General features: G+C 42.0%; 1 protein-coding gene across 1 annotated transcript; it reads left to right on the top strand.

Moving 5' to 3' along the window:
* Positions 1-68,241: 68,241 nt before the first annotated feature.
* On the top strand, positions 68,242-273,804 carry TRPC4 (transient receptor potential cation channel subfamily C member 4). Its single transcript, XM_007070901.3, has 11 exons — positions 68,242-69,266; positions 138,996-139,400; positions 177,120-177,638; positions 217,709-218,045; positions 235,064-235,203; positions 247,948-248,261; positions 250,310-250,505; positions 252,702-252,896; positions 269,348-269,389; positions 269,672-269,761; positions 271,970-273,804. The coding sequence occupies exons 2-11, from the start codon at positions 139,023-139,025 to the stop codon at positions 272,687-272,689; spliced, it is 2,931 nt and encodes a 976-aa protein (XP_007070963.2). The 5' UTR covers positions 68,242-69,266; positions 138,996-139,022; the 3' UTR covers positions 272,690-273,804.
* Positions 273,805-288,358: the final 14,554 nt, after the last annotated feature.

Here is a 288,358-nt window from a genome sequence, read left to right as displayed (position 1 = left end):
TTTTCAAAGAGGATCCTGTCCAGTGCTTCTAAGAGGGCTAGATTGTTTCAGTGCTCACTCATTAGTGCTAGTCACGTATCTCTAATTTAAAAACAATTGTTTTGACTAAAAGAAAGGTTTTGCAAAATGTTTTTGGTTTTGACAATTGGAAAAAAAATGTTTTCAGCTGTCTTAACTGAAAATATATGTCCAGTTTTTCCCTACACACATTTGTGTGAAGAAATTCAAAACAAACCATTTTTTTTTGTCTTTGAAATTTTTCCTTGGAAAATAAACAAAAATTTTAAACAACTCTATTACTTATGTTGACAAGCCCTTACTCCTGCAAAAAGTCCCACTGAATAGAAATACTTGTGTGATAAAAGCTCACCAGTGTGAGTTTCACAAACTGGCATTCTGTGTAGAAAGAGGCAGGATGAAATAGATGTGAGTCGTGGCACTTCAAAGCTTGATCACTGTACTGAATGAGTAGCAATACTTTGACAAATGTGCAGCAAGGTTCCTTGTTCTGATGAATCTTAGAAACTCTGCAGTTAGGAAAGACACAAAGATGGAGATCCTCAAAGGTATTTAGGTGCCTAACTCATATGGAAGTCAATGGGAATTAAGGCCCTAAATACTGTTGAGGATTGGGGCCGAAGTGCCTTTCCCAGCTTCATAGTTACTATTGTCTGCAGGATTTTACCTTTCTGCAAACTCCTTAAGTAGCATGAGAAAGAATGTTTTGGTGGTATCTAGCCATAGAGATTATGACATTTTCATGAATAGTTGGAAAATTATTTAAAGACAGTAGAAGACCTTTAAAATCTTATGGTATGTCTACACTGCATCTAGGAGCGTGTCACATTTTGGGGTGAAATACAGACCAGTGAGGGGTTGTGTAACTGCCTGCCCTGCAAGCCTCACAATGCTTTGCTGTTATAGCTCCCAGCCCGGGCCACTCACAAACAGCCTAACAGCATGCAGGTCACACCCTGTGTGTGTGTGCGTGCTAGATAGCCCCAGCACCAGCGACACACCAGCTACACTCTGGCTTCCAGCAGCCTTGGTTACTATTTGCAGAGTGACCCCAACATACTCCCTGTTCTAAATTTTCCCCATAACTTGTGTTCTGCACTGTCCAGTCCTCTCCCAGGTAGTTGAGATATTAGAAGTCTATTGCTTTTGTAAAGGGTCAATATTCAACAGTCTGCTACGTTAAATGGAGTTCCATACCATTCAGTTTAAACACAGCACTAGATTAGTTCATATTAAAAAAACAAAACAAGTTAACTACTTGGAAATGGATTTTAAGTGAGTACAAGTATAAGGTATTAAAGTCAGAAATGGTTAAATGAGAAAGATAAAACACTTTCTAGTAGCTAAAACTTTACAAGCTAGACTTGGTTCAAGGTAAAATCCTTACCACAGGATCCCAGCAACATGGGTGATCAAATTCTCAGATCCTCCACAATGTCAAAGGGCTGGTTCCTTTGTCTTCTCAGGGCTGTGTGTGTATGTGTGTGTAAGAGAGAGATATTGATTATGCTTGTGGCATTTTTGCCCTTCACTTTTATAGTCCAGTCACCTTTTGAAATGCATTTTCCTGAGGATTACTTCTAGATAAAGTTCCTTCCTGCTGGAAGCATGGAGACAAGTGAAGCTCCTTTTAATGGCTGTTTTTTATGAAGAGACAGCTTATACAGCTATGCTGCTTTACGCCGTCTAGGAATCTAGCCTACAGTCTTAAATGACATGAACACATGCTATTTTGCAGATATACTATATGAGTTTTACTACAATATTGGATACTCGGGTATCTGCTCTGTGATTACCTAACCAAGAGTCCATGAAAGTGAGGTGTATGAAAAGCATGTAATAACATAGACACCACAATATCTTTCATAAGTATGTTACAGGTTCCTGATACATGGAGAATGCAAGACTGTTACAGCACCCAGCTATAACTTTAGCTTAAGCTGTCAAGGCTTGCTTAGCTCTGGAGGTTCTTGACCAAGATGGTGGCACTTACACAATATTAAATGCCTGATTCTATTTAGACTTATCCAGTATTTGACCTGTGTAACTCCATTGACTTTAGTGTACTCGTGATTTGCTCCACAGGAAAATCAGGAAAAGAGGGAGTTAAGTAAGGTGGTGCTTAATTACAAAACCTTTACAGTTATATTTATGGCATTTGACTCAGCTCTAGCTATAAAACATTCATCTAATGAAAGGAAAATACAAATTAATCCCGGTATAATCATGAATCTGTAACTGACAGTGTTTTTCAAGGCATTGTTTATAACAAGAAGACAACCTGCATATGCAAATCCCATTTCCAGATATAGCACAATCATAAATGCTGTCATCTTATTAAGACACTGTTCTTTTTATATTTCTTGATAGAAGTCACCTTATGAAAAACAGGAGATAAAGGCATTCTCAATATTCTTTAAGAAGAAAACGAAAAAGGAAAGAACTTTATTCTTATTTGATTTAACCTTGAAAATGTGAACGATTTAGTTGTCACATCAGTTGAAAATAATTAGCATTGGATATAAGCTAAATATCTACCAAACAAATGACAAGATTTTTATAGTTATATATTAATAATAGGCACTTTAATTGAATTCCTGAACTGTATTTTCTCAGTGCTAGCCTAATAGTATTCTATGAAGGACCATCTACAATACATAAAGGGTTGCTATCCATCATCCAGTCAATCTGTCTGTTTAAAACCATGCTGTAAATCAACCAATTTTTGATGAGGTGAAAAGGGAACTTCTGATATTTATGCTTATAGATAGTAATGAAGTGCAACAAAATATTTCATCAGCCAGTTTAGATGTCAATGAATTGTTAATTCCCCGTTCCTTAGTTTTTCATTGTATTAATCAAAGAGGACGTCAAAATCCAAAGTATTTTTAAAAATTGTTTCTCTGATTATGTAATACTCTTGCCATCCTTCCAGAGCTTAGATTTATAAGAACCACATCTTACCTACAGAATGTTTTTTCACCGTTGCTGAAATCTAACTGTTTTTCAAAGGCAGACTTGCTCTTTTAACTCAGTCAATGAAATTTCTTCCTTGTATTAGCAGTTTAGTGTCCATTACAGAAACGTCCATTAACCTTTCCAAAATATTGAGCTAAGTATTGGAATTTTTCCCTGCTTTAGTGAAAAATTTCCAGCAATCATATAAAACAGAAGGACTTTTACAGACTATGGGGTATACAGCCTCAATCCAAAGGTCTCTGGGAGACACTTGCAATAATTGGGGATGCTGGCTTTGTAAACTTCAAAAGGCTTGAGGACCAGCACCTCAGTTATCCAGTTAGCCAGCTAGTTTACTCATGGGTTTCTGTCTCAGCCATGGCAAGCTCTGAGAGGAAGAAAGTGTAAGAAGAAGAACCCTTGAGTCAAGGAATTTTAGGAATCCTAGTGTTCCCTTCTTCCAGTTCTTCCTTCTGAAGTCACCCAGCAGTCCTCATGCAATGAAGCCTGCACATTTTTGTATGAAGTCTTTCATGTACCTGCAAGGTGCTTAACATCCTGAGAAGTACCAAGTCCTCAGCTCCCACTCATGGGAATTTGATGCTCCACACTTCGTGGGATACACTAAGTGCCTCAGAGGACCAAACTCGATATTTGCTTTAGAGAAAACTGTAGGCACTGGTGACTTCAGCACAAAGACTGGTGGCCAACTTAAAAGTCTGCGTGAGCTGGAGAAGAGGACTGCTGAGATTTCTGAAGCTCCAGCAGACCTTCTATGATCTAAAGGGCTAGCTGCTGTAGATCTTCACTCCCGAGGTGTGCAGCAGCTTTACAGATCCTGGAGGCCCTCTCCTGTATCTCATTCTGCCTTCCTCTGCATCTCCTCTAGTTTTCCCCAGTACACGACATTTATTTTTCTTTCTGCTGTGAAGAAAAAGTATGTGCAAAACCTTACGATATAGGGAAGTGAGGAAGAATGTTCCACTCCCCACATTCTTCCTTGCTAAGGGAAACTGACTAGCAGCCTTTAATATTCACTCACTTTTCTGAAACACTCTTTGATCCAGATCAGCACCAGAAAACATAACTTTGTTCTGGATAGCAGAGTGTTTTAGAAAGATGAACTTTTGCTGTACTGGACCTTAAACAATTCATCACTTGCCACTGAATCAGACAATAGTATTGTTTGCTTTTGCTTTTTCCAACGCTCACCTTACTTTTTTTAAATTAAGAATGGCAGATTTCCTCTTTCTGTATAGCACCTCCAGTGACAAAGAACCTGAAATTTATCTTGGGGAGCCCTGATATCAAATAGTAACAACCCCTTAAATGACTGGCATTAAAAATGATGAAAATTAAAAGATGACTGACCTGAAGTAGAACATATTTTTTAAACATGCTTGCTTACTTGCTGTCCTGCATTGTGTGTAGGATCACTTCTAAGGGAGGATTTTAGACTGAGTAATTGTAGAGTTAGTCATAGGGCAAGATCATCAGTTGGTATAATTTAACATAGTTCCACTGAAGACAGCTGAAGATCTGACCCACTATGCTAATGACAAGACAAAAGACCATTTAAGCACAGGTGCTCCGTTGACTAGAAGAAAAGCTGTACAGCCCATGTGCTCAAAACAATGTGTTGTACCTTGTATCATTCCTTTTTTCCATGCAATTGACTTAAGCTGACTTGAAACCTTATACTTAAAGCTTTGATCTTTTACACACGGGATATCAATTTGTGCTATTGAGTTTCTGTAGTTCACTGAATGCATGTGGTTTAGAATAAAGATACTTTGAAATGAAGGAGATGGGGGAAAAAACAAGAAGAGGAGGAGAGGGTTTACCAAAGAGAGAGGGAAGCAGAGAATGTACCACACAAGGGAGACAAAAGAAAGGAGCAAAGGGGGAAGCAGAGCAAAATGAATGTGGGTAAAGGAGGACCGTCTTTACTTGCACACACAGTCTGGAAATTTTAGCTGAGTATATTTTAGTCACTTTTATTCAAGTGCTTCTTTGTTATTGTGGGGAGGGGTACGGTACCTCATACCACTAGATACTATTGTAGTAATTTTGATTGGCTATATGGGCCAAAGGTATTAAAATAACTCACTCACCGCCCAACATTAAATACTTGGAAACAAGGTTCGGGGTTTAATACATAGAGACCTCAGCCTGCTTAGCACCAAGGCAAACACACCATTAAAAATCCCTTAAAACCTTTTATTAAAGACACAGAAAAAGAAAACCAGTTAAAACATTTGAAATGTGAAGTATTAAGTAAGGCTTTCAGTTTAGAAACATTTTTGTATCCTTCAGCTGGAAAGAGTTTTAGACGGACACAAACCCCTTGATGATGGGAGGCACATGGGGGTATCTAGACAGACTGAACTAACCCAGAGGTTGTTTTCTCAAAGCAGGGTTGAGCCTATTTGCTGAACTATGTAGGAAACTGGCATTTTCATTGCTTGTATTGTACTTACTGCATTTTGGGGATGCATAAAGAGTTTAGTTTCCAAGGGTGTCAGTCTAGTGCTTTTTAATTCCCCACCTTCCCTCCTCCTCACCCTGCAAAAAAACACAACCTAATGCAAAAGGGCAAAGCAGTTCAATTTGCACACACTTTAGTTTTTCTGACTTGCTAACTTGAACTCTTTGACAGGCAATGATCTCTATGCTGGATTCTCAGTAGCTTATGACTCAGCTGCTCCACAGAGCTTTAATTCTTGCAGGATGTTTAAAAATACAGAATCTATATTCCCCAACCAACATATGCTCCCAATTCCCATCAATGTTAAGATGAACATCATGAGGATAATAGGTTCTGAAGTATTTGACTTCTCTTGGTATTCTTATCATCAAGTTTCAAAGCAGCATATAATCCCCATGAAACTAGAAGTAAAATTTCAGGAGATTGCTGGAATGATACATTATAATTACTAATTTGCCACCATAACATTGAACTCAAAGATCAGTTGCTGTGGTCTATATTTTGCAAATGACTTTTTTCCTATCAGAGAACAGATTGTACTGCAGTACACGGTACACTGAGTTGAATTGTTTTCAGCTCATATGTATTTACATTCCAGAGAAAAAACATAGTCTTTAAGTGACACTGGGGTGTAATAATTCTAGTACATGTGAAAACATATTGCACACATGAGGGTGAAAGCTCTTTTTGGTAAGTATTATAGGACTGGTTTTCATGAGATGTATTTTCAAGATCCCAGGTCAGACCCTCTGCTGGTGTGAATAAGTGTACCTCCCTTAATTTCAAATGGAGAAATACCAATTTACACCAACTGAATATTTGGCCTAATGGTCACAAGATTTAACTATTTTTCTTAACATTTAAAGGTACACAAAAAAAGTGAGTGGCAGTATCAGATCTTCTATATTGATATTACCATAAAGACCTTTAGGGCCTGCTTTTTAGTTATGGCTTTTGTTTTTGTGGACACAGTTTGGCTCCCACAAATAACCACACCCAAAATGAATTATGGGTACAAAATACAAGTTTGTCTAGCCACCTTTTTGCATCCACATCTCAAGCATTTGGATAATGTCCAATGTTTTCGCCCTCACTGAAAAGTGTGGATGCAGCTATTTTGGAATGCAAAATTGTGCCCACAAGAAGAGACTGGGATGAACCCCACCGAAAAATCAAGCCCTGAAAGTTTCAAACGTGTTTGTGGCATTTATTAAAATAAAAACTGCAAATAGTTGATAAAATAGCACAGGATATTTATTATAGAAAAAGTAGATAAATATAAAAAAAGGAGGACTTGTGGCACCTTAGAGACTAACAAATTTATTAGAGCATAAGCTTCCGTGAGCTACAAATTTGTTAGTCTCTAAGGTGCCACAAGTCCTCCTTTTCTTTTTGCAGATACAGACTAACACAGCTGCTACTCTAAAACCTAGATAAATATAGAAAATGGTAATAATACCCCTTTAAAATAGTGTCAGACTAGGCAATACAATCTTTACTGCTTAAAAAAAATTATGCAATAGGAGGTGTGTTCTAACTAGAGTAGTCCTTAAATGCTTTGGTTGTCTTATCCCTTTCCTGTGTCTGTATGTTGTCTCTTCAGGGTAGGAACTGGGTCTTCTTTTCTGTTTGTCATGCAGTTGGCACATTGTTGGCTGTATTACTAATTTGTCATTCATTCCCTGTTCATTATTACATTTCCTGTTCATTACTACAAGGTGTCCCTATATCCTAAATGCATAGTACTCACCAACTGAAATCAACTAGATTTGTGGGCTGTGTGGTGTTGATTCCCCAAGCCTTGTTGAATGAGTAAGCTACAGAGAAAGAACAGATTCCTTAAGTGAACATACCAAACTGAAGGATTTTTTTTTTTTTTGGTCAACTGCAATTACTGATAGAGAACTTGATTGCACTGATGAAGTAAAACAGCTGGGAACTGAAATGCCTCTCTCTATCTGGTGTCTAATAGAATAGATTCTATTATCATAAATCACTAGATTACACATGTCAATATTGTTGTGGTTTTGGTTCTGTCAGTACAGTGGTTTTCAACCTTTTTTCATTTGTGTACCCCTAAAAAAATTCAAATGGAGGTGCAGACCCCTTTGAAAACATTAGAAATAGTCTGTGGCCCCCGAGGGGTCTACAGCCCACAGGTTGATAACCACTGCTCCAGTGCAACAATAATAAAGAGTAATAACAAGTCACCAGGACCAGCGGGTATTCACCAAAGAGTTCTGAAGGAACTCAAATGTGAAATTGCAGGACTACTAACTGTAGTCTGTAACCTATCATTTAAATCAGCTTCTGTACCAGATGACTGGAGGATGGCTAATGTAACACCAATTTTTAAAAAGGGCTCCAGAAGTGATCACGGCAATTGCAGGCCAGTAAACCTGACTTCGGTACTGGGCAAACTGGTTGAAACTATAGTAAAGAACAAAATTGTCAGACACATAGGTGAACCTAATTTGTTGGGAAAGAGTCAACATGTTTTTTGCAAAGGGAAATCATGCCTCACCAATCTACTAGAATTCTTTGAGGGGGTCAACAAGCATGTGGACAAGGGGGATCCAGTGGATATAGTGCATATAGATTCTCAGAAAGCCTTTGACAAGGCTCTAAAGCAAAGTAAGCAGTCATGGGATAAGAGGGAAGGTTCTCTTATGGCTTGGTAACTGGTTAAAAGATAGGGAAAAAAGATAGGAATAAATGGTCAGTTTTCAGACTGGAGAGACGTAAATAGTGGTGCCCCCCAGGGGTCTGTAGTGGGCCCAGTCCTATTCAAGATATTCATAAATGATCTGGAAATAAGGGTAAACAGTTAGGTGGCAACATTTGCAGATGATACAAAATTGCTCAAGATAGTTAAGTCCCAGACAGACTGCAAAGAATACAAAAGGATCTCTCAAAACTGGGTGAGTGGGCAACAAAAGGGCAGATGAAATTCAATGTTGATAAATGCAAAGTAATGCACATTGGAAAACATAATCCCAACTATACATATAAAATGATGGGGTCTAAATTGGCTGTTACCACTCAAGAAAGAGATCTTGGAGTCATTGTGGATAGTTCTCTGAAATCATCCACTCAATGTGCAGCGGCAGTCAAAAAAGCTAACAGAATGTTAGGAATGATTAAGAAAGGGATAGATAATAAGACAGAAAATATCATATTGCCTATATATATATATCCATGTAACACCCATATCTTGAACACCGTGTGCAGATGTGGTCGCCTTATCTCAAAAAAGGTATATTGGAATTGGAAATGGTTCAGAAAAGGGCAACAAAAATGATTAGGGGTAGGGAACGGCTGCCATATGAAGAGAGATTAATAAGACTGAGACTCTTCAACTCAGAAAAGGGACGACTAAGAGGGGATATGACAGAGTTCTATAAAATCATGACTGGTTGTGGAGAAAGTAAATAAGGAAGTGTTATTTACTCCTTCTCATAACACAAAAACTAGGGGCCTCCAAATGAAATTAATAGGCAGCAGGTTTAAAACAAAAGGAAGTACTTCTTCACACAATGCACAGTCAACCTGTAGAACTCCTTGCCAGAGGATGTTGTGAAGGCCAAGACTATAACAGGGTTCAAAGAAGAACTAGAAAAATTCATGGGGGATAGGTCCAGATATCAGAGTTACACATACAGGCCCCTATCCTGCAACTTGTTTCACACAGGCAGATCCCCATGCTTGCGTGGGACTCCACTGAAGTGAATGGGCTTCTGTGCAGGGATCCACCCATGCAAAGTATGTTGTTGGACTGTCTGGCTCTACATAAGCGCACAAGGGAAGACAAATAATCCACTTTCCCACAAGACAGAGACAAATGCAAGCTTTTCACTCAAGGAACACCATGAATGCATGAAACTAGCACTCACCCTGGTACTACTCTCGTCAGAGAGGACAGGAATGGAATCATGGAAATACTTTGCACAGGCCGGCAGATCTGGCACTGTATGTGTGTGTATAGGGAGCTGGGTGGGGGTGTTCACTGCTCCTTTGAAAAGGTGGTGCATTGGCTGTACACTCCTTAAATAGGCAAAGAAACTGTGTTTAGTTGAGGCATTATACCACCAGGAACTCCTGATGGGTCAGTTCACATGGTACTCTGATATCATGGTGATGAGCATACTTTAAATTCAGAGATGGATTAAGGGAATAGCCTAGCCCTTAAAAATAGTCTCCATAATGACATGTAGCCACAACAGTCCCTTTGCCAGTAGGGGAAAAATTTTGAAGCAATGTCCATTTTTCAGGGTTTGAAATAAACCTGTATTCTGTGACTCATTACATTTGTAATTAAATCATTGTCTCATGTTCACCAACATCTTTCAGGTTTGGTTTTTTTTCTTTAAAAAATGCTGTTTTTAAGCAATGAGAAACTTTGTTTAAAAATGTAACTAAAATCTTCAGGGGGGGATGAAAATTTTCATTGTGTCAACTTTTTTTTTTTTTTGCAACGTTTTTTAGAGACCTTTATAATGAACTTTTCATACAAAAAATATTAACCAACTCTAGTTAGAAGGCATTAGAGGGCCTCTTACTGTCTTCAGTGGACTTTGGACGCAGTCCCAGAGGACCCAAAACTAAAATTTGAAACTGATCAAACACTGGCTTAAATGCAAAGCTGCACTTTAGGTTTATTGTTTTTAAATGTTTCCTCACAAAAAAACAACCCTTAGAGAAATCTTGTTTGTTTGTGTACAATTTTCCCGTAATTGGAATCAATCACTTCTAAATAAAATATGAATGCCCTCATAATTGTACGAATGTTTGATTGCATTTTTGGCATATTTTATTAAATATAAAGTAGAATTTGACTGATAATAAGTGATTTTATTAGGCACATAGTTTAATCTACAGCATCAAATTTCTCTACTAACTTCAATTTAGATCAAGCTCCAATTCCCTATGACCATTTTGAAAAGTGACATTTCGTGTGTGTAGCACTTTAAAATGTGCTTTCAACTAATGGTGTCAAATCGGAAACCCAGAGATATTACAGTGCAGTTGCAAACTACACTGGAAGAATGGTGATCTCTTATAGCAGCTCAGCCACATAAGACATCTGAGTCTGCTACAGCTATAGGACTGCTGAATGCAGAAGTTAGTTCTTTAGCTCAAGTTCAAAAGCCATCTGCTCTTGGTAAAAGAGGTCTTAGGTTCAATCCTGCATCAGCCCCAGGGGAATCAGATTACACAATAATTCCTTGGGGTACTATTATTTTGAGGCTGCACTTCTGAAAGCCATGACTGTTCATTGTCTAAGCATTTGTGGGTAATGGAAATGGTTGAAGTCCAGTATTTTGATTCTGGCCTAGTTTAAACTAAAATTTAACAGTGGCTTTGACACTTTATTATCTAAACTTTTCTCATTTAATTATACTGTACTGAAGAAAGAAATAACTTACTTGAGCATATCTTTATAAATGAAAGTCATTAAAGGCCTTGAATTGTCTCTGCTGCTTTTGTGTCTCAGTTCTCTTCTCTCATAATTACTCTAGATTAGCCTAAATTTCCCATATTCAATTATTAAAGTAGTGTGTATTCACTGGAGAACACTTGTTATTACATGCATTTCTGATCTGCTTGATGAGGTTAGCTTTGTTTTAAGCATGTGATGCTTTTGCTAATAGATGCAGTCTCCCTTTAACTTTGTCCTTTCAAATCAAACACCATTATTGTGTCAATAACAGCTGGATTGGCCCCTGGAATAAGTCATCCCTTATATTCCTGCTGCCCGTTTGTTCCATGGGGGAAATAATTGATGCCAGCTCTTTTCCTGATGCAGTTTGCTTACTTTCACTTCTATTTCCTTGGTGCCTCAGCTGTGTGGGCTGGTGCATTGAGAGGGCAGAGGAAGATTCCACCCACCCACAAGGGAAAGAAAGTGAAGTCATCGCTGAGCACGCTATAGTAATTGTGCAACCTTATTCTGGTGCACAGGCATCTCCTTGCCCCTTTCTCCCATGAGTAGGAGCATAGTCACAGTCCTCATGTGGTTCTGAAAGAGCAGCCAAGAGGATGAGTTTCTCATCTGCCCGGTCTTACCTGCTGACAGAACACTACTTTTCTTGCAACAAAACCATGGAGCCCTTAAACAACTCAATTTTATTAAACGAGGTAACAAGCTTTGCTGATATATTAGCAAATTGCTAACAGTATTTTAGCAAAAGGGTAGTAGCAATTTAAGACATAGTATACCAGAATGGAGGATGCTTAGCACTTCGTAGGAGACACTTGGTTCCCTGAAAGATCAAGCCATTTGAATTAGAGAACCATCCTCCCCCACTCCTATCCCCTTGACACCCAAAAATGGAGCACCTGGTGATTTTTTTTCACCCTTTTCAAAGTAACTCGTAATAAATTACTCTACACGTTTTTACAACTATCACAGATTGGCCAGGGAAAGAAGGGGGTTCCAATCAAGGTAGCTATAGAGATTTACTTTAGAGACTACCATGCCTGTCACAGTAACCTCTGGCAAAGAGGAAGTAGGTGGTATTGATGTGACAGCCTGTGCTTGGAAAAAGCATGGTGCTGGAGATTGCCAGTCACACTCAGCAGCTTGCAGGACATGGGGAAACTGGGTCTTTCTGTAAGTCATGAATGTACATGCCAAAGGAGTAAAATTCTGTACACATTATTAAAAAGGGAGATATTTCATAAGAACAGCCATACTGGGTCAGACCAAAGGTCCATTTAGCCCAGTATCCTGTCTTCCTACAGTGGCCAATGCCAGGTGCCCCAGAGGGAATTAAAAGAACAGGTAATCATCAAGTGATTCATCCCCTGTTGCTCATTCCTGCTTCTGGCAATCAGAGGCTAGGGACACCATCCCTGTCCATCTAATAGCCTTTCTACAGTAAAGTGTTAATTACATATGGATAAATGATGGTGCAGTTATTCCATATAATTAATTCAAATACGGTACCTTCTTTTTTTCCCCCTGGCAACACCAACTCACCAACTTAGTGAGGAGGGCTTTCAACTAGGTTCAAAAGGGGAAGATGACAAAAGACCACAGGTAGATATAAAGGAAAAAGTGACCTTTACAGAGGGCTGGAAGTTGTGTGGGGTTGAGAGGGCTGAAGAACGGAAAATGGGTCATAGAAGCAACAAGAGGGAATACAGGCGGGGAATCTGCTCAATATCTTAGCTGTCTATACACAAATGCAAGGAATAGAGGAAATAAACAGGAAGAACTGGAAGTCTTATCATACAAGCTAAATTACTACTTAATTGGCATCACTGAGACTTGGTGGGATAAAACTCATGACTGGAATATTGGTATAGAGGGGTATAGCTTGTTCAGGAAGGACAGGTGGGGGAAAGAGGAAGGAGGTGTCGCACTGTATATCAAGAATGTATACACTTGTTTGAGATCCAGCTGGAGGTAAGAGGCAGACCAGAAGAAAGTCTTTGGGTGAAGATAAAATAAAAAAACCCATGGGTGATATCTTGGTAAGAGATATCTTGGTAAGAGTCTACTGAGGCATTTCTGGAACAAAGAACAGAAATATCCCAATGCAAGACCTGGTAGTAAGGGAGGACTTGAACTACCCAGATATCTGTTGGAAAAATAATATCGCAAAATGGAAGATTTTCAGTATGTTCTTGGAATGTATTGGAGACAATTTTTTTTTTTAGAAAGTGGAGGAAGTAACGAGATCCATTTTAAACTAGAGTCTGATCAACAGGGAGGAACTGGTTGTGAACCTGAAAGTGGAAGGCAATTTGGGTAAAAGTGATCATGAAATGATCTATTTCATGATTTGAGGACTTTAGAGAAGCAGACTTTAACACACACTCAGAGAACTGGTACGTAAGGTCCCATGGGGAAAAAAATCTAAATGGAAAAGGAATTCAGGAGAGCAGGGAGTTTCTCACAGAGAAAATAAAGACACAACAGGAAACTATCCAACAAGTCTAAGATATGAAGATTACTAAGATGCCAATCAGGGGCGGCTCTACCAATTTTGCAGCCCCAAGCAGTCACCGCCGAATTGCCGCCGCCGCCGCAACAGCAGCAGAGCTGCTGCCCAAAAGCCGCCGCAGCGGGAAGAGCGGCGGAGCTGCCGCCAAATTGCCGCCGTGGAACACGGACTGCCGCCCCATTCTCAGTGCTGCCCCAAGCACCGGCTTGCCAATATGGCAATATGGCTGCACCAGGAGCTCTTTAATGATCTGAAAATCAAACAGGAATCCTATAAAAAGTAGAAACACGGACAAACTGCTAAGGATGAGTACAGAAGAATAGATCAAAGATATAGGGATGAAATCAGAAAGGTTATGCTACAAGGTGAGTTATACCTATTATGAGACAAAATAAGGCAAGAGAACAACAAGGAGTCCAGTGGCACCTTAAGGCAAGAGAAGGTCTTTAAGTGTATTAGGAGCAAAAGGAAGACAAAGGAAAGTGTAGATCCACTACTTAGTGGGGAAGGAGAGCTAATAATGGATAACATCAAGAAGGCTGAGATGTTTAATGCCTATTTTGCTTCAGTCTCCATTAAAAAAGTTAATTTTTTACCATATATTTAACACAATATTAACAGCAGCAAGGGAGAAGGAACACAGGCCTGGATAAGGAAGGAACAGTTTAAATAATATTTAGATAAAATTAGATTAGGCAGTGCCTAATGAAATCTGCCCTAGGGTACTTAAGGAAATACCTGAAGAAATCTCAGATAATCTTCAAGAACTCACGAAGGACAGGTGAGATCCCAGAAGACTGGAGAAGGGCAGACATAGTATCTATCTTTAAAAAGGGGAACAAAGACCACGTGGGGAATTATAGACCAGTCAGCCTAACATTGATATCTGGAAAGACAGTGGAACATACTATTAAACAATCAATTTGTAAGAACCTAGAGGATAATAGGGCAATAAGTAATAATTAACATGTATTTTTCAAGAACAAATCATGCCAGACCAATCTAATTTCCTTCTTTGACAGGGTTACTGGCCTAGTGGATTGGGGGGAAATCAGTAGACATATTTTTATTTTAGTAAGGTTTTTGCCACAAACCCCATGACATTCTCACACGCAAACTAGAAAAATGTGGTCTAAATTAAAGTAATACAATGTGGGTGTACAACTGGTTGAAAAACTGTACTCAGAGTAGTTACCAATAGTTCACTGTCAAACAGGACGTATGAAGTGGGGTGTGTCCTGGGTCCAGTACTATTCAAGTACCAAGATGATATGAAGATGGGAGGGGTTGCAAGCACTTTGAAGGACAGGATTATAATTCAAAATGCCAGTGGCAAATTGGAGAATTTGTCTGAAAAACAGCAGGATGAAATTCAATGAAGTCAAGTGCAGAGAATCACACTTAGGACAGAAAAATGCAAATACAAAATGGGGAATAACTGGCTAGGCAGTAGAACCACAGAAAAAGAACTGGGGATTTCAGCAGTTCACAAACTGAATATGAACCAACAATGTGATGCAGTCCTCAAAAAACTAACATCATTCTGGGATATATTAACAAGAGTGTCATGTGTAAGTCATGGTACATAATTATTATACTATACTTGGCATTGGTAAGACCTCAGCAGGAGTGCTGCATCCAATTTGGGTTGCCACACACATGAAAGAGGTGGACAAATGGGAGAAAATCCAGAAGTAAGCAACAAAAACGATACAAGATTAAGGAAACCTGATCTAGGGGGAAATGGTAAAAAAAAATGGGTATGTTTAGTCTTCAGAAAAGAGACCTGAGGGGGATCTGCTGTCAGTCTTCAAATATGTTAAAGGCTGTTATAAAGAGGACGGTGATCACTTGTTCTTGTCCTACCTTCAGGAGACATGGAAAAGTAGTGGGCTTGGTCTGCAGCAATGGAGATTAAGGTTACATATTAGGAAAAAAACTTTTCTAACTATAAAGGGATAGTTAAGTACTGGAGTAGATTTCCAAGGGAGGTTGTGGAATCTCTATCTATCACATTCCAGGTTGCATCTGACCAGTGAGTGGCTGTGTCACCACCTTTCCTGCAACCACAATGCTTTGCTGCTGTAGTTCCCAACCCAATTTGTGGGCTCCTCACAAATATCCAATCAGCATGCAGGTCACATCCTGAATATCTGTATAGCTGTAGCCTGCCAGTAAAGCTGACCCCAGCAGCCTTGGTCATAGCTGCAAGGGTGACCATAACACATGCCCAGTCTTGAATTTTTCCCCCAAACATGTGTTCTGCACTGTCCAGCCCTCTCCTGGACAATCCCGATATTGGAGCTCCATTGCCCTGTAAGAGGTCAATGAATAACAGTTTGCTTCCTCAAATGGAGTTACCATTTAAACAACACTGGATTAGTTTTGATTAAAGAATGAGACAAGGTCTATTTAACTACAAAGAGATAGATTTCAGGTGAGTATAATACAAGGAACTAAAGTCAGAAATGGTTACAAGAGAAATAAAGATAAGAACATAAAAATGGTCATACTGTGTCAGACCAAAGATACATCTATCCCAGTATCCTGTCTGCTGATAGTGGACAATGCCAGGTACCACACAGAAAATGAACAGAACAGGTAATCATCAAGTGAGCCATCCCCTGCCGCCCTTTCCCAGCTTCTGGCAAACAGAGGCTGGGGACACCATCCCTGCCCACCCTGGCTAATAACCATTAGAATCATAGAATATCAGGGTTGGAAGGTCATCTAGTCCAACCCCCTGCTCAAAGCAGGACCAATCCCCAATTAAATCATCCCAGCCAGGGCTTTGTCAAGCCTGACCTTAAAAACTTCTAAGGAAGGAGATTCTACCACCTCCCTAGGTAACGCATTCCAGTGTTTCACCACTCTCCTAGTGAAAAAGTTTTTCCTAATATCCAACCTAAACCTCCCCCACTACAACTTGAGACCATTACTCTTTGTCCTGTCATCTTCTACCACTGAGAATAGTCTAGAACCATCCTCTTTGGAACCACCTCTCAGGTAGCTGAAAGCAGCCATCAAATCCCCCCTCATTCTTCTCTTCTGCAGACTAAACAATCCCAGTTCCCTCAGCCTCTCCTCATAAGTCATGTGTTCCAGACCCCTAATCATTTTTGTTGCCCTTCGCTGGACTCTCTCCAATTTTTCCACATCCTTCTTGTAGTGTGGGGCCCAAAACTGGACACAGTACTCCAGATGAGGCCTCACCAATATCGAATAGAGGGGAACGATCACGTCCCTCAATCTGCTGGCTATGCCCCTACTTATACATCCCAAAATGCCATTAGCCTTCTTGGCAACAAGGGCAAACCGTTGACTCATATCCAGCTGCTCATCCACTGTAACCTCTAGGTCCTTTTCTGCAGAACTGCTGCCGAGCCATTCGGTCCCTAGTCTGTAGCGGTGCATGGGATTCTTCCATCCTAAGTGCAGGACTCTGCACTTGTCCTTGTTGAACCTCATCAGATTTCTTTTGGCACAATCCTCCAATTTGTCTAGGTCCCTCTGTATCCTATCCCTACCTTCCAGCATATCTACCACTCCTCCTAGTTTAGTGTCATCTGCAAACTTGCTGAGGGTGCAATCCACACCATCCTCCAGATCATTTATGAAGATATTGAACAAAACCGGCCCCAGGACCAACCCCTGGGGCACTCCACTTGATACCGGCTGCCAACTAGACATGGAGCCATTGATCACTACCCATTGAGCCCGACAATCTAGCCAACTTTCTACCCACCTTATAGTGCATCCATCCAGCCCATACTTCTTTAACTTGCTGACAAGAATACTGTGGTAGACCGTGTCAAAAGCTTTGCTAAAGTCAAGAAACCATACATCCACTGCTTTCTCTTCATCCACAGAACCAGTAATCTCATCATAGAAGGCGATTAGATAAGTCAGGCATGACCTACCCTTGGTGAATCCATGCTGACTGTTCCTGATCACTTTCCTCTCGTGTAAGAGCTTCAGGATTGATTCCTTGAGGACCTGCTCCATGATTTTTCCAGGGACTCAGGTGAGCCTGACTGGCCTGTAGTTCCCAGGATCCTCCTTCTTCCCTTTTTTAAAGATTGGCACTACATTAGCCTTTTTCCAGTCGTCCGGAACTTCCCCTGATCGCCATGAGTTTTCAAAGATAATGGCCAATGGCTCTTCAATCACAGCCGCCAACTCCTTTAGCACTCTCGGATGCAACGCATCCGGCCCCATGGACTTGTGCATGTCCAGCTTTTCTAAATAGTCCCTAACCACTTCTTTCTCCACAGAGGGCTGGCCACCTACTCCCCATGCTGTGTTGCCCAGCGCAGCAGTCTGGGAGCTGACCTTGTTCGTGAAGACAGAGGCAAAAAAAGCATTGAGTACATTAGCTTTTTCCACATCCTCTGTCACTAGGTTGCCTCCCTCATTCAGTAAGGGGCCCACACTTTCCTTGGCTTTCTTCTTGTTGCTAACATACCTGAAGAAACCCTTTTTGTTACTTTTAACATCTCTTGCTAGCTGCAGCTCCAGGTGCGATTTGGCCCTCCTGATTTCATTCCTATATGCCCGAGCAACATTTTTATACTCTTCCCTGGTCATTTGTCCAATCTTGCACTTCTTGTAAGCTTCTTTTTTATGTTTAAGATCCTCAAGGATTTCACTGTTAAGCCAAGCTGGTCGCCTGCCATATTTACTATTCTTTCAACACATCGGGATGGTTTGTCCCTGTAACCGCAATAGGGATTCTTTGAAATACAGCCAGCTCTCCTGGACTCCTTTCCCCCTCATGTTATTCCCCCAGGGGATCCTACCCATCAGTTCCCTGAGGGAGTCAAAATCTGCTTTCCTGAAGTCCAGGGTCCGTATTCTGCTGCTTACCTTTCTTCCCTGTGTCAGGATCCTGAACTCGACTGACTCATGGCCACTGCCTCCCAAATTCCCATCCACTTTTGCTTCCCCTACTAATTCTTCCCGGTTTGCGAGCAGCAGGTCAAGAAAAGCTCTCCCTCTAGTTTGCTCCTCCAGCACTTGCACCAGGAAATTGTCCTCTACAGTTTCCAAAAACTTCCTGGATTGTCTGTGCACCGCTGTAGTGCTCTCCCAGCAGATATCAGGATGATTTAAGTCGCCCATGAGAACCAGGGGGTGCGATCTAGTAGCTTCTGAGAGTTGCCGGAAGAAAGCCTCATCCACTTCATCCCCCTGGTCCGGTGGTCTATAGCAGACTCCCACCACTACATCACTCTTGTTGCTCACACTTCTAAACTTAATCCAGAGACACTCAGGTTTTTCTGCAGTTTCATACGGGAGCTCTGAGCAGTCATACTGCTCCCTTACATACAGTGCTACTTCCCCACCTTTTCTGCCCTGCCTGTCCTTCCTGAACAGTTTATAACCATCCATGACAGTACTCCAGTCATGTGAGTTATCCCACCAAGTCTCTGTTATTCCAATCACGTCATAATTCCTTGCCTTCACCAGGACCTCCAGTTCTCCCTGCTTGTTTCCAAGGCTTTGTGCATTTGTATATAGGCACTTGAGATAACCTGCTGATTGCCCCTCATTCTCAGTATGAGGTAGAAGCCCTCCCCTCACAGACGTTCCTGCCTGTGCTTCCTACTGGTATCCCACTTCCCCACTTACCTCAGGGCTTTGGTCTCCTTCCCCCGGTGAACCTAGTTTAAAGCCCTCCTCACTAGGTTAGCCAGCCTGCTCGCAAAGATGCTCTTCCCTCTTTTCGTAAGATGGAGCCCGTCTCTGCCCAGCACTCCTCCTTCATGGAACACCATCCCATGGTCAAAGAATCCAAAGCCTTCTCTCCGACACCACCTGTGTAGCCATTCGTTGACTTCCATGATTCGACGGTCCCTACCCCGGCCTTTTCCTTCCATGGGGAGGATGGACGAGAACACCACTTGCGCCTCAAACTCCTTTATCCTTCTTCCCAGAGCCACGTAGTCCGCAGTGATCCGCTCAAGGTCATTCTTGGCAGTATCATTGGTGCCCACGTGAAGAAGCAGGAAGGGATAGCGATCCGAGGGCTTGATAAGTCTCTGCAGTCTCTCCATCACATCGCGAATCTTAGCCCCTGGCAAGCAGCAGACTTCTCTGTTTTCCCGGTCAGGGTGGCAGATAGATGACTCAGTCCCCCTGAAGAGAGAGTCCCCGACCACCACCACCCGTTGATAGACCTAACTTCATGAATTTATCTAGTTCTTTTTTGAACCCTGTTAGAGTCTTGGCCTTCACAACATCTTCTGGCAAGGAGTTCCACAGGTTGACTCTGCGTTGTGTGAAAAAATACTTTTTTCTTTGTTTTAAACCTGCTGCCTATTCATTTCATTTGGAGGCCCCTAGTTCTTGTGTTATGAGAAGGAGTAAATAACACTTCCTTATTTACTTTCTCCACACCCATCATGATTTTATAGACCTCTATCATATCCCCCCTTAGTCATCTCTTTTCCAAGCTGAAAAGTCCCTGTCTTATTAATCTCTCCTCAGATGGCAGCTGTTCCATACCCCTAATCATTTTTAGATAAGCTATTACCAACAGGAGAGTGGGTTTGTTGGGAGGGGGGGGGAGAAAACCTGGATTTGTGCTGGAAATGGCCCACCTTGATTATCATACACATTGTAAGGAGAGTGATCACTTTAGATAAGCTATTACCAGCAGGAGAGTAGGGTGGGGGGAGAGAAAACCTTTTGTAGTGATAAACACCCATTTTTTCATGGTTTGTGTGTATAAAAACATCTTCTGTATTTTCCACAGTATGCATCCGATGAAGTGAGCTGTAGCTCACGAAAGCTTATGCTCAAATATATTTGTTAGTGTCTAAGGTGCCACAAGTATTCCTTTTCTTTTTGCAAATACAGAATAACATGGCTGTTACTCTGAAACTCTGAAACTAATCATTTTTGTTGCCCTTTTCTGAACCATTTCCAATTCCAATATATCTTTTTTGAGATGGGCGACCACATCTGCACGCAGTATTCAAGATGTGGGCATACCATGGATTTATATAGAAGCACAATGATATTTTCTGTCTTATTGTCTATCCCTTTCTTAATTATTCTCAACATTCAGTTTGCTTTTTTAACTGACGCAGCACATTGAGTGGATGTTTTCAGAGAACTATGCACAATGACTCCAAGATCTCTTTCCTGAATGGTCACAGCTAATTTAGACCCCATCATTTTATATGTATAGTTCGGATTATGTTTTCCAGTGTGCATTACTTTGCATTTATCAACATTACTTTGCATTTATTTCATCTGCCATTTTGTTGCCCACTCACCCAGTTTTGAGAGATCCTTTTGTAGCTCTTCGCAGTTTGTTTGGGACTTAACTATCATGAGTTGATTTGTATCATCTGCAAATTTTGCCACCTCACTGTTTACCCCTTTTTTTCCAGATCATTTATGAATATCTTGACTAGGACTGGCCCCTGGGGGCACCACTATTTACCTCTCTCCATTCTGAGAGCTGACCACTTATTCCTACCCTTTGTTTCCTATCTTCTAACCAGTTACTAATCCATGAAAGGACCTTCCCTCTTATCCCATGACAGCTTACTTTGCTTAAGAGCCTTTGGTGAGGGACCTTGTCAAAGGCTTTCTGAAAATCTAAATACACTATATTCACTGGATCCCCCTTGTCCACATGCTTGTTGACCCCCTCAAAGAATTCCAGTAGATTGGTGAGACATGATTTCCCTTTACAAAACCCATGTTTACTATTCCCCAACAAATTATGTTCATCTATGTGTCTGACAGTTTAGTTCTTTACTATAGTTTCAACCAGTTTTCCCGGTACTGAAGTCAGGCTTATCCACCTGTAATTGCCGGGGTCACCTCTGGACGCTTTTTAAAAATTGGCATCACATTAGCTATCCTCCAGTCATTTGGTACAGAAGTTGATTTAAATGATAGGTTACAGACTACAGTTAGTAGTTCTGCAATTTCACATTTGAGAATAAATACTTTCTGGTGCTAAAACTTAAACTAGACTTGGTCAAGATAAAATTCTTACTACATGCTCCCAGTAACAGGGCTCACCAAATTTCAGCTCAGATCTCTCTCAAAGTCAAACCACTGCTCCTTTTGTCTTCTTACGTGAAAGAGAAAAGGCTAGATAGGCTGAGATATCTTGGGGTATTTTTCCTCCTCACTTCTATACTCCAGTCTCCCTTTGAAATGCATTTACCCGAGATTTACCCTTAGATAAAGTTCATTCCCATTATGAGGTTGGAGTCTTGTGGTGAAAGAGACATGCTGCTGTTTGCTAAAATGTATATCAATCTGTTCTGCTCCCTTGTTTGATAAAGAATGGTCACTTGACAGATGATTGCACATCAACCTTGATGACACCTGGCTAGAGGCACCACGTTATCCTTCATCTTTGAGAGCAGGTTTATTTAGTCTCCAGACTTGTTTGGAAACCACATTTCCAGGATAATTTCATCTTATGTTCATACCTTTATATGTAAAATTCTACATACATTTCATCATGATATTGATTAGAGGCGTTAATTTTCAAATGATACCTCATAAGGCATATTTTGTAAAGAGATTATTACAATAGTGTGTATTGGGTGCATGCGGTCACACCATTATTGGAGGTTTTTAAAAACAGATTAGACAAACACTTGCCAGGGATAGTCTAGGTTTACATGGCCCTGCCTCAGAGAAGTGTGAAGGAGGGATGTTCTGGTACAGCCTCCCAATAGGAGTTTTTGTGGCAAATAACTTAATTTGAAGAGAGATGGACAACTTCATGAGTGCAATTGTATGAACGGCTTGCTTGTGATGGTAGGAGGCAGGGTTCAGCCGCCCTGTGGCTCACTTCCCATTTATGTCTTATGTTCCAAAAATACCATGTTTCAGGGCTTCAGCCGGCCATCTGCAGGGGTCAGGAAGGGATTGGGATGGGAGGGTTGGTCTCCTTCCTCTGAAGCATCAGAGATGGCTATGGCTGGAAATGGGACACTGTACAGCATGGGCCAGTGCTCCGAGGTGGCCCTGAGCATTCTCTCTGGTGATTGGTTGGCTAGTTCTTGTTTACGTGCTCAGGGTCTAACTAATCAGCATATGGGGTGGGAAGGAATTTTTCCCTAGATCAAATTGGCAGTGACCTTGAGGGTTTTTTTGCCTTCCTCCAGGATTATCTGGGTATATCCGTGTGATGCAGAGATCTCTTGGTGTCAAGTGGCAGAGGCACAGGGGGTGCATAGTGTTTTACAGGAATCTTGTGGGTTGGATGTATGCATAATAATTCTTTACCAAGAGCCAGTAGCACACTGGACATCATAATCATTGCAAAGTTTATGTGTGGATAATATTTAAGGAGTTAGGTGTCTAGACTGAAAATTATGTTCTTAAAGCCGGTTAGCAGGAGGTGACATGTTTCAGACAGGTTCCTTTCAGGCAGGGGGTAACAGACACTCATCTCCCTGCCTGATCATTGTATCCCCCACTGTATGCTTTTCGCAGACTGACCCTGATGCTGATTATGATCTTGCAAAATCTACAAAAAAAAGAGTGTGTGTGTGTGTGTGGTGTCCTACTTATGGATAAGGACAACCAGTGGGAGGGGAGAGGAGCGCGCCCTACTTATGACTAAGGACAATGAGTTTTGTTCTGATATGTATGGAGGTGACAGCAGGCCCCCGGCATCTTTTCACCATGGAGGCAAGCTGACAGTGAATTTTTTCATAAATGGAAGATCACAGACAAATCTGACTGTAAAACACTGGAAGGACTTCAGGTGAGTGTTGCTCTAAAAGACAGAAAAAAAATACTTAGTTAAATAAGCTAAAGCTCTAGAACAGAGGTTCTCAAACTGTGGTCCATGGACCACCAGGGGTCCGTGAGCTCCATTCAGGTGGTCCGTGGATAGTTCCCTCTAAGGTGCACCTGGGTGGCTGCATACGAGAGAATGAAGGGCCACCCACCTAATTAGTGGAGCCATACAGGCATGGCTCCACTAATTAGGTGCCTGGACCCTGGAGAAGACACACATGTAAGGTGAGATGGTGGCCTTGGGGGGAATAGAGAGTAAGTGGGAAGGGGCAGTGGGGTGAGAAGAGGGGGTGGGGGAAATTTGGGATGTGCAGGGCTGCGGTGGCCAGAGAAAGAGGTGACTTTCCCCAGCTCCAGGGCTGCGGCTGTTGAGGAGAGACAGCCTTCCTTCCCAGCCTCAGCTCTGTGGCTGCTGTAGCGGGGGAGAGACACCCCCCCCCCTCCTTCCCAGCTCCAGCTCACGGACTGCTGTGGCGGGGGAGAGACCCCCCTCCTTCCCAGCTCCAGCTCGGGGGCTGTGCCAGCAGGGGAGAGAGGGCACATCCATTGCATTAGAAAGGTAAGACTACTGATATTAAAATATGAGTTATGTGCTTTTATTTGTAGAACAAAAATATTAATTATTATTACCTTTTTTTAAAATACAGCACTTTTATCCAAAGTGCTTTACAATAGTTAGCTAACGGTACAAAGAACATTTGGAAAGATCATTAAGTGGTCCGCTCAGCATTTTTCAAGTGGTTCGCGCAAAAAAAAGTTTGAGAACCACTGCTCAAGAATATATCTTATGATTTTATGTTATATGTAACCATTTGTTTCCAATACTTCTACTTGCTACCACTTGAACCCCTGCGCTCCAATCCATGAGTCCTCCGAGAGTCCCCCTGCAGTATCCAGCCCCTCATCCACTGGATGTTTGCAGAATTACCAGATGCCCTGGTCCCAGAGGAACAGCACACCACAGCTCACTAGTTACTTAGAACACAATTCCGCTTAATACACGGCACTTAGATTTGTTTATAGAGAAAGCAAGTATATGTTTATTTAACAAAAGGTGGAGATTCAAGTGATAGCAAGTAGAAGTACTGGAAACAAATGGTTACATGTAACAAAATCATAACTTCAGAGCTGAAATTAATCATACAGGAGGACCCACCACACACTTTACAGATTTCAAACTGAGGCCTGGTGTAAGCTATGCCGTATTAGAGGGAACATAAGTCAATGGACTCCATGCAGAGCACCTGTAAGTGGGACTGCCAGCTGGTGATACATGAAACCGGGATAGTGCAATACACTAGTAAGATTGAATTTTGAAGCTTTTCTGTTTCTAAAAGTCCAGCCACATTTCAGATCTTGAACAAGCAAAAACCCTCAGACAGTTTAATTATAAATGTATATAGTTAGCAGCATGCATTACACAGTATTTTTCTAGCACACTGGTTTTAGCTCTTTAGTATCACAGTTATCTTGCTTAAATATAGAATTTCTGTGGGATGGTGTTATTTTCCCCTCATTTAAATGAACCCAAATATTAATGTTACAAAAATAACTTCAGTAACCTAGTGTGTTTAAGGTTTTTTAAAAAATACATATTAAAAAAATGTCCCTTGAGTAAGAGAAAAGTAGAACAGCAGCATAAATTACATGCACACTACTACAGCATGCTAAAACCGTGCCATTTCCATTGGTAATAATCCAGATGACCAAGAGTCTTTCTGAACTTAATGTCTGACACAGAAAGGGTCACTGACATTCTATCTTCATATGGCACCCAAGTAATTGAATCACAAAATTAAACATTGATTCACAACCAACATCTGCTAACATAACTGTGCCCCCCAAAAAGATGGACCAAAACCAGAACCATTTATCCACCTCCTCCCACACAAGAGTTGAGCCCAGATCTAAACCAGCATGGTTTTGCAATCCAAATCCAGTTGGTGAGGTTTTGTAATTTAGAACAGCCATGTCTGCTTTGTCAAATATTCAATATGTTGAGTATTTTTAATTTTGATCATATTTTTAATTTTATTACTGCCCCATTTTTATAGTTCAGGGTTCAGTATTTGATATATCAACTGACATATTTGATCTGGCAATAATTAATTCTTGCCTTTTTATTTTATTCTTCTCTTATTTTAGTCTATTGGCACTACTTTGCTAAAAAAATGGAAACCTACATTTTTAGAAGAAATAGGAGTGCCTTGAAACCCATCTGTTCATCTTTTACATGAACTCTTAATACTAGATTGTGAACTCTCTTGGACAAAGTTAAAGTCAACTAATAAATTGTTTGCTATGAATAATTTTCCTGCTCTAGTACTTAACCAGTCATGTTTGCAAATACCCCAGAAAATATTCAGTTCTACCACAGATGCACTAGGTACTGTATTGCATGACCAAAACCATTTCCTCTAACAGGCAGTTATTCTAGAATTGATGTCAATCACTCCCTCCTTGGGGTAGGGTCTTACATTCATATCCTAGAAAACACTGAGTCAAATGTCAAATAAGTAACAAAAATAATATCCACTCTGTGCTTTTTCAGAAACTATCATCCTAGAAAATACCACTTGATAAAGGGGTCCAAAAATGTCATCACAGAAGATGGCTAGATTCATCAGTTCAGAAGAAAATCAGATCATGAGAACTTCACAATATTTGTATTTAGAGTTTGCCTTCAGTCCTGACACTGAGCTTTAGTTACTAAAGGTTACTTGTGCCATGTCTTGTATCACATCAGCACGTAAGTAAGTTCATCAGCATGATGTAATCAACTAAAAGCATTGAGTTTTTTGTAATAAGTGTCTATCCATATGGATCGCAGGTATCTATTGTGAAAAGATGTAACATGAGGAGATTCTAGTAGCTAGTCCAATAATTTAGAAATAATAATGTACCTATCTGGACTTTTTTCCCATTAACTTTGCCAGCTCTGCTTGATTTCTCTTTATGAGTTAAGAACACAAGTATTTTTCTACTGTATCAGCAAATCCACTAACATGCAGCTAACAGCATTATTCTTAGTTCCAGCATGGTCATGTGGCAAAATGTCACCCAAACCAAAATATCCTGGAGCTCTATTTAAAAGAAAGGATAATTAATAAGAGAACAAAATTTAAACAGTGGTGTTTGATGTGAGAGATTTGTTACAAAAATAAACTTCAAAGCAGACTTAACCTCTATGAGCCAAACCTTTTAATGGATATTTTTTCATATGCATTGTGTATTGTATCTGATCCAAAATGTTGCACATATATTTAAGAGCTCAGAAAAGAAGACAGCCCTATAAAATATGCTGTCTATAGAAATAGCCATATTTTTTAAAAAAAAGATTGTCTGCTTGGCCCCTGATTCAGCAAGGTACATTAACTCACGCCTAACTCTGCAAGTGAGTGATTTCAATGAAGTCACTGCAGTGGGACTACTCATGCTTAAAATTAACCACATGCTTAAGCACCAATTTGAATCAGGGCCTTAAGCAATCAGCACTTTCCTCCACTCTAGCCATAAATCATTAGGGACCAGATTCCAATACCCTGGCTCATGCTGAGAAATACCATAGCCTGAAAGTTATCCCATAGATTTTACTGAGATTACTTATGGAGTGATGTACTAAAAAGTGTGAGTAGGAGATATCAGAATCTGACCCTAAAATTAATGTTTTTTTAAGAAATTAGGAATCAAGTTTATTCCTAATAAGAATACCTAATAACGTTGTGTTATAACCCCCATCCTTCCATATCCAAAGGACTACTCAGATCTCTTGCTGGGTTATGCTTTACTGAAATTGTACACTTCTCTGGGCAGAGATTTACCAATTATATTTATTGCTAAAACAGCAAGTACACTCAGGTTGCTGTACAAGTAATGAATAATAAAACTCAGTGATCAGCTTTATCCCTGATGCAACTCCATTAGCCACAGGAATGGATTTGGAGGAATTGGATTTTTGTAGTTTACATTGACTGAACTAGAGTTCTTAAATCCAGGTTAGAAAGCTGTGGTGTAGGCAAGAGTGATCAAGGTAGCTCTAATTGTGTCTTGAGCTACTTTACTGGTGAGAAAATAATCTGGTCCACTATAAGTACATTTTGTCCAGAGTTGTCTCAAGTACCAGATATGTTCTCTGAAGTGCCAGCATTCCGGTAGAACATTAGGACTCTAAAGAATGCTACCATTGTCCGTAAGCGGTCACACACAACACTTTTATTCATTCCACTGTCACAGTTTCACTTTCATTCTGCATACCCAATATTTAAATTGATTTGCATATGTGGGAGACTGGAAGAAGACTATAACAGAATATGAATTCCATGGCAATTTGTACTCCAGAAAGATTTTCTGAGCTGCTGGTCTGTCCAAAAGTAAAGTGATGATGCTGTGGAGGAGAGGGATATATTAGAAGGTTATGACGAGGTCAGAGTGACCTGGGGCTTGAAGATGTGCCATGAAAAGAAAAGGAGGAATACAGTCCTATTGAAGAGTCACTGAACTTTCAGAGAGGAAAGTTTTAAAAAAGTTTGTACAGCCTTTGGATAAACATCCTACTTTTGGTTGCTTAACTAAATTGATCAGACCAGTGCAATGAACCTGCTGGTTTGCCCATTAATAAGTATTAACCATCAGCCCTTGAACGCTCTACTTTCAATGGAATAATTTTGCACCATTCTTGTACTCTAGGGTGTAATTAGCTAAAGGGAAAGGGGTTTATTCTCCTTACCCTTCAGTTTCACTTATATTTTCAATGACAGAAGGCTAACGGGGTACTTGTTTTAATCAGATTTGTGCTATTACAGGTAGTAATTCCTATTTTCAGTATTATGTTGTTCTGGGAGATTTTTTTAATTGCAATATATTATTTAAGGATAATACATATAAATATGGATAGGAATAAATGGTCAGTTTTCACAGTGGAGAGAGGTAAATAGCTGGGTCCCCCAAGGATCTGTACTGGGACTATTCAACATAAATGATATGGGAAAAGCGGTAAACAGAGAGGTGACAAAATTTGCAGATTACAAAATTTGTCAAGATAGTTAAGTTCAAAGCTGACTGTGAAGAGTTACAAAGGGATCGAACAAAACTGGGTGACTGGGCAACAAAATGGCAGATGAAATTCAACGTTGATAAATGCAAAGTAATGTACTTTGGAAAACATAATCCCACCTATACGTACAATGTAATGGGGTCTAAATTAGCTGTTACCGTTCAAGAAAGATCTTGGAGTAAGATCTTGGAGTCCTTGTGAATAGTTCTCTGAAAACATCTGTTCAAGATGTATCAGCAGTCAAAAAAGTGAACAGTGTTAGGAACTATTAGGAAAGGGATTAATAATAAAACAGAAAATATCATATTGCCTCTATACAAATCCATGGTCTGAACACACTTTGAGTACTGCATGCAGTTCTGGTAACTCCATCTCAAAATAATATTAAAATTGGAAAAGGTGCAGAGAAGGGCAACAAAATGATGAGGGGTATGGAACATCTTCCGTCTGAGGGAAGAATAAAAAGCCTGGGATTGTTCAGCTTGAAAAGAGATGACTAAGGGGTCTGTGAGAGGGGGACACCCACCTCTTGTGAGTCCCTCCTCTTGGCTGGGTGTGATCCTGTAGTGCTCTTCTTCTCCACTCCCAGCACCCTATCGGCTGTCAGCCTTCCTAGGCAGGTCTTCAGCAGCTCAGCCCTTCAGCCAAGTCACACACAGTCAATATGCATGAAGCAACCCCTTCTGGGGTAACAAAGGTCCAATAGGAACTATTGCTGTGCCCTATATTAGTGTATTCAGCCCTATCTCTGGGCTCAGTTCTCATCCCCTTCTGGGCTAATTTTAAGTGCTTCACTGACTTTTTATAGAGCACTGCCCCAAGGGCTTTCTCCCTGGATATTTTGTCTTCACCAGCTCTCGCTGGCCCAACTCTCGAGCAAGGTCATCTCTCCAGTTCAGTTCCATACCTGGGGTAGTGATATGCGGGTAGGTAACCAAGAGTTCACCAGATAGTCTCCCTGCCCTTACCAAGGTCTTCATCCCCATCCCAGAGCCTTTTAAATTCCAGTCTTCTAAGAGAGCCTTATCCCTTTCTCAGGGCTTAGGCTGCTTCCTTGGTGACCTGTCGGTCCACCCGCTACTCTAGGTCCCAACCCAGGGACCCTATGAGCAGCAGTCACATACTGCTCCCTTTAACTCCTTCAATTAGCTGCTGCTGCTTTCCCTGGGCTTCTTCCCACTGGGTCTCTTTCCATTCATCCATTACCTTAGGGTTATAGTTCTTAGGTCCACTCTCTCCTGTAAAAATGTAGCCAGAAATCAACTTCTGGTTATCTCTCAGGTTTTGTCTTCACTACCAGGGAGATTGGCGCTGCTGCAATTGATGCAGTGGGTGTCAATTTAGGGCGTTTAGTGAAGACCCGCTAAATTGATGGCAGAGCGCTCTGCGGTAGACCCCGGTGCTCCAGATCTTCTAGAAGAGTAAGGTAAATAGACAGGAGAGCATCTCCCATTGACGCAGCACAGTGAAGACACTGGAGTAAGTCAACCTAACTCCATCGACTCCAGCTATGTTATTCACGTAGCTGGAGTAGCGTAACTTAGATCGACTTACCCCAGTAGTGAACACAAGCCCTCACACAGTTGTGGCCAGAGCAGAGCACCTTTCCTTGCCACTTAGGTTGCAGCCAGGAACTAACCTGCTAAGCCCCTGCAGCTCCTTTTAACTGAGCCTGCTGGGCTCTGATTGACTGCTTCTTATGAGGCCTCTCTAGGAAGGCCTGGAGGATCCACCTTTGCTGCTCCATGGGGCCTCCAGTAGGAGGCCTCGAAGAGCCAAGTACACCCCATCATAGGGGGATATGATGGAAGTCTATAAAATCATGAATGGTATGGAGAAAGTGAATAAAGATATGCTATTTATGCCTTTACATAACACAGGAACCAGGGGTTACACAATTAAATTAATAGGCAGCTGGTTTATAACAAACATAAGTACTTCTTCACAACACCCAGCCAACCTCTGGAACTTGTTGCCAGGGGATGTTGTGAAGGCCAACAGTAAAACTGTGTTCTAAAAAGAACTAGATAAGTTCATGGAGGATAGGTCCATCAATGGCTATTAGCCAAGCTGGTCAGAGATGCAACCCCAGGCTCTGGTTGTCCCTAAGCCTTGGACTGCCAGAAGCTGGGACTGAACAACAGGGGGCTGATCACTTGATAATTGTCCTGTTCTGTTCATTCCCTCTGAAGCATCTGGCACCAGCTACTAGCAGAAGACAGAATACTAGGCTAGATGGACCATTGGTCTGACCCCATCTGGCTATTCTTATGTTTTTATGGGTCATATTGTATGCTACAGTGTACTGTACAGCAGGAGGGGCATAATGGGGCTAGGAAACAAAGAGGATGACTGTCTGAAGGTCCCAGTGAGTTGTCGCCTCAGTTGGGAAAGGGTTTGAGGAACACAGAAGGAGCAGTGGTGCAGCCCCTCAAACCCAAAGATCCTGGGGCTCTGAAGAGCCTGAGGTGGGGGAGAGGATGGGATTACTCCCTCTGACCACAAAGGAATGAGTGAGAGAGGAAGTCAGAGAGGAGGCCTGGCAGTTTGTAATCACCGCAAGCAAGAGGTCATGGTGGCATTCTATACAGTTAGAGATAGGTGAGGTTAGGCAAGCTGTGGCCATCAGACAGAAGAGAAGCAGGAAGAATCTCACACAGCTAGAAGTTTCAAATTAGTACCAGGTCCTCAGCATGGAAACTATAGAAGATACCTCTCAAAATCCAGCAGGTCCAAGTGAACTGACAAATGTACAGGACACATGTGTGGATGGAAGCTCAGCCCAACCTGTAAGAAAAAATCAAGCATACCCACAAAGAGTTCTTCTGTAAGGCATTTGACTTGGTACAACACAACATTTTGATTAAAAAACTAGAATTATATGAAATTAACATGGCAAATATTAAATGGATTGAAATCAGGCTAATTGATAAGTCCCAAAATGTGATCATGAACAGGAAATCGTCAGAGAGCAGCTCTGTTTCCAGAGAATCCTGCAGTGATTGGTACTTGGCCCTAGGCTATTTATCATCTTTATCAATGATCTGGAAAAAAAAACGTTATCACTGATAAAATTTCCAGATGGCACAAAAACTGTAAGAATGGTAAATAAATAATGAAGACAGGTTACAGATTCAGAGCAATCTGGATCAATTGGCAAACTGGGTGTAAGCAAGCAATGTGGGTTTTAAAGTGGCTAAATGTGAACATTTTGATTAAAAAAACTAGAACAATATGAAATTAACATGGCAAATGTTAAATGTATTGAAAACAGGCATCTGGGAACAAAAAACGTAAGCCATACTTACAGGATGGGAGACTCTATGCTGGCAACTGGTGGTTCTGAAAAAGGCTTGGGGGTTGTGGTTGTGATAATCAGCTGAACAGGAGCTCCCAGTGTGACACTGTGGCCAAAAGAGCTAATGCAATCCTGGGATGCATATATGGGGGAATCTCGTGTAGGAGTAGAGAGGTTATTTTACTTCTATATTTGAACACTGGTGCTACTGCTGCTGGATTGCCATGTCCAGTTCCGATGCCCACAATTCAGTAAGGATGTTGATCAGTTGAAGAGGGTTCAGAGAAGAGCCACAAGAATGATTAAAGGATTAGAAAACATGCCTTATAGTAATAGGCTAAATAGATTAAGTCTAATAAAAAGCAGGATAAGGGGTGACTCAACTACAGTCTATAAGTACCAACATGGGTGTCAGTGACTGAGTCATGGGTAGACTGGCATAATGGTTGGAGCAACAATCCTGCCTACCAGTTAGAGCTGAATCCAGCCTGGTCAAGATCCTGGAGTGAAGCCAAAGATCAAAGCTGGGAGTCAGAAGGCATAGCCAAGAGCTGGCACCAGGAGTCAGAAGCCCTGGAATCATAGTCAGGAGACAAGGAACCATAGCTGAGGGTCAGAAGCCAGGATGGAGTAGGGGTGGGGCAAGAACAGGTACAGGCTAGGGCTAGAGCTGGGGTGGGGGTTGGGACAAAACCAAGTACAGCTGCAGATGAGGAGCACATTGAGCAGCCACTTTGCTGCTGCTACTGAGCTTCAGTATTCATCTATTGCTCCTGTAGCCAGTCAGGTGGCTCGTCGGTTGTACAACTTTGGTCAGGGCCAACTGCACGCATTAGGTTGCCAAGAGACTGGCTCTGCTGCTGGTGGCCCCTGACAGTGCCCTTTCAAAGGTGCCTCCTAGGGGCAACGGGACCTGATTTCAGGGGGTATTTCTGGTGGAAGGCACATACGAGTTCTGGAGTGTGGACATTTTCTAATTGTTCCCATGATCACTCTTCCAGTCCATAATCCTTCTAATCCACCAGATAAGAGCTGGATAATAACTCACTTGGAGTTTAGGATTCCCTAGACCTCATTTTCCTCTTGGCTCTACACATCTAGAGGAGAGGTGGTGAAGAGGAGCAGCCAGGAAAGGGATTTTCCACATGGGGTTTGGGAAGGGCCACATGGAAAACTGGGTGGACCTTCAAGGATTCTAGCAACTGCAGCCTAAATGTTACAGGGTTAGTTTGTGATCTTAAATGGGCCTAGGTACTGGTGATCTAATTTGGCTGAGGGAGGGTGGATTCGAGGTGTATGAAGGGCAGACAGATCTTATCTTCTAGAGACAGTGGGGCTTGGCATTTTTGGTAAGTGTGATGTTTGTGTCTCCTTGGCAACTTACAAGTGTTCGGTAAGTTCTTAATGCACCCAGTGAGGGTGGGCAACTAGATTTGCTTGCAGCAAGAACTGGGGAGTCTGTAGGTGCAGTCAAATGGAAGTGAGGGTGAAAACGTAATTTGCATAGACTGGACATGTTGGGTGGATGCATGGGTGGAGTTGTTGTACACAAACTCTGTGTATGGCTGGAGGGTGATCCATTCATCCTGAGGATAATTGAGAAAGCAACAGAGGTATTGTTTGCGGGCCTGGTTCACCATTTCTGTCTTCCCATTTATTTGTGGGTGATGGGAAGGGGGCTGCTTATCTCCTTGGCCTAAGAGTTTGCACCAAAACCAGGAAATGAACTGCAGACTGTTATCTGAGACCATTCTTGTTGGCAGCCCATGGAGCCGAAAAATATTATCTGGAAAGAGTCAGGCTGTTGCCTGGGCAGTTGGGAGGAATGAACAAAAATAAAGTGCACCATCTTAGTGAGGAGATCACCAGTGACAAGGATGACAGTGCAACCCTGGGAGCAAGGTAACTTGATGATGAAATCCAAGGATACCAAGTACCAGGGCTGACAGGGTGGGCAACCAGAAGGTCCATAACACTAGGTCTTGGAGCAGCCAAAGTGGCCAGCAACCAGGTTATCATGGCACATCTTTAATACCTTGAGTCAAGGTTGGCCCTCTGGGATGTAAAGGCACCATCCGTGATAAAGTAAACCCTCCTTCAAATGAAACCCCAGACTGGGCAGAACGCTAGGCGCATTTAGGATCTGACCAATATTAGTAGCCTGGAGGTCTTGGGAAAGAGGAACTACATGAGGGACATCAGGGTTCTTGTGTGTTGTCCCTCTAATAAAATGTGAGGGGCTTAAAAAGGTAACCAAGGGAGTCACATCTGACTTGGTGTCTTTGGCGTCTGCCTTCTCTTTCCATGATCCAAGGCGGTAGGTGATGACAAAGTTGAATCTGGCAAAGAAGTGTGACCAGAGGATCTGTCACTAGTTAAGGTTACGAGCAGTTTGGAGATATTCCAGATTCTTGTGGTCAGTAAGAACCTGGACTGGGCTCTTCAGGTATAACACGATCCAATGGCTGGAGGGTGAAACTAGACAAATTTAGACTGGAAATAAAGCATAAGTTTTCACTAGTGAGAGTGATTAACCTTTGGAACAATTCTCTATCATTTTAAAATCAAGATTGGATATTTTTCTACAATATACATTCTAGGAGTTATTTGGGGAAAAGCCATATGGCCTGTGTTATATAGAAGATCAGACTAGATGGTCAGAATGGTCCCATCTGTCCTTAGAATCTATGACCCTGGTCCTGTTGTCTGTCTTGCTCCTAGCAGCATGGCTCCTGCTGGAATCATAGTGACATAAGACCCACATCTTGTTCCCATACAAAAACCCTGCTCTGAGATGGTGCAGACATGAAGCCCCAGGTAGTCCTACTCAGACATTTAATTTAGTCACTGACGGACCTGATTCTCATTTACTCTAGTGCTATATAAGGGAGCCTGTCACAGTGCCAAGGCCCTTCAGGAGAATTCAGGCTTAATTGGCCATTACTACCAATGCCTGTGGGCTACACCTGGGAGCAATCAGCTGCTCCTGGTGGCAGCTTTTAGCTAATTAGTAATGGAACAGCTGAGCTAGAGAAAGAAGGATAGCAAGAAGGGAGGGAGAAAAGGAGCTCTAGAGATGCAGAGTGGGCCTCTGTGGGGGTTAAGTCCTGAATGAGGGCTTTGAGATGATAGTAAGAGCCCCAAGATAACTGTCAGTATCCATGGGGAAGGGGGACAGAGGAGAACTCCCGTCAATAAGCTCTGGAAAGAAATCTGCTGTCTACCTTTAGACCAGAGAGGCCTACAGTTTGAGCCTACCTCCTGGGCTGAGAGTAGGAAGCTTCTGCAGTATTTTAGGGGAAAACAAGTGTCTCTGGGTTGCACAATCCCTTCCCTCCCAGACCATAATTGGCTCACTCAGTGTCCCTGCCCCCTGAAATACTGCAGGAGACAATCAGGCCCTGTGTTATTTTAATGAGATTCTTTAGGGAGGGGGGTTCCTTCAATTTTCTCACGGACTAACACTGGAAGCCATGATTCTTTAATGCTAGCTTTTCTCAAGTTTGTAGGGAGTAAAATGAAATGACTGACTAAATCAAGAAAACTAGCTTTACAGGCTGTAATCCACTAGCTCTGTGTCAGCATCTATCACATCCAGAAGCAATTTATTAAAGTCAGAGAAAAAAAAACTGTCTTAGGTCCTGTTGAGAGAGATTCTCAGGAGCTTTAGTCAATGAATACTCTGACATGTTCCAGCTACTCAACAGAAAATTGTTAAATGAGAGATACTTTTGACAGAATAACCAACAAAGCTATCTTTCTTTTTTAATGAAGATCTAAGAGGAAAAAATGAAAGCATGTAAATATAGAAGACTTTGAGACATACAGCACATTCTTGAAAGTGAACTGTCTGATTAATGTATATAGTATACCTTACATTGCTCAAAATTTTGGAGCTACAAGTCACTGTCAATGAAGAACATCATTCAGGCCAATTATAAAGACAAACTGGGCCAAATTCTCTACTGTTGTAAATGGGCAACCTCAGTTGATCTCAATAGTGCCCATTTATGCCATCAGAGACTTGGACTGATTATCTACACTTTGAACATGATCCCCTCTCACTTACACTAGTTGTACTCCAATATAGCTCATATGACTTCAGTGGAGTTACTCTGGTTCTAAGGGGAGAAGCAGGCCTTTTACATGTGACACAAAGGAATAGAGCTGGCTGGGAATATAACAACAGTTTTTCATTGGGAAACGCTGATTTATTGACACTAACAGGAAAGGGTCAGAGTAGCAGCCATGTTAGTCTGTATTCGCAAAAAGAAAAGGAGGACTTGTGGCACCTTAGAGACTAACAAATTTATTTGAGCATAAGCTTTCGTGAGCTACAGCTCACTTAATCGGATGCATGCTTATGCTCAAATAAATTTGTTAGTCTCTAAGTTGCCACAAGTACTCCTTTTCTTTTTAGGGAAGGGTCAGTTTCATTAAAAGTTTCTCAGGTTCGAAATGGATTTTCTGGAGTGTGTGTGTTCTGTTTTTCCATGAACAAATTCAGATGGTCTCAATTTTGTCTTGATGAAGAATGGGAAAAATTTTGAAGTCTCAACATTTTCCTGGGCCAGACAAAAACAATTTCCCCGCTCGATCTACAAAAGAGGCTCAAATGGGTTTGATCAGAGAACTCCATTGCATCATTTGTTGAAGTTAGTTTCCTGACTTCCTTATACTTGAATACTTGAAATTATTTCAAAGTCTTTTTTGTTTGTTTGGTTGTTTTAGATGAAAGATGAGTGGTCATTCAAGTTTACTTACTAAATGGTTTTCCCGCCTCATCAAAGAGTTGAGATAATGATACTGATTTCCTTTGTGAAATGCTTTGAGATCTACCGATGAAAAGCGCTACATAAGGGCTTGGTATTCTTATTACTGTATTGATCAGCACAAGTTAGTGTCAGATCACAACAATTACAGAATCAATGTGTGATTAACTCTGTTCAATGTAGGTTTTCCCAACTGTCATTACATTTCTAAGGAGCTTGGCCATCTGGAAGGGCAGATACCATTTTGAGAGTCAGTTAATGAATCATGTTGCAGATGAGACTTGAACTGCTGTCCCTTATGCAGGTTATTTGATACGATTCGAGCTTTGTTTCCACCTAATCAGAAATAAGTCATTCAGACTTCAAGGATATGACAACTTTAGCATAAATAAGGGGTCAAGGGTTATGATTTTAACACTCGATCCCAGTAAGACTTATGGACTTGAGTACTCAACTCTAGTATTTTTGTAAAGGAAACTAGAAGCCATTGATTTTGAATGTAGCCCTCCCCATTGAAATAAACCAGGAGGGTGTTTGTGCACTTTGACAGCCTATTAGTTAGAGAACCACAGCAAATGATGTAAGGGATGTGCAAGTCTCCTATCACAAGGGGAAAGGACAAGTTTGCTCTACTGTATTTGTAACACTGTCTCAGGGCAGGACTCAGGTGCACTCTGAAAAAGATGAAAATAAATGGGCCACCTTGCTATTGGAAGCAAAGTGTGTTTCTTTTGGCAGTGAGATGCCCAGTACAGAGACTGAGTTTTGTTTTGACAGAGGTCAGATTTGATCCATATTTTGAGTTTCTTCAGGTGAAGGAAAAACGGTGGTAATTTACATTGCCATTCCTTTCTTCATTATGTGGCAGATTCTGCTCCCCCACTCACACTTCCATAGATGCTGAGGACTCTCATGACATTGTAATCTCTGAGTTTTAATTATTAGAAATAACTGGATTTATTAGAAGAAAAATCATTGGTGTCAAAGATTGTATTACATGTGATTCCTCCTTACAATGATTGAAGATCACTTCCATCACGCCTAAAGTATAGTTATTTGTCCTCATTTGTACACAATAATTTAGGAGTAAACTGTTTTGTTTTATTTTTAAAATTTTATCTTTCTAAATCAATCTATATGAAACATCGAACCACCTAATATCTTAGTTACTAATTTTATCTGATGTAATTAATCACTGTTCTACTTTGTTTCTTCTTTCAGGATGCAGAGTAGAATTTTTTTTTTTTCTTTTGAGATTAACACAATTTATCCGAATTACTTGTGTGTTTGAAAAGGCTACTACATTTGGAGAAACTGATTTATTTTCACAGTTACAAAGGAAACTGCATTTATGTCTCTTCAAGAAGTCTGGATTGCCAATAGCATTTTACACACATTATTGCTATAAAAAGCAGCTACATTTTCCTAGCAACAAGAAACATTTTGAGTAAGGTGGAGAGGAATTTTTCACTTAAATGATTTTTCCATTGGAAAATCCTGTTTTAGAATTCCTGGTCAAAAGTGGGAGACGAGAGTCCCCCTCATCCCACATGAATGCCCTAACTACCAAGTTATTGGCTATTCCAGAGTGAGTGCGTCTTTTGCTGAAATTTTTTTGAAAGGTCTCTGTTTTGTCCTGATGCAGAATGGGGACACTTTTTGAAATCTCAACAATTCAAATGTCAGGAAGACCATTTGCCACCCAGCTCTAATTCTGAGAGCAAAGACTATATCTAAAATTACTGTATCAGAAGCTGTAAAGTGGTAAATATTCAGAAAGGAAAGTCATCACATTTAAATTAGATTGCTGCAAATGTAACTATAGTATAAAAATATCTCGAGCTCTACAATGACATTGTATGAAGTTACAGATGCATAAAAATCAGTTTGAATCAGGATAGTGACATGTTATAATTATAGTATTAAAGTACCGGCTTCCATCAAGTGTTCATGAGCAAGGAGACGGCAGTTGTGTTCAAGAGGGTTTTCAAATGTAATTAAAAATCTATTGTATTCTTTATTCATCAGGGGCTTGATTCTGACTCCCTGACTTATGTGCTGGACTGTACTCCTCAAATAGTTCCATCTATTATAAGGGGATTATTCGATGAGTAAGGTCAGGCTTAACAGGTGTAAGGGCATCAGAATCAGCTCTTGTGTAGGGCGTAACCATATTTTATGTACATTCCTGCATCTACTGTTACTACAGAGTCATAGAGTTTAAGGCCAGAAGGGACCACAGTCTGACCTGTAGTTTACAGGTACACCCAGCACCCTCACACTGAACCCAACAACCAGAATTAGACTAAAGTATTACAGCCCACCTAAACGATTAGGTGTCACAGGCAGAGAATAGAAGTGGCTGAGGTGCACCAGTGACTGAGGCCCCCACAGTGGTGGAGGAATGATTAAATGAGATATACCCAGGAGTTAAAAGGAGGGGAGGGGTTTGTGTGTGTGTTTGTTTGTTTTTGCAGTGCCTTTAGGAGCCTAAGCAGTAATGGGCCCAATTTTCAAACTTAGTAGTCCCTCTACAGCATTTGGACACTTAAAATAGCACTTTGAGTAAGAATGTTTAGAGCCAATTTGAGCACAAAGTTAAGTACAATGATAAGTCCAGACAGTGTCAACGAGAAGCCAGATTTAGGCATCCTATTAGAGAGCCTACATGTGATGAAGTGAGCTGTAGCTCACGAAACCTTATGCTCAAATAAATTTGTTAGTCTCTAAGGTGCCACAAGTACTCCTTTTCTTTTCACAGAAATACTGGCAGTTATTTTACTTGGTCTTGGAAAATCGTGTAGTCAAATACACAGAAAGCCAATGTGTAAGAGATCACATCAGTTCACACTTAGAGAGTATGAAAAAAGCCTACAGACAAATGACCCAGTGAAATTTCAAAGCAGTTGCTGAACCTAGTTCTACAATGAACACTGTATTTCATACTGATGGAAATATGTTAAAACAGCATGAACTTGCCTTAAATAAGGATTCAAATTTGTGATTAGCAGATGCATTTTTTAAACAAAATCAGAGCTAGATGGTGCCATGTTATTGTCTGGAACTGATAGGAACCTGACTGAGGCTCAGCCTAAAAAAACTGGAGGTGATACAGTTGGGAGACACAAATTGAAGAATTTACAAGGTTTTTGACTCTGACATTTGCTGATGGAGCAGGTCCACCTTTTGTCAAAGAGACCTGCAATACTGACATTTGTTTTCTGTCACAGAGATTAAAAAACAACCTCCTGTTGAAGGAACATAACCAGTCTGGTGCCAGGCCCATCTACTGCCTCAGTATACAGTGGTATAATGCTTCAGCCCAACGGTTGGTAACTGTATCCTGGTTCCTGCCCTCTGGTTCTGTTGCCTGAACCTGATGTCCTGGTGTCCTGACTTGGGCTGATTCTTGATAACTGACTCTTGTTAGGGTTGCCAATTTTGGTTGGCCATATTCCTGGAGGTTTCATCACATGACAATCTTTAATTAAAGATTAATCTTTAATTCCTACAGACTCCAGGACAATCCTGGAGGGTTGGCAACCCTACTCTTGATCCCTGCCCTCCAGTTCGTATATTGAATCTGATCTCCTGGCATTCCAACCTGGCCTGATTCCTGGTAACTGGCTCCTGGCCCCTTGGCCTGTGTCTGACACTAACCTCTAGACCAGGCTGCCCAAACCCTGGTCCTGACAATGTGGTTGGTGGGTTCATCCCAGAAGAAGGCAGGTGGTTGTATCACTTCCTCCACCCCAGGAGTCCACCAAGGGCTTCTATATCAGCCCTGCCAGCAAATGGTGCTCAGGACATGCACTGAATCAGTATACACAGCACCTCCCATGTGCTTTGGCCCCACCCACTTTTTTGACTGTGCTCTCCAACTCCATTTTCCCTGGTGGCACAGAGGCTACAGGTGGCTTGCATTACTTTTCAATCTTCCCCTCATCCCATACTAAGCCATCTTTGTATAATGCTGTGCTAGAGTTTGTACTGATCCTTTTATTGTAAAGGGAAATCACTGCATTTTATCTGGGTTACATCTGCACAATTTTATCTATATGATACTAACAAATGTCAGCCTGATGCATAAGTTCTTTGTTTACAAGCAGTATGTGTGGAGAAGGTACAAACAGGTACTCTGGCAATCAACAATGCTAGGGAAGGAAAAAGTTGTTTGACTGGAACCAAATAAATACCAAATTTACCTCGAAATGTAGTACAAAAAAGTACACAAAAGCAGTAGCAGCACTGTGAGGAAGTCCATACTGCTTTGGCTGTACTTTGCCCATCACTGTGGTATCTAGGTACCATATGTCTATGGTCTCAGAAAATTGTCTTTCTGAAACTTTCCTGTAAAGCAGAGGTGGGCAAACTATGGCCCGCGGGTCACATCCGGCCCACGGGACCATCCTGCCCAGCCCCTGAGGTCCCGGCCAGGGAGGCTAACCACTGGCCCCTCCCCCGCAGCGCCGCTGCCACGCCACCAGCACTTCGGGTCCGCCGCTCCTGCCGGGCAGCGCAGGCCGTGTGGCTGGCTCTGGTAGGGCTGCGAGCTCCTGCTGCTCTGAGCAGCATGGTAAGGGGGCAGGGAGTAGGGGGTTAGATAAGGGGCAGGGGATCCCTGGGGCAGTCAGGGGATAGGGAGCATGGGGCGGTTGGATGGGGTGGAGGTTTGGGGGGTGGTCAGGGGTGGGGAAGTGGGGGTTGGATAGGGCATGGAAGTCCCGGGGGTGCTGTCAGGGGGCGGTTGGATTGGGCAGAGCTTCGGGGGGGGGGGGGTCAGGGGATGGGGAATGGGGGGGTTAGATAGGCATGGGAGTCCCGGGGGGGGGGCTGTCAGGGGGTGGGGGTGTGGAAAGGGGGTCAGGGCAGTCAGGCCACAGGGAGCAGGGGGAGGTTGGATAGGCGTGGGAGTCTTGGGGGGCCTGTCAGGGGGCTGGGGTGTGAATAGGGTTTGGGGCTGTCAGGGGACAGGGAGCAGGCGGGGTTGGATATGGGGTGGGGTCCCGGGGGGTGGGGGGGTTGGATAGGGGCGGCGGGTCCCGGGAGGGGGCGGTCAGGGGATAAGGAGTGGGGGTGGGAGTTGGATGGGTCAGGGGTTTTGAGGGGGGCAGTCATGGGGTGGGAAATGGGAAGGGGCAGATAGGGGGCAGGGGCCAGGCTGTTTGGGGAGGCACAGCCTTCCCTTCCCAGTCCTCCATACAGTTTCGCAACCCTGATGTGGCCCTCGGGCCAAAAAGTTTGCGCACCCCTGCTTTAAAGCCATAAAATGCCTCAGTCTCCCATATCAGCTTCAAATAGTTCTTTGTTATGAGAGGTTAGAGCCTTGCAGTTTAACGCACTTTGTTCTCAGGTGGGAGTGACTACATTTGAAAATGTTGCAAGCCAAATCCTGCTAGGAACAACAGCCCCTTCAACCCTTTCCTCCAAATGTATATTTCAACGCAGTTGGGGGGCTGAGCTAAAGCTACACTTCCTACATTCTACACTTTCTCAGTGAAAAAGAAGCTAAAGGAAAGTACCGACAATGTGAGCTGAATAATTTTGTCAATAGATTAAAGTTGAGGGGCGGTCTAAGTCCTTAAGCAATTTGAGGCAGAATCTCTTTACATCCAGGGTAGTTAAAATGTAGGACAGGATGCTAGGAGCCATGAGAGAAGCAAGCAGCATGAATCAGTTGAAGAGACTGAATACATTTGTGGAGAAGAAAAGAATCTGAGGCTGGAGCGGCATTTGAGTCTGATATGCAGTTTGATGAGAAAAGAATTGATTTGTATTTCCCAGAATTGATAAGGGCCAGTGGATCCTGATGTCTCTCTCATGACAATGAAATGTATGTTTATTTCTGTTGTATGCAGAGAATGGGACTTAAGTGAGCCCTAGGGCTTGAGCTGTTTCTCTGCAGAGGGGTGAATTTCAGTTGTCAAGAATATTCATTATTGCTCATTAAGAGAGCACACAGTGACCTCGTTTCAAATAGAAGTTGAAAACTCATTGTTTTGAATGTTGGGTTTGTCTGTGTTTACTGTTTGAAGGGGGTTTATTAGTCCTTGTATTTTATTACATTATTTGCAAAGGTCCCTAGCACACAGGGATGAGAGTGCAGAAAAGAATTAGTAATAACAAATAATAAAGTCAACTGCAGGCAGACAAGCTTCTATAAAACCAGCTCAGTGTCCTCCTTTAAATCCCTCCTTAAAACTCTTCCCTGCCATGGTGTCTACAAACTCGAGCTAGCTTTAATCAGGCTAGAGCTCAAGTCTGTAGACATGATGGAAGGGAAAAGAAGCTGGAGCTGTATGTGCTTCAGTGTGGGCTTCACAAGTCTACCTGGACACCTACTGTGCTAACCCAGGCTGAACCTTGTGCTGGCATGGCTTCACTGTTGCAGGGACAAGCTAGCAAGATTAAAGCTAGCTCAAGTATGACTACTTGAGCTGCAATCACACCCAGTGATTGAAGTATAGACGTTCCCTTGGATTTAGATTGTAAGCAGTTTAGGGCCGTCTCTCTGTAATAGGCTTGTACGGTGCACAATGGCATCTTGCCCTCTAGGTGCTGCTACCAATACAAAATAAGTTTCTAAGGCCAGCAACAGTCTAACAGGGAAACAGTAACAGAAATAGGTCAGATCAATTCAGTAAGCACAAACAACACTATCAGTCCAGACGGAAAACATCAGTGCAGCTGTTCATTTTCCTCGATGGGTAGTCGTCTCCTTGCTTTCAGAGATGCCCAAGGATCTCTCTGATGTGTATGCTGCTGGATGGCATCTGTCTAAGCAATGCTGGAAACGTGCTGTTTGTTTTAATTACGTTCTAGCTAATAAGCTTGATAACATGCAAATCAGATAGTATTCAGACTCATAAAAAGCCAAGAAAATCCAGGCATTTCTGGCTCTTTTTGCCTGCTTGTTAGTGAAACTGCATTCACAGAAGTACAGCTAATGGCTGTGTTGCATTGTTTTTAAATTAGGAAAAAAAAACCTTACATTTGCCAGCCCCAAAACTAGACCCATACCATCCTTGTTCCCTTCCTTGGGAGCCCAGCAGAGGTGAGAACTGACAAGCTCATAGTGCAAGCATTTAAGTGATATTAAAATTACTGGTTTCAGAGTAGCAGCCGTGTTAGTCTGTATCTGCAAAAAGAACTGGAATACTTGTGGTACCTTAGAGACTAACAAATTTATTTGAACATAAGCTTTCATGGGCTACAGCCCACTTCATCGGATGCATAGAATGGAACATATAGTAAGAAGATATTCATACATACAGACAACATGAAACAATGGGTGTTACCATACACACTATAATGAGAGGTTTCAGAGTAGTAGCCGTGTTAGTCTGTATCCGCAAAAAGAAAAGGAGGACTTGTGGCACCTTAGAGACTAACAAATTTATTTGAGCATAAGCTTTTGTGAGCTACAGCTCACTTCGTCAGATGCATTCAGTGGAAAATACAGTGGGGAGATTTATATACACAGAGAACATGAAACAATGGGTGTTACCATACACACTGTAATGAGAGTGATCAGGTAAGGTGAGCTATTACCAGCAGGATGGGGGGGAGAGGGGGGACCTTTTGTAGTGATAATCAAGGTGGGCCATTTCCAGCAGTTGACAAGAACATCAGCTTTCCTGATCACTCTGGCTCTGTCAATCTGTTTCTTCACTTCAGCAGGTGGGTATTGTAGTTGTACAAATGCTTGAGGTGTTTGTCTCTGTCCCAGGTGGAGGGTCCACCTCACCCACTGCACCCTCCTGGGCAGGGCCAAAAGCAGGGAGGGCTCTGGCACCCATGGCAGTGATGCAGGGCTGTGCCAAGCCCCTGACCCCCAACTGCCCCCCATTTCTTCCCAGAGACCTCCTGACCACCACCTGCTCTGCCCCCACTGTACCTCGTTCTCCGCTCCGGGTAGGAAGGCTACATTCCTGGGCCCTTGTGTGCAGTGCTGCACCGCCTCCCTGGGATGGGGGGACTCAGACACCTGTAGGCAGCTGCGGGGTCAGTAATGCATACAGACCCAGACCAGGCAGAGAGCGGCGAGAACTGCTCTCCCTCATAGCATGGGCCTTTGCCACCTGCTACTTTAAATTACACACCGCACCTCTTTTAAAATGGCGCTTGGCTCACTCCCTTCTGGAAGTTGCAGTTTACCTCCTCTGTCCAAGCAAGCTGGGGGCTACAACTCCTAGAATGCCCAGTGGACTACCCCTCTGCTGCGCAATTCAGAGAGCTGAGCTGTGACAGCTGCAGCCACTCCATTCTGGTGAGTGTGTTGTGGTCAGATCCCTGTGAGGATACAAAATGTGTATCCGCATCTGAGCTGCTATTCGCAAAAAATGATCCACTGATATAAAGCGGATACCTGTTACAAACCACAGTTAGTAGTTCTGCAATTTCACATTTGAGTTCCTTCAGAACTCTTGGGTGAATACCATCTGGTCCTGGTGACTTATTACTGTTTAATTTATTCATTTGTTCTCAAACCTCCTCTAATGACACTTCAATCTGTAATAGTTCTTCAGATCCACCTAAAAAGAATGACTCAGGTTTGCGAATTTCCCTCACATCCTCAGCTGTGAAGATCAATGCAAAGAATTCAATTAGTTTCTTCACAATGGCCTTATTGTCCTTGAGTGCTCCTTTAGCATCTCAATCGTCCAGTGACCCCACTGATTGTTTAGAAGGCTTCCTGCTTCTGATGTACTTAAAAACATTTTTGCTATTACTTTTTAAGTCTTTGGCTAACTGTTCTTCAGATTCTTTTTTGGCCTTCCTAATTCTATTTTTACACTTCATTTGCCATAGATTATGCTCCTTTCCATTTTCCTCACTAGGATTTAACTTCCACTTTTTAAAGGATGCCTTTTTTGTCTCTCACTCCTTTTTACTTTGTTGTTTAGCCACAGTGGCACTTATCTTGATCTAAATAACAAAACTCCACCAAAACAAATACACAATTGCTCAGGAAATTGCAAGGGAAGTGAATGCGTTTTGTTCAGCTTGTTTCAATCAGGCATAAAGGTGCAGGAGACCATAAATCATCCAGTGAACGTATGGGATATAAACATAAAAGAAGATAAAGGAAAAGATGTTTAATTTTCCTGCTCTCAAAGAAGAACCGAACCAGAAAGCAATTGCAGTAGAGATGTTATTTACTGTTTTTCATTGAACATAACTTGCCATTGGCAACAGCAGACAATACAGCCCTAGTATTTTGCAAAACATTTTGCAGTTCCAACATTCCTAAATGAAATGACTATGAATATCATTTAAATATGGCTTTTACTGTTAATATTTGGGGTTATGCTACTGCTTTTTTAATGGTGGGTTTAGAATTTAGAGATTTATAGAAAAATATCATGCATTATATTTCAGCAAATAATCCAGTGGAAAGAATAACATGTGGTGCTATTATCTCATTACTTGGTGTGGTAAATAAATGGGTATGCCTCCCATCCTGTTTCTCACAGGGCTTCACAATCAAAACTAGTGGATGCTCTACAAGCTATCATGGCAGAATGTCACAATGTCTGTGTGACATTCCCCTCTGGTGTTATCTAGGTGATGTGCTAGGTCACTCCAATCCTTGACTCTGGGAGCCAGCCTTACCCTGCTCTGCTGTGAGAACCCCCACTCCTGGGCTGTTCACGCACAGCCTCTGGCATGTAAGCTGCTCCCAGCTACTTGCAAGCGAATGACACGAGCCAATATATCCGGTCCCAGACACAGCCCTAGGAACCTCCATCTTGCAGTGTCCAGTTATGCCTGCTGGACACTGCAAGCTTACATAAGTTTGTCAATTTAACAAAGAAATTGATATGTACCAAGCTTGTTATCCCCAGGGGAGCCTCTGACACACTTCAAACCAAACGTACTGCTTCAGGTAAAATAAACAAATAGATTAGCTATGAAGATTTTAGATAGATAGATTTTAGATAGATTTTAAGTGATTATAAATCAAACCATAACAAGTCAGATTTGGTCAGATGAAATAAAAGCAAAATGTTCTTGGAATCAGTGTCATGTGATGACATAGCATGATGTTGCATTATATCTACAAACGGGCAAACCTCTAAATGGCCACAGTTTGAGTTCAGTTAATTATATTTCTTGTTACCTATGTAATCTAGAACTTGGTTTATGCTTATTTACAAAAGAAAAAAAGACAGAGAAAAGGTGTATTTCTTCAGTGTCTGTACTTTTTCCTGAAATGGGAATCCAAATAATCTGAATTCACTTTGTCACACTGCCTTTCAGAGATGTGTATTTCACCACTGCATTACATTACACACATCAGCCTATATCCTGAGAGCCTATATGTGGAGCATGCTTATAAGGATAGTGCCAGATGTTTCTTCACATCCGGGTCTAGAAGCCCATCCATAGATCACAAGGAAAATTTGGACAATACAGCCTTTTTAAAAAATGAACAACTCTTTTTTTATAAGAATGGTTAATTATTTTAAAGGAATAATATTTTCAACTAAAAAAAGGTTAATCGAATACTAGTTTGACTGTAATAGGACTATTCATGTGATTACAATTAAGCATGTGTTTAAGTGCTTTGATAGATTGGGTTCTTGCTGTAAACTTGAACTGGTGTAAACTGGATTCAATGGAGCTAAGCTGATTTATGCCAGTTGAGGATCCAGTGTGCTTCTAATGCATACAAGTTCCTGTTTTTATTATATTTTCTCTCCTATTAAAGAAAAACAAACAGGTTATAGCTTAAGTCTTTATTCATTTAGTGTGCTTAAATTATTCTGTTTACTGAAATAATCTACAAATAAATTCTAGATGAGATTACTAATTTGGTTGATAAAGATTATGATGTGATATACTACACAGCCCTCTGTGGAGAAAGAGGTGGTTAGGGACTATTTAGAAAAGCTGGACGTGCACAAGTCCAGGGGGCCGGACGCGTTGCATCCGAGAGTGCTAAAGGAATTGGCGGCTGTGATTGCAGAGTCATTGGCCATTATCTTTGAAAACTCGTGGCGAACGGGGGAAGTCCCGGATGACTGGAAAAAGGCTAATGTAGTGCCAATCTTTAAAAAAGGGAAGAAGGAGGATCCTGGGAGCTACAGGCTAGTCAGTCTCACCTCAGTCCCTGGAAAAATCATGGAGCAGGTCCTCAAGGAATCAATCAATTCTGAAGCACTTAGAGGAGAGGAAAGTGATCAGGAACTGTCAGCATGGATTCACCAAGGGAGGGTCATGCCTGACTAATCTAATCACCTTCTATGATGAGATTACTGATTCTGTGAATGAAGGGAAAGCAGTGGATGTATTGTTTCTTGACTTTAGCAAAGCTTTTGACACGGTCTACCACAGTATTCTTGTCAGCAAGTTAAAGAAGCATGAGCTGGATGAATGCACTATAAGGTGGGTAGAAAGTTGGCTAGATTGTCGGGCTCAACAGGTAGTGATCAATGGCTCCATGTCTAGTTGGCAGCCGGTATCAAGTGGAGTGCCCCAAGGGTCGGTCCTGGGTCCGGCTTTGTTCAATATCTTCATAAATGATCTGGAGGATGGTGTGGATTGCACTTTCAGCAAATTTGCAGATGATACTAAACTAGGAGGAGTGGTAGATACGCTGGAGGGCAGGGATAGGATACAGAGGGACCTAGACAAATTGGAGGATTGGACCAAAAGAAATCTGATGAGGTTCAACAAGGATAAGTGCAGGGTCCTGCACTTAGGACGGAAGAATCCCATGCACCGCTACAGACTAGGGACCGAATGTCTAGGCAGCAGTTCTGCAGAAAAGGACCTAGGGGTGATAGTGGATGAGAAGCTGGATATGAGTCAACAGTGTGCCCTTGTTGCCAAGAAGGCCAATGGCATTTTGGGATGTATAAGTAGGGGCATAGCCAGCAGATCGAGGGACGTGATTGTTCCCCTCTATTCGACATTGGTGAGGCCTCATCTGGAGTACTGTGTCCAGTTTTGGGCCCCGCACTACAAGAAGGATGTGGATAAATTGGAGAGAGTCCAGCGAAGGGCAACAAAAATGATTAGGGTTCTGGAACACATGACGTATGAGGAGAGGCTGAGGGAACTGGGATTGTTTAGTCTGCAGAAGAGAAGAATGAGGGGGGATTTGATAGCTGCTTTCAACTACCTGAGAGGTGGTTCCAAAGAGGATGGTTCTAGACTATTCTCAGTGGTAGAAGAGGACAGGACAAGGAGTAATGGTCTCAAGTTGCAGTGGGGGAGGTTTAGGTTGGATATGAGGAAAAACTTTTTCATTAGGAGGGTGGTGAAACGCTGGAATGCGTTACCTAGGGAGGTGGAGGAATCTCCTTCCTTAGAAGTTTTTAAGGTCAGGCTTGACAAAGCCCTGGCTGGGATGATTTAATTGGGGATTGATCCTGCTTTGATCAGGGGGTTGGACTAGATGACCTCCTGAGGTCCCTTCCAACCCTGATATTCTATGATTCTATGATACTTACACTTCTATAAGGTATTTGACTTGGTACTGAATGGCACTTTGATTAAAAAACTAGAGAGATATAACATTAACATGGTGCGCACACTAAATGGATTAAAAGATGGCTAACTGATAGGCCTCAAAATGTAATTGTTAACAGAGACAATGGAGGGACTGATTCTTGGCCCTATGCTATTTAACATGTTTGTTAATGACCTGGAAGGAAACAAAAACCACACTATCAGAGGCTCGTTCACCTGCACATCAACCAATGTGATATATGCCATCATGTGCCAGCAATGCCCCTCTATCATGTACATTGGTCAAACTGGACAGTCTCTACATAAAAGAATAAATAGACACAAATCAGACGTCAAGAATTATAACATTCAAAAACCAGTTGGAGAACACATAAATCTTTCTGGTTACTTGATTACAGACCTAAAAGTTGCAATTCTTCAATAAAAAAACTTCAGAAACAGACTCCAACGAGAGACTGCTGAATTGGAATTAATTTGCAAACTGGATACAATTAACTTAGGCTTGAATAGAGACTGGGAGTGGATGGGTCATTACACAATAGTAAAACTATTTCCCTATGTTTATTCCCCCACCCCGGCACTGTTCCTCAGACGTTCTTGTTAACTGCTGGAAATGGCCCACCTTGACTATCACTACAAAAGGTTCCCCCCCCCACCCCCACTCTCCTGATGGTAATAGCTCACCTTAAGTGATCATTCTCATTACAGTGTGTATGGTAACACCCATTGTTTCATGTTCTCTATGTATATAAATCTCCCCACTGTATTTTCCACTGAATGCATCCGATGAAGTGAGCTGTAGCTCACAAAAGCTTATACTCAAATAAATTTGTTAGACTCTAAGGCGCCACAAGTACTCCTTTTCTTTTTGAAAATCATCGCTGATATAGTTTGCAGAAGACACAAAAATTGGGGGAAATGGTAAATAATGAAGCGGACAAGTCATTGATTGAGGGTGATCTGGATCTCTAGGTAAAATGGGTGCAAAACAATATGCATTTTAATAAGGCTAAATGTAAATGCAAACATCTTGGAACAAAAAAATGTAGGGCATACTTGTGGAGGGGTGCAGGGGGACTCTCTCTTTTGAAGCCGAGACTCCAAAACAGATTTTGGGGTCATGGTGAATAATCAGCTGAACATGACCTCCCAGTGTGATGCTGTGGCCAAAAGGGCTTAATGCAGTCCTTGGATGCATAAACAGGGGAATCTCAAGTAGGAGCAGAGGTTATTTAACTTCTGTATTTGGCACTAGTGTGGCCACTGCTGGAATAGTATGTCAAGTTCTGGTGCCCAGAATTCAAGAAGGATGTTGAAAAGTGGGAGAGGGTTCAGAGGAGAGCCATGAGAATGAGGAAAGGATTAGATAACATGCCAAAGAGTGACAGACTCAAGGAGCTCAGTCAATTTAGCTTAAAAAGAAGGTTAAGGGGTGACTTGATCACAGTCTGCGAGTACTTAAATAGGGAACAAATGTTTAATAATAGCTTTGTAACGACATCAGTACCCACCTCTCGTGGGTGCCCCCTTTTCTCTGGCCAATAGTGCCTGCAATCACAGACTTTTCACAGGGTGACACCCGCCTCTTATGGGCAACCCCCTTTGGTTGGTTGGGTGTGAGCCCGCTTTCCTTTTTTTTGTTCTTTCGATGCCTCTCATGAGTGCCTCTCCTCCCCCCGGCTTGTGGTTCTCTCAGCTGGTATTCGGCAGCTCAGCCCTCCCGGCCAAGCCACACATGCTGTCCCCCCTTCTGGAGTGTACAGTCCAAGTTCTTTCTCGGCCCTGGTATGGGGTTGTAGGTCTGCGGCTTCTTCCCTGGGGCTCTGCCTTCCTCAACCACCCAGCCGGGGCCCATCTCGGTACCTTCAGCTGGTGTCCTTTTCAGCAGCCCTCCCTGGGCTCAGTCTGCAACAACCAGACCAGCAGGACCTCTCGCCTGGTCTGGCCACGTCCTGGGCTCAGTCCCCTGGGTTCAGACTGCCCACACTGACCTTTACATGGTCCTGCTCCTACTCTATCCAGCCAGCCAGGCAGCTGGTCTTGGGCAGCGTCCCATGGGCTCAGTTCTGCCTGGTGACCTCTCTGCTGTGATCTGCCCGTGCCCTTCTGCTTGTATAGCCATCCAGGCACCCAGTCCTCCCTCATCAAGCTCCACACAGCAACTGAACTTCTCTGCTCTGCTGCTTGTCTTATATAGGGCCCTTCTGACCCCAGATTGGCTGCTCCATCAGCCCCTCTGATTGGGCACTCCTCTGCAGCCACACTAGGCTGCCTGGAGGACTTCTTGCTGCTCTTTTCAAGGGCAGGGTGATGCAGGGCGACGAGGCCTCCAGCAGGGTGCCTCCAGACTCAGTCCACCCTGCCACATGCCTCCCCCTTCAGACAGGGTTGGGTTGGTGGTCCTTCCCCCCAGTCTTTTCTCATGCCCCCGTTAGGGTGTACTCTGCTTGCGCTACCTCTGGCTCTGCCCAATAAATAATTACAGCCTTGCCGTTTCCGTGGCTGCCTCTGGCTCTGGCCCTCCTTTGGCCTCTGCCTCTGGCTCTGTCTTCATTTGCTTTTGCCTCAGCCTCTGCCTCTGGCTCCCTTCAGCCTCTGCCTCTGGCTTCACTGTTTTGTTGCTGCCACTGGCTCTGGCCCTTCTTCGGCCTCTGGTCTCTCGCAATAAAACAGTTAAAAGCTTGCAGTAAAACAGTTAAAAACATGCCCTAGTAATACAGTTAATTCAGACCTGGCCTCCTTTAGACAGGGTCGGTCCGAAGATCCCACTTCTGGTACAGTAATGTAACGGCATCAGCACCCACCTCTTGTGGGTGCCCCCTTTTCTCTGGCTGACAGTGCCTGCAATCACAGTCTTTTCATGGGGCAGCCCCCTTTGGTTGGTTGGGTGTGAGCCTGCTTCTTTGTTTGTTTGTTTGTTCTTCCAATGGGGTGGCACCCGCCTCTTACCCCCCCGGACGGTGATTCTCTCGGCTGGTCTTCAGCAGCTGAGCCCTCTGGCCGAGCTGCACACGCCCTTCCCCCTTTCTGGGGTGTACACTCCAAGTACTTTCTTGGCCCTGGTATGGGGCCGTAGCTCTGTGGCTTCTTCCCCGAGGCACTGCCTTCTTCAACCACCCAGCTGGGGTCCATCTCGGTACCCTCGCCTGGTCTGGCCGGGTCCTCAGAGCTATTAAGGTGCCTAACTCCCAATGAATTCAATCTGAATCTGGGTCATGGTCCCTAACTCACAAACGTACTTTTTAGTGGTTCTGTGAAAATCAATTTTGATCTCACCGTGTTGACCAATATACTGGGCATATATATATAATATAAAATCACATCATCAATATGTATGCACCCCCAATATATGAATTTGGGTTAATCTCACAATATCAACATAACATTACATACACACATACATTCATATTTCTAGCTGTTACATTCCCTGAATTGGCCTATATCTTTCTATAACCCTGTTCACTTATGTTAAGTATCTCACTTTGGAAAGCTGAAGTTACCTTTAACATTAGAAAATAGAAAAATTGTCAAAGGCAAAATATGTTAATGTTCTGCCCCTGTACTAGTTGTGGAGTTACCTTCATGGACCACTACCTGGAATGCCAGTATCTAAAACAGTAATAAGGAAGGTAGAGAACAACAAGTTAAGGAACTGGTACAAACTGATGGGTTGGATTTTAATGATGCATAGAGTTTTGTAATTTATTAAATCACCCTATAAATATTCTTAGCTGAAATATGTAACTTTGGAAGGACACCTTCTGTGTAAGATAAATTTAATAATGCTGTATGAGTCGGCCTTCCAGAAACTGGTATCGTACTGAACCTTTTCCCCCTGTATTATTATTGACTTTTAGCAATAAACCTGAGTGATAGTGGTTATTTGGTCTCTTGAGCATATTTCATAGCAAACCAAAGTGTGATCAAGCAATTGACTAAACAATTCAACAACTGAGTTAAGAGTTTAAAAATATTTTTACATGCACAATTTTTTTAATGGTAGCAGGATTTTGAGTATCTGCCCAAGTGTCATTAACTATGTTCATGTGTTCATTCTTTAAGTTTTTTTGAACACTATTGCGGGATGTCTATAGGTTTTTTAATGCCAGAAGTATCCATTTTGATAATCTAATCTGACTCCTGCATATCACAGGCCAACGAACGTCATCCAATAATTTCTGCATCAAGCCTATAACTTCAGTTTGAGATATAACGTATCTATTTAAAGAGATCCTGTCTTGAGGGGCTATTGGAATTAGGTGCCCAACTCACTGAAAAATCAATGGGAGCTGAGTTCCTAATTCTTAGGCTATGGTTTTCAAAGGAGCCTATATATTTTTAATATCAAATGTATTACATATTAGCCATCAATATACTGCTATAACATTGCTTTTATGAAGCCAGGAGTTGCAATGTCTCTGGCTATGGTCTGCACTACGTGCTAGGACTGTGGCTCCTCCATATGTACACATAGTGGTGGTCGCTTGATGGGAGCTAGTATGTGTGTAAGTAGCAGTGTGCCCACAGAAGCGTGGGCAGCGGCAGCTCAGCAATGCAGAATACATACCCACCATTTTCAGGTGGGGGTGTACTTGGCATGGCTCAGCTGTGCCTTTGCTGCTGCTGCCCCCAGTACCATGGCTACACACGCATTCCCTCATGAAGGTACTGTGACCGTGTATGTGAACAGAGGGATCACATCCATTGCTCAATAGTGTACACAGAGCCTTTGAAAGGTTTTAAAAACTGGTATTTCGATCATCGCTTTCGCTTATACAGTGCCTTTTATATACCATTTTAAGACCTCAGTTCTTCTTGAAATGTATCATTTTCTTTCAAGAATGGCCAAACAATAATCCAGAATCTACAGTGTACCAAAAATACTGTAAGTAAAATAAGTGCAGTTAGAAAGGCAAAGGGTTAATAAAATTAATAGAAAAAATATCAGGCCATGGTGTAAGCTTTTATTTTTCAGTGACTTCAATATTTCAAGGAAGACAGGGACCATCTTTTTGTTCTGTTTGTACAGCTCCTACCACAGTGGGGTTCTGGTCCAGGGCTTGGGCCCCTAGGCATTACAGTAATACAGATAATGAATAAATTAAAGCTGATGCCTCCAATATGTCCATCTCCTTCACTGAACACTTGGAGTTAAATGTTAGAAAAAAAAGTTTTGGCTTTTTGGTCCAGGATCTTCCAGTTCTGAGGAGTTAAAGGGAAGTTCAAACATAACTTCATTTCTAATATTAGCAGGGTCAGCATGTCATTTTCTTTATACTTAATCCTGCTCATTGTTTTATTCATAGCTTGTTTACATGGTTTCTGAGCTAAAACAGGATCTGCTTTATTTCCAGAGGAAAATAAACCTTACTTTTGGGAAGCCTGATAAAACATTGATTTCTTTTTTTTTTTTAATGCAAACTCATTTAACTCATTGAATGTTACCATTACTAGGACTATTAAGGCTTTACACATTCTCATTTCTAGATGCTATTGCTGAAGTAATTTATTTTTTCCTTCTAAATCTGTTATTTGCTGGAGTGGGTCTCACTGCTTTGGACAGCTCTAGGGATTAATTTTCCCTGCCAGGTTGCCTATGTGTCATCCCAGAGGGTTTGCCCTGAGACATCCTCTGTATCACTGATTACTAGCTATTCCTTCCAGGTATTTGTTACAATGTTTTGTACACTGTAATGGTGGGACTAGAAAAATAACTAAGATTGTGGACTATATTCTCTATTTCTTTTGAATGTAAAAGCTTCCTTCACCTCCATATACATCAGAGTAAGTGTCTGAGGACAGCTCAGCATCCAACACTTTTTGGATTTGAAAACAGGAATTACAAAAAAATCTATGGGTTTCTGTAACGTGTCTGGCATGACAGCATGTGTACTCCTAATTACAGGTATCTTCTTCCATCAAGGGTGAAATCCTGCCCCCACTGAGGTCAATGGTAAAACTCCCATTGACTTAAAGAAGAGCTGGATTTCACCTCATATGTCTAGTAAAACAGTCATCCATGATCCTATACCTTGCTTTTATTTTAGCTGCTGTTTTTAATCTAGCATTACCCCTTGAAACTATCTGTTCAGCCTGAGGGAAAGGGTAGAGGGAGGAGGAATTATAATTGCTAGCACTGTAAGAAATTCTTAGATCTGACCCACAGAGATATCAAGCTCTCCCTGAGAAAAAAGGGGAGCTTCTCCACAGGCAATATTGATATTAGCAGCATTGATCTCTATAAGTGGCATTGATCTCTATAAGTGACAGATGGCACCTTGTCACCACTAATAATCATTGTTTGACTGGATTCTTCTTGATTTAAGCTCTTAGCCTGAGATAGGTGTCTAAATCCAGGCTGAAGGGAGGCACCTATTTCTGCTTGTGATCTACAGCTCTCAGGCAGCTTGGGCACCTTAGCACTTTCTCATGAGATAGTGTTCGGCAAAACAGCCCACGGTGGAGTGGGGGGTGCTAAGGCAAGGGGAGGCCTTATAACGTTCTCTCTTGTAACGTTTAGCCCAGTATTAAGCTACTCATGTGGGAGGCTCTTAGTCTGAGTCCCTTCATGTCAGGCAGAGGGGGAATTTGAGAAGGGATCTACTACATCTCAGGTAAGTGCCCTAGCCACTTGGCTATGGGATATTCTGATATGGGTTTCTCACCTATTATTAACCAATTGAATAATTTGTAACTGGGGCAGAGAGAATTATTCTATAGTCCAGTGGTTAAGGCACTCACCTGACAGGTGGGAGATCCCTGTTCATACCCCTTCTCTTCAACTGGCAGCAGGGGGGTTTCAACTGGGGGGTCTCTGGCATCCCAGCTGAGTATCCTAACCACTGGGCTAAAAGTTGCGTTCCTTCCCCTCCACCTCCCCAGCTGTTTTATGTGGAGTTAAGTGGTTTCTGAGCACACCTACCAGATCAGGTAGCTGGGTGAAACAGGCAGTCCTCTGCCTATCTTTCCCCACTAGTGGATACAGTGGGGCTTAGGTGAGAGAGAGGCACCAGTGCACATGCTCAGAAGCAGAAACATGGGCACCTAGGGAACTTTTACAGCAGAAATGTAGGTGCCTAATGAGTGTAGCACCCTTCAGGGTTAGGTAGCAGCCAAACCCAAATGGATATTTTGTGGTTCAGTGGCACCTAAAAATGGGACTCCGCTGCCTAAATACCTTTGTGAATCTGGACCTAAATGACTTGGGGAGCAATTTGTGGTGGAAAATGCATAGAAGCAGGATTCAGGTAAGCATGCCGACATGGTCTTAGCTGGCAGAATTCAGAGCTCTGGCAAATGGTTTACTACAGCTCTGAAGCCAAGATCTGTGGCATTATTGAAGGAGGAGTACTCTTAGATTTAAGGGTCTCAAGGCCTGGGACAGGACAGAACAGGGGAGTATCCATGGACCAACCACAATTGAATAAATATAGCACAGATCTGTATTAACTCTTTCTAGGTCCCCTCTGTCAATGCTACTTCACTGACTGTGTGTAGTACCTTTCATCCAATGCTCTGAAAACTCTGCAGTCACAATTAATAAGGCCTCAGAGCTAGAACTGGGCAATATTTTATGACAAATTTTATGACAACTGCATGCTTGCTTTTGTGAATTGTCTGCAAACAGACTGATATTTTCAAAATGTAGTCACCATTCCAAATGATTTGCTGAATGCTTTATCAAAATAACTCTAGGCTCCCAGCTCATTTCTGAGCAGTTCGTTTTGAATATTGTTTCATAAATATTCTGTAATCACAATTTCTGTGAAAATCCCTGCCTATCCATGTTTGCCAGAATATTCAAGGAACTCAGGCGCACACACTTAAATATGAGAATAAATAATCCTGGCTATGTATATGAAGCATTCATCCAGCTTCACTGACCACATGCCTTGAAGCAAATGAGTATTTCATAACCAGTTTTTCAGGTAAACCGAAGCAGAGGTTAAGGCCAAAATTTTCCAACGTTACACCTGTTGACTAGCATCCTATTCCATGAATAACCCCACAGAAATCAATAGGATGAGTCAAAGTAAGAACTACTCAGTGGGCTAGATCCGTACCCGGTGTAAGTTATAACAGCACCACTATGGATTTGCAACAGCTAGGGATCTATTCCAATCTGATTAATAGTGGCAGAATCAAAATTGTGCCCAGAGGGAGACTGCAGATCAGCGTGGGGGAAGGCTGAGGCCCAGACAGGTAAGCTGAACCAAGATTCCCTCTACTGCGAATTCATAGACCAGGGTCTCCTTGAAGCCTGGGGACAAGGCAAAAGAGGACAGAACTGGCCGAGAACATGAATGCCCCAAAACCATAGCAATGAATGCCCACTGGCATTCAATAGCATCTCTGCCTCAGATATAATGCCTCAGGAAGCTTCCCTTGGGGCAGCTCACTTCCCTACCACCACCCCAACACTGGGCTGTTCATTAAAGGCACAATGCATCCCTTAATGACTTACTGTAAGTTTTCCTCTCTGTACTTAGGGAGCGTTGTGGGTGGGGAAAATATTTCTTCTCTTGTGTAATTGCATCTGTGCAAATAACCCATAATTACTATGACTTTCAAGAATTTCAGGTTTTATTATTGGCATTAAGAATGATGAGTAGTTTGCCAAAACCCTCGAAATTGCTTTAGACATAGAAAAATCACTTATTCTAATTACTGAGCTCCCATGAGTCATACAGCATTTTCTCTCTTTGTAGATTAATTTTCTCTCTATAGAGACCTTTTCTATTTCTAAAATATTTGTATTTGTCATTCAGTCACTTTAAATTTACAGAAATATATTTGCTGTCAACCCAGAAGAAAACACGTATTCACCGACTGTCTTCATAGCTCACACAAGTAGAGAGCACATCTTTATGGTTTCCTGCTTATATCTCAGATGATTTCCAAAATTTAGCACCATTTGAAGAACAAATCAAACATCAGACAATAAGGGACAGATATTACCAAATGCTCAGCTCCCATCAGCTCTTATGGCTCTCTATGGGAGTTCCTAAGGGCTGAGCCCTTTGGAACATTTGGCCCTTTTGTTTAAGCTTCTGAATGGGAGCTGCATTCTTTTGGGGGGGGGGGGAAATCTGTGCCTAAATCATCAAGAAAATCAAGCACAGGGTTCATTTCACAGGGAGGAATGGGCAGTCACCAGGGAGAAAAGAAACACGAGATCGATAGACTCTTTACATTAAAGAAACAGGGAGGTGATAACATAAGAAGTGCCACATTCAGGATGAGATTGTTCTTAGCCATGCTGCAGTCACAGAGGAGTAGAATGAAGCAGGCATTTCCTCCCATCATCCTCCCCAGCTCCACCCCAAACACACAGATGCCTTACATTGCCTCATCATTGTTTTTGTGCTCCACCAAGAACAGGGCTGCACACAGGAAAACTGCATTGGGAGAGGCAGGGAGCGGGTAGAGCTGGCTGGCTGCACTGTGTTCTGCACTCAGTACAGGGTTTGTACAAAATACATCTCTCCTCTCCTATTCAGTGCTACCTGTGAGTTATCTGTATTCCTGAGGCACCGTGTTTCCCCTGGCTTCTCTGGAGTTGGTGCATCTCCATACAGCCCATCTGCCAGTCATCAGGGTGTGAGCAGTTGCACCCTATGCTTACAGGCAGAGGTCAGAGCCAACGTCAGAAATCAGAGCCAACAGTCAGGACTCGGTGACCTGGAGCAGGGCAAGGCAGGGGCTATCTCAGTCATGGAAAAGCCTTTGAGCAGCCACCCTGCTACTGCTGCTGGGCTTAAGAGCTGGTCTGTCGACTCTTCCAACCAATCAGGCTATGTAGCCAATCAGGCAGCCTACTACAGGCCAGCTGTACTTGTTAGGTTGCCCAAAGACCGGCTCCAGACTGGATCTGCTGCAGGCCCCACTTCCTCAGACTATTGCCTGCATACAAATGAGAAGATCTAGCCCTTGGTATTGACATAAGTTATTAAACAGAAAAACTGAAATAAAATTACAGTGAGAGAAAATCATTATTATCCAATATAAACACAAATGCGCCTCTCCCTGCCATTACTTGCTTCAGGTTTATCAGCAACACCCAGCGGCACCGAGTGCTGGAAGAAGAAGCAGAGCAGCAGTTATGACAGGAATGATAAGGCAGGAGGAATTGTGAGAGACATTGAATTCCACTTCTAGCTTTACCAAGCAGCATCTTTATGGCAGGAAATAGTTAAACGACAGCCTGGAGGACTGTATAAAGCACTTCTGGGGAAGTGTGGGACTGATGAAATGACAGGGAAGTATAAGCCCTGATTCTGCAAGGAGGACTATGCAATTAGACCCTTTATGCTTCACTTCAGTAGGGTTCTGCAGGAGAGCAGGGACCCACAAATGAATATCTGGTGGAATCAGACCCTCAGAGGACTGGTATTAGAAATAGAAGAGCTGTTTATGAGAAAATGCTACTAAACACTGATAGGATATTTGGGGTGACTGGTTAGATACTAGCAAGGGACAAACTTGGGGGCTTGATCCTGTTTCCATTGAAATTATTAGCAGAAGTGTCATTTACTTAAATGGGAAGAGAATTTAGCCCCTGGACAGATACTGGGGAAACTGATGGGAATTAGAGTAAGAATGAATTATTTGGAAATTGTATGGTCAGTATAATGAAAAACAGAATACTGTATAATGACAGAAGTATTTACAAGGCACCCTTGAGCAAGAAAACATATCTTGTGTTACATTAATGAATCTCTTTCTAAGAGTTGTGTGGGAGTTTTTGATAAATAGGGGTTAATGGTGTGTGTGTGTCTGAGAGTAGAAACAGTGAATTGTTCACAAGTCTCCTTCCTTTGTCATGTAGATGTGTAGTAACAGAACGATGCGGCTTGTTACACATATGTACAATGATTGCAAATTGTCTCCACAGCACCATCTATCGGTCTTTCATTGAGAATAATACCACGGAAAATGTGCTACGTATCTGACAATTGATAGAATATAACCCTCTTCGCTGCAGGCTTTCTCCCCCTCCTCTCTTTCCCTCTCCTCTCTATGCAATGTATACTAATATTACATAGGAGACATATTAGAATTCTAAATTCAGATAAGTGGAAATAACCTCTTTAAGATTACTCATTGTGCATTGGCCTGAAAATTTGGGGAACATGTTATTTTATTTTCCTGGTGTAGGAGATCTGACATGGTGTAGTAGAGCTCAGTATCTCTTCAGCATAAAATACAAAAAAAAGGTTAAATAATGTCTTAAACATATTAAAATCAAGGAGATTATTTGCTGTTGTACTGTGAAAATTTCACAAAGCTACCTGCGGTATTCTGAAATAATAACTATTATTAATAAAATGACTGGGTTCTGTTTGGTTCATTTCTATCCAATGACAAACAAATGAAAAAGAACAAGCAAAGGATATTACTCCACAATTGCTATTTGAAAGCAATTTTTGTCTTTTAAATCTCCATTAATATCTTCCTCACAGCCTCCTCATTTCCTACTGCTGTCAAAAGACTTGCTTTTAAAAAAGCTACCTATTAAACATGGCTCTTGGGGTATCACCATGTGCATCTCCACATGAATAACAGGATGGACTATCAGGGATCCCTTATAGCAATGTACAGCTGTTAACTCTTTATGTGTATGAAGAAATATATATATATATTGAGATTAAGTACTGTCCTCTGAAATGCAGTCATTACTGTGGTAATTGTCCATACTTACAGGCAAATCACACCAAATCTGAGTGAGAAAATTCCCTTTATGTGTAGGTATTGTTATGATACTTACCACCATAGTATCTGAGGGTCTCATAAACAGAGTGAATGTAGCCTCTCTCAGCACTCCTATGAGGCAGAGAAGTATTATCTCCATTTTCCTGATAAGGTACAGAGAAGTTGAGTGACTTGTCTGTGGTCACACAAGAAGTATATAGCAAGCTGGGAACAGAACCCAGATTTCAGGCCCTCATTTTTCATAGTCTAGTATCCCATCCACATGATCATCCTTCTTCTGAAAAGGCAGAACATTTTGCAAAATGTCTCAAAGTTAGTCAAGAGTGAAATATTATTATCTTGCCAGCTGCAGAAAATATTCTACTAACATACAGAAACATATCACGCATTTTCAAATTTATTAGCCCCAATCAAAAAACAAATCCCTATGTTGATTTTTCCCTCCTCTGAAAATTGCCTTTCACTTTCATTACAAATAGTACAAGATTTGAAGCCAAAACAGTTTCTAGCATTGCTTCAGATATAGGTGTGTAAAAATGCGCATGTTGTTTCAACAAATTAACTGCCAATTAAATATTAAGAATCAAATTGTCAAAAAGAACATTTAATGTCCTGATATTACAAGCTGATCCATGCAAGTGGATTTCTGTGCCCATGTCTACACTGCAATAAAAAAAAACCCGGCCCAGAGCCCCAGAGCCCGGGACAGCTGACTCGAGTTTGCAGGCCTAAAAATAGCAGTGTATAGACATTCCAGCTTGGACTCCCAGGCTTTGAGACCTACCCCCATTGTGGGGTCTCAGAGCCTGAGCTCCAGTCTGAGCCCAAACATCTACACTTTCTAGCCCTGCAGCCCAAGACCTGCCAACCTGAGTCCGCTGACCTGGGTCAGCCACAGCTGTGCTGTGGGTCTTTTATTGTAGTGTAGACATGCCTGAATCCCAGTGACATTGATACAACCTGGCACTTGTGAAAAGAGCCACCCTGGTCGGCCACAGTTTGCAGCATCAGAGTCTATATTTCTGTTCCCGAGTTGTATATACTGAAAATCCTCAAATCTCTTCATGCAAGCAATATTTGAGAGTGCAAGTTGGTTCATTCATAAATCTTGGTTGCACATATAAATCCCACTTTCTAGAAACACAAAAACTTGGTTATTCAAAACTGAACACATATAAAGACATGAAAAGGCAGGCATTCCATTTTGGGAATGAATTTAGGAGGCCACTCTGAAAATGTAGCCCAAAAATTAACTTAGATTAAAAGAGGGAAAAATGAGCTAACACAACCCTACTACTAATTGCCACCCCATACACATACACATTAAACCACGGGTCCCCAATGCACTGAGATGATATAGAGGGGCTTCCACATTAGAGGGAGGGGAGAATATTACTGCTTAGGGTCATGTCCCACTCTTCTCTGGGAAACTGGGCTCCTTTCTGTTCTTTTCGTGCCTTCTGTTTTGTGGCCTCAAGCACTGGGAGCTACGGGGAGAAGCAGGGACGCGGTGCGCTCAGGGGAGGAGGCGGAGGCAGAGAGGAGGTGAGTTGGGGTGGGGAGCTGCTGGTGGGTGCTCCAGTCCTGGAACACCCATGGAGTTGGCGCCTATGGGTACAATGAGTTTCTGTAAGGATCATTGCACTTTAACACACAAGTATCAATAGCTAACAGGAGAAAAATCAACCTCAATTCCTCCAAAAGCCAAGTAATTTGTAGCACAGCCAGAAGTTTAGCAGACCTGGACACCAGTGAATTGAGGGAGAGGAGGAGGAGGAAAAAGGAAGTGAGTTCTAAAGACAGTGATCCATTACACAGAACACCCTACCGGTAGCTCCTTCTCATTTGTATTAAGGAGCACTACAGCTGGGGAATCGTCGGGGATCTCAGCTACAGCAGCATGGCACAGGGAGAGAGGCAGCCAAGTCCTGAGCCATTAAGGGTATGTCTACATAGCAATAAAACACCAGACAGCTGAGTCAGCCTTGTGGGGCTCAGGTTGCAAGGCTATAAAACTGCAATGTAGATGTCCAATTTCGGGCTTGGGCTAGAGCCTGGGCTCTGGGACCCTGCAACAGGGGAAGATCTAAGAGCCCAGGTTCCAGAGTGAGTCCAAATGTCTACACTGCAATTTTATAGCCCCGCAGTCCAAGCCTTGTGAGCTCAAGTCAGCTGACATGGGCCAGCCTCAGGTGTTTTATTGCCATGTAGACATACACTTAGGGCTTTGTCATGGAGTGAGGATGGTTGCTCAATAATTTATGACTGCAGGTATGTTTAGATGCTAAGTGTCTGGACTCCACTATTCAGAACCACTTTGATGGCAACAGCCTTCCACCGAGGCTCACCATTTTGACCTAGTTTGGATTCAGTGAAAAACCAATGTCTTGATTCTCATTGGTTGCTGAATATTAATCTTATTATTTGGATTTCTACAGTTATAAAAAGGGCTTCTATCCTGAGCTAGGTGCCCTGTCAAGTTAAAAAAATAAAACTAAATAGCAGCTTAACCCCAGGTTCAGCCCACAGAACTAAATCCCCTGAGAACATAACACACAAAAGTCCTCTCCTTCGAAGAGTCTGACAATCCTGGGGCAACCACAGAGGGAGCCAAGCAGTAAGAGGATGTGAAATGTTTCCAAACCGTTTTCAAATAATGTTATTTAGAAAAGTCCTTCCATATGTATAATAAAAGCACTCCCCTAACACTGACAAATCCTGCTCCATGGTGTCTATTCATTCACTAAAAAGGACCTTTTCACAGGCATGCAATTTTAAAGGCTTTGGTTTTGAGCCCTAATCTGCATTTAAGCACAGAAATGGCAATACAGTACACTGCGTGGAGGAGAGAGCGTTAATAATATGGAAGGCCTGATGTGGGTTGGCTAGAGCAATTTACCCCACGCAAAAAGGGCTATGGTTGGTGGAAATGCCTGGCAGGTAACAATAGAACTAATGGAATTAACTTGTTATGAATTTCAGAAATTAGACTAATAAAGAGCAGAAATGCTAATCTCTATTCTGTTCAATCATTTAGCCTCCGAAATAAAGATAGAAAAGCTCTGCACTGCAATTAGAGATAAGTATTGTATTTCATAGTATTTTGCATTTTGTATTATTTTGCATAATAGTAATAGATCTATCTGTATGTTTTAAACACCTGAGGAAAACTTCCTCCTTTATGGCTTACCAATGAAAATGTAAAATGCATTTATACTGATGCATAATAATGCATTTTATTGTGTAATAAATCTCCATTTTAGGGAGAATTTCACATTATATCCCTTTTAAATTTCATCTCCCCTATAAGAAATGTCTTTATTAATACAAAGGGCTAGGATGATCCTGACATTAAAGCACAGGAATGGGAATTAGACCTGCATTCTATTCTTGGCTATGTGATGGACTTCCCACCTGAAATTAGGCAAGTCATGGGTTAACTTTTTCTATCCCTCAGTTTCCCTCATCTGTCATATAAAGATAATGGACCATCTCCTCAGTGAGTGTAAACTGATGCAGCTTCACTGATTCCCTTGGTAGAGCTCTGGTGCTTTACATCTGTAAAGATCTGCTCCATTAATTCTTACCTGCCTTCCAGTGCTGTTGGGAGGTGAATTAATTAATATTAAGTGCTTTGGTATTCTCAGATTCTACACAAATGCAAACTTTCATTGAACTCTGGTTTCTGCCTGTTTATGAGTCCAGGAAACAAAACCAGTGATACATCCGGTGTTAGTTACACATATTTCAGGCACCAGAAAAAATAAGCAGCTTGGATGGTATTTCAAATACATAAAATCCGATAAGACCAGGAGTATCAGAAGTGATCAGCAGCTAACATATTAATGTGTTTTGAGGAGATTTTATCCTGAGGAGTGGAACTTGAGAAGGAGGGTCAGGGTTCAAGAGGGACCTGATTTCTTGTAACATTGTGGGCTTAGGAATGCAGGCCCAGCTAGGCTGCTACCCCACAAACTGTATTGCCTCAGCATATACACTGGCCTCTCAGTGTCTTCCCTATAACTCTGCTTTGTGTGCCGTATTGATTACTACTAATGATAAAACTGGCACCTAGACATATGCTAGAAATAGCACAGCTTCATTTAGATGTGTAAAGACAAAAAGGGCCAAATCCTGCTGACCTTAATCAAAGGAGCAATTCCTTGAATTTCAGTGGAAATTCCCATAGGAATAAGACCAGCAGGATTTTATCCTGAAAATTAACTTCTTTGCAAATGGTAGTCACTGGCGAGATGCACAGGGGATTGATAAGAGGTAATGATATGGAAAATGCCAAAAATTGTTAAAGCACATCTGTACTGGCTTAAAAAACTCCCCACATGGTTCAGTTCATCCCTGGAAATAGGAAATCTCACTTTGATACACATGCAAAGACAAGGGAATACTGATCATTAAAGGTCTCTTTGAAAGTGATAAATTAAAGACCTTTCATATGTGCAAAATAGAATTCTCTCTCTTTTAAGATAAAATATGGGAACATGGATTTAAAAAAAGGTCCTATTCCCCTCCTGCAAGTAAAGAGTAACTACCTCTGAAGGCAATGGCCTTCTCTACACGAAGAATTTGAAGCCGTATTCCTACCTTTGGTCTAGTTCCAGTGCAGCACCCCCAGTGCTAGGAAAGACTGAAGCACAAATGTACAATGTGTGCAGGCATTTTTACCACTGTATCACCTGGACCTGCTCTGACATGGTGATGCCCTGATGTCCATTCTAAGTTAGCACTTCTACTCCAGTCCAGTGGCATGATTTTCCCTCCATGCTTCATCCCAGACTGTCTTTGCACTGATATCTTTCTCCCAAATGTAATTTATATAGTTAGGAAGTAATGTGTTGAATTCAGCCTGGACGTAAGCAGGCGCAACTTGATTGGCCTCAGAGGAATTAGACCTGCTTATTGGCATGGCTGAATTTGGACCAATATACCTTGACCTCATCAGTCCAGTTAGCATATTAGGTGAAGGATGAGGCAGAGGTCCACTGCTGTGTTTCTGCATTGCCTGCTGCTTCATACAACTTCCCAGGGGCCCTATTCTTTGCATGATAAGATCCCCACTGCCTACTTCTCCACTGAGAATGTTAGCAATTCCCTCACCAGTGGTCTAGCACCAATGCATGACGCTAGCCTGGTGGAAGCAGCAGAGTAGAGCTGCATAGGGATTTTTATCACTGTGTCAGCTAGATCTAGGTTTGGTCAACATTTGATGTTGCATGAAACCACCATCATTTCCCTTGTCTGTGCTGACATCCTAGGGGCTGGAGAGCGTGTGCAAACTGCAGCCCTTAATAACGCTGCTCATTGATGTTTGTTTTCAACAAAATCCCGCCCCCTTTAAAAAAAATGTTGCAATCCCCTCCTTTCTCTATTTTCAATGTGACAATCTGCAGTTGTGTAGCTCATTGCCAGAGGCTGGCCTCCCGCACTGGGAGTCCCCATAGGATTCGAGAGAGCCCTGAGATGCAAGCAGGATGAGTGGCTATCAGGGCACCACCTCTGCCAGCACCATACTGAACACTGGGCAGGAAGACAATGGAGGAAGTGAGACCCTGAGCATAGCCAGGCAGCCCTCTGTTTCTGTGGCACAGTGCCCGGCAGTGAGCATGCATCCCTACATTTGTTGGCTTAGCCTATTTGCCATCACCAGCTTGTGCACACCACTGGACTGGAGTGTGCCTGGGACTGTCACCTCCCCGCTGGTGGCGGCCATCAGGAGCTGTGTCTGCAGGGTTGAGTTAGGTTGGAGTCCTGACCAGACCAGCTCTTTACTCTCATGGTTCTGAATTGGGAGTAACAGGACCTGTCTTAACTCCACCCACATCTGTCTCTCCCTTTGCCTGGTCAGTCCAGAGAGCTGTCAGGTTATTGGAGATCAAGTGCCTGACGCATCCAAAAAGACGCAGAGGGGGTCCCAGGTCAGCGCTGAGCTATGCCCCTATTGCCATGACATTGGGTTTTAGTTTATTCTAGGCAATGCATTGCACCATCTGTAAAGTGCCCGCGTGCAACTCCCCCGTTAGCACTAGAAGGGACTTTCAGAAAGTTGTATCTCCAGGGATCTGCAGTCTGCAAAAAGAATGGGTCGAAGTGCATTTAAGTGTTTTCAGCTAGTTATTGGTGAAGCAAAACACAACTGATTTTTTTTATAAATACAGGTTGACCCCAGTCTTTGACATAACGCTCCTGATGAATAGCTTCTGCAGCATGGCTGTGCCCAGGCGCTGCTTTATGTCATCATGCTGTTTTAATACTTCCAAGAAGTGTTGGCTGGCTAGTTGGCCTTTCCCTTTAAGACTTTAGCAATGTTAGAACACGCATGGTTGTGAGCTTTGAAAAACAAACAAACTGTGTTTCTAAATGGATGAGCTAACGCAGAATGAAACACCAAGACTTCATGTAGGGTTTGTGGTGCGAATTCTAGGTCTGCTTAAAAAACAGAGAGGAAATATTGTATATATTTTATGCAAAGGCAGGCTTTTTTATTATTTGTTTACCATGGAAGTGTGGTGATTTCCTCACCTTAATCGCTGTACTGGCTACAGTAGAAGTTCTTTCTGCAAGTTGAGCAGGAGTTTAGAATCAGCTGGGATTTGATTTTAAGCAGGCAGGCTAGGATGATGGTTGAGTCTGAGGGCACAAGCTAAGTTAAGCAATGTAACTATGTACCTGACACTCGTCTGCCTGTGTTCCTTTCCGCCTGTAGAGTACAGAAGGGCACACTGTTCTCCTCAGGACCCAAACCCAGACTTAAGCACATGGACTCCTTCCTTCTGCACATTGTCTCATTCCTAACGGGTTTAACTTGGTGTTATAGGTATTGTCCTCATTTTGATTAAAGATGTAGGGAAATGGTGACTTATCCCGTTTCCCCTGGTCTAGGAGCTCTGATTAATTTGCAAACTGTATACAATTAATTTAGGCTTGAATAGAGACTGGGAGTGGATGGGTCATTACACAAAGTAAAACTATTTCCCCCTGTTTATTCTCCCCGCCTTGTTCTTGCCAACTGCTGGAAATGGCCCACCTTAATTATCACTACAAAAGGTTTTCTTCCACCCCCACCCCCTTTTGCTGGTAGTAGCTCATCTTAAGTGATCACTCTCCTTACAGGGTGTATGGTAACACCCATTGTTTCATGTTCTCTGTGTATATAAATCTCCTCACAGTATTTTCCACTGCATGCATCCGATGAAGGGAGCTGTAGCTCACGAAAGCTTATGCTCAAATAAATTTGTTAGTCTCTAAGGTGCCACAAGTCCTCCTTTTCTTTTTGCGATTTTCTCTGGTATCTGAGTTTCGCGGGAAAAGTGACAGTTCCTGCGTTAAAAGAGAACAGCCCCACTTTCAGCTGAAGTTTATCACACGCACTTCCATTGAAATGGTAACGGGTCAAGAAGGTCCGCAGCGGGGTAATTCTACACACACAGCAGGAAGGCAGCTAGCTAGCTACCGCTAAGAGAGAAACTATTCCAGAGGTTTATTGCTTCTCAAAAGAAAGCAGCAGTTGAAACAATCTTACACTTCTACAAGGTGCGATGTTACTGCAGCTGGGGATGGTTGGCTCACCTTTATACTGTATAGTATACGAATGCATAATACTGAGTGCAAATATTGTAGAGTTTGATACTACTGCACCGACCCTTGTTTTTCGGGGGGGCAGAGAACCAAACGATTGTTTGCTGTTGTGTTTTCGTTGTGCATCTCAGGGCTTTGTCCATTCAGCTGTCACAGAAGGGTTTCTTTTGAGTCGGTCGCTGTTTCTGTGCTTTATTTTTTTTAACCAGTCCTTTTCGCTCTTCTTGGCGCACAGCTGAAAGGTGTAAGGACATTGATTGTTGGTTGTTCACGCCTGACTTCACTCCTGGACGTTTTTATAGAAAAAAAAAATCAGCCTAAAACATTTTCAGAAGAAAGGAAAGGGTCACGCCAAAGTGGCGAGGAATGCCTCTAGGCGGAGGGTGGCTGAGAGGCTGCAAGAGGCCACCTGCACCCTGTGTTCCATTGGAACGGAGCCTGCAGAAAGCTGGTTTTGCTCCTCGGTGGGGATTTCAGTATGATCCCCTGATTATCCTGCAGGCGGCGCTTTTAGGTATTTACGGTGCTTCCCCACCAGACCAAAAGAAAAAAGTCCCTAGGAGAAGCAGCTCCGCCACACACCAAGGAGGGAAAGACAGAAAGAAGTGATCGTGCGGGAAAGCTGACAGAAGAAACCAGCGCGAAGACAGTCCAAGGGGTGATCTCCTGTGAGAGGTATCTCTCCTGTGGCAGAGGTGTCTTAATACCGAAGAGCGGATCTCCTGGGCAGGAAAGCATCAACTTCAGCTTATTTGTGTTCTTTTCCCTCTGATGTTCATGCCTCGCAGTTTCTCTTCCAACGGGAAACATTGCATGGGAAGGGACTGTTACTTTTTCCAGTCGGTATGGGATTCCCAGGAAGAGTAATGAGACACCACAATAAACAGCCCGGGAGGAATTTGCCACTCATCTGTTGCACTAAAGCGAAGCTACAGGCGCTGTCTCCTTGGGTGGAAGTGTTGAAGACCACCTGAATTGGGGGAGCGTGTCTGAAAGATGAAGAGAATAACATAGAAATGGGGAAAAGTGGATGAGGTGGGCGACTGCAAAAAACCAAAACCATCCTAAATGGATTTAATTTATAAATGGAATTGAAATGTGTCCTGATAACAGTTGAAGTAAAAACGCTGGATAGCAACGCAAGCATATAAACCAAGTAAGTTCTCACCCATTTTGGAATATTTTCTTCTTGACGCTTTGGTTTTATTGTTGTTCCTCTTAAGAGACGCCACCAATTACTGGAATTAACCAACTTTTGCCCAAATAAAAGCACGCGGTGACTACAGGGGTTTTGTACCCTCTTGGACCTAGCATTAAGCAACATTTAGGTCCCCGTCCCCCCCGCTTTACATAACAAACGTGGCTTTTTTTTTTTAATCGCAATCAGTTTAATTGTTGACATTGTAGAAAGTGCCATCGTTTGGATTATTGCAAGTGAAGTCTGACACCTGCAGGATAACTGAGTATAGGAAAAAAACGGAAGGGAAACAGTTTTGTGACGACGACTAGGTGGTTCAGAAGTCGCTGGTAGACAGAATCGGGGGGGTTGCGTTTGCGATGCTCATAATGTAAACCAAAGGATTTATGCAGAAGGCTAATTCTTTGAGACAGGGCTTTCCGGAAGGCGAGTGAAGCTGTTTAACTGGACAGAGACTGTTGTAGAGTTAGCGTGCATGTGCCTTTAAGGTATAGCGGAGAGCAGCTAAGGGACCGTGACCCACAGCCGTTCAGGTGAGGGCTCAGAGTGTATCAGAAATCACCTTTGTCTCATTTTAGACTTTGAATTTCGCTCACATATATTATTATTTGGCTACGGAGGTGCATCAGACAGCGCTTTCAGAAAAAAAAAACATTTGGTCCCACCCCACCCCACCCCAGGTACAGTGCTTGACTATGACAACTATCAGGCTATAGCAAAATATTTTTTCATGAGTTACCAACCTTGTAACTGCTAACACTCAACCTCTTGGAAGGCAGTTGTACGGCCATTGACAGGACATTTTTTTCTTTTTTTAGGCATGCTGAACTTTCTGAAACTATGATGTAATAAAACTGCAGCACTTCAGTAACAGCATATTTTCACGTAGGAAAGGATGAGTGATTAGTGTTCTAATAATAATTTATCAGCTAAAAGCATGGGGATATCACAATGGAGTTTTAGTAGGACGTAATTTCGAGACAAGTAGCAACTTTGCAGGCTATTTCTTTATCCTGCTATCAGCTTGCTATCAGGAAGAGTTACTTCTTTCCCCTGATCTGTCTTTGAAGCTTTGACACATCAGTTTTCCTATTTATCCTGACATTGTGAAGTTAAACATTGTTACAGTTCTGAAAATCAAAGTTGATGGGGAACAGCTACACACCAAGTGCAGCAAATTTCAGGTACATCTTGTATTTTTTCAACCTTAAAGTATTGTGGGTTTTTTTTAATTTAATTTTTTCCTACTAACCATTGCTACTATAAAATCCTGGAAAAAAAAAAACATAAAGAGAATCTGGTGTGAGGAGAGAGTGTGAGTTTGATGGCAAATGAACATGATGAAAATGAGCCTGATAATGACTTATATGGTAAACAAACTGACTGAAGGAATTCACCCGTGCATTGAATTTACATTTTCAAGCTCCTGAATATTTTGGCTATTTTACAGTAGTCATAATTCTGTTGAAAAGAAGCAGTTGATGTTCTGGAACCTTAAACAAACACTGACAGAAAATTTATACTAAGTAAGGGTTGAATTGTAAAATCCACTGTGATTGGCAAGACCTGCAGCTTTGTTGTTGTATTGTTATTATATTTTACAAGGCAGTGTCACTAATTTTTTTGTTTGTTTTACTGGAATCAAATGAGTGAGTCTGTGTTCGCATGGCAACTGAAATTTATATTTATCCAAAGGTGCCTGATAAAAGAAGTAGTGGCAGTTCTTCCTGAACTAAAATATCTTCTAGCTAGAAGTAAATAGAAATGCTACTCCAAAATGCTTTCTGGTTAGTAGGCACTTCTAAAAAAATTAAAATAAAAGAGACCACAAAATAGAGTTCAGACAATATATTCAGAGAAGGATGGTTTCGTTATGATAAATGCATCCACATAAACTCTATGTAATATAGCATGTACACAGTTAAACAGTAATAACACCAGGACCAGATAGTATTCACCCAAGAGTTCTGAAGGAACTCAAATGTGAAATTGCAGAAGTACTAACTGTGATATGTAACCTATCATTTAAATCAGCTTCTGTACCAGATGGCTGGAGGATAGCTAATGAGACGCCAATTTTTAAAAAAGGCTCCAGAGGAGATCATGGCAATTACAGGCCAGTAAGCCTTACTTCAGTACCAGGCAAATTGCTTGAAACTATCGTAAAGAACAGAGTTATCAGACACACAGATGAACACGATTTGTTGGGGAAGAGTCAACATGATTTTTATAAAGGGAAATCATACCTCACCAATCTACTAGAATTCTTTGAAGGGATCAATAAGCATGTGGACAAGGGTGATTCAGTGGATATAGTGTACTTAGATTTTCAGAAAGCCTGTGACAAGGTCCCTCACCAAAGGCTCTTAAGCAAAGTAAGGGAAGGTCCTCTCATGGATCAGTAACTGGTTAAAAGATAGGAAACAAAGGGTAGGAATAAATGGTCAGTTTTCAGAATGGAGAGAGGTAAATAGTAGTGACCCCCAGGGGTCGGTACTGGGACCAGTCCTATTCAACATAATCATAAATGATCTGTAAAAAGAGGTAAACAAAGTGAGGTGGCAAAATTTGCAGATCATAGAATATCAGGGTTGGAAGGGACCTCAGGAGGTCATCTAGTCCAACCCCCTGCTCAAAGCAGGACCAATCCCCAACTAAATCATCCCAGCCAGGGCTTTGTCAAGCCTGACCTTGAAAACCTCTAAGGAAGGAGATTCCACCACCTCCCTAGGTAACCCATTCCAGTGCTTCACCACCCTCCTAGTGAAAAAGTTTTTCCTAACATCCAGGGATGAAAGTAACTGAGGCCACTTACCGGTAGGGGTGGGACAGCTCCGGCCCCCAGAAGGGGCGGGGCCTCGGGTGGAAGGGGCGGGCCTGGGGGGGTCAGCGTCCCCCAGCCAGCCCTTCCAGTTCGGCTGGCCCGCGCTGCCCCGGGCTCCCGTGTTGATTTAAAGGGCCTAGGGCTCCGGACGCCACTGCTGCCGTAGCGGCAGTGATGTCTGGAGCCCCGGGCCCTTTTAAATCGCCGGCCCCAGGGCAGCTGCTCCCTTTGACGGCGGCTCCCTTTGTCAGCAGCCGGGGGGGCCAAAAGGGGCAGGAACGTTTAAGCGCTGCAGGGTCCTTTGCCGCGGCCCCGCCGACGGGAGTGCACAGCAACATTAAAGCGCGGCGGCGGCAAAGGACCATCCTTAAAGCGCTGCTGTGGCAGCGCTTTCATGTCCCTGCCCCTTTTGCCTCCCCTGTCGGTGGCCCTGCTGGGACGGACCCGACCTGCAGGGCTGCCAACAGGGGGAAGGGGCAGTGACATTAAAGCACTGCTGTGGCAGCGCTTTAAGGATGGTCCTTTGCCACGGCAGCGCTTTAACGTTGCTGCCCCTTCCCCCACTCTGTTGGTGGCCCGGCCAGTACGGACCCTACCGGCAGGGCACTGACAGGGGAGGCAAAAGGGGCAGGGACATTAAAGTGCTGCCGCGGCAATGCTTTAATGTGGGCTGGGTATGGGCCGGTGCAGTTCTTACCAGTACAAAGTACCGGCCCCTACCGGCTCACTTTCACCCCTGCAAACATCCAACCTAAACCTCCGCCGCTGCAACTTGAGACCATTACTCCTCGTTCTGTCATCTGCCACCACTGAGAACAGTCTAGATCTATCCTCTCAGGTAGCTGAAAGCAGCTATCAAATCCCACCTCATTCTTCTCTTCCGCAGACTAAACAATCCCAGTTCCCCCAGCCTCTCCTCATAAGTCATGTGCTCCAGCCCCTTAATTATTTTTGTTGCCCTCCGCTGGACTCTTTCCAATTTTTCCACATCCTTGTTGTAGTGTGGGGACCAAAACTGGACACAGTACTCCAGATGAAGCCTCACCAATGTCGAATAGAGGGGAATGATCACATCCCTCGATCTGCTGACAATGCTCTTACTTATACAGCCCAAAATGCTGTTAGCCTTCTTGGCAACAAGGGCACATTGTTGACTCATATCCAGCTTCTCGTCCACTGTAACCCCTAGGTCCTTTTCTGCAGAACTGCTGCCTAGCCACTTGGTCCCTAGTCTGGTGCATGGGATTCTTCCGTCCTAAGTGCAGGACTCTGCACTTGTCCTTGTTGAACCTCATCAGATTTCTTTTGGCCCAATCCTCTCATTTGTCTAGGTCCCTCTGTATCCTATCCCTACCCTCCAACATATCTACCACTCCCTGCCAGTTTTAGTGTCATCTGCAAACTTGCTGAGGGTGCAATCCACGCCATCCTCCAGATCATTAATGAAGATATTGAACAAAACCGGCCCCAGGACCGACCCATGGGGCAATCCGCTTGATACCGGCTGCCAACTAGACAAGGAGCCATTGATCACTACCTATTGAGCCCGATGATCTAGCCAGCTTTCTATCCACCCTATAGTCCATTCATCCAGCCCATACTTCGTCAACTTGCTGGCAAGAATACTGTGGGAGATCGTATCAAAAGCTTTGCTAAAGTCGAGGAATAACACATCCACTGCTTTCCCCTCCACAGAGCCAGTTATCTCATCATAGAAGGCAATTAGGTTAGTTAGGCATGACTTGCCCTTGGTGAATCCATGCTGACTGTGCTTGTTCACTTTCCTGTCCTCTAAGTGCTTCAGAATTGATTCCTTGAGGACCTGCTCCATGATTTTTCCAGGGACTGAGGTGAGGCTGACTGGCCTGTAGTTCCCTGGATTCTCCTTCTTCCCTTTTTTAAAGATGGGCACGACATTAGCCTTTTTCCAGTCTTCCGGGACCTCCTCCTATCGCCATGAGTTTTCAAAAACAATGGCCAATGATTCTGCAAACACATCTGCCAACCCCTTTTGCACCCTTGGATGCAGTGCATCCAGTCCACTGGACATGTGGTTGTCCAGCTTTTCTAAATAGTCCTGAACAACTTTTTTCTCCACAGAGGGCTGGTCACCTCCTCCCCATGCTGTGCTGCACAGTGCAGCAGTTTGGGAGCTGACCTTGTTCGTGAAGACAGAGGCAAAAAAAGCATTGAGTACATTAGCTTTTTCCACATCCTCTGTCACTAGGTTGCCTCCCTCATTCAGTAAGGGGCCAACACTTTCCTTGACTTTCTTCTGGTTGCTAACATACCTGAAGAAACCCTTCTTGTTACTCTTAACATCTCTTGCTAGCTGCAACCCCAAGTGTGATTTTGCCCTTCCTGATTTCACTTGTGCATGCCTGAGCAATATTTTTGTACTCCTCCCTGGTCATTTGTCCGATCTTCCATTTATTGTAAACTTTTTTGTGTGTAAGATCAGCAAGGATATCACTGTTAAGCCAAGCTGGTTGCCTGCCATATTTACTGTTCTTTCTACACATCGGGATGGTTTGTTTGTGCAACCTCAATAAGGATTCTTTAAAATACAGCCAACTCTCCTGGACTCCTTTCCCCCTCATGTCATTCTCCCAGGGGATCCTACCCATCAGTTCCCTGAGGGAGTCAAAGTCTGCTTTTCTGAAGTCCAGGGCCTGTATTCCGCTGCTCTCCTTTCTTCCTTGTGTCAGGATCCTGAACTCGACCATCTCATGGTCACTGCCTCCCAGGTTCCCATCCACTTTTGCTTCCCCTACTAATTCTTCTCAGTTTGTGAGAAGCAGGTCAAGAAGAGCTCTGCCCCTAGTTGGTTCCTCCAGCACTTGCACCAGGAAATTGTCCCCTACACTTTCCAAAAACTTCCTGGATTGTCTGTGCACTGCTGTATTGCTCTCCAAGCAGATATCAGGGTGATTGAAATCTCCCATGAGAACCAGGGCTTGTGATCTAGTAACTTCTGTTAATTGCCGGAAGAAAGCCTCGTCCACCTCATCCCCCTGGTCCAGTGGTCTATAGCAGACTCCCACCATGACATCACCCTTGTTACTCACACTTCTAAACTTAATCCAGAGACTCTCAGGTTTTTCTGCAGTTTCAAACCGGAGCTCTGAGCAGTCACACTGCTCTCGTTTATACAATGCAACTCCCTGGCCTTTTCTGCCCTGTCTGTCCTTCCTGAACAGTTTATATCCATCCATGACAGTACTCCAGTCATGTGAGTTATCCCACCAAGTCTCTGTTATTCCAATCAAATCATAATTCCTTGACTGTGCCAGGACTTCCAGTTCTCCCTGTTTGTTTCCCAGGCTTCTTGCATTTGTGTATAAGCACTTAAGATAACTCGCTGATTGTCCCACTTTCTCTGTATGAGGCAGGAGTCCTCCCCTTTTTCACTCTCCTGGTCGTGCTTCCTCCCGGTATCCCACTTACCTCAAGGCTTTGATGATACAACACTACTCAAGATGGTTAAGTCCAAAGCAGCCTGAAAAGAGTTACAAAGGGATCTCACAAAACTGGGTGACTTGGCAACAAAACGGCAGATGAAATTCAGTGTTGATAAATGCAAAGTAGAAAACATTAGAAAACATAATCCCAACTATGCATATAAAATGATGGGATCTAAATTAGCTGTTACCACTCAAGAAATAGATCTTGGAGTCATTGTGGATAGTTGTTTGAAAACATCCCTCCAATGTGCAGTGGCAGTCAAAAAAGCTAAGAGAATGTGGGGAATCATTAGGGAAGGGATAGATAATAAGAACGAAAATATCATATTGTGTCTATATAAATCCATGGTATGCCCACATCTTGAATACTGCATGCAGATGTGGTCACCCCATCTCAGAAAATATATTGGAATTGGAAAAGGTACAGAAAAAGGCAACAAAATTTAGTGGGGATATGGAACAGTTTCCATATGAGGAGAGATTAATAAGACTTGGACTATTTAGCTTGGAAAAAAGACGACTAAGGTGGGGTATAATAAAGGTCTATAAAATCATGACGGGTGTGGAGAAAGTAAATAAGGAAGTGTTATTTACTCCTTCTCATAACACAAGAAGTAGGGGTCATCAAATGAAATTCAGAGGCAGCAGGTTTAAAACAAACAAAAGGAAGTATTTCTTCACACAATGCACAGTTGATCTATGGAACTCTTTGCCAGAGGATTCTGTGAAGGCCAAGAGTATAACTTATTTCAAAAAAGAATTAGATAAGTTCATGGAGGATAGGTCCATCAATGGCTATTAGCCAAGATGGATGGGGTGATGTCCCTAGCCTCAGTTGCCAGAATCTAGGAATGAGCAACAGGGGATGGATAACTTGATGATTACCTGTTCTGTTCATTTCCTCTGAAGTATCTGGCATTGGCCACTGTCGGAAGACAGGATACTGGACTAAATGGACAATTGGTCTGACCCAGAATTGCTGTTCTTATTTAGTGTAGGTCCTACATCCCATTACAAAAAAAAAAAAATTATTAGAGCATGCTTCATCAGGCACTTAAATACTCTAGTGGTAAGGGACATTTCACTTCCTAGATTGATTCCTTTATGGAAAGAATGGACCTGAATAGTTTAAACAAACTTGCCTACACAGTATATCCAGATTTCGTATAACATAGCACTATCCACCACAGCAGCCAGTTTTCTGTGAAGAAAGAAGAAAGAAGAAAGAAAGAAGATGGATAACTCTTAGGATCTGATCCTGTAGACCTTATTGAGACAAAAGGAAGGATTGGACCCTAGGTTTCATCACCAAAATAATTTAAGGATTCTATTCCCCATCCATGGAAGATACTGGCAAAACTTCTTAGGGTGTAGGACGGGGCCCTAAGACAGAATTATTGCTGTATCTTTCCCCATATCTTTCCTTTCTGTTCAGATTGTCAAACAGAGAGATTACTTCAAAGACAATCAAAACATACAGATGGATGTCTCTTAAATTCAACGCTACTCTCCTTCTATTGATGCTGACACCATTTCTTCTAGTAGCTGGTCTCCCTTTTCAGAAGACAGTCCATGAAGAAAGCATTCAGTCCCTCAGTACCTTTTCCTACTTAAGGCCCAACACTGCCAGAGCCACGCTCCTCACCTGGTAGGATTGTGACCATCATTTTGAATATGCCAGGGCCAAAATATGTTGCCTGTTAACACACATGATAATGAGCAATAGCACTCCCTTTTTAATAAAGGTTAGTTTGCGTTAGACCACTAAGGCCAACCCATCAAGTACTTGTTCAAGATGACTTGTAGACGAAGCTATGTGGCCCAGAGAGCTAAAGTACTAGCCCCTCTCTTCCAGAGATATCTGTTTAAATCCTAATTTAGGTGGCAAGTAAAAGGTGAGTTTGTCTTGTCCAACACCTGTGGAGATTTGTCTCTATCCCCCAAACACTATGTTGTTTAGCAGCCTCTTCTCAGGAAGATATATGGGACTGGTGCAGCTGAAGTGCTGCAGGTCGGGATTGGAGTGTACTGGCAAAACAACAGGGAAAGTCCTGCGCATCACCAGTCTGTGCGACGCCTGACCAGATAGGCTGTGCTATTATCCCCTTACTTCCTCAGGGCTACGTTCCCTTTTCAAATGTTAATTCAAAAAAGAAACAGATTTGCACTGGATCTGAAAAGACAACATGGAAGCAGCTAGAAAAGGCTTAATTATAGCATATTTTGAGACAAAGTAAACAAGAATGGAGGGGGGAGGCATTCACAGCAGTTGTTCTACTCAGATGAGAGCACATAATGGCTTTATTTATTGTCAGACGTACTATTATCTCTGGTCTTCTATGTGATTTCAAATCCAAGCTATGTTGGTTTACAATATAGCTGTTTCATCAGCCATAAGTTTTAAAATTACTAAAAGCAAGACAATTTAGATTTAAGATGGAAATTTGCTTTTAGTTTACCGCTTTGTAGCCATATTTTGCATCAGTGTATGGTATTAAAAACCAGTCTTTTTTTTTTAAAAGCCCCAGACTGGTTGAGGCAGAGGAAAGACAGACTTCTGCCTTAGCTCTGATCTGAGTGATTTAACATAGACTTTGATTATATTCTGCTTATTGAGATATGATATTGCTGAACAGTTCCTTGTGGTTTAATACACTGTAAATAAAAAGGCTCTAAAAAGTGAACACACATAAAGGGCTAATAAATGAAAGCTACTTTTTTGTAACACAAAAGTAAGGGACATCCAGGCAGAAATCCTTTCTAGGTACGTTAAATGTTTGACTAATGCAACTTGAAACTGGCAAGGTAAGAAAGCACTGAAATAGGAGTTAAATACTTTGCACAGCAAGGTTTACAAGGTAATGAAAGATTATCAGGATGCTGCAGAGAAGAAAAGTAATTAATATACCTCCGTGTAGGTCATTCTCATCCCTGCAGCGCTGGGCCATTTCACAGCTTAAAATTCCAGAAGTGCTGCTTCTACTTTTAAAAAAATGTATTTCTTATTCAGATAGTGCAAGAGGTGTGCTAAAAATGTCACAGAATAAGTGGGTATAAAATAAGATTTGTCTTTCTTTCCAAATTATTTTGAAAGTGGATTTTAGGAAAAGAGCTTCTGAACATTTTCTGGGTTTAATTTTTCTCATATCAAATGGTCGAGAGCCTGAGCCGTCCAAAGCTAACTTCTGCATCTGTGAGCCAGAAGCTCTGGAAGCTTCCTGGGTTCATAGATTTATAGATTTCTAAGGCCAGAAGGGACCACTGTGATTATCTAGTCTGACCTCCTGTATAACACAGGACAGAGAACTTCCCCAAAATAATTCCTAGAGCCAGGCAGGCTACACTTGTCTGAACATATCTCCCTGTGTCTACGGTATACTGGATTAGGTGCTCAAATACTATGGTAATGAATGGGAAACTGATAAGTATGATTTTTTTTTAATTAGGCTTTTCTGCGGTAGAGTCTATGAGGCCCCAGCACTCCATTCTCCTGGACTGGCTCCACCCTTGTGGTGATCTCCCCTGTGATCTAACTGTTGTTTTAGTGTCTAGTGGTGACTTCTCCATCCCAAGATATCACCTCTATGAATTCCCAGAAGGTTCAATTTCTTTGGGCTCTCTTCTTTCATCTTCACCCTTTCTGGCATTTTCTCTCTATTTGTCTTTACATGAAAGATAGCTGGAGATATCCCTGGATATTTAAGTGATTCCTCCTTCTCAACCCTAACTTTGATCAAGTAAGCGTGTGGCTTTTATTTCAACAGTCAGCCAAATATCTCACATGCAAAAGTGGATCTGCTGAGTGAGCAGGAGGAGCACTGCCAAAAACAACCTTAACTCCAGATCTCCTGTTTACATCCACTAAGCGAAACTGTTTCCACTTGCATAAAACCAGAGCATCCAGGCTGTATGGGTCATGGGTCCAGAGCAGCTGGGGAGATGGAATCTACCACTACTGCAACCTAGAACCAGAGTTCAGACCTGTGGTTCATCCCTTCCCTTCCCAACCTTTGAGAGCTGCCAAAGGAAATTTTACCCATTGTTTATAACTGTGTGGTCACACTTAAAACTCACCTCTCACTTTTCTCCCCACATTCTCTAATGTCCAAATCTCATACAAAGTTATTCAGGGGGCACATTATGTACATCTCAAGAAGCAGACCATTGGCTCACCAAGTCTCGTGAACAAATGGTGCAAAGTCACAAGCATCTACTCTGCTTAAGTAGCCCTGACTGGCCAGCTTTTATGGTTATGCACCCTCTGCATGCTCTCAAACCTGCTGCAGGCCATATAGACCAAAAAGTGGGCATGGCTTTTGTTGGTTTTCAGTTTCTGAAAATTTGCCTGTGATGGGGTGTTCACCCCCATGCTAGCCTAGAAGGGGGTGATGAGGCTGAGAAGGGGCCAATTAACCAGATAAGCCATAGCTGAGGTGGCCTGTGTAACCCCTGAATGATGATGGAACCCAGCTGAGAAGAACTGAAGTGGCTAGTATAAAGCCAGGAAGCTGGCAGCAGAAGGAGGCCACAGTGAGGGCTCTGGAGGAAAGGAAGGAAATATAGGGGCAGAGCTCAGGGAAATGGCAGCAAGGTTTAGATGGTGCCGACATTGGCTGCTGATTAGAGGGACCCAGAGGTGGAACCTGGAGTAAAGAGTGGGCCCAGGTTCCCCTACCAGCCACTGGGGAAGTGGCACAGTCCTGGCAGTGTGGGGGAAGACCACCATTTTTGGATGGACAGACTTTTATAACCCCCAGAAGGGAATAACACACAGTGACCTGGCTGAGGGCCAATACAATGAAGAGAGAGGACCCTGAGTCACAGAGAGAGAGAGAGAGAGAGGCAGCAGGATGCATGAATGAGTGACAGAAGGGGGTGTTGGACCTGGAAGGAACTCCTTCCCAGAACAGCCAGAAGGAGGCACCCCAGGGTTGACCGTGCCCAATACCCATGTACAACATTTAAAAATCAGAATGCTCCAAGTATCAATTTTAAGAATCAACAAAAATAAAATCTCCACCCTTGAATCCAAATAAACATGATACTCATTTCATCTGCTCCCACTCCTAGTGAATGATTCAGGAAAACAGACGGCTGTGCTACTTAGTATGATGCCCAGCATACTTGGGTTCTGTCAGACCAAGGAATCGGTAGTGAATTCCACAATCAAAGGCCCTGCACTGAAACCCACCACAACCAGCTGCCAAATATTAAAATCTCGAGGCTGTGAACTCAAGCCATTGGACATCTCTATCTTCATGGCAGTGGATTTGGACGGGGAAGGGGAGGTCTTTTAGGTATGCTGGACCTTAGCCATATAGGGTTTTAAAGAATGAGGCCAACAATTTGAATTGAAACCAGAAGTGAAGAAGAAACCAATGTAGTGTCTGGAGAAGTGATATATTTTTCCTATATGGTCAATATGTTTAGGCAGATAAATTCCCACATTCTGCATCTGCTATAGATTCCAAATGATCTTCAACTCTACCTATGTGTAGAGCAGACTGTAGTTATCCAAAATGAAAATGAAAAAGGCATGGATGTCAATAGCAAGATCTACATTGAAGAGAAATAGTCACTATTATCTGACCAAATGCAGATTTAAAGATTTGCCTTATCTTCCTTGCACCCATTTCTCTAGGTCAGGACAAAAACTAGAATGTTAATTGGCCTTGTCTGGGGAGAAAAATGTAAAGGCATTCCTTACTCAGCATGTATTTTATCTTTAGTAGACTAGAAAACTGGTGTCATATCTAAGAAGTGTACTGGACCACACAGCACGAACTTAGTCCTAGGACAATTTCATTTTCTTCTATATTGCTATAGACTTCTGGCAACTCATTATGAAAACAGAAATGCTGTAAATACAGCTGCTTTTTGTTAGTAAATATTTTCTTATTAAAACATTTCCTTTTTAAAAAGTGGGAAAGTCCCACTTACATTTTCCATAGGGGAATTGAATTAACAGCAATGGTCGTGTGTGCATTTTGGGGGATATTGTGTCTGATTCAAAACTCACGTATAGTAAATATGTATACAGAGAATTTCAGCAAGAATGTTTGTGCTGACAAATCCACAAGCTGTGGAAAGGGATTTCCAGGCCAACTGTTTCCTAGGCAAACTAAATCAGTGACAGAGTCCTGTCCTCTTCTGCAGGATGCGCTTGATCCTCACCCACTAGTGTCAAAACTCCCATTGACTTCAGATGTACAGGGTCTGGCCTTTTAACCATAGCATTGTAAATACAGCATACCAAATGAGTGCAAGCACCCTGTCATCTGTTCTCAGAGTGAGTTAAAATTCATGTGAGGACAGGTTAGCTAGACTAAAATGTGATGTTCTGTGCGTATGTGGGAAATTCACCCCTCTGCAAAGTGCCAACACAAAGACTATGCACCATCTAAGAAAACTTCAGATTTTTTTCATCAAAAACCCCAACTGGAAAGTTTTCAGCTGCACTCAGACTCATTAAAAAGTCTAAATTTTCTATGGAACCACCCCCTCCACCATTATCCAGTCAGATCTAGCGTGGACCCTGCATTGGCTGCTCAAATCCCGCCTCTTGCAAAGAAGAGTTGCACTACCTACATTGCATTCAGTCTGCCTATGTGCAAAGGCGTCTAGCCTTTGCAGATGCTCTCAAGAGTGTGTTTCCCCCGCCCCCCTACAACCTACCTTAGGCCACTGAATACTTGGTTACAGCTAAAAATATTATCTTTGGGTTCTCAGGTGGTGATATCCTTGCTTTTATCTCTAGCTATGTGGAGTTGCTTGTTCATAATAGATCATTTCCAGGTAAGTCCTCTTGTTAAACTTGACTGCTGACTACTGTGGCATCCTCTGTTGGAGAGGAATTAAAATATCTCATTTGCATTTTGTTTAGATGCAATTTTATTTAAACTAGGAGAGAGAATGTTGGATTTCATTTTGGATAATAATCCTTTAAGACAAGCAGTGCTGCAGTCAGCCAACAATACCAGATTTTAAAAATGTTGTTTATACTGATATAATCAGCTTGTTTTTTACATTTAACTTATTTGTATAGAGTGGTTGAACCTGCAAAGTATTCACGTCTGTAAAATTTAGGCTAAAAAATTCTGCATGGAGCCTTCAAATACCAGCTAGTTACCATAGAGAGGGATAGTCTGATCTTGTGTAAAATCAGGGACTACCTATAGAAAAGAGCTGCTAACTTTCCCACCCTCCTAGAAAAAGAGATGCCCATCAAAAAGGCCAATCCAATGTCCAAACTTCTATACTTTTTAATTTTAAAGCAATTTTTTTAGTAAGTGGACCCTACAGTGTTATAAAATAATTAAGGTTTATGACACTGATGTAAAGCATATGTTATATCCATTTTTAACTGATGGGGGGTCTTGTCAAGTCTCAGTTTCCCTAAAATCTCCCAATGCAAATCAGTGGGAGAGGAAGGAATAGAATCCATATTCTAATTTCTGTGCTCGAACTGCTAGTCACATTTTCTTTTATGGGGAAATGAAGTCAAGCACAGCACAATTGTAATGCCATATTTTGGTCTCTCCACTTAAATAGAAATATTTTCATTCATGGTTGTTTAACTTAATGGTCTTAAATTGGAACATATTTGTTTATATATTGAGGCCAGATATACCAAATGCTTAGAGCTTGGAGATTATACAGTATGTTTATTGCTGCAATATCTTCATGTGTAACTAAACTTCTAATGTGTAACTCTTCTCTAAATTCTCCTGAAGGTCTATTTTTTCCACAGCGCTTATAACATGCTTACTAAGTAAGAACTCAGCTCTCTTCTGTATCTGAGTTCCATTCGGTACAGAAGACAGGTGGGGGAAGCTATCAGAAGCTGGTTGTGTCTCCTTGATTCTGTGCCCGTCAGACCCCAGTGTGAGTAAGAATAATCAAGGGATTGCTATAATTTAGGCTCCTGACAGATGGTCTGAAGGGCTAGCATAGGGAGTGGAGCACTACCACAGCCCTGACATGCCCCCTCTCTTCCCTGGACATAGCCGCTACAACAGGGTGGGGGGCTGTCTGGCTGATGCAGGAACTGGTTCTGCTGTCTTTATGCCAGTGAGGAGTTCTTTTCTACTAAGGAAATTCTCCATGAGCTAGTTACATATCCAGAATCCAGCCCCTTTACTGTTAGTGGTGGAAACAGGCCAGATCATAAGATAGAATCGGAACTGAAGTCTACCCAGTTACTCTGTCCATTTATCTAAAAAACCCAAGCCCAAACACATGATTTTATTATAAACAGACACTTCTTTCCCCCATCGTACTGTGCATTCACCACATTGAATAAACATGTATTCTTGTTGATATTATAGAATCATAGGACCGGCAGGGACCTCGAGAGGTCATCTAGTCCAGTCCCCTGCACTCATGGCAGGACTAAGAATTATCTAAACCATTCTTGATGGGTGTTTGTCTAACCTGCTCTTAAAAATCTCCAATGATGGAGTTTCCACCACCTCCCGAGGCAATTTATTCTGTTGCTTAACCACCCTGACAGTTAGGAAGTTTTTCCTAATGTCCAACCTAAACCTCCCTTGCTGCAATTTAAGCCCATTGCTTCTTGTCCTATCCTCAGAGGTTAAGAACAATTTTTCTCCCTCCTCCTTATAACAACTTTTTATGTCATTGAAAACTGTTATCATGTCCTCTGTCAGTCTTCTCTTCTCCAGACTAAACAAGTCCAAGGTTTTCAATCTTCCCTCACAGGTAATGTTTTCTAGACCTTTAATCATTTTTGTTGCCCTTGACCTTCCTCCCTTGCCCTTAATTAGTCTTGTCACCCGCCACCTCATCATTTGTCAACTCCAAAAATAGTTCATAAGCTCCTTGGAGCAGTGATGTTGTCATCTGTTTGTTTTGCAATGCGACAAAACTCAGAAAGGAACCAACCCACTTCACCTCCAAGCACATGGCTGGTCCAAGTTATCCTGTGTGGGGGTAATATGTCCTCCTTAATGCACAGGAAGATGTGTCCAAGGAACCCAATTAGATGGTGTAACTGCAAAGCAGCTGTCATACTCTGGAGTATTACCAAATGGATTATTAGTTTGTCACAGCTTTCGACTGAACCTATCAGAAAATCTTAATTATCCAGAAGCATTGCTGTGGAGCACTGCTTTCCCCTGGTGTTTATCACCCTGCTTCCATGCTATTCCTACTATCTAGGCACTACTGACTAAGGGCAAGGTGGATTGGGGTTGAATGAGAAATCAGGACTAAAAATCAAAATGCAATTTCCAACATGGCAAAAAATGGATGGTATTAAAAAAAAAAAAAAAAAAACCACCACCACCAACCCCAAACCAGTCAAAATAGCAGGCCCCTTCATTTCAAAACAGCCACATAAATGATTTGTGGAAAAAGCTTACGACAACTGTGAGTTATATCACCAAATTAGAATAGGGCTGCTTATGTATTTATCACAGAGAATTCTTACTGACAGCTCCAAAATAGACATACTTGTATGGCTTGTTTTGCTTTTGTTAACATAGCAGTTTGGTACACATTGTGCAAGGAGAACTAAACACGTTCAAGTCTCTAGTTATCTTATTTCATTAGTGTTCCCTTGTTCTGTTTCTTATTTACTCAGAGCAAATGCAATATATTTACCTTAAACAAACCCTTTGCACCTAAGGAAGGGGTATAATTAAAGGCTACATTAATCAATAAACACTTCATTGTAAGGAACCTTTATGAGCAACAAGGAATACACTACATTTTGCAGTATTTGGTAATAGAAGCCCTGATTTAGGAAAGTATTTGCAGTATATGCTTAACTGTAAGCATGTGTTGAAGCCAATGGGATTATTTCAGCACATGGTTAAAGTTAAGTACTTGCTTAAGTGCTTTCCTGAATAGGAATGCTTTTCTGAATCAGGGCCTAAGGATTGTAATTTGAAGTATGAGTGAAATATTACTTATGGTAACAGAGGAAAAACAACAGCATGGCACAACTTCATACATAGTGTTGATGAATCTCAGTTCATAGGTTTTATACATATACGATAATTTTAAAGAAGTCCATTAGTGCATGTTGCTTTTTTCAGTCTAAATCCTTTTTTTGCATTCTTCCCAGGTGGCTTTCTAGGCCATAAACTTTTTTGGCATTTTCTTCTTGGAGTTTTACTGTTCATTGGATTAATTATTTGAAAGATACAGAGTTAAGGATTCCCAGCTGTGGTATATACACACATGATAAACATTCTAATGGTTTTCTTAGACTCTGTTTTTGATCCCAGTTTGGCCCATTTTCACCACTCAAGCACACAAAAGGCCATAAAGTTATCTTTTATGGCTACCTGTCAGTATAGGGGAAATCCTAAGGGGAACAGAGACAGTTCTACTCCCCATTAAATCTTCAGTGATCTCCAGCTTGTGGAATTAACCTCTGGGGGTCAAAGACATCTTGAGATTCAGATTACAGCAGTCCTAAAGCTGCTGTAATTTACACCTGGTTGGACCCAAAATCTGAGATCCAAAAAAAGGTGGTATAAAACTACTTTTGTCCTCCCCCATCCCCAGATCCTGTGGCAAGTGCTGCTTGACCACACCCAAGAATTAAGTCAATATCTTTGATTCCATTCTTTATTATCGACAAAGTGCTCCCCAACCCAAGGTTTTATGTACAACAATTCTTCAATCAATTAATCATATTCATGTAAGCCTAACAACAGTATCTTACAGTGTTTGATCTTTAGATGAACTGCACATGGCCTCCATCATATAAAACTGCTGGAGGAAGCAGGGCACCATACTCTTATGGGGCTTGGGAGTCTTCATGAGAAATCTGCTTCTGGTTTTAATGTTTTTGATGTGCCTGATATCACATTCAGACTCAGCACCTTTTCTTTGTCTGAGGATGAAGAGGTGACCAGTAAGCTGTAAAGGTTTAACTTGGGATGCAGACTGAAAACAAGGATCATATACACAGAACATAGAATTGTTAGTTCAAGTAAAGCCAACTGCAGTTTTTTCCAATAACATAGAAACGTATTTTTTAACAAGGTCCCATAACAGTAAATTATTTTCTTCACTGATCATTCTCTGGATAGGGAGAATTCACAGACATTCACTCAGTATGTTGTCACCTTTATTGTTTGACAGCTAATCTTTTTATCATTTATAATCTTCTTATTTTTATTGCTTTTCATTATAATTATTTTTACTGATTTAAAAAAACGACATGATCCATGCTCCAAAGAGCTTGCAAACTGATTTTGACAGGCCGTAATGAGAAAATGTAACCAGACAAAAGGTTGGATCTGAAGAAAGAATGATAGGAGTAACTCCCATTTCTCCCATTAGTCTTCTTAGACTTTCTTAGTTTCAACTTTTGTCAGAAACAGCCTTTGATTCAAAGGCAAAAAGACCCTTCCTGTGGTAAATTAGCTTGCCCTAAACCCAGGGAGCAGGAGGAGCATATTTTGAGTTAACATATTAATATTTTACATTTTACCTTATGCACATCATTTCCCAAAACTTTTCATAAAATTAAAATACTTATTTTTTTAAAATAAACAAGTTAATAAGTTCATAAATCAAATTGCATTTGAGGTATAAAAGTTGATTAAGAGAAGAAAGCTAAAAGCAATAGTAATTAAGCATGATTTAAAAGGAGGATCAACAGCTGTAGAACTGAGAAAGATTAGGAAGGTCTTTAAATAAAACACATCACATAGAAGGAAGCACAACAGGGAATAGACCATGCCCATGAGATTTCAGAGAGGCATTGAGAATACAGGTAGCGTGCTGTTAAAGAGTGAAGAGCATGGTTTGAAGTATAGCGGATAAAAAGATGAACTAGTACAGTGTAGATAGATCATGGGGAGTTTAAATGTTAAGAGAACCTTGAACTCAATCTTGCATTTGGCTAGAAGGCAATGGAGTGAATAGCACATATGAGGAACATTTGGTTTTTAGGGTAGACAAGAACTTGAGCTGCTGAACTACCTTTCCAATGAAACTGATATTTTTAATTAATATAGATATTTTCATCGTGTTCAGCTCTATGCCAATCAAACGGCGATTCTAGATGCCGAACTAGTATATACCCTTTTGCAATCCAATGCTGCAAAGATTTATGCATGTACTTTATAACTTCATTCACTGTGTGTGATATCTTAGCCAATATCTTGCAGTCAATGGGAATTTTGCCATTTGGGGGATATCAGTATGTTAATGATACTTTGTATTGCACACAATATCCTCTGGAAGGAGAAGACAAAAGCAAAGCAGAATGATCTGCTGTGAGTCTTGGAAGTCAGGTAAGGACAACTAGGAACAAAGATAGAAAGGCTTCAAATAGGGATCACTGATGAGAAATATGCTAAGTTTCAACAAACTAATGCAGTCATGCAAAAGAGAACATTTCTTTTTCAAATAAAATTGAAAAAGATACTTCAGTTTCAGGCTAGGAGTAGTAATTCACAGAATCACAGGGTTGGAAGGGACCTCAGGAGGTCATCTAGTCCAACCCCCTGCTCAAAGCAGGACCAATCCCCAATTTTTGCCCCAGATCCCTAAATGGCTCCCTCAAGGATTGAGCTCACAACCTTGGGTTTAGCAGGCCAATGCTCAAACCACTGAGCTATCCCTCCCGCCAAATTCTCACTGCTATGTATTTTAAAGTGCTGCGTAATTGTTGTTGTTATTTACTCCATGAGGTAAGCATTGCTATCCCAATTTACAGTTTGGGAATTTGATAGCTTAAACAAATTGTTCCATGCAGGGTGTGTCTACACAACAGCAAAACCCTGTAGCAGCAAGTCTCAGAGCCTGGGTTAACTCACTGGAGCTGGCACTACGGAGTTAAAAATAGCGGCATAGACTTTCCTGCCTGGGCTGGAGGCCGGGCTGTGAGACCCTCCCTGCTTGCTGGGTCTCAGAGCCTGGGCTCCAGCCCAAGCGGGAACAGCTACATTGCTATTTTTAGCTCTGTAGCGCAAGCCCCAGTCACTTGACCTGGGCTCTGAGCCTCACTGCTGCAGGGTTTTCTTGCAGTGTAGACATACTCTTAGTGACCCAGTGGGAGAGCTGGGATTAGAATTTAGAAGATGACCGTTGGTATCAATAGGGTGAAATCCTCACCCCACTGAAGTCAATGGAATTTTTGCCATTGACTTTATGAGAGTCAAGATTTCAGCCCTAGAGTTCAGTCCTCGAGGCCACACTGCTTCTCAAGAAAGGCATGCTATTTTTGATCGGTCAGGGAAAGACATTACTCATTTGACTGCAGATGGATACATTCATTTTGAAAAAGTAAAAGTTTTTCTCCTGGAAATGTTGAATCAATTAATTGTCATGCTCTCTGTTTAATAACTCTGAGTTGGATTCCCTTTCTTCTTGAACCAACTTGGGAATTGTTCCCGAGAGAAAGTTAACACGAACGGGAATGTAACTGGTCATGCGTCATTCAATCTTAGACAAGAAAGAAAGATTTATCAGATCTCTGCTATTTTGTTTACGGGAGCCTATTTCAATGCTGGGAGCATAACTCTCATTCTTCCATTTCAAATGTACGTCAGACAGTTCTGTTCCTCAGCATGAAAATCTTTGAATCATTGAGTTCTGGAAATGCTTGCTAATACTAGTAATCAATTGTTAGATGGGGTGGGATCTGAGTTACTACAGAAAATTATTTCCTGGGTATCTGGCTGGTGAATCTTGCCCACATGCTCAGGGTTCAGCTGATTGCCATATTTGGGGTTGGGAAGGAATTTTCCTCCAGGGCAGATTGGAAGAGGCCTGGGGTTTTTTTGCCTTCCTCTGTAGCATGGGGCACGGGTCACCTGCTGGAGGATTCTCTGCACTTTGGAGTCTTTAAACCATGATTTGAGGACTTCAATAGCTCAGACATAGGTGAGAGGTTTATTGCAGGAGTGGGTGGGTGATATTCTGTGGCCTGCATTGTGCAGGAGGTCACACTAGATGATCATAATGGTCCCTTCTGACCTTAGTATCTGTGAATCTATAATTCCAAAAAATGTATTAAAGTTCTGCTTGCTACATTCCATGATAATCTGGTATTAGAACAACAGATCCAATGTGTTAATTTTAAAAAGGAGTTTTGCTATTTACTTGAGCCTTCAATGTTTCAGTATGTTGATGCCAACTCTCCATCCACCTGAGCTTGTCATGCTGAGATTGGTGAAGAGATGTCTCCGTTAGTCCTACAGTATGCTTTCAGTATGACAGTGTTACAGAATTCAGTATGACAGAATTTAATCGAGCAGGAATCCACTGAGCCATTTCGCCCATGTGAGAATGTGTAGAGTTAGACTAGACAGTGATCCATTCAGAAGGCAGGATTGTTTCCCATTCTTTACAGTGTGATTAAAGAAGTCACAATTTTAACATCTCTCTCCCCTTCCTTAAACCATTAGTTCAGTGTTTGTGCTTCACTTCAGGAAATCAAAGGAGAGTAAACCCAGACCCAGTCTCAGGATTTATGAGTAGGCCAGTAAGATGAGCCATTGCTTCATCTGTTTTCCCTTCCCATTTGTCAGTCTAGAAATGCATACTATTATTTGTACCGAGGTAGTGTCCAGGAGTCCCAGTCATGGACACACAACCTGCTATGCTAGGCGCTGTACAAACACAGAACATGAAGACAGTCCCTCCCATAAACAGCATGTGATCGCCTCCATCACTGTAGTATCTGAGCACTTGACAGTCATGAATGGATTTTATCAGTGCAATAACCTGGGTGGTTTTAGCCTCAGTATTACAGATGGGCAACTGAGGCAGACTGTAGATTAAGGCCCAGATTTTTAATGGTATTAAGGCATAGCTCTGCACAGCACTGGAATGCCTAACTGATTTAGGAGCCAAAGTCATTGAAACTCAATGGGACTTAAATTCCATAGTGCCTAAATCACTTTTGAAAATGGGACTTTGGCTCCTAAATCAGTTAGCTGTTTCAACTCCTAAATATCCTTCAAATATGGGCCTGTGACTTGGCCAAGGCTGTATAGAAAATCTTTGGCTGAGGTAGGAATTGAATTCAGGCCGCCTGAATCCCACTTCAGTGCCCTAGCCACCAAGTCATCCTCTTAGGTCCATCCTCTTCCTCTCCTTTCAACCATCGTGATCTCTCCCACCCATTGGTTGCTTTTTGTTGTCTTCCCCTTTCATTCTGGGTATGCTCCTCTTATTCCTCTCCTATCTCATAGGGAAACTGCCCTATTTCCTCTTCCTCCCCACCTCACCCAAAACGTTCCAGCAGCTAACAACAAAGCAAGCTCTTCCATTGCCCCTTCTTCCCCTCCCATATGGCCAAAGGTCTAACTGGCAATGAAATGAAGGAGCTAATTCAGTTGGAGGTAAATGGCTGATATCTGGGAGGGAGCTTGAAATATCCCTAGGAAAAGCAGGGAAAGCTTAGGCAGCATCCAAAGGCCACAAATTGTTCAGGGTGCCCCCAAAAGTTCAGAAAAGCTGTGATCACAGGCTTCAGGCTTAGGGTTGGCTGGAAAACAAGAATTCCACTCATGAAAAATGTTGACATTTATTTTCATTAACTAGACATTTTGAAAAAATGTTGTGGGGGAGGGGGGAAAAAAGAGAAAAAGTGAGACCCCCTCCCCTCCACACAACCAGCTTGAACCTGTATGTCCCAGATTCCTTGTGAGTGCTCTAAGCACTAGACTATTGATTATACTGATGGGGCTCTCTCTCACTGGTTTTCACAAGCAATTTCCTCTTGAATCTGAGAAAGTTTGATTTCATTTAATTGGAATTTTCCAGCAAAAAACTTGTCAGAAAATTCCCAGCCAGCTCCATTCAGTAGTTCCTAAGATCAACTTTGAGTGGGTACAAGGGAATAATCAGTGAATTTCAGGAAAAATAATTATGATGCTCTTTCCATCCTAACAATTACCTTCCATTCTGAAGGTTTATTTTTGTAATGAAAAGGGCTGGAGACTTACTTAAAAAAAAATTAGTCCATAGGCTAACTGGCTATCCAGAACTGTGAACCCACATCTGCAGGCTTTCATGGGCAGCTAAATCTCAAGTCAACCCACTCATTGTGTAAAGTATGCTATGTCCTAGTACTGTTGTGTGATTTGAAAGTAATATAGGTAATATGGGCATGAGACACTTGAATTGTCTCTGCATTTTACATTGTATGGAGTGCTGCAGTGTCCTTTTCTCCGATCCTTTAATGCAGCCATTCTCAAACTTCATTGCACCATGACCCCTTTCTGACAACAAAAATTACTACACGACCCCAGGAGGGGGGACCAAAGACCGAGCCCTGCTGCCCAAGCCCCACCACCCTGGGTGGGGGGAGGGGGCAAAGCTGAAGCCCAAGGGCTTCTGCCCTGGGCGGGGAGCATGTAACCTTAGTCCTGGTCATTGGGGCTTAGGCTTGAGCCCTGGGCGGTGGGGCTTAGGGTTCAGACTTGCTGGGGCCCAGGGCCAACACCAGCCTTGGCGACCCCATTAAAATGGGGATGCGACCCACTTTGGGGTCCCTACTCTCAGTTTGAGAACCCCTGCTGATGCAAAGCTTGTTCTCGTTGACGTGTGTTTTGAGCTGGGTGATCAAACATGCACCTGACTATATGAATGCCTGACGTATTGTTGTTACTGACATGTATCAGATTATTTGATAGCTCTACAACAGAGACCAGGGGAAATGACACATTTAGAAATCATGCATAACTCTTCCAGAAACAAATTCATGCATCTACACAGTAATCTTACTCTGTTGTGAATATTCTTTATAAATAGTTCTATTTATATAAAATGTTGCTGAAAGTAAAAGTGAAATGGCAAAACACACTAGCATATAGAACCTATGAGGTCCTTCATACCTCTTTCCTGGGTGATCAGTGGTGAATAGTCCTTATTGTCTTCATGGTCAATCAAATGGTTCAATTTGTAACCCACCATTACAAGCCAATATGGATGTATTTCCTCCTTTCTTTTAAGCCTTGAAGCATCACTCTCATTCATACAACACATGAAGGAAATGGATCCTATAGAACTGAACAGTGAGTCAGCAGCAGCAAGGGCACGAAAAGCGAGACACAGTGACCAGATTTCATTTGTTCTTTTGTTGTTCAGACTGATTGCACTGGACATCTAACTGCTTGCACTGCTTACACATGTAACAGCCATTTGCCCTCTGAGCTGTATCTCGAAATCAAAGTGCTGTGGAACATGCATTGCATTTTCTGTACCAAAACTGCTGTGAAAGGAGAGACTATTTTTATACTCTAATTTTAGGATCAATGCAGAAGGACCTTGCTGACATGGCTTTTCTTCATAATACATATTGTAGGAAGTCTGTCTGTGGAGAATGACACAACGGCCAAGATTTTCAAAAGTGATTTTGCATGCCTCTGTTTTTAGATGCTCATCTTGTGACACTTTTAAAGGTCCTGATCTTCATTAAGTGCTGGGCACTAGTCCTCTCCAAATCAGACCTCTTTAAGATGTCTCATTTTGGCCAACCAAAAACTGAGCTATCCAATATCACTAGTTGTTTTTAAAAATCTTGGCCTATCTGCCCACCATAGAACTCTTACTCTGTGATTTTATACTTTGAGGGTTTCCTCTTTGGGGAAATGAATTTGCTTGAAAAGAATTTCACTGCTCCACCATGTGAAATCGTTTCTATTGTGACAGTGGCCAAAGACTCCAGTGAGGGCTATATTGTATGAGGCACTGTACAAACAAAACAACCCCAGTATAGGCCCTGTCCCAATGGCTCACAATATAAGATCATAAATATTATCACTCCTTGAATTAGATATTAGTGGTTCCACAAGGTCTTTTACATATTCACCCCAGTGCAAGGGATCTCATTCCTGTTTAACTGATTGCCTTTTTTTTTTCCCTTTCTGATTTCATTATAAAAATATTTCGCTCACAAACCACACAAGAAGCATGTATCCTAATAATGACTATTAATAATAATTTCTAATATAGTAGTGCTTAGAGACCCAATCAAGGATTAGGGCCCCATAGTGAGAGGTGCTATACAGATAAGTAACAAGAAGATATCCAAGGTGTTGATTAGTCATTGAAGTTCAAGAAACAAATACATATTACCACTTTGAGTCAGACAATCATAAAAGGGACATACAGCTGAAAAGGCATTGTCACTGAAAAATTGTTGTCCAATATGTGAGAGTTAGCTTATGGGTCAGACAATTCCGTCTATGACCTGCATATTACCCTGAGAATCAGGAGTGAGTCAGAGGAAAGTAGCATTCAGAAGAAGAGAGAAACCCTATCATTCTGCACCCTAGATACAATTCTCTGCTCTGCCAGCGCAGCTAGAAGCATAGCTAACGAAGGAACAAACCTCAGAGATAGACACTGCTATTGGAAAATACATTCCATAGCTTGGCATCTGGGTCTTGCAGCTGCCAAGTGCAGTCTGTTTATAGTCATCATAAATGTTAACTCTATTGCTACGAGAGAGTAAAGAGGAAGACAGGAAGAAGCAGCAGGAGCCGTAGGAACAGTGAAGATGGTTCAAATTCAGAATTCTCGTAATGGAGTACTTACAGCAAGGCAGACAGGGTGGCACTTCGTTCTAATAGTCCTTTATGAGGTGTACCTGATAGCAGCTCTTTCAAAGACGTTTATAAAGGGACATACAGCATGAATTGCAATTGAGTGCAGTGGAGCTATACATTTCACTCACATGAATATAAAAAGAATGAATACTTAAAAGAATGATCATGATGTGCTTTTATCATGGTGTTCTGTACAAAAGAGATACTAGGTGACAGTATACATCAAAAGCGTTACTGAAGCTTGCTTCCAAATCAGAGTCTGTATCTAAACTCAGATCTGCAAACTATTCAATAAGCAACGTTGGCTGTGGATGTTACCATGTTCTATCCGTTCAGGTAGAATAAATAGTATTTCAACTTTGTTTAAATGTAAAGGAGTACCTGAAATGATAAAATAAATGTCACACCCCTACCTACCACTTTAGTTTTTAGAAATGGTATTGAACTGCATGTCATTTATTAAAGTTTCAGAGTAACAGCCGTGTTAGTCTGTATTCGCAAAAAGAAAAGGAGTACTTGTGGCACCTTAGAGACTAACCAATTTATTTGAGCATGAGCTTTCATGAGCTACAGCTCACTTCATCGGATTTAGCACCTCATTTATTAAAGTGCTAAAGGCTGTGTATGACTAATATTAAGGAGATGACCTTTTAAATAAAAATGGTCTAGGTTCCTCAGTCTAACACACATTGAAATACTTAGAAGAATAGAAAATAGTGTTGTTAATTGAAAACAAAAATACATAAACATTTATTTAAATGTAATCCCACCACAATGTGCTCATGCATTTTATTGTTAGCATAGTGAGTCTGCAGAATTGCTTGTTTGCTAGTGCAGGCTAAAACACTTAAAGAAAAATAATTCGTTAGAAAAAAAGTGATTGGCCCTGCATTTGAGAGCACTTGGTTAGTTGCAGGGAGTAGGGACATTTTGTGTAGAGCTGCCTTTTAAGAACAAGAGTTGTTATATAAAACACAGAGCATTCTTTCTTACATCAACAGGTACTGCAGCCTCCAACAACTCTGCAAAACATAATTCTCCTTGGACATTTTAATTTAACATAACCTTTAGAAGTTGCTACAAATGCTTTGTGCAGCTCTTTCACTTGGACTGTAATTATGAAAAGCTGTGGTCATGGGGCAGGGGAGGGGAAAGTCACCATATTAATCTTCAAAAACCTATTTTGTTTATTGATCTTGAAGTACTGCAGTATGTGCAAATACAATGAATTATGCATATGTCTACATTAGCTCGTGAATTTATTCACTCAGGAATGAAGTATTGTCTTGTAAAATGAGACACCCATCCTATTCTTCCTTAAGTACAGTGGGTAGGCTTCCCACGTGTGTTAGTATTCAAATAAAACTGTGAGTGAATGTTTTAAATCTTTAGCACTTTAATTAGCACTGGCCTTTGATGGGCAAGCAGTGGAAAATGTCAGATTCTGTGTACTCCCGCATTTAAAAATATATTGTCCCCAAACCCTTTCCAATTAAAGGTAAGGGGGGAAATCTGGTCTCCATTCTCATAAACAATGGGATATTTTTTATCATTAAATATATGCTGTGACAGAGTGCTGGGAACCAACACCTATTGAGTTCCGGGGGCCTGCAGGCACAAGCCCTCCCACATCTGAGTGTGAGGAGAGGAGCTACTGAACCCAGGGCCCAAGCAAATTTGAGGGACAACTGATGACAAATAGGATCAGGAGTGAGGGTCACAGAGTCATAAGCAGGTAACCTGAGGGGGACACTGAGCAGAGAACCCTGGACAGAACCCACTGCTCCTCAAAGGTGTCTGTAGAGCCAGCGGATGTGGCCCTGAGGAACTCTGCCTGGATGCATGAGAGAAGGGAAAAGTGGAAATAGGACCCAAAGTTGCAGAGCCCCTCCCTGACCAGCGTCCTCCTCTTGGTAGAATAGATAGCCACCTTGCCCAGCGCCAGGAGGAGGTTGACGAAGAAGTCTCATGACTTCGTGGAGCCACGGATGGGTTGGAAACCAACAGCTGAGCCGGCACTCTGGTCACTTAAACACCAATTAATTTCTGCTAGGGAAATTGGCCCTTAATTAATGGATTAGAATAGGCTGGAAGGGAGGACTAGTGAGCAACTTGGCCTATTAATACAGAAGATAAGAAGGCATGGGAAGAAAGTGTATGTGGGTGTGTTCTGAGGAGAGAGAGCTTCTCCTCTGGAGAGGATGAGGAGAAACTAGGTACTATGTTGTATGGCTCAGCAACGTGGTAGGAAGAGCAAATGTAAATAAACTGCACTGGGGTGTTTGTCAACTGAAGGTCTCTACATCTGTAGACAGAGTGGAAGACAAGACTAGCCTGTCACCTGTGGCTATATGGGCATCTTCCTATCTAGTTATATTTCAAGATCTGATTGTGGCATAGAAGCAAGAGCATGGTGAGTGGGTATTCTCCAGAAATTCTCCTCTGTGTGTAAGGACACTTTGCTGCTGATTTCCTCTCTCTGACAGGCCTCCAATATACCATCAATAGCAGTTTCTGCTTCAGATATAAGCTGCTTCCATTGTTCCTACTGTAATACTCAAGTGGAAAGATATGTATGTACTGTTAGCATCTAGTAGGTGGTCTATGATATGAGAGGGGGAAAGCTACATCATAAAATCAAATGCAAAAATTCCATAAGCAAAACATAGTTGAAATAGTACATTTTCTCTCCTTATTCAGTCTGGAACTGAACCTGTTCCTACTGAAGTCAGTAACAGAATAGGTGAAATTCTGGCTCTGCTGAAGTCAGCAGCAAACTCCCATTGACGGCAATATGGCCAGAATTTCAGCCAGTGACTTTGTGCAAAATCAAGTTCTTAGTTATAAAATAATCATAGAAGCTAAAGATGGAAAATATTTATTTTTATTAGATCATCACTCCATCCCCTGGCTGATGTGGGATTTTCCCTGCAGTATGCTTTGGCAAATGTTTTGGCCGGTCTAGTTTTAAAATATACTAACGTGATGGGGATTCCACCTCTTCCTTTTGGAAACTATTCCATGGTCAAATATATCTATTAGTTCCCCCCCCCCAAGCTAATAGTCAGATTAAAATTTCTTTTGTCCAGGTTCATCCATATTTTCATATTTATACCTACTGGGACCAGCATATTTTTTCCCCCATCCTTGATGTCTAAACTCTTCAGCTACATATAGGTAGTTCCTTCCCTAGCTGTCATGTAGCCAAGTGAGACATATTTAGGGCCCAATCTAACTCCCATGAAATCAATGGTGCTCTTTCTATTGCCTATAATAGGAATTAGCTATTTTAATCTGGCTTCAGAAGACCATTTCTATTTATGAGTAGAACTGGGTGAATAATACAAACATTTTCCCACTAACATTTGTTCAATTTTAGGTATGAATTAGCTTTTGGCACATGAGTGACCCATTGGAGCTTGCTTTCCATGCATATTTGTGGCTGAGTTTTACTAGCATGAATTCTCAGAGAGCAAATTTAAAACCAGCTTTCCATAGGCATTCCTTACACATTCACCCACAAGAATATAAGAATGGCCATACTGGGTCAGACCAAGGTCCATCTAGCCCAGTAGCCTGTCTTCTGACAGTGGCCAATGCCAGGTGCTGTAGAGGGAATGAACAGAACAGGTAATCGTCAAGTGATCCATCCCCTGTCGCCAATTCCCATCTTCTGTCAAATAGGCTAGGGCCACCACTGCCCATCCTGGCCAATGGCCATTGATAGACCTATCCTCCATGAACTTATCTAGTTCTTTTTTTTAATCCTGTTATAGTCTTGGCCTTCACCCAATCAGGGAATAGGAAGAATGCCATGCAACGAATCATAACTGAGCAGTATTACTTGAATTCAGCTATTGAGATTCAACTACCAACCCAATATGTAAATAAAATACATGAAAATGTTGTTAAATAACCAGTAAATTGGAACTAATCACAATCCTGCTCATGGACATTCTGCAAACTTTCATCAAGTAAACTGCTAATCTTTCTCTCAGCTCTAATGATGAGCTTGAGAGTATTGTAGCGGAGATATTATACATCTGATTGGCAACTGGGGCGTGGGGGAGTGTAAAAAAAAAATCTTAATTCTGAGTAGCGTTTATTTTTGGAGATCCTTAAAAAATGTGGGTTGAGTGTGGGGATAGTGTGCATGTGCACACAGAACCAAGAACTTGATCCAAAGGCCAGTTAACTCAGTCCCAGACACCCAACTTCTTTCAAAAGCCTGCCAGCTGCAGAGCACAAGCATAACTCTGCTGGTCTTTTGGTCCCCCTCCACAGGATTTTTTGGCTACCAGTTATACGTACTTGAGGGCATGCTAGCCATCTTCAATTAGCACAGCAACCTCATTCTTTCTACTCAGCCACATTTATGATGCAGATAGGACCAATGGCTTGATCCAAAGGCCACAACGAGTAAGAGAAAAATTGCTTGATATGTAATTGATGTGGTTATTGGGCAGATGAAATGATAGATTTACAATGCTATCTTGTTTGCATTTTAAACGGCACATGCCTTCATTTTATATTAAATTGCACTGTTACGCCTGCAACTCAGAGATGGAAGAAGCCTCAGACTATGCTATAGTCAATTCTCCTGTAAATACTTTAGATTTAAGGCATCTCACTAGGATTTAAGAGGTTGAAAAGACATGTGACCTTTTTTGACATCCATTACACAATTTTCTGGGTAAATTCTGGCATGCATTAGTCATTCTGACAAGAAAAGGTATGAATCTAAAAACAGAGATGCACAGGACTGTACACAGGAAATGACCTGAATTGACAGCTTCCTTAAAAATATTAGTTAGATCCTCAGCTGGTGTAAATGTGGTGTAGCTCTATTAAGCCAATGAGGCTCTAACAAGTCAAGGATGCATCCTTGCATCCATTCTTTTTATGAGTGCCTTTGGAACAGCCTGTCACAATGTCCTTCATAATGGCCCTGAAGGAGCAAAGCACTTAAGCATGGCAACCAATTCAATTCACATGCTTAAATACCATTTAAGTCACTGGGAATTAAGGACATGCTGAAGTGTGTTGCTGAATCATGGACAGCTTTTCCCAGCTCTCTCTGGTAGATTGTGATCTACCTCTGAATCAGTAGCTGCTACCATTTACATTTGTCATCCCTGTAAATACTGCCTCAAATACAGAGCTGCCAGGACATTTCCAAGAAATGGCCGTTAAACATCACTCTTTACTGTGAGATCGACCTTTGATATAACCTTGAATGAAACATGGCATCTCACCGTATCCAAGTGACTGACTGGTATTCTTAACTGGGAACTGAGTAGTCCCCTATGGAAAAGGGGCAGCTCAAATATTTCACTATAAACTCATCCCTATTGGTATTTTTAAACTGCCATTAAAAGAGGGTCCTGATTTTACACACAATGTGATTTTAACAATGAGAGGGTTTTTTCCAAGCAGAGACAATAATTATGCAGCTTCAGAATCTTCCTGTGAGCCTATTCAATTAGCATTCCATGCATGATCCTCTCTCCCACTTCTTTCTGAAGCTGTGCTAGCTTTATTTAGACTGAACTGCTTTCCCTTCGTGATAGCAATTGAGTTGTTAGCTTCTGTAGGATGACGTGGCCGGGAAATCTACAGCAAGTGTGGCAGGTTCAGTGTTGTGATAAGCTGTAAATTGTTGTCTCTACTAGTTTACAATAGCAGAAAGAGAAATAGGTTCAACAGGTAATTATTGTTTCCCTTCTGTTACTGCTACTAATTTGCTACTAATTTGTATTCTTCAGCACTGAGGTAAGTGGGGAAGTGGGATACCAGGAGGAAGCACGAGCAGGGGCACGCGAGAGGGCAGGGCTCCTGCCTCATATTGAGAAAGAGGGACGATCAGCGAGTTCTCAAGTGCCTATACACAAAAGCAAGAAGCCTGGCAAACAAACAGGGAGAACTGGAAGTCCTGGCACAGTCAAGGAATTATGATGTGATTGGAATAACAGAGACTTGGTGGGATAACTCACATGACTGGAGTACTGTCATGGATGGATATAAACTGTTCAGGAAGGACAGACAGGGCAGAAAAGGTGGGGGCGTTGCACTGTATGTAAGGGAGCAGTATGACTCTCAGGTTTTTCTGCAGTTTCATACTTGAGCTCTGAGCAGTCTCTGGATTAAGTTTAGAAGTGTGAGCAACAAGGGTGATGCCGTGCTGGGAATCTGCTATAGACCACCAGACCAGGGGGATGAGGTGGACGAGGCTTTCTTCCGGCAACTCACAGAAGTTACTAGATCGCAGGCCCTGGTTCTCATGGGAGACTTCAATCACCCTGATATCTGCTGGGAGAGCAATATAGCGGTGCACAGACAATCCAGGAAGTTTTTGAAAAGGGTAGGGGACAATTTCCTGGTGCAAGTGCTGGAGGAACCAACTAGGGGCAGAGCTCTTCTTGACCTGCTGCTCACAAACTGGGAAGAATTAGTAGGGGAAGCAAAAGTGGATGGGAACCTGGGAGGCAGTGACCATGAGATGGTAGAGTTCAGGATCCTGACACAGGGAAGAAAGGAAAGCAGCAGAATACGGACCCTGGACTTCAGAAAAGCAGACTTTGACTCCCTCCAGGAACTGATGGGCAGGATCCCCTGGGAGAATAATATGAGGGGGAATGGAGTCCAGGAGAGCTGGCTGTATTTTAAAGAATCCTTATTGAGGTTACAGGGACAAACCATCCCAATGTGTAGAAAGAATAGTAAATATGGCAGGCGACCAGCTTGGCTTAACAGTGATATCCTTGCTGATCTTGAACACAAAAAAGAAGCTTACAAGAAGTGGAAGATTGGACAAATGACCAAGGAAGAGTATAAAAATATTGCTCGGGGATGCAGGAGTGAAATCAGGAAGGCCAAATCACACCTGGAGTTGCAGCAAGAGATGTTAAAAGTAACAAAAAGGGTTTCTTCAGGTATGTTAGCAACAAGAAGAAAGTCAAGGAAAGTGTGGGCCCCTTACTGAATGAGGGAGGCAACCTTGTGACAGAGGATGTGGAAAAAGCTAATATACTAAATAGAGCTAAAATAGAGCTTTTTTTGCCTCTGTCTTCACGAACAAGGTCAGCTCCCAGACTACTGCACTGGGCAGCACAGCATGGGGAGGAGGTGACCAGACCTCTGTGGAGAAAGAAGTGGTTCGGGACTATTTAGAAAAGCTGGACGAGCACAAGTCCATGGGGCCGGATGCGCTGCCTCCGAGAGTACTAAAGGAGTTGGCGGATGTGATTGCAGAGCCATTGGCCATTATCTTTGAAAACGCATGGCGATCCGGGGAAGTCCCGGATGACTGGAAAAAGGCTAATGTAGTGCCCATCTTTAAAAAAGGGAAGGAGGAGGATCCTGGGAACTACAGGCCAGTCAGCCTCACCTCAGTCCCTGGAAAAATCATGGAGCAGGTCCTCAAGGAATCAATCAATTCTGAAGCACTTAGAGGAGAGGAAAGTGATCAGGAACAGTCAGCATGGATTCATCAAGGGCAAGTCATGCCTGATTAATCTAATTGCCTTCTGTGACGAGATAACTGGCTCTGTGGATGAAGGGAAAGCAGTGGACGTGTTGTTCCTTGACTTTAGCAAAGCTTTTGACATGGTTTCCCACAGTATTCTTGCCAGCAAGTTAAAGAAGTATGGGCTGGATGAATGGATTATAAGGTGGATAGAAAGTTGGCTAGATTGTCGGGCTCAATGGGTAGTGATCAATAGCTCCATGTCTGGTTGGCAGCCGGTATCGAGTGGAGTGCCCCAAGGGTCGGTCCTCGGACCAGTTTTGTTCAATATCTTCATAAATGATCTGGAGGATTGTGTGGATTGCACCCTCAGCAAGTTTGCAGATGACACTAAACTGGGAGGAGAGGTAGATACGGTGGCAGGTAGGGATAGGATACAGAGGGCCCTAGACAAATGAGAGGATTGGGCCAAAAGAAATCTGATGAGGTTCAACAAGGACAAGTGCAGAGTCCTGCACTTAGGACGGAAGAATCCCATGCACCGCTACAGACTAGGGACCGAATGGCTTGGCAGCAGTTCTGCAGAAAAGGACCTAGGGGTTATAGTGGACGAGAAGCTGGATATGAGTCAGTGTGCCCTTGTTGCCAAGAAGGCCAATGGCATTTTGGGATATATACGTAGGGGCATTGCCAGCAGATGGAGAGACGTGATCGTTCCCCTCTATTCAACACTGGTGAGGCCTCATCTGGAGTACTGTGTTGAGTTTTGGGCCCCACACTACAAGAAGGATGTGGAAAAATTGGAAAGAGTCCATCGGAGGGCAACAAAAATGATTAGGGGACTGAGGGAACTGGGATTGTTTAGTCTGCGGAAGAGAAGAATGAGGGGGATTTGATAGCTGCTTTCAACTACCTGAAAGGGGGTTCCAAAGAGGATGGATCAGATTGTTCTCAGTGGTAGCAGATGACAGAAGGAGTAATGGTCTCAAGTTGCAGTGGGGGAGGTTTAGGTTGGATATTAGGAAAAACTTTTTCATTAGGAGGGTGGTGAAACACTGGAATGCGTTACCTAGGGCCGTGGTGGAATCTCCTTCCTTAGATATTTTAAGGTCTGGCTTGACAAAGCCCTGGCTGGGATGATTTAGTTAGGGATTGGTCCTGCTTTGAGCAGGGGGTTGGAGTAGATGGCCTCCTGAGGTCCCTTCCAACCCTGATATTCTATGAATGCTCAGAAGTCCTTGTGCATCTTACCAAATTCAAGTCAATATAGCAACATGCCCTTATAAATATCTGATAACCCCTTGGGTGCAAGATGAGATGAAAAGAATACAACCCACCCGCATCTAAATAACAGTAAACACATGGATGGAAGGATGCTCTTCTGTTTTAAGGTATTGGACAAGAATTTAAGAGATCTGGCTTGAACTCTCAGTGCTGCTGTTGGATCATATTAAAGAAGTTCTGTATTAAAATCACAAATGAGTTTGATTCCCCATAGTTTAAATTCCAGGGTATTACTAATTAAGAGGTCTCTTGGTTTTTGGTAGTGTTTCTCTCCCTCTGTGTGTGAAACTTGCAAGCTGCTAATTGTGTTAGTACATTCTAAGACAGAGTCTGTTCTCAAAGCAATTCACAGAGAGAGAGAGAGACTCAAAGCAATACTCTAACAACAGAAACAGCACCCAGAGACTCCCCGCACTTTTGTTGTATTAACAATTGTGATTAAAATAGAGATAGAGGATGTATGTGGATGGATGCTTGGTGTGGATAATAACTGAATGATCAGGGAGGTGCCAGCCTAAGAATCCAATGTCCATCGGCTGAAGAAGGCGTCAAGTGGAAATAACCAGAGGACCCCCGGAGGGCAGACTGGAATCCACCCAACAGCCTCAAGAATGGGAGAACCAAAGAACAAGATAACATCTTGGAGCCGTCAGGAATGTGCTATCTGCTGATTGATTCAGCAACAGCATGATGAAGCAATTCCCATAGATTGGCATAGGAAGAAATTCCTATAAAAATAGACTCTAAAAAGTGAGAACTTTGGGGTCTGATTCTGCAAAGCAACTTCCAGGAGCATCAGATGAGCATCTGACAAGGCCCTGCTCCCTCCTCATGTCCAGGCCACCTGGCCAGTGGCTTGGCATGAGCAACTCTAAGGCTGGTAACTATGATAACAACCTTGCAGAACCTGTGTGTGTGTGTGTGTGAGAATAAAGATGAGATTGAATGGAATGTTATAGCTGTAACTAACTGCTTACTATGATTCTTTCTGTATTCACAATAAATGTGGTATTTTGCCTTTTCCCTTTAATAAGATCCTGCTGGTTTTTATTTTATTGGTATAACACTGCCACAGATTTCTTTAGTGACATTGTGCAAGGCAGCACAATCTCTCTGTGCCTCAGATCCCCATCTTTAAAACAACGGATAATATTTCCTTTCATCTAACTCGGTGTCTGTTTTGACTAAGGTTTTCAGGGCATGGATTATTTCTTATATGTACAGTGCCTAACGCAATGGGGCCTGGTCTCATGTGGGAGTTGTAGGCAGACTGTAATATAAACAAACTAATAACAATTATTTGAGGAATTCCAAAGTGCAATATAGCAGTGTGTCAAGATAATACTGCTGTGAGGGGATCTCTCTGTAGTTCAAGTTGTCAGCCAGCATCTTAAAGCTGGACCCAGAATTAGGCTATTTCTGACTACTCTTCAAGTAAAACTTCTGATAGGGACTGTGTGCAGCCCAGAGTCATGCTTCTGAGTTGGGCAAGAAAATAAATAAAAATTACCTGTTTACTTTTTAGTGACTAAAAAATAAGCATGGGAAAGGGAATCTCTCCCCAAGTGAGAGATGTCTTATGTTTATACAGACTTTATATTGTAGACTTTGCAGTGTGTTGCCTCCATAAGTTGTATGGGCAAATAAATGTTAGTTGAGCCCCCACTGATTTGAAAGGAAGTTAGTGTCCATAGAAAAAACATCAAAAGAATAAGGAAGAAATTAATGAAAGCTATCGTGCAAACCTCTCAAGCCTCTAAATAGTGCCTGGTGTGGAATTGTTAATTAGAACTGTGTTCCATTATCCTGTACTAAGATATTCAGAACAACATGAAGTGTTATATTGCCCCATGCTGGGATAAGTTAAGGAAACTGGCCGCATTTATTTAACATCTTTGTTTTTATTAGCACTCTCTCTCTAATTTAATGCAACTTTAAAGTAATGTTGTTGCGCTTTCGTAATTATTTTCCGGTTGTAAGTAAAGTGTTTTTAAAAGGTTTTTACTTACCATTTGCAATAATTTAGGGAGCAAGCTTCTACCCTTAGCAGACCCTTTCCCTCCCCCCCAAAAGATTTTTGACTCAACCAAGTATAGATCTTAGTTACTTATATTCAGTTTATTTACGATTCATATCTGCACACAGCTTTGTGTCCTTGAGGCAGTAGAAATTGATGCACAGAGGTAAATTTTAACCAAGCAGAACACACCTAACAAAACCCCCAACCAATGTACAGAAGTAATCTGTACAACAAGACTTGCATTTCACACAGCATGAAGGGTTAGACACTATCCTCAGCTCCAACTGTTTGGTGCTTTGTAAAAGGCAGAACTCATTTGTAAATTAATTTCCACTGTGCAACACCTGAGCATTCCTTAATATAACAAAGAAGCTCTCCTGCAGATCAGGGGAGCACCAATTACCTCAGTGAAGCCTGAGTTCTGTAAGGAGCAGGTTAGTGTGTATGGATACGTCTACACTGCCATTTGATATCCACAGCTGGCCCACGCCAGCTGGCTCAGGCTGCAGGGCTGTTTAATTGGGGTGTAGATATTCGCAGGGTCCTAGAGGCCAGGCTTCAACCTGAGCCCAAACATCTATACTGCAATTAAACCATATGCAATTAAACCCCCAAGCCATATGAGCCCAAGTCAGCTGGCACTGGGCAGCTGCACGTTTTTAATTGCAGTGTAGACATATCCTATGTGTACAACTGCCTTGTGTGATCTATAACTGGAATTGCTCAGCTGTGCTGAGAACGGATGAACGTTTTTCATAAGATCAAGCGTTAGAGATCTTTAATTGGAATCAGTAAGATCCGAGTTCTGTTTGGTTCTTCTAAGGTTCCTTTATGGTACCTGCCACTGGGATTCTGGAGCCCCTTACAAAGTTGAACAACGCAGTATGACTAGGTCAGTCTTGTGATTTTTGTCTCCGTTCCTCTCCCCATATGGGAGAACAGTGTGATTTAAAAAATATGTACTATGAGTTTCTATTACTTCAGCAGGGGTCTGAGCGTGGCTCAGTCACTGCAATGAACATGAAGAGTCTACGAACAGATTTGGTAAGAGCAAAGGGCCACAGCTTTTATTAATGATATAATACAGGAGAGGAAGAGCCAGATTTGATCCTGCTGGGCAGGATCAATCCTTGCAGTTCTCTAACCAAAAGTCCATAAAAGCTGTGCAATTCTTAATGGAAGGCTACCCCAGTGTTCAGGACAGCAAAGTCCTTAGGCCCCCGTCCCTTTCCATATACAAGGCATGAAGGCTTAGCCAAGGTGTGCATTGGATAGTGAAGCCCGTCCTTCAATGTGCAGTATGCAGTAAGGGTCCTGTCAGGTGCCACCCAGCCATTGGCTGGGACTGCAGCAACAATCCCTTGCTAATCATGTAACCTGTATTGTCAACTGGTTCCACAGTTATGACACCAACAGTACAAATCCCACCTCTAGCACTGCAGAATGTGAAAGACCCCCTACTCTTTGCTGTAGGTTTTACCATGTATTTGCAGGGGAATGGGGAAGGATATTGGGAAGGCACCCCCACGATACACAAGTGAGCAGTCAAGCTGGGAATAGGGACTGAAGACCCCCAAACTCTGCCACTGCACAAATCCCCAAGGAGAGGACTGGGGAGGAGTAGAGGGTCATCACTTCTTCCTAGAAGCCTAGGGTATCTTTCTCCCTACTCTGGTGAAGGAGGGCTTGCAATTAAAAACCCAGTGAATAACGAATGGGAATGTTTTGCTGCACACACCTGGCTCTATAGTTCCTGTGGGCCAAATCTTATGCTCCTTACAGTCACCTTACTTCAGCAAAACATCCATCAAAGAAGTGAATGAGCACAGCAAGATTTGGATCATTGTACATTTCATGCAGTTAAATTCAGACACTTGGATTTCTAATAAATTCTGATTCTCTGAAGGTGTAACAAGCATTTCCTAAGGGTGCTCACTGTTCTTTATGGGGAAAACCTGAATGCTTTGAAACTTTTAATCTGCATAGTTTGCATAATTAGCATGGAATCTCAGGATGGAGTTCAAATAGCTTTGTTGATTCAAGGAATAAGAAGAGAGTAGGAGAGAGAGATGTCAGTTTTCAAGACAAAAGGAAGAGGGTTTTTCTCATCTCTTATTAGAGTGTCATTTATAATAGGATGGATCCATAGTTAGATACTCAAGTTACAGTCATGTTAATTGGAATTCATAAAAAATGTTAAATACTACATCTTCAGGCTTACTTTTTGATCCAAAATCTTCCTTCACATCACAGGGAACTGGAGTTCTCATGATTTTATTAGTTTAATTACAATAGATACAGTCTGTTAAAGCCACAAGATAGAACAATGTAGTGCCCTTTGCTGAGGTATTTTTATCGTTTGGGAGTGGAGGAGTCTTGCCTCCCCCCCCCCCCCCCCCCCAAGTTCTGATATTGTCCATAGACTTTGGCAATATATACTTTTACAAACTGAAAATAAAGGAATACATATCACTGCATCTGGAGTGCATTGTGAGGCAACAGTTAATCAGTGTGATTCATCTCATTTACACTAGTCAGGAGTAACTTTATTCAGTATAATTCAGTCAGTGGAATTATACTAGTGTAAACCTGGGATCTGGTCTACATTCAAAAATTAGATTGACCTACCTTTGTCACCCAGTCATTAGGGAATTTTGTGTTTCAAGTGCAATCTGTGCTGGTGGAGAGAAGATAGCTTCAGTTTGCATTGGTTGTAATTGAACCTGTCTGCAGAGAACTTTAGAGATACAGAGCAGCTGCACAACACTGAGGAGAAGACAGGAGTGTCATGACTGAGCTTGAGCAGTCTGATCTAGTGCTCAGAGCAGGAGCTGAGAAGAAAGCCAGTCATATACCAGGACGTTAGAGTCTAAGACAAACTAGAGGATCAATGAGGAGTCAGGTAGGGTCAGGTTACCAGGAGAACAGAATTCAGAGTAGCAGCCATGTTAGCGTATCCGTAAAAAGAAAAGGAGTACTTGTGGCACCTTAGAGACTAACATGTATTAGAACATAAGCTTTTGTGAGCTACAGCTCACTTCATTGGATGCCATATGAAGTGAGCTGTAGTTCACGAAAGCTTATGCTCAAATAAATGTTAGTCTAAGGTGCCACAAGTACTCCTTTTCTTTAAGGAAAACAGAAGTAGGTATTGCAGGAGAAGCAGCCCAAAGCAGGGAGATCCCAATTATATATACACAACTTCTTGTACTTGGTTTACGTAGAAGCTTTGAACCAATCAGATTCTAGGACTGGAGTCCACTGTGAGGGTTCAGCTTCTATTCTGACAATTGCTAGCTGGTCATTTGGTGGCAGGTTGGAATTTACTATCTCCTAAGAGCCCAGAAGACCTGATCCAAGACCCATGGTCTCTGACAAGGGGAGTGTAGCAGGGTGGTCAACCCACTCCAGCCCTGAAGGGGTTAAAATTAGCCCTGGAGAGGGCTGCCACTGGGAACAGCTAGGCTGATTAGGGGAAGCAGCCACAGCTGGGGCCATGCCCCAATCAGGCCACAGTTGGCCCTTAAGTTGAAGGAGTCTCACTCTAGCCCTGGAGGGGGGGAAGGGCTAGGGCTAGCTACAGCTACCTGGGAGCAAGGTACCTGAGGTGGAGCAGTGCTGCGAAAGGACAAAAGGAGCTCCAGCCTGGTAAACCCCCAGGCTGAAGGCCTATGCAAAGGTACTGGGGCTGCAGAGGGGTAGCCTGGTGATGGGACCTGCTGCCTTTGCCTAACCCCTTGCTAGTGATGAGTGGTCATTACAGACTTTAGTCTGTTCCAGGGAAGTGGGGCTGGATGATAGCTGGCAGTAGCCACTTAGGCAAGGTGGGTTTAGAGGGTTGGGGTTCCCCTGGGAGGGGAGACCCAGAGTGGGGGTACTGCTGGGGCAGAACCCTGAGGGAAAGGGGTACTGGGGTCTGGGAGGGATACATGGCCAGCAGCAGGTGAGACCCCAGCCTGCAGAGGGTGCTCCTTAGGCTGGAGAGAGAGTTTGATCAAGCCCAAAAAATTAATTGGGTCCAGCACGTTAGGCTGCAATTCTGAGGTACTGATAATTTCCTAGTAGCAAAATTAAATTAGTTTTGCTAACTGCCTCAATCACATAATAAATAAATCAGACTCATTTATTTATTTGACATAATAAATAAATCAGAATGCTAACTTGAGCCTTTCCTAAGGGAGGACTGTAAAAGATGGTCTAATGGAGTTCAGATCTCTGATCAATCCCATTTTTAAAAACTAATGAACAGATTATTTTGCTTGTTCAGGTTCTGTTTAAGAGATTGCTTTATCATGATGATGAGTTCTCAATTCATGTAGGGTGAGGGGTACCACACCAAAAAATTACATTTCCAGTCTGAACACTTCCCCCTCAGATTGTTCCTGACTCAGGGCCACCTAAAACTCATTAAAAATGTATTCTCATTAAGACAGACCTATTGAGTCCCCAGATTCATTGATACATAATTTTATTCCTCAATTTGAGGTAAAAAGTTGTGTCATTTCACCTTGTAATACAGGAGAGTGAGCAACACCATGAGTCATCTTAAACTCATGGTAGTATTTTATTATATATAGTCTTACCTGTGTAATATATTCCACTCCTTCATTTGAGAAGGATGATACTTAGGTAGTTGTACTACAGCATCTTGTTCCCTATTCTATAAAGGAGGTGGTGTCAAAAGCTGTCAGCCAGCACTTCCATCACAAACCTGTTTTCAGTTTATATTAATTAACATTCATTTGTAGAGGAGACTTGCTTATTCCACCCATAGGACAAATTCTCATTGATCAGTTTAAAAAAAAAAAGAAAGACTATTGTATAATTACCTAACAGTTTTAAGATTATCACACAGATGATTAGTTGAATTTCCACTGTGTGCTCAAATAAGAAGAGGGGGAAGATTTAACCTAGGAGATCTGGGTTAAATTCTCATCTGCTCCAGACTTCCTGTCTGAGTTTGGGCAAGTTACTTAACTTCTCTATGCCTCAGTTCCCCATCTGTAAAATTTTCTGCCTGGAGAGTCTATTTAGGTTGGCTTAATTCCCAAGATGACCAGCAGGAGGCACTGCACCAGTGAGTCATTGCATCACTACAGGGAGTGATTAGGGCTATCTAAATTAGCCTGTGCACTACTGAGGCTTGTATGATTTTGAACAGAAGGGTTTCTTAAGTGAGAAAGAAGGAAAGGCAAGAACAAAGTGTGCCTGCTACATTTTCCTTAATATTTCCTTGTGTTATCACTATCACAGGGAAAACTAGTGCAGATTAACCACTGGCATTTTAACCATTATGTCCTTAATCAAGTATTTCCAAACTGACTGTCAGCATTTTTTTCCCCTTAACTGCTACAACCTTCTCATTCTTACTTTCAAATATTTGTGTTTAATTATTAGCATTCTAACTTTATTTTTAAATAGAGACTTGTCAACAATCTTAACTTTGTGAAAACAAAGTTTTCTTTTTTAACCTTATAATATATAGTACATGTTGAGATGCAGTATGTTAAATCCAAATATATGTAAGGCAGAGCATACTTCCTCATAACAAGTTGTTTCAAGTTAGCCAAGTTACCTGATTGAATATTTCTTGAAATCAGTAGAGTGTTTCAAGTGACTTCATGGCTCTTAAGATGTTTGTAAAGGACCTAGTAGAGTTCTTAGCCCTACTTAACCCAAAAACCTATCCTAAAGGAGGGAGAAAAGACTGCTCACCACTGAGTTGGAGGATGCAGGTAAGCAATGAGCAGCAGAAACAGATTAACTCTTCAGAGCAATGAGACTGTTCTCAAAGATATCTTCAATGCCTAAAAATGACAGTAAGTTCGGTTTGGGAGTTGGGTGTTATCTGTTCCAGAGTAAGTTTGTCATAGGACCATGATGGATATAGATCTGATCTATTAGAGATGCCATAGTTAAGCTGTACATTTACCATGGGATGCTTATACTTGTATACGTGACATGTAGGCAGAATGGTTTCTAAATAATTTGTCATAGTCTTCCATGTTTCCTTAGCTGCTCTTGTGTGTCCTGAAGGCTGTTGTGTGGGAATGGGAGTATTTGGTGCTGGAGGAGAATGTCCAGAAATAAAAATACTCCACATATAAGCATCCATCTGAAGGACAAAGCCCATGGGTGACTGTCTGTACTAGAAATAGCAAAATGTAGTAGAAATTTTACCAAAGCACTCATCACCCATGACATTCTATTATTTCATCTGTTTTAAGATATGGGGCCTGAAGAAACTCTACAAAAAGTGTGTAATTGAAGATATGAAATTAAGCTTTGTCTACTGGGTTACATTGTTATACAAACCAGGGCTCACTCCATTATAGCAGAAATTTGTCAGGGATTCTCTACCACAACTCATGTGAAGATACTGTCCTTAAAAAATAATCTGAGAAGACTGTAAATGCTGTCATCTCCTGAGGTTTATGCTTTCTAAACTTTATTTTAAAATAATTATGTTTCAGGCTGTAAGTCTTTTCTTCCATAGTCTTTGCTATATAGGGCACATGTTGATGTTTCAGTTTATAGGGTTATGGGTCAAGGAATGTTTTGATTCTTAATTTAGGCCCAAGAATGAACCGCGGAGTGACTTGGAAGGAATATTCTAAGTTGAAAACCAAAACATACCAGGAACCTTAAACTGAAACATCTGACTTTTGTACAGTGGTATGTCAAAGATTTAAAGTCCAGACCATCTTATATGTTTTAGAACGGTTTCCAAATGCATCCGGTTATCTTTGTGAGCATCATTAAGATTCTAAACTCTTCATGGCAGTGACTGTCATTTTGAGTCACAATACAGGTGCAAGACTATTGTCTGCTGCTAATAAATTAGAATAAAAATGTCATACTTTCAAAATTACTATTAAAATGCAATTAAACTGCTTTTTATTGTAAGCCTATCCTAAAGCCTAAACAAATGAAAAATGTTGACAGCAACTAGTTAGAAATGTACTTTTTTTACTTTCTAATTACTTGAAGGTTACCTCTTTTTGCAATTAAGAGAGGCTTTATGAGAAATTCAGATACAGGATCACAGGGCTGAAAATCAAAGCAGCAAATATCATTCATTTCAAAATGAGTGACTCTCAGAGGGATGTATAAATTATAGAGCAGGCCAAACCTGATATTGGTAGATAGCCTCTGTGGTGTTCAGTGATCGTGGTGCTTACAAGATCTTTGCTTTATTCTGTTTATGGTTCAAGGTGGCTGAGCATAACAGTTTTACTTAGCCCTGTCTAGATTCTGCCTTGGAAGCTCAATTCTTAGGAGGCAGAGTCCCTAATGCTAATTACCATCAGATCAGTAATTCAGATCCAGAGTAGGTCTGCAATGAATAAAAGTCATTTGCATTTTATATTAAGGTTTAAATGTGTAAATTACTTATATAATATAATTGTTGTGGGAATTTTACAGAAATAAGTAGATGGTTAAGTGTTATAGCCAATAGTTATTGGCTTTTGATGACTTTTCTATGGCCCATGTGGAATGAGATGGTGGGCTAAGTCAGTTGCCTTGTAGACAAGTGTTTGCATCACAACTGGGACTGACAGCTTCCAATGTGGAGGACAAGGACTGAATAGGCACAATGAACAAACTATTGTCTCTTGCAAAGAGGTGCTGCATTCAGCTTGGGGTTGAAGCACATTGAGCAACAAGTCCCTCTCCTTTCCTGCTATTCAATAGCTGTTCTGAGTGTTAACAGAGAGCTACAGTAGCCAGTCCATGGCATTTCTGAAGCAGTAATGTCACTCCAGAACTGGAAAGAAAATTATGGTTTTGGGACCCTAGAGGCTGCTGTGACTAAGGTGGATGTAGGTTGCTTGAGCTCTGAAATGGCCCACAGGCAACCCCCAAACATTGTGGCCTAAAACCTGCATCCAACCCCAAGAAATATTGCACCCAACTGCTGAGACCTCCAAGATGCCGTCTAGCTCTGCATCTTCCTTTCTGAATCTAAAAACACTGAAGAAAAGGAAGATCTACCACAAGCATGACCCCCTCCTCAAACAAAATGGTGCCTGAGAAGATGGAAAGCAGAGGATGGCTGAACCACAGCCGTTTGCTGCAGATACTGTTGAAATTAAATCTACAGTTTCCATCCTACAGAACACTGACAGATTCAGAGCACACTACAACTTCTATCCAGATGAATGGGTGGAGCAGAACACACTTTCTGAAGTGGAAGATTTCAAAGAGAACAGATTACAGGTTAAGAACTGTAATCATAAAGACAGAAGACCAAGCTAAATGATCTAGAAAGCCACTTAAGATGATGTAACCTCAGGATTGTGGGTGTCCGAGTGACTAGAGAGGTAAGCACCCTGAATTTGTCCCTAAATTGCTAAACTAAGGGCAGGTGTACACTACTGCTTAAGTCAATTTAACTTAGGCCACTCAGGTGTGAAGAAAACACCCTCCTGAGCAACACCAGTTACAGTGACCTAAGTGCAGTCCACACCAGTGCAATGTCGGTGGGAGATGCATAGCTTTTGCCTCTTGGCATAGTGCGTCTTCACTAGATGCGCTACAGCAGTGCGGTGGCATTGGTGAAGCTGCACAGATGTAGTGCTTCTAGTGTAGACCTGCCTGAAGTTGCTAGATCTTTTGGTAGATTTGTTTTTTTGAATGTATGATACTAATGTGAATGGGCACGCCAGACTCTTGCCCCAAGCCTGCTCCAGGAGGTGGGCTTAGAGCATTGTGAAATTCCTGAACTTTACCACTAAGGAGCTTATGCTACAGAAATCCAGAGGGGACAAAAGGCGCTGCTATGGGGAGAAAATTAAAATACTGCTCTTTCAAGATTATACCGGTGATATGGTTGCAGTGAATGCAGCTTTTAACCAAGCTAAAAAATTGGCCAGGAAGATGGACTTGAAATAGTTTAATACCGGAATGCTCCATATTAAGAATGGTGAGAAGACAGTATCATTCTGTTCCCCCCAGAAGGCAGAAAAAGGACTAAAAATGTGAAGCCTCCTGCCTCACTCTGAGTCCTCTATGGAATGATCTGACTGCACAGAATGTCTGCCTTGCTCCATGAGATCTGGTAGAGTTTCTTTAAGGAAGTCGATGGGGGCTAGTTGATCGTGATATCCTATTTACTTCGTATTGCCTTAACTCACAGAAAAAGAACACCTGAAAAAATAAACGTTTGATTAGTAATGGTGTATATTTAGCATTGTTTTGTTAGATGATGCTTCCTTATGGACTAAGGAATCAAGGTTCTAGGATTACTATAGCTGTGATGATTGGTTGGGGACCCACAGGCTGTGAGAATCTCTAAGTTTCACCTGCTCTGGCTGTCCCCCAGGCAAGGGTGGGTAGTTTGTTTTGGACTGTTTAAACATTTTTTTGAATGTATGATACTAATGTGAATTTCTTTCTCAACTACCTTTTCTGCTTTGTTCCCCCCCAACCCCCCTTATTTTATTCCTCTGTCTGCTCCTATTTCCTTCATGCTGCTCTGTCAAGGTTCCTTCCCCACTCTGAACGCTAGGGTACAGATGTGGGGACCTGCATGAAAAACCTCCTAAGCTTATCTTTACCAGCTTAGGTTAAAACTTCCCCAAGGTACAAAATATTCCACCCTTTGTCCTTGGATTGGCCGCTACCACCAAACAAATACTGGTTACTGGGGAAGAGCTGTTTGGAAACGTCTTTCCCTCCAAATACTTCCCAAAACCTTGCACCCCACTTCCTGGACAAGATTTGGTAAAAAGCCTCACCAATTTGTCTAGGTGACTACAGACCCAGACCCTTGGATCTGAGAACAATGAAAAAGCATTCAGTTTTCTTACAAGACGACTTTTAATAGAAATAGGAGTAAATAGAAGTAAAGAAATTCCCTCTGTAAAATCAGGATAGTAGATACCTTACAGGGTAATTAGATTCAAAACATAGAGAATCCCTCTAGGCAAAAACTTAAGTTACAAAAAAGGTACACAGACAGAAATAGTTATTCTATTCAGCACAATTCTTTTCTCAGCCATTTAAAGAAATCATAATCTAACATGTACCTAGCTAGATTACTAAAAGTTCTAAGACTCCATTCCTGGTCTATCCCCGGCAAAGCAGCATAAAGACAGACACACAGACCCTTTGTTTCTCTCCCTCCTCCCAGCTTTTGAAAGTATCTTGTCTCCTCATTGGTCATTTTGGTCAGGTGCCAGCGAGGTTACCTTTAGCTTCTTAACCCTTTACAGGTGAGAGGAGTTTTCCTCTGGCCAGGAGGAATTTTAAAGGGGTTTACCCTTCCCTTTATATTTATGACATGCTCTAGAATATGTACTTGGAAGTGACACCCTACCCTTGGATTGTACAGCTTTTGCTTAGATATGAAAAAACTGAATGCTGCTCAGGAAAAATTTGCAATTTCTCATTTATTCAGAGCGTGACTTTATATTATCTGGTATATTTTAACAAGGAAGACTCCAAAAATTAAATGCATCTCTTGGAATATAAAGGGTTTTAATAAGCCGATTAAAAGAAAATATACTTGTTGCTTAAAGAATGTTGACATTGCTGTGTCCCAGGAGACATCTGACAGAACGTGAAGCTTGTAAGCTGAAGAAATTGGATGGTCTCCCAGTTTCTAGATGCTTTAATTCTAAAGTTGCTTAATATTCTGAGAACAATGTCCGACACTGAAGGCAGTGTTACTGTCCTCAGGACTGAAATGGGCACTCTGGGCCGAATCAAGAGGATTCTAAAATTTTTCACAATGTTTTTATGTAAGTGACATGGACTGCCATCCAATTTATTACAGCTTCAAATGGGAAAGAAACTCTAGACCCAATCCTGGGCCTGGCCTGCACTGCTTCCCACAGCTCCCATTGGCTGGGAACAATGAACCGCAGCCACTGGGAGCTGCGAGCGGATGTACCTGCGGACGCTTTAGGTAAACAAAGCATCTCGCAGCCCGCCAGCAGCTTACCCTGAACAAGCTGCGAACTGAATTTGGGAATCCCTGATTTAGATAATGGCATACAGAGTACACTTATAAAGTTTGTGAACAATACCAAGCTGGGAGGGGTTGCAAGTGCCTTGAAGGATAGAATTAAAATTCAAAATGATCTGGACAAACTGGAGAAATGGTCTGAAGTAAATAGGATGAAATTCAGTAAGGACAAATGTAAAGTCCTCCACTTAGGAAGGAACAATCAATTGCACGCATACAAAATGGGAAATGACTGCCTAGGAAGGAGTATTGAGGAAAGGGATCTGGGGTCCCTTTGATCTGGGGGTCATTGTGGAGTCATGAGTCAGTGTAACACTGTTGCCAAAAAGACACCCCACAAAACAAAAAAAAACACCTCGAACATCATTCTGGGATGTATTAGTAGGAGTGTTGCAAGCAAGACACGAGAAGTAATTCCTCAGCTCTACTCTGCACTGATTAAGCCTCAACTGGAGTGTTCTGGCTACCACATTTCAGGAAAGATGGACAAATTGGAGAATGTCCAGAGAACCAAAAAAAAAATTAAAGGTCTAGAAAACATGACCTATGAGGTAAGATTGAAAAAAAAAAATGGGTTTGCTTAGTCTGGAAGAGAAGCCAGAGGGGAGGGGACATGAGACATTTTCAAGTACATAAAAGGTTGTTACACAGAGGGAGGAACATGGTGCTTCTTAAGAAGCAATGGGCTTAAATTTCATCCAGGGAAGTTTAGGTCAGACATTAGGAAAAACTTCCTAACTCTCAGGGTGGTTAAGCACTGGAACAAATTGCCTAGGGAGGTTGTGGAATCTCCCTCATTGGAAATTTAAGAGTAGGTTAGACAAACACCTGTCAGGGATAGTCTAAATACTTAGTCCTGCCATGAGTGCAGGGAACTGGACTAGATGACCTCAAGGTCCCTTTCAGTCCTATGATTCTATGCCTCTTTCAAAAAGGAATGGAGAGAACATAGAATTGATACCCTCATGGAGGTATTGATGCCCACTGCTTTTGTCCCCTCTCCAGTTATTTTAGATTGATGGGGGTTCTGAGGTTATGAAAACAAATTTCTGTCCTGAAAGACTGAGTTGGCTTTCCTCTGCTTGAAGCAAAAACCACTAGGAATCTGTCAAGAGATCTGGCAAGCTGTTGGCATATAAACTTAAGCAAAAGACTAACAGAAATAAGTTTGCTGATATTGCAAACAGCAGTAATAAATTATACACAATTTCAATTTTATTCAAAACTATATTTAGCTGAAGAGGGAACCAGTCCAAAGGCCCTAGATAAAGTATTTAGTGGATTCTCTGCCACAGATCTGACTCTCAGAAGGAACTTTTAGATGCCCCTCTACAAATCCCAGAACTGACTCAGGCTATAAAAGAAATGAAGGTTGAAAGACTCCTGGTGCAGACAGATTCCCAATTGAATTTTACAAAATGTTCTCTGAAATTTTAACACCTGGATGATTGAATATGTTCAATGAGGCCAAGAATGAGCAAACTCTCCCGCCTACTCTGGGAAGCTGTAACCTCAGTTATTCCTAAACCTGGAAAAGACCTTGGACTATGTAGTCATTACAGAACAATTTCTTGAATCAAAGGTGATAAGATTTTAGCAAAAGCTCCTGCTGTGTGATTGGACAAAGTTCTCACACATCAGACACAAGTCAGGTAGGCTTCCTTCATAATAGATGTAGCTCAGATATTTTGCATCAACTGATTGCTATTATTGCCTCTTTGAGAGTTTCTAAAGAGGCCTTAACTCATTTCTTTAGATGTCAAAAAGGCCTTTGAGGGCATAACATGGAACTATCTATATTTTGCTACCAATTTATTGCTTGGATTAAGCTTTTGTATGCTAACCTGACTTCCAGGATACAGAAGGTACCAATGGTATTAGTTCTTTCCCATTTTTACTGCAGAGAGGTATGAGGCAGGGGTGTCCTCTGATTTTAGCTGTGGAATCTTTAACCATTGCCACCCAAGCAGATCAACGTATTCATGGTATTAGGGTGGACCAAAAAACCCCACAATTATGCTCTGTGCAGATGATGCTCATTCATATCTAAGCCCCAGGTTACCATTCTTACCTTCTAACCCTTAATATATTTGGGCTCTTCAGGATATAAAATTAATGGGGGGGGGGTGGGGGAGGGTAAATCAAAAGCCTTGTGTTAAATATACCCACAAAGACCTTTTCTTAAATTGGTATCAATGGCAATCTTAAATATTTAGGAATACCAATTCCCAGAAATATTTAGGGCATCCCAAAGAAATCTAGAACCAATTATTGCCCATGTGGTTATTGATTTGGAGAGATGGAGTCTGTTAACCCTCAGTTTGTGGGGTAAATATACTGAAAATGAATGGCCTTCCCAGAATTTTGTGTGTCCCAAGGGGTCTCCCAATTTCTATTCCTCATACTAATTTTATGAAATTCAATATTATTTTCAGAATGTTCCTTTGGAGTAAGGCATAACTAGTAATTTCCCCTACTCCCCACAATCACAGTGGAGTAGTTAATTGTTAAAGACACTTCAACTATATAATGCTCAATCCATCTATCTTGCTAGACAATGTGGTCTGGGGGATAGGACATTGACCAGCCTCATTCCTACCTCTGCCACTGACTTTGTGTGATGTAGTTCAGTTCCCCTACCCAGTGAAATTAATAGTCAGCATAGTTAATAAAGGAAGTACTTCACCATGTACAGTTAACCTGTGGAACTCATTGCTATGGGAATGTTGTGAAACTGGATTTAAAAAAGAATTAGATAATTCATGGAGGATAGGTCCCTGAATGACTAGTAGCCAAGATGGTCAGGGATGCAACCCCATGATCTGGGTGTCCCCAAATCTTCAACTGCCAGAAGCTAGGACTGGATGACAGGGGATGGATCACTAAAAATTAACCTATTCTGTTCATTCCCTCTGAAGCATCTGGCCCTGGCAGAAGACAGCATACTGGCAAGATGGATCATCTGTCTAATCCAATATGGTTGTTCTTAAAGGTAAAGAATATATGAACCATCATTGTTAAGACTGAGTTTCATGGTAGCATCTAATTAATTTGTCACTGGATTTAAATAGCCAGATGAAATATAATTCTGCAGCATTTAGGGGATCTATAGGATGATGGTTGTCCTGATTTCTAAGTGACTACAGGATAAATAAAAGCCTGCTTTCAAAATGGAAAGATATTCACTGCCATTCTACAGAGGCTTCTCTGGACATATTTACAAATTTGAAGAGTTTGTTGTACTTTACTACTTTGAATAATATTTTGCTTCCCAGTTTGATTTGCATAATTCCTGAAGAGCAGTTACAAGGGCCTATTAAAACACAGCCTCAGAATTTGATTTTTTTTTATGTAGGGATGAAAATTTAGGGCTCGATGTAAAGAAATCTCACTGGTGGTCTGGTTCTGCAAGTTTGAGCCTGTCATCTTGCAATATAAAAACTGGGTAGAGTTTAAAAACCCTCCACCCCACTGTCCCCTATATTGCAATCCAAAAGAAAGTCACCATACCTGAATATGGTGTGCATGTATCTAGAGACACACACACCTGAAAATACTGTGAAAGCCTGTATTATAATGCATATATCACAGTACATGAATCTGGACTGTTTCACAATTTGTATTAAAAAATCAAGCATATAAAATATCAGTGGAAGACTTTGGGAGGCCTGGAAATAATCCAATAGTTCCTTTACACACTCATACAAACCTCAGGGAGGTAATAAGGAGTGGATGAAATACAGGTAATCAGACCGGTACAAATATGTTACATAAAGCAGAGGATTACAGAAGGAAAAACCTTCTGGGGAAGAAGGATAGGTGCCCTTTGCCTACCAAGGAGGGGACAAGAGACTTTTCCACATAGTCAGAAGGAGAAACCGTAAAACCACCTTCTCAGCAACCAAGAGGCAGGGTAGGGGAATCCCTTTCCAACAGCCAGGAGGAGATGGAGGGTAGAAACTCCCTTGCTGAGAAGGGGATTAGTTAGAGCTTTGAAGCTAAAAAGGAGGGAAAGCCTTTTGCAAGCCTGCTTTGTAAAGCATAAGGGAGAAAAATCAGTGCATACACAGGCTCATCCAGCCCTTTATGTTTGTTCCCAAAACTCAAATAGCAGCACTGCCATGAAATAATAATGAGCTAGGGGAAGCATTATAGCTAATTAATTCTTCTTCATACTAGTGGCGGTGTTTGAGCTCTGGAAGTGAACTGGTTGGTCATATTTAATCACTTAGTGTTCTCCTGTGCACCACATGGCCAGAAATATATCAGTAATAGAGGAGCACGGAGACTTACTTTATACCATACATGTTTATGTGCCATTGCAAACCTGTGTGCAGGTACCGCAAGGCGCCTCATGCAGGATGCATACAGTAGGTCTGGATAAACAAAATGGTAAACTACGTGTGCTTTATCTTCACTGGTGCTGCTATTGGTGGATCTGCACCGGTGAATGGTATCCTGAAAAATCCTAGTGTAGACAAGTCTTGTGTGATGAGACACCTAGGTACATCTGCTTCTACCTCCCCTTTAACAGCTGCTCTAAAGCAGGCCAGCTTTGCTTGTTTAAAATCAATGCTCAAGCATTTACTTATTTTGTGATTGCCAGCTGCTGTCATCAAATCAGAGTGGGGTTGTTCACTGAAATAGATCTGGCCACCAGCCGATTGGGTTCTTTACTTTCTCACCTGATACAAACTGAAGTTTTTCATTTTATTTCATTCCACTCTGACATGTTTATATTCTTTTCATTTTTGAAAGGGAGGTGTGGGGAGGATTAATAATTAAAGGCATTTGAAAGTCAAGATAGTAGTAAAGATTTCTGCCTACGGAGGACAGATTCCCAGAAATGTAAAATATGACTTTAGTTTTGGAACTTTATTATGTACATGTTGAAAAAAGTGAAAATTAACAAGCTTCTAAAGCACTGCAAAATAGTTGTCTGTATACCCACTGAAAGGTACAGATTTACTCAGTATAACCTGGATACTTTTGATGATTGTAGTAGTTGCTTGCAGACAACCATGCAGCCTAAAGATTTGCAAGGAGTGAGCAAGTTTGCTTAGGTAGTTCATTGTGGATATAGTGATAAATAATGGGATGAAACTGAGCTTAGGACAAATATCAGGAAGCATTCTGAAGTGAAGCTTAGTTCCATAATCCTATATCTCCCTAGATGAGTGGTGGAACATTTTCATTTTGAGTTACCAAAATCCTGGACTGGTAGGGGGAAATACAGGAGCTGAATATTCCTTCTCTAATTTCTGTGATAATCATTGGGAAATCCTTATTCCTGGTACTACTAGTACCACTGGGCATTATAGTGAATGACAAAGTGAATATAAGTCAGTGTGATGCTGCTGTGGAGAGCGTGACATTTGCCTTTTTCCTTTATCACATTCTGGGGTGTATTAACAGAAGCATCATAAGTAATGGGGGTCAGCACCTACCTCTCATGAGCACTCCCTTTGGCCATGTCTGTAATCTCATTTTGGAATGGGGCAGCACCCACCTCTCTCAAATACCCCCTTCTAGTCAGGTATGAGCCTGCTGTTTCTTAGTTAAAATGGGGTGGCATCCCCCTCTCACAAGTGCCTCCCCTGGCTAATGGTTTCTTCATCAGATCTTCAGTGACTCAGTCCTCTGGCTGAATTACACTGTCTGTAGGTGGAATAAACAACCCCCTTCCAGGGTATAAAGTCTTTACCTTCCCACCAAGGTTTTCTCCCTGGAGACACTGTCCTCCTATTATAGTCCAACAAGAGCCTATCACAGTACCCTCAGTTGGTGTGTCCTTTTCAGCAGCCCATCACAGTACCCTCACCTGGTCTGGCTAGCTTCTGGGCTCAGGCCTTGCTTGGTCCCTTCAGCTCCCTCTTCACTCCCATGGTCTTCAGTAGCCCTCCCTGGGCTGGGCTGGGCTGGGCTGGGCTGGGCTGGGCCTGGCCTTGCCTTGCCTCGCCTCGCCTCGCCTCGCCTCTTTCAGCTCCAAGAAGCAACTGACTGCTCTAGCTCTGCTGTTTGCTTTTATATGCCCTCCTGATCCCTGATGGGCTGCTCCGGCAGCCCCTCTGATTGGCTGCTTCCCCTGCAGCCACTCTAGGCTGCCTGGAGGACTTCTCCTCTGCTCTTTTCTGGGGCATGGTGAGGCAGTGCTGCAAGGCCTCCATCAGGGAGCCACTGGACATAGTCTACTCCATCACAGTAAATCATGGTTCTGCTTTACTTAGCATGTCTGTTGAGGCCTAATCTGGATATTGTATCCATTTTTAGGCACCACACTTCAGGAAAGATGGGAGCAAATTAAAGAGAGTCCAGAGGAGAGTGACAGCAATAAGTATTATTGACATATGAAATATGAGGAAAGGTTGAAAGAACTGGGCATATTTAGTTTAGAGAAGAGAAGACCGATGTGGGGACATAACAGTATTCAGATATACAAAACACTTGTTATAAAGAGGGTGATGATGAATTGCTCTCTGAAGCCACCAAGGGCAGGACAAGAAGTAAGTGGTTTAGTTTGCAGTAAGGGGCATTTAGGTTAAATTTGAGGAAAAACAGCTTGAAGTTATCAGTGCTTACGTTAACAACAGCAATGGGATCTAGCTGGTGACAAAGTCAGATGGTGTAACTCAGCTTGCTGGATATACATTTGTGTACCTTCTCTCTCATTTGACATTTGAACTCATCTTGCTGCTTTTGTTCCTGCCACTGCTCATGCTGGCTGTGGACAAATACTGCTGATCCATGTTCTGCCTGTTTGATATAAATTCCATGAATGCCAATTCAGGGTCCTCTTGTTTAATGTCAGGTGGATATGAAATGTTGGCACAATGTAGTGTGATTCTCATTAGCTATCTGAGAGAATGGCCTGCTAAACACAGGGTTGTGAGTTCAATCCTTGAGGGGGCCATTTAGGGATCTGGAGCAAAAATTGGGGATTGGTCCTGCTTTGAGCAGGGGGGTGGACTAGATGACCTCCTGAGGTCCTTTCCAACCGAGATATTCTATGAGAATGTGTGGGAAAGAATTTGCCTATTAGAAGATGTGTGAACAATTGACACTATAGTATCTAAGGTGTGTGAACATGAAGTGGATCAGCTTTGGGAGTGAAAACTAGGTCAGGGAGAAAGGGGGAGGGATTGGTGTTGTAGCAGCAGCTTGAGATTTTTTAACAGATTTTCCAAAAATCACATACTATTTGTTGCACACACTGAGAGGCAATAGATGTGTGGTGAAGCAGTCACTATGTGTGTGGCTTCATGCAATAGAGCCATAGGACAGATGTCCATTCGCTCTACTTTATTCACTCCATGGCCTCTGCCTCCTCCACTCACAGCTCCCAACCAGGTGGAAATGGTCTGTATCAACTACTGGTTAAAATTCTGACGGCACGACATTTCATTTTAAATTTTCTCATATAAAATAAATCTGACATTCCAAGGAGAGTGAAATTATAAGAGTATAAGATTGCTTGAGATGAAAGCTCTCATCCAAGCAGCTGGTTGATTTTCAGAAACAAACCTTAGAATACCGTGAGGTCCCCCAGTCACTGGGAGTGAACTCAGATGCTTCAGCATAAATAGTGTATTCAGATGGACACATTATGCTGCTTGACAGGTTGCCCAGAAATTTTGCTTGGCCAAAGTTTCATTTATGGCCCAATCCTGCCAATTGCTGAGCTCATTCTAAGTCATGCTGAGCACCCTCCGCTCCTGTTGATTTCCCTGGAATGCTCAGCACCTTGTGAGATCAAGTCTTAGATACTTAATGAAGTCAAGCAGAATGACTATTTCTAAAGATGGGGAGAGGACTTTACAAGAATTTCCCCCCTTCATCCATTGAGATTTGTCTTAAGTTTTCAGAAACTCTTAAATTCTGCTTGCCATGTCACTGTGTGATAGCCCATGTTACTCCCCTGACCCAAGAATGCTGTGTAAGTAGTCTGAAGAGGGGACTCAGTAAGCCTGACCCCACAATTCCTCTTCAGCATCTTCCTTGTTCCAGGAAGTGCATGTATAGATATGAGGGGAGTGTTCTTACATCCCTGTCTGGACATGTTGTCCACATCACAATCTAGCCCTAAGCTTCCAGCGTAGGCATAATGAGCTCAAAATCCATATTGTTCTTCAGATTTTTAACTACTTCTGAGTCTCAAAAGAAATTCTCCTTACATTCACAAGTCTAACTGCCAATGGGATGTTGGTGGTGTTTTTGTTGTTTTGTTTTGTCTTTGAAGGCTCATGTACGTTTTGATTCTTTTATTGATTTTCAACATATATACTCACCAAGACTGATAATACATCTGATACAGTACCTGTATCTTAATGGCAAAAAAGAGAAAGTGTTTTTAGGTGTTGTGAAACAAGAACAATTGCTAATGTTAAAGAGATCAGTGCATTACCCAGATTCAACTCCACTTGTAGCATTCGATTCAGTTGGCTGTAATGGCTATTTTGCATGTCAACTAGCAAGCATTCTTCACAAACAATAAATTGGTAGGTCACTAGGTTGTAGGGAAGCTCTGGTTAAGGTGAGCATTGCAGAGAAGACGTGCTAACTGTGTAGCTAGCTAGAAAGAGGTACTAATATCAATCCATTTCCATCTTTTCCTTATTAATCCATTCAGTTGGATACCAGAACTAGAAAGGACTCACAATCAGGTTTTGATTATTTTCCTTGTGCATTTCTTTCTGCTATTGCTGTTATTTTTGTATACATATGTGGCTTGGATACTTATTGCTGTCGGAGTCCAGTATCTCCACATTTCTCTGAATCCCTTGTGGGCTCATTTCTCCTTTTCCTTACCTCCGTCCTACACTCTGGCAAATTTTCCTGCCATCTCATATACATTTTGGATTGAGCCCTTACCTCTTATTTTGTACTAAGTAGGACTCTGATGCCAAGATTGTCTATGCCGGATCTCCAAAGTTAAGTTCCAAAATCCAAATGCAAACACTTAAATAAGTGTCCTACTTTCCAGAAATGCTGAGCACCAGCAGCTCTCATTGACTTTGATGGAAGCAGGAGGATGCTTGCTTTTGAAAATCAAGCCCTTTGCTTCATTGTCTAAGTATTTAAGAGCCTAACTTCAGGCAGTCTATTTAAAAAACCTTGGCGTGAAGGTATATTTACATAACTGCATTTATTATTTATACCATTTAGAAACATCTTGAGGATTATAAGTATAAATGGTGTAGATACTACATAGTATCGAAGGATAAGTTTCCTTCATAAAATCTTTGAAGGTTCTATAGACAAACCAAACTATTCCCTTTCAGAATACTGTAACAATTTTACTTAATTTACAGTACAAAGTAATAAGCTGGTTTCAAAAAGTGAGCATCCAAATAATATGATTTTCAATGTTCAGATGCCTGAAAATCATGGAGAAAATGAAATTCCTTCTCAAAGGGGAAAGCAACACTGCCAGCATATCTTTGTCTAGAGATAATTTGACATTTCTCTAGTCTTTTGTCCCCTGTGAATCACAGACTGCAGGAACTCAACCATTTCTGGGGTGACACACAGCAAAGGTTTATCAGCACTTTAACACACACACTATATAGCACTTTAAAACAGTAAATAAAGAATAATAACTAATTGAAATAAAGGGGAATTCAGGTAGGCAGAATATAATCAGGCACCATCAGTGTGCTCAAGACTGTATAAAATACAGGAGAAGACCTAGTCCTTCCCCCAATATGTGTCTATAATAATTAATAGTAACTTACATTTATATAGCGCCTTTAATTCAAAAGAACCCAAAATACTTTATGTACTATATGCCCTACAGATGCAACCTCACCTACCACAAGAATAATTCCCAGGGGAATCCAACTAGACAACATGTGTTAGGTACAGTGACTTTGTCCAGGATGCAAGGATGAATAGCTTCAGTCTTGCAAAATGTTTCATGTGATTTTTGAATAACCACCAGTTATTTCATTTTTGATTTAACATCTTGTCTGAAAGGTGACCTCTCCAGCAAAAGATTATGCAGATACCATCTACGTATCATGTTCATTTGTCTCATATATGTTGTACTGTAATGAAAACATGTTGGAATGATGCATGTTGAAAGAATTCAGACACTTCCTAACATGCAGATGTTCTTGAGTGCTTAATATTTATATACCACTTACTCCATTACAGTAGCATCACAGGGATTTTTTTAATTTAAATATATTTGCAATGTATAAACCATTGTAGACTTTCTCTTTGGAAACCACTCCCTGTATGATCTGTGACTTCACGCAACGTTGCTTCTCTCAATGGGAGACGTGCAGGAACACATCTGTGACCTTGATAGAAATAATTTTAGAACAAAATTAAACGACTCAACTCAAACATTCACACATAGAAAAGTATTTGCTACTGTTTAATATTATAATTAATAATAAAAGTGTTTGCCACAGGTTAATATTCCACCTGTCCCAGTTGGGGGACTCAATGGAGGTTACATTTAGAACAAACAGAAAAAAATGTTGTATTTTTCATTCAGTTTGCAAAGGCCAGGTGTGGCATTTACTGTTGTAAGAGGTCATGTAGTCAAAGATTGTAACTGGATTTTAAACTGAGCTGGAGAACTGCTGTTATTGCTGTGCTTTCTAAGATAAAGCTGATCAAAACTCAAGCTTCAAGGTGAAAGATGACTGCCATAAGGATCAAAGAAGGATTTTTTTCTCATACGTTCATCATTGTACAATTAGTTACATGCAGCATGAGATTGCTTTTGCCTTTCTTTGGATCATCAATTATTTGGCCTTGTAGGAGAGAAAGTACTGCACTTCTATCTAATCCATGTACTGAGGTTTTTGTACAATGACATAATTTTCTGAAAGTTATGCTCTTCTGCAACCACAAGTGGTTGGGGTAGGTACAGGAATCACTGGGTGAGATTATCTTGGCCTGTGTTACGTGGGAGCTTAGCTGAGTTGTTCAGAATAGTCCCTATCTCTATGATTTTAGCTTGGCTTCTGAGCTTTATAGATGAAATCCTGCTACATGGAATTCCTGGTACTTATGACCCCTTTTGTTGAGATTTTCTAAACCACTTTTTGATTTTGATTTCGTCAACTGTTACCAGATTCTCAAATCAAATGAGTATTCCCAATGTGTGAATACAGCTGTGGGTATGACTTCAATCCACACTAACCCCTGGATACACAAGGTGGTTAAAACTCCATGGCTTGACACTGGTTGAACCAGTACCTAGTCAGACCCCAGGTTTGGGGTACCACAATGGTGAATACTGCCTCTTGTGTGTGCCTACTTAGTTCCCTCTCAAAGAGGAAGTATCATACTCCATAAATCAAATTCTACTCAGTCACACCAGGGAAAACCAGAAGTAACTCCTTTGAAGCCTATGGAGTGTAAAAGTGTGAATCAAGCTTCTGACCACACCGAATTCATGATATCGTATATGGTCTAAATATTATAAATGTTCCTGTATTAGTTAATTCCTGTTTCTGTCCTGAGGCAAATGGATAGTTTTATATTTAAATAACATGAAACATATTGGAGCAGAATTATGTATCAGAGAGGAATAGCTTATATGGGAATACAGACCCTATTTAAAATTTAAAATGTCACGTTACAAGTAGGTTTCATCTCAGTGAGCTTTAAAATAACTTTCCATGACCGAGATGAAGAAGATAAGCTGTTTGATTTATAGCCCAGTTCCAAAATAGAAAATTGATTGTAAATGCCGTGTCACTAAGAAGGAGCTGGAGGTGATGAGACTGAAAATAAGTTTGAATTTATTTTTAATTTTACTAAAGGATGAATTTTGAGTGACCGGGTTTGGTTGCTAGTTTTGTCGTCGTCCCCCCATCCCTGCCCCATTAGCTATTTTACAAGATTTTTACATTGAACTTTCCATAAACTTGTGGTGGCATAATGTCTTTTTAAAGACCTTTTCATGTATCTGGATTTTTGATATTTTGGGTGTTGTCACAGACTTACTAGCTCTGGGGTATGTAAAACACCAAATATTTTTAAAATAGCTGATTTAAGTGAGACTTACTAAGGGTGACCGAATTCAAACCTGACTCGACCAGGTTGCATGGCTTCAAGATAGTGCTGCGCCTGATTTGCCCAAAGACCTTGGAGGGTGGTGGTGTAATGCAGATGGATTAAGCCAAGTTTGCAAACCATAAGAATCAAGGATAAGGTTCAGAAGCCTCACTTTCCAGGTCAACAAGCCACCTGAGGGAAGACTGACATTCCAGAACCCCCAGAACTGATCACCTCAGGAAGGGGAAGTCATGACACCAACAAACAGGCCACTCCACTTTCCCCATATCCACAGACCTGGTTATCTCATCATAGAAGGCAATCAGGAGGCCAATAGAAGGCCAGTCAAATATTGAGTCTAGTTTTTTTTACTTGATCTCAGTTTGATTTTGGTCTGATAGTTGTAATGCTTTGTTAGTTTAGTTTAATATTATTAATAGAACCTTTGCTTCAGTGATATATTGTCTTGATTTTATTTTTGTTTTAATAAAATGTAGAAGAGATTCTGAGTCACATTTCTTTCAATATTCAACCTGGGTCCAGTATCTCTGAGGACCTGGGAGAATATTAGCCAATCAACTTAAAAGCCTGCCCAGCTCCCCCTCATTAATCCTTGATTCTCAAATTTTACTCCATTTTGTTTTTCTTTAACAAAATCAGTCTCCTTTCGGGACCCCCTCAAAATCCACATAAGATTCCAAGTGCAGCAGACTGCATTAGGATGTTTATACTAGTGAGTATATTTATACACAGACATGTTCACTGCTGGCTCCGTATCAGCTCTACATCAGTAGAGGGTGCTTATGGACAGTTTAAGTTTATTCTTGGGGGGGGTCCTTAATTTATGTGTCTGACATGGGCCACATCTGAAAGTTTTTTTATTAGCCAGAAGAGCTTGTAATGGTTAGGCAGTATGCCAGCCACACCCCTTTTTTGACCAAATCACACCTTCCCTTAGAGCTTCACTATCTGAAGCACAGAAAACACGTGAATCTGCACATAAACATCCTAGAGTGTCGAAGAATCACTGCAGCACACCTCTCTCAGGTCTCTCTTCAGAGAGAAGCCTATATTGAATGAATACTTCAGGATTTCACCATTAGAGCACAATGTCTGTGCTATTGTTGGAACTGTTACATAAAGAAACTCTGCTTAGTGCAGTGAGCCTTGAAAGCTTTGCTTTGTAAAAGACGAAGTTGGAGAGAGCCCCTCTGATTTAATCTGGAGGATAACACTGGCCAAGGAGATAGTGAGTCAACTAAATTGGATGGAGTATTCTCTCCTTTAAAGTATTCTCTGGGTAATCTCCTGCTCTCTCTTTCCTCCCCTCCCCCCCCAACTGACTGCCTCCAATCAATGGTAGGTGCCAGGCTGACAGCCTTGCAGACTGGAGTCGTCTGTGAATTCACAGAAAAAGTCCAGTTCAGACAGCGGCAAGGACGTTTCTCTTATGTTGCTCCGCCAATATGCCTTAACCCTGATCCAGAAAGATCCACCAGTAAGGATGAGCAAGTGGTGAAGGCTCCATGTCCATTCCCACTCTTTCCTCAGAAGGCCAGTGAGAGTGCTGTTAGAGCTAGTTGCAGTAGTCAATTTTTTAATGAAGGCAGCTGTCCAGTAAGAATAGAACTGAGGAGACCAGCTCATGAAAGCTTAAGCTTATGCTCAAATAAATTTGTTAGTCTCTAAGGTGCCACAGGTCCTCCTTTTCTTTTTGCGAATACAGACTAACACAGCTGCTACTCTGAAACCTGTATATACCACTAAGCAGCTATCAGCAAATAAGAACTCTGAGCTGAACCTTGCTCACTCTACTCACAAGTAGCCACACTGATCTAATTGGGGATAGCTGTGTGAGTGAGGCAAGCAGGATTTGATCCTGTGTTGCTGCCAACTTGGGCTTTATTTGAAGAAGTGTTAAACAGGCCAGTTCTTGAGCTTCTGTAAACTCATGTAGCTTTGTTGACTTCAGAGCTATGCTGATCTACACCAGCTGAGGTAATTCCACTCTAATGTCTCATATCACCTAAGTCACCAACTGAGTCATACTTCACATATTTTAATGGGAAAACAAATCCTGTATATAGTACTTAATGATATAATTCTCATAAGCCCCTTAAACTTGGTCATTAGACAGTTTTCACTGTTGAGAGAGGATCCCTGAGGGCTTGTCTCCACATGCAGCAATCAATGCAGGTCTAGTGAAGACCCGCTAAATCGACCACTGATTGCTGTCCCATCAACTCCGATATTCCATTGGAACGAGAAGCATAAGGTAAGTCGACAGGAGAGTTTCTCCCATCAACCCAGCACGCTGTAGACATCGCAATAAGTCGACCTAAGGTACATTGACTCCCGCTAAATTATTCATGTAGCTGGAGTTTCGTAACTTAGGTCAACTTAGCCCTGTAGTATAGACCTGCCCGTAGTCTGTATTCTTTTTGACCAACATCTCGAGTGACACTGGCTCTGGAGGTGAAGTGTTTCATGTCTTCTGTGATAGCCTGCAACACATTTCCAAACAACCACCTAAAACCAATGGGTTGTAGCAAAACATTTATTAAGAAAATAATTTATTCAAACCAAAGTAATGCAAGTATACCCAGTCTTAAATTTGACAAGAGCTAATCTAGAAAGGTACAATCTATGTAATCATGTTCAATGTTTATGTCTTAGTTTCATTGTTTCTGTTCTCCAGACTGCTAGTTTGTTTGTCTCTTATTCGATGTCAGCGGGAGGCAAACCCACAGCCAAACCAGGGCCGCTTGCTCAGCTGCCCCTCCAACAGATCCCTTCATGGAGCCATGAGCACAGGTATGTACCTGGTGCAGTTCACCACTTCCCCTGACACTTGCCCCTTCTGTGGCATGAGGGAGACCCTGGCACACAATTGCATTGAGTGCACCAGGTTCCAGCCACTTTTCCAGCTCCTCCAGAACTCTATCCTCAGGTTCTGGCTGCACTTCTCCCTGCACCTCCTGATATTTGCACACTGCATCCATGGCCCCATAAAGTCGTGAGACCTCCTCATCAATCTCCTCCTGGCGCTGGCTAAGGTGGCCATCCGCCACATCAGAAGGAGGAAGCTGTGCCTTTGGGGCCTATTTCCACTCCTCCCTTAGGTCATGTATCCAGGCAGAGTTCCTCTGGACTGTAGCCACTGGATTCCTTGATGCCTTTGAGGAGCAGTGGGTGGTGTCCAGGGTTCTCTGCTCCGTGTCCTCCTCTGGCTCTCTGCTTTTGACCCTGTGACCCTCACTCCCATCCCTCTTCTTTCATTTGTTGTCCCCTAAATTCACTTGAGACCTGAGTCAGGTAACTCCTCCCCTTAGGCTGAGAGGCACGGCCTTTATATGTGGGCAGATTTACACATCCCCATCCCCAGAGCCTCAATAGGTGTCCCTGCAACAGACTTCTTCATGGAGCTGTGAGTATGGGCGTGTACCTGGAGTGGTTCACCAACTCTCCTGACACCTGCTCTTTCTGCAGCAAGAGGGAGACCCTAGCACACTTATATTGAGTGCAACAGTTTGCAGTTCCTCTCCTGGCTCCTCCAGAATCTCCTCCTCCAGTTCTGGTTGAACTTTCCCCCGCACCTCCTGATTTACACACTCTAGCTGTATCCCCACAAAGTCAAGAGACCTCTTCATCAACCTCCTCCTGGTGCTGGCCAAGGTGACCATCCACCATGTCAGCAGGAGGAAGCTGGATGGCAAGGTGCTTTGGGTCTGTGGGGCCTATTTCCAATCCCTCCTGAAGTCATGTCTCCATGAAGATTTTCTCTAGGCTATGTCCACTGGCTCCCTGGACACTTTTGAGGAACAGTGGGCACTGTCAGGTGTTCTTTGCTGAGTGTTCCCCTCTGGATCTCTGCTTTTATACTTGTGACCCTCACTCCCATCCCTGTTTTTGCATTTGTTGTTGGACTCATTTGATGCCTGGGTCCAGTGACTCTTCCCCTTAGGCTGAGTGGTGCAGCCTTTAGATGTGGGCAGATTTACACCCTCCCATTCCCAGTGCTTCAATAAGCACCCCCCCAAAACAGCTTCAGTGAGTCATCCCTCAGGCAGGCGGCAACATTTCAGCAGGACTAACATACCATACCCACAGAGCCTGCAGTGACTCAGCCTTCAGGCATGTGGCAGCAGCCTACCTCTGAGCAGAGCCTGGGCACATGACCCCCAGGCTCAGGTAGTTTCCCAACCTCAGCAGAGCTGCAGATCAGTCTGTGCAACAGCACTACTCAACCAGGAGCCCTCCTGCTGCACAACAGACTCTCTCCATTTCCAGCCTGCTCTTAATGCAGTTCTTGTTCCTGCCCCAGTCTTGTCCTTCCCTACTCAGACCTTGCTGCAGCCTGGCCACTGACCTGCTCTAGCCTTCTCTCTGCCTCCTGACCCCTCGGACTCTGACCACCCAGCTTCGACCTTAGGCCTCTATCTAGACTCCAGCTATGCTACTGATTTGCCTTGTCCACAAACTCTGACCACCCAGCTTTGACCTCTCGCCTGCACCTGAACTCTGGCTATGGTACTGATTTTGGTTTGTTTATGGACTCTTCTCTTGATTCTGACCCCAGATCTCAGTTCCAGCACTACCGTTGGCCCAATCCCAATCCTGGCTTCAACCTCCATTCCAACCACTAGGACTGAGTATTGGGAGACAACACCTGGCAGTCAGTTAGGGCAGTCAATGAGAATTCTAGCCCTCAAGTCCAGTATCTCTTGAATCCATATAGGGGTACGCTAGTTGACTTTGGGACCTGGTGCGATCTTGTTCAGAGAGGTGATCTCAGAGGGAGACATGACAATCTGTCTCCATCATCCATTATTCCTTGCATACTCCTTAGAATCAATGGGTTTTGCTGTCAGTTGGGGTTCCTGGCTTCTTGTAACCTTTAGAGCAAGTAAGAGCTACCAACTTAAAGGGCAACCTCAAAAGGAGCACCCCCAAAATTCAATTTCTCTTGCCACATAAATAGCTTTTTGTTTCTCAGACGAAATTAGTTCCATTCCCCTAGTCCTTGGCCCTAAGAGTGGTCTTATATCAAATAGGACTTCTTGTCAGATTAAAGTGAGTCTATCACAGATATAGACTTTAAAAGATCTCACTCTTCCATCAATCCCTGCCATGAATAATACACATAAAATATGTTAAATTGATCATAGAGAAATGTGTTCTGCACTTGTCCTAAATGTGCAGGTTTCTTGAGCATAGTGTTCCACATTCACTACCTATGAGGTCCTCACCCTACTCACATAACTAGTCCTAAAAGCAAACCTACAAACAAAATCCAAAGTGCTCCTTGGACATTGTGGTAGCACATGCTACTCTCCCACTGCTAATCCCACAAAAGGGTAAAATGTACATGCAAACCTACATGAGTTAAAGCTGCTGGAGTTAAAGTAACTTTCTCCCCTCAAGAAGAACAATGGCTCAATGGTGAACTCAGAAGTCACTCCTGTGGATTTTACAGAGCTCCCTACCATCCTCCCAGGGGCCTGACCTCCATCCAGTTGTACAGCACCTGAAGGAGACATGCTGTCATTTGCCATCTTCCCCAGACCTATGACCCAAAAAATAGAAGGCACAAGGGGGGGTGGGGAAGTTAGTGTGGGTTCCACCAAAAGTAAGTCCAATTTACCAAATAATTCTTTCTGATTCTAAGGGGAGCATGACCTGGAAGCCAGCCACCTTCTACCCTCCCCAAAAGAGTGGAGATCCAATTTCATGCAGTTATGTGGAGGGACCCGTGTGCAGTCTAAGGCCAGGGAGAAGTATGTGTTGGAAAAAAATAGTATGTGATTGTTTAATTAAAGACTGTATCATAATCCGCACGTGCAAGGGGAGGTGGGGCTGAATTAAAGCTGCACATGCAGCCGAGACTGAATAGAAGTACTAAGGACTTCAAGACTGCTTCATTGGTGAGGGAGTCATAAATATGAAGCAGTGCCTCCTAAGCTTAGACAATTCATTTTGTATGGGGTCCAGTGTATGAGCCAGAGGTCTAGCTTTAATTTAGCACTTTGCACTAGTTTTCCAACTTTCATCCACTTAGGTTCAGAATAAGCTGTACCTAAATCTTCCCATTTTAACAGTAATTTTAATGGTTTATTTTATTAATCAGACAGCAATATAATTTGGAAGTTTGTCTTTTAACATATCTTAATTTGCATAGTGCACACTTTATGTAGTATGTATTGTAAGCCAGTCAAATTTAATCACATAATTGTACATGATTTATATATATAAAATGAAACTATTTACGAACTGTTTGTTCAACCATCTCTAGCACTATTTCAGTCATAAAAATCACTATTTGCAAATATTTGTAGAAAAATAGAAACATTTGTAAGCTAAATGATTTGGACTGAATCATTTGACCAGCTGTGCTCATGATAATTTTTCTGGATATGGAAACTAGGGCTAAATGCGTTTTGCAAGTAATTCTGTATTTGAAGATGTGTGCAAAATGCAGATTTTTCAAAACAGAATATTCCCAGTGATCTAAAAGTAATCATCCCTAGATAATTCTGAAATGTGTAAAGTCTCCATTACTGAGTGAGGCTTGTGTTTCTGAATATTTCAGTTAAGTCTTTTGTTTTATATTAAAACAAAGATTGTTTTGTGTAGTCTTGCAAAATAAATGTAGGTACGTTTGGAGGAGTCATTTGTGAAAGATACAATAAACTGAAGGAGATCATGTAAATTTGAGCCTACAGATTGAAAGTCAGAGCTGATCAATGTTGTTCTATTAATTTTTAAAGTAACATTATTTTTCACTGTTTATCTCATTGTCGGTAGGTTAGCAGGAGCCCTGAACTCATTGCATGTTGAATTCTAGCTCATTGATTTTCCTAAGTACAACAGAGGGGTAGGCGGCACTGACATCCAGTGAGCCAGTTCAACGTTAAGACTCTTTTGCTCATTTATAGCTCCAGTCGATGATCTTGCTCATTTAGGTTTGATCCTGCCAGGTAATAAGCATTTTCTGGAAGGTGCAAGGTGCCCCCTGCTCATCTCACTCACTTCATAGGGAGCAGTGGGTACTGACCATTTTGTCCAAGAAGCAGAGCACCTGCCGGGATCAGGCCCTTTATTTGCAAGATCTCCTTTCTCAGTCTCTGGTTTGCTTCATCAAGTTATATCTTAGATTCATAGGGCCAAATGCTGCCCTCTATTACACCAGGTGCAATCCCATGGACTTTAATGCTTGTGTGCAACTCAGGACAGAAATTTGTCACAAAAGATGCATATTACCTTCTGGGCGTGATGAGCATCTTATGGTTCCTAAGGTTCCAATTTTTAGAGCACCTAATTTGTCTCTTCAGTATCCTTCCTCTGAAACGCTTTGTGGTTCTGTAGCAGATCTGTAGAGTCTGTGGCAGATTAAATCAATTGTAAATTCACATTTGCTTAGCTCTGCCTTCTCTGTACTTTAAGCAGTGGGTTTTGGCTTGTCTCTTGATTTTTAAATTAAGGGATGGTGTTTCTTCTCTGTTGCAATGATTCTGCAAAGGTTGCACAGTCCTTATGACCAGCACACAGATCTTCAAGAACCATCACTTTACAAATCAGTGTTCTCATTTCCTCTCAGTCCCCATCCCAGTGGATTGGTGGACTGGATCTCTGGTTTCTTTCATGATGGGAACAAATCCAGCCCACAGCAGAAGAATTCAGAGGAAAACCTCTGGAGTTCCTGTCCTCGTTTGCTATTTCTGCATGAGGGCACATCTAGCTCTGAGTAAAGATACCAACATGTGCCACTGTCAATCTATATTTCAAGATACTTGACGATGCACTTCCACTTATCTGTAGAGAGGGCCAAGCACGAAACTGGTAGTTTGATACATCTGTAAACACCTTGTGCATTATTATGACTCATGAATATATTGTAAATCATTCAGGGGGGCATTACACCAGTAATCAAGCTCTATTAATTAATTATGTTTTTTAAACATTTTAGTTCAGATGAGCTCCTCATATCATGAGGCTGATCTCTTTATTTGCTGAAAATAGAAAGAGAAAACCAACAAAAACAATCAACAATTACCAAAAGAAGGAAAAGTGTTATTTAGGAAAATGTGTTTGTTAAACGCATGTCAGCAGCAAGAGGGGGAAAGGTTACAATTTGTTTTTGTTCTTCCTTGTTATTCCCTGGTCCAAGAATGAAGATGTTAATATCACATATTCTCCAGAGATTTCTGAAAGCCTGAGGCCACCTTAATGCCTATCTAAGAGTTAAGAAAGACTAATACCATAAAAAAATTAAAAGTTTATCATAATGTTGTCTGAACTTTTCTTCCTATAAACCACTCTGCTCATATTATGCCATAAGCATCTCCATCTTCTCTGATCTCATGGGGTCAAATTAATCTCGGACTTTCTTTCAAATAAATGGAGTTGCAATAGAGACGAATATACCCCATTTATTTTGTACCATGCCCAGGAGAGAAAGGGAGAGAAATAACAGTTTCTTTTAAATCAAACATAAATAATTCAAATTAACAGGTGGGCAACTCAACCCTGATAAAAGAAAATTCTTTTTCACACAGCTAGTAATTAAACTGTGGAACTTAGTGCCCAAGGAAATCTTTGAAGCCAATAACTTAAGATTCACAAAGGACTGGAGATTTATAAGGATATCAGGAACATCCAGAGTTCTTGGCACTCAACTTCAGGGCATTTCTCTGTCTGTTTGTATGTAGCGCAATAATTTTTGAATACCAAACCCAGTCAATCCCAGAATTTCCAGGAATATTCTCATCATCTGTGTGCAGAACCCCACTGGTTTCAGTGAAAATCAGAGCACCAGAAAAGCCTGATTCTGAGGAAGTCAGGACAGAAATTGCTTGATGCTGCAGGGGGAGGAATTTCTCCTCCTCTTCCTCCCCCCCGTAGCTGCCTACACATATTAGATGCAGCAGGTGATCTACTATGTAGGGAGGTAGTCTGTGGGCTGCAGTCTAAGAGAAGTAAGGGAGCCTTAGAGGGAGGGTTTTTAGGGGGAGATGCAATGACCTAGTTGGGGGGAGCAGAATGGCAAGAGAAAAAGTGAGGACTTGGGGAGGGAAGAGAGTGTGTGGCTGTGTGGGGGAGGGGAAGGCAGCAGGGACCAGAAGAATGGGGCAGTGGTGGTAGGAGAAGCAGGGATCCATGGGGGAAGGGGTACAGAGGCAATGGAGCAGGGTAAGGAAGCAGGGAACCAGAGGGGAGTGGGGGAAATGGTAGTGGTGAGGGAAGCAGGGACCTGGTGGGGCAAACTGGAGTTGGGGATGGGAGGAAAAGCAGGGGCCTGGGGTGGGGGAGTGGTGGAAGGTGCAAGAAGCTAGGATCTGGGGTGAGGAAGCAGAGACCTTCGCAGGGGGAAGTGTGGAGGTGGGAGAGCAGTGTGGAGGTAGAGGGGGGAAGTGGGGAGGAGGGTGAGTGGGGGTTGAAAGCAGGGATCTGGGAGGAGTGTAGATGGGGAGGGGGACCGCGTGAGAAATGGAAGGTGGAGGGGAGCAGGGACATAACAAAGCCTAGGTTTATCAGCTCAACTGCCCCAAGTATTGACTCTGGAAGGAGAAGAGCCATGTGGGGGGAGGGAGGAATAAATTTCAGCCTGGGGGTTGGACGGTGGTGGTAAAGGAGGGTTCTGGTGCCGGAGGGGCGTGGAAGTCAGGTGGTAAGGGGGTGGTGAGCAAGTTGATGAGTCACTTAAAGGGAAACATTGAGAAAAGAAGGTACACAGAACAAGGACATATGCAGCTTGGTTACTGACTTTCCTCATACCACTTACATAGGATTATGTAAAATTAGTTGTAGTTTGTTAACTAGGGTTTGATACTAGGGTTGCCAATTTTGGTTGGGCATATTCCTGGAGGTTTCATCACATAACATATTCTTTAATTAAAGATTAATCTTTAATTCCTGGAGTCTCCAGGACAATCCTGGAGGGTTAGCAACCCTTTTGATGCACACATGTTTTACTGGGTTTTCCCCCTCCTTCAGAGGATTTTCTCCATGTCTCTGTCAAATACCCAAGATTCCCCACATTATCCTCTTGTTTTGTATGACTCACCATTCTCAAGGCCCTTAGAAATAATTCCTCCTTCTTCCTGAGCAAGACTGGAGCCCATCAATGCCACTCCTAAATTGGATGGAGGGGTTGTAAAATAAGGGGCTCACTACCGCTCAGAGGCTAAGTGTTATGTGAGCTACACAAATTCTCACAGAGAGAGACAGAGAGAGAAAGAACTTAGGTCACCTGACACCCAGTCTCTCTAACCACTGGGCAATGCTGCCTCTCTACTTGAACTGCAAGGGGGTATTTTATTGATCATGTAATCTAACAGTTTAGATCCCATCATGTTACTACTTTCTTTTAGACCACAGAGGTAACCAGCTAACTGTTGCCCTGACAGAAGGAACAGATACTGCCATGGTCTCCCATGGGCAAAAAATACAACAACAGAGGCAATACATGCTTGGTGAGGTTTAAGATATTAGAATTGCGATTGGATATTTGTTTTAGTTTAGAATGTGCTAAGGATTAAACCAAACTCTTGGCCATTATCTATTAATTCTGGGGATTTTTACATATAAGCATATCATGGGCAATGTATAAATGTTATTTTACCTTTTTAATTTCTAACTCTAGCTTACAAATCAGATTCAGGATACTTGCTAGAATGTATTAGTTTAATAGTAATAAGGCTGAATCAGGATACAAATACTCCAGACTTTAGAAAGTTCACATCTGGATTTGAACTGTGCAAATTAGGTCCATCTTCGGCTTGATAGAATGTGCCAGGAAGAAGCAAAATCTAGTTGATATGGCACCAGACTCAACGAGGGGAGACCTGAGTGCTTGGCTTGATCACTGTGACCTTGGCCAAGGCACTTCATCTCTTTTATTCTCTGTTTCCTCTTTTGGCCTTTGTCTGTGTTGTCTATTTATACCACAGGTTTTTCTGGGCAGAGCCCATCTCTTATTATGTGTTTGTACAGCACCTCTAAATGCTACTATAATTCATATATAGTAATAGTAATCATAAGCTGAACTGTATTCCAGGAATGCATAACTGAAGCACACTTTCTTTTTAAATTGCAGAGACAAAGTATTAGTATGGCATAAAATATGGCCCAGTTCTATTACAAAAGAAGCATCAATGCCCCGTACAGAGACCGCATCCCTCTTCGTATAGTGCGAGCAGAGTCCGAACTCTCCCCCGCCGAGAAAGCCTACTTGAATGCTGTGGAGAAAGGAGATTATGCCAGTGTGAAGAAAGCTCTGGAGGAAGCTGAAATTTATTTCAAGATCAATATTAATTGCATCGACCCTCTTGGAAGAACAGCTCTCCTTATTGCAATTGAAAATGAGAACCTGGAGCTCATTGAGCTGCTCTTAAGCTTTAATGTGTATCTCGGAGATGCTCTGCTGCATGCCATACGAAAGGAGGTAGTTGGAGCTGTGGAACTTTTATTAAATCACAAAAAGCCAAGTGGGGAGAAACAGGTACGTGCAAAATTCACTCTTGCTCTTGGTTTGCAAGCCAGTAGGAATATGCCAGGAATTGTCAAAAGGGAGCCAAGAGTTTAAAAAAAAATGACTATTTCAAATTCAATGTGTATTGTTTTCAGTATGATCTGTATCATTTTCATTTTGGTTTGAGTGTCTCTGTTCTTAGCATTGGGTATTCTGTTCAATAAGATAATATAATTCATGCTAATACATGGGGGATAAAAATAAGTGCTCTTCTGGGATAGGTGAACGGCTTTGGAGAAAATATTCAGTTGAAACTGGGTGTTTCCTTTCAACGTTAATTCTGTTTCAGATAATTCTGCCATTTCATTGGTGAAATGATTCCTGGACGTATTAGGGCAAAATCCTGCTTCATGCAGAATTGCAACCTAATAGGAAGAGAACACTAGGGGTGAAATCCTGGTCCCATTGAACACTCTCATTGACTTTAATGGAGTCAGGATTTCACCCTTGATGTGGAGACCATCAACCACTTCAGTGACTATGAGGCATGGTCAGTGTGACCCCTGGTCTTCATGGTCAGAACCTCAGCCTTGTCTGCGTGCATAGCGATAGGCCCTCAACGTGCTCTCATAGGAGTGAAGGCAAACCTGTTCTTTCTCCCCATCATCCCTCAAAGGATGCATCATGATATAGAAAATCTTTTTTAGAATAAATTGAAAGAGGCTTTAAGGTGTGTCCCTCTATACCTCCCCCTGACTGCACTAAGTCATCCTCCTTTAGGTGGCCAACATCCTCCATGCCAGACCCACTGTAAGGCCCTATTGAGGCAGGGTAGGATGTAAATTGTAATTTGTCAGATTCTTAGGGATCCTCTGGGATGAAAACCACTCTATAAATAGATGTAAGATTCTATTCTTTTCTTATCTATTCCAATTTCCATATATTCTAGGTGCTATATTAGTGCATAGTGAATTGAAATGATTGGAGCCCTTTCATAGGCAATGCATACAATATCATGTAATTACAGTATCTGGTACTTGCTATGGTTATAATTGCAGATGATAAGTAAAAAGTATAATTTTTTTGTCAATAAAATAATAGGAATTCAATGTTATTTTTGGTGAAAGAATACAATATGTTAGGTCCTTACCCAACTGTGTATGTCTGCTTTCTTTGCTCCCTAGTAAAAGCATAATATCTTTATCTTCATCTTTAAATGGCTTTATCTCAGCATAAATGAATGGAAATTAGATTCATTTTATGCTTGCCTCATTTCCATTATTTCTCACCCGATTGCATAGCTCACAGGGTATGAGAAGACAATTCAAAGGAGAAGAATGGTCTTGTTGTTACGGTACTGGACTAGGACTCAGCAGGTTTGGGTTCAACTCTCCATGAACTCACGTAAACTTTGAAGGCCTTAATTCCTCATCTGTGAAATAGGAGCATGTGATAGACTCTCAGAGGGCCAGGTTGCCTAACAGTTAGCGTACCAGACTCTTGTGCTCCTGTCAGAGGTGATAGAGATGCCTGATCCTAAGTCACAAATGTTTGGAGCCTCTACCTACATCTGGGCCTTTTCTCTTAAGTGGGGCATGGTATGGGGGTCTCTGGCTTTTCCTTTCCATCATGTCCGATCCAGGATAGTTCCCTCTGGGAAGTAACACTGGGAGGGTCATCCCTGCGGGGAGTCAAAGCCTGCCAGCCTGGGCTACTGCCTACCTATGTGCTCCTGGGGTATGGCCCCTAAAGTCCAGTCAATCAGCTAACAGAAAGTCTAAATGAGCAGGGCCTCGCAGGTTTCAAAGGGGGCAGGGTGGTTGGAGAAGGCACGGCCTGGGACTTTACCTGCTTGTGGTCCCCTCGCAGGCTACGCCTTCAGGCTGACTTCCCAGAGAAGGATTCATCTCTCTTACAGCCTGTCCACTACCCTTTGCCTGGGGTTCTGAGTTTCTTTTAACCCTCTCTTCCAACTGGAACGGGCTTGCCAGGTCCAGAGGGGTGGGGTTAGCTAGGCCCAGTATTGCCTTTTAATAATGATAGATGCTATAGGTTGGTAATCATGTGGCCTGATGCCAAGAATTCACGATATAGCAGGATGAAGTTAGGATTTCCCTTTATGCATGTGTTATGTTTTCTGTTCTCTTGCATTATTTGTATTACGACAGTGCATAGGAACTCCAGCCCTGGGCCAGGACCACACTGTGTTAGGTGCTGTAAAAACACAGAACTTAAAAGATGGTTCCCGCCCCAGAAGGTTTACAGTCTAGCAATAAGACAAGAAACAAAAAATGGATACAGACAGGTGGAGGAGTACAATGAGACATAGTTGGTTAGCATGATAGGTAGTGGTCTGTGCACAGTAACATGTGGATGGGAAGCCATAGATAAGGTTGTAAGTTCATAATCTATCCTGAGCGAGTTTTTGAACTTCCACTGCCTTTGGCAAAACAATCCTCCTGTCAGTTTGAAACTTTTTGTACCTCATCTTAGAGGAGAACTCAGACTTGTATTCCACAACCCACAACGCCACATTCACTCATGCAAACAGCACACCCCAGCATACATGATAGAAACCCTGTGGGTGGGCTATGCAAACACTGCAAAATCTATGAATCAGTTTGCATACTTTGAAATAGTTATGAAATGTTTTACAGACACAAAAGGTGCAGATCTGCCCCAAAATATGAGGTATTTATAAACATTGCAAGGCATTTTAGCAGAGTTTGTGGCCTGGATTTCTAGCCATGTGCCTCCATTGTGGGCATGCAAGATTCCTCCTGCACAAACATGAGCTTCCACATTGCAAATGCAAACATTGGCATGTGAATATGGACTTTCAGAAAACCTCCTACAAGATCCCTCACCAAAGGCTCTTAAGCAAAGTAGGCTGTCATGGGATAAGAGGGAAAGTCCTCTCGTGGATCAGTAACTGGTTAAAAGACAGAAAACAAAAGGTAGGAATAAATGGTCAGTTTTCAGAATGGAGAGATGTAAATAGCGGGATCCCGCAGGGATCTGTACTAGGACAAGTGCTGTTCAACATATTCATAGATGATCCAGAAAAAGGGGTGAACAGTGAAATGGCAAAATGTGGAGATGATACAAAATTACTCAAGATAATTAAGTCGAAAGCAGACTGCGAAGAGTTACAAAGGGATCTCACAAAACTGGAGGACTGAGCAACAGAATGGCAGATGAAATTCAATGTTGATAAATGAAAAGTAACGCACATTGGAAAACATAGTCCCACCTATACATACAAAATGGTGAAATCTAAATCAGCTGTTCTCACTCAAGAAAGAAATCTTGGGCTCATTGTGCATAGTTCTCTGAAAACATCCACTCAATATGCAGGGACGGTCAAAAAACAAACCAACAAACAAAAATCTAATGGAATGTTAGGAATCATTAGGAAAGGCATAGATAGATAATAAGACAGAAAATATCATTATGCTACTATACCAATTCATGGTACAACCACACCTTGAACTCTGCCTGCAGTTCTGGTCACCCCATCTCAAAAAAGATATATTAGAATCAGAAAGGGTACAGCGAAGGGCAACAAAAATGATTAAGGATGTAGAACCTCTTCTGTAGGAAGAGAGATTAAAAGACAGGGACTTTTCAGCTTGGAAAAGAGACAACTAAGAGGGGATATGAAAGAGGGCTATAAAATTGTGAATGGTGTGGAGAAAGTGAATAATACAAAAACCAGGGCTCACCGAATGAAATTAATAGGCAGGAAGTTTAAAACAAACAAAAGGAAGTATTTCTTCACACAATGCAGGGTCAACCTGTGGAACTCATTGCCTGCAGATGTTGTGAAGGCCAAAACTAGAACAGGGTTCAAAAAAGAACTAATAAGTTCATGGAGTATATGTCCATCAGTAGCTATTAGTGGATGACAGGGGATGAATCACTTGATGATTACCGGTTCTGTTCATTCCCTCTGAAGCACCTGGTATTGGCCACTGTGGGAAGACAGGATACTTGGCTAGATGGACCATTGGTCTGACCTAGTATGGCTGTTCTTTTGTTCTTTTGCCAAACCCAGGCCGGCAGCGGGCTGAGCGGGGCTGGCGGCCGGGACCCCGGCAGGCAGCAGCGTGCCATTAAAAATCCTGCCCGCCCTGGCCCGCTCTTCTCCACCCCCCGCCCTTCCCTCCCGGGGGCAGGGTGAAGAAGCTTGGTCCTGCCCGCTGCTGGTGCAGGGCAGGCAAGGTCCCCCACACCTCCGCCTCTTCTCCCAGCCTGCTAGGTTCCTGCCCCATCTCCTCTCCCTCCCTTCCTGCCGCCTATCAGCTGATGGCCCTTGCGAGGGAGGGGGACAAGCGCCTGCTCGCTGCTCCGGGGAGGAGGCGGAGAAGAGGTGGGGACGGGGCCTTGGAGAAGGGGGGTGGAATCAGGGCATATCCCCTCCAGCCCCCTGCCATGAGTCGCTCTGGGAGCGCCCCTGGTCTAGAGTACAGGCACTACACGTTAGTTACATGCTACAGTGAAAGTCAGGCTGCATCCACACTTTTCACTGCAGTGCGTAGCTTCATGCTGCAGTGAAAGGCTCAGTAACCTGTAGGAGCCTTTCCCTGCTGCCAGAGCCTCCCTGCTGCCTCCCACTGCCAGAGCCTTTCCCCACTGCCGAAGCCTTTTTCTGTGGGGGGAAAATGCTGTGGCGGCAGGTAAGCAGCGGAACACTACACTACCAAAAAAATATCAGTGTAGACGTTGGCACTGCTTGGCCTACAGACAGTCATATAGGATACATATCCTAGGGTTTGGGCATATAGGGCACTTTACTTTACTCACCTGAGCTGTGTCTCTCCGTCTACGCTGCTGTTTATACCCAAGCTAGCTGTGCCTGCTGTGTCTGTACTTCTACACGCTGCCATAAACCCTACGGTAGTCTTGGCTTCACTGAGGTCAGTGGGGCCAGGATTTCAGCCCTAGCACTGTTTCCTCTGCTTGACTGAATGACTGAAACCATTTAAAAAGGAGAAAAATAACCAGTGCACAATGATTTATCCATTTCCACTATATTGCTAAAGCTCATGGAACGTTCAGGATTTTCATTAACACATGGAAGGTGTCTGAATACTTGCAAATAACAATGAATATGGCTTGAGAATTATAGTTAAAAAACTTGCAGCTGTTATTTACAGACGTATTCATGTATCAATATCTTTTTACTGTTCGATAAGGGGATAATATGTTGTGTGGGAAGGTTGTAGCTAAAACTTACTTCAGCATCATACTCAAAAAGCAACATAAGATCATTTAATTAAACTAAAACTAATTCTTAAATATTTTTAGAGTTTAGAAATTCCTAGATAAGGGTCTATCACCAGCCATCCACTATGTCCCCAGACCGTACCTACTTTCCACATTCAGGATACTCTGCATTCCAGACACCTTAGCATGTGTATTATGGTGATTTTTGAATTTATTATCATTATATGTATCTATTTGGTGCCATCTGGTGCCTACTAATGAGGTATATATATTTAATCGATTTGGATTCCACTTGACTCCTTCTGTCATTCAGTTAGTGAGAGAGGCTTTTGTGGCATCCATTATAGCAATTCAGGAAAAGGTCATTTTTGTCACTTGCATTATGTTTTCTAAACTTTGTTAGATTCCCCAGCTGCTGGATCACATGTAAAAGCAAATAACAGGATTTAAGGTAGCTGAGCTGACTAAACTTATCCACGTTCTTCCAAATTATTAATTTTTCATAACCAGATGTCTCAAAAACTATCTGCCAAGATCTTATTGCCCATTATCCTGACCGATAGTGGAATATCTTTTTGAAAAAAGCTGTTTTCCTTTCAACTTTAGGATGAATAACTGGTTGTTATATCATGCTATTTTGCACCTTGCATACACACCCATGTAATAGAATGGAGGAGACTTTAAATCAGGGGTCGACAACCTTTCAGAAGTGGTGTGCCAAGTCTTCATTTATTCACTTTAACTGAAGGTTCTGTGTGCCAGTAATACATTTTAACGTTTTTTAGAAGGTTTCTCTCTCTAAGTCTCTATATTATAAAACTAAACTATTGGCATATGTAAAGTAAACAAGGTTTTCAAAATGTTTTAGAAGCTTCATTTAAAATTAAATTAAAATGCTGATCTTACGCCGCCGGACCACTCAGCCCACTGCCAGCCTGGGGTTCCGTTCACTTAGGCCGGCAGCAGTCTGAGCGAGGCCCACGGCTGGGACCCTGGCTGGCAAGGGGCCGGCAGCCAGAACCCCAGAATGGCAATGGGCTGAGCGGGGCCAGCGGCCGGGACCCCAGACCGGCATTGCGTTGAGCAGCTCAGCCCGCTGCCACTCAGCCCGCTGCCGGTCTTGGGTTCCGTCCACTGGCTCCTGCCAGCCAGGGTCCTGGCTGCCGGCCCCATTCAGCCCGCTGCCGGTCTGGGATCCCGGCCCTGCCCACATAGAGTGGGTATCTACCGTCTCCCTGGTTCTAGCCCATTCTCTTCCCCTCTCTCTCTCTGCACTGAGCAGAGGCTGGAAGTGCACTGAGCACAGGGTTGCCTGAAGGAGCAGGTTGGGGGTTGGGGTGTAGGGTCTGGCCAGGAGCTAGAATGAGGGAGGGGGCTCAGGGTTTGGGTAGGAGGTTTTGGTGTGGAGTGCTTACCTGGGCAGCTCCCATTTGGTGCGAGGGGTGCAGGTGGGAATGTGGGGTATGTGTGTTTGTGCAGGAGCTCCCGTTTGGTGCTCAGGGTGGGGGTGGGAATGTGTGGGGTGCAAGAGTCAGGGCATAGGGTGTGTGGGGGGGGGCTAGGTATGTGTGGGGGGTGCTGGGGTCAGGGCAGGGGTGTGTGTGTGTGAGGGGGGTGTAGGGTCAGGGCAGAGCACTGGGAGTGTGGGGGAGTGCAGGGGTCAGTGGAGGTGCTAAAGCGTCTCAAAGAAAACGTTACAGGAATTTTTTTAACACGGGCCAAAACAATGTATTTTTCATCAGCCTCATCCTTGGAAATGGCTAAACTGTTTGAGCTGAAAGTTTTCCACAAAAAATTCCAGCCTGAGGCAGACTCTTAACCTGAAAAATTTCAGCCGAACAATTAAAATTTGACAAAGATACAAGCAAATGAAAACATGCTATAATGGGAAGTATCAGGTAACCTTAATAATAGGTAATGCTGCCAGCCTTGCTTATAATATAACATACATACATACCTATCTATAGCCATATTTACTCTCCAGTCCTGCAAGGAGGTCTGTCCACAAAGAATTCCTTGCAGGATCAACACCTTAGTTGGTAAATGATCAGCTTTTTCATGGGAAGAAGATATCTGCAATATTGAGGCAATAATATTGCAATTATTTATCATGATGGTTTTCCATGTCCAAATGTCTGCACTAGATGTAGCACAGAACATACAATTAAGCAAGGATGCTGCTCTGCAGGGTTAGCAGTGCAAGATATTAGGCAGGGCATGAGTGAAAGAGAGAAAACAAGAAGAGGTGGGGTAGGGATGAACAGCAGGGTTAAGTCTGAAGGGGGGAAATGCAAGAAAGCAGGGGATAATCTTTTTTAAAAGAGATCCCTTTTGCATTTTCACAGCACCACTCACTTTCCTTCCTTGCATTTTTTTCTTCTCTTGAAGATACATATTCAAATCATTTGCCTTCAGCTGAGGAGATTGAAAAGCTGAGGCTGCCCATTTGCTAGTGGCAAATCATTTGATCATTCTGAGTAAACAACTATTGCAGTGGAATTGTTGCCACCAGTCAAAGAAGAGGTTTGCATATTCATCATACAGTTATTGAGAAATAACCACACATTGTGTTTATGCAGATCCATGAATCCTGACAGCCATTAATAGCCAATCAGAGTATAGGTATACAACTACTGGGAAATAACTGTATCGCATTATGAAAATCAGACACCCAGAACCAAAGTGCAGGAAACTGCTTGATTTGGAAAATACTGTAGTTAGCTTCAGTAACTGTACAACAACCTTGCAATGTGATTGACTTAGACCTATTCTGTTACAGCATGTCTTGTAGCATTTTTCCTTCATAACCACTATCTGAAAAAAGAAAAGGAGTACTTGTGGCACCTTAGAGACTAACCAATTTATTTGCATCCGATGAAGTGAGCTGTAGCTCACGAAAACTTTTGCTCAAATAAATTGGTTAGTCTCTAAGGTGCCACAAATACTCCTTTTCTTTTTGCGAATACAGACTAATACGGCTGCTACTCTGAAAACTATCTGAAAAGGAACATAAGAATATATTGTAGGGGTTGCCATGTTTAACTATTGCTTTCCTGCAAGCTCTTTCCAATCTTGCCCAGTTCTGGATGATTCAGGGGAAAGCAGGAAAACCCTAGAATTGTGCTGAGATTCACTAAGGGCCTGGGGTGGGGGGGGGGGGGGGGGGGGGGGGGGGGCGGGCGAGTATTTCTTCTATGTCTTCTGGCAATTGGTTTATGCACCAGAGCAAGAGGATTTCTACATAGCCAATACTAGGCCAGGAAGCTGCCTTTTTTGGAATGGCCTTAAGAAATTAATTCAAAGTATACCCTAAATTAATGAATAGGGAATTACTGGTGTGAGGCAGAGGCAGGAAGAGAGAGGGGGCTGTACACAAGTAAGATATGATAAATTGTACATATAGTAAACAGTGCAATCTGTTCATGCAGTCTTTTGAATATGCCACCCTCAGAAGCTCATAAATTGCACTCTATTCATTAGGCACCAACTGTGGTATTTGTTTTGAAAATGTCTCCCACAGAAGCTCATAAACTGAGTTCCACACAGTAGATACCAAGTATGCTGCTTAATTGCAGTCCATATGGTAATGAGGTTGGAGGAAGCAATGTGGTGCCATTTTGTAGAGCATGAACAGGACCGTCTTGATGTGGAATGTGTGGGCATTAAAGTTCATTCTTCCTCCTGCTAAGCTGCCTGAGCGGTAGCAGAGGATTTTCCCCAGTGGTATCAGATTAATCAGAATTTTCTGACAGGTTGAGAATCCTGATAGGCAGAAATGGATGTGAGAGGCGAGGGGTTAGTTTAGTTTGTTAAGAGAGGACCCAAAGCAGTCAACTCACATGTACCATCTTTTCATGTAATCATTTGATTAGTTGAAGTGTACATTTGGCTGCTAGGGAGAGATACACTGTGAAGATGGAGAGGATTACTTGTCTGCTAGATGGAAAGCTGGGTTTGTGGCTAGCTTTCCAGGAGTGTTTTTTTTTTTCGAAGATTTTCTTTTTATGTTTGCAGTAGAATTGTTCATAAGTGCACTAACCCCGTTGGCAAGAAGCCTTAACAATGTAGATGTTTTTGTGCGCCAGTAGTGGGGTTAGTGGCTTTGCAGAGAAAATTGTGATCACTACTAAAGCAAAACTTTTGATTCGGCTCCCATAGGATGAATTAATTTTCATGAATTTTCCCAGTTCCTCTTGTATTGCTGCTACAGTGTTTTGGTTTCATAGTGACATTGCAGGTATTCATCACTCATGAAGGCAGTATGCCAAACGAGATGGACCCATGACCTTATCGAGTATGCCAAATCCTATGCTCCTAAATTGGAATAGAGGCTAAGGAAGAGGAAATACAGGAGCATCTAGCACCATACAAAATGATGAGCCGGATTCTCAGTGAGTGACATCACTGATGCTGATTCACACTAGCTAAGGATCTAGTCCTTATTTTATTAGGGTTTGGTGCACTAGTTCAATAACTTTATTCTGATATGTGTAATACTTAGTTCATATATAGTCCTTCTTACAGATAACTGAGCCAACCCTCCACCAAAAATGTAAAACGTTTTTCAAAGTTTCAAAAGGTTTAGTTAACTTTTTTCATTATTTATTATTTTTGCACATGTGCTGGTCCCAGCTGGTACTGCAAAAGAAAGTGCTATAATACAGAGAGAAAGGTGAGCATTGAACAGTGACAGTAAAACATTTTTTAAAAGCTTTGAACTAGAACCACCCAAAGGACAATTCCATTTCACAAGCACTTTTGAGGTTTCAGATTTTGTTTTTATTCCTCATTAGAGCAAAAACAAAAGCCTTCAAATGTTTTTGCAAAATGGAATTGTGTCAAAACATCCATTTTCCACTCTAAAAGCTTTCTTCAGTTCTGCTCTCTCTCATCACAAGTGACCAGAGAACCCTGGACCTCAGAAGTTTTCTGGAAGAAAGCTTTATCAGAAACGATATATTTCCACAAAATGATTCAGCTTTCACAAAAGAGCATATTTCAAAAACATTTCATTGGAAATGTTCAGACCAATTCTACTCTGAACATTCAGGCAGTTTGATTTGTCTTTCTCCTAATATGGTAACATCACTCACGGCTTGCTTGACCAGTGTTTTGATGTGACAGCAAGAATTCTAGCTTTCCTTTAATAGTTTTTCCTTAACACTATCATATTTTTTTTCAGTGTAATCATGGGCTGATGTATTTTTTCAGTCCATTTTCACTTTGGGTTTCTTTTTCACCACTGCTTAGAGAGAAAAAACACGCCTCTATGCTTGTCGTTAGTCATTATGGGCACTCGGGCAGTGCCCAGTGACACTCATTATTGACTAGTTTCAAAGAGGCACAATGTGGGGGCACATGGATTTAATCAGAAGCAATTCTCAAGAATGTTAGAATATTTTAGCTGCCACTTTTGGAGTGTCTGCTTCCAGGCCACTAAAGCAGTTGACAGTAACTGAAGGAAGGACACGTCTGCCTACCAATAAAGTTGACAAGTCATTGAAAATGAGCGTTTTTACCTACAGGCTATGTTTTGGAGCAGTTTACAGACCCAAGGGAGGAGGAAGAGGACACTGGATAAAATGCTGAGGGCTTCTTTTGTCACGAATCACACACACGCTAGAAAAATCTAAACTGACACAAATATATGTGGCCTTCTGTTTCTCCCGCTGCATGTTATGGGAGGAAGGGGAGCAAAATAGTACCCACGCATTTGGGGTGGGGAATATTATTTTTTTTGCAGGAAACCCTTGACCCCTCAAAAATGTTCTGCCTCAGTCAGGGTTACATTTGTAATTCCCTGGGTAAAACCCTCCCCTGCTTCCCCAGCCCAGATCTATCAGTTCCGTAATCTTTCCTGCCCCCTCCAAAAAAAAAAAAAATAAAATAAAAAAAAATCACCCAGTCTCTACTCTTCCCTCCCCAAATTCCATCATTTCACACACATTCCCAATCCTCATATGCCATACTCCCACTCCTCAGAAAAACAAAACAAGAGTTCCGTACTCTTACCCTTGATGGAAATATGTCACTTAAAGTCTGTAAGCTCTTACTCAAGATAAGCCTACACCGCAGCTGGGAGGGCACTTCCCAGCACAGGTAGACAGACCGGCACTAAAAATAGCAGCGAGGCTGCAGCAGTGCGAGTAGCAGCTTGGACCAGTCGCACAAGGACAACACCCCCTGGATCCATATTTGGGCAGCTAGCCCAAGCCGCTGCCCATGCTGCTATGGCCAAAGAGCTATTTCTAGCATCTAAGCGTGAGCAGAGCTAGCGTGGTCCTAGCTGTGTTGGGAAGCACGCTCCCAGCCACTGTGTAGCCATACCCTTTAATGAGAGCTTTGGACCAATGCTTTACCCTCCTGTGCTTTTTATCTTTGTGAGGCTAATATAGTGCCAAAATAGGTGATGTGATGTACCTTTTTTAGGCCAGATTCTGATCCCATAAATCACTCCAAGTTATATTACTCCACAAGTGGCCCCACTGAAGTCAGTGGGACCAATTGTGGATAAAGGAGTCTAGTGCAATGAAGGCTGAGAGGGGATATGATTGGTCTCTATAATACATCAGGAGGATAACCACTAGGAAGGGAGAAGAGCTATTTAAGCTAACGACAATGCTGGCACAGGAACAAATGGGAATAAACCGGCCATGAGTAAATTTAGGCTTTAAAAGATTCAAAGAAGGTTTCTAACCATCAGAGGAGCAGGAGGATCCGAGACAGCCTCCCATTAGGAGTAGTGGGGGGCAAACAATCTAACTAGCTTTAAGATGGAGCTTGATAAATTTGTGAATGGGATTACATAATGGGGCTGCTCCCTGCATTAATGGGAGGGGATTTGATGATCCAGGAGTTTCTTAACAATCCTATGCCCTGTGTTCCTCTGTTCCCATGCAAAGGTGTCTGCCCCTTTAGGGGTAGATTTTCAATGCCACTTTGGGGTATAAATATGTAGAGAGGTGCCTAGTGGGGTTCTCAAAAGCACTTTAGGCACTTAACTTCTGATGCCTAAATACCTTTAAAAATCTGGCCCGTGGTGAATAAGATTGCATTGTCTTTGAGCTGCCACATTCTTTCTCTACACCACTTTACTCACTTTCTCTAAACCAACCAAAATGAAAAAAGACATAACAATACTATAACTTGCTTGAAAGTTTTCCTTTTCTTTGTTTCAATGGGGTCAGAGAGACCACAGTCATATGGTATTTGCCCTGCACCCCCAGGAATTGCAAAGGCATAATGTGAATTTTTCTTGTTTTAAATAGTGACTTAATTTTTTTTCTTATTCATTTTGAATTTGGGGTGAATTTTGGTATCTTATTTGATCCAATTTTGTCCAAATCTAGTGATTATAGGACTTGATCCCAAGGTCTGGCTGAGTTATGCTTGTTCCAGGACCTCAGGCTTGGGCAATGGTGTCTGCGTGATGTACCTTCAGTAGGGCAGCCAGGTGGCCAGTTTGGTCCCTGGTGTAAATTAAAGCAACTTCATGGCAGCCCTAATGTATGGCAGCCTGCTGTCAGACACTGAGCCAACTGAGGATTGCTGGAACACAGCATGGTTCAGCCATGTCACTCTTGCCTCCATAGGCACTTACCGTGACGGGCTAGGCTGACTTTATGCCACCCTGGGATTATCCTATGCCAGAGAAATCTCGAGATGCCCAGTTAGGGTAGTGTTAAAGCTTTGTGTTGCTAGAGTGGTGGTCATCGGACTCAAGGATGTGGTTTGTAATCTCCTCTCCTTGTAATCTCTATTAACATAAATTCCAAAATGCTGCTCCACCCCCCCCCCCCCCCGACCCTCCGCTCACCTACTAATGTAACTTTTCTGGAGCAGCACTGTCATAAATATAAAGGGAAGGGTAAACACCTTTAAAATCCCTCCTGGCCAGAGGAAAAACCCTTTCACCTGTAAAGGGTTAAGAAGCTAGGATAACCTCGCTGGCACCTGACCAAAATGACCAATGAGGAGACAAGATACTTTCAAAAGCTGGGGGAAGGGAAAAATAAAGAGTCTGTCTGTGTGATGCTTCTGCCGGGGACAGAACAGGAATGGAGTCTTAGAAGTTAGTAGGTAATCTAGCTAGATATGCGTTAGATTATGATTTCTTTAAATGGCTGAGAAATTAAGCTGTGCTGAATAGAATGGATATTCCTGTCTGTGTGTCTTTTTATAACTTAAGGTTTTGCCTAGAGGGATTCTCTATGTTTTGAATCTAATTACCCTGTAAGGTATTTACCATCCTGATTTTACAGAGGTGATTCTTTTTATTGTTACTTCTTTTTTACTGTTTCTTCTATTAAAAATTCTTCTTGTAAGACCTGAATGCTTTTTTCATTGTTCTTCAGATCCAAGGGTTTGGGTCTGTGGTCACCTATGCAAATTGGTGAGGATTGTTACCAAACCTTCCCCAGGAAGTGGGGTGCAAGGGGTGGGAGGATTTGGGGGGGAAAGACCTTTCCAAACAACGCTTTCCTCATAAAATAAACCCAGATAAACGTTTGGTGGTGGCAGTGGAAGTCCAAGGGCAAAGGGTAAAATAGTTTGTAATTGGGGAAGTTTTAACCTAAGCTGGTAAAAGTAAGCTTAGGAGGTTTTCATGCAGGTCCCCACAGCTGTACCCTAGAGTTCAGAGTGGGGAAGGAACCTTGACATGGTGGCAGAGCGGTGGGATTAACTTGAAATCATTTTGAGATCAGTTTGAGATTTTTTGAACCAGAAAAACAGATTTTGAAAGGAAATTTTTAAAATCCTTTGGGCTGCTAGAAAGCAGGTCTCCAACTGGAAATAGTTGGAAGTTTTTTTGCTTTGCTTTGGGGCCAGAGCAGAGACAAAAGGGAATTATCTTTTCTGAATTGCAGTTTTCTCTACCTAAAGGCAGAGTAGTTAACCTCCTGCAGGGAAATTCACAAGTCTTCACAGACCTGAAGTTTTTTTTTTTTTTTACCTAAAAGTAACTAGAGGGGTTTTCTGCCTATTTGCCTGGAGACAAAGGTGTTAGGGTTTTGGAGTTTTTATTAATTTTTTTATTGTTGTTGTTGGGGTTGGGTTTTTTTTTTTTTTTTTTTTTGGATTTTTCTGTAGGCTGACGATCACTATCAGAGAATATAGGTATCCTATTACAGCACAGCAAAATTTTACAAGCTAAGTTTTGTTTGTTTTATTTCTAACCCTCGGGTGTAAAGTTAGTTAAAAACAGAGAGGTAAAGATGACAGACACCAAGGCACTACACAGATTGGAGTTAGCCAAACTGGATGCAGTGAAAGAAGCCGAAAAAGCCATAGAAGCTGCTCACAGGAGAGAAATGGAGGGAAAGGACAAAGAAAGGGAGGCAGCGAAAGAGGCAGAACAACACCAAGCGGCTGCTCACAGGAGAGCTATGGAGGCAAAGGAAAAAGAACTGGAGGCAAGGGCCAAAGAACTGGAGGAGAAGGAAAAAGAGAGGAAGCATGAATTGGAGATGGAGAAGGCAAGGGCTCAGCAGAATATACCAACAAACCCTAGCAATCCTTCTCCAGGTACCACTTCCCATCCCAGAAAGTTCCCCACCTACAAGGCAGGCGATGATAACGAGGCCTTCTTAGAAAACTTTGAAAGGGCCTGCCTTGGGTACAGCATCTCTACAGACCAATACATGGTAGAGCTGAGGCTGCAGCTCAGTGGACCCTTAGCTGAGGTGGCAGCTGAAATGCCTAAGGCACAAATGAACCAGTATGAACTGTTTAAAACCAAGGTGAGAGTCAGAATGAGCTAACACCTGAGCTTTCCTGTCGGCGATTTAGAGCCCTAAGGTGGAAACCAGATGTGTCATTTACCCGACATGCTTACCACATTGTGAAACATTGGGATGCCTGGATATCAGGAGCAAGTGTTGAATCTCCAGTAGATTTGCCCTTCCTAATGCAAATGGAACAGTTCTTAGAGGGTGTTCCTGAGGAAATAGAAAGATACATCCTAGATGGGAAACTCAAAACTGTAATTGAGGCGGGGGAGATTGGAGCCAAATGGGTGGAGGCAGAGAAGAAAAAAACTGGTCGCAGTTGGAGCGGATACCAGAAGGGACAACCTCAGACCACACCCTATTACCGGGGGCCATCCAAGGTCCCACCTACCCCCCAAGGAACCCTCCAGCCATCTTATCATCCCGCACACCGTTCTCCAGCAACCCACCTCGCCCCAGTGACCCTTCAGCTGGACGATGTTTTAAATGTAACGAGCCGGGGCATGTAAAGGCCAACTGCCCCAAGAACCCCAACAGATTACAGTTCATTGCACCGGAATCACACCAGAGGTCCTCAGGCCCAGATACCTCCCAGATACCCGTGGAGCGGAGGGAAACTCTGAGTGTGGGCGGGAAGAAGATCACTGCGTGAAGGGACACCGGAGCACAAGTGTCAGCTATCCATGCTTCCTTAGTGGACCCCAATTTAATCAACCCAGAGATCCAAGTGATGATTCAGTCCTTCAAGTCCAACTCTTTCAATTTGCCTACAGCCAAGTTGCCTGTCCAGTACCAGGGCTGGTCAGAAACGTGGACTTTTGCAGTCTATGATGATTATCCCATCCCCATGCTGTTGCGGGAAGACTTGGCCAATCATGTGAAGTCAGCCAAGAGGGTAGGAATGGTCACCTGCAGCCAGACTAAACCAGCCATCATGCCTAGTGCTATTCCGGATACTTCTACCAGGACCCGGTCAGAGGTGATGGACCCGGACCCCGGGCCAATGTCTGCAACAGCAGTAGTGGATCCAGTCACAGAGACCCAGACAGAGCCAGTCCCAGAACCGGAAGTGGCGGAACAACCAGCACCAGACCCATTGCCAGCACTGCATCCAGTACTTGCAACCCCAACACCAGAGGGCCCCACCGAACGTGAACCAACAGCAGCCCATAACCCTAACAAGAGGCTCAGCTGGAGCCTGAACTCCAACATAGTGCCCCAGCGGAGAGCGGTTCACAGTCAACGGAAACAGCCCCATCCCCTACATCACTTCCAGAGGGACCAAGCATAGGTCCACAATCCAATGAGGAACTGATGTTTCCAGCATCAAGGGAACAGTTCCAGACCGAACAGGAGGCAGATGAAAGCCTCCAGAGAGCTTGGATGGCGGCACGGAGAAACCCACCACCTCTCAGCTCTTCTAATCGATCCAGGTTTGTTGTAGAAAGAGGACTTTTATACAAGGAAACTCTTTCTGGTGGACACCAGGAAGACTGGCATCCTCAGAGACAGTTGGTAGTTCCAACTAAGTACCGGGCCAAGCTCTTCAGCTTAGCCCACGATCATCCTAGTGGCCATGCTGGGGTGAACAGGACCAAAGACCGTTTGGAGGGGTCATTCCACTGGGAGGGAATGGGCAAGGATGTTTCTACCTATGCCCGGTCTTGTGAAGTATGCCAAAGAGTGGGAAATCCCCAAGACCAGATCAAAGCCCCTCTCCAGCCACTCCCCATCATTGAAGTTCCATTTCAGCAAGTAGCTGTGGATATTCTGGGTCCTTTTCAGAAAAAGACACCCAGAGGAAAGCAGTACATACTGACTTTCATGGATTTTGCCACCCGATGGCCAGAAGCAGTAGTTCTAAGCAACACCAGGGCTAAAAGTGTGTGCCAGGCACTAGCAGACATTTTTGCCAGGGTAGGTTGGCCCTCTGACATCCTCACAGATGCAGGGACTAATTTCCTGGCAGGAACTATGAAAAACCTTTGGGAAGCTCATGGGGTGAATCACTTGGTTGCCACTCCTTACCACCATCAAACAAATGGCATGGTGGAGAAGTTTAATGGAACTTTGGGGGCCATGATACGTAAATTCGTAAATGAGCACTCCAATGATTGGGACCTAGTGTTGCAGCAGTTGCTCTTTGCCTACAGATGTACCACATCCCAGTTTAGGGTTTTCACCATTTGAACTTGTATATGGCCATTAGGGGCCATTACAGTTGGTGAAGCAGCAATGGGAGGGATTTACACCTTCATCATGAACTAACATTCTGGACTTTGTAACCAACCTACAAAACACCTTCCGAACCTCTTTAGCCCTTGCTAAAGAAAATTTACAGAATGCTCAAAAAGAGCAAAAAGCCTGGTATGATAAACATGCCAGAGAGCGTTCCTTCAAAGTAGGGGACCAGGTCATGGTCTTAAAGGTGCTCCAGGCCCATAAAATGGAAGCCTCATGGGAAGGGCCATTCACGGTCCAGGAGTGCCTGGGAGCTGTTAATTATCTCATAGCATTCCCCACCTCCAACCGAAAGCCTAAGATGTACCATATTAATTCTCTAAAGCCCTTTTATTCCAGAGAATTAAAGGTTTGTCAGTTTACAGCCCAGGGAGGAGATGACGCTGAGTGGCCTGAAGGTGTCTACTACGAAGGGAAAAGTGCGGGTGGCGTGGAAGAGGTGAACCTCTCCATGACCCTTCGGCGTATGTAGCAACAGCAGATCCAGGAGCTGTGCGCTAGCTACGCGCCGAAGTTCTCAGCCACCCCAGGACTGACTGAACGGGCATACCACTCCATTGACACAGGTAATGCTCACCCAATTAGGGCCCAACCTTACCGGGTGTCTCCTCAAGCTAAAATTGCTATAGAATGGGAGATACAAGATATGCTACAGATGGGTGTAATCCGCCCCTGTGGCAGTGCATGGGCATCTCCAGTGGTTCTAGTTCCCAAACCAGATGGGGAGATACGTGTTTGCATGCACTACCGTAAGCTAAAAGCTGTAACTCGCCCAGACAACTATCCAATGCCACGCACAGATGAACTATTGGAGAAACTGGGACGGGCCCAGTTCATCTCTACCTTGGACTTAAGTGGCAGGTACCGCTAGATGAATCCGCCAAGGAAAGGTCAGCCTTCATCACACATGTCGGGCTGTATGAATTTAATGTGCTCCCTTTCGGGCTGCGAAATGCACCTGCCACCTTCCAAAGACTTGTAGATGGTCTCCTAGCGGGATTAGGAGAATATGCAGTTGCCTACCTTGACGATGTGGCCATATTTTCGGATTCCTGGGCAGAACACCTGGAACATCTACAAAAAGTCTTGGAGTGCATAAGGGAGGCAGGACTAACTGTTAAGGCTAAGAGGTGTCAAATAGGCCTAAACAGAGCAACTTACCTTGGACATCAGGTGGGACAAGGAACTATCAATCCCCTACAGGCCAAAGTGGATGCTATCCAAAAGTGGCCTGTCCTGAGGTCAAAGAAACAGGTTCAATCCTTCTTAGGCTTGGCCGGTTATTACAGGTGATTTGTACCGCAATACAGCCAAATTGCCGCCCCACTGACAGACCTAACCAAAAAGAAACAGCCAAATGCCGTCCAGTAGACCGAAGAGTGTCAGAAGGCCTTTAACCAGCTTAAAGCGACACTCATGTCTGACCCTGTGCTAAGGGCCCCAGACTTTGACAAACAATTCCTAGTAACCACAGATGCGTCCGAGCGTGGTGTGGGAGCAGTTTTAATGCAGGAAGGACCGGATCAAGAATTCCACCCTGTAGTGTTTCTCAGCAAAAAACTGTCTGAGAGGGAAAGCAACTGGTCAGTCAGTGAAAAAGAATGTTATGCCATTGTCTGCGCTCTGGAAAAGCTACGCCCATATGTTTGGGGACGGCGTTTCCACCTGCAAACCGACCATGCTGCGCTACGGTGGCTTCATACCGCCACGGGAAATAACAAAAAACTTATTCGGTGGAGTTTAGCTCTCCAGGATTTTGATTTCGACATCCAACACATCTCAGGAACTTCTCACGAAGTGGCTGATGCACTCTCCTGTGAAAGTTTCCCAGAATCAACTGGTTAAAATCGTCCTTGAGATGTGGAAAATATTGTTAGTCTTTATGTACTTGGTAGTATATTTAGAGGTGCATGTGTCTTATTAACTCTGTTTTTTCCCAGAGCTCCAGGAAGAAATCCCAGCCAGCGTTTCACCCTAACTGTGATTTGGGGGGCGTGTCATAAATATAAAGGGAAGGGTAAACCCCTTTAAAATCCCTACTGGCCAGAGGAAAAATCCTCTCACCTGTAAAGGATTAAGAAGCTAGGATAATCTCGCTGGCACCTGACCAAAATGACCAATGAGGAGACAAGATACTTTCAAAAGCTGGGGGGAGGGAAAAACAAAGAGTCTGTGTGTGTGATGCTTTTGCCAGGGACATAACAGGAATGGAGTCTTAGAACTTTAGTTGGGGATTTAGTTGGGGATTGGTCCTGCTTTGAGCAAGGGGTTGGACTAGATGACCTCCTGAGGTCCCTTCCAACCCTGATATTCTATGATTCTATGATTCTAACTTAGTAAGTAATCTAGCTAGATATGCGTTAGATTATGATTTGTTTAAATGGCTGAGAAATTAAGCTGTGCTGAATAGAATGGATATTCCTGTCTGTGTGTCTTTTTGTAACTTAAGGTTTTGCCTAGAGGGATTCTCTATGTTTTGAATCTAATTACCCTGTAAGGTATTTACCATCCTGATTTTACAGAGGTGAATCTTTTTATTGTTACTTCTTTTTTACAGTTTCTTCTATTAAAAATTCTTCTTGTAAGACCTGAATGCTTTTTTCATTGTTCTTCAGATCCAAGGGTTTGGGTCTGTGGTCACCTATGCAAATTGGTGAGGATTGTTACCAAACCTTCCCCAGGAAGTGGGGTGCAAGGGGTGGGAGGATTTGGGGGGGAAGACCTTTCCAAACAATGCTTTCCTCATAAAATAAACCCAGATAAACGTTTGGTGGTGGCAGTGGAAGTCCAAGGGCAAAGGGTAAAATAGTTTGTAATTGGGGAAGTTTTAACCTAAGCTGGTAAAAGTAAGCTTAGGAGGTTTTCATGCAGGTCCCCACAGCTGTACCCTAGAGTTCAGAGTGGGGAAGGAACCTTGAAATGTCTCTAAAATGTGATTGCACATCTGTGAGTCACTGCAGACTTTAGTCCCAACCATTGTCACTCTACTTACAAATCCTTTGTGTGAGAGTGGTGGTTATTTTTTTTTCTACAAAAAGATTGTGTTACTAGATATGTTACTAGGACTTTGTTTTGTTCCTTTGGCACAACAAGTGTGTGCTTTTTTTCTAGCATAATTTTAGACTTAGGAAACTGGGTGAATCAGAGGATTATTAATGAGGTAGAGCACTTCTCAGTGAGGTCTTGGAAGCCACGGAAAGGAAGGCAGAGGTTGACAAAATGTTGGATGGCTTTTATTTAACCTATTTTCCACGGAAAACAAAAGCTAAAAATGCTTGGAATAGATTTATGATGTCACATTTTTACCTAGTTATGTCTGTTTTAACTAGTTACTTTTAATTGGGCACTAGTTTATAGTAATCACCATCATATATGATATTAATTAGAGCTGATCAGGAACTGTACTTTCCATTCTGTGGGAAATTTTGACATTTCAAATGAGAACAAAAAGCCAACATTTCCTGATAAACGAATTTTTTTAAAAGGTTGGAACCATTAAAATATATTTTCAATAGCATTTAAATTGTTCTTATTGACTTTATCATTTCAATTCATTTTACATTTACTTTATTATATTAAAATAATAAGGTTAATATTATGTTTAATATTATGTGTATATATATATATATATAAAATTGCATTTGATATTGAATATAAAAGTCAAAACAAAATGAATCAAAACATTTCAGCATTGTTAGTGTGATTGCCTGCATAGACTCAAACATTCTGACATTGTCAAAATAACACATTTTAACTTTTTCTCATCAAAAATGTAATTGAAATTGGCGTGTTCCCACAATAGCGACTTAGATTTTGACAAATCTGTATTTTTTAACAGAAAGCTATTCCACTGAAATATTTTCAATCAACTCTAATATGCATGTGATAAAAGGATGAATGTGTGCTCTTTGTATTAGCTTGGAAACTATAACCCATCGGAGAGCTTTTCAGTGGCTTCCTATATATGAAATGTCTTTGGTGGCTCTTAGTTCAGTTCTAAGTGGACCCAAGTACTTAATAATAATGAATAAAGTACTTTGGCCAAAATTTTAAAACAACAATATAAAAGAAGGGAAGAACTCCACAAATTCGAGGCCCTGAACTTTCAACTAAATCTGTGTAGGAGCACCCCGCTGCCCACATACAGCTCCTGGTGGAGCTCTGCATGGACTGGGGCCTTGGTCTTTAGTTTTAGGATTGTTGGATTGACAGGTCACTATGGAATGGTGAGATGTACAAGGAATTCTATTGGTTTGCCTAGCGAAGGAGCACGGGAGATTGTTATAGATGGATGTCATTGCTGTATAGTGACAGTTTCCCAGGCTAGCATGGTACTTCTTCTGTCTGCCGCACTACATTCTGCTTATTATCTTTCTTCATTTCTTATACCTCATTTCTCTGTTCTCTTTGGTTCTTTTTCTATGATTTTCTGACAATATACAGCAGCCAACAAATGTACAATTTTACTGTCTGAGATAATGAATCTGGCTTTGTATCGTATTTACCTTTGTATTTTTTCCCTTATTTATTTGCCGTTGTTACAGCTCATCTTTGTTTTCCTTTAAAACAAATAATTCAAAATAAAACAAAAACCTTGAAGCTTAAAGATAGGTACCTAGATATTTAGGCACTCAAAGAAGCGGGCTCATTTTCATAGGTGCTGAATAGCCACACCTAAAATTAAGGTAAGTAGCAGCTCTGGGTGAACCATATAAGTGTCACGATGGATGAATGGATGCATAGATATTAGCGCCTAGGGTCTCATCTCCTTCTTTCTGAGTCCCAGTTACCTCTTCTCGGCCAATTTCCTGACTCTCTAAGATTACATCTACACTACGAGCTAGGGCTGTGATTCTCCTGCTTGCGTGTATATACTCATGCTAGCTTGCCTTGAGCTAGGAGGAGTATAAATAGCAGAGTAACTGTGGTAGCACAGGCAGTGACAGCAGGGGCACGGCTGAGCCATGCCAAGTGTAAGGGGACTGTTGTCCCCTTACTAAAACTCGGTGTGGGTGTTTTGGTTGGCTAGCTCCCAGTACCAAAAGAAAGGGGAAGGGTGGATGGGGAATCAGGACCCTGAGACTGGCAGTCCCCAGGAACAATGGGGAGAGGCCAATGTTCAGCCTGATTGACTGGGCAGGCAGGCTAATCGGGGAGTCAGGAGGCTGGGGGTGGGGGGTGGTGTCCCATCCTCCATGTGAGCTGGAATTGCCTGGGTCAGACAGAGTGGGCCAAGCTAAGGAGAAAGGAGGGGCCCAAGCTGAGCTGGGAGGAGAGCCATGCCAGATCCAGAGGAGCCAGAAAAGCAGCCCAGGAAGCAGGTCAATGATGGGAGCAGAGTCACAGAAGCAGCCCAGGGAGCTGGAGGCAGAGTGGAGCTGGAGCTGAGGCTGGAGCAGTCCAGAGCCAGGTGTCGTGAGCAGCTGAGGAGAGCGAGGGGGACCCTGGGCAGCGGGCCCAGCGCAGGGAGATGCACCCAGCCAAGATGCTTTGCAGGCCAGACTTGGAGGGGGATGGTAACCCCAACGGGGCAGGGGTGACGCTGGGAAGAAGGGTCCTGCCACCTAAAGCCTGAGAGCGTGTGGCCACTGCCAGAGCGAGTGTCCGACCCACAGCATCCCTGCAGCACAGCCAGGGCCTGAGAAGGGGCCTGGGATTTGTGAGGAACAGGCTGTGAACTTTCCTTACATCCCAGAGATGCTGGTTGTGATGTCCCTGTGCCACAGAGCGGGGTTATGTGTTTTCCTTTAACTTTCCCATTTTTTCCTTATTTTTTTAAATTGATTGTTGTTTAATAAATCATATTTACTTTGAACTGTGTGTAATGATCAGTGGGTCAGGGAAGCATCCAGTGCAGAGAGTGGGGACACCCTAGCCCCTGTCCTAAGTGACCATGACCAGGTTGGGGGTCGAGCCCCCCTAAGAATCCTGGGCCCAGCCTTGTTGGGGTTACGAGGACTCTCACACAGGAGAGTGGAAGGGGAACCCTCAGGTCAGGCAGACCTCTGGGTAAAGGGAGTGGGAGCGAGGACTCAGATCCTTTCGCTAGCCCATTTCACCAGGGTAGTGTATAAGCCAGGAAAGTTCCCCACGATAGCAGGACCATGCCCCCGCTTACACAAGTACAAACCTGCCCACAAGTACAAACCAGTGGGTATGTTCTCACAGCTCAGCTGTGCCTTTGCAGCTGCTTCCCCTGCCATGGCAGCTACATTGCTATTTATACTTGTGCTAGCTCCATGAGAGCTAGTGTGAGTATGTGTACCCAAGCAGGGGAATCACAGCCCTACCTCCAAGTGTAGACGTCCCCGAAGGACGTCTTGCAATATCTTATGGGCATTCAGGAGTAAGTCCCCTTTCCATGATATCGCATTGTAAGGAACAGAAAAAAATCTTGGATCTATTTTTATTATTAATATTGGTATTATCGTAGTGCCTAAGAGCCCTAGCCAAGGACCAGGACCAGTGGTGAGCTGGAGCCGGTTCGCACTGGTTTGCTAGAACCGGTTGTTAAATTTAGAAGCCCTTTAGAACCGGTTGTTCTGCGAGGGACAACCAGTTCTAAAAGGGCTTCTAAATTTAACCGGCCAAAAGTGGCACCTTAGGCGCCGACTCCATGGATGCTCCAGCCCTGGAGCACCCAAGGGGAAAATTTGGTGGCTGCAGAGCACCCACCGGCAGCTCCCCACCCCACCCCTGGCCCCAGCTCGCCTCTGCCTCCTCCCCTGAATGCAGCGCCCCGCTCTGCTTCTCCGTCCCCCCAGGCTTCCCGCGAATCAGCTGTTCGCGCGGGAAGCTGGGGCGGGCTGAGAAGCAGGTTGTGGCTTCGCACTCAGGCCCAGGGAGGCGGAGGTGAGCTGGGATGGGGGGGCGCGAGGAGGGCCACCCACGCCGCAGCAGGTAACCCGGGGCGGGGGAGGCGCGCGCAGGGGAACCGCTCCCCGCCCCAGCTCACCTCCGCCACCCTCAGCCTGAGCACGAAGCCGCCGCCTGCTTCTCAGCCCTGCCCGGCTTCCCGCCGAACAGCTGATTCGCAGGAAGCCGCGGGGGTGGAGAAGCAGAGCAGGGCGGTGCGTTCAGGGGAGGAGGCGGAGCAGAGGTGAGGTGAGCTGGGGCTTGGTGCAGGGCAGGGAGCTGCCGGTGGGTGCTCTGCACCCACCAAATTTTCCCCATGGGTGCTCCATCCCCGGCGCCACTTTTGATGTGATCAGTGGGGGAGCAGCCACTCCCCCTGCTCCCCCCCAGCTACGCTCCCCTGCCCCTAGGAGCCAGGTAAGCACCTCCGGGACTCCCCACCTCGCCCCCTGGCAGGTGCCTCTGGCTCTTAGGGGTGGGGTGGGCACCCACTATGGTGGCCCATGAGACCCTCCTGCCCGGTTCTGGGGGCAGTCAGGGGACAGGGGCAGGGGTCCTGGGGGGGGGGCGTCAAGGAACTTGGGGGGGTTGGATGGGGCAGGAGTCCCGGGGGGAGGGAGTGGGCAACGACCCTCTCGTGGGATGAGGAGGGAACCCGTTGTTAAGATTTTGGCAGCTCATCACTGACTAGGACCTCAGTTTGCTGAGTGCTGTACAAACACAGAACAGATCTGGTGCTTTCTTTACAAGGCTCTGGTCAGCTTCCCTGTTTAAATATCTTATGCACTCTACAGTTTCCCTGGGTCAGGAGTGCTCAAGAATGCCCCACTTTTACCCCAGGAATGGTTTGAAACTCAGTGAATTTGAAGCAATCATCACAACAGAGACTTAGATAGATTTCAAAAATGTTAGGAGGCAAGATTGAGATCATGGTACACAAGACTTATGAGTTCTTCTTTTGTTATTGCACTAGTGTGCTAGGTACTTACAGATGAATTAGAACAAGATCCCTGCCCCAGTCTACTTATATTCTACAAAGACAATGTGCAAACAAGGGATGGGGAATGAAATACAACAAAAATGGAAGAGACCGAGCGCTGAAATTTGCACGTCTTTTACTTCCGCTTCTCTCTTTCATGCACCCACACACAGAGTTCTTGGACTCCCCTAGCCTGTCTGCTCATCCATATGAATAATCTTCAGTTGCAAAAACTTCAGGAAAATGTAACAAGAAAACAAAAATCATTTGACTTTGGGCAAATGCAAACAGCTGTGCCCTAGAAAGCCTTCTTAACTCTGGGATATTTCTAATAGCCACACTGCTGCTGAGCCTGTGAGAGTCACCGTTACAATAAGACCTGCTAGCTTTCCATCCTCGCAGGACTTAAGGAAGCATTGCATATCTTTTCTGAGAGCTCTGTCAAGGATTTCAAATGTGTGCTCATTCCAATTAGAAATTTGAATAGGCCAGATCCTGTGCTCAGAAACCCTGATGAAAAACTGGCATAACTTCATTAACTGCAGTGGAATTGGAGTAATAGTGAAAGGTGCTGAGTGCCATGAGAGCAGTCAACTCTAAACAGGATTAATGCCCGATAATGCTGTAAGTGAGAGAACAATTTGACTTAGTCACTTTGGAGTTCCATACATGTTTAGTCAAAGTGAATGGGAAATCTTAAATTAATAGAAGTAGATTCAGGGGCTAACTTCATGATGTAATAAAAGCCAGTCTTCGGGCTTACCATTTAAGTGTAAATGTTTCTGTGAGTTAATGTTGCAGTGATTAAGAGACTTTTCTATATTTGGGTAAATTCAGATGGTCTGAATTCCAGAATGTGTGCATCAGCCTTTAGCTGAATTACTTCAAGATGAAAGACTTTGATAAGCTATGAGGAAAAACAAACAGCTAATGGACCAGATATACAGGTGAAAAGACCAGATATACCAGTCAATCACTGTAATGCTATGCTGTTTGAAGTTGCATCCAGATTAACATTTCAGAGAAGATTGCAATTAATGTCACGTTAAGAGAGCCTTGGGTTCGAGCGGGGCTAGAAACAAATATTAGTTTAGTAGAGTCAGGCTACAAAAATAATAACTAGTCATAGAGACATATGAATATCTTGAAAAATCTGTGGGTTTTGAATTCTATCTTTATACCCTTGTGTTTTACTCTTTTATCTCTCCCCTCTTCCCCTCTGATTCTCTGATGTGGATGCCCAGGGCAAAACTGATTGGTTGTGGCAAATGTTGTCAAAGTGCAGTGCCTTTACTCACAGTAAACCATTGTTCTGCCATACAAGGGTCCAGAAAATCACTTCAAATAACTTCAATTTCCTCACCCTTACTTTGACTTCAGAAATCAAAGTATTGTACCATCCTCGACAGCCGCCAGCTATGCACTAGTCAGCTGGCATTTCCATCTGTTTCCAGAGCTGGTGAGGAAAGTACTTACTGCAACTGAAACTTAGAGGAGAGAAAAAAGGGGACAAACATAATTTATTAAAGAAACAAACACCAGGCCAGATTAATTTAGTGGTAAAACAGCGTGATGCCCTTTTCCCCACTAACACTGGCTTTAAGTCTCCAGTTCACCCGGCACTGCGTGAAGAAGAGGTGTTAGGGAGCAGGAGTCCCCAGAGGCCAGAGTTCCTCCAGGGATTCTGGGGGAGTTTACACTGAAGGAGAAGCTCTGCTACCCTGTCACAGGGCAACCCTGAGCTCCTGGCAAGCTGCTCCAGCTCTACAGTATGATGCAAAGGAGGGCTGGGTTATAAAGAATCTTTTGGGAAGGCTACTGCCAGGATAGCCTTGATCTAATGCAGTGCGTGTGCTCCTGATTGTGATACAGGGACAATGCGGGGACCTTGAGCCCATCACCTTTTCTCGCATGCTTCCACAAGGGCCAGCCTAAAGGACCCCAATCTCGCTGTATCTAAAGTGCCCAAATGGTATATTCTTTCCTCTCTCTCCTTGCACGCTCGCAAATGGTACTTCCAAATCAGGAGTAGTAAGGCAAAATGTTACTGAACGAGAGTAGAACCTACTCAGCTCTGAGCTGGGAGGGTTGAATCCCCAGCACAGAGTTGAGCCCTGTATGGGCCCTCTGTTTTCCAGCACGTCTGATGGACACAGGCATGGGCAACCTGCTCCTATGACAGTCCTCCTGTACTCTCCCCTGGAGGTGGAAGGGCCATGTCAGGCATCCCAGAACCCACTCCTGCCATTGGGCTGCTGTAGGCTCTGTGCTGCACTTCACCAATGTTGCACAGCTGTGTGTGTGTGTGTGTGTGTGTGTGTGTGGTTTCCATCCATCTCCTCCCCTTCCAGTACATCTTCTCAGCATCTAATCTAGTTATTCTGGTCTAGCAACATGCTCTGGATTTTAGCAGTCAAAGTCAGAAGGCATTTCACCTAAGGGATGTGTGTAGCTGTGACCCTGAATTTGCGTAGCACGTTACATAAATATTTCAGCATTAGCAGTATTGCCTCCTGAACTTACTTTTGCAGTACCAGAATGCAGCTAATTAATGCCTTAGGGCCCAGTTCTGCAATCCATACACTGAGTAGCACTTAGTCACAGAAAAAGAAAAGGAGTACTTGTGGCACCTTAGAGACTAACCAGTTTATTTGAGCATGAGCTTTCGTGAGCTACAGCTCACTTCATCGGATGCATAGCATATCGTGGAAACTGCAGAAGACATTATATACACACAGAGACCATGCAACAAAACTTCCTCCCACCCCACTCTCCTGCTGGTAACAGCTTATCTAAAGTGATCATCAAGTAGAGCCATTTCCAGCACAAATCCAGGTTTTTTCACCCTTCCCCCCCCCCCCCCACACACACATACAAACTCACTCTCCTGCTGGTAATAGCCTATCCCTCTTTGAAACCTCTCTTTATAATGCGAATACTCACCAACAACCACATACCACACAACAGAACCACTAACCCAGGAACCTATCCTTGCAACAAAGCCCGTTGCCAACTGTGCCCACATATCTATTCAGGGGACACCATCACAGGGCCTAACAACATCAGCCACACTATCAGAGGCTCGTTCACCTGCACATCCACCAATGTGATATATGCCATCATGCGCCAGCAATGCCCCTCTTCCATGTACATTGGTCAAACTGGACAGTCTCTACGTAAAAGAATAAATGGACACAAATCAGATGTCAAGAATTATAACATTCATAAACCAGTCGGAGAACACTTCAATCTCTCTGGTCACGCAATCACAGACATGAGGGTCGCTATCTTAAAGCAAAAAAACTTCAAATCCAGACTCCAGCGAGAAACTGCTGAATTGGAATTCATTTGCAAATTGGATACTATTAATTTGGGCTTGAATAGAGACTGGGAGTGGCTAAGTCATTATGCAAGGTAGCCTATCTCCCCTTGTTTTTTTCCTACACCCCCCCCCCCAAGACGTTCTGGTTAAACTTGGATTATTGCTGTGCACATTGTAAGATGAGCTATTGCCAGCAGGAGAGTGAGTTTGTGTGTGTGGTTTTTGGAGGGGGGTGTGTGGGGGGGGGGTGAGAAAACCTGGATTAGTGCTGGAAATGACCCACCTTGATTATCATGCGCATTATAAAGAGAGGTTTCAAAGAGGGATGGGCTATTACCAGCAGGAGAGTGAGTTTGTATGTGTGTGTGGGGGGGGGGGGGGGAAGGGTGAGAAAACCTGGATTTGTGCTGGAAATGGCTCTACTTGATGATCACTTTAGATAAGCTGTTACCAGCAGGAGAGTGGGGTGGGAGGAAGTTTTGTTGCATGGTCTCTGTGTGTATATAATGTCTTCTGCAGTTTCCACGATATGCTATGCATCCGATGAAGTGAGCTGTAGCTCACGAAAGCTCATGCTCAAATAAACTGGTTAGTCTCTAAGGTGCCACAAGTACTCCTTTTCTTTTTATGAATACAGACTAACACGGCTGTTACTCTGAAATTAGTCACAGAAGAAATTGAAGGTGTTTGCCTATAAAAGCTGCTCTATGTGAAGAAGGGCTGAAAAATCAGGCATGGGGGGGGAGTACTCACTGGCAGCAGGGCAAGAAATACCTACCTAGTTCTGCTGGTTTCTTCTTCTCCCCCCATTGTTCTCACGCACTTTCCCTGTTTGTAATTAGCTTTTCCTCAGTCCCAGGGTAGCACTCTCTGAAATGCTTCTAGTTCCATGCGCAGGGCCAGTTAAACAGGCAGGACTGCAGGGTCTCAATGCGAGGATGAGACGATGGTCTTGGGAGGAGAGATTTAAGTTTATTAGGAACTGAGGAACTTTGGGGAAAAGGAGAAGCTTATACAAGAAGGATTCCACCTAAATCAAAAGAGAACCAGATTGCTGGCTTTTAAAATTAAAAAGGTCATAAAGGAGTTTTTAAATTAAGGGCTGGGGGAAAGCCAACTGGTGCAGAGGAGCACACAGTTCAGACAGAGACATCCCTTAGGGGACAGTTTATTAATGGGGATATTCTGTATTCTAGGAAAGAGGAGAGACTAGAAGTTGATAAAATACAGGTAGGAACTGAAGAGAACCAAACAAACAAAAAAAATGCCATTTACTTGCAGCACCTGAAAGTAGACCACTATATAGTGATAATTTTTATAAGTGCTTATATACAAATGCTAGACGTCTAAATACTAAGATGGGTGAACTTGAATGGCTGTTATTAAATGAGAATATTGATATACTAAGCCTTACAGAAACCTGGTGGAACAATAATATGCAATGGGACATGGTAATACCAGGGTACAAAATATATAGGAATTACAGAGGAGGTCTCACTGATCCTACTGGGTTCTGGGAAGTAGGTGGGCTCAAGCCCGCCCACTGCTAAAGGACCCTCTCACAGTCTTTGGGGAGGATCCACAAGGTCCAGGAACTCAAATAATTACAGGGGACAACCAAAAATGTAACCGGGGCAGGTGTGAAGGTCAAAAGGTGAAACAAAGGGAACCTGAAGGGACATTGATCAGAGAACACCGGACAGCGCCCACTGCTCCTTGAAGGTGTCAGGGGAGCCATCGGATGCCGCCCAGAGGAACCCTGGCCGTATACAGGACCAAAAGCAGGATCAGAAATAGGCCCCACAGTCACAGGAAACCCCCTCAGCCAACCTCCTCTCTCTGGTCTTATAGATGCCAACTTTGGCCGTCCTAGGAGGCGGTTGACAAGGAGGTCCCGCGACTTTGTGGGGACACGGATAGGGTGTGTGTATATGAAAAGGTGAGGGGAAAAATGCAGCCAGAAACGTAAAAGGATGTTCAGGAGAAGCCGGAACAGGGGCTTCAACCTGGTGCATTCCAGCTATACGTGCGCCAGGGTCTCCCTTATGCTGCAAAAGGGACAGGCATCAGGGATGGGGGGGAACCATGCCAAGTACACGGCCATGCTTACGGCTCCATGGAGGAGCTGCAAACTAATATCTCCCGCAGGCCTTGGGACTAGGGTGGAATATAAGCTGGCCCACTGGGGTTCCTCATCCTCAAAAGGTGGCAATAGGCCCTACCACATAGTATCGGGGCGGGACACCAGGGTGAGGAAATGAAGGATGTGGAGCATGAACATGTAGAGATGTTTCCTTGGTGCAGTCCGGAAGCGAACCGCTGCAAATTGGCTTGTGGTATATGGGCGGGATGGCTGGGGGGACTCATGAGCCTGATGAGAAGGTCCGGAGGGCCCAGGGTGCAGGGTGGGTGGGGAGTACCCTCCCGCAGGATCCGGTTGAGGTAAACCCAAGCAATGGGCTGTAAGGCTGCCCTCACCTCCGGAACTACATGCTGTGGAGTACGAAGGGTGGAGAGCCCCATGCACTGAGTGAGCATCAGGGGATCCACCCAGTCTCCCTTGTTGTAGTCCAGGAGGTCTCCGACTCTGGTGACTTCTGCCAGGACCAACCTCTGTAGGTCTCGCTGGTGGAGGAGTGGCACTAGATGTGAAGGAAAGCATAGAGTCAAATAGACTAAAAAACTGAAAGGAATCAAACTGAACCATTGAATCTCTATGGATAAAAATGTGTTGCTTGAATAATAAGCGTATAGGAGTAAGAATTCTCTAGATAAGAACGTAAGAATGGCCATACTGGGTCAGCCCAAAGATCCATCCAGCCCAGTATCCTGTCTGCCGACAGTGGCCAGTGCCAGGTGCCCCAGAGAGAGTGAACCTAACAGGTAATGATCTAGTGATCTCTCTCCTGCCATCCATCTCCACCCTCTGACAAACAGAGGCTAGGGACACCATTCCTTACCCATCCTGGCTAATAGCCATTAATGGACTTAGCCTCCATGAATTTATCCAATTCTCTTTTAAATCCTGTTATTGTCCTTGCCTTCACAACCTCCTCAGGAAAGGAGTTCCACAGGTTGACTCTGCGCTGTGTGAAGAAGAACTTCCTTTTATTTGTTTTAAACCTGCTGCCCATTAATTTCATTTGGTGGCCCCTAGTTCTTATATTATGGGAACAAGTAAATAACTTTTCCTTACTCACTTTCTCCACACCACTCATGATTTTATAGACCTCTATCATATCCTCTTTAGTCTCCTCTTTTCCAAGCTGAAAAGTCCTAGCCTCTTTAATCTCTCCTCATATGGGACCTGTTCCAAACCCCTAATCATTTTAGTTGCCTTTTTCTGAACCTTTTCTAATGCCAGTATATCTTTTTTGAGATGAGGGGACCACATCTGTACGCAGTATTCAAGATGTGGGCGTACCGTGGATTTATATAAGGGCAATACCATATTCTCCATCTTATTCTCTATCCCCTTTTTAATGATTCCTAACATCCCGTTTGCTTTTTTGACTGTGGCTGCACACTGCGTGGACATCTTCAGAGAACTATCCATGATGACTCCAAAATCTTTCTCCTGATTTGTTGTAGCTAAATTAGCCCCCATCATATCGTATGTATAGTTGGGGCTATTTTTTCCAATGTGCATTACTTTACATTTATCCACATTAAATTAAATTTCATTTGCCATTTTGTTGCCCAGTCACTCAGTTTTGTGAGATCTTTTTGAAGTTCTTCACAGTCTACTTTGGTCTTAACTATCTTGAGCAGTTTAGTAGCATCTGCAAACTTTGCCACCTCACTGTTTACCCCTTTCTCCAGATCATTTATGGATAAGTTGAATAGGATTGGTCCTAGGTCTGACCCTTGGGGAACACCACTAATTACCCCTCTCCATTCTGAAAATTTACCATTTATTCCTACCCTTTGTTCCCTGTCTTTTAACCAGTTCTCAGTCCGTGAAAGGATCTTCCCTCTTATCCCAAACACCTGACCAGGATGGTGACAGTGATTGTGAAATGCTCCAGGAGATTAGCAAGGCAACAAAAGCAGAAAACCCAATAATAATGGGAGATATCAACTATTCCCATATTGACTGGGTACATGTCACCTCAGGATGGCATACAGAGATAACATTTCTAGACGCTATTAATGACTGCTTCTTGGAGCACCTAGTCTTGGAACTAACAATTCTTTATTGAATCCTAAGGGGAGCACAGGATCTGGTCCAAGAAGTGAATATAGCTGAACTGCTCAGTGATAGTGACCATACTGTAATTCAATGTAACATCCTTGTAACGGGGAAAATATCAAAGAAACCCACCAAAGTAGCACTGAACTTCAAAACGGGGAAATACACAAAAATGAGGAAGCTAGTTAAATGGAAATTAAAAGGAACAGTCACAAGAGTGAAATGCCTGGAAGCTGCATGGAAAGTATTTAAAAACACCATAATAGAGGCTCAAACTGTATGTATACCCCAAATAATAATAAAAAATAAGTCAGAGTACCAAAAAATGCCACCTTGGCTAAACAGCAGAGTAAAAGATGTGGTTAGAGGCAAAAGGCATCCTTTAAAAATTGGAAGGCAAATCCTAGTGGGGAAAATAGAAAAGAAAATAAGTTCTGGCAAGTCAAGTGTAAAAGTGTAATTAGGCAGGCAAAAAAAAATTGATAAGAATTAGCAAATGACACAAAAACTAACAGCAAATTTCTTTTAAGTACACGAGAAGCAGGAAGCCTGCCAAACAATCAGTGGGGCCCTGGATGACCAAGTTTCTAAAGGAGCACTCAAGGAAGACAAAGTCAAGGCTTAATGCATTATCTGTATTGGTCTTCACTGCACAGTAGCTCAAGTTGATTCCCTCACCTGTGCCTTTCTTTTTAGATGACAAATCTGAGGAATTGTCCCAGATTGAGATGTCAATAGAGGAGATTTTGGAACAAACTGATAAATTAAACAGTAATAAGTTACCAGGACCAGATGGTATTCACCCAAGAGTTCTGAAGGAACTCAGATATGAAATAGGTTACATACCACAGTAAGTAGTTCTGCTACCACTTAAATCAGCCTCTGTACCAAATGACTGGAGGATAGCTAATTTGACACCGTTTTTTAAAAAAACTCCAGAGGTGATCCTGACTATTACATGCCAGTAAGCCTAACTTCTGTACCAGGCAAAATGATTGAAACGTCAGTAAATAACAGAATTATCAAACACATGGATGAACACAGTATGTTAAGGAAGGGTGAACATGACTTTTGTGAAGGGAAATCATGCCTTACCAATCTATTAGCATTTTTGAGGGAGTTAACAAATATGTGGACAAGGGTGAACCAGTTGAGATACTGTATTTAGATTTTCAGAATCCTTTTGACAACATCCCTCATTAAAGACTCTTAAGCAAAGTAAGCCATTATGGGATAAGAGGGAAGGTCCTCTCATGGATCAGATAAGAAACAAAAAGAATAAATGGTCAGTTTTCAAAATGGAAACAGGTGAATAGTAGGGTCCCCCAAAGATCTGTACTGGGACCTGTGCTGTTTAACATACTTATAAATGATTGGGAAAAGGGGGTATACAGTGATGTAGCAAAGTTTGCAGACAATACTCAAGATAGTTAAGTCCAAAGCTGATAGTAGAGATTTACAAATGGCTCACAAAACTGGGTGACTGGGCAACAAAATGGCAGATGAAGTTCAGTGTTGATAAATGCAAAGTATTGCCCATTGGAAAACATAATCTACATACAAAATCACAGGGTCTAAAGTAGATGGACAGAAATCTTGGAGTCATTGTGGATAGTTCTCTGAAAACATCCTCTCAATGTACAGTGGCAGTTAAAACAAACTATTCAACTATTTATCCCTTTCCCTTTTTAAAGGGGCACTGTAACCCAAGGACCTCTTGGTGCTAGCTGGCAGGGGCACAGAGGGTACATAGGGTTTTACAGGAATCCCCTGGGTCAGATATATGCACAGTAGTTCACTGAAGGGTAGCATGTGAAGTATCTACTGAGAGCCAGGAGCCCACTGGTCATCACAATTGTTGTGAAATATATGTACAGATAATATTTAAGGGGTTATTTATCTATACAGAAAATTATATTCTTAAGATCTTGGAGTTAAGGCAGGTCACCAAGAGGTGACGTATCTCAGAAATGTTCCTTCGAGGCAGGAGGTAACAGACACTTATCTCCCTGTCTGGCCATTTGTGTATTGTATGTTGTATGCCACATACTTAGCCCAATTTGAACTGAGAGATTGCAAAATATACAAGAGAGGAAATCTACAGGAAGAAATAAATAACAGTGAGAGGTCCTGTTTATGAAGAAAAACAAAGGATTGCTCGAGAGTGTAATGGAACACACTGAGTCCTTCACCTAGGAAGCAAACTGACAATGTGCTTGTCTTATGAAAGAAGGGTCATAACCAACCTGTCTGCAAAAATGCAGCAGGAATTTTGGGTGAGCAATACTGTAGTAGACAGGAAAGTATCCTGCTAATTAAGTCTAAGCTCTAAAAGACATACAGTGATTTTATTTGATATGTAACCATTTGTTTCCAATACTTTTACATGAATCTCTATGCTTTGATAATAAACTGATACTTGATTTCACTGTAAACCTGTCTAAGTGTTCAGTGTGCTGAGAGGAGCAGTGATCTGAGGTGGTACTGGTAAGGTGGAGTGTAACGGTTTCTTTGGAAGCAGTGGATCGGTGAATGCTGTGAGTGTCCAGTGGACATGAGGCTGGACACGCCAGGGAGACACTTAGAGGGCTTGGGGGTTAGAGTATGCCTGTCGCTAATCTGTAGAGTGACAGTGGAGCTTGTGAGGCCTGGCGAGTGCTGGTATTGCCCGTGGTCAGAGGGTTTGGGAGATGACCCCCGGCAGGCAGAGACAAGGCTTCCTCACGTTAAAGGCAGGTGGTAGTGAGGTGCCTCCCAATCCTGGGTACCCCTAGGAAGCGTCACAGGCACCCTTCAAAATGTTGTGTGTGTTGTTTATATAGCAGTGTGTGTGTCGGGGGGGAATCATTCCTTGTGCACCATGTTACAAAGTGACTGTAAAAATAGCACATTGGTGCTGTAAACAGCTGCTCCCAATGTGCCTTCGAAGTCTTATGTGCTGAGTTCACGCTTCCCTTCCTCTCAGCACTGCAAAGCAGTACAAGAGCAAGCTGTTCTTCATCACATATATACATACTTGGTAGAACTGCTGGATAAGTTCTCATTCCAGACTCTTTATAGCTAGTAAAGATGTACAAAGTAGACACATTTTCAGGATCACCTAGCACTGGTAGCAGTTGGCCAAATTTTATATTGTGCTAAAAACAAGGAATCAGAAGTTTTGAAAGAGGAACAAATGTGGAGTGTAAAGATTTCATATTTATAAGGTCACTTTCTTGAATGGCACTTTAATAGCTGGACTGGGAAAACAGAAGTTAAGCTGGGGTTCCAAAAGAGAAGGAACATAGAAAAGAATATAGGCTAGGTTTACTCCTGAGGGCATTCTGCACCAAAAAATTAAAAATTCTGTGCACAACATTTTAAAATTATGCAAATTTTATTTGTCAAATAAATGTGGAGGCTCCAGCATGGCATTGGGGAGCACAGGCCACTGGCTGCACAAAAGTGGGAGATCACTGTGCAGCTCCCCACCCCAGGACATGGACTCAGCAGTAAGGCTGCACCCAACTCTGACAAAGCACAAAGACTGGGCTTGCCCCAGAAACACCCCAAGGCCTTGCCCCTCCTTGCCAGATGCACCAGGTGTGGGCAGGCAGGCTCGGCAAGGCAGGATCCAAGTGGAGGGGCTTAGTGTGGGGGGATCCAGGTGTGGGTCAAGAGGGTTCTTTGTGGGGCAATCTGGGTGCAGCCGGCTCAATGGGGGATCTGGGTGTGGGTGGGATTTGAATGCACATGGGCTTGATGGAGGGTTCTGGGTGCAATGGTAATGGGACTCTGCAGGAGGGTCTAGGTGATGGTGGTTGGGGCTCAGCGGGGACTGGGGGGCTGGGTATGGGGACATAGAGCTCAGAAGGGGGGTCTGGGTGTTGGGGGGGCTCAGTGTGGTGGTCCAGATGCTGCGGGAGTAGGGCTCAGTGGGGTGGGGATCCAGGTGCGGGTGGCTTGTTGAGGTGATCCAGCCGCAGGGGGAGTGGGGCTCATCGGGGGGGGGGGGGTTCTGGGTGTAGGGGGTGAGGCTCAATGGGAGGGTATAGGTATGAGGGGGTCTGGATGCATGGGGGTTGGGCAGATGGGGGAGCAGCTCCCTGTACAGTGATCCCTCCCCCTGCAGCTGAGGAGCGATGGGTGCAGGAAGTGTGGTGGGGAGGTGGGAGTTTGCAGAGCTTCCTACAGCTGTGGGAGAAATTTGTGGATGGGTCTGACTTGGCCCCGGATGCTGTACAGGGGAAGAGGAAGTCCCCTCCTCCCCAGCACAGCCAGGACTAGCAGCTGAGCCTGGCGCAGGATAGAAGCCACCAGCCGGGTCTTCCCCAGTCCCACCCCCTGCCGCACATTGCTTTACCTCTCTGCCGGCTGCCCTGGACACCCAAAACATACTGCTGGGGAGGGATGCATGACCACTCTTGTGGCTTCCCTTTGCATCCCCATCAGAAAGTCATTTTTCTGTGTGTATGCAAAGAAATCTATGGGGGACATAAATTCTGCGCACACACAGTGGTGCAGAATTCTGCCAGGAGTATGGATTATAGAACTATATACAAGGAGAATTAATAAGGGTCAAAGAACAGTTATGAGCTAAAGGTTTACAAAAAACCTACACACAAAAAGGAAGAGTATTTTAAAACTCTCTTGTGTTGTTTATTGTCTGTCCTTTATATGTTATCTGCTTAGGGCTCTGTCATACAAACCATCCCATTTTCCTTCAGTTAGACTAATCTTGACACCTAATAATAAGTGTATTCAGGACTGGGCCTTACAAATGCAAGCTCATTGTGGCAGGGACCTTTTTTTCTCTCTGACTGGGAGACTCAAAGCCCCAGTGATTTCTCCAGCCATGCCTCCTCTTTATAAAATTTAGATTATCTCATCAGGGACCAGAAACAAAACAATCTTTCTTAAGTGACTTATCACACAGCCCAGATAGACATTATGAAAAGCTGTAGCCAATTGTTTGAGAATAACCATAGGCTACAATTTGTTAGAGCAAATGATTGACTAAACAATTACAAATAACAAAAAGATGTTGTGAAAAGATCACCTAGTTCACAATTTATGAATCAAAAAAGGAGCTGCACTTGCCAAATAGAATATTAATTCCAAATTGTTTTGTGCAACTTTTTACAAGAAGAACTATCCCAGAGCTTAATTTACTGTTGCTGCTGTTGAAATAAGAATCTATACCTTTTCTCACTTTTTTGCACAGGTGCCACCAATACTGCTGGATAAGCAGTTCTCAGAATTCACACCAGACATTACACCCATTATTTTGGCTGCCCATACGAACAATTATGAGATCATAAAGCTTCTTGTACAGAAGGGGGTTTCTGTACCTAGACCACATGAAGTCCGCTGCAACTGTGTTGAATGCGTCTCAAGCTCAGATGTGGACAGCCTTCGCCATTCTCGATCCAGACTCAACATTTACAAGGCTCTGGCAAGTCCATCTTTGATTGCGTTGTCCAGTGAGGATCCTTTCCTTACAGCATTTCAACTGAGTTGGGAGCTTCAGGAACTGAGTAAGGTGGAAAATGAGTTTAAGTCAGAATACGAAGAGCTGTCGCGTCAATGCAAGCAATTTGCAAAAGACCTCCTGGATCAGACACGGAGTTCCAGAGAATTGGAAATTATTCTTAATTACAGAGACGACAATAGCTTGATAGAAGAACAGAATGGTAATGATCTTGCACGATTGAAGCTGGCAATTAAGTACCGACAAAAAGAGGTAAGTGTGCTGGAGAATGTTTAGGCGTATTTAGTAGCAATAATGTGATAGATAATTGCCTGGAATACAGCCCTTTAAGAGAGACAACTTCAGATTGCTGCTTCTTTTTTTGTTCTACAATGGCCTCTTTTTATTATTGGAAGAACGTAAGAGGTTGTTATGGTTTATTAAAACTGGAATTTGAAATATTGTATCATATCACAGATCCTGGGGGACTATCTGTTTTTCACCTGAGCATACGTTATCACTAGCACAGAATAATATTAAGCAAGTCTTTGGTAACAGAGTAAGAACTGCAAAGAGTACTTCTCAAAACCGATTCATTAACTGTCTGGCTGGTAAAGTGGGCATGTCACGTATTTACATGCTAGTTAAATTACATGCCTGTTGTTACTATAGGTTTGGTGACTAATTAATATCAGTAGGTAAATCCTAAAAGTTTGATACTTATTTTTGGTTTGAATAAGCATCCAAAAGGAGATACTATTCTAAAGATTTTCCAGGTATGCCAAACTGGACTGGAAATTTAATGAGAATCTGAAAACCCCTGCATGCCTTTTAAAATTTGTAAGGTTCTTATGTGCTGTGGTACAGTATAAGAACCTAGATAGAAAGATCAGTTTTTCATGAGATTTCCAGAATGTGTGCATCTGATCCTAGCTGGAAATTACCAAATGTCATTTGGGAGTTTTGCTTTCAGCAGCAGCTCCAATGCAGAAGTGTAAAGTCAAGTAGAAAAGTATATCAGAGCATTTCAAACCTTAGTAGTACTCCTACTAATAATAATAATTTAAAATGGTTCTATTCAGGTTTTAAAAATGGGCAAAGGTTTAAGGTGTCGTTACTTTAATTGAACCTATTCACCCATTGCTATTAAGTCCCTGATCCTGCAAACAATAACCTACATGCTTTACATTAAGTACACAGGTAGAGTTTGCAGAATCTGGGCCTAACCTAGTAAATTGTGGTTTCATTTAAGCTAACATTTACCAACACATGGAAGTCAACATCAAGATAATGATCTACTGAGATATATCCATCTATCTATATATATTTGACTTGGAAAAGGTCTATGTTGCTTACTTATCTCATATTTAAATTTCAGGATATGCCATGGTTAAGACCACTCCATATGATCTAATTCTGGAGAAGGACCTACAGTTGGCCTTTAGTATAGCAAGAAGTGGTTGACACTATTTTTCACTTGCTGTTTCATTATTTCAGGAAACATGCTCACCAGTTTCCTAAATTACTTACTGCGATGTACTTTCAGAAATTGTACATCAGACCTTTTTTAGAAGCTAATCTCTGTGTGTTTCATTTGTATTTCTTAAAATGTGAAATCCTACTTTATAATTTATACTTCATTTAGCAAATTTTAGCTGTGACTTGGATCTTCCAATGGATTCATGCATTTAAAAGCAGTTCTGATTTTGAACAGTGATTTGAAATCCTAATTGCAAAGCTTGAATTTTCCTAATTTGAGTCTTAGGTAGTGAGAGACATCTGCAAGTGCAAATGGCTTGTATAGTCCCAGCTGATTTCCATGCCTAATTAAATTGCAGTAATACAGATGTTTACCCTTTATAGAGTCCTTGTAATGGCAAACATTAAAGCAATACTGACTCTCAAGGTAATGATTTCAAATCACTGGATCATCTACATTTCTGATATTTTTTTTCAATTTCTATTAATCTTTTTCACTATTTCTCCCCTCAGCAGCCCCTTAAATGGAAGTAGGTTCTGCTTATTTTCTCTGCCATATTCTTTATTTGCCTATTAGATGGTGGAACAAATATTGTCAAACACAACAGACCCATTATTTTGTTTCTAATGACTACAATAAGAGAAGGCATTGTATGAGATACAAATATGGAAAGCCTAGAAAACAAAACAGTTCTATGACAGCAAATTCAGGGCTAAATTCTGTTGTGTCCTGTGCAGCTGTATTCTGGGAATTCCATTTTACCTCATCCATTGTATCCACTCCGGCAGAGGCACCAACTCCAGGGTGCTCTGGGGCTGAAGCACCCACGGAAAAAAAACTAGTGGGTGCCGGCGGGCCCCGCTGATCAGCTCCTCCCCATTTCCCCCAGCACCTCCCACCCACTGAGGATCAGCTGTTCAGTGGCAGGCAGGAGGTGTTGTGGGGGAGGAGGAGGAGCGGGGGCAGAAATACGCAGAGCGAGGGTGGTGTACTCTCAGGGAAGGGGACAGAACATGGTGGGAAGAGGTGGGGCAGGGGTGGGGCCTCGGGGGAAGGGATGGAGTGGGGGCGCGGCCTGCAGCAGATCAGGGGTTGACCACCCCCGAGAAATCAGAAAGTCAAAGCCTCTGCACCCAGGATCCCACCAAGGATCCTGACCTAGTACTGTAGCCATCCAAGCGGAGGATATGATCATTGTCCCATCTCCTCTGTGCATTTCTGGTGACTGGCAGAAGGTGTTAGAGGCAAAGTAGGCTATTCCTGTGTAAAAGGAATAGCAGGGAAAGATGTGGGCTATTCTTTAGATATTCTGTTGTTTGATCTGACCTGTCTTAGAACATCATCTCTTGGGTGATACAACTGTTCTCCCTGCTCCATGGGCTTCAGCCACTGAGAATCAGAATTATGGTCAGATAAGTTTGTGTTGTATCAGGAAAAAATATGATTTTGTTTCTCAGCAATCTTATTTGAGTTTTAATCGTTTTGTGGTGGTGGTGGTTGGTTTTTGTTTTTCTTTCTCTCAACTTAACTCAGTCAAGAAATAGAAGGAAAAATAGCCTTTACTGTACATCCAACCCCACAAAATTAAAATAAACAAACCAGCTGAACAATAAATTTCCTTTCCTCCCTGACACATCAATCATCCCATACCTCTCATCCTTTATTATTATTACCATTCATTATTAAAATTACAGCAGGGCTGAAACTGGGGCCCATTGTGCTAAGCAGAGTACAAATACATAGTACAGTAACTCTTCACTTAACGTTGTAGTTATGTTCCTGAAAAATGCGACTTTAAGTGAAACGATGTTAAACGAATCCAATTTCCCCATAAGAATGAATGTAAATGGGGGGGTTAGGTTCCAGGTAATTTTTTTTTTGCCATACAGTCCAGTCCAGTACTATAGTTGGGAGGTGCCCCCACCTTACCCCACACAGGCACAGCCCATTGGCATGGGAGACAGTGAGGCAGGCAAGGAGACTGAAGGTGCTGTAGGCTAGGAGAGGCATGTTGCACCGCAGCTGCGGCAGCTTCCCCTACTCTGCAAGCACCGGGGTGGGAGGCTCAAACCTCAGCCCACCCACTCCACCCCTTCTCCCAAGCCCCCACCCTTAACACGCCTCTTCTTCCCCTCTACCTCCTCCCCCTCCCTCCCCTGCGTCCTGCCTGCAGCAATCAGCTGGGTTGCGGCGTTCAGGGGGCAGGAGGGAGGAGTGAGGACTTGGCGCACAGCCTCCCTCCTCCCTTCCCTGCCTCCTGACTGCAGCAATCAGCTGGTTTGTGGCTTTCGGGAGGCAGGGGAGCCTGTGCGCCAAGTCCTCGCTCCTCCCCCTCCCTCCTGAACGCCTCAACCCAGCTGACTGCCACGGGCAGGAGGCAGCGAGAGGAGGGGGAAGGAGCTGATCTGTGGGGTCTGCCGGTGGGCGGGAGGCATTGTGAGGGGGGAGGAGGCGTAGGGGAGCTGATAGGGAGGCTTCCAGCTGTAGACAAAGCAGGCAGCCAAACGACGTTATAGGGAAGCATTGCACAACTTTAAATGGAGCGTGTTCTCTAATTGAGCAGGGACATAAGATCGAAACAACATTAAGCAAGAGGACGTTAAGTGGGGAGTTACTGTAAGAGACAATTTCTGTCCGGGAGAGCATCCAGTCTAATTTAAGACAAGAAGCAACAAGTCAACATAACAAAAACTGGAGGAAGGAGGACAAGGATTATAGGAACATGTGGTTCAAATATTCTTTTCTTTTAAGTTTTAAGATGGGAATATTTTTGTTTATTTCTGATATCACTAATTTGTACTGACATCTATAAGTGGTTTACCATGGGCATCATAGCAGATGTGGGTCTTGAGAAGGATTTGAAGTAGATCAGGCTCGTGACTTTATGGTTTGACATGGGGGGAGAGTGTTCCATGCACCAGTTTTGTCATGGTACTAGTTCAGAGGTGCTTGTGAGAGAAGTACACAAATGGGTGAAGAAGAATTGCACTGTTGTTGTGCAAAGGAGGGTGACTCTTAAAAACACAAGGCAGGATAACTAAGGAGAAGTGGAGTCGTGGAGGGGCCTCAAAAATGAGGACAGGATGCTTGATTGAACTGACATAGAGATTGAAAAAGCCTCTCTCAAGTGGATGTGGTCCCTTTAAAGGCAATGTGTTCGTTTACAAGCTGCTGCTACTGTCTGTACATTATCCTGCATAAAGATAAATAGTGAACATCCGTTTGCAATGCTGTCAGTCCACATCTTTCTTGAGTGCCAAATTCCCGTTGTAAAGAAAAAACAAAAAGCCTTCAAAAATGTATGCAAATCATTTTGGAAGCTCTGTGCAGTAAAAGTTGCTCATGTTCTGCATTTGTATTCTGTTGATGTCTGCCACAATACGGTGATCATGCATTCAGACTTTCTCAGGAGGTATCCCAGAAAAATTCCTTCCCAGGTTGGAATCCTCTCAGAATGAATCACTAAGTGGGGAGTCTATCTGATGGGCAGCCTGCCTCTTTTGCTTCTTTAATAAATAACAAGGTTGAAGGACACTTAGATTTTGAGGTGGAGAATGCCCGATGACACCACTGATAGCTTCTGTTGATAATGATGTTATCAGTCCAGTGACTGGAATACCACACTGTATTTTTGGACTACTTAGTTGCAATATTACTTTAACACAGGATGCAGGTTAAAGCCCCCAAGCTAGGTTTTTTTTCCACCCTGTTAACACTCCTGGTGCTGATCGATTGCAAGAAATGACACTTTGCTGCTGCTGCTGGTCTGACTCCTGTCCCTTCCTTCCCCCACTTGCCTGTTGCCTGCTTCCAACACCTATTGTTGCTAGGTAACAATTAGCAATGCGCATCAGCTGTTCCCTAATGTCCCACAACCATACAGCAATGTGCAGTGTGAACATTTAATTGATCAGTCTCAGTTGTTTACACCAATTGACAGTGACAATGACAACTGACAATGACCTGATTAGTCATTTCTGCTATCACTGTGCTAGGATCATGGGGCATGATGGACAATGCCAAAAAGCTTTCTGTTTTCCTGAATCAAATATAAAACTTTATCTGATTCACATATGATTCCTTTCATAAGTATAGAAGGGATGGTAAGAAATCATAGAATTGTAGGGCTTGGAAGGGATCATCTAGTCCTCCCCTCCCACTCCCCTCATATAACCCCATATCTGAATTACAGGCCAACATTTTTCTGTCAACAAATCCAATGGTCAGTCTGAATGCATGTAGATTGTAAACTGCCCAGGACAGGGGATAAAAATAAATAAATAATAAACAATTATCAATTGATCATTTTTCTTTTGCATTGATTTCAAAATGCACATTACAGACCTGAGGGATATATACAGATGGTTTTGTATGGAAGAGTTATATTTCTGTATTATTTCCTCAGAGATATGTACTTACATGGTATCACAGATCTAAAATGTTACTTCAAGAATGACAGGAAATACTATCACCTTGAGAAACTCTATCATCTAACCAGGCACTGAGCTTGAATGCCAATATGTGTTCTTTTGAAGCTGCAACCAGCCAATAGAAAACAACATGTATGTGCATGCTCTGTCAAGCGCGTACACACACACACACACACACACACACTTTGCTTCCATTATAGTGATGCCTTACATTAACTATACTATTACAATAAAGGTATTTTAATGTTTGTGGTTCCAGATTAGATTAAAGGGATTTTTAAAGATTGTTTTTTTCCTTTTGATATCACTACAGGGCAGAGTTAAGGTTATTTTGGTGCTATAGCTATACAGTTCCATACCTTGACATGTTTGGATTTCTTTTAAGTGAATCTTAACTCTAAAATATCGGGGTTTATAATGGTTGCTTTTGGAGATGAGTATAAAATCTTTGTGATGTTTATTACTCTTAAATTATTTAAACATAATCTCAGTTTTAACTCCCTTTTAACTTTTTCTTTGTCAAGGGATTATATCTTGGTATCTGTACATCTGGAAAAATGTACTCAGTAAAACATGTGAAATGGGAAAAAAGATGCTTGAATGGATGAATGTTCTCTGAGTTGGTGTCTGATATCACAACAGTTTTTACAGTAATGTAATAGCATTGAATTCAATGTATTTAGTCCTGATTTACACTACTTCCCGAAACAGTCGCTCCATGTTTTTGTCTCCATAGTGAGTATGACTCAAACCTGCTCTAATGATACATATTTATAGTTACCATTGATTTCAGTGAGACCCGTGCTCACACATCCAGGGCAGAATTTGGCTTTTCTCATTATCAGTTTTGTTACTTGTATACTGCTTTCTGTGGACAATTTATTAGCAAATAGTCAGGTCTCAGCATGGAGGAAACACAGAATTTTAAGATTATTCTCAGTCTTTTTCTTCTGCTTCTGCGTTCTTATTCAATCTTCATCCCTATTCTTTGAACAGTCTTCTTCCTGTCCTCTGTCTTTTACCACTGGCTGCATTTTCAGAATTTGGTCATTGATTTTAATGCAAGTCAAATGAATAAAGTCGGGTTTCTTTGCCGCTTATTATTTTGCTTTTCCCCTTTACATACTTATCTTATTGTAATCCTCCTTTCCTTCCCTTGCATATCTATATGGCTGAATCTCCTTGTCTGTCCTATGGTACCCAGAGTGCTTTGCTTGGCTTCTCCCAGCAATTCATTTCAGTTTTGATCTAAGTGCATCTGTTTACTGTCCATTTCCAAGTCCACATTCTTGGGATTCTGTCAGCAGGTATTAGTCTGGCCTAGGTGCTGACCTCTTCTCTTTGTTGTTGCTGTGTTCTCTACACAAATATATTAATTTTTTTGCAACACCAGCAATTAGGAAAATCAGTACCCCAGTAGATGGAGAGGAGCAGCAGCAGAGAAGTCAAAAGCAACAATCTAACATGAGTGCAAGGGTTGAAGAAGGAGCCAGCATCTGATAAATTGAGAAATAATATCAAGAAACAGCAGAGAGCTTTTAGGAGACCAGAAAGATAAACATTGTTCAATTTCAAAAGCCACACAGAGTGGCCTTTGGGAGGTCTTTGAAACCTATTAACAGCATAAAAACAGTCAATGCTAAACAAAATCCACAGAATTTTCTTTGCAGACTTTACAGTAAATATTATGTCTTAATGTTCCAAATCCCTATTTTTCAAGAGTCGTTAAAGCAATATTTTGTGCTGTTGTTAGTGAAGCTGTTTATGTTGTGACTGATAAATAAAAAGCACATTTTTGAATGATCAGTGAGCATTTGTTAAAATTTGCCAGTCATGCTGTATTCCAGTGCTCCTCATTCTATCTGTAGTCACTAAATGGTTCTTTTGAGACCAAGCAAACCTTATTCATTCAAGCAATCTTTAATGGAGGTCCCATTGACTTCAGTAAGTCGTAAGAGTTATAGGATGGAATCCTGGGTACCCACCCTATTTAGTTAGGTGGTTCATGTGAAAGGATTAATACAGAAAAGAGAGGTTTCAGAAGATGGTAGAATCAGTGTCATGGCCTTAGGTTATAGTTAACCAGTGAGATGTGTTCTAGTGGTGTAATGTTTTGGGGTCCAGACATCCTTCAGAGTAAATCAATGGGAGTTTTTTCATCAACTTCTGTGAGGGTGGAGCAGAAGCAGAGTTCTATGTTAGTTCAGTGAATTTTCCCTCCACCAGTTGTAGTCCAGGTAAACGCTATCGGATATTTTTTTCCTAACTTGTATTTGACAGCCTCAACGTTCTTCTTAATCAGACAGACAAGTTGTTTCTTCTCCTTCTCATTCTCGTACCAATTTCCTTCACCACTAGAAAAGGAGGACTTGTGGCACCTTAGAGACTAACCAATTTATTTGAGCATAAGCTTTCGTGAGCTACATGCATCCGATGAAGTGAGCTGTAGCTCACGAAAGCTTATGCTCAAATAAATTGGTTAGTCTCTAAGGTGCCACAAGTACTCCTTTTCTTTTTGCGAATACAGACTAACACGGCTGTTACTCTGAAACCTCTTCACCACTAGAGCTAGCCAAAACCTTTTAACTGAAACAATTTTCTGTCCAAAAATGCAGTCTTGTTAAAATCTAAACATTTTTGCGGGAACGTGTTGTGGGAAATCTAAATATTTGGTGGGAATATGTCGATTTTGATACAATTTTCAACGGGGAAAAAAGTCAAAATGTTTCATTTTGACAATGTCAAAACATTTTGATTTGCCAATGTTGAAATAATTTGTTTCTGCTCATTTCATTTAGACTTCCATATTAAAATATGAATTAAAATATTACATTTATATATTATATTTAATAGTATGTATATATTATAATATTTTGATATAATAGAAAGTTGAATCAAAATGATAGTCAAAATAAAATGTTTTTTGACAATGCTGAAACAGAACATTTCAATAATCCTGAATTAATTTTTATCAGGATTTTCATTCCATGGGGAAATTTTGAATTTTTGGCTTTTCATTCCAGTTTGCAGCAAAAAAAATTTCAAAATATCAGAATTTCCAGCATAGTGGAAATTCCAGCTCTGTTTAGCACCATTTTCTCATTGTTTTATCACTTTGATGCTGGTGCCAGTGGAGAGCATACCTGAGGCAGGGAAAGCACTACATGCAAGGGATGTTAAGAGTATAGAATATCAGGGTTGGAAGGGACCTCAGGAGGTCATCTAGTCCACCCCCTTGCTCAAAACAGTGCCCATCCCCAATTTTTGCCCTAGATCCCATTGGCCCCATCAAGGATTGAACTCACAAGCCTGGGTTTAACAGGCCAATGCTCAAACCACTGAGCTATACCTCTTCTAGATCAGCTAACTATTCCTGGCTTTGGCTTTTGTGTATTCACCAGTGATTAAGAAATGTGAGTAAGACTATACTAGTTGAATACCAGTCCTCCTCTCCTACAAAACAGAGAAACTGACACATACCGTACCATCTCCCCTTTATTTGTACCTAACATACAACAGCATGAGATTTTCATTTTTTAGCTCTACAGTCGTTAAGCTTGTGACGGGGCCCGCTGAGGAAATACATGCACATTTCAATTTGTAACTAATGATGGCCATATTTGTTTGTTTGTTTTTTCCTGATCAGAGGGAGACCTACAGGGGTCAAAACATCAGCTGCTTGCTGCACAGTCACATGTTATGTATTAGAAAATAAGATTTTCCAGTATTTTTACAGTTTGTTTGGTTTTACTCTTCAGAGTTATATTTAACTTCAATTGATTTTTGCGTTTTAGCTTCATTATTTAAGGTTAACCCCATTTTTGTTTGTTTTCTTTTCTTTTAAAAAGAAATCTTGTTCTTGGTTTCTTATTTACCCAATTTTCTTCCCTCTCTGTGAGTCAAGGCGCACATGAGCTAGATATGTTAAACATTTGCAAACCCAAGTGCCAAAAGTTAGACTCCTAAATCCATATTTATGCACGTAAGTAAAAGTAGCCTGATTTTCACAAGTGCCTCTCACATTGACTTTAATGACATTTCAGTGTGTTGTCAGACTTCTGGAAATCAGGCTCCTTTAATCTGGTGCTTTGAACTGAATTTCAGAGCTGACCTTCAAGGTCACGGTTAAAAATGTTGGCCAGCATTTTCTGATTTTTGAGTGCTTACCACAATATTCTCATAATATAGTTTATCTGACATGGAATGTTAATAATTTGATGATGGTGCTTCTCCAGACACGGGAGTCACAACCAGTTCACTTCTTTGTAACTAAGAGGTTACAGTCTTCTGAGCACCTAGGCTAATAAACAGCTCAGCCTTGGTGTTTACATTCTATTAACATCTTGGCCTGTGATTCCTGAGCTTATTCAGCCTGGCTAGCACTGCATAAACAAGAAGCAGCCACAAATTACCATATTATATTTTTGAGCAGCGTGATGTTGAAAGCTCAATAATCCTTTCGTGGCTAGATTACCAATAACTCAGTCTATTTAATAAGTTTCCCAAGCCAAATCTTGAGCATCATGCTCAGTGTGAACTCAGTTCTTACTGTAGATTCCTTAATGAAGCCGCTACGAGGTATTCTTTGATTAAACGCTGAAGGATGGATTCTACAGTCCATAAAGTTCATTTTGCGCCAGCTAAAGGAGGTAAGGGGCATGTCGGTGGAGCGGGTGCTGAGAGCAGGATAGAAGGGGACATGGTTGAGTCAATCTCCACTACACTAGATTCATTGATGTGTAACCTCCAGAGCAGAAGAGGTTAGAGTAGTAGTCCCTCTGCAGCTCTAATTTGCACTAGGTGTCTGGAGACAAAGGAGTCACAACCAGTACGCTATAGACACCACTCCCCGCTAGATTTGAGTGCAGCTTGGATGCAGTGGAGAACCAGAGTCTGAATAAATGGCTCAGGATTAATAATTACAGCTGATAGGGGTGATCTGATACCAGACAAGCCAAACAACTGCTGCTGCCCTGCTAGCTAAAACAGAACCAATGGTACTGGCACATACTCTGGACCTGATCTTGGGAGATGCTCAGGATTTCTGCTTGGCTTTGACAAGAGTGCCAGGTGCTCAACACCTGTCAGGATCAGGCCCAGGCTATTCTTTACAATGTAGTGTGTACTCTGCAGCAGATGACAACAGGCAAATCCTAAGGTTCTCTGTCCGATACTAGGGGTAGGGGTATTCAGGCTCTCCAGTAACCTGCATGGATAATTTTCCATGAGTGCTTTTTGAATTCATATACATTAACACTTGTGCTAAGAGCAAGAGATAGAAACTGTTCAGTGATTTTGAGGCAAAAATAGTAATACATTTCAAAAACCTGAGGTACCCTTAGTGAGGACCTTAGAGATTAGAATTTGCATTTCATGTTGCAGATATACTTTGAATGACTTCAGCAGCCCTTCTTAATTAACATCCTTTCCAAATCAAAAGACTGAATGATTGTATATGTAAGAGAAATAACAGGTCAAATATAACACCTCTGGTCAGTCCTTTGTTTGAAAGAAACCCGGAAGAAGTAAAGGATGTAGTTATTTTGCAGCCATGTGTCAGGTAATGAGCGTAGCCATGCAAGCATTAACTAAAAGAACGAAAAGGTGCAGCCTAGTCAGGCGTCTCCATCTAAAAATAATAATAATAATAAAATTACCAAACCCCAGAAAAGCTAACTTGGATAATATTTGGACATTTTAACACCAGGAGAAGATATGTTTAGTCTGTGCAGCCCATAACTGTAAGAAGTGAAGTATTCAAGTTTGGGATTATGTCTCCAAAACTCCCATTTCTGCAAACTCTCAGTCACAGTCCTCAAGCACTTAGATAAACATTTGCCAGGCAGGGGCAAGTTACTCTAAAATAGCCCATATGTTTGCTTTGTAAATCATTTAGAAGCCTTTGTGTTTATAGATAAGACTCCACATATCGTTAAATAGCATAAATTATGTAAGCAGCTTATCTGCTTCACAAGTTTGAAGTATGACTATAATTGGTTATATGCTGCCTATGCTGAATGGGGTTTGGATCTCCCAGTGGAAGGTGCAGTGGTTCTTATTAAAAAGATCACATTTACTCACAGTTACCACAGCAGTGGCAATAGGCATACCATAACTATGGAAGTATAAGGATGGACATGATGGAAAATGAATTTCAACATTTTAACTTTTTTAATTGTTCAGCGTGTGTCTACAAGCTTTTGCAAATGATGAATGCCAGGTGTGTACTTATCCCATTTCATTACAATTCCAATTAAACTGTTAACAATGCTGATGTTCTTCAATTCCTGACACCTAGCACAAGTTATTAAGTTGGAGAGAATAACACAGTACACAGCACTGATAAGGAACAGCAGCTCTTTTCCATTTTCAGTTCCCTTCCTATAAGCGTTTGGATGCAACTGTATCTTCCTTGAGAATATTGTTAGTATGGTCAGTCCTAGTAGATAGAGTTTATTCCCCTGTGAGTGTATGTCCATTAGCGTCTGCAGAGTTCCATGTGAATTCTGTGAGAAGAACAGGCTTCCATTGTGCATCTTCTTTGACTTATTCTGAAATTAAAATGAAGGTGGTTGGTTTTGTTGTTCATATGTCCATGTAGAATGATCATCACTGAAAAGGAAACATTTCCATATTGCCAACTCCAACAGTTCAAAAATTATTAGGGTGTGCCAAAAATGGAATTGGTATTAAAATAATATGTTTGTTCTTGTGAAAGTTGCATGATAATTAAGTCTGATTTTTGAACCCTTGGCAGAAAGCCTTCTGATGCCCATCTCCGTGTATGTGCTTCAGAATGAAAAGTTCTGCTTGAAATGAAAAGAAAATGGTCCCATAAAAATGGGATGTCTTCCTCCTGACAGGGAGACTCCGTTTTCCTTCTTCGAAGTGAGGGATGACATCTCTCCCATTTCCACTCCCTACTGTCACTCAGCAGATAACCTCAATCCACCTCCTCATATCCCTGGCACGATTCAAAATGCCTCCTGCATCCTCTCTCCTCTGGTGTTCTCTAACCAGGGAAATACTGCAAAATAAATTCTGGTAATAGTCATTTGAATTTTTAAACTAATTAGCTTCGACTGTGCTCACAGACCTCGTGTTCAGCTTACTGTGAATATTCTAGCAATGGACGTAACAGGCTGGAATGTTCAGAAACGGTGACTTTCAAGCGACTATTGAAGAATATCAGCAGAAAATGAATTTGGAACTTGTAAATCTGAACATTTATGTCAGAAACGCATTTCTTAGAGTAACCTTTATCTGATTAGGCAACACAATATAATTGTCCAGTCAAATTGATATTGAGCCTGTGCATTTAACTGCTTGTGAACAGTCTACAGAATGTAAATAGTTTGCAGTGAATAGTTTCAAATAATAAAGAAATTTGAGAAAATTAGGAGCAGTTCATGGACAATTTGTGAACAGAAAAAGATGTAACATTCTTTGACTAAATTATTCACTATGAATTATCTACTCCACTTCCCCCATCCTCGTCCCTCTCCCAGATGGCACACTCCAGCATTCTCTCTGCTTCTTCCATGCATGCTCCAGGACCCATGGCAAATTCTAGCTACTCCCTCTTCATCTTTAGCTCACCTTTTGCAGTCTCTCTATTCACAGCACATCCCAGTGCCCTCCTCTTCACCTCCCCATTGGCAAACTCCAGCGTATCTGATCCCCTCTTCCCTAGCACACTCCAACAGGATCCCTTCCCTGCTATATGCATCAACCCACCTATTGCTGTCTCCACTGATACATTGGGGGGAGGGGCAGCTCAGTGGTTTGAGCATTGGCCTGCTAAGCCCAAGGTTGTGAGTTCAATCCCTGAGGGGGCCATTTAGGGATCTGGGGCAAAAATTGGGGATTGGTCCTGCTCTGAGCTGGAGGTTGGACTAGATGACCTCCTGAGGTCCCTTCCAACCCTGATATTCTATGTCTGCCTCTCTCCGATTCCTGGTTAATTGTACTGATTTCTTATTACGTGGGTGGGAATACAATTGGAGTCAGGATTGCATCCAGAGCGGTGGTGAAACTGATTTAATAAACAAGGGCAAGAATTATGTGCACTTCGCAAACAGATGTAAGGGGAGAAAACAATTCAAAAGTTCTTTTCCCCAATCCAGATAGTGTCCCTTTAGTTCAGAAATGCTTAGTCAGAATTTTAAAATGATCTCACTCCATCATGCCTGACTTCATTGTTTATCCCTATTGTTCCTTATGATCTTTACTTTAAAAAAAAACTTAGCAACGTTTCTTACGTATATTTTTCTTGTGTGTTCTAGAGTGCCTTTAGGGCAGTGGTTCCCAAACTAGAGGCACCGCTTGTTCAGGGAAAGCCCCTGGCGGGCTGAGCCAGTTTGTTTACCTGCCGCGTCCACAGGTTTGGCTGATCGCAGCTCCCAGTCACCGTGGTTGGCTGTGCCAGGCCAATGGGAGGTGTGGGAAGTGGCGGCCAGCACATCCCTCGGCCCACGTCACTTCCTACAGCTCCCATTGGCCAAGAGTGGTGAACTGCGGCCACTGGGAGCTGCGATCGGCCGAACCTGTGGACGTGGCAGGTAAACAGATCGGCCCGGCCCGCCAGGGGCTTTCCCTGAACAAGTGGCGCCCCTAGTTTGGGAACCACTGCTTTAGGGCCAGACAGAGATGGAAGGGCCCTATTGTTCTAATGAGATAGCATATTCATGCTGCTTGCAATGTAGACAGAGTCAACTGCTCAGAGCTAGACAATGGCATTTCTGTGACAGCCCTGCAGTTGCTCCTAGTGTTTCTCCTTACTCCATAGGATGGAATAGGTTGCTCCCCCTCATATACTGACCCACTCTGTAGGTCAGTGCAGAGGAGGAACTGGGGATGAGGGACTGCTACTTAAAGGACTTTGTGAATCTATACTTTTCCCTTATCCCCATATAAGAGGCAATTGGTCCAGTGACCAGGGCCCTTGCTTAGTAGTCGCACAACCTGGATTCTAATCCTGGCTCTACCACTAATTTGTTTGAGAGCTTGGCAAAGTCATTTTGTCTCCTCCAACCCTTTATCTTTATTATTCGATTGCAAGATTTGACTGTTTCTCACTATGTTTCTGAGCAGTGCATAGCACAGTCAGGCTCTCATCATAGGTGGGGCCTCTATGTTCTACAGTAGTGGTTCTCAAACTGTGGGTCGGGACCCCAAAGTCGGTTGCAACCCTCTTTTAATGGGGTCGCCAGGGCTAGTATTAGATTTGCTAGGGCCCAGGGCCGAAGCCCCCCACCGAAGTCCAAGGGCTTCATCCCAGGACGGCGGGGCTTGGGCTTTGCCCCTCCTCTCCCCGTCCAGGGTTGTGTAGTAATTTTTGTTGTCAGAAGGGGGTCACGGTGCAAGGAAGTTTGAGAAACCCTGTTCTACAATAATAAATAACATGGGACTCTCACAGTCTGGTATTTATTATTCCTAATGTGTCACAGAGTGTTATACCAATAAAATAAAAACCAGCAGGATCTTATTAAAGGGGAAGAGGCAAAATACCACATTTATTGTGAATACAGAAAGAATCATAGTAAGCAGTTAGTTATAGCTATAACATTCCATTCAATCTCATATTTATTCACACATTCATTCACACACACACAGAGGTTTTGCAAGGTTGTTATCATAGTTACCAGCCTTAGAGTTGCTCATGCCAAGCCACTGGCCAGGTGGCCTGGACATGAGGAGGGAGCAGGGCCTTGTCAGATGCACATCTGATACTCCTGGAAGTTGGTTTGCAGAATCAGACCCCAAAGTTCTCACTTTCCAGAGTCCATTTTTATAGGAATTTCTTCCTATGTCAGTCTATGGGAATTGCTTCATCATACTGTTGCTGAATCAATCAGCAGATGTCACATTCCTGACGGCTCTGTGCTGCCAGATGTTATCTTGTTCTTTGGCTCTCCCATTCTTGAGGCTGTTGGGTGGATTCCAGTCTGCCCTCCGGGGGTCCTCTGGTTATTTCCACTTGACGCCTTCTTCAGCCGATGGACACTGGATTCTTAGACTGGCACCTCCCTGATCATTCAGTTATTATCCACACCAAGCATCCATCCACATACATCCTCTATCTCTATTTTAATCAAATTGTTAACAAAGCGAGATGAATACAACAAAAGGGCGGGGAGTCTCTGGGTGCTGTTTCTCTTGTTACAGAGTATTGCTTTGAGTCTCTCTCTGTGTGAGTAGTTGTTGTTACAAAGAATTGCTTTGAGAACAGACTCTGTCTTAGAATGTACTAACACAATTAGCAGCTTGCAAGTTTCACACATAGAGGGAGAGAAACAGTACCAAAACCCAAGAGACCTCTTAATTAGCAAAACCCTGGAATTTAAACTATGGGGAATCAAACTCATTTGTGATTTTAATACAGAACTTCTTTAATATGATCCAACAAGAGAGCATTTTTATAATCTCCCTATTTAATCATAATTCAAGATAAATAAATTATAAGCTAGATTCTCCCCAGCTAATGCCATTTATTTTTGTTTTCAATGGTGGCTAATCCACTGCAAGACTGGCAGAACAAATAATCCAGAGCCTCAACTACACAGGGGACTGGGAGGAATAAAGCCAGCAACCCCAAAAGTGAGTGGCATTCATTGGTAAAGGCTCATCACCAGGAGGGTTGAGGAAATGCCCTGATTCAGCATGAGATAAAGCTCTTGATGAGCCTTGGCAAAAGTGAACAGTGCCCCGGAGGTAACCCTGAAGGCAGTTTCAGGCCATATTACAGCTTGGATCTCTGCCTGAGTGAATCTTTTCTCCTGTTTATGGGACTTAACTGGTGCAAGGAGGGGCAATTTACACCACCCTCTACCTGTTTGTGTGAATTTTGGCCCCATTCATTTCTTTATTTTATAGTAAAACTCTGCCTAGATTAATGATGCATTGAGAAAACGATGTTTTAAAGATCATGTTGTGGAGAAGCAAAGAAGATCATGCCTTTTGGTAATAAAAGATCAGAGGAAATAGCTGTAGTGTTAACTACAGCTTCAGTTCCTTTGAAATTAACCCATTAAAGTCTATACATTCAGCCAGAGGGTGTGCAGAATACGGAAGGAAGGCTGGCTTTAGTCAATGTCCATTTACATCTCATGAGATGTTGCTTGGGTTTTGTAACGGAGCAGGATGTGTTTGTTTTTTGCTAATGTGAGTCAGAGATATAGACTGTGACCAGCTCTTCCTCTTCTATGTTGCTTGTAATTTCTGATCTCTTCTCTTGCATTCACGTTGTGATGTATTTACCGGAATTGAGGTGACATAAACGCTGGCCAGAAATATGAAGGGACAGAATAAGGAAAGGAGAGCACCCAAAAGCACGTGTCCTTTAACTGTGCTCTGCACTTACTGTTTATAATGCGTTTCCCTCACCTGTCCACTTGAAATAGAACCGGGAACAGGTGGTGTGTGCTGCACACAGTGATCAGCAGTGGTGCAACAACCGCCCTATTCATCTGACTTCACGGGTGTTTGAATTTGATTTGGCTACCTGGGTATCAGCGGCCTAGTAGAAGGAAGGGGTGGCCAGTTGAGGATGTGCAATGTTAATCCTCTATTTTACACACTGCACCAAAACCATCCTGTCCTTCAAAAGACTTCATTTCTAGATATAACACAGAAAAGATATCATCAATGTCACAGCTTATCGATATGTCCAATCCTGAAACCTTCTGAGTTTCACCTGCATGTTGCTGAGCACTTATAGTGTTTTCTGCACTCATTGATGTCATGGGAAGGCTTAATTCTTATAATAGGATCATTTTATCTCACTATAAATTATTTGTAAGGTAATATCATATGGAATGCACACCAGATTGTCTCACACAACTGTACATACAATAAGTCACAGTACAGTATATGTAATGCCAGATTCTCTCCTGGTGTAAATTGGGGTCACTGCATGGAAATCAATGGAGTGCCTCCAATTTACACCAGTTGAAGCCAATGGAGCAATTCCATTTTGCACCATCTAAGGAATTGGCCAGTTTTCAATCTTGGCTTGATTTCCCTCTGCTCTAATACAATCTGCACTAAAATAAAAATAGTTTTAAAAAAATGTGAGTTTGAGCCCAAGAAAAGCAACTGTTACAAATTTCCCCCAGCTGAAATTTACTCATGATTTAACCTCAGGAAATTGAGCAAAATCAGGCTTATAGAACTCAGTTCTGTTCTAAGATGTATAGAGTCAATAAGAGTTGCATCAGTATATCAGAGGGTAGAACTGGACCCCAAATTGGTTTCGTTTTCTGTGACATATATATGTAATGTGTTAGCGAATGGGAATGTCCAAAAAGAAATAATGCCATGACCTAGGGTTGCCAAACCTCCAGGATTGTCCTGGAGTCTCCAGGAATTAAAGGTTAATCTTTAATTAAAGATTGTCATGTGATGAAACCTCCAGGAATTCATCCAACCAAAGTCAGCAACCCTATCATGAGCTGACAAGGCAGCAACTGCATTCACCAGTTTAAACAAAACTGGGTTATCGAAAATCTACAATTTAAAGATCAAACTACAAGTCTTCAACTGAGACATCATTCCCTTCTTACCATACGGATGCGAACACTGGCAGTCCACCAAAGGTACTGACAGATGTCTAAATAGCTTTGAAAACAAATTCCTTAGAAAAACACTAGATATTAATTGAATTACAGGAGAATCTCAGAGTTACAAACACCAGAGTTACGAACTGACCAGTCAACCACACACCTCATTTGGAACCTCAAGTATGCAATCAGGCAGCAGCTGAGACACACACAGTCAAAAAAAAAAGAAAAGCAAATACAGTACGGTACTGTGTTAAACATTAACTATTTTAAAAGAGTAAGTTTAAAAAAATTGGACATTAACAAAACTGTTTCTGAGTAGCAGCCGTGTTAGTCGGTATCCGCAAAAAGAAAAGGAGGTCTTGTGGCACCTTAGAGACTAACAAATTTATTTAAGCATAAGCTTTCGTGAGCTACAGCTCACTTCATTGGATGCATGCAGTGGAAAATACAGTGAGGAGATTTATATACACAGAGAACATGAAACAATGGGTGTTACCATACACACTGTAAGGAGAGTGATCAGGTAAGGTGAGCTATTACCAGCAGGAGAGTGGGGGGGGGCACCTTTTTTAGTGATAATCAAGGTGGGCCATTTCTAGCAGTTGACAAGAATGTGTGAGGAACAGTTGCGGGGGGGGGGGCAGGAAATAAACATGGGGAAATAGTTTTACTTTGTGTAATGACACATCCACTCCCAAGTCTTTATTCAAGCCTAAGTTAACTGTATCCAGTTTGCAAATTAATTCCAATTCAGCAGTCTCTCGTTGGAGTCTGTTTTTGAAGTTTTTTTTTTGAAGAATTGCCAGTCCAGTCCTTGCTTACAGACAGCTCCCCAACCTGAAGCAAATACTCACCAGCAACCACACACCACACAACAAAAACACTAACCCAGGAACCTATCCTTGCAACAAAACCTGCTGCCAACTGTGTCCACATATCTGTTCAGGGGACACCATCACAGGGCCTAATCACATCAGCCACACTATCAGAGGCTCGTTCACCTGCACATCTACCAAAGTGATGTGTGCCAGCAATGCCCCTCTGCCATGTACATTGGCCAAACTGGACAGTCTCTACGGAAAAGAATAAGTGGACACAAATCAGACATCAAGAATTATAACATTCATAAAGCAGTCAGGAGAACACTTCAATCTCTCTGGTTACTCGATTACAAACCTAAAAGTGGCAATTCTTCAACAAAAAAACTTCAAAAACAGACTCCAACGACAGACTGCTGAATTGGAATTAATTTGCAAACTGGATGGAATTAACTTAGGCTTGAATAAAGACTGGGAGTGGATGGGTCATTACACAAAGTAAAACTATTTCCCCATGTTTATCCCCCCCCCCCCCCCCCCCCCCCCCGGAACTGTTCCTCACACGTTCTTGTCAACTGCTGGAAATGGCCCACCTTGATTGTCACTACAAAAGGTTTTTTCCCTCCCCCGCTCTCCTGCTGGTAATAGCTTACCTTACCTGATCACTCTTGTTACAGTGTGTATGGTAACACCCATTGTTTCATGTTCTCTGTGTATATAAATCTCCCCACTGCATTTTTCACTCCATGCATCTGATGAAGTGAGCTTAAACTGTTTCTGTGTTTGTTTCGTTTAAATTAGGATGGTTAAAAGCAGTATTTTTCTTCTGCATAGTAAAGTTTCAAAGCTGTATTAAGTCAATGTTCAGTGGTAAACTTTTGAAAGAACAACTGTAACATTTTGTTCAGAATTACAAACATTTCAGAGTTCTGAATGACCTCCATTCCTGAGGTGATCATAACTTTGAAGTTCCTCTGTAATTTATAGCAAATGGCACGATTCATCAGGGAGGCAGCAGGACACGACAGTGTTAAAAATAGCAATGTAGACATTGGAGGCATTGTTTGTGTGTGCAGAGAGCCATGTAGAGTACATTCCCTAGGGCTATGGAATGTCTTTACTCACCTAAGCAGTGCCTCACCGTCTACACTGCTATTTATACCCATGCTAGGGATGTGTACAGTGTATGTACTCTACAAGCTGCCATTAGTGTAGACATAGCCTGTGAGTTACAGCATAGAACTCTACAGAGGAGAAGTGGGGAGATGGCTGTGGTAATTTTAAGCCACCTTTATGCCTTCCCGATCTTGCGCTGTTCTGGGGACCAGGGGGGTCCCAGATGTAACTTGGACTACCCTTGAGATCTGCACAATGCTGCATGCTGTAGCCTCACCCCCAGCATGTCCTAATCTATCCCCAGTTCCACCCCAGGCATGCCCTTACACCAGTGCTTTTGGTGGGGTCTTTGGTGGGGTCAATATTATTGGTGTCTCTGTAGTGCCTACACAGAAGAAGCCATCTTCCAGCCACAACCTGGACTTTTAACCACTTGACTCTTTTATCCGATGCACAGAGGACAGTTTGGGGGTGAGGACCTCACCCAGAGTGTTCCACACCTTGCAGGATGGAGCCCAGGTGTCAAAGGATGTGCTATGCAAAAATCAATGAGTTTTTACTTGTGCTTCAAGGTTCTGTTTTATGGTTTAGCAAGTAAGCTTTTTGCTGTAGGTTTGATCTGAGGAAGATTTCCTGTACTATCAGATGATTTTCAAGATTACTTTGTGGGGAAAGCTTTGCAGGGAGAGTTGCTGAAGGATCAGCTAGGGAAAGAGAGAGATCAAGATAAGAAAGTAGCTACTGCTGTGACAGCTTGCAAAAACCCACCAGTGTTGAACAGTCTCTTTGTCATTCTTTCCAAGCCTGCGAGCTTATGGTGAGCTTATTTTAAGTCAAAGGAGAAATCTCTCTCACACACACATAAAGCAAGCTCTTAAATATCTCTGAAAATACTTCCCTTTCTATCTGACTGGCTCTACTCATAAATAAAGGAACTAAAGCAAATTACGAAACCAAGTATCATAATCATACTTTAAAGGAGAATAGCCTATCCACCTTCCCATTAAAGCAGTATTTCAAGGGCTTTGTAGCCTGGCTGAAAAATATGCTGCTTTATTCAGTACGAAGCCTAGGCATAAATGGTTGGAGAGTGGGAGTGTTTTTTTGTTTATGACAACAGGTTTTGCCAGGTGTAGTCATTTTTACAGTATTGAACTTACATGAATGTTAGATAAGACCTTGCCAAGTCTCAGATATGAGATTTTGTTAAGTGGAAGCCAAAGTTGCTTTTAAAAACTGAATGCTCCATTGTAGCTTTTACAACTTGCATAGCTGTACCCTACCAGTGACGGGAAGCATTCTTCTGTGGGAGTGACATGCATTGTGCCATGTGCTTAAAAGCATCTCATATGCAACCTTCACCAGCTGGTAGTGAGGATCAGAGCCCTCACTATTCCCTTACCCTGCCCAGTCCCAGTCCCTTTGTTTTATGAAGAAATCCGGCATGGTAGCCTTGCGTATACAAATTTGCCCTTGTGTAAACAAGGCTCAAGCACTGGCATTCTGGCTGCAAGTACAATAGGAGGGATCTCGCTGCATCATCTTCATCTCCAGTAATTAATGAAACTGGAGTCCAGAGGACCACAGTCTCATTCAGCAACAGAATTGAATGGTGTGTAGTGAATTAGTCAGGCTGAGGTCTTCTCATTCACTGCACAATTCAAATGTTATATAGAATAAGGCAGGGGTGTGTAGTGAATGAGAACTCCTGCCTCATTCGGTGGAGCATTCAGTAGCATTAGCAGTATGACTTATGGGGCCACAAATGTGACCAATGAGGATAAAAATAGCTATTGAACAACAGTCTAATTCACAGAGCACCATCCAATGTGTGCTCTGAATGAGGCAGATGTCCTGCTGGGATAATACAATGTGACCATATAATTAAAAACTGTAGCAGACATGTGGGGTCTGAGGGATGTGCAGGGTGACGCTTGCATAGACCATCTAAACTTGGGCATGTCCAGCCTTTTAAGTGATTTGTTGTGTCCCTTTAGGGCTCTTTTCATGTAGCACTTAGTATGGAATAGGAGATTCAGAATCACATTCTGAAAAATAACAACAAAATTCTGAGTTTAGAGAATGTTATACATATGATTAGGACAGGGTTACTTAATACAGCAAAGTACAGTGCAGTTGAAATGAATAGAAAATGTTCCTTTAAAATAGCAGTGGGATGTCTATCAGAGTGATTAAAATGGCCCTCTCTTAGAAATGTATCCTGTATGACTCACTGGAGCAGCAGTTTGTGCGTCCATGCAGGCAATGACAGCAGTCTCTGCTATATGTTTTTCTGCAGGCAAACAAGTGTCCTGTGTACTTTCCATGTGAGAATGTGCCCTCAATCCTTAAATGGTCTGAAAGGAGGTGTTTGCTTCTGGCTCTGCATATACTGAGCAAATCTCCTCCACCTGTCTTGCTTCTTACCCCTATACTGCTAATATGTGCAGAGGCTTATATCTTTAAGAATACAAAATAAAATATATTTGTTTACTGAGAACTAAAAGCAAAGATTTTTTTTCTTTCATGTTCATAAGTCCAGCTGAGCAAATATATCCATAACTTTCTGAGCCATGATGCACTAGGAGGCTACACATTTTGGAAAGATCAATCTGGTACAGAAACGTAACATTGCAATATAGTGAAGCTCATAGGAGAGACCACTCTTATCATGCAACCACCCCAGAGTATCCCAAAAGGTACCAAATACATTAGTGTACCAGTTTCCAAGAGACTGATATAGGAGACCTCACCCTTGGGGAAAGTGTGGTACATTGCATATACACAGGAGAGGGGCAAATTTCCTTTCACAGGCCAGTTAACCTTTGTGGAGCCCAGAAGGCCCACAAAGCATTTATGGGCCTACAGAGGCAGAAGCTAATTTCTGTTACATCAGCAGCTGATAGCCCAAACCATCTCCTTTCTCCTTACCTATTAGCCTCAGAGGTGTCTGGCCCATCATGTGATCTCACTATGGCAGAGCTCAAAGGGAAGGCAGACTTTTAGGAAACCTACACAGAAAGTAACACAGACCTCTGGTCTGCATAGACTTCCTGGGCCACATTGCACAGGGATCTTTGGAGAGCAGGGTTTGTGGATCTGTGATTATGCTTCCCACATACTAGTGGCAAGAATTCACACAAGCCATAGGCATGGAACTGGATGATTAGAAAAGCAGAGGGGTACAGGTGTGCAGAGCAAGGCCACACAGAGAGCTGAAGGGGTGGATTTGGAGAGAGACAGGAGGTTTCTTCAGTACTATCAGGCCACTCAAGCTGCATGCCGGGGTCCACAATTTCACCCTTCAAGAACAGCGACGTGGGACTTGCATAGTACAAAAATGTAAAGACATGTAGAGCTCCACAGACAGTGAAAGACCAAATCTGTTACATAGAATGCCAGAGGGAAACTCCGATAGGAGCATGTTTATAATGGTGGCTGATATAATTCATGCATCTCTTATCATCTGGAAAAAGCACTAAGTGGGTGACTAGCATTTCTTTTGCTAATGGTTTCAGAACAATGGTCATTGAGAGTCAATTACAACCTAGTTTTCATGCACTCACTAGTGGCTATAATTAACCTGATAGCTTAATATTTAACATTATGAGACAAGCATATGCATCTTAGTAAAACAGGAACTATGAGTTAAAGATGAATATCAGTAAACTACTTGCAAAAAAAAGCATATATATATATATATAGGCAATTGCATACCTCATGTTCATGTTTATTTACTGAACTAGAAAACCAGACTTCCCTACAATATTTTAATAGCTGTATTATAAGGAGAAGTATTATATGATATTATTTAATTAAATCTCCTTTGTAATTGTGCTGAGTTCTTATTTATCCCTGATGTATTTAATTCTGCATTCAATCAGTCTGTGCTTTCCAAAGACTGGATTCATGAAGACAGACAACAAAAATGGTCGATGAAATTCAACATTGATAAGTGCAAACTAATTCACATTGGAAAAAATTAATCCCAACTACATATATATGACGATGGGGTTTAAGTTAGCTGTTGTCACCCAAGAAAGAGATCTTGGAGTCATCATGGATAATTCTCTGAAAACTTCAGCTCAGTGCACAGTAAGGGTAAAAAAGGATAACAGAATATTAGGTACTATTAGGAAAGGGATAGAAAGTAAGATATAAAATATCATAATGCCACTAGATAAATCCATGTTGCTCCTAACCCTGGAATATTGTGTCCAGTTCTGTTCGCCCCATCCCAAAAAAGGATACAGTGGAACTGGAAAAGGTTCGAGAAGGGCAACAAAGCTGATGGAGAGTATGTCACGTCTTCCATACAAGGAGAGACTAAAAAAGACTGGGACTGTTCAGGTTAGAGAAGACATGACTGAGGCGGGGCAGGGATATGATAGAAGTCTGTAAAATCATGAATGCTGTAGAAAAAGTGAATTGAGAAGCACGCTTTCCCACAATACAAATCCAGGGGTCACCCAAAGGACTTAATAGGCAGCAGGTATATAACAAACATAAGGAAGTACTTTTTCACACAATGCACAATTCATCTGTGGAATTCATTTTCGTGGGATGTTGGGATGGCCAAAAGGGTCACTGGGTTAAAAAAACTCAAAAAACAAAACAAGGTAAGTGCATAGAATAGGTCCATCAATAGCTATTAGCCAAGATAATTAAGGATGCAACTCCATGCTCGGAGCTACCTTAAGCCTCTGGCTGGAGGAGAAGATGGGTGGATTTCTTCAAAATGTCCTATACACTCCCCCTGAAGCTCTGATATTGGGAGTAGTATGGCTGAACTGACAGAGAGCTAAGTAAATATTTTGGCTGCTGTGTTTTATCCCTACACATGATGCACAGATAATTACAGTATAAATGTTTGAAAGTGGTTAAATAGTTACATGCATTTGGCAATAATATGTCTCGATGATATGAAGCAGACAGGCCCTGTTTGTTATCAAATGGAATAACCACGCGTGGCAAAGAACTGACAGGAGTAAGGGCTTGCAGCTAGCCTGCTTTCCTGCTAGCTTAACACCTAGACAGTCTAATGAGCACAGCTGGGCCCCCAGTTAGCTGGTTGATTGGTCCAACCTCTAACTGAGGGGATCAGCAGACCCAGCTCTTAAGGCCAGCAGCAGCATGGTGTTGGCTGGTCAAAGCATAAGCCTGTAGCTCTGTTAGCTCCTGCCTTGCTCCTGCCTTCTCTGACTCCAGATAACCTGTTTCTGATTTCTGGTTTGGACTCTGGGCTTGACCCCTGGCTCTGATTCCTGGTTCTTACCCTGGCTTTGACCCTTGTTTCTGTTTTCCTGCTCTGGATCATAGAATCATAGAATATCAGGGTTGGAAGGGACCTCAGGAGGTCATCTAGTCCAACCCCCTGCTCAAAGCAGGACCAATCCCCAACTAAATCATCCCAGCCAGGGCTTTGTCAAGCCTGACCTTAAAAACTTCTAAGGAAGGAGATTCCACCACCTCCCTAGGTAACGCATTCCAGTGTTTCACCACCCTCCTAGTGAAAAAGTTTTTCCTAATATCCAACCTAAACCTCCCCCACTGCAACTTGAGACCATTACTCCTCGTTCTGTCATCTGCTACCACTGAGAACAGTCTAGATCCATCCTCTCAGGTATTTGAAAGCAGCTATCAAATCCCCCCTCATTCTTCTCTTCCGCAGACTAAACAATCCCAGTTCCCCCAGCCTCTCCTCATAAGTCATGTGCTCCAGCCCCTTAATTATTTTTGTTGCCCTCCGCTGGACTCTTTCCAATTTTTCCACATCCTTCTTGTAGTGTGGGGCCCAAAACTGGACACAGTACTCCAGATGAGGCCTCACCAATGTCGAATAGAGGGGAACGATCACGTCGCTTTATCTGTTGGCAATGCCCCTACTTATACATCCCAAAATGCCATTGGCCTTCTTGGCAACAAGGGCACACTGTTGACTCATATCCAGCTTCTTGTCCACTGTAACCCCTAGGTCCTTTTCTGCAGAACTGCTGCCGGTTCATTCGGTCCCTAGTCTGTAGCGGTGCATGGGATTCTTCCGTCCTAAGTGCAGGACTCTGCACTTGTCCTTGTTGAACCTCATCAGATTTCTTTTGGCCCAATCCTCTCATTTGTCTAGGTCCCTCTGTATTCTATCCCTACCCTCTAGCGTGTCTACCTCTTCTCCCAGTTTAGTGTCATCTGCAAACTTGCTGAGGGTGAAATCCACACCATCCTCCAGATCATTAATGAAGATATTGAACAAAATGAAGTCTAATGTATAACTAAATTTTCATGCATAACTAGCTCCTAAGAGCTATATTCAATGTTCATTGTATTTTCTAGGATATTAATTAGAATCACTGTAATTATAGATAAGTCTTGGCTGATTTTATAGATGTTTTAATAGTTTGGCATATGGTGGTTCACTCTACTGAGCAGTCACAAAGCATCGAATGAAGATCATAGATTTGATGACAAAATATTAAAGTGAAAAGCTGTTGTGTCTTCATTTATGTAATGATGCTCATCATAAATTTCTCAAAGTTAACTTTTTAAAGATTTTCCCTTTTGAATGTGCCTGTTTTATTATCGCCCCTCCTCCCCCAAGTATGTTGTATATTACATTATATTTTACCATAATAAAAGGTACTGGGGCATATTCTGATTTCAGTTACATCAGTGCAAACAATGGTTTTACAATGAGATCAAAATATGGTCCATAGATGTGAGCAAGGGAAAATGTAAATGAATAGCAGATTGTACCTGAGTGGAGGAGGTAGATGTAACAGGTCAGCTTCATGAACAATTACTTTCTTTGAACCAATAATTAAAACTAGGGCTGTCAATTAATTGCAGTTAATTCACGGGATTAACTCAAAAAAATTAATGACAATTTAAAAAATTAATTGTGATTAATCACAGTTTTAATCGCACCGTTAAACAATAGAATATCAATCAAAATTTATTAAATTTATTAAATACTTTGGATGTTTTTCTACATTTTCAGATATATTGATTTCAATTACAACACAGAATGCAAAGTGTACACTGCTCACTTTGTATTATTTTGATTACAAATATTTGCACTGTAAAAATGACAAAAAAATACTATTTTTCAATTCACCTCATACAAGTACCGTAGTGCAATCTCTTTATCATGAAAGTGCAATTTACAAATGTAGATTTTTTTTGTTATATAACTGCACTTAAAACCAAAACAATATAAAACTTTAGAGGCTACAAGTCCACTCAGTCCTACTTCTTGTGCAACAAATCGCTAAGAGAAACAAGTTTGTTTACATTGTTAATGCTGCCCGTTTCTTATTTACAATGTCACCTGAAAGTGAGAACAGACATTCGCATGGCACTTTTGTAGCTGGCATTGCAAGGTATTTACATGCCAGATATGCTAAACACTCGTATGCCCCTTCATGTTCTGGCCACCATTCCGGTGGACATACTTCCATGCTGATGACGCTTGTTAAAAAAATAATGCATTAATTAAATTTGTGACTGAACTCCTTAGGGGAGAATTGTATGTCTCCTGCTCTGTGTTTTACCCGCATTCTGCCATATATTTCATGTTATAGCAGTCTTGGATGATGACCCAGCATGTTGTTCGTTTTAAGAACACTTTCACTGCACATTTGACAAAACGCAAAGAAGGTACCAATGTGAGATTTCTAAGGATAGATACAGCACTTGACCCAAGGTTTAAGAATCTGAAGTGCTTTCCAAAATCTGATCAGGATGGAGTGTGGAGCATGCTTTCAGAAGTCTTAAAAGAGCAATACTCCGATGCGGAAACTACAGAACCCGAACCATCAAAACAGAAAATCAACCTTCTGCTGGTGACATCTAACTCAGATAATGAAAATGAACATGTCAGTCCGCACTGCTTTGGATCGTTGTCATGCAAACCCATCATCAGCATGGACGCATGTCCTCTGGAATGGTGGTTGAAGCATGAAGGGACATATGAATCTTTAGTGCATCTGGCATGTAAATATCCTGCAACGCAGGCTACAATAGACTGAGCGATTGGCTGAACAAGAAGTAGGACTGAGTGGACTTGTAGGCTCTAAAGTTTTATATTGTTTTATTTTTGAATGCAGTTATTTTTTGTACTTAACTCTACATTTGTAAGTTCAACTTTCATGATAAAGAGATTGCACTTCAGTACTTGTATTAAGTGAACTGAAAAATACTATTTCTTTTATTTTTACAGTGCAAACATTTATAAAAAAAATAAATATAAAGTGAGCACTGTGCACTTTGTATTCTGTGTTGTAGTTGAAATCAATATATTTGAAAATGTGGAAAATATCCAAAAATATTTATATGAATGGTATTCTATTATTGTTTAACAGCACGATTAATCATGCAATTATTTTTTTTAATCGCTTGACAGCCTTAATTAAAAAGCATATTGATTATATAGAGTTCCTGTAGCCTCCCTCTCTTCCCTACTTTACACTGACCACCACCACCATCCAATCCATACCAAACACCACTGCAAAGACTATAATCCTTGCTTGTAAATCTCAGCCCTCATTCTCCTTTTTGGGTCTCTCCACTTATCTCCCTTTTCTCTCCTGCATCATATGAAAGCTTCTTGCCATTGCTTCTCTGCACAGCTGTCCCCTCTCCTTATCCACCCTCCTCTCTCCCCTGTCCATCTGCTCTTTGAGCCAATACATTGGGATATGTGGAACTGTGTCTAGTGCCTTATGAAAGAGAATTTTCATTCAATAGACCAGGAACAATTTGGGATAGAAAGGACCCGAAAAGCTTGGGTTTTCATACAAATTCTGGAACTTTTTTTAAGTTCTACAACAGTGAGCCTGATTCTCCATTGCCCTACACCAATGTACACAAGTGATTGGAAAGTGGATCTAAAATGGTACTAAATCCCAATGCTTGCATTTTATACCCACTTGGCAATTGTGTACGTTTACACAAGGTACAGGGAAATGGAGAATCTTACCCAATGTGTTTTAAAGGAATTCAGAATGCACATGTCATGATAATCACTTACTTTCGAACCCCATCTCTTCTCCATTTCAACTACCAAATTTTAGAGAATGTTATCAGAGGCAGGCCTTACATGTCACATCACAAAGAAGGCAAAAGGGAAACTACCCTTCATCAATACCAGTCCCTTTTAGGCACTCTGTCATGACCCCTTTTTTTTTTATGTATGTAACCCATGTAACTCTTATTGATGTCAGAGTGAAGACATTATATGGGCTCTTGCATTTATTAGACTGGATAGTAAAGTGTTACAATGCAAGATCTTAAACTCTCTGGGGCAAAGACTCCTTTGTACTATATGTCTGTAGAGCTCCTAGTAGAACTGGACTCTGACTGGAGCCTCTAGGCATTACAGTACTGCAAATAGATCATTTGTAAAAAAAAAAAAATCTTTAGTTTACAATGCATTTCTGAAGTCTTTTGTGTATTTCCTGGATTGCAGGTGATTATCCTCATCATGATGATCCTGGGTATATTAATAGAGCGTGCAAGAATTTCAAAGGCTTCAGTCTCAGTCCTAAAACCACTTATTCACATGCTTAACTGTAAGGATGTGAATTGATCCTAAACACGTGTGTAAGTGTTTGCAGGATCAAACTTTAACTGGCATCTTTCTGTTGCTTTCTCTTTATCTGATGTTATCCATAGTATCTGAGAAAAGGGTTTGTTGTCAATAGGAAATATATTAACATAAATCTTAATGCAGCAAAACTACTGATCAGAATAAGTCAACAACAACATGAAACTTGAGAACTTGCGAAGGGCCTGTCTGCCAGGGATGTACGTGTACAGCACTTTAGGGTGGGAAACTACAGCACACTAGCTTGCTGTTCAGTAATGTCCTATGTGGACCCTGCTACTGCACACTAAAAAGAAACAGGCCTGTAGGTAAGATCTGCCAGAAGGAATTCAGAGTCATTTGTCACAACGTAGAAGCATATGAATAGACTAAAGCAGAACAACCGGTGGTATTCTTCATGCTTCCAAATTGCTGGAACGTACTAGGAACACATTGTACATGAAAATAAGAAACACAGTGGCTGCTAATAAAACGGATCAAGAAATATCATGTCAAAGAACACATAATGTAACACCGCGGGGAGGTTATTGATACCATAGAACGTAAACTTTTCCATTAAGAAAGTAGAAATAGACTTCAAAGACAATATTCTGGTATAAGCAGTGCATACATAATAAACCAGTGAGACAAAGAATCTACTTTTGTACAGTTGTAAAACATTAAGGTAGAAAAATTTAAAAACAATTGTTTAATAATCAGGGTTACAGTTCAGCAAGGTACTTAAGCATCAGCCTAACTTTAAGCATGTGAATAGGCCTAATGACTTCAGTGGAGCAAGTAGTGTGCTTAAAGTTAGACATATGCTTAAGTACCTTGCTGAATCAGTGCCTAATTTAACTGCAGTGTAGAATCTACTGAGTATTATACTGAAATGGAATAGTCTTACAGTAGGGATTTGCTACAGTTACTGAGCCATCAATCTATGGTTATCTGTGTGTATGTGTGTGTGTCTTAAACAGGATTATCAAACCCACAAACCATATGATTGCCTCAGTGCAAGATCCTAGGTTCAAAGTTTCCTAGTTGTGACATGATATGACAGAAGACAAACAGTGTAAGAAGATATGACATGAATCTTCTAACAGAAGGGGCACAGCTCTGCGACTAACTGCTTCAATAGCATCCATGTTCTCTCTTCACTCAGCATTTCCCATCATTAACATTAACAGCAATTCCATGACTCACGAATTCGCAGACATCTGGCTCCAGATGCCAGTTTCACAGACATTTAGCAAAGATTGCTTTTATGCTATTCCAGCCAAAGGCTGAGCAATCCATTCCTTGAATTGTGAGTTAGTATCCTCCTGATGAGCCACTTATGGATATTGCAAACTGTACATTGGAATACTGGAAAGCAAAGAAATCATACTGGGCTGATCTAGTAAGCTTCACTTTGGGAATCATAAATTGTCCCTTGAAGAGCATGCATGAAGGAATTTTAGCATAACAGGATATATTATAGAAGATCTGCTATCCAAATTACTACCAGATAATGGAGAACATCTGGCATTGCTGAAAATGAAACTTGCTAAATTTATGAACAGTCAGTGTTGTAGTCCTGGTGGAGACACTGAGGCTAATGAACTGTATGAAGATTAAATATATATTAACCAATTCTATCAGTGACTCTAGGTCAGATTTTTAAAGATATCTGACAGAGTTGCTAAAAAAAATTCTATGGAAGTTTTCCATCGTAAGATGAAGTTTCATCAAAATTGAAGAATTTAGTAGGAATATATTCATAGATTCTAAGGCCAGAAGGGACAATTGTGATGATCTTGTCTGACCTCCTGTAGAACACAGACCATAGAACTTCCCAAAAATAATTCCTAGAGCGTATCTTTTTAGTCTTGATTTATAGATTGTCAGTGATGGAGAATCCACCACAACCCTTGGTAAATTGTTCCAATGATTAATTACTTTCACTGTTAAAAATGTAGGCCTTTCCCTGCTAAGTCAAAGAGTTCATTATTAAATATATGTTCCCCATGTAGGTACTTATAGATTTTAATCACGTCACCCCTTAATCTTCTCTTTGTTAAGATAAATAGATTGACCCCCATTGAATCTATCACTATTAGGCATATTTTCTAATCCTGTAATAATTTTAATGGCTCTTCTCTGGGCCCTTTCTAATTTATGAACATCCTTCTTGAATTGTGGCACCAGAACTGGCACAGTATTCCCACAGTGGTTGCAACAATGCCAGATACAGAGAGAAAATAACTTCTTTACTTCTACTTGAGATTCTCCTGTTTATGCATCTAAGGATCACATTAGCTCTTTTGGCCACTGTGTCACACTGGGAGCACATGTTCAGCTGATTATCCACACAACCCCCAAGACTTTTGCTAAGTCGCTGTTTCCCAGGATAAAGTCCCCCATACTGTAAGTTCTGTAACATTCTTTGTTCCCAGATGTATACATTTACATTTAACCTTATCCACCCAGTTTATCAAGCAATCTAGATCATTCTGAATCAGTGACCTGTTCTCTTCATTATTTACCACTACCCCAATTTTTGTATCATCTGCAAACTTTATAAGTAATGATATTATGTTTTTTTTCCAGGTCTTTGATAAAAATATTAAATAGTGTAAGGCCAAGAACGGATTTCTGTGGGACCCCACTGGAAACAGACCTCCTTGATGATGATTTCCCATTTACAGTTACATTTTGAGACCTATCATTTAGCCAACTTTTAATTCATTTAATGTGTGCCATGTTAATTTTATATCATTCTAGTTTTTTAATCAAAATGTCATGCAGCTCCCAGTCAGACACCTTACGGAAGTCTAAATATATATGTCAACCCTATTACCTTTATCAACCAAATTTATAATCTCATAAAAAAGATATCCAGTTAGTTTGACAGGATGTATTTTCCATAAACTCATATTGATTTGCATTAATTACACGACTGTTGTTTAGTTCATTATTAACCAAGTCCTGCTGCTCTATTATCTTGCCTGAGACTGATGTCAGGCTAACAGGCCTATAATTATCTGGGTCATCCTTTATAAAAATTGGCACAATATTAGCTTTTTCCCAGTTTATAGAACTTCTTCAGTGCTCCAAGACTTATTGAAAATAAAGATTAATGGTCCAGCAAGCTCTTCAGCCAGCTCTTATTGAAGCAAGATCTTTTGATTTTTTATCATAATTAAATTATTTGGGAATTTTCATTCTGCAAAACTTTTTGAAATTTCAACTTTCATGCTGATTTCAGAATGAAAACAAATTTCAAAATTTACAATTTCCTGAAAAATGGAAAATCCATTTTCCAACCAGCTCAAGTATTTAGGCATCTAAAAATGCAGATAGCTGCCTGGTGAGGTTTTCAAATGTTTCTAGGTGCTTACCTCACATTGATTTTAGTAGACGTTAGGCACCTAGGTGCTTTTGAAAGTCCCACTAGGCACCTATCTGCATTTTTAGCTGCCTAAATACCTTTGAAAATCTGGCCTTCAGTACTCTTGCCTTTTCAGTTGCCCCATGTGGTGCCCATCCTTGGCTTTCCTCCCTCCAATGCTTGCATGTTTGTTTCTTCACATGTAAACAACTGACAGCTGGCAATAGCAACCAGAGATCCATTATTGCTAGATGCATAACACCTGTGAGACTGGGCTCTTTTTTTGCTCACCATCTCAGATAAGTTATGCATACTGTCAGGGGTTAACTGCTGGCAACTGGTATTGGCAGCTTGTCTTGTCCAGTGCATCAGGGTCCCACTTCATTTATCCAGTGAGCTCTTGCTCTGTTGTGTGTGTCTTGTGTCTTTATTTTCCATTTAGTGATGCCCCTGACATTGAAGTTTTCCCATCTCCTGTAACAGCCAGCATTCTGCAGTTATTGACATATTTGAATCTTAGTTAATTAAAGGTTTTTGACTCTAATATTTTTGTGTGGGAAGGGGCAGTCCACAGCTGTAAACAACAAAGACTAATAATAATGAATGAATCTGTTAGGACCTTTTTGAAAAATACCACAAACCTTTTCCATTTATAACCACTAGTGTTCAGTGAGTAATGTATTTGAGAAGAGTCACACAGTAAACAGGGAATAGATCCCAGGTTTTCTGATTACCAAGCTTATGATCTTTGGTGAATCTTGAGTAAGAGTATGAAGGTTATATTACCTCTGGATTTGGCTCTGGTGTGACTACTCCTGGAATACAGTGTCCAGTTCTGGTGTCCAGCATTCAAGAAGGATGTTAATAAATTGGAGAGGGTTCAGAGAAGAGTCACAAGAATGATTAAAGGATTGGAAAACATGCCTTACAGTGATAGACTCAAGGAACTCAATCTATTTTTGAGGAATTATTTAAGCTCAGTACCAATGTGGATACAAGAACAAATGGACATAAACTGGCCACCAGGAAGTTTAGACTTGAAATTAGACTAAGGTTTCTAACCATCAGAGGAGTGAAGTTTTGGAATAGCCTTGCAAGGGAAGCAGTGGGGGCAAAAGATCTATCTGGCTTTAAGATTAAACTCGATAAGTTTATGGAGGAGATGGTATGATGGGATAACATGGTTTTGGTAATTAAATATTCATGGTAAATAGGCCCAATGGCCTCTGATGGGATATTAGATGGGGTGGGAACTGAGTTACCCAGGAAAGAATTTTCTATAGTATCTGGCTGGTGAATCTTGCCCATATGCTCAGGGTTTAGCTGATCGCCATATTGGGGTCGGGAAGGAATTTTCCTCCAGGGCAGATTGAAAGAGGCCCTGGAGGTTTTTCACCTTCCTCTGTAGCATGGGGCACGGGTCACTTGCTGGAGGATTATCTGCTCCTTGAAGTCTTTAAACCACGATTTGAGGACTTCAATAGCTCAGACATCGGTGAGAGGTTTTTCGCAGGAGTGGTGGGTGAAATTTTGTGGCCTGCATTGTGCAGGAGGTCAGACTAGATGATCATAATGGTCCCTTCTGACCTAAATATCTATGAATCTATGAATCTATTTAGCTTAACAAAGAGAAGGTTGAGGGGTGACTTGATCACAGTCTATCAATATCTACATGGTGAACAAAATTTGATAAAGGGCTCTTCCGTTTAACAACGGTATATGAAGATCCATTGGTTAAAAGTTAAAGCTAAACAAATGTAGACTGGAGATAATGCATATATTTTTAACAGTGATGATAATTAACCATTGGAACAACTTACCAAGGGCTGGGGTGCATTTCTTCATCCCTGGCAATTTTGAAATCAAGATCAGATGTTTTCCTAAAAGATACATTCTAGTTCAAACAGGAATCACTTGCAGGATGTTCTATGACTCGTGTTATGCAAGAGGTCAGAATAGATTATCAGACTGGCCTTAGAATCTATGAATAAACCAGTCCTCTATTCACTGAACCATACTGCTTAATATTATTTCTTATTAAGGTAGTTTAATGGATTTATGTGTCTCTAGTGAAAATCATACGCAACGCTTGCATGTACCGTCCACCCACAAAAATGAGTCAATGATTTAGTCTTGTTCAAATGATACAGGAAATTTGTAATACACTTGTACAATACTGTTAGAAATAAAGTCGACAAGTGTAAATCTGAAAATGCGTCTGGAGCAGATTTAGAGTTATTTTCAGGAGGTCTAAACAACACACTTGGGGAAGGCCTGGATTATATATATGGCTGATAGAACTGGGTAGTTGAAAGAAACGGTTGCAGCGAAAGGAGATTTATTGCTACTTCAGGAAATTGTTCACTAGCTATGCCAATGCTGTTATCATATAAACCCATGAAATTGGAGGTCTGGACCTTTTGGAAATTAATAAATCATCTGCATCTGGACGTGCTGCTTCATGGATTCTGTTTTATATCTCTGCCTGTGTTCTGCACCACGAGAGCCACTTCACTATGTCTGCAGCTCATATAAGACTTACGTGGCATGTTTATACATGTTTTGAAACATGCACAGTTATTTTTGTCTCAAATTTTTACATCTGCTAGCTTGTTTAAAGTACATTAGATTAATATCTCATTGGTATTTGTATATGGAGTTACTTGGTGTTTGGCATTTATTGGAAGAGGACTTCTAGGTCATTGTTTTCAGTTTGCAGTTGTTCATAAACTAAACAGATAAGGGAAAGATAAATGGGAGATGAATCGCATCTTTCATTTAAAATTTGTGTTTAAATTACATCAGAGGTTCTTGATGTTACTTGGTTCCTGGAGAAGTGGACTTGATTTTCTTCAAAGCCTGCAAGATACTTTAATTACAATTTCAGCCTCAGTGAAAATGACTCAGTGAGCAAATCCAAACTTGCCCTGTAAAGAGGGTTTCAGAGAATATGAACATGAACCCCCTCAAAACCATTTTCCCAGTTGTATTGAAACACGCTGCTGAGTTGAAGGGATCTCAAGGGACTCTGCTAATGGATATCAACTTTCATTTAAAAATAATATTCTAGCCTTTTTCATTGTGAAGATGGCCTTGAAAACAAACTTCATTATCAGCCAATGTAAACTCATCACTAGGCTTGACAGAAACAAGCATCAGGGCTACACTTCTGCAACAGGAAGCTAGTTGGGAGAAGAAACCAAACTCACATTTTGAATGGGTGTATCCCAAAGAATCATCTTTCTTACCCTTCCAAAAATCCTTAGGTTGGCATGGAAGACAGGAAATGTGAGGCAGGATCAGACCAGCTATCCATCTGTACTATATCCTTTCTTTGACAGTAGTCAGGACCAGATGCTCTTGGGGAAGGGGCAAGAAATCACATAGTGAACAGACAGCTAGAAGTTATCCATTTTGTTCACATATATGAAGAATTTGTAGTTTGGAAGGCCACAATTTTCCTTTATTTAGATCATGTAATAGCCATATGATCAGGCAGGAACAGAATCATGTTTGGGTATCAGGGCAGAACATTGTTTTACAGGCCAGCTCAAAAATGTTCCAATTGTTTAACAAGCCTTGTTGTTACATTAACATTTTAATTTCATTTCACATTAATATTTTAGCTCTTTTTGAGACGAGAGTTGAGCAGCTGCTGCTCACTCCTACAGCTACCCTGCCCCAGGTCCGCTTGGTATCGGCAAAGCACTGGTGCGAGTGAATCTCCCCTCCAGTGTCTACCTCGCAAGCTGCACAGCACCATTTTTGCCAGGTTCTCTCTCCAGAACTGCATAAGGAGGAAGGGAGGCAGGACCAAGCAGCAGCACTGAATGTGATTCCTACAGCCGCTGCAGCCCACTTGTTTCCCGCCTGTGCCTGCCTGTCCGACTCAAGCTCACACTGGGAAGAAATGGGAGCCCTCCTTCCCCCAGATTCCTCACTACTATCTGTTAGCATATAGACTTGTTTGTGAGCCTGAGATAGAATTTTGGGTTTGACATTTTGATACTCTTATATCTTATACTAATATGTGTGAAGAGCAATGAACAAGGAGACTGTGTGTTGCATTTCCCACAACCAGATGGGGCTTTTAGTACAGTGGGAAAAGATAAGGGATACAGTTAAAGTGTTACAAGGTATGGTGGGAGTATAATATACAAGCATTCACTAGAAGGCTGCCTGGCTCTTCCCTCAAGCTAAGATCAAGCAACCAGTTAGGAGGGGCAAAGGGGTTGTGGGGGGGGGGGGGGAAGGGAAGCATAAGAAACACTAAAAGCTGAAGAAAAGCCTGGCCTTGGCCAGAACACAACCCCACTCCTTACCCCTCCCATGGAATACAAAAGAGGTGGGATGAAGACCCCAACTCACGACCCTCCAAAATGGCACATGACCATAAGTTGTAGGGGGTGGGACTAGGGGTGTGCACTGAAGGTATATTTGGGCCTGCTAAGGAGGGGGAAATGGGAAACGGGACTAGGGAATGGGGACACAGGCAAGGCTCTGAGACGTCAGATCTGGGAAGGGGGACATGGGGTAAATGCTCTGCGGCATCAGAGCTGGGAACGGAACACGGGGAAACAGACTCTGCTGGTGTGTAGAGCTATGGAGGTGCTTGCTTGGAACTAACCCCAATAAACATTGAATTGCCTGCACTTCGGACTTCTAGTCTTCTGCTTTCTGTCTGCGTGACAAGAACCAGGGGACGCGGTGAAGGGATAGCCCTCTAACACTACCACCCAGGATAAACTTACTTCTCCTTATCCACCCCTGACAAGCCAAGGGACACCTGCTTCCACCCCAAATCTCAGATTAGCCTGGGAAAAGTTGTTCCTTTTCCTGACTCCCTATATCAAGCAGGTGAGGCCTGGAAAGAGAGAAGGAGTACGGAACTGATGCATTTTTAGGAAATGAGATTGATATAGAATTGACAGATATTGTGGTGAGGGGGAAAGAGCATGGAACTGTCAAACTTGGGGAGGGGGAAGAGAAAAATATTAAATTCAGGGAATGTCACATGTTGCCAAGTGAGGTGGAAATTTTTTGAGGGACACCTTGTTAAAACATTGGCAGCACATCACATTGAAACAAGCTGCTGTACCTGCATATGGTATTATTCCAAGCAGCTCTAACTTGAGATAAACATCTGAAACTTTTAGGGCTTAATATTTTTCCTAATGAAAGAAACAGAGAACACTGTATGATTTTTCTTTTTCTTCCTTTCATGATTCTTACAGTATAACTTATTTTCTTTTTTCCCCTTTTCTTTTTTCCCCATTCAAAAATAACAAATTAATAGTCAGGGGATCAGCCTCAGAGCTAGTGCATGGTAAGCCACTATATCTTTACTGAAAACACTGAAATTCTACCAGCATGCAGCAGGTTTGAATTTGGTCCAGGGAGTTGGTTCCCTTTAATTTTACTAACAAGATCCACACATATAAAGAAAGATGCACATTGAATTTTAATTGAGTACCAGATTCTGCCAAACCTACAATGTAAAGTAATACTTTCCCCTGCCAGTAGTTCCAATAATTTCAGGGACTATTTAAAAAGTAATATATTACTTACCATGAGTAAGGATTGCAGAATCTGGCCCTTTGTAATTATAAGGTTTTATCAAAAAGTATGACACATATACAACTTATAATTACTCTAAATGCATATGATTGGAATTCAAAGCCATCTAAAATTGTTCAGTAGTAATGCTTTAAAAAAAAAATCCTTGAACCAAACGGAAACTAAATGAAAAATCGTTAATGCATGGCTAGTTTTTAATTTTGATTGACTGCACTAAGTATGTGTGTGTTTGATGCAAAAAGGAGCATGTTTCTTTTTTAACCTTTACTCTGTTTGATGTGAGTGTCAATTCTATTTTATGTCTGCTTATGTCAGTTCTATTACGTCTGTCTCCCAGTATCAAAGTTAGCATATGAACTATATGATAAAGGAAATCATATGAAGAAAAGTCTGAAATACACCAGAATCTTCTCTGAAACATTGAAAATGAATATAAAGTGTATATATTTATATGAACAATTACAATTGTAGAAAGTACTTTTAAAGTTACTTTTAAGAAAAAGATCACAATGTAAAAATAAAAACAGGCACTAGGCAGTATACAACACATTGTAAAATAATAAAATAACACTGTAAAATATTGTAAAGGATGAAAATGAATATGAAACAGGTTTACTAAGAAAGGCAGGGAGTATTAGGGATGGCAAGTTCTTTAGACAGAACTAAATTAGAGAATTGTCAGGGAACGTGATGGGGAAAAGCTTTTTTTTTATTATTGTATTCACTTCTACTTTTTGAAGATGTTAAATTACAGTCCTGCAACAACAATAATTCTTTGCATTGCCATAGTGACTTTTATCTGATGATCTTCACGTTCTGTTCAAGAGCTGAGTGAATAATGGGAACTTTTTTTGTGCATATGTATTTGAATCTAAAACAAATGTTGATACATGCATGTCACAAACCTTTTGTGTCTGATTTACATTAACACTTGAGCAGTTGAGATTTACTAGCGTAAATACTTTTGAAAAGTGAATTTTAAGGGCCAACATTTGTGTTGTACACAGCGTGAGTAACATGAGGGAGTATCCTTTGGTAGACACCATCTCTCCCAAAAGCCCCTGGCTTCATGGAGGCACACAACAAACACCATCCTTTAGGATGAGGTAGAGATGCCTGGAGTGCCACAATGGGGCTGAGCCAAATCCCTTCCTGTCCTCCTCACCCACCGTCTTTCCAATGGCTGACTTACTGGAGGAAGGAGGGGCTTATCAGTCCTTGTTCACATGGGCTGCTATTATGACCAGTACTTGCATAGGCTGTGTAAATAGCATGGTGGTTTCTGAAAAGCTTTCCTCTATGCCCACCCAAAAGCCAATAACAATATGGCCCTAAAGTTGGCCTGTGCAGGAAATGAATGGGTAACAATCACATGGAATTGACTTTGTCCTTTCTTTCTTTTCCTTTAGTTTGTTGCCCAGCCCAACTGTCAGCAGCTGCTTGCGTCCCGCTGGTACGATGAGTTCCCAGGCTGGAGGAGGCGACATTGGGCAGTGAAGATGTTGACATGTGCCGTGATTGGACTCCTTTTCCCTGTCTTCTCTGTGTGCTACCTGATTGCTCCCAAAAGTCCATTAGGGCTGTTCATCAAAAAGCCATTTATCAAATTTATCTGCCATACTGCATCCTACTTGACTTTTCTGTTTCTGCTGCTCCTTGCCTCTCAGCACATCAACAGGTCGGAGCTGAACATGCAGGGGCCACCGCCAACTATCATTGAGTGGATGATATTACCGTGGGTCTTGGGTAAATGTATTACTAAAGAAAATATAGTGGAAAATGTTTAATCCAGACATATTTTGTGAAGATTATTGAAGCAGGAATACACAGTGGAATATTGAATCATGGGCATTTCCATCCCAGAATAGAGCAGTAGGCCATCTAATCTAGTATTTGGGGACTGTGTCAGGTAATTCAGAGGAAGGTTAAAAAAAGCCAGCCTGCTTCTGGCCAGTTATAATTCTATGCCATGGTAGGGGGAAGGGGGTAAGATTCAAGGGATTTTCTTTCTGATGATTTTCTTTCTGATGAGCTGATGATTAATATATGCCCTGTAGCATGAGGATTGATAACTTTGTGATTTCTATCCACTGTAGTGCAGATGTTATTCTGATTTATATAAATTACCAATTTGAATTTACTAGACTATTCACTTTTTTTTAAAAGTATCTATTTACTTCTCTTATCTTTCAATTTATAGTCCCTTTAACATTTTATTTAATACTTGTTTTTAGCTGTAAGGATGTTCTGTGACAGAGAACAAGACAGTTTGTAGTACTTGCAGAACTTATAGTCTCAGAGTGTGTTGTTAGTAATTTTAAATATCTCCAAAGGTCACAGCCATATTTCACCAATAATGAAGGTGCACAAATTATAATTAGGTCTGCTCAAAATTTTCCAATAAGCTTTTTAATCAAAAATGGTCATTTTCAAACAGGATTTTTTTCTGTGAAAAATTATTGACTAGGGCTAGTAAACAAATTTCAGTCAAAACATTTTGCCATCAGAAAATGGGGTATTATTAAAGTCAAAAGTTTCCACGGTGGGGGACAAGGGGGAAGGAATGATTTCTGCTGAATTTTCTGTCCAGAAAATCAAAAGTAAACGTTTCTGCCTGGCTTCACCTAAAACAAAATATTTTGTTTGGGTCGCCTGATTGTTAACCTGTGTGTGCGCCTGAGCGGGTGCAGTGCCTCATGGGAGCTGTAGTTCCAGTTCCCTCATGTCCCCATTCTCGCCTTTAGCTCCTCCTCACTAGCCACACTACATCTGCCAGGATGTACTGTAGTCTCTTTTATTTTGGTTTAGTTCAATCAAATCAGGTTTAGTTTGGTTTAGTTAATCAAATCAGGCTAATCTACAAGAAGTCTGGTTTAAACCAATATAGGAGTGTCCACACAGAGGTTCACACATGTTTAAACCATTACATTGGTTTAAAATCACAACTTTAGTTAAACTGGTGCAACTGTCCAGTATCAATAAGGCTACACACAGATCCTTCCTCACAGTAGGCCCCTGACTTTCTTTCCATCCTCACAGTTCTCTATGAAGCTATTGCTCTGTCCACTTCCACAACCCTTCCTAGACTTCCCACCTGTTAGCTTCAAAGGAAAATGGTGATGAATTTTATATTTTTGGCCCAAATTGAGAGGGCCCCAGATAGTGTTGATCATGACATTTAGGATATGTCTACACGGCCCTGCAGTTCGGCCTGTGTGGGTGTGAATTGCATGGCATGTGCTGGCATGCTGCGCTGTAACTCCCCCGTGTGGAAACTGTGGGTGCAAACTAGATACCTTTCAGTTTGCATCTGCAGCAGCCACATGGGCTAGTTAATGTGCAGCATGATAGTGCGCGCTGCAATGCACATCCATGAGGTCCGAACTGTGGTCCCATGTAGAGAACTCCTCAGAATGCAGCTAGATAGTGCCTGAACACCCATGGAGGGGAATGGGAAGGGACTGTTCCTCATTTGAGCCCCAGCAGTGAAAACTATCCCAAAGGGGGCAAGGAGGGGGTAGGATCGCACTTCTCCTACACTCCCCAACAGCAGGGATGCATGTCCAAAGGAAGAGTGAAACATGCACAGACTCCTGCATGCTGATATGCTCTGAGAGGGATTGTGATTTGTGAGGTATGTTGCCTTCTAGAGTTTGCCCTAGGCACAGGGTAACATAGCTTCCCTCAGTCCCCAGCACTGGGCTACACCTCAGTGTCACAGCTGAGCTCCAAGATTTATTGTCCTTTGTTTGTTAAATCTGGTTTTTAATCTAAAAAGAAGCCAAAATATAGCTGTTTTTGCCAAGAAATTAATCAGCCTGTCAGGCTGGTTAGAGTTACAAATCATACTGACGAGCCAAGCTAATGTCAGGATTTGGGATTCTTTTTTTTTTTTTAAATCTTTTCTAATTAGTTATTACAGTGTTTGTATTAACATGAAACAAAACAAACAGAACCCAGTGGACCAAGAACTGATTCTTTTGCGCTCTGCTCTGGCACATTTCTTCCCTACAGATAGAAACTCCTATCTTGACCAGAGAGCCTTCCTCAGCTGCCCTCCAGCTGCTCAGCTCCAGCCTAGCAACTCCAGGCTGCAGTTTTCCAATATCACAATGCCAGGAGGGCACAATACCCCCTCTCCCCAATGTCCCTGGATTGGGGGATAATCAATCTTCATCATACTTAGCTGTTATATAGATCTAAAATGCTTTCAAATGGATAGTATTGTTTTCCCAGTTTGACATATATGTAGGTAAATTATGCATTTCTGCTTACTGGATGCAGATACATTTTGAAGCATATACTGAACTGATGTAGCTCTGGGGTAAAAGTCTTATTTTAAAATTGGGAATGTAACCAACTAATCCACTTTCCCAAAGCAAAAGTTATCCTGGAGCAGGTACAACACATCTCAAGGCTATTAACTTTTTTAAACAATATACTTATGTTTCTTTCTCCTTGTTAAGACAGTTCTGAATGTAATTTACATTTTAATGCTACCTCTCTTACTGTAAAAAGAAAAGGAGGACTTGTGGCACCTTAGAGATGAACACATTTATTTGAGCATAAGCTTTTGTGAGCTACAGCTCACTTCATCAGATGCATGCAGTGGAAAATACAGTGGGGAGATTTTATATACACAGAGAACATGAAACAATGGGTGTTACCATACACACTGTAATGAGAATGATCACTTAGGGTGAGCTATTACCAGGAGGAGAGTGGGAGGGAGGGGAAGAACCTTTTGTAGTGACAATCAAGGTGGGCCATTTCCAGCAGTTGACAAGAACATGTGAGGAACAGTGGTGGCGGTCGGGGGGGGTGGGGTGGGAAGGGGAAATAAACATGCGGAAATAATTTTACTTTGTGTAATGACACATCCACTCCCAGTCTTTATTCAAGCTATGTACATTGGCCAAACTGGACAGTCTCTACGGAAAAGAATAAATGGACACAAATCAGATGTCAAGAATTATAACATTCATAAACCAGTCGGAGAACACTTCAATCTCTCTGGTCACGCGATTACAGACATGAAAGTGGCAATTCTTGAACAAAAAAACTTCAAAAACAGAATCTAACGAGAGACTGCTGAATTGGAATTAATTTGCAAACTGGATACAATTAAATAAAGACTGGGAGTGGATGGGTCATTACACAAAGTAAAACTAATTCCCCATGTTTATTCCCCCCCACACACTGTTCCTCACATATTCTTGTCAACTGCTGAAAATGGCCCACCTTGATTACCACTTCAAAAGGTTTTCTCCCCCTCCCCCCGCCCCCACTCTCCTGCTGGTAATAGCTCACCTTACCTGATCACTCTTGTTACAGTGTGTATGGTAACACCCATTGCTTCATGTTCTCTGTGTATTTTCCACTGCATGCATCCAATGAAGTGAGCTGTAGCTCATGAAAGCTTATGCTCAAATAAATGTGTTCGTCTCTAAGGTGCCACAAGTCCTCCTTTTCTTTTTGCGGATACAGTTTAACACGGCTGCTACTCTGAAACCTCTCTTACTGTGAGTACAGACAAATGGGAGCTATACATATTCCTGACTTATCCTCAGTATGGATCTCATAGTACATATGGCTCCATCATTTAATGCTTAGGAAGCATTAAAATTGTCCATAATTATCTAAACTCTCTAAAGATCAAACATTAATTACCATTTTCCTACTAGTATGTAAGAGACAATGTGTATAATTAACACATTTTATGAGTCCTTAGAATAGGAAACGCTGTGGAAGAACCTGTATCAGGCTACTTACTCAAAGAGACAGTCAATTTTATAAGAAAAAAAGATCATTTAAGGAAGTTTCTTCATTCTTTTTTTGTTTTACACAATTTACATGATTACACAAGTTATATTACAATACCTGGTGTTTATCTCTGCAGTAATAAAAGCCTGTGTAACTAGGACTAAGGGAATAAAACTAAAAAAGAACAACTTTTAGCCTTAATATCTGGATAAACTACCTGACAGGGAGATCTATTTGTTTGTGGAACAGTCTCCCAATTGAAGGGGTGGAACTCCTATTTAAACAAGACTAAATGTACAATAGGGAGCAATCCTTCACTGCCAGGAAAACTGTATTATTTTAAGGCTACTTTTTAGTCACGGGCATTTTTAATAAAAGTCATGGACAGATCACGGGTAGGAAATAAAAATTCACAGCCCGTGACCTGTCCATAACTTATACTATATACCTGACTAAATCTTGGGAGTGCCACAGGTGCTCGGGGGGTTGGGGGGGGGGAGAGCACAGGCGCTGGGAGGCCAGTCCGGGGGGGTGGCACGGGTGCTTGGGGAGGGAGTCCGGGGGGCACCGTGGGTGCTCTGCTGGGAGCAGCCTGGGACCCCCTTTGGTGCTGGGGCTGGCGGGGCTGGCAGGCTCTCTATCCAGCTTCTCAGAAGTGGTGACATATCCCTCCCTAAGCTCCCAGCTCCGCGAGCTGCCAGCTCCGCAGCTTCCATTGGCTGGGAACCGTGGGAGCTGGAAGCTGAGGGAGGGACATGTTGCCACTTCCAGGGAGCCCCCCCGTAAGGTAAGCGCTGGACAGAGCCCTCATGCTCTCCTGCACCCCAACCCCCCTCCCTGAGCCCCCCACCCAAACTCCTCCTGCTGCTGCTGGGAGAGGGGGGTGGCCCGAAACTGCCCCAGCTGCGGCCAGTGCGACTGGCCCAGTCATGGCTCCATGACTTCCGTGATCTCTGTGACAAACCCGCAGCCTTAATTATTATTAATTATCAAATTGGCATCCCAAAGTTTGCTAATTGTTTTCACAGGAAAAATAAAAAGACATTATCCCTGCCCTGAAGATCTTACCACCGTTGAGGCAATGAGCAAGAACAATAAACAACAGAAGTGAGGGAGTGAGACAGACAAATCTTTTTCATCACTAGATTCATAGATTCCAAGGCCAGAAGGGACCACTGTAATCATCTAGTCTGACCTCCTGTATAACGCAGGCCAGAGAACTTCCCCAGAAAATTATCCGTGCCATCACTAGCTTCTATGTGATCACCCTGTTGCTCCTCTTCACTATGCCAGCAATGTAAAGTGGGTGAAACCAGACAGAAACAGCTCTCTCCTGAAATGTCTCTGGTGTAAGGGGCTTCCTTAACCAACATACAGCTGCCAAACCAGCACTACAGGAGCCCAAATCACAGCCCCTGGTGTAGAGGACAAGTCAGAGGAGAGATGATACATGACTGGAGCACTGCTGCAGTCACACTATTCTCAGCTGACAGACAATCCATAGGGGGCCATTGCAGTCATTGTCTTGAGTTTAGAGCTGCCCTGAGACTGCTCTAATTTATGTCAGACCTCCAGATAATTCAAGAATAGGAGGACAACAAAGTTGGCTTAAGCCACCTTTGTCTTTCCCCCTCCAGTCTTGCCCTTAGCACAGGAATGGAGGAATAGACAATAAGGACATTCACTTCTATGAATTCTATAGTCAATAGCTGTGTTTTAATAAACTCATTGGTGTTTTTCCCAGTCTGTTCTGTGGGAACGTAGCAAATGGCAATGGGTTCTTGATATCGTAGTAATATTAGGTTGGCGTGCATATACTTCAGATAGCTGTCTTTTTTCTGGACCATTCTGCAAGTGACCTCAGAGGACATAACAACAAGAGAGAAAGTTTCTCTGACAAAAAAAAAAAATCACTGCATTGATAAGGCTCACTTACCGTAGTTGTGCTAGATTGCTGGGGGAAAGAGTGAACAAGAGTGTCAGAAAAAGAAAGAGAATAAAATATTTTCCTCAAAGAAGATGAGGAACTTCTATGAGAGGAAAATTCTTAAGAAGAATAATTTGTGTTCTGATAACTTTAGTAGTAGTAGTAGTAGTATTCAGATTGTAGAATTTTCTAGGTTGAGTCCATCTCACGTTCTTGAAAGGGCATGGAAAATTCCTATTTTTCTGTTGTTAATTTTTCTGTTGTTAATTTTCATAACACTTTTAATATTTCAGCATGGGTTTGTTTGGATAAATTGAGTGTGTATTTCTATGGTCTTCTCTAGAATATTCAGCTTACTAAGGCTCTGGATAGTACTGAATGTAAAAAGAACAGGGATTTAGTCGTTTTTTTTTAACAATGTGTTTCCATGCCTTGTTCTTTCTGTCAGATTGTTTGATATAGGTTATTAGAGAGTGAGAACCTGTAGGGAAGGAGGAGGCTTGTAAATCGTGCAAAATACACACCTTCATGGCTTAAGAAATTCTAGGTGGGATGTGTGGGATAGTATAGTCTTATTGAGCATTGAAAGCAAAATGTATCTGAATCAAGAGGTGGTGCTAGCCCACGGGGGTCCCAAGCCAGAGTATCTTCGGTCCCCCTCTTACTGACCCCTTTAAATAATAATTGCATTATTTTTGCAAATCAAAAAATATACCAATACAATATATAATAATATACTTGTTAAGTCCATGTTAAATAAGATTAATGATATTTTTGGGGTAGTACTAAACTAGGGCACCCTGGAACTGTGTGGGGCAATTGCTTAGTCTGCTTATATCTAGCGACACTACAAACTGATATGCAAAAGTTCAGTGTGAACTGTTTATAGATATGAAATTAATGGGGGCATCATTACCAGTAACAGGTCAGGAAAGCATAGCATAAAATATTGATCAGCAGGTACTGGAAATTGGGTTGTTAGAGGGAGCAGAGATAAAGGGTGATGTGGCCACCCAGATGAAATAGCACACAGTCAGGTGGAGACAAAGGAAGCATGGTGGAGGAAAATAAACACTTACATTATGGAACAGATCTCTAGCCAAGAAGATTCAATGAATACATATGATATCTGTGAACTAAGAGAGTCAGTTAAGCATAAATTATGTGACCTTCAGAACCACTGTAACCCAGGGCTCAAAAATGAGAAGGAACGAAATCCTGCTTTTTCACATAATGTTATTCGTTTCCTTTGTTTTGCATATTAAGGTTGCCCAACACTTTCCATTATAAGATCCTGCTTTCAGTTGCTTATAACTTTGCCAAACTGTAACTGTTTGGGCTACAATTTTCTTTGCAGGATGTCAGCTAAAATGGTTGAGCCATTTCCAAGAATGAAGGTAGAAATTTTTTGTTTTGTTTTGCCCATGTTAAAAACTTGAACATCTTATGCCCCCTACCCCCATATTTTGTAGTCACGAATGGATGATGCTAACTGAACAAGCAGGTATTCAATATTTTTTTTTATCTCTTTATTGTTCAGTGCTTGACCCTAGGCCTTTTTTACTGCACACCATTCAAACCCTGCTGTGAAGGAAGAATTATTAATTTCCTCATGGGCTTTTCTGTGATGTGCATAACTATAGCATCTGATATATAATGTAATGTATGAATAGAAAGCTCAGAATATAAAGGTAGTTCCTTTAATTAACAATGACCTTTTGAGCCTTGAGTTTTACATAGCTTTTTATCAGTTCTGACTGACTTCCCTCCCAATGGCAATGGCTTAGAATTACAAACACTCTATTTTTACAAGATAATATAAAAGGTTATAGCATCCAGGCGAGCATTTATCCCAGTCTGCTGTTTTACTGTAGCCAGAACACTTTATTGATGGAGTCAGTATTTGGCAAGACAGTACATAATACCTGGAGCTTGGTCATATTTTTAAGCAAGCAAGCGCCATCACTGGTGTTATTCCAAAACTGAAATAATTTTATCAGCTAAAGTTACAAAATGTGCAGCTTAGAGGACTATTCAAATGATTTGTTCTAGTACACATAAAAGTACTACTGAAAAGGTCAATGTAGTTCATAATGGTGACTCATTCTGTCACTACTATAGAACTATGGATTCATGCAAAAAATATTTTGAAAAAATATAGGACAATTTAAAATTCAAATATGACTATATATTCAGTTTAACAATGAGATTAAGTACCTACTGATTTTCAGAAGTGCCACAGTGACTTGGGAGCACAAGTTTCATTGAAAAGCAACAGGGTTTGTGCTCCTAAATCACTTGGGCCCAGCTCCTCAAAGGTATTTAGGTATTTACCTCCCATTGATCCTTTTAGTATCTGACCCTGAGGCTCTTTTGAAAATCCCACTCTTAAATGATAAATATTCTAGATGAATATCTCCATTAAATTGCTTACCGGGCACTGAAGCACGGTAATTACTAATTAGAGTAACAAAAAGGGTATAAATTAATTAGTATAGGATTGTAGCAATGAACTGTTGGGCTCGATGTTAACATGTATAAAATTAAGGCTCTCTGAGGTAATATAGATATAAGCCCAGGTTTACCCTTTTTATCCCCCGTAGAATCTTGTGAAAGCAAGAAACTAATTTGTAAGTTAAATAAACATAATAACGGTCGGCATATTAAAGCCACAAGCAATGCCAATGAAACTTTAAAAGATTATAAAACATATTCCGCAAGATTTACACCTTACATGGAGTGCAGGACATATTTTGTTTTAAATTGCTATATACAGGCTTCTGTGCAGAATATATCTGAGAGCGTGGAAGCAGCAATATCCCATTTGTTGAGCAAGGGTCAACAGCGGCACTGTGCAAAAATATTGTTTGCTTCACTATATTTTTTGCAATAATTCCAGTATTTCTCCATTTGTGACACTGAAGACATTGTTATATGTAAAAAAGATTTTCCAATTCTGCCTTCATAAAATTAAGAGTCTTCATTAACTTGTTCCTGGCACAAATTAACCATTTCCAAAGGGGAAAACATGGATTTTTAAAATTAAGCCCTAGCCTGTATTTGAATTTCTGAAGTCAAATCAAAACCATTTCTCCTACTTTGGTGTTTTCCCCCCATAGAGTGAGACTTTTGCATACATCACAATACAGTCTGTATCGTGGGGAAATATGTGTTCATGTCTGTTTCAGTTCCACTTGGATACAATTAGATAGATAGAGGGATGGATGATTAAAATATTAGCTAGATGTTGTCATGAATTTTAGTTATATTCAGCAACTGGTTAATTAACAACTTGATCCTGTGAGGTGCTGAGGACCCTGACTGCCATTGAAGCCAGTGGGAATTAAGGGTGCACAGTACTTTTCAGGATTCAGCCCTCATTGCCTTTTGCCTGTAGTAGGTCCATAATCTCCCAGAGTCTAATTAGGTACCTAAATATAAATGAAGGGGCTGAATTTTAAGAAGGTTTGGAAACGTTGGCAAATAATAACCATTCATTCACCCTGGCATTAGGGTACAGGAAGAATTTACTTCCACAGCTCATTCCCAACAAGAGTCTGGCACAGCTAGCTCCTGCAGACGTCTTCTCCTCCCTGGATTGTAAACTACTGAACCACTTAAAATGAGATTTAGACAGTAAATCAAAAGAAAGCAGCTGAGGATGTCAAAGAATGAAAAGGAATACAGCAATTACTGTCTGTTCAATAGGTCTATTCAATTAGAATCCTCAGGGTAGTTTAATAAAACACTCTGTTTGTAGCCTCCATGGCACGAGTTGCTTTCTTTATTAACCTGAAGAAACGTACTCAGATACTGGTTTTTTGTGTTTTTGTTTTTTTGGTTATTACTGGCGTCTCATATCCTGTAGAGTCTAAATAAGTTAGCCACGACCAAATGCTCTGCACACAGAGGGCCTTTGCAAGAGGCTGACCAAAGAATACTTTCAAAAACATCTAGGACCAGTTTTTTAAAGGTCTCTAGGTATCTGAAAATGCAGATCGATTTCTAGTGGGATTCTCAAAAGTGCCGAGGCCCCTTTTGAGAATCCCACTAGAAATCGATGTGCGTTTTCACATACCTAGAGACCTTTAAAAATCTGGCCCCTAGTGACTTATGAGTTTATGTCAAAATAAACATAAAAATTGATGCCTTTGATATACCCAAGACCATGAAAACTTCATTTAACCCACTGAGGCACCTCCTAGTTCACAGGATCCCAAGATGGGTAAACCTGAAAAGTTTTGGCTGTTCATTTCAGAAAAACCCAAAGGTTCCTAAAACAGTTAGCCATACCAGACTGAGCTGAAATTTCACAAGATATTCAGTGTTACTGCTTCTGGTCTGTCAGGTCAGAAATACTGTGACACCATCATCTCATGTATTATTTCTTTGCCAGAGCCTTGAACTGCAGTGGCATGACAAAATGAAAGGAAAAAAAGGGAACATAATTAAAGCAAGGTAGATGTACTAAGTTACGTCTCATTACAGCTACCGCTATAGTTATCAACAACAATGCCTATGTGTTTGATAGTAACATTTTGGCAAAGGATTTTCAATGTATTTTTAATGTAACTACTATATCTATATACTTGGTTTTGGAAAGTGCTAGAGTACAGAAAATGGCAGGATTCTTATTTTATTTAATTAATTATTTAAGAGACAATCCCCCTGTAATGCGCGCAAGTGGGCCCCTCTATTTTCTGCCACTTCAGCACCCACAGATCATCCTGAGACCTCTGCTTTGGTGCAATCACCCATGCTCTTTATTTACAGTACAAGTTCCCACCACCTTGTAGCTACAGACAGCGTCAGGCTCACAGCCTCAGGGACTGCTAGCTTTTGCAGCCAGCAGGGGAGAGCAGCCTCTAACTCCCTAGCTCCTCCCTTTCCTCTTCTCCTGGCTTCCTTCCTGCCAGCCTTTATGCAGGCCCTGGCTAGCGAGGCTGGCAGCTGTCCCCTATTTGCAAGTTTGGCCTGGGCTTACTCAGCCAGCTCCAATTCCCCTTTCCTGATTGGAGCTGCCGTGACAGAGGGCTGGCTCAGGGTTTCCTAGCAAGCACCCTGTCACACCCCTAAAAGATTTTAGCTGTCTTGGCAAATGGTTAAGGGCTCAATACTACTGCCTATACTTGCACTGAGTAGTACCCCACTATGTAAGTAGTTCAACAATTGGACCAAAATCATGTGCTAAGGTACTACTCCATATCATTACAGGTGATAGAATTGAGCTCTAAATATTTTGTGGACTGTTCAAAGCAGATTGCCCGAGCTGTTAGCACTTGCAAGTACATCCCTGTGCAGTATGCATATTTAATACCACCCATACCTAGGTACACATTCGGGGCTGCTGGTCCCTCCCACCACTCATGCTGCCACAGCTACATTTTATTGTTACCAAGCTAGCTCAACCAGAGTTAGCGTGATTATGTCCCCTGGAGCTGGGAATCACATCTCCGGCTTGAAGTATGAAAATAGGAAAGTGAAGGCAAAAAGGGGCCTGCGTAGGTCCAAATGGTGATTTAGTGGCAGAGCAGGGATTAAAACACCATTATGGGTCGCTTTGAGTCCCATGCTCAATTCACTAGACCGTACTGCCCCTTTAATCCATCTCTTCTTGGCTTCGTATTCCATATGTGAAAAGTAGTTCATTGTGCTAGATGTAAAATAGACCTGTAGAAAGGAGGGCCTTTTAGGGGGAAGATCCAACTGCCATTGAAGACAGTAGAAAGATTCCCCTTCATTTTAATGGGCATTGGCTCTGGATCTTAATGAGCTTTTTTACCTGTGAATAACTATCAAAGGTAAGTTCATCAGCTGAACTATTTTACAGCTTCATAAAAAATGTTTTGTCATAAACCTACCTGAAGGCAGTAGTTGAACTTGGCATGTCAGAGATTCACTGTTGGAAATCTTGATAGTACCCTTGCATCTTACTTCCCATCATTTGATGTTGTGCAAAGCGATATAGCAACAGAGTGGCTGGCCAATTGTGGGAAAGGTGGGAACCAGCATCTGAATGGGATCCACAGATATTTTTTAAAATCCAAAAGTATTTTTACTAGTTCAAAATATTGTTTCTCTTGCTTCTTTTTCCACCAGTCCTGACATTAATATAGACATTAGTCATGACTTTGAGAATTTTGGAATATACTTATAAACAACAGAAAGCAGTTTTGTGTTGTGGAGACAGGATAACATTTTCATGAAGTTTCCACACATGCTTGAGAATCTATTTTATTTTGTAATCATTCTGGATTTGCTTTCTGAAAGGGGATTTAACCAAGATGTATCTGATTATTTTTGTCAATTTATATATCATTACTTTGTAATTGATTAATTGTTCTAATGGGAAATGGGGGATAAAGTGTTGTTTAAAAGCAAAATTTATGGTGAATGATTTAGGAGATTCATTAATAATGGGATTAATCATCCGTGACCAAAAATTTTTATAATCTGACAGGTATTTGGGAGTTTACGTGAAAGGAGATTTTGGTCTCAACCCAAACCTTAGTGGATGGATATCTTCATCACCCAAAACATTACAACATTTGATACCTTAATTAATTGGCACTCTCACCATAGATGCCAAGGAATAAAACAAGCCAGAGACTGAACTACCCTTCCCCCATTAGAGTCACATTGGTGAGGCCGTGCAAGGAAACTTGTATTGCTATTGTCTGTGCTGTTTGTGTTTGGTAGATAAAAATGGATAACAGTATTTTTTTTATTTTAAAAACAAGTATCAAAATAACGAAATGTCCTTTTCTTAAAATTAAGCTGAATCTAGTTTTTTTTAAGAGCCGTTTGATTTTTGTGGTTGTTGTTGTTAAAACTGTTTTTCAGTCAGAAAAATGGCTTTTCAAAGAAGATAAAAACTTTTTTGGAAATTTTTGTTTCCTTTGAATATTTTTTGTTTTAGTTTTTCCAGGAAAAATGAAAACTACACATATTTTGATTTTCTGGAAACTGAATTTTTTTAGGTGTTTCAGTAAACACTGTGGGGGTTTTTGGTGACATTTTTCAATTTCAGACAACGAAATCCCCAATTTTTCTAAACCTGAAAATTTTACAAAAATCTGAAACAACAAAACAGTATTTTTTTAAAAACCAAAAATATTTGAATTTTTAAATTTCTTCTCTTTTTTTTTGTCAAAAAACTTTTTTTTAAATTTCCCATTATTGACCAGCTCTGGTTTTATACATTATAATTCTCAAGTTGGCCTCAAGACAAAGTCCCATTCACCAGTTTTCTGCTTTAGTGGTAAGCAGCCAGCTTTGGGTCTCCACTATATCTGCTGTCTTCTATTGAATTGAATACAGCTTGCAGTGTTCCTTTTCTGGTTTGCAATCCACTTAGAAGTGAACAAATGTTTCATCTAATGTGTGTTCATCATCTCAGCATGTATTTGCAGTGCCCAAGCTCTTTCAGCTTTCTATCTTTATGCTCCAGCATCAGATTATAAAGATGGCAGACAAGAGTTTAAAAGTCAAGCTCTTTATAGGCCCTCTTGAAAGCATTTCTGCCTTAAGAATGCCGTTATGAGACCTGTATTTCATAATTAAAGAAACTATTTGCAATTTCATGATCATTTCTGAAACCTAGGCAGTGCTTGGAACAATGGTTTCTGTAATATGGCTGCTGTCTGCCCATAAACTCATAAAACTGACAAAGAAATGCTAGCTATTTTTAATTTCTTTTATGAACCGTCTGGACATAGTTCTGTTGTAGTTTAGATAATGATTTGAAAGCATTTGTCATTAAGTTATTGTCTGCCAGAAAAAACAGCCCCCAGCCTTTGTGAGGTTGTGTCAACTCAGATCTTAGGCTGTTTGCAATGCCAAATTATTTCAGTAGCGATGCTTCCATGACCACTTTATTTTAGTTCCCGTAAACTTTTGTCTTACTAATCATCCCAGTGCCATTCTGCATTGTCCTCAAGCAGTATACTAAGTGGAATACTTAACTGATATGAATTAGAGAAAAAATTATTTAGGTTGATATAGCATGTTTCCCAACAGCAAGCCTGTCCTAAATATAAAGGGAAGGGTAAACACCTTTAAATCCCTCCTGCCCATAGGAAAAACCCTTTCACCTGTAAAGGGTTAAGAAGCTAAGATAACCTCGCTGGCACCTGACCCAAAATGACCAATGAGGGGAAAAGATACTTTCAAATCTGGAGGGGGGTGAACAAAGGGTTCTGTCTGTCTGTGTGAGGCTTTTGCTGGGAACAGATCAGGAATGCAGACTTACAACTCCTGTTAAATTAGTAAGTAATCTAGCTAGAACATGCATTAGATTTCCTTTTGTTTAATGGCTGGTAAAATAAGCTGTGCTGGATGGAATGTATATTCCCGTTTTTATGTCTTTTTGTAACTTAAGGTTTCGCCTAGAGGGATTCTCTATGTTTTGAATCCGATTACCCTGTAAGGTATTTACCACCCTGACGTTATAGAGGTGATTCTTTTACCTTTTCTTTAATTAAAATTCTTCTTTTAAGAACCTGATTGATTTTTCATTGTTCTTAAGATCCAAGGGTTTGGGTCTGTGTTCACCTGTACAAATTGGTGAGGATTCTTATCAAACCTTCCCCAGGAAAGGGGGGGGTAAGGCTTGCGGGAATATTTTGGGGGAAGACGTCTCCAAGTGGGCTCTTTCCCTGTTCTTTGTTTAAAACGCTTGGTGGTGGCAGCATACGGTTCAAGGACAAGGCAAAGTTTGTACCTTGGGGAAGTTTTTAACCTAAGCTGGTAAGAATAAGCTTAGGGGGTCTTTCATGCAGGTCCCCACATCTGTACCTTAGAGTTCAGAGTGAGGAAGGAACCTTGACAAAGCCAAATTCAGGGTCTCTTAGTGAGGTTAGCACCTCTATCACTCAGTCCTTTGAAGAGAGGATGACTGAGTGTGATGCTTCCTAGGGGTACCTTGGTTGTAAGGCACTTCACTATCACCTGCCTTTAGCATGAGGACATCTTGTTTATTTAACAAAGAAATTGTTTATTTAACGAAGACTAGAGATTCAAGAAGAAGCAAGTAGAATTAATGGAACCAAATGATTACATATAAAATAACACGCATTCTAGTCTAGACTTATCTAACAAGATATTTTCAGGGCCTGTAGAGTTTAGCTCACCTCAGAGTCTTTCTCCCAGTATTTTACAGTCTGTCTGTCTGTGACCCTTGGTACATAAAACATGCATGCTGGCAGCTTGTCTCCTAGGTGAAGAATATGGACACATCCCCATACCCCTAGATATATTCCAAAAATGCATTGTCTTTACTCATAAACAGGAGGCCCCTCTGACTTCCCACTGACTGTTTTTTCCTGAAGGCTTCTTGTACGTTCTGCAAGAACCTGGATCAGTGTGTAAATAGCCTTCCATTGTGACGCATACAGTACTCAATTTACGTATAACCAGACAGAGCGAAAAATGTCTGTTACCTCCAGTCTGAAAGGAACGTGCTTGTCACCTCCTGGTGACCTGCTTTACTTGCAGACCTTAAGAACATAATTTCCAGTATAAATACAAAACTCTTTAAATATTATCCTTACATACATTTTGCAGTGGTTATGAGGACTGGTGTGTTAATGGCTCTCAAGAGAGACTTCACTATAATGTAGATATCAGACCCTGGGGATCCCTGTAAACTCCTCTGCACCCCTTATGCCCTCTGCCAGTTGGCATGAAGAGGTCCCTGGTCACACTCCAATCTCCCCACTCCAAAGGGACTGACATTCAGCAGCACAGCTATAATGGGTTGGGTATCTCTTTAAAGGGGATGCTCCTTCCCTTATATAAGTGGACAGCATCTCTGCACTATGATGTAGCAGTAACCGGTGCCGTCTATGTACACTGAGTCCTGTCATCTGACAACGTTCAAACTTTTTGTAACCCTGACTTATAAATGTGGTAGGGGAACAAAGATTAGTTTCTTACCAGCACTGTGTGTATCAGGCCCTTTATTTTCTGATGTCAGGGAAAAACATAACAAAACTATCTTTGGCACCAATGAAGGCAAAAGAGGCAATGCCTCCTTGGAGTTGAGTCTGACGTCTCCTCCGTGTAGCCACCTTAGGTGAAAATATTGATTATGACCAAAAGGCAATTCCTAATTATAGAGTTTATTGGTACAGAGCTCGTCAGGCCTCTGCCTAATGCTATTGAAAGAGACGACTAAGGAAAAGGTGATAAACAACATATGGATATTTCACCCAAGTGTAAATAGAGGATTTCAGTCTCCATTGCTGTCAGCTTGGCACCTTTAATGAACATTTAAATTCACTTAGAGAAGAAAGTAAAACTGAAAAATGTGAAACTTCCACTGGTATCTTTAACCAAAAGACTGTACATATTTACGTAAAATGTACATTTTAAATGCTGTGTTTTAGAGCCTCATAATATGCAAGCATTAATTCAGCACATTCTCCCAAGGAAGGCCTTTAATTATTATAGCTTCAAAGTGTCTCCACATGCCTTTCTTTGGAGCTGTTCAGTTGAGCTCACATCACACGCAACACTTCCCAGTAGCTGTAAATATTTCTGTATTACTGTGTCAAAAGCGATACACGGGGAGTACACCTGAAAACTGTTCCCAGATCACCAGATTTAAAATGAATGTTCTATGTTTTTTTTAATATTTCAGCCAAAAATATTTTGCTGATGACACTAAGGATTTAGAAGATATAGGAGATTTGTTACCTACCATTGTGGATAACAAAGTAGAAATCTCTATACCCTATGATAGCATAAATTTCTATTGAAATACTGTAATGGTCAGTTTCTTCAGTTATGCAGTTTCCATTGGGATCCATTGGAACACACAGCTAAGGACAGAATATGGCAATAGTTGCTATGTTAGACCACTTTTTATACACTCTTTAGAATGCAATGAAAAAGTTATAGAAGGAAAGCAAAAGAAAATGAAGCTGTATGCTTAGATGAATGACAAATCAGTTCTCGCTTGCTTAGTGAATGCATTTTGGAAACATGAATCAGAAAATGAAGTCTAAAATGACTGATCTGTATACAATTCTTCTGAAAACCATGCTTAGAATGAATTCTTTTATATTTACAGGTTTCATATGGGGTGAAATTAAACAGATGTGGGATGGTGGACTACAGGATTACATTCATGACTGGTGGAACCTAATGGATTTCGTAATGAACGCCTTATACTTGGCAACAATTTCTTTGAAAATTGTTGCATTTTCAAAGGTAATCATTCTATTGTTAGCTAATATTTATAAACAAATATATTAAGTAACTAAGGTTATACTTTTTGACTTGCTTCTATATTTTAAAGGGTCTTAGATTGATAAACTACTACAATGACTCAAAGAATCACTTTACTAACCTGTCAGTTTTGCCATCTGTAAAATGGTTTTATCTGTGCCACGGTATGTTGGATGGCTTAATTCCTCAGGATCAGTAAAGCATTTTGAGATGTTTGGATGTAAGGTACTATAAAAATGCCAAGCATTATTATTATTAGGTGTGGATATTTGTACAAAAATGTATTTTATTTCAGATAGTCCTTGCATAATTTTTTCTACTGAAGCTTTATTACCAAGGTAGTTTAATAAATAATATGCAACCTCGTATCAGGATTGCATGAAAAATTCAAATAAAAACTTAAAAAATATCAAAAAGCAAGATTTTCACATTTTTGAATGCTTTTAGTCCAATTTCATCAATAAACTGAAATTTACTCTAGATTTTGGCTAAATAATAGAAGCATTGTTGGGTTAAATTTGTCCATTTGGCTCACCATTGTCCTATTTTTTGAATAAGAAATATTACATTATTAATATTTGAACTTTCTTCCAGAGAAACATCCATTTGTTTCAAAAGCATGAATAGTTGAAGGTTGCATGTTTTCCATGTGAATTCACAATTTCATGGACATTCCTTGTAAAAATTAAATATTCCAGTTTCAAAATGGTCTTGAATGAAAGAAAAATATATTCAAATTACATTTCAAGAAAAATGTGTCAGCACTTTCACACATCTCTAATCACCTCTGAGTCAACGTAACTTTCTAATTTATATTATTCATTATCATCATTATATTTCAATGACTTCAAGTTTATTTCCGTCAACTATCCAATACTACAGGGCCAGATTCTCTCCTGTGCCAGGATCCAATAGGCTAAGAAGAAAGTGAGCATCCATAAAGGAGCTGATTACAGCTCCCTATTCTCAAGTCACAGCTGTTCTGGCTGCAGCTGTGGCATAAGTTTAGATCAGCCCAGGAGCTTCTCTAATTTACGTCAGCGATGGTTCATAAGTGTCCATATGCCCAGTTGATAATTGGCAGAGTGGAACAGTGGCCCTACACACACCTGACCTACCATCTCCCTCTTCTATCACATCAGGTGTTTCTAAAATTTTTGCCTGCATGACCCCATTTTCACACTTACTGTTTCCTGTGACCCCAAACCACAACAAAACAACATAGTGACCAAGTAATCCAAGAAGTTTGCATATTAAATATATTTAATGCTCGCTAATGTGACACATGGGCTTGCACGTTGCGACACAGCTTCTCAAAGTCCAGTGATGTGGTAGAAATTGCATATCTAATCTCCAATTTGACATCAATGATAGAGCGATACTGTGACTTGACGAACACAAGTGCACTGAATCCAGCTTCACGCAATTACCTGCTCATGAATGTCACCATCATTTTCAAGGTGCGTGCTGAGAATTCAGGATAGTCATTCTTCACAGTGAACCAGAATTCTGGGAGAGAAAGTTGGGCATATGTTACTCGCAAGAATTGATCAGAGGATATTTTGATGAGCTATTCGATTTCAGCTGTTGGCAAATCCATGGTATCAGGCTTGCACTGAAAGTATTTCACACCCAATCATACATTGTCATGTCCAAGTTGAGGGGAAAGGATACAAACTGTTCCTCCATCTGGCTGAGATGCTCAGCCATCACCTGTGTGGGAGGCTCAATAATTTCATTGACAGCCAGGAAATTAGAAAGCTGTGGGAATGATTCCTAATTTGTCTCTAATAGATTATTCTTCCAGAAAACAATTTTCTTCATTAATCCTGTGAGTCAATCATCCAATGAAGTGAGCTGTACCTCACGAAAGCTTATGCTCAAATAAATTTGTTAGTCTCTAAGGTGTCACAAGTACTCCTTTTCTTTAAGCTGAAGAATGTGGGTGTTCTTTCCTTGCAGACCTGTATGCACTTCATTCAGTTTCCTAAATATGTCTGTGACTTAGCCAGGAAGGCACATCTTCCTTTGGTCACCTAAAAAATCAACAAATTCACTCTTTTTCCAGTCCACTGCTTGTCCCTCAGTTCAAAAAATCATCCCAGTACTTTTCCTCAGCGAGCTTCAGTTTGGAATGAAAACATGTCATGATCAGATCCCATGTCTTCACACAGTTTTGCAAACAGATGCATGCAAAGAGGCTGAGTCTTGATGTAGTTCACAATAGATGATACTGCAAAACTTCACCTACCTCTGGACTCAGAGCTTTACATGCCTGTCGGTCTTTGTGAATCATGTAGTGAGTCCACAGAGCAGACAGAGCAACTTTCTTTACCAAGGCATGCAGACCTGCTGGTGGCCTGCAATAGGCCGAGCTCCCTCTGTGCAGAAGCCTACAATGTGATCACCCAGGACATTTTTGTTTTGCATGGAGCCATGTAGTACATCGAACATTCCTTGTGCTGTCTTGTGTCCAGGAAGAGGGAGAAAGAACAGAGTGTCTTCAAGGATTGCACATTCCCATGTATTTCACAAAAGCAAAGAAATATGCATCAGGACCCTCAGTGCTCACACCATCTTGAAGAACAAAAACACCTGTGTTTTTCAGACTCTCCACCAGTGTGTTTTCCTGTTCTGCTGCTATCACCTTAATCCTTCAATTCACTGTGTTGTTGGAAAATAATATGTCTTTGAATTTATTTCCTCAGTTTCTCCACACATTATCTTCACCATATCAATTTCATCTGGCAAAATCAAAGTCTCTCCAATTATGTAAGACTTGGCCTGCACAAGGCAGTAACTCACTTCAGATGATGCCTTTTGTGTGTGGTCAGAGACGGACAGGGCTCTCTTGAATTGCACTTGTTGACGTGAAAGTTCTTTCCAACTCTGGAAAAATGACCTTGGTTTTCCTATGTGTTCCCTGTGAAAGGCTAACAAAGGTCATTTAAGTTTATTAGGCTTCAAGCTTTTGCTAGATAATGCTATGTGACATAGTAGGCATTTTGGCCTTTCTTCGCTCTTGACAAAAACATTGGTGAAGCCATATGCAAAGCCTCACCATATCTGCCAGCACATTTCTTGCACTCTTGTTTTTCGCACATAAGTGCATTACTAGACTCACTGCTGGAGGATGAAGCAGATACTCTGCGTAAAAACAAGTCCATTGTGCCTCATCTCACAAGTCAGAAAACGGAATTCATTGTTAAGCAGATGAGGCCAGGACTTAGGAAGGCCCTGTGTGCTCATACTACGGCAGCACAGAGAGAGTGACTTACAATGATTCTTTATGCTTGAGTGCCACAAGGCTACTCAGGGTAGCATGAAAAGATATGGACCCTGCCTTAAGGAGCTCACAAGCTGCTGCAGATTCCCTCTCAGAAAAAGCTAGCACAGGTTCCTACCCGCTCAAGCAGAGAGGATGCTCTGTTGAGAAGGCTGCTGTCCGCAGATAAGCATCTTCTGGATTCAAGTCTCCCAGCTGGATGCTTGCACAGCCTGATGGGGCAAATGGTATCCACACAGCCACCTCCTCATGTGTCGAGACCTGCTGTACACACAACATACCAGGAGGCTGCCATTTTCAAAATGCATGCACCATACGTGCAAGGGCCCGCAATGAGGAGGCTGCAATTAGATCTACAAAATGGCAGCCTCCCAGCGCAGGTTTGAGGAGGTGGTGCGGACACGTTCAGGGGCAGATGGCATCATCTCGTGGGCCAAATCTGGACCCTTGGACCTGCAACCCCATCTACTAATGTCACAACCCCATTTGGAATTGCAACCAACAGTTTGGGAACCACTGCATCTCAACAGGGTGGGGAGGGGATGGGTTGCATAGTAGCTGCTTGTGATGATTTCACACCCACTCAGAGCTTCTAAGGGAATTTTCACCTAGGCAGCTCTGGCCAGATTTGAGTCCCTGTCCATCACTCAGGTAGAGCAAAGGTATTTGAAAAGGCGGAGAAAAATCTGCCCCCTTTTATTCAGAAAGCTAATGGAACGTGCTTTGATGGGCAGACACAGTTTCATATACAGTGACCAGGAAATAGCCTTTTTACTGGTCCAAAATGCAAAATAACAACCTCATTGGTAATGCAAACCTTTCTAAAGCATTGTAGACATCCAATTTTTCCTTTTAGAACAATATTAATTTGAAACCATAATAATCCTTTCATCTCCCAGGTAGTTTCTGCCTTCTGTAATCAGATTCCAAGGTGATGGTGTCTGAAGTAATATGCATCCATTACCTCCCAATTAGTGTTATGATGCTAATCAGACTCAAATTGTAAACACAGTAGTGCATAAAATATTACCTTTAATTCTGCAATTATTTGTTTTGTTATATTTGTGATTTTTAAAGCCAACTAGCTTTTTTGTCCTTGCTTTTTTTCACCTTTCCTTTGGTAAAATGATTAAATCAGAGTATATAAATAATGCATCTGATATAAGCAACTGAAATAATGAGTGGTTAATTGATTAATCAATCACATTCGTTTCAGATTCTTAAAATATGATTGTTTTCCAGTTGTACAATAAATGAGGACCAAGAATTACAGACAGTACCAATGTGTTATAACATATGACCTTTACTTTCATTTGCTAACTGCTGCATGACTATTTTTTCTGAAATATAGTTTTGCCTGTATTTACTGAAATAATTATATAGGCCCAATTCTCAAATATGTTCCACCTGTTCTCAAATGTGTTCCACTCTAGTGGCACAACACAGCCAGGCACCCATCTTAACCAGCTTCCTTGTATAAGAGGCATAGCAGCTCGATGCTACTCCCTGGGGAAAAAAAAGAGTTAATTGCTGGAAGAAAAAATCCTGGCTGATAACAAACCTTTGAGTCTGCAAGCAGCTGAATGTAATTTAGCGCAGCCTATAGGCTGCTCTAAATTACATCAGGGACTGGAGTAGCCCCTAGTTGGGTCCAGGATTGGGACAATGCAAAAGGATATCTTAAAGCCTTTTTTGCCCATTCTCCCACCCCAGTGCTAAGTGTGTCTTATGTTCATCTGAGGACCAGGGTCCAGATCCTCAAAAGAGTTAGGTGCCTAAATATCTTTGAAGATCTGGTCTCTGGTCTCTTATACCTGTTTATATACCAACACACAAGTTAAATGTCACATGGTTCTAAATGAATTGTAGTCTCATACATTTTAAGTTCATAAAGGCATGATTCATTTTAAGGGATGTAGCTGCTTCGACTGAGGATTATAAATACAAATAGAACTATTTATGCTGCAAAACAAAGGATTCTGTTTATATTTTGAAACTACAGTATGTTTTGCACTGCTAAGTCAAGTGCTACTTCTCTCACTTTGATGCATTACACCAAGGATGCTTTTAATGTTTTATTAAAATGAAGCATGGCTTCCATTACTGTGTGTTTTCAGCTACATAAGAGATTGCACACAGCTGATGTCACTAAATAAGTGGCTCTCACCCATTAGCATGAAATGCTATGTAATTCTATCGCTTTGGGGGCAGAGGTGATATTCAGAGTGCAGTTCTATCCTGAAAAGTGACTCTAAATATAAACTACATTTATTGTCTCAATCATTTCCACATTGAATCTACTCTGCTAATTAGTACAAGGATGGGTTTTTTCCCATAAATATCATGCTTCAAACACTGGGATCATGAGCCCATCTCTCTGGCATTGTAAAATGGTTTTGACCATTTTATATATTATATTTGGCCAATTCTGAAAATCAGACATTCACTTTCACTGGAGTATTAACTGCACAGTAAGAAAAAATATATTTTCTGTGCTTCAGTTTCATTGTTGTTTAACATCTTTTGGCTGATTATTCTGTTTTTCTCTACTGGTTCTCTGAAATGTACAGTACAAATTGTGACATACATGTCCTAATAACAATAATTTGAATTTATGTAGTACCTTTCATCCAAGAATTTCAAAGCATTTTACAGAGGTAGGAAAAATATTTATCCCTTTATTATAGATGAGGAAACTGAGATACCAAGAGTCATACGTGATTTGATTAAGGTCAGACAGATGGTCAATAGCAGAGCTGCAACTATCATAGAATCATAGTATCATAGAATATCAGGGTTGGAAGGGACCTCAGGAGGTCATTTAGTCCAACCCCGTGCTCAAAGCAGGACCAATCCCCAACTAAATCATCCCAGCCAGGGCTTTGTCAAGCCTGACCTTAAAAACCTCTAACGAAGGAGATTCCACCACCTCCCTGGGTAACCTATTCCAGTGCTTCACCACCCTCCTAGTGAAAAAGTTTTTTCTAATATCCAACCTAAACCTCCCCCACTGCAACTTGAGACCATTACTCCTTGTTCTGTCATCTGCTACCACTGAGAACAGTCTAGATCAGTGGCTCCCTAACTTGTTCCGCCGCTTGTGCAGGGAAAGCCCCTGGCAGGCCAGGCGGGTTTGTTTACCTGCTGCATCCGCAGGTTCGGCCGATCGCGGCTCCCAGTGGCCATGGTTCGCTGCTCCAGGCCAATGGGAGCTGCTGGAAGCAGTGCAGGCTGAGGGATGTACTGGCCGCTGCTTCCAGTAGCTCCCATTGGCCTGGAGCAGTGAACCGCAGCCACTGGGAGCCACAATTGGCCGAACCTGCGGATGTGGCAGGTAAACAAACTGGCCCGGCCCGCCAGGGACTTTCCCTTCACAAGCGGTGGAACAAGCTTGGGAACCACTGGTCTAGATCCATCCTCTTTGGAACCCCCTTTCAGGTAGTTGAAAGCAGCTATCAAATCCCCCCTCATTATTCTCTTCTGCAGACTAAATAATCCCAGTTCCCTCAGCCTCTCCTCATAAGTCATGTGCTCCAGCCCCCTAATCATTTTTGTTGCCCTCCGCTGGACTCTTTCCAATTTTTCCACATCCTGCTTATAGTGTGGGGCCCAAAACTGGACACAGTACTCCAGATGAGGCCTCACCAATGCCAAATAGAGGGGAATGATCACGTCCCTCGATCTGCTGGCAATGCTCCTACATATACAGCACAAAATGCCGTTAGCCTTCTTGGCAACAAGGGCACATTGTTGACTCATATCCAGCTTCTCATCCACTGTAACCCCTAGGTCCTTTTCTGCAGAACTGCTGCGTAGCCACTCGGTCCCACTGTAGCAGTACATGGGATTCTTCCATGCGAAGTGCAGGTCTCTGCACTTGTCCTTGTTGAACCTCATCAGATTTCTTTTGGCCCAATCCTCTAATTTGTCTAGGCCTCCTGTATCCTATCCCTACCCTCCAGTGTATCTACCACTCCTCCCAGTTTAGTGTCATCTGCAAACTTGCTGAGGGCGCAATCCACACCATCCTGCAGATCATTAATGAAGATATTGAACAAAACTGGCCCCAGGACTGACCCTTGGGGCACTCCGCTTGATACCGGCTGCCAACTAGACATGGAGCCATTGATCACTACCTGTTGAGTCAGATGATCTAGCCAGCTTTCTGTTCACCTTATATTCCATTCATCCAGCCCATACTTCATTAACTTGCTGGCAAGAATACTGTGGGAGACCATATCAAAAGCTTTGCTAAAGTTGAGGAATAACACATCCACTGCTTTCCCCTCATCCACAGAGCCAGTTATCTCATCATAGGAGGCAAATTAGGTTAGTCAGGCATGACTTGTCCTTGGTGAATCCATGCTGACTGTTCCTGATCACTTTCCTCTCCTCCACTAGAACGAGGTCTCCTTATTCTCCTTTTTATAACAACTTGACCACACTGTCTCTCCTTAGGATCATATGATAATTTTGGTATTTATTGTTTCTGCTCTAGAGGGTAAAAAGTAATTATCTGGCCACCTTCCCAATGCTTACAACTGACTTGGATGTTAATCTTACGTATGGTTCTCTGTGAATAATCTTCACAAACTGTTATTTCATATTCCTTTGGCATCATTAACATACATGATAAATTTGCTTTAAAGTTCTAGTCTTTACATAGTTCTAATCTGTCCATATTTTGCTTTCTTCCGTTTTCCATAGGTGTGGACTATGCATTTCTGCTATGTATTAAATATTTATTAAGTAAATTACTGCCTTTGCAATGTGCCAAAGGGTTGTGTGTGGGCTAGAAGTGGAGTGCAGAAACTCTAAATTCTTACAATATGAGCAACCCAAGAAATCAAATCTCATGCTTCATCAGAGGTTGGTCAGTTTAAGATGATGACCTGTTAGGAACCCTCCACAGAGAGCCTGATCCAAAGCCCACTGAAGTCAGGCCCATGCACTGTGGAATTACAGAATCAAAGCTCTGCATTACCCAGATGGCAGGATAAATTTGTGTTTTTACCTTCTTTGAATTACTGAATATAAGCCATTGCTGTAATCAACATAAAATATTTGATGTATCTATGATCTTCTCTTGTACGGGAAATCTCATGTTCCTGTAGTCACTTCATATTACTCAATGTCTCATGACTCTATATCGACATACTATCAAACAGCCATCTCATATCCTAATTCTTTTTATAACCCTATAGTGTGCAAATGAACTAAAGTGAGTTAATATACTAAATATACACATACTGTTTTTGAGAAAACTATTGAATGAGCAATTTACAGAAGGCCAGTGGAGGTAGGAAGTTTTGACTGGGTTGGTTTGGTCTCTTTGTAGTAAGGATATTTTTTGCCCTTGTTATTAAGCAAGTCCATTTTCAGTCCTATCATGGTCTGTCTTTATCTAAGATGCAGTTTATATTCAGTTTCAATATAAAATTACTGCAGAATATTTACCATTCTTCCTTCTCTATCACTTCACGTTTCTGACCATATAACAGATTCACAATCTCCTAGTCATTTTCAATTCTCTTCTTCCTAATTCTCCTTTTAAAAATCAACAAAATCCATCCTTTCACATAATCTCCACTACTAAAATATATATCCATATATCAGTCATATTTTCCTTCAGTTCTCTTCTCTGCTCACCCTTGTTCTCAACTCTCCACCATCCAATCTATCCAAACCTTTGTAGTTAAAGTAATCTTCCTCTCCTACTTCCCTGGCCCCATTATACCCCTTGTGAATCCTTTCAATGACTTCTGGTCTGTTAGCATATCCAAGTTCCTAGCCATCCCCTTCAAGTCACTACAACCTCCTCTCCCTAATGACATCTTTGTTTTTATTTGTTCACTACTTTTCTACTCTCTAAACTCCTTCCAAGCCTCTCTTCTCACTTCTCAGTCTTCTCTGCTACATGCCTTCATTTATGATATCCCCTGCACTTGGCAGGTTTCCTGTTCTCTCCCTCTTTCTCCACCTACAAATGCTCAATCAGATCATGTCATCTCTTCAGTACATGGACAGTTTCTTATTATATCTTTATAAAAGTGCCATGTAAGTTTACGGTGATGTCTAAATTATGCTATATTATAATAATATTCAGAAAAGTCACTATGAAAAGGACATGGAGCAGTTGCTCCTTTATTCTGTCAGTAACTTCCATATTAAATTTTCTCAGTTTGCAAGTCATTTTTTTGGGGGGGGCTGCTAGAACTGCAAACTCAGCTATGGCTCTGCAGCACAAGGTGTGCTCTTTCTGCCACTTACGTCATCACCAGTAATAAGGATTCTACAATCAGAATTGAACTGATGATTTGGTTAACGATGCATGAGGCAGAATAACATCTGTCCAGTTCTTGCATAGCTGTATTGGCTCCACCATGCTAGCAGTAATAAAAGCTTGATTTTATGAGGAAGGTCACTAGAGTAAGGAACATAGTTTTGTGACTAGGGCACTGGCTGGGGACTCCAACAGGGCTGGCTCCCCCTCACAGCTCAGTCATAGACTTTCTGTGTGACTCTGGTTAAGTCACTTTTTCTCTCCTGTGTGTCAGTAAAGGTGGATAATAGCACTTCCCTACCTCCAAGAGGTGAATCCACTAATGATTGTTGGGTGCTCAAGTGCTGTGGTATTGAGGGCCATATAAGCACCAAGATAGATATGACTTGATACAAAGGGAGAAAATGTAGCTTGTGTCTGTTGCACTTAGACTTTAGTAGTAGTAATAATAATAATAATACCTATTTCTTATATTGCACTTTTCATCAGTTAATCTCAAAGCACTCTATGAGCTTTAAAGTATTTATCCTTACAACATCCCTTTGAGATAGGGAAGTATTATTATCCCTGTAAGCACTTCAATAGGGATTATGGGCTAGCTTCACATTGCCATGCCTTTTACACATGTAGAAAATCACTGGGATTCACAAAGCCTACGTCTGACAGCTAGTTTCTTTATACAATGACTAGGGAGAGAGAGGTGCCTCAGAGTGGGATTCACAAAAGCCAGCACACTAGGCATCTTCTCTCCTAATCTAGCCAATGGGATATGCGGAAGAGAGGGATGTGTCTTAAACTCGCCCCCCCTGGAAGTTTGGCACCTAAGTCAGGCTGACGGGAGGCATCTCCCTCTGCTTGGGATTCTCCATGGCAAACCCTCTCTTGGTAGTGGGCACCTATGTGGTTTTTGCAAGAAGTCTGAGGGAGAGAAGAAGAAGACCTCCCTCTTAACTTTTAGCCCAGTGATTAGGGTACACACCTTGGCTGTGGGAGGCTCCTGATTCAAGTCTCCACTCCCATAGAGAAGGGAGGGGAAGGGATTTGACCTGGTTCTGCCACCTTTAAGGTGTGTGTCCTCACTACTGGGCTGATGTGACGCTCTCGCCTGTTGAAGCTATTCCACTGCGGCTACATCATTAATGTTTTAGGACAAATGTTTTATTTAAAATCCATTGCCATGAGAAAGTTACATTAACTGTGTTGTGGGGGATTTTTGTCCTGCTAGTGCATTCAGAAATTAAGAACAATTCTTTGTTTGAGACAAAAAAAAATTTATTTAACTAGCAAATTGAAATAACTAGCAAGAGTCTCATTCAGTGTGAGCCGATATGCCATTTTCACATGAGGATCAATGTGGAGTGGTCATCACATACAAATTCACTGCATTCTCCACATTGCTGGTGGCACTTGTGGCCACCTTACCGTGGCAAATATGGCAGTGTAGCCAAGGGAAAAAATAATAGAGCAACACATCTGGAATACATTTGTACCTCACGTACATTTTTGATACAGAAAAATGTTTTTTATGCTAAATTAAAAAAAATTCACATGTGCCTAGGTGAAAATGTCCTAAAACCACATAGCTGGAGGGCCACCAGTTCTTTAGTTATCACAACATATATGCTTATGGGATACAACTTTACCCCATGAATATAGATGAGAGTTAAAAAAAGTCATTGGACAATGGGATACTGGATCTCCCACCTCCCCCAAGTGAGTGCCCTCAGCACGAGGGCTACAGAATTATTCTCATGCTTGCTTGTTCTTTCTCTCTCTGTGACCCAATGACTCTTTCATCATTTATCCACATGGAACAGTTTCAACAGGAGAGACTGAGGGAACCTCACCTCAGGCTCTCCCATAGCTCAGTGGTTAGGGCATATAGCTGAGAGATAGCAGACTCCAGTTCACCTCCCTTCTCCCTCTCAATTGGAGTGGGAATTTGAGTTGGTCAGCTCCCACACCCCAGGTGTGTAAACTGAGGTAAAAGTTCTGAGGGAGGTCCTCTTTCCCCCACTGGGTGTTCTATGCGATCTCGCCTACCGGATCAGACCCCCATAGGCAAACTCTGAGCATGCTTACCAGATCAGGCCCAACAGTTCCAATGCCTTTCTTCCTCAGGTTCATGCATTGCTTTGGGGCTAATAAGTCCAGACACCTGGCCTGAGGTAGCAGTGTGTATGCGCAGAGGCAGAAACATAAGTGCCTATGGAGATTTTACTGAGAAAATGTAGATATCAAGTGCATTTAGATGCCTACAGTGTTTGGGAGCAGCTGAACAGAGGTTTTCTGAATCCCACTGGGCCTTATTCTGGGATTTAGGTTCCTAAAGTGGTAGTTAGCTGCATAAGTCCTTTTGTGAATTTAGCCCTGTGTCTTCTGATATGTTCTGTACAGCACAGAGCATATTAAGGATACTCAATGGGTAACTGATAAAAATTACAGAATAGTATTTAGAAAGGTTTTATTTTAAAATGCATTTCAACTTCATGGAACCTGTTGCTAGGCTTGGAATGTTAAAGGTTCCTGATTACAAGGATCAGACTGACTGAAAATGAGGTAGGTAAACAATTAGGCATGGCTCAAAGGGAGAATAAATACATATTGTCATTGTTTTAATACTGGAGATTAAATGACATTGTTATTCTTTATCTACTGTATAGCAACTTTTCAGTGATTATCCAGGCCTTGATCTATCAAATGCTTATATATTGAGTCCTTATTCATTTGAGTCTTTTCATTGACTTTGAAGGATCCAGCACCCACTTTCTACGTTTTGAGAAAGCCGGACCTTCATAAATTTGCTAAATACAATTACAGTGTGTACTACTTTTCTACTGTCTGTCACAGACAGTTACAAAAAGACCAGACATGTAATCCTTTCATTGCAACAAAATCATAACAAAATACAAAAAGACTAGTATAAATTATCCTTCAGATGAAGTTCTGGATAAGGACAAACACACAAGCCATATTTGTTCTAATATTAAGATTATAAACTCCTTTGAAGAGACAAACCAGACATAGTACATTCCAAAAAGGGCTAATTTTTGTTGTACTGGTGCCTGATTAAAATGGCTCAACAAAAAAACTGAACAACTTTGGTTTCTGTATGGAAACAAAAGTATAACTTTCTCTTTTCTATTTTTTTTTCCAGTATAGTGGGTTTCTCTCACGACAAAGCTGGGATATGTGGCACCCCACCTTGGTGGCTGAGGCATTGTTTGCTATTGCGAACATCTTTAGTTCCCTGCGCTTGATCTCATTATTTACTGCAAATTCTCACCTGGGACCTCTGCAAATATCTCTAGGAAGAATGTTACTGGACATTTTAAAGTTTCTATTCATATACTGTCTTGTGCTGCTAGCTTTTGCAAATGGGTTGAACCAGCTGTACTTCTATTATGAAACAAATGAAGCCAACAGCTGCAAAGGAATACGGTGTGAAAAGCAGAATAATGCATTTTCAACGTAAGTGGCATATCTACTTTTCATTTGATACGTGCAATATTTTACTGCTTAGACTGGCTCAGACTGTAAGCTCTTTGGGGCAGAGATGTCTTTTGTTCAGCATTTGTACAGCATCTAGCACAGTGGCGTCCTGGTCCATGACTGTCTCTAGATCATACAATACAAATTATTAATAATAATTAATTAATTAATAACTACAGCACTCTATGATAATGTATGGGCTATGCTAGAAAGACGTCCACAGAATTAACTTAAAAGGCTATGAGCTAAAATGAGATAATAGTGTAATTTTGGCAATAAAATACTGATCTGGCTCCAAAAAACCATAAATTTAACCTGCTAAGAGTTTGCTTCTACAGGCAAATGTTGCTGTGGTTTTCTTCTATGTCTGTTTGTTAAGATTAAAGTGGCATCTTCTGAATAACTCCATTTTTCAAAAATGTCACGATTGTGTGTGGATAAATTGGATGGACAAGGTTCCATGGAAGCAGGACAAGGGAAAAAATCAGCCCAGGCTGCCAGGAAGCCTGAGTGCAAGGCCCCCTTCAATTGAATTTCTTGTAAATGTTCAATCTCTACATTCTCACTTTTGTCTTACAGGCTAAATAGTAATGAATTTCAGTTATTTATTTTCCTTCACTTTGAAAGTCAGTAATTTTAGTTTAGCTATATCAAGTGACAAGTTTAGTGCTCAATCTGTATTAAATGCATTTTAATTCTCTACTTGAACTTTCATCTTCCACACTGAATCAAATTTCTGATACAAACAGCTGTTACCACCTGAGTTCTGTAAATCATATTTAGCTACTCACCTACATTTAAATTGTGCCAAGAGCCACTTCCCCACCAGGGTGACGTTGAGGGAGGCAATGATAACTAGGCTGTCTCCCCTGGGATCTGAAGAGGGGTGCTGGCAGTGGTTATGGACGTAGAAGGGGTTGTCTAGTCAGACTATGGTGGCTCCTGCTTCTTCAGTGCATGAGAAATTGCCAGCAGGGGAGTTTAGTGGTGCATTCTGTCTATGCCTTTACAAGAACTGCAGAAAGACATGCTGCACAGCCACTCCTTAGAGGTACCCTGGTCCCAATTCTCCACTTACTTGCACCGATTTACACATCTGTAACTCCAGAGTCCAGTTCAGTTACACCTGACTTGCACTGGTATAAAAGAGAAGAGAATCAGGCCCTAGGACTTGCATAGACATAGTGTAAAGCCTTGCTCCACACTGCCCAGGAGCATAGGGCTGATCAGGGCTCAAAATAATAATTTGTAGTGTATTAGCACAGCTTTGTGTTACAAAGAAGTGATATTATTTCAAACTGTTTAGCTCCTACAGATCTGTTTCAAAGATGGCACCTTGTTATTTGACATTCTAGCTGCTGACCTAGCCGTATCTCTAAGGGGATGTTTTATAATTTAACTGTAGATGCACAACGTCATTTTATGATTGTCTGCTTTATCTTTGAATTTCTGAGCTCTTTACTAAACAAAATGTATGCATGGGAATGCCCCTAGAATTATACAGCTCCGTTTATCTAGAAGACTCTCAAAGCACACTATCAGTTGAATATACAAACTGTTTACTGATACAAACAAATCATTTTAATCCACTGCTGCTGCTTCTTTCATGTGGCACACCCACTGCTGAAATTCAGTCACCAAATTAATTTAGAGGTCCAATTCTGGCCCACTGATGTTAAGGCAACACTCCCATTGACTCCAATGGGATCAACTTTAGGCATGTGAGCCAAAAAATTTCAAGTGTAGGTACCTATATTTAAATAACTGGCCTGATTTTCAGAGGTGCTGAGCACTGAATTGAATAGAATCAGCCATTTACTGAAGGGCCTATTTATGTATTTAGATGCCTGGCTTTAAGGACTCAAGTTTGGAGAGTTTACCAAAATTTCCCTGGGAAATTACATACTTTTGTGTATATTGGGGAAAATCCTGTCCTCTGCTATCACAAAGGGCTTTGACTGTGCATGTGGGGAAAGATTTGGGTATATATTTATATTTGCTGCTGTTATTATCTATTTATTTTTCAGGTTATTTGAAACACTGCAGTCATTATTCTGGTCTATATTTGGTCTCATCAATCTGTATGTGACCAATGTAAAAGCACGACATGAGTTTACTGAGTTTGTTGGGGCCACCATGTTTGGAACCTATAATGTCATCTCGCTGGTTGTTCTACTCAACATGTTAATAGCCATGATGAATAACTCTTATCAGCTCATTGCTGTAAGTTATTTCTCCTTATTAAATCACTTGTAATGAGTATTTTCTCTAAGTTCCCATATATGCTTTTTCCAGCATTAAATCCCATTTAAATATGGAATACGGGGACACATTCTCTGATGTCTTCTAGTTCCTTTGCACGGCCCTTCAAGCACAAACAGACTAGAAAACTGCTGGATTTGGCCAGATGAGAATTCTCCCAGAATTCTGAATGGTGCAAAGCTGCTCCTGATGCAGCAGTTGTGTTGTGGGAGGGGCAGGGTGTATCAGGGTTGCTATCAATTGGCATAGGTTAGTGCAGACTGTTCTAGCCAGGGTCTGCCCTGAGAATCAGGAATCTGCAACAGGCTAGTTGCATATTTTCTATTTAACACTCAAGATTGATTAAGCTTCAAAAGGCTATTTTCCAAACTTCAAGCCAAATCAATGGTTAGTACTATATCCAGTGATTCTTACAGAGCATAAAGATAAAATTAATGGGAACTGGTTGTCCAAATTCCTTAGGCAACTTTGAAAATTTCAGCCATTGGGACAAACATAAATGTAGATGTAGGAATGATCCTTCATTCCTTGCTCAAGCAAAGCACCCATTCACTTTAAAGAGAGATTAGCTTAAGTAGGTATAGCAGGATCTGGTGCGTCTTCAGACCAGCACATCAGGAGGGTTTAAAATATTTACTTCCCCACCTTCAGTTCTCTAAGACTCTATGCAAGTGCTAATCCCTTGCAGGAGAGAGTGCAGTAACAGAAACTGGTGTAGTTTCACGAAGTGACGACTTTACACATTGCACAGGCTTTCCTACTAACAGTGAATGCAAAGATGTAGTGGTATCTGATTTGATGACATATAGGCAAGCTGCAGTAGAGGCCTTGGACTTTTCTTGCATTGTTCCTGTTTTTTCATTTAATGAAAACTGTCTCTTTATCCTAATCAGAACTTTTGGGTTATTTTTTTATATATCTTAACACTCATTAAATAGATTGATCCTTGGCAGATGCAGTCATGACTAGAACTGTGTGAAGAATATAAATGCCACTTCGGGAAGGATTTCAGAATTTGGTTTTGATCTGATTAGGAATGAAATCAGAAATTTTTGAAATTCTCTGTGAAAGAAAATTTTGAAAGAATCATTTTGTTTCAATTTTGACTCTTTAAAAATTGCCTATTATAATCCATGCTCTAAACAGGAACCTGAACCTTGGCCTCCCCTATGCTAGGTGAGTTCCCCTGATCACTAGGTTAATGGGTATTTGAAGGAAAGCAATTTCTTTTCTTTTCTCCCCCTGAAAAAATATGTATAGGGAACTGTTTTATTCTGATGTAGAATGGGGAAAATATAATCTCAAAAATGTTCCTGGGAAAAGCAAATTGTTATCTGCCCACATCTACTTATATGGTAACAAACCCACAGCTCTATATAGCAATGTCCTGAAAACAGGAGAGCAATTAGTGTTGCCAATTCTCACTGTTTGATTGCAACTCTCACTATAGTTGGTGTTTATTTAAATACCCAGCTCCTGGAGGCATATGATTAGGTGAAAATCTCAACTTTCATTTAAATATATATATATATATATATATGTTTCCATCCCTTATGGTTGCAGGGAAAAGCTCAAAGCACCATCTGAGAGTATCCAAAAGACTTAAAAACCAGAAAACAAATTAAAAGAATCCAATATTATTTTTAAATGCATGATTTTTGGGAGACCTCACTCATGATGTTTGAATTTTTGAGGTTGGCAATTAACAGAGCCCCCACAAAATGGGACCCACTTTGACCACATTTCCCAGGTCCCACAGCCTTGTTCAAGCTAGTACATCACAAAGTAAGTGAATTGCTCCATGTAGAATGCATGCTGTTATGATGATATGGTACTGTAGCAAAAGACTGCTAGACAGTTAGTATTTTTTCTATTTGTAATTTTCCTCTGCTGTCTTAGAGGTATTTAATTATTTTAAATAACTGTAGAAATGCAAGAAAGATTAAATGTGACATAATATCCAGACTATTTCGTACTGGGTAAAACAAGTCAACTGCAGCATTAAAATTTCTATCACAAAGAGACAGCTGTGTTTTTTTACGAGCCATTTAATTAGCACTTCAGGATATGTTTAGCTTTAGATTATAGGACCCCTGTAAGTTTTTTTTCACCTTGTTAATTTAGCAGTTTGTTAGTTATTATATTTCTTGTATACAGGATCATGCAGACATCGAATGGAAGTTTGCTCGAACAAAGCTTTGGATGAGTTACTTTGAAGAAGGAGGGACTCTGCCCACTCCCTTCAATGTTTTACCAAGCCCCAAGTCTCTCTGGTATCTGATCAAATGGACATGGAGACATCTGTGCAAGAAAAAGATTAGAAGGAAACCTGAAAGTTTTGGAACCATAGGGGTAAGGAATAAACCATCCTGGTTCTTACTTGGTCTCTTCCCATCCCCTTCTAAATAGATGGTTTTTAGCCTTGCAGAGCTGGAAAGTCATGTAGGCCTGGGCCACACTTCACAGATAAGTTGACATAAGCTGCCTTGTGTGGCTACACTTAAATTTGTCTCCCACTGATGTAAGTGCCCCATTAGAGTGTGACAGATTTTGGTTACCAATCTGCCTGGGCCCACAGTTGATCAGGCTGGGGCCACATGATCTTTCTGGGGAGGAGATGACGAGGCACATCAAATGTCTAAATTTTAAAGCTTTATTAATAAAATAACAGCAGAGAGTGTTGGAAACACTCCCACGTCACTCGGGGGAAGAAAGAAAGCGTTAATGCCTCAAGCCCTAACCCACTTTCATGCTCACACACACCTCCCAGACTGGCCAAATCTGGGTGTAACATCAGAAGAAGAGGGTTGGGGGAAGGTGGACGGGAGTGCTGTCCTGGGCCCAGGCTGTCCAAGGATCTGCTGTGCTCTCCGAATTGCTCCAGCTCTCAAGAGGGTTTTAAGCCCTGGGCTCCTTTGGGGGTGTTCCATTCCGCGACCTCTGTTCCTGGTGCTCTTTGTGTCAGTCCAAACTGGCTTGCTGTGGCCTTCTTGGTTTCCCAAAACATCCCGGCTCCGGAGACTTTGTTTTCCCTTCTGTTGGCCTTCGCTGTCGTCGTCTCATTTGCACTCGCTGTTCTTGCTGTTATTTTTGCAGCTTTGCTCCACTTAGTTTTTCTCTTCTTATGGCTGGTCGGGGGTGGGGGGTTGGACTCTCCCCCTTCTGTCTTGACAGGTAGTAGCTGGCTTTGGGCTGAAGTCAGCTTCTTATCTTCGGACTGAGCTTGCTAGCTGCAGTGTTGAGTTAACCCGTTCTCTGCTCTCTTCTTTCTCTCCCCCCCTCTGAGCCTCTCGTACCTGCAAAGGAAACTTCCACTCCCCACTCACACACCTCTGACCCTCCCCAAAATGCTTTGTGATGCTTGCGACAGCGTTAGCAATATACAGTGCTGATCTGCCTTCCCAGGGGACTCCCTAACGGGAGGGGTCCATTGGATTTGTGACAAGAGCAACACAGTAACCCCATCTCCCTGAGCAGCATTGAGCCATGGTTGATGTATTGCAGTCAGGGCAGCATGAGTGTAGACAACTGCATTACTGTATTGTCCCCAGCAGTCCTCCAGCAGCTGCCTCACAATGCCAGGCACTGATGGCTCTTGTCACAGTTCTGAACTCCACTGCTCAGAGATCACAGAGGCAGGAAGCTCCTTCCCTCCCCCACCCCCCACACACATTTTAAAACCCTGGAAATTTGTGAAATGCCTTTTCCTGATTGCCCAGCTAGCCATTCCCCACTGTTGTGTGTAACTGCCCTACTGACCATGCCGGCTACACTTTCCAACCTGGGTCTCTGGGGCCTGTGGGGAGAAAAGGCTGGGTAGGCACAACGACAGACCTGCTGTAGAACCGTGGACCTCGGTGAGCAGGTTGCCCGTGGATGCAGGAGAAGGGCGACGACAGGGATCAGCAGCGGTGCTGCATGAGAGTGAAGGAACTGTCCTAGGGAGGCCAACAGTTGATCTGGTGCTGAGCCACAGATCTGCCACTTTTTTACAAAGTGCTGCATGCCATAATTGGTGGAAACCCCACCACCACACTGCAGACAACTCTGGATCCCTTCGAGGAGCCTGAGTCACAGGCCCCTGCTGTGAACAGCGAGGAGGAAGAGGAGGAAGATGGGGGACATCAGATCGGGGGTTCAGCTATGCCGTGAGCCAGGAGCTGCTTGAGACTCCACCACAGTCCAGTCAGGCCCAGCAGTCGAGCACGGGCGAGCCTGAGGCAGGGGAAGGAACCTCGGGTAAGTGTGTAAATGTATTTCCCATTACAGTGATGTACTGATGCAGTTCCCAACTTAACAGGACACAGCTATCAGCTTTTCATTAATGTACTCGCACTAGAAAAGATAGCGGCACAAAGCAAGAGGTATGGTTGTTATCTGCTTTACATTCCCGTCTAGAGTTAGGCTGGGGGGGTTCGGGTGGGGGACAGTCTCAGGAATTTGCTTATGTACACAGGGATAGCTCCTGAATGCACTTGAGAAATCTAGATGAAATTTTCATGGAGGCACGCAGCGATCCTCTCTCAAAGCTTTCTAGGGATGACAGTCTTATTTCTTTCTCTGCGGTAGAACACTTTCCCACACCAGTCAGCGTTATCTTCTGCAGGCACCTTTGCAGTAAACAGGCTAGTGGAATATGGACTCGCGCTGCTTCGGGACACCAGCAGTACCTGCATTTTCTGTTCCTTTATTACCCTCAGGAGTGAGATATCAGCAAAAATCACCACCACCATGGAAATGGGTGCCAGTATTCAATGTCATTGCCCTATACTCATAGTTTCATATAGCTGAGCAGTTCCCTCTTCATTTCCCTCACCCCATGCTCACCATGGCTGGTGCTGAGAGTGGTGCGGTGCACAAGCACTCCAAAGCAGAAGTGTCAATAAGTACATCTTGTTTAAAACTTTAGGGGAGCAAGGCAAGGGAGTTCTGAATCTTAACTTACACTTTCCGTTGTGACTATATTGACAGTGATACCTCTGTGTGTTTTGTCTGCAGCTGCTGCCATTGTGGCCTTGAGGGGGGTTCCCCCTCCATATCTGTGGAACGCCTGAGCTAGATAAGGAGGAGAAAGAAGAGGACTCCGGATGACATGTTCAATGAGCTCCTGCAAGCCAGGGCTGCATCAGACCATGAGCAGAGGGCCTGGAGGGTGAATATCGCAAACTATATGGAGAAGGAAAGAGCAGACGGGAGAAAGGAGTCCCAGCAGGAAGAGGAGAGGAAGATGCACCAGGCCATAACGCAGCTTCTTTGGCAGCAAACACACATACTGCAGACTCTTGTGGACCTTCGTTTTCAACAGTCACATTCCTGCCTTCCTTTGCAGACCATGGAGAACCCCAGTATAGCACCTTCCTTCACCGCCATCACCCTTGCACGTGGCATCAGGTGTCTGCATCCCTACCCCTACCACTCCACACAGGGGGACAGTAAGGCCAACCACCACTTCACATACAAGAACCTGTCAGAGCAGTGGTGGGAAACCTGCAGCTGCAGGTTGCCCACCACTGTGTCAGAGCCATTGTTGCCGTATGTGTAGCTAAAATGGACATGAATGTTCCTTTCCCTTCTTAAGCTCTGTTCCATAAAATTTAAGAAGTTTTTAATGTATTTGCTCTTAACTTGCAAAGAATTTTTTTTGCAGTATTTTTGTTACTCAAGAAAATTCTATTGTTTGGAAAATTATCCATCTTTATTAGTTCCCAAAATGTGGTGCAAAATGTCTAGCGGTACTGAAAACACCCTCTTACTTGTTATTATATGGTGTGACACAGCTCATAGGATCAGTGAAAAAAACACAGTATAATGATCATAAATGTATAGCAAGCACCACAAAATGAATAGGTGCATTGACAGTGTTATATTCATTCATGTAAACCAAGCACCATACAATACCTAACAGGCCCCAAAATAACAGGGCCAGGTAGAGCACAATACACCACAATGCATTAAGGTGGCTCACTGTTAAAGTGCTCTTTCATAGCCTCCCTGAGCCATATAATTCTGTGTTGAGCTCTTCTGATAGGCCTTGTGTCTGTCTGCTCAAACTCAGTAGACACTGCTCTACCTCCACCCTCCACCCTGGAGTCCACTTTTCCCCATTTGCTTCACAGATATTATGCAAGACACAGCAGACAGATATAATGGTTGGGATGCTTTTTCTCGCTGAGATCTTGTAAGTAAACAACACCAGCATCCCTTCAATCTACCATCAGCACACTCATCACTCATTCTGCACCTGCTGAGTCAGTAGCTGAATCTATCTTTGGTGCTGTTGAGGTTGCCAGTCTACAGCTTCATGGCTCAGGAAAGCAAGAGGTAGGCTGGGTCCCCCAGAATCACTACTGACATTTCAACATCACCAATGGTAATCCACCAGTCGGGAAAGAAAGTCCCTGCTTGCAGCTTTGTGAGCAGTCCTGTGTACTTAAAGATGCAAGCATTGTGCACCTTCCCTGACAAGCAAAGACTGATATCGGTGAAGTGTTCCTGGTGATCCACCAATGCTCGCATGACCATGGAAAAGTAGCCCTTTTTGTTGATGTACTGTGTGCATATTGCCAACAGTCACAGTCCTTCATGGCAAGAGATGATTAATGGCCATGCACATTTATATGACAACGGCCCCACTGTGGATTTTTGAATGCCAAAGTGATTTCCCCACAGACTGGTAGCAATCCAGTGTTGCAGACTTGCACAGTGTGATTTCCACTTGCTTCTCCACTGTCAATGCAGCTCTCATTCTGGTGTCTATGTGCTGGAAGACTGGGGCAAGCTTGGCACACTGATCCAGGAAAGCGGCCTTATGAATCCAAAAGTTCTGCACCGCTCGTCATCCCAACCCTGCATTATGATGCAATCCCACCAGTCCCTGCTCATTTCTCAGGCCCAGAAGATCTCCCCCATCTGCAGCTGCTCAGGGCACACCACCAACAACCTTGAATTGGATCTTGCTATGTCCCACAGCAAACTGTCCTTCGATAAATCATCATGTTCCCCCCAGGTTTGGTTCTTCTTGCTGCTCTGCAAATACTGCAGGACTGTGCATCCTGTGCTGGCAATGCTCGAAACCCTAGCGCAGAGCTGTGCAGGCTTCTGTCGGAGATGGCAGACAGTGGGGAGGGCCGCGCAGACTTGTGGAATTTTTAAGAAAGGTGCAAAAATGGCATTATGAGATGTACAATGTTGCATGCTGGGAAGTTGACCCCTTACTCCCAGTCATCACTGTGTGACTTGTTTCTTCCCCACCATGCATTGCCAAAACTTCCTAAAAGATAGCGTGCTGGATGGGGGCGGGTTATACACTGGGATACTTATCTGTGCACTGTACTGTCTCCATGTGTCGGCGCTGCCCATATTCACCAGCACTCCTGGTGAGTACGGGCAGTGTCGACACATGGAGACAAGTATGCATACCCACAAGCCATATACTAACTGCGACGGTTTTATGTCATTGTAACTTGCGTCGGCAAAAGTTTGTAGCATAGCCATGCCCTTAAGATATGTCTACACTGCAATCATAGCTGTGACGACAGCACATATAGACATCCCTGAGCTAGATTTGATCTAGTTAGCTTGAATAACAATAGCAGTGAAGCATCTTAAGTTGACTAGCTGCTCAAGAACATACCCAGGATCCCAGGCCAGCTGCCATTCGTGCTGCTGTGGCTTTACGGCTATCATTATTCCAGCGACCTAGAGCAAAGCTAGCTTGGATATGTCTTCACAGGCAGCAATCACACTTCTTCTTGCAGCGTAGATGTCCCCTTGGGTTTGAAATGGGGTGGAAGAACATGACAATATCATTGTGGTGTGCCATACTGACACTGAGTTGCATTCATGGCATGCTGTTGAAGTAGAGAGACACGCGTATCACACATTTATGCACTGTCACCTTGAAAACATGACAGTGTGGTGTCAAATATTGCACCTTTGCCAAAGACCTGCCTGTGGGGTCCAAAAGAGATACCTGTGGCTCCACAGCCATAGTTTAAGTATCACTGACATACCACAGACAAATAACATATATCCACAATATGGTACAGTATATAATGAATATGTGATAATGTGCTATGAAGTATTGTAGGGATCTGGAAGCATTGCTCATGAAAAGCCATTCCTATTATAGAGGAAACCTCTTGGAGGATAAGAGCACTTACATGATGCAGGCAGAAGTATTGTCTAATTTTCCTGTATGTGTCATGCTAGATCAAACATGCCTCTATTATCATCATTCAGCACAGACTCCTAATGCATGGAGCATAAGGAATTGGGAACCTTTAGGGGAAGAAGTAGAAGGAAAAGGGAGGAGTCCCCACAAGAGAGGCAAATACTGGTTGATCCAGTTATCAGGACACTAGCCTTGGATTTGGGAGACATGGATTCAACTTCCAGCTCAGACACAGATTTCCTGTGTGACTGTGAGCAAGTCACTACATATCTCGATGCTGTCATTCCCTATCTGTAAAATGGGGACAATAGTACTTCCCTATCTCACAGGGATGTTGCCAGGATAAATACTATGAAGATTGCGGAGTGCTAGACACAATGGGAAGGGGGGGCATATAAATAACTATAAAGGAAATATACAAGGTATACAATCCTGGCTTTATTAAATTCAGTGGCAAAACTCCCACACACTTTAATGAAGGCAGAAGTTTACCCCAGGAGCAGGGATTGGGGAAATTACAAGGAGGATCTGATGTATTCTCCTATCTGGGCCATTTTTCTATTCATATATACTCCTCTCCCCTTACCTGTTTTCTCTTTCCAACCCCCACCAAATGAATGATGGTCTAGACTTGCCCCACTCATTGTCCTGTCATATCCAGTCATTCACTTTAATCAGTGAGAGGTTTTTCTCCTGGGTGGAAGTATAGAGAACCAAGCATGCAGAGATGACTCACATGTGATGGATATGCAGAATGACAGGTGAAACTAGTTCAGATTTCCTGAAAAGATGCTGAATTCATGTGTTCCAGACCATGGCCTTGTAGGACAGCATTTGCATCATGAAAGGCTGGTGTGATTGGTTTAGCTGCCACTACTGTAGCTAGGAAAGAAAGAACAGAGAAGGAAAAGAGAGAGCCACAGAAAGGGAGAAAATAGGTGTCAGCAAAAAAAAAAAAAAATACAAGGGGGTATGAGGATGACACTGAAACAGATTATGAAAAATAGACTGCAAGAATCAGAGAAGTGAAAAAAGATGGAGACATTAAAACTCACATAGAAAAGTCAGGGATAGAGAAAGATTGATTCAGAAAGAAAGAAAAGCAAAACAAAACCCATGAGCTGAATTCAGAAAGAACGATGAAAAACTACAATGAACCCCAAAGTCCAGTAACAGAAGATAAAGAAACAAGTGCAGGTAAGAGCCAGACAGAAAAAAAAGAGTGGGATTATATTTAAAAGAGAAATATGACTCACGGTGGCAATGTGTTTGTGTATTTGAAGGTGGGGTACATAACATTCATTTATTAAACATTTTGAGCCAGATTATTAGATGGTCTAAACAACTGTGTTAAATTTAGGGGGACTATTCCAATTCACACCAGCCGAGGATCTGGGGATCTACTATGTCTTTTAAAGAGATTAGTGATTAATATCAGTTCAGAATTAATTTAACTTGAATCCTTTTATAGATATTAATCACTTGGAGAGCAGTTTTAAAAATACTGTTAGTGGTAAAGTAAGTCAGGTAATATCATGATGGCACCCAACCTGCCCATATTATGACTGTGTTTCAGTGTTTAAAAACAGGCAGTGAAATAGGTTTTGTTGCAAATAGAATTGATCAAAAATGCCATTGGTTTTTATAGGAAAATTTGAAAAAAAAACAAACAAAAAAACACCCCCTTTTTTTTTCCAAAATCCACTGTGATTTTTTAAAATGTATTTATTTTTGTTTTTTGATGAAAACTCAATATTTTTGATTCTTTGTTGTGTTTCTCCCTCATCTGTCCTCTTTCTCTTCCCCTCTCCCCCCGCCCCAAACCTTGGTTTCTGATAAATTATATGATACAAAGGACAAAGGGAGGAAAAAGGGGGGCGGGGAATACTGAAAAGTGATTTTTTTTGTCTTCCGGTTTTTCATGGGAAAAAACACAAACATTTTGAAAGAAACAACATTTTCCAGAAAACTTTTTGTGTAAAAAAAAAAAAAGCTTTAGTCTGCCAACAAATTTTTGAGGGGAATTTTCCAACCAGCTCTCATTGCAAGAGCCTCCCTTTTTTGTTTGTTTGGAACATGACTAGTGAGAAGAAACATAGTTTAGTCTGAAAGTTTTTCTCTGCTTGTGACTCTAAGGCCTGATCCAAAGTCCAGTGAAGTTTTTCTACTGACTTCATTAGGCTTTGGATTAGGCCTAGAGCGGACACACACGCTTTCTTGGGGGTACTTCCTTTTGAGCTCTATACATACCAGCCTGTTGAACAGCCTGCCTTCCAAAAAGGGCAAATTCCCCCTTGGTGCAGTGGGCTTGGCTGGTGCAGGGTACACTATGTGAGTCTTTCATACACCTCCCTTTGCCAGTTATTAATTTTCATTTGTCCTGAATGAAAATTCTCTGCAACTCCCAAAGGTCCACTGTGCAGTGGACAGCCAATCCTCTGGATTGATCAAATATCACACTCAGCTAGTTTATGAAATCTTTCTGCTATCACATGGCTTTTCTTTGGAAAAGCAGGCTCTTCAGTAGGTGGACCATTTGAACAGCTGATTTGACTAAATCTAAACATTTTACAGGAATATATTGATTTCATTAAAATTTTTGATGGGAAATTAACAAAATGTTATCTTATTGACTTATGTTTAAAATATCATAGATTAATTGAAATGATAAAGTCTAAACATTTCTACAAGGGTACTTCGAGATTTCCAACATGCAATATTTTGGATCTTTCATTTTGTGGTAAATTTTGACCTTTCATTCTGATTTGGGATGAAAGAAGATTTCAGAATGTTGAACTATTCCACAGAATGGAAATTCCATTTCCCGACCCAACCACCTCTACTGCTCAGCTGTTCTGAGGTCATCTACTCCAAGCACAGATGCAGCTTGCTCACAGACAGTGTAAAAAAACCAGTGATGTTCAATTGTAATTTACCAGCACTTAGGTTCTAATACTAAATGCTGATTCAGGAAGGTCTTGTACCTTCAAAAATTATTGCACAGATATTTATTTTATGTATTTGTTTTTATTTTTGCTAATGTCATTTTGACATAGCCCAGTATATGCAGTACTGTCTTTATTATCACAAAATGGTTCAAAGTTAGTACTTCATTGCATATCTCTAAGATGGGGCAGTCAATAGGCAGACCACAGGCCAAATCCAGACTGCGAGATGCTTTTGAACGGACCACGAAAGCTTTTATTTACTTATTATTATCATTACTGTTATTGTGGTGTAAAAATGTTTCTCTGTAGTCTGGACCTTGACTATACCTTGACTAAGAAATTTGGACCTTGACAAAAAATAATTGACTACCCCTGTTCAAAGATAACTAGTATGCTGCTGTTTAAGCAATATAGAGTAGCTGCATTGATGTACTTTTATAAACTATGGATTTGTAGTGCAGTTTTATTGACCTTTTTTAGGCCTACATTTTCCAGACTAATTGTCAAGGTTCCTTCCCCACTCTGAACACTAGGGTACAGATATGGGGACCTGCATGAAAACCTCCTAAGCTTACTTTTACCAGCTTAGGTTAAAACTTCCCCAAGATACAAACTATTTTACCCTTTGCCCTTGGACTTCCACTGCCACCACCAAACATTTATCTGGGTTTATTTTTATTAGGAAAGTGTTGTTTGGAAAGGTCTTTCCCCCGAAAATCCTCCCAACCCTTGCACCCCACTTCCTGGGGAAGGTTTGATAAAAATCCTCACCAATTTGCATAGGTGACCACAGACCCAAACCCTTGGATCTTAAGAACAATGAAAAAAAGCATTCAGTTCTTGAAAAGAAGAATTTTAATAGAAGTAACAATAAAAAGAAGCACCTCTGTAAAATCAGGATGGTAAATAACTTACAGGGTAATCAGATTCAAAACATAGAGAATCCCTCTAAGCAAAACCTTAAGTTACAAAAAGACACACAGACAGGAATATCCATTCTATTCAGCACAACTTAATTTCTCAGCCATTTAAAGAAATCATAATCTAACGCATATCTAGCTAGATTACTTACTAAGTTCTAAGACTCCATTCCTGTTCTGTCCCCGGCAAAAGCATCACACAGACCTCTTGTCAGCAAGTTAAGGAAGTATGGGCTGGATGAATGCACTATAAGGTGGGTAGAAAGCTGGCTAGATTGTCGGGCTCAACGGGTAGTGATCAATGGCTCCATGTCTAGTTGGCAGCCGGTGTCAAGTGGAGTGCCCCAGGGGTCGGTCCTGGGGCCGGTTTTGTTCAATATCTTCATAAATGATCTGGAGGATGGTGTGGATTGCACTCTCAGCAAATTTGCGGATGATACTAAACTGGGAGGAGTGGTAGATACGCTGGAGGGGAGGGATAGGATACAGAAGGACCTAGACAAATTGGAGGTTTGGGCCAAAAGAAATCTGATGAGGTTCAATAAGGATAAGTGCAGGGTCCTGCACTTAGGATGGAAGAATCCAATGCACCGCTACAGACTAGGGACCGAATGGCTAGGCAGCAGTTCTGCGGAAAAGGACCTAGGGGTGACAGTGGACGAGAAGCTGGATATGAGTCAGCAGTGTGCCCTTGTTGCCAAGAAGGCCAATGGAATTTTGGGATGTATAAGTAGGGGCATAGCGAGCAGATCGAGGGATGTGATCGTTCCCCTCTATTCGACACTGGTGAGGCCTCATCTGGAGTACTGTGTCCAGTTTTGGGCCCCACACTACAAGAAGGATGTGGATAAATTGGAGAGAGTCCAGCGAAGGGCAACAAAAATGATTAGGGGTCTAGAGCACATGACTTATGAGGAGAGGCTGAGGGAGCTGGGATTGTTTAGTCTGCAGAAGAGAAGAATGAGGGGGGATTTGATAGCTGCTTTCAACTACCTGAAAGGGGGTTCCAGAGAGGATGGCTCTAGACTGTTCTCAATGGTAGCAGATGACAGAACGAGGAGTAATGGTCTCAAGTTGCAATGGGGGAGGTTTAGATTGGATATTAGGAAAAACTTTTTCACTAAGAGGGTGGTGAAACACTGGAATGCGTTGCCTAGGGAGGTGGTAGAATCTCCTTCCTTAGAGGTTTTTAAGGTCAGGCTTGACAAAGCCCTGGCTGGGATGATTTAACTGGGACTTGGTCCTGCTTCGAGCAGGGGGTTGGACTAGATGACCTTCTGGGGTCCCTTCCAACCCTGATATTCTATGATTCTATGATTCTATGATTCTTTGTTTTTCTCCCTCCTCCCAGCTTTTGAAAGTATCTTGTCTCCTCATTGGTCATTTTGGTCAGGTGCCAGTGAGGTTATCCTAGCTTCTTAACCCTTTACACGTGAAAGGATTTTTCGTCTGGCCAGAAGGGATTTTAAAGGTGTTTACCCTTCCATTTATATTTATGACATCTAATCAATGTCTTTTGGTGTCTAAAATTAAAGTACTCAACTTGGCTAACCACAATCTGTGACCACTTTTGAAATATAGGCCCTAATTTATAAAAAAAAATAGTGTTGGAATAAATTATTTTCCTCCAACTATGTGCCATGTTTCACTATCCAGATTTGTTATTGATGTCGGATGAAATAAAATTTCAGAGCTGTTATTTAGTGTTTTATCACCATCACCCAATTGTAGATTTCTCCATTCCGAATTTTAAACTTAAAGTAGTCTGAAGGACATATAGGGGAAGGGATTTGCTAGGAACACCTTGTGTATTTCCTCGTGCTGCTGATTTACATAAGCATTTAAGAGAAACAAGGTGGGTGAGGTAATATCTTTTATTCCATTGGTGAGAGAGACAAGCTTCCAAGCTTACACAGAGCTATTCTTCAGGTCTGAGAAAGAAGAGCTCTGTGTAAGCTCAAAAGCTTATCTTTCTCACCAAAAGAAGTTGGTCCAAGAAAAAATATGACCTCACCTACCCTGTGTTTCTGATATCATGAGACCAGCACAGCTACAACAACACTGCATGATCATTTACCTCTATTCCGTTTTACTCAGGTTCTTATACCACCCTCATCCCATTATCTGAGCACCTTCCAGAGTGTATTAAGTGATGCAACTAGCATTTGTCACATGTTTCTCCTTTTTTCTCACCCTTTTCTTTCCAAGGGGAAAATAATGTGAGGTTTTAGTTTTTATGTATCTGCTGTGGTTTGTTAGTGAAGGTTAGGTCAAAGGAGTGCAATCGCCTTTGGAACGGAAAGTGGTGACATTTGAGGTGGTGGTTAGATTCTGCAGGAGTTTCTTGCACAGCCCTGGACCAGCCCCAGAGAAAGCAGTGTCTCCTTCAGAGACAAACTTTACCCTAGCCATGGACAGCTGTGTTGTTCCTGAGGACTGGCACTGTCAAGCATGATACACATCTTAGAGTATCCTGGATCCAGACCATTGAGCTCCTTGATGTTAAGGCCAGACTTTGAATTTGAATTCTATCTTTATGAAAATTTCTAGGTGAAAAACAATTGGCCAGAAAAAGATCATGTCTCTAAAAATAATTTAGTATTATTACATTTCTGACCAGTAAATAGATTTTGCTGCCAAGTCTGCAAAACTGTATTGATTGGCTGGCAATTTAATAAATGGGGTAATAGAAATTATTACTACTGTAATTAAAGTAATGATTGGAGTCTCTCAAATGAGGTTTGTGCCAGGTCCTATATAGACACAGGACATCAGAAAGGACTTATTATTACCTTTCTTTTTATCACATGCACAGACAGATTAAGTGACTTGCCCAGTATCACAAGGAAAATTTGTGGTAGAGCTAGGAACTGAACCGGCATCTTAGAGGGCTCACTGCCGTGCTTTAATCACATGGGCATGCCTTCTCTTTGTTACAGTGATTAATATATATAACTTTTTGCCCATGGCTGTTCTACCCACAACTTTCAACTGCACTTCACATACAGCTGAGCTGCACTTAAACATCAACTTTTCTTTAATAAAAATTCATTAAAAAAATCGAAATCAAAGGTTTTTGAATTCTCACTCTTTTTCTTGCTTAAATGAAAGTGACTGTTCAAAGAGATCCATTTGGGAGTGGAGCACTAAACAAAGCGAAGGGGAAAGCAGTGACTGTTTTAAGGTATTAACATTTGGCATGCATGCAGCTTTCAAGTTTTGAGTCTTGGCAGCACCAATTTTAATTTTATCTTTTTATTAAAAAAACCCACCTAAATCTTGACCTGTAAACATTTCCTAATTTAGCTTTCTCCATAGCAAAGGGAAAGCTGTGAGTGAAGTCATATTGAAAGTTTTAGACACAGCTGTGCTGAGAAGAAGCAGACTATATAGTCCCTTGTGGGAAAACATCCTTAACCGCAAGATTTTAGTTTACTTTGAGTGATTTGATGACAAATTTTCACAAGTGACCTCAGTCTTTGGCTGTCCTGGCCAGTGTTAAGCACCTAGAACCTTATGTACTTGCCGTTGACCTCAGATAAAGTTGTCGTCAGTACCTCCAAAAATTAAGCTCTGGAGCCATCATACTCAAAAAAGTCTGTAATTTTGAGTGTGTAACTTCAGACATCTTGCATGTTGAAGTGTGGGCACCCAAAAAATATGGCAATCAAAATTAGAGGCTCCCTTTGAAAATGTGGGTCTTAGCCTTTAGGAAATTGTCTGTTTCCTAAGTAGACAACACCTGGGAACTGCCTGTTTCTAAGGAGTTTTAGGGGACTGCATGGGGGTACTAGTGTGGGAGGTCAGAGGGGTTTCTTAGAGTTGGGAGGTAAGGCATGTCTCTTGTCTGTAACATGTCCCACTCTACATCGCCCTCACCCTGCTGGAAACCCGCATAGGTTTCTGGCACACATTTTTCACAGTTCCCAATCTAAACTGGGAATCAGCAGTGGGTAGAAAGCTCACGGCAGTGAGTTTGCAGAATGCGAGGATCCATTCTGCTGTGAGGAAGAAGAGAAAGGGAATTAGGAGCTGAAGAAAGGATCTGAGCATTTTAATTGGAGAGGGAGAACTGAGGCATTGAACGCTAGTTTGGTATTATATGTGTATACATGCAAGTGCGCACACATGCACACATTTATTCTTCTCCAGTTTATCAGTGTTGTGCATTAAATACATATTGTAATTGTGGTAAAAATATTCTGGAGAGATTTGCACGTTGAAAAATATTGTTAGTACTGTCTGCCAAAATCCTGTGTTACCAGGCTGTGTGCTGAATGGTCACCGCACTGCTCCATTGGGAGTTTTGCCACTGACTTCAGTGGGTGCAGGATCAGTAAATAACTGATCTGGCTAATCAGTGTTATCTTGCTCCACAGCAGCATAAGCTGAGGGAGGCTGAACTTGGGCTGATGTGTTTATTTTGTATTTCACTGTAAATACCCACAGTGCTGAGCTGTGGTGGTGTTTTCTGCAATGCAGGAGTCAGCATTTATTTTGTTTATTGGGTTCACTACCTTTACCTCGAGTTAAACACATTTCAGTAATATCTTCAAATGATTTTTTTCCTCATTGCCAAATCCTCTGTGAATCAGATTTGTCTTCATGAACCCTAATGCTGTTAGGATTTCCTCAGTCTTCTCCCAACAAGAGGGAGACATCTCCACCTGGTGGCCCACCTTAAAACATTGCAAGAGCAAAGCTCCTTTAATGCAGAGTGGGGGAAGGCTACATCCTTTTCTCTGCAAAGGGATTTAGCCGAAACATTTGTAATCTGTGCGCATAGTACTGGATGTATTTCCACTCATCCTACAGGTGATTGCGTTAGAAGGGACATAGTAACTTGTATTTGGCATGCACAAAATGACATAAGACACAGAAATGTAATCAGGAAAAAGCACTGGAATAACTAGAGGGCAGCTGCTCACTTAGGGAACCATTCTCTGCAGTGTCTTTTCAGAGAAGCTACCACAACAGAAAATGCAGTGTCCTCCCACCCAACCCTATATCCTGCTGGAGTCTCATCATGACTTTGCAGTAAATTACAAAAGATAACTCAATCACAAATTACAAACCATCCACTAGTACAGGAATGTTACCAATCATAAGTAAATTGTAAATCAGCCTTGACTGCAAGAGCTGGAGAAAATATATGAATGCCTGATGTGTTATAACTTCGGTTTTGTCAGGTATCCTAGACAGATTTTGCCATAGGTTAGACATCCAATTGCATTTGGAATGACAAATGTAGGAGGCAAAAATCAAAAAAATCAATCTTGCTCTCACTGACTTACTCCGTATCTGGCACTGATGCGATCTCTGCTGGAATAGTGTGTCCAGTTTTATTGTCCACAACTCAAGAAGGATGTTGGTAAACTGGAGAAGGTGCAGAGAGGATTCAAAAGAATGATTAAAGAATTAGAAAACGTGCCTTATAGCGATAGGCTCAAAGAGCTCAATCTATTTATTTTAAGAAAGAGAAGATTAACGGGTGACTTGATTACAGTCTATTGCTCTACATGGGGAACAAATATTTGGCTTCTTAATCTAGTAAGAAAGGTATAACACAGTCCAATGGCTGGAAGTTAAGATAGACAAATACAAACTGGAAATAAAGCATAAATTTTTAACCGTGATGGTAATTAACCATTGGAGCAATTTACCAAGGGTTGTGGTAGATTCTCCACACTGACAATTTTTAAATCAAGATTGGATATTTTTTTCTAACAGATCTGCTCTAGGAATTATTTTGGGAAAGTCCTATGGCGTGTGTTATACAGGTGGTCAGCCTAGATGGTCACAATTTTCTCTTCTGGATTTTGAATCTGTTAATATAAGCTAGGGACAATCAAAGGTATAGAATAAGCAAAGACTTCAATGAGCCCATCTGAATTATTATTGAGGAGATCATTAATTCATGAGCAGAGTAAGAATCAAATTATTTTTTCCTTCTTCCTGAGACCCGTTAGGTATCTGAGTACAATCAGATGAGATGCCCATGGCTTTGTTGTTTGTAGTGCTGTGTTTTACACATTTCTTCCTGTGAATCCTCTTTTTGTTGTCCACCATTTGAGCATTGTCCATCTGGCAAACTGGAAAGGTTTGGCTTTATTTTGAGTCTGGCTGATGACCCAGTGTTGACCCTTTCATCCAGAGATGAAACATACCATTAATCTGAGGAGACTGCCTTTGCACTACAGTGCAAAAGTTTACTTGGGTTTTCTCTTTCACCCAAATTCATTCTTCACCACACCAAGCATGAGCAATCAGGCTTTGTGCAGGAAGCTAACAGGGGTGAGGAGGAAGAATTCACTCTATAACTTGTGGGGTAGTCATGGGGCACTACTCAGCCCCTATATAGCTACTGTCCTAGCTTTGAAGGTCAGAATAGTAGCCATTATCCTTCCCCAGCCCCTTTGTGCAGAGGGTGTCTCAGTTTGATCACAGATCCTATGCTCCACTCCACCCTGTCCTACTTAGAGCTTGCACAGATCTCCCCTTTGCAATATGGAGAAGACACAGAGGATCCACTTCTCATTTTGCCTGTCAGCAGCCGCTCCCTCGTATCCAGCTCCAGGATGGGCCTTTCACCAGTACCAAAACTTCCCAGAGACCTCGAATCAGTCCTTCACGTCACTTGCCCCAGTGCATAGCATTGCTGTCCTGCCACTTTCGTCCAGCTGTTGAAGTTGTTCTTTTTTTTAAACAAAAATCATTCACTGGCATTAATACCACTCAGTACCTCAATCTATTTCTTTTCAGAGGCGTGCCGCTGATAATTTGAGGAGACATCATCAATACCAGGTGAAGGCTCGTTTTTTTTTTTTTTTTGCATGGGTAATTATTAGAGAGGGATGGGAGAAGCTTTACCCCACCCCTCCCCCCACATATTCCAAGAAAAATCTCTTTAATTGAAACAATTATTTTTCATTCAGAAAACACTTTGATGAAACATTTTGACTGGCTCTAGGAATTTTAAAATTTTTGTAGTGACTTAGAAAAGGAAGCAAAAGTGCAGTTGGTTCAGTGACTGCATGTCCAGTTAGCATTGCCAGCGAAACTAACACATTATTTTATATCTTTTAGGAAGTGATGAGAAATCTCGTTAAGCGATACGTTGCCGCAATGATAAGAGATGCCAAAACTGAAGAAGGACTCACAGAAGAGAATTTTAAGGTGACTATTTTCATGCTTATCAATGTAATAATAAAATGTCAAATGACTACAGAGCATCAAACAAACAATCATGCAACTACCATTCACTTACAGCTTAGAGGACAGTCTGTGTGACTTGCCTGACTACATGCATACGTTATGCAGACAAAATCTTGCTCCTTTTTTTTTCTTTCCAGTACAATGTCTTTAGACTTTCAATTATGGGCAGCATAGCCTAATGATTGGTGTCAAATGACCTGTGTTCTATGCTTGGCTATGCCAATGGATTACTAGGTCAGCTTGGGCCAATCATTTAAACATTTTGGACCAGGCTTTTTCCAGTGGAAGAACGAGACAACTCAGTTGGCTAGCTGGGGATCTTCTCTGTGTCGGGGAATCCCAAAGTGCGGTAGAGCTTGTGTGAATGACCGGACTGCTAGAGTAAGATGGAAATACTTCTACATCTCAGAAAATGAGCTCTTCTGCCATGGAGTACAGGGCTGGATGGAAGAGCCAGTCTACACACCAGACCGTCAGGTTAGCTGAGGACTCACTTTATCCTTCAATATAACATCAATGAGATAGTTTATAGTAGAACTAAGAATAAGTTTATTAACAAAGAACAGAGATTTAAGTGATACTAAGTGAGAGAGAAAGAGACAGGAATGGTTACAATCTAAACAAAACAAAATACACTTTCTAGTGACTAAAACTAAATTCTAGCAACTTATGTTTTTGCCAAAAACATTTGGTCACTTACAGCAAGTTATCAGCAGCTCCTGCCCTTCAGGCCAGGAGAATCAAACTTTCCCAGGCTCAGAGGGTGCTGTTCCTTATGTCCCCTAAGTGATGGATAACCAGAATGTCTTTTTTCTCCCCATATCTTTTCCAAAGTCCATTGTCTTTGTCTCAAAAGCCAGGCAGACTTACTTGGATTGCAGACTCACAACCCTAGAGAGTTCACTAAGCGCTTTCTTCCATTACTTATTAGTTTGATTGCTTGGTTTACCTTATATGTAAATGTACTTTCACTGTCCTCTGCCTGTAATCAAGCTCGTCAGAGAGAGGAATCCACACTCTTGTGTCTAGAGCAGGCCTGATTTGTACACTGCCTGTGAAACACATTTTAAGAACGCATTTCCAGCACACATACATAACTCTTTGTATACATCCCGTTCATACATCACACAAGGATTTTTGGGACCAGCATGTCACCAGTTTACATGTGATACCTTACATGACACCTCTTAGATATGTGTTATGACAACAGTGTGTTGGGGATTATGTGTATCAGGGCTAATATGATGCTGGCAGTTAAGTGCTAAAGTGAAGAAAGATCATTTGATGATGACCTGATCTTGGAAGGGTGATGAGGTTATACTGGTCCTGGTTCCTCAAACTGTGGACTTCAGAGGAAATGATATTCTTAGTGTCACTGGGTGACAAACCATAAAATTCAGCTATTAAAACTTGCTAAACCAAAAGGCTGGAAGCTTCTTTAAACTATCCAGTCATCCTCTGTCTGTACATTTCGGCAGTTGGCATTGAGGGGCTCTTAGGGTCACAGATCCCCTCTTCCCTCCTTTTTTTTAATCAAAGATTAAATTCCGCAGATCTTGATGAAGCTAATGGGAGAGAGGATGACCTCACCCACCACACCTCTTACATTCACTACTGTGCCTTTCCACTCTCACAGACTCTCCCTAGCACCCACTAGCACCACTTCCTGAACTCCCAGATCCTTGAAACACACAGTTCCTGGGGCCATCCACCTGGAAGTTACTGCCCCTTGTAAAGGGTAATAACGTTCAGTGCGTATAGCAGGAAATAGCAGTGAAAATGTCCTGCCTGTATAGAAGTAGCACAGTCTAGTGAGCCAAACGTAGATCTGGGAGGTAAGACAGCCAGAGTTCTCGTCCTAGCACTGCCAGGGATTTGGACAAGGGGTCTTGGGCAATTTACGTAAGCTCTCAGGCTTTCTTCTGGGAAGTATTAATATTTGTTTCTTCACCTTCCATGGGAGTTGTGAGGACTGATCAGAAGCATTTGCAAAGCACTTAGAAGATGTCAGAGAAAAATAAAAATTAACATCCATAATACTATGTATTTACAAATGAACATATTTGCTAAAACATTCAGGTGGTGTTCTTTAGTACAAAGAGAAAACCAAACGAAACCAAAACAGCTTCCCAAGTTTTAAATGCTTCCTATATCTTCCTAACTTTTTAGGAGTTAAAGCAAGATATTTCCAGCTTTCGTTTTGAAGTCCTGGGTTTGTTGAAAGGAAACAAACTTTCTAATTTGCAAACTTCAAAAATCAACAAAGAAGCCTCTTCTTTGTTAGAGACTGATGAAAACCGTGAGAGTGGAGGAAATGAGAAAGTAAAGAAAAAGAACTTCAGCCTTTTTGACATAACTACACTGATTCATCCAAGATCAGCTGCTATAGCCTCTGAACCACATAACATAAGCAATGGAACTGCACTAATGGTGTCCAAGCCCATAAAGGAGAGACAAAAGAGAGTGAACTTTGTAACAGACATAAAAAGCTTTGGATTATTTCATAGACGATCGAAAACAAGCTCTCTGGAACTGAGTGCAAATAAAATATACTCTGTGTCTGAAGAAGTTTCACAACAACAGGTGGACAAACAATGCAAGAAAACTACTGAACTGGAAGGGGAAAAATTGGTCATGAACTGTGAATTAAGCGTCCAAGGTCTCAATGAAAAGTGCATGCTAACAAACAATAAGCAAACCAACAGCGAGACTTTGGATTCACAGCACGAGGAGAATGATTGTGCTGTGGAAACCGAGAAGACAGAGGTACAGGACTCAGACCCCCCCACACCAGAGGATTTGCTGGACAAGAAGTTGGACATTACCAGTGACTCGGAGATGAACGAAGAGACAGTTGTTCAGGATGATTATGTAACAACGAGGTTGTGATGCGAGTGGGAGTGAGCATATACAAATATATATATTTTGCAAAGTGCTTTTTTGGGCAGGATGTTTTAAAAGTTATATTAGAAAGTATAGAATTACACTTTATAGTAGTCAACAACCATGGCACATGAAGTTGTAACATAATTAGGTGAGGGAAAGACAATAGAGGAACCTTCTGTTTTGTAGCCTGCTTTAGCTTTCACAATTTGTTTTACATTTTTTAATCTTGTATTCTTGTACTGTTGCAATAACCCACAGAAACTTTTTAGCTACCTTTTTTCAATTAAAACTAATGCAATTTCTCTCATATGATAGTTGACTCCTATGATAAATATTTTTCTATGCAAATAAAAAGTAGCTTAATCTTGTAAGCCTTTACTTAACTTTTTTAGTTCCTTAAAGATAATGGGCAGCATAATAATCCATAAGCAGTTTCTGTCAATACAAGTATTTAAAGGGGTAGAAATTTGATTTGCTTCAGATGTTATGGAAATCAATGAAAACATAATATATCATTTATTTATTGAAAGAGTGTTAATAACTGTACATTATGAATAATTTTCCTATTTGGTTATTTAAATATACTTCCTCCTCCCCCATATAGTTATGACCCTACTGATGACACTGTTAACATTTAATTTGCAAAAAAATTGGGTTGTATAAAATGTTTCCTTTCTTATAGTAAACAAAATGTTTATGGCTTGCTACAATTTTATGACTGTTTATTCTGAAAGAATCCACAATCAGTTCCAGCTATTATTTCTCCAAACATCTGCTTTTTCCAAATGTGGACAAACTATGCACTTCAATATACAATTGCTCATTAGCTTCTGCCTTCATATTACAACTGCATTTGCTAAGGGCGAGATTACTTCAGAAAAAAATCCTCCTAAATATGAGAAAAATATGACAAACTGCTAGGAATATTTGAAAGGCAAACCTATCAGAGGTTTTCTGGATCATCACAGAGTTTGGGGGAACCTAATGGATGATTTTATACAAAATACTTAGACATTCAAATGTATAATAGAAACCTGATAGTATTTTTCATAAATGATGAGTGATTTATTGTCTTAGTCAAAATGAGTATTTTTAAAATTAAACAGTACGTTTCTTTTTAAGCAGCGACTGGTGTCCTATATTATTAAGATAGAATAAATATAAAAATGTACACTACAAACTAAAGAAAAGCCCACAGAAACTTTTGAATACACCACAGTAAGGTAGCCATTCCATTCTTAAATTCATCTTGTTGTGGTAGGTTTTACAGTTTGTATTGTCCTGTGTTAGGGGATCCCAGCAGACAGAATTACCATATATACTGGACCCCAGGAAGTACATATCAAAGGTGGAATTAACCATGGATGGCACCTTCTCCCTGTTTTTGTGAGCTGAGCAGAAACCAGATGTTTACAGACACATTTTCTAAAGTTCCTAAGTTGCCCCTACAGCATGTAAGTGCCCTTGCATGTGGAAAACAGGTAACCGTGAGCTCATGTGAGTTTTGCATGCAAATGTTGGATTTGAATATTCTCTCCTTTAAAAATATACCTCACAGTATAGCTTCTATGTTTGTGTTCTTTGTTTCCTTTGATTGTTAGGCTAGCTATACAACAGTTCACAGATTGATATTGTTATTCCATGATGTGGCAGCAACTCCCGTAAGCTCAGCTGGTACTATGTCTCTTCAAACAATATTGCCTTATAGTACTTCTACTTTACAAACTCATTATCCAAATCAAAAGTCCAAGTGTTCTCTATTCATTTCAATAGGACTTTGTAAAGTAGAAATAATTGCTAGTGCAAATTATATGGTCTGATACAGCTGTATAAACATTTCCCAAAGTGCTACTTTTACCACAGGAGGGCCTTTAGCAGCAGCCATAGCCTTCACACTGAGCTGGACCAAAACCATAACCATGAACGGCACCTCTTTTTCTTTGGAGCTTCAGATAAAAGGAACCCCCCTCATGGCCCATTGTGCTAGGCGCTGTACAAACACAGAATAAAAAGATGGTTCCTGTCCCAATGAGCTTACAACTGGAACCACAATAATAATAATCTAGGCTTGCAGAGATGTTCATGCTTTCTGCTCCTACCATGCAATGATTTCCAAGCAGGAGTAAGCTCCAGCGATGGAACTTGCTGTTTTCTTTGACTACCCTTATTAGTATTAAACTTGGTGGAAGTAAGTATTTTCTCCTCTTCTGCCAGAGAAATACTACGGATCAAAATTGTAGTCCCTGAGTGCAGCTCCCATTAACATTAATACAATAGGAGCAGCCAAAAAGAACAGAAAAATAAACCACCCTGAAAAGCATTAGCTTGTAACTCAGCACTATGCAGACAGACTGGCCCCAACACTGCCCTTGTTGCAGTGCTCCTGCTCCCCCTCTTAACATGGCTCACACTGGCAAAGCCTGTGGTCAGAAGGCATGCTCCTGCACTATTTGCCTTGGATATGATATCATGAGGGAGCAAAACCATATGTCACACTGAGCAGGAGCCACAGATCTGCAACCACTCTCCACTTTGTGGACCCGGAAAACAAAGTTCAGATTTTAAATCACTACTATAGTGTGCTGAATGACTCCCACCCTATCTATTTATTTGGGGCATTCAGCTGAAATTTGACATTCTTTTGTTTTATATTTTTAGGTCAAGGTTAAACAAGAAATCCTGCAAATACCCTCCTACCCAGTTATAGGACAAACCCTATAATTGGGGAGCGAATAATTCCGAGGGAATCTGGTACCTTAGCTATAACTATAGACAGATGCAGAATGTGTGAAAGTGCAGATACTACAAAATTTCTGATCTTTCTAAAACTTCCTCTTTGGCAACATCTTTGCCTAAGGGCATGGGAAGCCTTCCCTCGCAGACAGATGATACCGAAGCAAGGGACTAGCCCATTAGACCTCTGCTTCAAATTCTGCCATATTTGGGCAGTAGGGTGAAAAACCCATTTCCTTTCTGTATCCCAGCTGAATATATAATTATGGCCTGGAAAGGGGATGTGTGGAGGGAGCGGGGTGGTGTAGGAGTAGGGTTGAGTCAGAGTTGAGTCACACAGTGTGAAATGAAGGAAATAAGGCAATACATTTGTCTGATCCAGTTCTTGGCATTTGCTCGCACAATACAGTACGTACCATTTTCTTCTCATTTTAGTGCAGTGATCACCAAGAGACATATTAGCTTATCTAACTTTGTAAAGGGGAAAAGTAAACAGATATAAATTAAAGATGTAATCTAGTCCACCTCCCTTCCCATGGAATTGTTTCTGTCTGCTGTATAATTTTGCTGGGTGTAAACTAATTAAGGTGGTGGGATATAATTGGTTAGCTAATCATGTTACAATAAGTTAGGATTGGTTAGGTAAATTTCAGTAGAATGATCAGTTAAGGTACAGCTGAGACTATTACTATATAAATTAGGGGTAAACAGGAAGTAAGTTGGGATTCGAAAATAAGGAAAAAGGAACTTGGATTTACGCTTGCTGGAAGGTCACCCCAATAAACATCGAATTGTTTGCACCTTCGGACTTCGGGTATTGTTGCTCTGTTCATGCGAGCAGGGCCAGCGACGTGAGAGGGTGAGGGAATAAGCCCCCTCACAGAGATACCCTGTGATACGCCCTAACCATTGTACTGTATAGTTTGATCTTTCCATTGCACATGGAACCCACCCAAGTTGTAACCAGGGTAAGGTTACAAGGAGTAATGGTCTCAAGTTGCAGTGGGGGAGGTGTAGGTTGGATATTAGGAAACACTATTCCACAAGGAGGGTGGTGAAGCACTGGAATGGGTTACCTAGGGAGGTAAATCTCCATCCTTAGAGGTTTTTAAGGCCCGGCTTGACAAAGCCCTGGCTGGGATGATTCAGTTAGTGTTGGTCCTGCTTTGAGCAGGGGGTTGGACTAGATGACCTCCTGAGGTCTCTTCCACCCCTAATAGTCTATGATTCTATGATTCTAAGGGAACCAGATGCCTAAAATATCTGAGGATGTGGATCTAAATGACTAATTTGGTCAAGTGTTTTTTAAGCGATTTACTATAGCTTATTTGGGGGGAGGGTATTGTTTTTCCTTCTCATGCACAGGCCCCAAAAGGAGCTAAAAAGAAATGTTTATTTTTGTTTTAAACTGAGGAAGGCTGTTCGTTCGTGGTCACCACAACAGGAGATGGATCAGGCCCTAAACGTCTGCTTCTTTAGTTTCTTTTACCTGCCATCTATTCCTCCCTTATTTGCAGCTTTCTACTGTAAATACTGTCTCTTCAAACAAATATGTTCAGTATGGCATTTTAGGAGCATCAGAGTTGTATTTGCAATTGCAACAGATGGAGTGTTCAAGATGTAGCAGCGCTGTGCATTTCAGCCTCGAGGAAGAGTTGAGCTCCCAAAGAGGGCATGATCACTAATGTACACTGCTCAGGAAATTAGTAATATAATCTCACTCAGACAGAACTCATGGGATATTCTCTCACTCCATGAATTCAGTATGATCAATTCATAAGACCTTGTATTTTATTTTAAATTATTTAATTTGATTTAAAAAAAACAGGAAGAGCACTACTAGATTTGTCTCTTGTGGTCAACTTAAAACAACATGGAATACAACATTATTTTATGCTTTTTTCAGTCAGGCAATAAAAGCCGTGTTAACTAATATGGATAAAACTGTCCTCTGAAAATTAGAATCTAAACTTCCGCAGCAGAAAAAAGACCCCCCCAACCTCCCCCGGCCCACCACCACCTTTCCTTGATACCTGGTAGAAAAGCTTTAAAGCTTCAAATGCAAAATCTGAAGGATCAATGTGAGAACAGGTTTTCCAGACCTAGGTTTTCCAGGTTTTAGTGCAATAATGCCTTTAGCATATCTGAAAACATTCAACTAACGTTATTCAAACCTAATGGACAGCCTACTTGGCTTCTGAAATATAATCCAAAGAGGGTAAGTATTGATATCTCTAATACACAGAACAGTACAATAAACCAGCCTGGATAAAAGTTTAATCATTTTTGTAAATTACACATCATACACTAGCAAAGAGATGTATATGATGCCATTGTTAAGTAAAGTAGAGGTAAGTAAGCATGGACAATATATGTGTGGTAAAGTCAGTCAGGAACTCTGTTTAGTACAGAAAATGCTGATTAGTTGACCCACAATGTGTCAAGGAAACATCTCTGGTTTGACAAACTTATACTGAAGAATTGGCAGGGTTCTGATGGAAACCTGCCTGGTTTCCCGGTTAGCTAATAGGCAGCTCATACTTTCAGGGTCCATGACTCTGGGACAGCCCTGCCATACAGACTGCCCTGAGGCTGGGAATTCTGGGCTTCCAAGTATTTGCAGCTGGGGATTCTGGGCTTCCAAGTATTTGCAGCTCCTGTGCAGTCCTATGAGGACTGCACTAGGACTAGGGACCCCGGGGCTTCTAGGGTCTGCAGCTCTGGGGCAGCCTGCATAGTGGGGCTTCCAGGGTTCCTGGAGTCAGGATCCTGAAAGCACCAGGAGCCCGAGCTATAACTGAAGCTTGGCTTCCAGATTCACAGGAGGGAGCCTGAAAGCACTGGGAACCCTAGAGATTCCAGACTACCAGGCCAGCTGGCTCATAGGCTGGCTGCCTGAATAGCTGTGGTGAAACTTGTATCATGATCAGTGGAACTCGAGTCAGAGGTCCAATGTTCCTTGGAGGGACTATTATTGACAGGACACCAGTAGAACAGGGAACGCATGGAGTTAGGTTGGAAGCAGCACAGCCATGTGGACAGAACTCTACAAAGGATTTAATAAAGTTCCACTTGTTCAACTTAACTGGCATTCAGTTTCACTTTGTGAATGAAACGTGATGGCAATATCTGAGTTGTGCGTTCCCCGCAGTGCAGAAGCTGGCAGCGTGATCCATGAATCTTGGCCTGAAGCCCACTGAATCCTGGATTTTTGCAGACACAAACCTAGCCCAACGATGTACCTGGTGAAAGGAGGCGTTTCAGCTGCACACTGGCCTGGCCATGCAGGAAGACAACAGCAGAAAAGTAAAACCGTTATTCTCTCTTATTGGGGAACAAGGCAGAGACATCTGCAGCACTCAGAAACTCATCACTGCCGCAAGTATCCCAGCACCTTTAGGAGGCCTGGGGACTTACTGCTCCCCAAGGCAGAATGAGCGACACAGGTTTTTCACTGGAGACCAATCCAAAGGGGAGGGGATAGAACCCTATGTTACTGCCTCATTCACACCGGCAGCTACATGATGTTTTGGGGACTTGACAGACTCCCTAATTCATGACAAAATAGTCTGTGGCATTGGGATCACCGCCCGTGGGAGCAGCTGCTCTGGGAAGGCGATCTTACACTCACAGATGCTTAGAAATTGCATGTGCAGCAGAAGCCTCAAGAGAAAGGATAAAAGCCCGAGGAGGCACAATACCTACAGAAGAACATGAAGTAGGGCAACAGCAAAGGAGAGCAGGTGGTCAGGGTTACATACCCACAGTGAGATGCATTTACGGTGGGAAACCTCATGACTGGGTCAAGGAGATGTGTCCTAACCAGGAGAGCATTGAAAGGAATTTGATAAGTTAAACTCTTTTAGCTGTGTGTGCAAGGTCAAAGGAAGGTTCCAGAAAGATTCAGTCCGACTTGTACAAGAGCAGGACGGCAGATCAGACAGCAGGGTTGACGCAATGACTCTCCCTGAGTCCAAGAGCCTGTCAAGTTCAGGCAGTCAGGACAGGAAAGCAACAGGGGACAATATCAACCTCTATGTGTACAATGTTAGTATGGAAACTCGCTGTGAGATATCAGCTGGGTAGTGATACCTCCTGCAATGTCACAACATCGAGTGCCTTGGACTCGGACACATCCACGACAGAGAACTGGTGCACTCTAATAATGTACAATGGCAGCATATATGCAGCCCGTAGGAAAATGTGACCTCATAGTAATAAACTGATGGTACCAACTAAAGTTTATGGTCAGCACCACGACCCTCTCTTGGGGAATACAGCCGTACAACCCATGGAACTGATCAGGGTGTAGCATCAGAATTTTATAACTGCAGTGCAAGCAGAAGGGGGAGACTCAGAAACAATGGACAAAATTTGAAAAGCACATGGAGATATTTTCAAAGGTGACAGGTGCCTCAAAGGAAATTGTGACTGAAAGAAGACCCCACAGTGGAGGCTTCTTGAGGCTTCTGCTACACATGCAATTTCTAAGTGCCTGTTAGTGTAAGATCGCCTTCCCAGAGCAGCTGTTCCCATAGGTGTTGAGCCCAAGTGTGCTTGCCATGAATGAAAATTCCTGTGGCAGTACATAAATCAGTACATGAGGAGCTCAAAAGTCTGCAGAGCAGGGGTATCATAGCATCTGTAGAGGCCAGTGCCACATGGTGATGGTAAAATAGCCATCAGGCAAATTTCTCCTGTGGATAGGCCCAAAGTCATGAACAGGGCACTGAAATTATCCACTGCCCACGACTGATGACTTGTTGCCAGAATCTTTTTGGTCTGTGATGAGAGGAGTAGATTTTGGCACGTAAGCCTGGATAAAGAGTTCAGCAGGCTGACGGCTTTTGCAACACCATTTGGTCACTTAGGATGCCTACACGTGCCAATGGACATAAGCCCAGCGTCAGGGGAGTTCCAGAAATGACTCACAAAATACTGGAAGGACTGTCTGGGGTGAAAATAAGTGCAGATGATATCCTTATTGGGAGAAATGATACAGAAGCTGAACAAGACCAGTACAGAAAACTACAAGCCTTTCTCCAGCAATACAAGGACTTAACCCCAAAAAAATGCAACACATCAGCATGAGGTGACATACACTGGACATCCACTCACAAGAGAGGGACTGAAAGCAGATCCCAACAACATCAAGACAGTCAGAAACATGCCAGCTCCAGTGGATGTGAAAGGGGTACTCTGCTTCATCAGAATGATACATTTTCTGTCCAAGTTCTGTCTACACCTGGCTGCAGTAGAGGAATCCATATGTCAGCTCAGGATGTTGAGTGGGACCGGGCAGTTTCCCAGCTCTGAAAGAAATCATAACAGATGACCCTGGCCTGAAATATTACCAGCCAGGAAAGCCACTGACACTTTAGTGTGATGAATCAGAGAAAGGATTGGATGTAGCTCATTTACAGGAGCAGCTGGTTGCTTAGGCCAGCAGACTCTGTCAGCAACTGAACCGGGGTACACCCAAATAGAAAAAGAGCTTCTGGCTGTGGTATTTGGAGTGGAGCGATTCCACCAGTACAGCTATACCCACCCAGGAATAGTAAAATCAGACAACAAAACCCAGTCATGGCAAAGTCCCTTAGTGCTTCAAAGAGATTGCAGCACATGTCGATGTGACTCTAGTGCTACCAGGTAGAAATCAGATATTGTCCAGGATGACTTCTGGTGTTAGCTGACACCCTGAGCAGGTCACAGATACCCAGCATAAGCAAGTTGGGACTCAGGACATTGAATCCATTAACATGCTGTACTATCTCCCAGGTTCAATAGTGCAGCTAATGGAAATCTATGAGGCTATGGAAAAGGACAACAGATAGTCAAGAGACAGATAGTAACAGGGTGGCTAGAAGACAAAAGTCAAGTACTGGTAGAAACAGAACCATATTTTCAAATTAAAGATGAGCTGAGTGTGCAGGATGGAATCATATTTCCAGGACAGAGAGATGTTGTTCCTGCCTCATTACATGAAGACGTCAAGCATATATGCCTCACACTTGGGCATTAACAGCTGTCTTATACAGGCACAAGAGTATGTTTACTGGTTGGGAATAAGTACGTGTAGTGGGGCGGCTGCCCGACTCCCAAAGAGTAGGGGTTAAAAGTCAGCCCTTGGAGAGGGCTGGGCTGAGGGCCAATAGGAAAAGTCTAGGAGGCAGCCAATTAGGGGCAGGCTGAGCCCTATAAAACAGCTGCAGGGCCAGAAGGCAGAGAAAAGTCTTTCTCTAGTTTTGGAGAGAGAAGGACCTAGCTGCCTGAAGGAGCAAGGGTACCTGAGGCTGAGCAGTGCTGGGGAAGGGCAGAGGAGCTCCAGCCTGGCAACTCCCCAGAAGGTATTGGGGCTTCAGGGATACAGCCTGGGGATAGGCAGAAGCAGCTGGTCCTACCCCCTTGCCAATGATGCGGGGCCATTACAGATTGCAGTTTGCCCCAGTGAATGGGGGCTAGATGAGGACTGGCAGTAACCATTGAGGCAAGGTTGGCATATGGGGAGAGGGTTCCCCTGGGAGGGGAGACCCAGAGTGTGGGGGTACTGCAGTGGGCAGAATGCCAGAGTAAGGGGCACCGGGGTCCAGGAGGGACACGGGGGCCTGAGGCAGGCAAAACACTGGCCAGCAGGAGGTGCTCCGAGGGCTGGAAAAGAGCTAATTCCTGGATGACCAGCAGGAGGCGCCGCACCGGTGAGTCCGAAATCTGCTACAGTACTCAACTACACTTCTTGACAGATGGGTTTGCACACCTGCTGGTTGTGTGCTAATCTCCAGCAGAAGAAGACACTGTTAACACATGAGCTGCCTTCCCAACCACAGGCAAAAGATGGGACTCAACTTATTTACCTTCAAGGAAATGCAATACTTTATTACAGGAGACTACTATTCAGCATTTTGGGAGGTTGATTCCCTGCCTGATACAAGAAACAAGTCAGTGTTTGGCAAACGGAAGGCCCACTTTGTGAGATGTGGCATTCCAGACACTATATTCACGACAATTGACCCCATTTATCTTGGGAGGATTCAAGGAATTTGCACACAAACGGAAGTTTGACCACTACACCTCCTCCCTACTATATCCACAGAGTAATGGTAAGGTGGAATCTGCTGTGGAAACAGCTAAGAGTCTGTTACAAAAGGCTGTGTCTTGAGGTTCTGACCCTTTGTTAGCTTTTTTGGCACACAGGAGTACCCCATCCAAGGGGTGCCAAACCAAACCAGTGCAGGCACTGAGGGGACAAAGGATCAAAGCTCTGCTACTAATGAGGGGAGAACTTTTGTAGCCAGAATTGAGACATTGGGAAGAGGAGGTAGCCAACAATTAGTGAAAGCAGGCATTAGAGTACAACAAGTCAGCCAAGAACCTACCAGCCCCAGAGACAGTTTTGTTAATCAGGGTCACGTGTTTAATCCTGGTTTAGGAGAGATTCAGGAGACTTTTTTTTCACAGGAATGTAATGTTGCAGGTTGTGATGGCTCCATGTAAGTTTCCCAAATGAATACACTGCTCTTGGTTTTCTGGTCCTGAGCAGCAATCGGATATGCGTGGGTGGAAGTCCCCATTGATTTCAGCAGAGACTCTACACAAGCGTAAGTGTCTGCCCACATGGGTTCAATTGCAAGCTCTGGACCTTTGTGGGAGAACCTGATTATCATTTTAGAGTAATGTCTTAATGTCTCACTCTTGCACTATATAGAGGTGAACACTCTTCCTACGTTGGGAAAAGGTAGAGAATGATCCATATTTCACTGTTCACTAGATCTTCTCTCTACTGTGGATCAAACGAAAAACTCCAGAACAAACACCTCCAAACTTTTGGAAATTCGGATCCAGATTCAAATGTTGCAGGTTGGCTCAGTTCCCATATGAACACAGACATAGCACAGGCATGTTAACTGTGGAACATGCATGTTGGTAAAAAGTTTTCATCATTTGGGGCGGAGGGTCGTTTTGTTTGTTATATTTCCCTATTTTGCTCTGTGCAAATATCCTATAAAAACTGAAGTATTCCCACACACTTGTACCCTTAAGCCGATGAAGAGAGAACCAGATGTATGACTCTGAGCCAAGGCTTACCCATCAGTCAGCAATGAACTAAGCAACAAAAAGAGGCTGATTACAGCAAATTTATTAGCCTCACCACTAATGTTCTGAAAAAGAGAACGAGAGAGAGGAAAGCTTTTATGTGGAATGGAAATAAGCAATTACTGTCCTCATTTTTCCTGGGAAATTAATTTTCCCTAGAAAGACAGTAATAGAATCTCACTTGAAATAGTCTCATTACTAAAACTTTGAAATCTTACATTTGGTGTGTTCATTTGATCTGCTATGAAACTACATCAATTGTAGAGAAAGCATAATATCATTGACTTACTTACATCTCCAGACTGAGTGGATGTGACACTCTACACCATGAGCTGCCACTTTTCATACTTGAGTGTGGTTCCCTTAGCTCCCTTTACTCTGTTTCCCCCTCACTTTGAAAAACAGAGGCAGTTTTCATACAAGAAGGTATTCTTCGCTTTGATTCTAGAACTATCGTGTAGTGTCGCTGCATGTTTAAACACAGGCCATGTCTCACTCTGATGGTAGGTGGATCTCATTGGAAGATGGAGTGATGGCTGCATATAGTTTGTTTGTATGACTATTTAAGATGGCATGGCATTTTAATAGCTTTAGAATTGAAAGACTATATATAGATTTGAGATACTAGTGCTAATTATTTTATTATTACTACTACCTCTACTACATCTGCAGCACCAGACTGTTGACAACAAGTGAGCAGGGAAGTCAAATGTTAAGTGGTCCATGTTTTTGGCTAGTGTGGTTTCGGGAATCCCTAGGAAGTCAGTCAAATAAAGTCCTCTTGCGCTTACGGATAAATCACTAACATCTATAGATGCATATTATAAATATATCATGTACATGCATCTGATTTTGCCTTCTTGTTCCTTTCTCTTTTTGTCTCTGTTTAATAATTCCTCTTTCTTCTTTCCATGTTGAGTTCACGTCCCCATGTTCTTTCAGTCTTTTTATTCCCCATGTCCTTTTCCTGTTCCTACATCTCTTACTCTACTTTTATTGAAATTTCTCCATTGTTCCTTCCCATCCCCTGCTCTCTCTTCACTTCCACCCAATCCAGTCATTTTTTGCACATCCCTTTCCAATTAGCCCCCCATTCATTCATTCATTCATTCATTCATTCATTCCTAATGTATTGCTCAGAAATCCATCAGACCTTCTTCCAATATTCTCGCCCTCCTATCCATTTACCCCACATGCACCATGCAGCTGAAGAGGGCAGATTTTTATCTCCTCCTGCTGTCTTGATGACCAAGCTGAGGCAAATATTGCAGGGAACAGTGCAATTTTTTTGTTTTCTCCCTCACTCCCTAAGAATCAGTAGCAGCTGGTAGGAAGAAGTCCTGCTGTGGGTGCACGTACACACACACACAATCTAATCTTCCCATTTTGCACAGACCTTCATGACAGTTGACCTCTTTGTCAAGTGAAATCTGAACATGATACATGTGCCACCACATTTAATAGCACTCAACGGTTTAAAACAAGAAGTGAATAAAACCATCGCCAATAGAAACTGCAGGTGGAATTTAAACTAGCAGAATATCATTTACCTCCAATCAATTTGTCTAGGACACTGAGCACAACACTCCTACCCACGCAGAAAGTGCCATCTGATCGTGAATGATGATACGTGATCTGGATTTGGGTTTCATTTTCATGTCCTATCTGGGTCTTGGTTTATATTTGTTACCCCTTATCCACTAAACTTCATATTCATGCTGGTGCTTTTAAAGCCAGTGCAAGAAGGAAGCTGACATGAAGATAGATGGCAAAGAGTGCTGTAAGCTTTCCCAGATACTTCCTTGGAAATATGCTAACAGACCTTGTTTGTCTTTTGTTTAAGTGCAAATGATTATTAAAAATCATTTTAGCCAAAAGACACAGCCTTCCTTCGTCTCACACGTCGTTTATTGCCTTTGCAACAGAAGTTCTCAGTTTTCAACACTTTCCCAGAATGATTTCGTCCCTTAAATTTCTTGGGAATAAGAGATATATACAGGAATAGTCTCTATTAGTCACATTTTCTTTGTTAATAGTGACCTTATGATCTTTGGTTATTTTTCCATTAAGCTATTCTTCTTTATTTAGGACGTGCAGTTGGGTGGGTTTCAATGTAGTGAACTTGAGTGTATTTTTGATATCCAGATGTTTTGCATAATGTTTGTGACATCTCTTTTTACGTGGGATCTTTGAATAATCACAACAGAGGAGGAATTATTAAACAGTCTTTTATCTTACTGTGTTGTTCATAGCGTGGTTGATTGAGTACATTATGGAAACTGAAATGTCTTAGTGACTAAATCTGCATGGGCCTGATCCTGTGTGGTGCTGAACATCTGCTATCCACACAGGAAACAATAGGCCAGATTCCCAGCTGCTGTAAAGAGGCATAGCTCCATTGAAGTCCCTGGAACTATGTCACTTTACATTTGCTGAGGATCTGGCCCAGTAGGAGTAGAGGGTGTTCAACAGCCCTCAGGACCAGGCCTGAAAATTCCTTTTCACCCTTTGTCATTCAGAGAACACAGATGATCTGAACGAGACTGTTTAAAGATGGGCTTGCCAAATATAGCCCACTGGAATCTGTTCCCATACAGCATCTTTTGGCCTGCTAGTGTAGTAATGACCGTCCAGGTAAATGCAGCAGCCATACGTACAGCACTAGCTCATGCAAGGCTTGTCATTGTATAACTGTCATGTTGATAGAGGCGGGAATGTTGTCCAGGAAACTAGGGTTATGCCTTAATCTAAACAAAAAGTCACGTGGGATTTGTAATTTCTGCTTCTGCAGCCACTGGAGCTAGGTGGAAAAGATATTTGACTATCTGTGCCACTGTAACTGTGTGAAATACCAGTTAAGTCTTTCGTGTGTTGGATATTTCCCCACTTCACTTTGTGTTGTGTCATGTGACACGTGGAACAGTTGCAGCAGATCTTAATTTATGCTGGGGTCTGAACTAGCGCCAGGCTCACTCAACAATACAGGGACCATAAAAATGCCTTAAAGCCATCTTTCCCCCACCCGTTGCTGCCTTGAGCATTGCTTGGCCAGAATGGAGAAGCAGGGACTGTATATCTAATCTCCACTGCTCTAAGGTAATGTTCAGATGCATTGCCCTTTGCTGAACTTTTTTAGAGTGTAAGACATTACTTCCCTTTGTTTTGTCCCTGCCTTCAAATCAATGAGGCTGACGTCAGTGGGGTGATCTGCTCTGTGTTAAACAATTTTGTTGTTTTTTGCTATTTTTCTCCATTTGAAATTCTCTATTAATTTTAAATACAAACTTCATGTCTTTAAATATGGCAAAGTTGCTTGTCATGTGGAATATATAGGGATATCTTATTTTTATTACTTTATTCAAAGTTATAGCAACATCACAACCTATTCTGGGACAAGTAAACAAATGCACAGCACAAAGACAGCTGTCACAATCTGTATTGTAAATAACAGTATGCACAGGAAGACAAACATTTTAGGATATCACCAAACTGTCCTGACAACCATATTAAATGGGGTAAATACAGTTTAGACTGGGGGAAGTATTTTCAAAAGTGCCTCAGTGACATAGAAGCATAAGTCCCATTTTCAAAAGTGACTTAGGCACTCAAGAGACTTGAAAGGCAATTTGACCACTCAAGAAAGAGATCTTGGAGTCATTTAATGTTGATAAATGCAAAGTAATGCACATTGGAAAGCATAATCCCAACTATACATATAAAATGATGGGGTCAAAATTAGCTGTTACAACTGAAGAAAGAGATCTTGGAGTCATTGTGGATAGTTCTCTGAAAACATCCACGCAATGTGCAGCGGCAGTCAAAAAAGCAAACAGAATGTTGGAAATCATTAAGAAAGGGATAGATAAGAAGACAGAAAATATCATATTGCCTCTGTATAAATCCCTGGTACGCCCACATCTTGAATACTGCATGCAGATGTAGTCGCCTCATCTCAACAAAGATATATTGGAATTGGAAAAGGTTCAGAAAAGGGTAACAAAAATGATTAGGGGTATGGAACGGCTGCTGTATGAGGAGAGATTAATAAGACAGGGACTTTTCAGCTTAGAAAAGAGACTACTAAGGGGGAATACGATTGATGTCTATAAAATCATGACTGGTGTGGTGAGTAAATAAGGAAGTGTTAGTTACTCTTTCTCATAACATAAGAACTAGGGGTCACCAAATGAAATTAATAGGCAGCAGGTTTAAAACAAACAAAAGGAAATATTTCTTCACAGAACGCACAGTCAACCTGTGGAACTCTTTGCCAGAGGATGTTGTGAAGGCCAAGACTATAACAAGTACAAAAAGAACTAGATACGTTCATGGAGGATAAGCCCATCAATGATAATTAGCCAGAATGGGCAGGAATGGTGTCCCTAGCCTCTGTTTGGCAGAAGCTAGGAATGAGTGACAGGGGATGGATCACTTGATGATTACCTGTTCTGTTCATTCCCTCTGGGGCACCTAGCATTGTCCACAGTTAGAAGACAGGATACTGGGCTAGATGGACCTTTGATTTGATCTGACCCAGTACGTCGGTTCTTACGTTCTTATTAATCTTTAAGTGGTCTCGGTGCCACTAGATGGGACAGAACACCACATGCAGGAGGTGTGTGGGTTACATACTTTCACTAGCTGAGAAAGCGCATCCCGAGCATCAGAGACTTCCCAGTTGATATCCCAGACGAGCCCCCACTTGTAACGCCAAGACCCCAGTCATCGGTGGGCGGGATTGAACTTGGAGCTAAATACATGAGCCTCTACTGCATGAGTTAAAAGACACATGACTCTTAGCTAAGGCTGTAGCAGGCTCATTAATCTCTAAGTCATCTCAGTGCCACT

Source organism: Chelonia mydas, chromosome 1 (assembly GCF_015237465.2).
Source record: "Chelonia mydas isolate rCheMyd1 chromosome 1, rCheMyd1.pri.v2, whole genome shotgun sequence".
In the NCBI taxonomy this organism is placed as follows: domain Eukaryota; kingdom Metazoa; phylum Chordata; order Testudines; family Cheloniidae; genus Chelonia; species Chelonia mydas.
Note: the sequence above shows the minus strand (reverse complement) of the source record. Positions and strands in the feature narration are given on the sequence as shown.

Coding starts and splice junctions, on each gene's coding strand:
- TRPC4 (XM_007070901.3), top strand. CDS start 139,023: ATGGCCCAGTTCTATTACAAAAGAAGCATCAATGCCCCGTACAGAGAC. Junction 250,506..252,701: donor ACTCTTATCAGCTCATTGCT/GTAAGTTATTTC, acceptor TCTTGTATACAG/GATCATGCAGACATCGAATG. Junction 269,390..269,671: donor GGAGACATCATCAATACCAG/GTGAAGGCTCGT, acceptor TATATCTTTTAG/GAAGTGATGAGAAATCTCGT.